The sequence below is a fragment of the Drosophila kikkawai genome, chromosome 3L, assembly GCF_030179895.1.
Source record: "Drosophila kikkawai strain 14028-0561.14 chromosome 3L, DkikHiC1v2, whole genome shotgun sequence".
Lineage (NCBI taxonomy): Eukaryota > Metazoa > Arthropoda > Insecta > Diptera > Drosophilidae > Drosophila > Drosophila kikkawai.
Genome location: NC_091730.1, coordinates 13028849 through 13301660, shown reverse-complemented (window position 1 = coordinate 13301660; position 272812 = coordinate 13028849). Strand labels below are relative to the sequence as shown.

At 40.8% G+C, this 272812-nt stretch overlaps 40 protein-coding genes and 1 long non-coding RNA gene across 57 annotated transcripts; 21 read left to right on the top strand and 20 right to left on the bottom strand.

The window, feature by feature from the left end:
• Window positions 1–21580: 21580 nt before the first annotated feature.
• Window positions 21581–24837, bottom strand: kni (knirps). 2 transcript variants are annotated; one of them, XM_017167735.3, is made up of 3 exons: window positions 24483–24837; window positions 23703–23780; window positions 21581–23342 (listed from the first exon to the last, which is right to left on the bottom strand). In XM_017167735.3, the coding sequence occupies exons 2-3, from the start codon at window positions 23778–23780 to the stop codon at window positions 22092–22094; spliced, it is 1329 nt and encodes a 442-aa protein (XP_017023224.1). In that variant the 5' UTR covers window positions 24483–24837; the 3' UTR covers window positions 21581–22091. The 2 variants fall into 2 exon arrangements, with proteins under 2 accessions (XP_017023224.1, XP_017023223.1); XM_017167734.2 differs by lacking the exon at window positions 24483–24837 and adding an exon at window positions 23885–23980.
• A 20805-nt stretch (window positions 24838–45642) lies between these two features.
• LOC108074991 (uncharacterized) lies at window positions 45643–46294 on the top strand. Its single transcript, XM_070285036.1, has 3 exons — window positions 45643–45702; window positions 45753–46073; window positions 46139–46294. The coding sequence occupies exons 1-3, from the start codon at window positions 45643–45645 to the stop codon at window positions 46292–46294; spliced, it is 537 nt and encodes a 178-aa protein (XP_070141137.1).
• A 629-nt stretch (window positions 46295–46923) lies between these two features.
• cmpy (crimpy) lies at window positions 46924–51688 on the bottom strand. The gene is made up of 5 exons (XM_017167721.3): window positions 51378–51688; window positions 50062–50192; window positions 47881–48077; window positions 47460–47587; window positions 46924–47360 (listed from the first exon to the last, which is right to left on the bottom strand). The coding sequence occupies exons 1-5, from the start codon at window positions 51671–51673 to the stop codon at window positions 47342–47344; spliced, it is 771 nt and encodes a 256-aa protein (XP_017023210.1). The 5' UTR covers window positions 51674–51688; the 3' UTR covers window positions 46924–47341.
• On the top strand, window positions 48180–49616 carry LOC108075317 (uncharacterized). 4 transcript variants are annotated; one of them, XM_070285961.1, is made up of 3 exons: window positions 48180–48342; window positions 48396–48710; window positions 49292–49616. In XM_070285961.1, exons 1-3 carry the CDS (start codon window positions 48280–48282, stop codon window positions 49403–49405), a joined length of 492 nt encoding a protein of 163 aa, XP_070142062.1. In that variant the 5' UTR covers window positions 48180–48279; the 3' UTR covers window positions 49406–49616. The 4 variants fall into 4 exon arrangements, with proteins under 4 accessions (XP_070142062.1, XP_070142063.1, XP_017023212.1 ...); XM_070285962.1 differs by having other exon boundaries at window positions 48181–48342; window positions 48943–49371; XM_017167723.3 differs by having other exon boundaries at window positions 48191–48342; window positions 49237–49616.
• A 15534-nt stretch (window positions 51689–67222) lies between the features above and the next one.
• LOC108075310 (kielin/chordin-like protein) lies at window positions 67223–82200 on the top strand. The gene is made up of 3 exons (XM_017167714.3): window positions 67223–67502; window positions 74584–74871; window positions 80148–82200. The coding sequence occupies exons 2-3, from the start codon at window positions 74787–74789 to the stop codon at window positions 81227–81229; spliced, it is 1167 nt and encodes a 388-aa protein (XP_017023203.1). The 5' UTR covers window positions 67223–67502; window positions 74584–74786; the 3' UTR covers window positions 81230–82200.
• Gr77a (Gustatory receptor 77a) lies at window positions 74973–76542 on the bottom strand. The gene is made up of 2 exons (XM_017167197.3): window positions 75485–76542; window positions 74973–75135 (listed from the first exon to the last, which is right to left on the bottom strand). Exons 1-2 carry the CDS (start codon window positions 76526–76528, stop codon window positions 74974–74976), a joined length of 1206 nt encoding a protein of 401 aa, XP_017022686.2. The 5' UTR covers window positions 76529–76542; the 3' UTR covers window position 74973.
• Window positions 82201–95576: 13376 nt separating the features above from the next.
• On the top strand, window positions 95577–96215 carry LOC108075143 (Accessory gland protein 63F). Its single transcript, XM_017167424.3, has 3 exons — window positions 95577–95650; window positions 95710–95868; window positions 95931–96215. The coding sequence occupies exons 1-3, from the start codon at window positions 95620–95622 to the stop codon at window positions 95990–95992; spliced, it is 252 nt and encodes an 83-aa protein (XP_017022913.1). The 5' UTR covers window positions 95577–95619; the 3' UTR covers window positions 95993–96215.
• A 9286-nt stretch (window positions 96216–105501) lies between these two features.
• Window positions 105502–106870, bottom strand: LOC108075207 (vacuolar protein sorting-associated protein 26C). Its single transcript, XM_017167543.3, has 3 exons — window positions 106733–106870; window positions 105910–106678; window positions 105502–105791 (listed from the first exon to the last, which is right to left on the bottom strand). The coding sequence occupies exons 1-3, from the start codon at window positions 106790–106792 to the stop codon at window positions 105670–105672; spliced, it is 951 nt and encodes a 316-aa protein (XP_017023032.1). The 5' UTR covers window positions 106793–106870; the 3' UTR covers window positions 105502–105669.
• A 6-nt stretch (window positions 106871–106876) lies between these two features.
• Window positions 106877–107433, top strand: LOC108075209 (coiled-coil-helix-coiled-coil-helix domain-containing protein 7). The gene is made up of 3 exons (XM_017167545.3): window positions 106877–107017; window positions 107071–107169; window positions 107226–107433. The coding sequence occupies exons 1-3, from the start codon at window positions 106973–106975 to the stop codon at window positions 107337–107339; spliced, it is 258 nt and encodes an 85-aa protein (XP_017023034.1). The 5' UTR covers window positions 106877–106972; the 3' UTR covers window positions 107340–107433.
• Window positions 107434–107464: 31 nt separating this feature from the next.
• LOC108075208 (distal membrane-arm assembly complex protein 2) lies at window positions 107465–108498 on the bottom strand. The gene has a single exon (XM_017167544.3). It carries the CDS (start codon window positions 108371–108373, stop codon window positions 107519–107521), a length of 855 nt encoding a protein of 284 aa, XP_017023033.1. The 5' UTR covers window positions 108374–108498; the 3' UTR covers window positions 107465–107518.
• Window positions 108499–108612: 114 nt separating this feature from the next.
• On the top strand, window positions 108613–114505 carry Pitslre (cyclin dependent kinase 11B pitslre). Of its 4 annotated transcripts, XM_041775528.2 has the most exons (4): window positions 108663–109041; window positions 109919–110331; window positions 111390–113670; window positions 113796–114505. In XM_041775528.2, the coding sequence occupies exons 2-4, from the start codon at window positions 110318–110320 to the stop codon at window positions 114330–114332; spliced, it is 2832 nt and encodes a 943-aa protein (XP_041631462.1). In that variant the 5' UTR covers window positions 108663–109041; window positions 109919–110317; the 3' UTR covers window positions 114333–114505. The 4 variants fall into 4 exon arrangements, 2 of the variants coding, with proteins under 2 accessions (XP_017023029.2, XP_041631462.1); XR_011445044.1 differs by lacking the exon at window positions 113796–114505 and having other exon boundaries at window positions 108613–109041; window positions 109919–110603; window positions 111113–111525; XR_011445045.1 differs by lacking the exon at window positions 113796–114505 and having other exon boundaries at window positions 108614–109041; window positions 109919–110603; window positions 111142–111525.
• LOC108075206 (peroxisomal membrane protein PEX16) lies at window positions 114408–115951 on the bottom strand. Its single transcript, XM_017167541.3, has 2 exons — window positions 115749–115951; window positions 114408–115687 (listed from the first exon to the last, which is right to left on the bottom strand). The coding sequence occupies exons 1-2, from the start codon at window positions 115858–115860 to the stop codon at window positions 114774–114776; spliced, it is 1026 nt and encodes a 341-aa protein (XP_017023030.1). The 5' UTR covers window positions 115861–115951; the 3' UTR covers window positions 114408–114773.
• A 137-nt stretch (window positions 115952–116088) lies between these two features.
• On the bottom strand, window positions 116089–117069 carry LOC108075231 (uncharacterized). The gene is made up of 4 exons (XM_017167579.2): window positions 116956–117069; window positions 116780–116894; window positions 116465–116719; window positions 116089–116411 (listed from the first exon to the last, which is right to left on the bottom strand). The coding sequence occupies exons 1-4, from the start codon at window positions 116956–116958 to the stop codon at window positions 116284–116286; spliced, it is 501 nt and encodes a 166-aa protein (XP_017023068.1). The 5' UTR covers window positions 116959–117069; the 3' UTR covers window positions 116089–116283.
• A 107-nt stretch (window positions 117070–117176) lies between these two features.
• Pex14 (peroxin 14) lies at window positions 117177–118773 on the top strand. The gene is made up of 3 exons (XM_017167576.3): window positions 117177–117312; window positions 117373–117675; window positions 118053–118773. Exons 1-3 carry the CDS (start codon window positions 117202–117204, stop codon window positions 118485–118487), a joined length of 849 nt encoding a protein of 282 aa, XP_017023065.1. The 5' UTR covers window positions 117177–117201; the 3' UTR covers window positions 118488–118773.
• Window positions 118758–124766, bottom strand: Pcif1 (Phosphorylated CTD-interacting factor 1). The gene is made up of 5 exons (XM_017167575.3): window positions 124610–124766; window positions 121377–123268; window positions 121199–121324; window positions 121012–121140; window positions 118758–120945 (listed from the first exon to the last, which is right to left on the bottom strand). The coding sequence occupies exons 2-5, from the start codon at window positions 123251–123253 to the stop codon at window positions 120270–120272; spliced, it is 2808 nt and encodes a 935-aa protein (XP_017023064.1). The 5' UTR covers window positions 123254–123268; window positions 124610–124766; the 3' UTR covers window positions 118758–120269.
• A 149-nt stretch (window positions 124767–124915) lies between these two features.
• On the bottom strand, window positions 124916–126822 carry LOC108075079 (trafficking protein particle complex subunit 12). Its single transcript, XM_017167361.3, has 4 exons — window positions 126472–126822; window positions 125821–126405; window positions 125583–125758; window positions 124916–125524 (listed from the first exon to the last, which is right to left on the bottom strand). Exons 1-4 carry the CDS (start codon window positions 126775–126777, stop codon window positions 125143–125145), a joined length of 1449 nt encoding a protein of 482 aa, XP_017022850.1. The 5' UTR covers window positions 126778–126822; the 3' UTR covers window positions 124916–125142.
• Window positions 126823–127139: 317 nt separating this feature from the next.
• Window positions 127140–131318, bottom strand: Six4 (homeobox protein six4). The gene is made up of 4 exons (XM_017167344.3): window positions 130578–131318; window positions 129304–129710; window positions 128690–129207; window positions 127140–127405 (listed from the first exon to the last, which is right to left on the bottom strand). The coding sequence occupies exons 1-4, from the start codon at window positions 130735–130737 to the stop codon at window positions 127300–127302; spliced, it is 1191 nt and encodes a 396-aa protein (XP_017022833.1). The 5' UTR covers window positions 130738–131318; the 3' UTR covers window positions 127140–127299.
• Window positions 131319–136878: 5560 nt separating this feature from the next.
• LOC108075128 (uncharacterized) lies at window positions 136879–138128 on the bottom strand. The gene has a single exon (XM_017167411.3). The coding sequence runs from the start codon at window positions 138113–138115 to the stop codon at window positions 137018–137020; it is 1098 nt and encodes a 365-aa protein (XP_017022900.3). The 5' UTR covers window positions 138116–138128; the 3' UTR covers window positions 136879–137017.
• Window positions 138129–138551: 423 nt separating this feature from the next.
• Window positions 138552–148185, top strand: LOC108075325 (protein argonaute-2-like). The gene is made up of 9 exons (XM_041775216.2): window positions 138552–138665; window positions 138737–138796; window positions 139152–139723; window positions 139788–139876; window positions 139936–140533; window positions 140594–140752; window position 141573; window positions 146802–148026; window positions 148080–148185. The coding sequence occupies exons 1-9, from the start codon at window positions 138650–138652 to the stop codon at window positions 148168–148170; spliced, it is 2811 nt and encodes a 936-aa protein (XP_041631150.1). The 5' UTR covers window positions 138552–138649; the 3' UTR covers window positions 148171–148185.
• A 581-nt stretch (window positions 148186–148766) lies between these two features.
• tzn (tenzing norgay) lies at window positions 148767–150246 on the top strand. Of its 3 annotated transcripts, none has more exons than XM_017172216.2 (2): window positions 148767–148852; window positions 149288–150246. In XM_017172216.2, exon 2 carries the CDS (start codon window positions 149320–149322, stop codon window positions 150136–150138), a length of 819 nt encoding a protein of 272 aa, XP_017027705.1. In that variant the 5' UTR covers window positions 148767–148852; window positions 149288–149319; the 3' UTR covers window positions 150139–150246. The 3 variants fall into 3 exon arrangements, with proteins under 3 accessions (XP_017027705.1, XP_017027697.1, XP_017027688.1); XM_017172208.2 differs by lacking the exon at window positions 148767–148852 and adding an exon at window positions 148859–149004; XM_017172199.2 differs by lacking the exon at window positions 148767–148852 and adding an exon at window positions 148862–149130.
• On the bottom strand, window positions 149882–153222 carry LOC108077934 (uro-adherence factor A-like). Its single transcript, XM_070285273.1, has 2 exons — window positions 150534–153222; window positions 149882–150436 (listed from the first exon to the last, which is right to left on the bottom strand). The coding sequence occupies exon 1, from the start codon at window positions 152804–152806 to the stop codon at window positions 150965–150967; it is 1842 nt and encodes a 613-aa protein (XP_070141374.1). The 5' UTR covers window positions 152807–153222; the 3' UTR covers window positions 149882–150436; window positions 150534–150964.
• Window positions 153223–153296: 74 nt separating this feature from the next.
• Spc105R (Spc105-related) lies at window positions 153297–159973 on the top strand. Its single transcript, XM_017172186.3, has 6 exons — window positions 153297–153420; window positions 153487–153578; window positions 153645–154396; window positions 154846–158911; window positions 159052–159519; window positions 159587–159973. Exons 1-6 carry the CDS (start codon window positions 153394–153396, stop codon window positions 159828–159830), a joined length of 5649 nt encoding a protein of 1882 aa, XP_017027675.2. The 5' UTR covers window positions 153297–153393; the 3' UTR covers window positions 159831–159973.
• Window positions 159974–160331: 358 nt separating this feature from the next.
• mib1 (mind bomb 1) lies at window positions 160332–166551 on the top strand. The gene is made up of 4 exons (XM_017172023.3): window positions 160332–160797; window positions 162907–164139; window positions 164195–166153; window positions 166213–166551. Exons 1-4 carry the CDS (start codon window positions 160453–160455, stop codon window positions 166351–166353), a joined length of 3678 nt encoding a protein of 1225 aa, XP_017027512.1. The 5' UTR covers window positions 160332–160452; the 3' UTR covers window positions 166354–166551.
• On the bottom strand, window positions 166471–167926 carry mRpS31 (mitochondrial ribosomal protein S31). The gene is made up of 3 exons (XM_017172036.3): window positions 167788–167926; window positions 167269–167721; window positions 166471–167207 (listed from the first exon to the last, which is right to left on the bottom strand). The coding sequence occupies exons 1-3, from the start codon at window positions 167823–167825 to the stop codon at window positions 166556–166558; spliced, it is 1143 nt and encodes a 380-aa protein (XP_017027525.1). The 5' UTR covers window positions 167826–167926; the 3' UTR covers window positions 166471–166555.
• Window positions 167927–168338: 412 nt separating this feature from the next.
• Window positions 168339–172458, top strand: akirin. Of its 2 annotated transcripts, none has more exons than XM_017171906.3 (4): window positions 168339–168661; window positions 170461–170831; window positions 170887–171243; window positions 171311–172458. In XM_017171906.3, the coding sequence occupies exons 2-4, from the start codon at window positions 170588–170590 to the stop codon at window positions 171319–171321; spliced, it is 612 nt and encodes a 203-aa protein (XP_017027395.1). In that variant the 5' UTR covers window positions 168339–168661; window positions 170461–170587; the 3' UTR covers window positions 171322–172458. The 2 variants fall into 2 exon arrangements, with proteins under 2 accessions (XP_017027395.1, XP_070141709.1); XM_070285608.1 differs by lacking the exon at window positions 168339–168661 and adding an exon at window positions 168824–168937.
• Window positions 172459–172908: 450 nt separating this feature from the next.
• On the bottom strand, window positions 172909–177617 carry SMSr (Sphingomyelin synthase related). The gene is made up of 4 exons (XM_017171894.3): window positions 176719–177617; window positions 174211–174714; window positions 173981–174147; window positions 172909–173913 (listed from the first exon to the last, which is right to left on the bottom strand). The coding sequence occupies exons 1-4, from the start codon at window positions 177344–177346 to the stop codon at window positions 173416–173418; spliced, it is 1797 nt and encodes a 598-aa protein (XP_017027383.1). The 5' UTR covers window positions 177347–177617; the 3' UTR covers window positions 172909–173415.
• Window positions 177618–178452: 835 nt separating this feature from the next.
• On the top strand, window positions 178453–182710 carry smid (nuclear valosin-containing protein-like smid). 4 transcript variants are annotated; one of them, XM_017172173.3, is made up of 8 exons: window positions 178453–178584; window positions 179237–179360; window positions 179427–179825; window positions 179885–180270; window positions 180344–181756; window positions 181819–182151; window positions 182217–182441; window positions 182503–182710. In XM_017172173.3, exons 2-8 carry the CDS (start codon window positions 179282–179284, stop codon window positions 182572–182574), a joined length of 2907 nt encoding a protein of 968 aa, XP_017027662.1. In that variant the 5' UTR covers window positions 178453–178584; window positions 179237–179281; the 3' UTR covers window positions 182575–182710. The 4 variants fall into 4 exon arrangements, with proteins under 4 accessions (XP_017027662.1, XP_070141708.1, XP_017027654.1 ...); XM_070285607.1 differs by lacking the exon at window positions 178453–178584 and adding an exon at window positions 178755–178871; XM_017172165.3 differs by lacking the exon at window positions 178453–178584 and adding an exon at window positions 178881–179037 and having other exon boundaries at window positions 179888–180270.
• A 218-nt stretch (window positions 182711–182928) lies between these two features.
• Window positions 182929–184684, bottom strand: LOC108078050 (carboxypeptidase B1). Of its 2 annotated transcripts, none has more exons than XM_017171616.3 (2): window positions 184023–184682; window positions 182929–183938 (listed from the first exon to the last, which is right to left on the bottom strand). In XM_017171616.3, exons 1-2 carry the CDS (start codon window positions 184572–184574, stop codon window positions 182994–182996), a joined length of 1497 nt encoding a protein of 498 aa, XP_017027105.1. In that variant the 5' UTR covers window positions 184575–184682; the 3' UTR covers window positions 182929–182993. The 2 variants fall into 2 exon arrangements, with proteins under 2 accessions (XP_017027105.1, XP_017027113.1); XM_017171624.3 differs by having other exon boundaries at window positions 183431–183970; window positions 184023–184684.
• Window positions 184685–189106: 4422 nt separating this feature from the next.
• On the bottom strand, window positions 189107–189788 carry LOC121502236 (uncharacterized). The gene is made up of 2 exons (XR_005990881.2): window positions 189355–189788; window positions 189107–189296 (listed from the first exon to the last, which is right to left on the bottom strand). It is a non-coding gene; the product is annotated as an uncharacterized lncRNA (long non-coding RNA).
• Window positions 189208–194726, top strand: LOC108078039 (carboxypeptidase B). 3 transcript variants are annotated; one of them, XM_017171604.3, is made up of 6 exons: window positions 189208–189305; window positions 192229–192703; window positions 192770–192958; window positions 193636–193746; window positions 193829–193983; window positions 194379–194726. In XM_017171604.3, the coding sequence occupies exons 1-6, from the start codon at window positions 189208–189210 to the stop codon at window positions 194668–194670; spliced, it is 1320 nt and encodes a 439-aa protein (XP_017027093.1). In that variant the 3' UTR covers window positions 194671–194726. The 3 variants fall into 3 exon arrangements, with proteins under 3 accessions (XP_017027093.1, XP_070142027.1, XP_070142026.1); XM_070285926.1 differs by lacking the exon at window positions 189208–189305 and adding an exon at window positions 191996–192119 and having other exon boundaries at window positions 194379–194725; XM_070285925.1 differs by lacking the exon at window positions 189208–189305 and adding an exon at window positions 192011–192171 and having other exon boundaries at window positions 194379–194725.
• A 25-nt stretch (window positions 194727–194751) lies between these two features.
• On the bottom strand, window positions 194752–195868 carry LOC108077945 (carboxypeptidase B1-like). The gene is made up of 2 exons (XM_017171486.3): window positions 195180–195868; window positions 194752–195127 (listed from the first exon to the last, which is right to left on the bottom strand). The coding sequence occupies exons 1-2, from the start codon at window positions 195866–195868 to the stop codon at window positions 194824–194826; spliced, it is 993 nt and encodes a 330-aa protein (XP_017026975.1). The 3' UTR covers window positions 194752–194823.
• Window positions 195869–196366: 498 nt separating this feature from the next.
• Window positions 196367–199416, top strand: LOC108078140 (carboxypeptidase B1). Its single transcript, XM_017171773.3, has 2 exons — window positions 196367–197359; window positions 199065–199416. Exons 1-2 carry the CDS (start codon window positions 196380–196382, stop codon window positions 199369–199371), a joined length of 1287 nt encoding a protein of 428 aa, XP_017027262.1. The 5' UTR covers window positions 196367–196379; the 3' UTR covers window positions 199372–199416.
• On the bottom strand, window positions 197378–198533 carry LOC138928639 (carboxypeptidase B1-like). Its single transcript, XM_070285997.1, has 2 exons — window positions 197845–198533; window positions 197378–197790 (listed from the first exon to the last, which is right to left on the bottom strand). Exons 1-2 carry the CDS (start codon window positions 198531–198533, stop codon window positions 197478–197480), a joined length of 1002 nt encoding a protein of 333 aa, XP_070142098.1. The 3' UTR covers window positions 197378–197477.
• A 129-nt stretch (window positions 199417–199545) lies between the features above and the next one.
• Window positions 199546–201238, top strand: LOC108078152 (carboxypeptidase B1). The gene is made up of 3 exons (XM_017171803.2): window positions 199546–199646; window positions 199762–200664; window positions 200728–201238. Exons 1-3 carry the CDS (start codon window positions 199573–199575, stop codon window positions 201023–201025), a joined length of 1275 nt encoding a protein of 424 aa, XP_017027292.1. The 5' UTR covers window positions 199546–199572; the 3' UTR covers window positions 201026–201238.
• On the top strand, window positions 201150–201938 carry LOC138928494 (histone-like protein 18C). Its single transcript, XM_070285618.1, has 2 exons — window positions 201150–201420; window positions 201476–201938. Exons 1-2 carry the CDS (start codon window positions 201280–201282, stop codon window positions 201716–201718), a joined length of 384 nt encoding a protein of 127 aa, XP_070141719.1. The 5' UTR covers window positions 201150–201279; the 3' UTR covers window positions 201719–201938.
• A 457-nt stretch (window positions 201939–202395) lies between these two features.
• On the top strand, window positions 202396–203914 carry LOC108078144 (carboxypeptidase B1). The gene is made up of 3 exons (XM_017171787.3): window positions 202396–202538; window positions 202597–203490; window positions 203548–203914. Exons 1-3 carry the CDS (start codon window positions 202459–202461, stop codon window positions 203849–203851), a joined length of 1278 nt encoding a protein of 425 aa, XP_017027276.1. The 5' UTR covers window positions 202396–202458; the 3' UTR covers window positions 203852–203914.
• A 700-nt stretch (window positions 203915–204614) lies between these two features.
• On the bottom strand, window positions 204615–206408 carry LOC108078161 (carboxypeptidase B1). Its single transcript, XM_017171816.3, has 3 exons — window positions 206026–206408; window positions 205070–205960; window positions 204615–204951 (listed from the first exon to the last, which is right to left on the bottom strand). Exons 1-3 carry the CDS (start codon window positions 206091–206093, stop codon window positions 204654–204656), a joined length of 1257 nt encoding a protein of 418 aa, XP_017027305.1. The 5' UTR covers window positions 206094–206408; the 3' UTR covers window positions 204615–204653.
• A 24151-nt stretch (window positions 206409–230559) lies between these two features.
• Window positions 230560–262869, top strand: LOC108078283 (probable basic-leucine zipper transcription factor Q). The gene is made up of 9 exons (XM_041775233.2): window positions 230560–230870; window positions 251096–251593; window positions 251664–251771; window positions 254031–254109; window positions 255916–256826; window positions 260375–260512; window positions 260825–261363; window positions 261424–261609; window positions 261842–262869. The coding sequence occupies exons 2-9, from the start codon at window positions 251449–251451 to the stop codon at window positions 261926–261928; spliced, it is 2193 nt and encodes a 730-aa protein (XP_041631167.1). The 5' UTR covers window positions 230560–230870; window positions 251096–251448; the 3' UTR covers window positions 261929–262869.
• On the bottom strand, window positions 240139–242823 carry Rac2. Its single transcript, XM_017172077.3, has one exon. The coding sequence runs from the start codon at window positions 242233–242235 to the stop codon at window positions 241657–241659; it is 579 nt and encodes a 192-aa protein (XP_017027566.1). The 5' UTR covers window positions 242236–242823; the 3' UTR covers window positions 240139–241656.
• On the top strand, window positions 257138–260172 carry LOC121502210 (uncharacterized). The gene has a single exon (XM_041775232.2). The coding sequence runs from the start codon at window positions 257199–257201 to the stop codon at window positions 259932–259934; it is 2736 nt and encodes a 911-aa protein (XP_041631166.1). The 5' UTR covers window positions 257138–257198; the 3' UTR covers window positions 259935–260172.
• A 1561-nt stretch (window positions 262870–264430) lies between the features above and the next one.
• On the top strand, window positions 264431–266720 carry ppk26 (pickpocket 26). Its single transcript, XM_017172064.3, has 6 exons — window positions 264431–265005; window positions 265109–265369; window positions 265428–265632; window positions 265692–265962; window positions 266030–266288; window positions 266366–266720. The coding sequence occupies exons 1-6, from the start codon at window positions 264449–264451 to the stop codon at window positions 266610–266612; spliced, it is 1800 nt and encodes a 599-aa protein (XP_017027553.1). The 5' UTR covers window positions 264431–264448; the 3' UTR covers window positions 266613–266720.
• The last annotated feature ends 6092 nt before the right edge of the window (window positions 266721–272812 follow it).

Sequence of the window (272812 nt, the reverse complement as noted above, 5' to 3'; positions counted from 1 at the left end):
GGATTATGGAACTCGAAGGTGACGTGACCGGCGGCTGCCGACGGCAAGTGCAGAATAATGCTGGCACCCCCGAAAACTGAGAACTTAATTCCGGCGGAAATACAAAAAAGGAAGCCACACACACACACAGAGTCGCATCGAGGTATTGCCAAATTTATGTGCCTTGGCCAGGGTTCGATCCCATAATTAGGGTTCGGAATTCGCACGCTCAATTTCAAATTGAAAATTGTGGCCGAGTAAGACATCAATTATGTGCGATCTTGGCAAGGTGTCTGTATCTGGCAGGTATACCAACCGGTGTGTGTGTGTGGCCCATTTTAGGTCTGTCTGTCTGCTTTACTTTTGACCTTTGACAAATGAGCCGTGATGGATGGAAGCCGCTTTTGGCAGATCAGAGCCAAGCGCCACATTGTGATTAATTGGTGAGCGAAATTTTGGGAAGCTGACCGAGTGTGTGTGGGAGAAACACAGATGGTTTTGGATGGAAAATGGCAACGCTCCTAAAAACCAGATCAAAATGTAAAAAATAAAGACGTGCGGGAAGTCTGACTATGAATAAATGAATATGACATAAGCAGAATATTACATATATTATTATATGACTTAAATCAGTCAGTTTAAAGGAAATTATATGCAAGCTAATAGCAGAAATCAATAAAATAAATATATAATTGAATATATTAAACCTTGATAAAAGGTTTTTGCAATAAAAACAGATTTTTAAAATCAAATTTAAATTTATTTAATAAATTATTCGCAAGTTCTTATTGAGTTGAAGTGAATCAGTTTCGTTTCAAGTATTAAAGTTAAATTAAATTAGAATTCCTTGCTTATAACTCTTATAAAAGCTCCCCTAAGGCGGATACTTAGCTTTCCATAGCCTCCAAATGAACTGAAAATTCCAATTTGGTTACCAATTTCATTACCATAAACGAACCGCAGCTCAAAACCCGATTCATTCGGCAAACGGTTATGTGAGCTACTTCAGTTGTCATAAGTGTCACAATGTGCTTTGATTTACAATAATAACGGCGTCTATTAAACTTCATAATTGTACCAATAACCGAAATGCCGGACGGCGACAATTCGTGGACGAAAATGTTTTGCAATCCCCCCATTCGGGCCGAGTCGCTCCTAAAGAAAATCGGGTCCCGAGGCGAGTAAAGTGCCTGGCTAATTGGTAACTCTGGCCACGTAGCGCAAATAAAACGATGGCACAAATGAGAGCCTGCTGCAGATATAGATATAGTAAGAAATCATATGTCTCATTTCGATATTTATGCGTATGCCAGACCCATTTTTGGCGACCTAAGCAAATAGTGTGGATATATAGGTATAAATGGGTACACAAAAAGAAAAACTAATTGATGGAAATAGAGAGAAAATTGTTATAAAATATTTGAATATTAACTTGTTTATTTTTTATTAATTTATCCAAGGAATTTTTGCATTGTGGTTAATTGAAACTGAACTTTCATTGAAGCAAACAAGTTATAAGCCAAAATATCCTGTACTTTTAATTTTAGTTTATTTGAAATTTTCCTAAGTGAAGCCCTAATTCTTATAATTACATACATTTCTCCAAGTGTAGTGCGTGGCTTGGCTGGAATTAAAGGCCCCAAAGCGAGTGCCTGTTGGGTCATTGGCTCTTGGCGACGCGGGCCACTTTGCTCGACCCAAATCTGGCTCTAAAGTGTTGACCATAAGTGTCTGATTGTTTGTGTATCATAATACAAATCCCCTAGCCCCCGGCTACCCCGATTTCGGTGCGTAAGTACAGTAGAACCAATTATGGATTTTATAAAACAAATGCGCCTTGCATATTGATGAGCAGCCGCCAGTAAGCGAGCCATTCAGCCAGCCAGCGAGAGCAACCAAGCCAGTGTTGCCCATTTCGATTTGGCTCGGTTTCATTCGCTCATCATGGCCCGCTGGCCCATAAATCTCCAAATGATTTACTTTAGTTTCGTGTGGAATTATTTGATGTCCAGCGGAAATGTGATTAAAAGCATATTTTATATTTAGTTGAGCTGATAAAGGCTGCGGACGCGAACCTCGTGTGCGTGCAGTGCATGCAAATGCTCATGACAAAGGAGCCAGAGCTCAGAGCCAGCCAGGAGGTGGGAGAACCTCCTCCGAGGAAACGAACGATGATCGACCCCCTGTAGCTATGAGTGTTTATGTCAACTGCAAGCCTGATGACAGCCATAATTCTGCTCACCGTGCCAGCCAGCCCAGTCCGACCGACCGGCAGACAGATTCCAATCAGAGCCCGGCCCACAGCAAAACCTCAACCGAAAGCCACACCAGATGAGCAGCCAGTGAGCCAGTGGCCTCAAGGTCCTGCCTGGAATCATATTGTCTTGACATAATGGGGATAATGAAGAATAGATACTCTCTGGATTTTGTAAAGAATTTAATAATTGGAGAATGAAAAGTTAAAAAGAAATTCTTTGAACAGTCTCACGCATTTTTCTTTAAAACGAAAACCTTCTAAAATGACTAGTAATAAGAATATATATTTCTCTGTTTGTATTTATTTGTATTAAGTCAAAAATATACTTCCTTAAACTTCATATAATCTTTATTAAAACACCAAACCGACTGACTGCATCGACATACCCTCTCTCCTCAGAAAGAGCTCACATAATAAGTGCAAAACGTCAACGCCATGGGCGCAAAATTGTTATCGCCATCATTTTCGGATATTTAGTGGCCAAGAGTGTTGTCGGCGACACTGCCGCTGTCCCCCTTCCATACCTCTCATCTCTTGCCAATCCCAATTCCCAGTTCCAGTACCATTCTCCGAAGTACCCCGAAGTCCCCGCCGCAATCCGCAATCCACAGTGTGTCTTCTGGGTTGGCTGGGATTTGTGGTCACGCTACGGAAAACCGAAACGAAATTGTAGCAACGGAAGCGGCGGCGGACGATGGAGAGAAAAAAAAAATGAAAACAAAAATTGTCTGCAAGAAAAACAGCTCAAGAGCAGCTCCCACGGTAGCGCGCGATTGGTAACTCCTTTTGGTAGAACCTTTTGCCAAAGGCCATCCAAATTACGCGGCCGGTTTCTCATGGAAATGGAAAAACAATGAGAGCTGCCCGATTTTTGTGGCCCCACTAATTTCGGGGCTCTTCCTGCTCCAGTTAGAGAGAGTTTAGAGCCACACGCAAGCCCCCGAATTAAGTCAATTAAGTCGCGGCGGAGGAGCACCCAGCAGCACCGCTGACAAGTCCCCCAGCCCACGGAGCAAAGTTAAACAAATAAAAAACAAATTGTGTGGAATAAATCAATGCGCGGGTTAGCCGAGAGTTCGCGTTCGATTTCGGAAAATATAGTTATGGAAAAGCGCTGGAGCTGCCACTGCCCAGATGCAGATAGGCGATGCAAACGAGATACAAGATACAGAATACACATGTAGCAGTCAATGACTCACTCAGCTATTGTTGCCGCGATGATTTATCTGAGCGCAAAGTAGTTGAGGCGTTGAAATTGGGCGCAAATCGAATTGTATCTGCTCGACAGAGATGATTGATATATGTATGTATATGCGGATGTGTGTGCCAGCAACTCCCCCAAGTCACAGTTACCGCTGAGAGGTGATCACAGTCACAGAAGCAGTTCTTGTGGGGCAAAAAAGGGTTATGGGATTCGATGAGGAAATAAATATTTAAAATATAAGCCAAATAAACCAAAAAATATTATATATTTTTTATAAAATATTAATATTTAAAATCATAAATGAAAACCCTGTTATAACATAATGTGCCTTCAATCATCACCTCTCCAGGTTGTCAGCACTAATCTGGCAGTTATTGGCAGTTCTGCAGCGACTGCTAAAACGAAGTCAGAGCCCCAGTTCGAGACCCCGGGGCCCATAAGTCACCATTGGCATCGAACGCAGCCAGACTGGCAGCAGGCAGCAGGCAGCGGGTCTGTGGCCCATTCCCCAACCGACTCCATCTCCGCGTCAGCTGGGTTCTGCCAGTGTATGCGCGCTCGCCCGCTTTAATTAACATATGCTAACAAGTTGGCCATGCCGCACTTTGTCACTTGCAAGAGCTCGAAACTTCAGAGCCCGGAGATTCAGATTCAGAGCCTGGGTACTGGGCTCGCACACAGTTTGAGCTTCGGCGTCAAGAGCTCGTGGGCACTTGGTGTTGGGGGTGGGCCTAAGTGGTTTTTAAATGAAATTAATTTAAATTTTTGCCTTTTGCGAAATGGAAACGTGTGTGGAGCCATTGCATTGGCAGGCAGGCAGGCAGGCAGGCATTAAATTGTAATGAGATCATTGCCATTTAATAAATTTACTCACATGTCTATTTATAAAATATTATGCCATGAACCCATAACCTTACCCAATAAATAAAGGGTGCAAGTCTTGAGGCTTTTTAGAATGCTACGTTGGCTAGAGGGAAGCGATTTCCATATTATTGTACAAATGCAATTAATCTGTCATTGTTGGGGAAGGTGATTTTAATATTACCTTTACTTTGTTCAAGGTTTGTACTTAAATTATAATTAAGTAAAATAAATGAACATAAAATAGAAGAAAAGAGTAGAATTTTATTCGGAATGTGTATTATATAATTTAAATTTGAACTATTGAACTATTTCCTCGAAACTTATGCCTCTAAATCAAAAGACTTAGGACACGAACTCAATGGGTTTACTTAGTTAAAGGAGTTTCTCCGACTTCTAAGTAGTTTTAAAATTACCGTTTGCTTACATATAATTAAATAAAGATGACTTATAAAAATAAAATTTAAAAAAATTGAAATTAAAATATATAAATTTAAATTTATCTAAATCAAAAGACTTAGGACACAAACTCAACTCTTTGGCCGGACCAATATTCGAGATTCGCTCAATTAGAGGCTAGTTACCTACCACACACCGCGTGAACTATCCATTACAGGGGCGAGATTACGTGGTCCATCTGTCCGTCTATATGTCTACAAGTCTCCAAAGATATATAAAAATATATACATGTTCCTAGGTGCTACCGGCTAGTTCCGCTTTCAGCTGCCGTGGGGGCATTAGAAGCGGCAGCTACAGCTAATGCTGGCGATAGATAATAATAGATTTTCTCACGCTTGATATTTCAGCCACTGAATGACGTTAAACAATGTGTGCTGGCTGCGATCGGGGGATGCACGGGGCCTGGAGTTTGAAGAGAGGTGCGGCCAAGAGAGGGGCCGGAAATCAGGCAACGACGACGACTACGGCGACGATGAAGCGATTGCAAGTTTAGAAATTACGTGCGGCTGCGGGAAAAATATTAATAAGTTACAAATACGGCCGGGCTAGGGCGAGAGCGCAACGCTCGGCTAATATGTTTATTGGAACTATAAAAAGTCAAATGATTTGCATGATTTGGCACAGCATTTTGCAGCCACATTTCACACCTGAACCTGCCATGCCAGGCAGCCTTCGGACGTTAGACGAATGGCGTAATTATATGGTGTGGCTGCTGCAAAACATCTTCGCTAAATTACGAATTACGATTACGATTACGACTGCGACAGCGACTTGGAGAGTGCACATATATCGGGCTGGAACTAAGGCTGGGGCTGGCCGGTGGCAGCTGGAATTTTGTATGCATTTATGGCACTTAGTCATGCCCAAGTGATTTGCTAAACTAGTTTAGCCGCGCACACAGAGCGAATTCCCATTGGGTAATTCCAAAACGTTGCATTGCACAAAAACAATGGCAGCAGCAGCAGCAGCAGCCACTCGAGTACCTAATATGATATTAAATGTGAACTTTGCCGCCGAGCTGCACTTGCCTTCGAGCCGGATCTCTTCCCTGGCAACTAATTAAATGCACTTGCAAATTGCCGGCGACGAATCACTTATTGAGTTATTCAAATGAAATGCCAGCTATGTGCGGAGAGGAACTCGATACTTTAATTGTAATCTGAATCGTGCAAAGATGAGCCCCTCAATGGGTCCGAACGGGGGGTCTCCGGTCTCCAGTCTCCGCGATCTCGATGGGAAACCATGGAATTTATCAATGAGCCTGGGGTTTACGTAGGCTGGCCTATGTTTGATTCAGTTGAGATAGGTTGAGTATATTCAATGCTATTGTAGATCACTATCTGTGGAAGGAGGTGAGACTAGAAGTTTATGAAATTTATTTAAATTTGTAAGAATATATTAAGCATTCATTTTATAAATTTGTTAAAATGTTTCTAGACATAAACGAAAGATTTTTCGATGCTTAATATAAATCATAACACAGAGAAAACTATCCCACATTCAATGCTCGCCTTCCAGCTAGAAAATCTTCTTGAAAGGACATCGACATCTGTGGGTAAATTTTCTCCCCATCTTGAACTCTGACCAGGCGCACTAAGCGTGTAAGCAAATTTGTCAAAACGGATTATCACCCATTTTCACTCGGCCAACAAGTTTGCTTGTCCAACTATTTAGGCGAACCCATTACCAGGCGATCGCGATGCCGATGCGGGGACCCAGAGGCTGGAGGCCCAGAGGGGGCGCAGACACACCTGATACCAGCCAGTGCTCATCTCATGAAAAATTGTCTTCGACACCGAGAGACCTGGGCCAGCTCCAAGGCACATAGCACTCCACACAATGGGAGACCGGATCCCGGCTCTCGCCGGCATGCTGATAATTTGAGTATGCGAATAGACGGGCCAACACATGGCTATAACTGAGGATGAGGCAGTGCCCAAGGCACTGGCTTTGGTGCACTGGGAAAAATAAGCTACAGAGTATAGAAAATAGTCTCCGTTTCTATTTCTCTATAGCTTCTTTAGATTTTCTTCCAGTGTGGGCTTAAGATGACATACAATCATATTAAAAATGGTTGCCGTTTTATTTTTGCAGCATTTTCTGGTGACCTCTCGCCGCCCCGTCCTGTGTGGGTCTACCCACCGCATTATTAATAATGCCCGAGCCTGGGCCATGTTGGGCTCGAGCGTTTTGACCACCGCCAAAGCGGCAAAGCGGTTTCAAATGCCGGCCCAATGCAATTTTATTAACGCAACGACAAATGATCGCTCCAAGTTGAAGTCGGACTGAGTTTGAGGCTGCAGACTGAGACCGGGACCCGCAGCAAAGGCTTTGTAAGGAGACCTGGGCAGAGACCCTATTAAAATTGAAAATGTCGCGAGATCACTTATCGGACGGTAATAAAAATGGTGCTTTTAAAAAACAATTTGGCTTTTGGATGAAGCTGATGCTGATGCTGAAGCCCCCGTACTATGTAGATGTAGGTTGTATTGTAATTTATATCAGCTTTGGTGCGTGGATGGATATTTGGGAGAGGAAGGAGAGATCTTTTTGTGGAAGTCTGTAATTCAAGCCAGTAAATATTTATGATCTGGCTAACGGGTTGCAGACAGTTTCGATTTACTTTCCGGGGCTGAGGGATCCGCTTAGGAGCTCTAAATGTTGCTAATTTTAGGGCAAAGTAATTAATTGTGTTTCTATTTCTAAGGTTTCCTCATAATAAATTCACCTAAATTGATTTTAAGGCCATCTTTGTTATACCTTCTTCTACCCTTTTATGATTCTCGCTCCCCTCCCAAAGAAAGGTGCTAACTTCAGGCTGCGCAGCTGACAATCGAAAAGGTAAATAGACTTGTCAAAGTTCTCTGCATTTGAATTCCCACAATGCCTGCCAAATAAAAGCTCACACAGTGCCCATAGTTCCTATAGTTGCTATCTCCATTGTTTGGAGTTTAATAAACGTCCAAATCATACTTTTGTGATGCATGTGCTAAAGACAAACGAATACGCGATGAGGGGGTGTTGGAGTTTGAAGCTTGGAATGGTGTGTGGTCTTCCTGCAATCCAACTGTGTCAATGGAAAATATAGATATTAAACACAGCTGAATTGTGGGTCTCCCGGCTGAAACTATACCTTTTATGGGTGTTTGTGGGAGATGAAATAGAACAAACTGTGGGAATCAGAAACTGGGCGATAGACAACTTAATATCTCAGACGGATTTCACAGGAAATTTCACTGGATTGCAATCTTGGAATTTCTCAAATGTTAATCTCAAACAATTGTGGCAGTGGGAGATGCAGAGTCCCCCTTGGCTGACGCCACTGACAGGGCTCGATAATTGGCATGCAACTCGAATAACTGACAGAAATCAAAGCCACACAAAACAAATCAAAATGCATGCATATAGTATGTTGCCATATGATTAATGCCCTGCACAGGGAATAAAATCAAGATATCAAAACGGAGGGCTACTGATATTCTTAATAAAGATAAAGATAAAGGCAGGGCAGGGTAGGGCAGGAAAAGGATCTGTAAGTGGCTGCTCTTCCTCGTTATGGAATCGAATGGGAACTACGACAGCCACGCAGTTGTGTGGACTCTTTCGGGTCATTCGGAATCCGATCACGTACGGAGCGTGAGCAAACTTTAAGTTAGATTAATCGAGGCATTGATTATGTGAAGGAGAAATGTCAAAACGAAAGGATATGAGCATTTCCTTTTTTGAGTTATGATCGGTTTCCGGTTGGCTAAATATGATTTGCAGCCAGCAAGGTACGAAAATGAGCGAAATGGCCAGCAAAGAAATCGCGCCCCGAGATTTATAATACTTACCTTTCCGTGGGGATCCCAGCTTATGTTTGATTTATGCCCAGGACTTCTTTCCCGGACTCCTTCTTTTTTATGTTTTTTTTTTTTTTCAGCGTCCTTGCACCACCTACTGTTTTCCAATAACAATGAGATCGATCCCTGCAGCTGCCCCTTGTCGAGTTCGCTGCTTGTCCCAACATAAAGACATAATAACCTAAATAGATCACTTGTCCGGCTCGCACCTACGAGCAAGTGTGTGGTCCTTGTCCCGGGACTGGCGCCAGTTTGTCACTCTTCTTGTGGTTTACCAATTGAGCAGGTCTAAGGTCGAGCCAGGGGTCGATTTCCAGTGAAATCATTTCGGGCAGCACCCAATACAGTTCGTTGCCTAAGTCTTTCGATTGTGCGTGCTGTGGGAAAAAAGGGAAAAAATGATAGAAGTATAGGCTAGGTATAGGCAGACATGTCTTCTAGGTTGTTTATAAATAATTGTAAATATTAAATCCATATGAAATTCCTAAAATATTACTTAAAATTCATCACTTCTCCCACACGAAAAAGACAAAGATATTCACAGTAAACCAATTCAGATCGCTGGCAGGCAGGCAGGTTGACCAGGCCCAGCCTTATTCTGTTACCAATTCCATATAGCCGTGATTCATCGCCGTGATCTCCATCATTGGCATTGTCATTGTGATTGCGGTTCATTGTCCACAAGCCCACACTCGAGGGGCACTCGAGCCCCTGTCTCCGTCTCGAGACTCTAATTGAAGCCTCTCTGGGGCAAACAAAACTGCGCAAAAATTAGCTCAGAGTTATGCAGAAGCCAGGCTATGCCAAGAAGAAAGAATAATATTATTCTTTCGGGGCCGACCGCAATATTTGGCCCAAGTGCTGGTTAAGCCTGCCCCAAAGCCACCGCGTTTACGCACAATTTTTTCTCAAAAAGAAGGCCTCCTCATTATCGAAACGCGCCAAATGCTTGGATAAAGAAATCGGTGACCGCAAAACAAAATACATAACATATACATAAACTCGGAAAAGAAAACAAACCAAATCAGAGTAGGGTCTTAGAATGAGGCGAGATGGGACAAGAGGGGACTCATGGGGATTTCGCGGATGATTAATCATGGAATTTCTTGTGGCTTAGAGTGTGCTATAAATATGTAGATGAAATAATGCGGGGCCTTTACCTTAACACAATTGCCTGGCCGATGCTATCCGATGATGATTAAAATAAAACGCTCGGCCAGTTTTCAAAAATAACTTTGACAATGCGACCAAAAAAACGATGGGGGTTAGGGGGGGAACACCGGCTTAAGGCAATTAATTTCGTTAATAATTGTTCAATGTAGAGCTTTGGCAAAAGTTACTGAAGCGTCGACAATAATAATAACTTCCCCGACTTAACCCTGAAATCTATATATACCCGAGATACGTGCACGGCTATATGGGGAGCAAGTCATTAACGAGCTCTCGAACAGCTCTCGAACAATGAACAATTTCAGTTTTCTGTGTCACTGAAAATCACACAACTCGGGCCAACTCAGCCAGCTCAGCGGACTATAGCCGGCTTGTAATTGGCGGCCCCCAGACACGGGGGAAGCTCAAGATCGGAGATATATATGTACATAGCTCTCTGTGTGCTGGCAATTGTCAAAGATTGTCAAGTTTCGGCCGCCTGGTCGTGTGCCTGAGTTTAGTGGGTGAAATTGGCTGCCTGACTTAATGTCGCTGCCAGCGGCGGCGGTGACCTTCCCTGGGCCTAATAAATGCATAGGAAAAACCTTGCAGATACAGGTTGCATCATAAATATAGCTGACCCCCCACCCCCTCCTCGCTGGCACACTTCTGGCATTGTCTTTCATTATTTCTTGCACCGTTCGAATCATTGAACTTAAGCACATGAGCATGACTGTCGCCCGGCGACGACTGTCAGAGTGACAAGCTCCGCATATCGGCGTATGAAAAACCACTGCCCAGAGAGACCCAGCGACGTATTCTTTTGTCTTATTGTTGAGCGCAGCGAAACTTTTCTGGGTTAATTTTCATGTTTTTCAATACAATTTTCAGCAGATTTGCTGTCAAGGCTGGAATAATTTTCCAAGTCTTGACGGGGCGGCAAATTAATCAAGCACACGCATAATAAAGACAAAAGAACAAATTAAGTACTCGGATGGCCTTCTAAAGAACTGAAGAACAGTCTTTGGACATAAGAATTTAAATTAAAAGATATTCTATGGTCCTTAAAGGTAACTTATTATGTTACTATATAGTTTATAAATTTTTCAAAATTTATTTTTTAGCCTTCTGGCAATCCTTCTTGTATCCAAAGAACCCATAGATATCTTGCTCTGTCACTGATCGATTTTATATTCCTTTTCGTGTTATTTCCCCAAGATTTCTGGGAAGTCCCTTGCCATTGCCCATTAGTCTTCTCCCTTGGACCAGACTGCTCTAACATGTGTGCTACGATTTGTCTCCGGAGCGGAAGCCCCAGCTCGAGACTTCCTTCCAGCACAAAAAACCCGGAGATGCATCCTCCAAAGGGTTGCTCGTTTGGTTGTCATTCAACAGCTGTAGGTAGGACCGGTGCCCCTCCCTTCGCACAATTAGAAATTATTACCCTAGATATCCGATTGTCTTAACTGATTGTCAATGGCCATAAATTTATTGAGGTACGCGTATATGAATGGCCCAAGTGCGGCCAGAAGAAATATTAATGATAAGGCACACATGCATACGAAATCAAAGCAGGGAGACGGAGACGGAGACTTGGCTATTGGCCCCGGGCAAGTGCAGCATTTGTTGGCCAACTGCTGGCACTTTTGTCCGCTTTTTTCTTCATTTTTTTAACCCATCATAGACCAGGGCGAAGACAGCAGCTACTCACCTGCTGTTGACTTAGAATACTAATTCAGTTCGCTGCCCGGGCCGGATGTGGTGACATTTGGTCGAGCGCTGGCCAGGCGACATTAGCTCCTCTAGGCACTGAGAGACGCTCTCACTCCCGCCCTTTGAGTCTCTGGGCCCTAACAAATATTGGTGGCAATAAAAAGCTAATAAAGAATATGGACAGGCAAATGTCTGGCCGGCAAGTGTGCAGATGCCAGGGCTGGCTAAGATATATATAGTTAATAAAAAAATATAATGAAATATATGAAAATATATGAGGAAAGTACTTTGGAATGTACAATATAATTTAATTATTATATTATTATTTAATAAAGATTAAACACTAAATAGAATTGTTTCACACTTGCACCTAAAATAATCCTTAAATATTTTTTAAAATTCTTTTATATATTTTTTACAATTCTAGTTCCCCTCGAGAGATTTATAACCACATCCCTGGCATTATATTGCCCCTGTCACTGACTTTCCTTGCGGGTAATGCAGCGGCGTTTAACAATTCATAAACATGGCTTGCACTGACGCCACTCGTCTCGGATTTGTCGTCGTTCCCGTCTGCTTTTTGGTTCACTTTTCAGTTGAGCTGCTCTGGAATGAGAGTCCAGTCTATGTCCACATAGAGGCTATCCCCCGCGATCCCGAAGGGAAGTAGTGCAGACAGGGCCGTGTTTATGTATGCAAAACTAGTTTTCGTTTTTAGGGCCATGTCTGGGAATCGAATCGGAATCGAAACCGAAACCAAAGTCACCACCGACACCAAAATTAAATGCAATACTATTTGGTCTACGAAGAAGACGGTGGCGGAGGAGGGCACGCATTTACAGGGCCTGGAAGACCATTTTGCGTGTTCGACAAATTTGTAGCTGCCTGTCCAGGGCCTGATCACGTTTTAATTGTACAAAAGCGACGACAACAAAATGTTTCGCTACTGTCTTCTGTAGACAGTCTTCTGTAGACTGGCGCCTACCGTGGGCTAATTAACATTGTCAAGGGGCAGCAAATGGCGGGGGACACCACAAAAAAAAAAAAAAACTAAGTTTTAAGTCCGACTGTGTTCCCATTCACACTCGCTAAACGTTTTACTTTCTTAAATCGTTTTTAATTGTGTTTGTCAAATGGCAATGTGAAACCGATAGACCGCATTTGATAAGGCTCCCAAGGCGAAGGAGTTGCAGAGGGGCAAGGAGGAGGGGATGATGATGATGGTGGCGGAAGGTGGAAGATGGAAGAGCAACTGGAGAAACTGAGCACTAGAGGTGGCCACTGGATCACGAGGGAATCGTGGATGTATTGTAGATAAAAGAGAATATATTGTCATCCAAGCTTAAAGGTCTTTGAAAGTCATCCTTCAATATTTTTATTTTCTATTTTAATATTTTATTGACTATTTGAAAAATATAGTAAAGTCAAAGCGGAACTATAAAACGTTTTTAAATATTGTCCATAATTTAATATTAATATTTTGCAAATTTCTAATAAAAACTTCTCCCCTGATATCTCAATTTAAGACGGAAATATTAAATATTCTCACTGAAATATTGTTTTTCAATAGTTCCAAAATTCCCTCTAAATCGTGAGTCACGCACCCATCGCTATACCCCCCCCGGGACCATTGGAAAGCGAGCGATTCTCAAGGGTTAGGTTACCCCAAAAGATTGTTATGCCTGGCATTTAATTGCCTTGTAAGTGAGGAGCACCGGTAGCAGCTTCTCATTGTTTCGATGTCTTCTCGATTCGCGTTGCACGCATTTCACGGGGCTAAATCGAAACAACAACAGTGGCAGTGGCAGCATCGCCACATCGCAACATCAGCAACATCAGCGACATCGGTAGCAGCAGCAGCAGCAGCAGCAGCAACAGCAGCAATATCTGTTGCAACAACGAAGCTGCAACGCTTTTGGCATCCCGAACTTCGATATAAAAGATATCGGGTATCGACGGCGGCTACTGATTTTGCACCTGTTTAAATGCTTTCGATATTTGTGATCCCATTGATAATGGCTGGACATAAAACTAGGATGCCAGTGAAGGAGCAGCGGCAGCTTGATTGCGGAAATGAGTCCCCAAAGTCCCAAGAAACGCGATTCCAGCGAAAGAGCCGCGTTTATTGGCACGTCGCCAAGGCACGAATGTAGGCACGGACCCAGCGGATCGCAGCGGATCACATCGGATCGGACCTGCAACTCTAAATTATATATAAAGCACATGTCACCGGGCACATCCCCGCATACAAATGATGGCCAAATGATGAAGTGGCCAACTTCTAGACATGCCCAGGGCACAATCGTGCAAAAAAGGAAAGAAGAGAAACGGCATGGCTAAGGGCGCGGCTCGATAGTAAGTCCGATCTGACAGTGGCTACTATAAATTTACAGTCTATACTGAGGGCTCAGACAGCTTGAGAGGATCGTAAAGCTAATACAGCTCAACTCGGTAGCCAGACTAACGTTTTTATAGACTTTCAAAGAGTACTTTGAGTTTGTTTTATTTGCTAAACGTTTCCTGAATTTATGGAATATTTTATTTATATTTTAGTTCTTATAAACAGTTTATAATATTTTCTAAGCATGTCTCCTCACGGCAGGTCTTTTGTTTGAATTATGTAAATGAATTTAAAGTTAAAGTCAATGGGAATTGCAATTGCAGAAAGCTTGCTCGTTGGCGGTACAACATCATCATCATCATCATCACTGTCTTTACAGCCATGATGATGACGGGTCCGAGGCACTTGCCCAATCTGCTCATCCCAATGTGTCTCAAGCAGCACTAACTGCGGCCACAAATGCACGGACACATCCACATTGGACGGGGCACTTGGACCACGGTCAATAAAGACCAAGACCAAAGGTCCGATCCTCCGCCAGAGACTGAGAACCAAGAATCGAGAACCAGAACAAGAGCTCTTTGATCTCCGGCCGCCGTGAGCGGGCCATTCATTGAAGTCGATTCCCTGACACCTCAGCCAGGTCCGCGAGTCCACATCCCAGACCCGGCCAGCGCTCTCAAATGGTCTAAAAGGCCGCGGCCATTAGCCAATATAACAGCCACGCAACGTTTTGTATTTTATCATGTCTACAAAAGTCAAAAAGCCATATTACATCATAACGCAGCCGAGGGAGATGTGAGCGATGAGATGCTGATGCAGATGCAGATGCAGATGCTGATGCCGATGCTGATGCAGTTGGGAAATGGAAATGGACACGGAGATGGCGATGGAGGCGAACGGGGGACGGGGACTGATTCGTTTCGTGCCTAAGTGGCCTTTTGGGAAAAGTGTTCTAATAACAAGCCAAAAAAAGGCGGGGAAAACAAAAACTGTTTTAACTGGAAAGCGGTCAGAAAGGAGTAAAGGGGGTGGAGAGAAGATTGTTTGCATTTGTCAAATAGATCGCGGCCCAAAAAGGGTTTTTCAACTGACCGCCTTTGGGGGAGAGGGTATACACAGAGGAAAAACCTTAAAATATTCCTTTAAATTTAGCAATTAAAATAAAAAAATATATAATTTTATGAGCTTGAAATTTATTTTAAATATATTTTTCTATCCCTTAGATTTCTCTTATATTTTCTCTCACTGTAGAAAAACCCCTTTGACTTGACTTTACTTAACCCTGGGCGCGAGTGGTGTGAACTCGTCACGAGCTCCTCTGTCCATCGTCGCGTCCTTTTCAAATGGTCGGCAAACAATGCAACGCCCGCCAGAGGATTCCCCGCTTCTCTCAGCTCTCCTCTCCCCCTCAGATCGGAGCCGTTCTAATAAGCCGACCCCGCGGACCGATCATGTTGGGCAAACAGACGAGGAGGACCAAAGGCTGCCCGCCTAACGAGGCCATGAAAGGAGTTCATTGTGCGTCGCCCGGCGGTCACTTTGAGTGTCATAAAAAAAACGACCGGACGGCCGGCTAAAAACTTAAAAGCCAGCAAACAAAACGCTGCTCTGCATTCTGTGCTGCCCAGCTAGAGCAGTTAATTAGAATGTGCGATGGATGCTGTGACTGCTGGGATGCTGGGCTAAGGAAGGGTTGCAAACAGGTACCTCTACCTGGCTGAGAGATACCTGCCACAATGCACACCATTCCATCTTTGGCCCACTCCAGAGAGATCGGAGAAGTGCGCTAGGCAAACAAGCTGGAACCAAAAGGCGGCTTGATTGAGTGGCCGCGGCTCTGCCCGAGCCTCCGGCAGGAGAAGGTTGCGAAAGCCACACAACAAATGGTCTTTATGAAAATCAAATCAAGTCATAGTCACCACCAGGCACAACACCAGCTGGAGATGGAGGAAGCCAGTCGGCCGCCGGTTATGGAGTCACGTCTTCAACGGCAACTGCTGCTCAATGGTGTGCAAGCCTTGGCAATATTTACCAAATGTCAATGCAAAAAGTAGAAGGTGCAATGCAGAAGAGTTGTGAAGAAGTACGATAAAATAAACCAAGGAAAAGGGCAGGCTTTAGGGATGAGACGAAGATGGAATGCTCTATGAGAAGGGGTGAAGGATGGATAATAAAATAGAAAAAACTTAAATTTAAATAGAAAGATTATATAGAATATAATAATGTATATGAAAATATCTCAGAAAATATACTACTATTCCTAGAAAATGTGAGCAGCTTTTAAACTTCCTTAATCCTTGACACTTTCCCACCATTTTACGATAACCCAGCTGCCTTATTTTTGCTAGGGTATGTAAGGCCCACCGAAAAAAATAAATAAATATCACTAAACACAGGCGCAAACGATCGCGCACGTTTGGTAATGGATCACACGATCTTTAGCTGGCGAAAGACTTGAGCTTGAGCCCGAGTCTGAGCCAAGTGCACGGCTCTCTGCTGACTGGGCCTGCCTGTGGCTCTGGGCCCCTAGATCTGGCTGGGGGACTAGCTCTAGCTCTAGGCCTGGGTATGGGTCTGGGTCTGGGTCTCGGCCCGGCTTCGGGGTAAAATGACATTGACAGTGACACTGCTCCAGCAACTGCAGAAGCACAGAGCGGAGCACCGAGTGGTTCTGGGTTAATACGTGCACTAAGCGTATCAGTTAACCACACAATAACCCGGCGACCGTTCGCATAAGTGTTGCGAGCTGCTGAAGAAGCCTTAAGTGTCAGCTCAGGTGATTGCCGGCCCGAAGTGGATGGCCCTGCTCCAACGTTTTAGGGGGGAAATATCGAAACGAAATCGAGTAGAGTCGAGTCGAGTCGCGGCGTTGAGAGACCGGGAAATGGCGAGAGGAGAAGGTCGCACACGTTGCTGGCCGCGATCGAGATCCGTCCTAATGATGTCAACCCTTTCCACCAAATCCCAGCCGGCGGACAGCTGGCTCTCTGCCCCATTAGACTAATTTAACGAGCTGTAACATAAATTCCCTGTCTCCGCTCCACGAGATGAGAGGAGCTCCTGCTGCGGTGGTCGCTCCGAGGAACGAGTGCGAGTCCAAGATCGTGGGTTTTCCCACTAAAAATTTTGACTTTTTGACTTCTTTACGAGCTATCAAAATCACTTGTGGCCCAGCCTCACGCAGACCTTAAATCTAATTTCGTTTTTTTCAAAAATAAATAAGGGTAACAAGATAAGACAAGGCACTAAAAAACCAACAACCAATAATCAGGCAGCCAGATAGGCCAATACACTCGGAGAAAAGTCGAAGGAATATGGATCTACAGCGAAGAAAGTGCTTTTTTACCAAAAATATGTTTTTAAGATTTATTTAATATAATATTAAGTTAATAAATAATAAAGATTCTGATACTCCCAACTTAGTTATAACTTTTAATTGGATTTCTTAAGAGGAGATAACCTATTTTTGTCAGTGCCGCTACCGCGATAAGGATCAGACCCCTGAGTTGATTTGAGCTCGAGTTCGTTAGGCGTTTTGTCCTCGTAAATGTTCGAGGTGCTGGCTGCACAAATTAATATTGTGGATTGTGGTGTGCGGTCCTCGGGGACGGTGTGGACATAGGACATAGGATACACTGGACTGGACCTCTGTTTGTGGAGAGGCACGCTGTCGGGGGCCAAACACACATACACACACCGTAAGCGAAGACAAAAGGACATCATCAAGCGGCCAAAGGAGAACAATGGGCAAATTTGTCGTAAAGAAGCAGGCCCCAGAGAGAAAGTCAACGGAAGGATTTATGCAGCTGTAACCGTGTCTGGGTTAGGTCAAGATGCCAATGATCCTCTTCCCCATGACGATGATGATCATGATGATCATAATGATGCTGCTGGCTCAACTTTATCGCTGGCATGCGTATGCCTGACCTGTAAGTTCACTGGACACGCATGCACCTCGAAGAGCAAAGGAATCGCTTAAGAGACCTGCAAAGAAAATGCAAAAAAATATAATTAGTGAACGCAAGAGGTACCCTGTAATGTCTAACAAATATTCCATAACTCTTTGGAGAGTAATTAAATCTACAAAAAATCAACTAAATTGTTTTTATTGTTAAATAAATAAATATTAGAGTGAGGAAACTTTGAGCACCCCTTCAACCACATATACCCCTTTCAGAGTGGTCACCAAAAATCCGAAAAAAAAAGAAACGAAACAGATACCAGAAGACCGGATCAGGTCGTACCTTAATCGCAGCACTTTAATCGACACGCAACGTTCGTTTAAGTTAAATAAACGTTTAAACGAGAACACGGCGCGCGAAGGGAATGGCAAAGGCAAAAGGCTTTGAGCCAACAGAATGAGAATGGGAATGAGGATTGAAACTGGCAATGGGAATGGGCCAGGAACAAGCCAACGGCATGCGCTACATGCAGAACTTGTCCGTGAAGCTCTGGAAGAAGGGTCCGCTGGTCGAGGTTGAAAAATAAACAACTGAAATCAGAATGCGTGCCCCGGCTGGGTGTGTACGAAATGTTTAAATTAAGGTGCATATCAAGTGCACCAGATCACTAATTACCAGCGCCAGCTATGGGCTCGAGTCCCTCGATCTCGTGTGAGCCAAGCGCCCCCAAAGATGCCTGGCGAAGACTTTCCGAGCTCGGGTTAAAGGTGGTGCCTTCGGAATCGAAATCAATAAAGATGAGCCTCCGATTGGAGGCCATGTGCCATGTGATTTGGCCAACTCGCAACTCTGCGTTCTCCCGGGCTGCCTTAAGTGGGTTAATGTCTTGCTGGCTCTGGAAGAACAATGGAACTGTCCGTCATCCGATTGGATCTTGGGATAGCAATGAAATGCAGTGGCCAAGGAGAGAGAGAGAGTTCAGAGCTGAGGTCAAGTGGGAAGTGCCATATATATCTTTTATATATTTATAAAGCAGAAGTTTTACAGAAATTAAGTAAAATGTTGTTAATTAACAGAGAGCAGATATAATAATTAATATATTAATATTATTCCTATCATAATTTCCAGCATCAAAAACCCCCTCCTCAATATAAATACTTCAGTTTTGCTTCCTCAATCCTCGGATCCTTGAGAGTTAATGATCTCTGGCTCTTCAGGCAGCTGAAGATATTAATATCGGCTGTATGTCATAGTTTGTTTTGACTACGAGTATTTGTCAGCCAAGTCTGACTGAGTCTGGGAACACGCCCCTTACCCTCTAGAGAAGCTCGACAGTAATTAAGGCCGCTACCGGACGCTGAAGCTAAAGCTAAAGCTACAGCCCAGCCGAGGCATTGACTCTGTTAAGATTGCTGTGGCTTGCCTTTAACAAAATTTTATGCAAATCTTTGCATAATTTCTCATTAGAAACATGTTTCCACTATAATGTGTCAATAATATTTGCTATTTTTTTTTATATCCATATTGTTTCTTCAATTCCATTGTCAGATTCAAATGCAAATTGGGAATTTATTTTTTTAGCGCGATGCCACTCCACTCCGGGTGCAATTATTTAATTTAATAAACATGTTCTTACGTCGCGCGTATTATATATGTGTTGCATGCATTAATTTGAAAGCTATAACCGAAGGAACATTAGCATTGCGAACGGTGATAAATAATTAAATGCGAAAAAAGTCACTTGCAGGTGCTTGTCTTGAACTATTTTTAAAGATGTGCTAAGCGCGACTCACCGAGTCTTTGTCCCGAACTCTATTAGTAATGCATCTATCATAGACTACACACACACTCTCCGTGGGGCCAATAAAGCATCTTGAAAGTCTTAAAATCTTGAGGCCCAGTCGCTGGCGCCAGGTAACCTGATCTAGCCCGCTTGTCTGCGGATGGGGGCGATAGGCGCCTGCATTTTGACAGTCAATAAAATTTTGAAATGTTATACTTTTGGTCCATTTTTATGCTGAATCGATTTTATTTCCCTCCGCCTGTCCCATTCTTCTCGTCTGCTGTTGTCTAAATGGCTTTTTGATTGGAGAGATTGGGGCGATGAGACAAATGAACCACTTTTTCAGTTTGACAGGCGGGGTGAACCCTAAGAAAAAGCAGGCAAACGAAAGACTTGAGCAACGAACTTGACGAATGATATCGATATACTTTGAAATCGGGCTAAATGTGTTTTAATTCAGCTTTTGGTGGGCTTTTCAGATTCTCGGGGGGAGTGAGTTAGACTTGGTTTATCATATGGAAAAACAAAAGACTGAGGACACGAACTTGATTAGTGTTAGGTATCTTAGTCAACAAATCGAGCTTACACATTCCTTAACTTAGTTAAGGTCACCTAATTGTGGTCATTCTTGATCAGTGATCATGATTAATGAGGGTAGTCGATGGGAGTTAAGTTTGGAGGAATTTGTTAGGTAAAAAGGTAATGAAACCAAGCTTACATTTTTAATTTTTTCGAGTTAGTTGTTAATTTAATTGCTGAATTTATTTATATTGTTATATTTAAGCATTGCTAAGTTTACTAATAAATTTCCTAATTCTACAACGTTTTATAATATATTTCTCTTTTTAATTTGAGACCCACTTAAAAGTATATTGACAGCCATCGGCCTGAATTTATTGTACTTTATTTCGTGTGGCTCTTTTTTATACTATGACTCTTTAATAAACTATAAAAATAAATTTAGAAACAATGACGACAAAACACACGTCGGAATGCGATCGTCGCTGGACAATGGCGTGCGCTGGTCACCCGCCGCCCCCGAAGACGCTCCATCATGCATATTGATGATATGATCTCCAGTCCAAACCGATTCGACGCCCCGAGACTTCTTTTGACAGGGGAGAAGTCGAGCATTACGCTATACTCCTATATATTTTGCATCCAAAACTTGGAGAGTTGGGGATCCTGCATAGTTCTCGTGCCTTTTCGAGCCATTCATCATCGGGCAGAGTGGATATATGGACACCGGGGCCGTCGTCGGGCCATAAACAAAGTTCGGCTAATTAAGTGATTAAAATTCTGTCCATCAACGGGCCGTATGACTTTTGTATGTGTTAATATAAAGTTTATTATTTGAAGCAGCACGTGGTGGTGGCATATCGGAGGAGGCGTACTCTAGCCATAGGCCTATGTGGCATATGAAGCATATAAAGCGGGTGCTCCGATCGACAAATATCTGTGCGTAACATTTGTGGCATTTTTAATTTACAACTCAACCGTATGGACGATTGCAATGGGCAGGCAGGCACACAAAAAGCACTTAACGGCAGCTATATCGGTTTTATTATCGGCCATCGGCCATCGCGATCGACTTGCAACCGAATGTTGATTGAATTTATGCCAAAGCATTTGTTAGCCGTCTCGTTTTTGGTGTTGCCATTGACAGGCCACGCCCATTTGGCCCGTGGTTAACGAAAAGTCGAGGCAAAGACACCGCCGATCAGATAGCACACTACTACTATATACCATACATATATGTCTGAACAGAACTGATTTTGAAACAAGAGTGGTAGCTTGAATAGCCAAGTAATTTATCGGCTTTGATCCTAGGAATGTGCGGTAGCTAGGGAGTTGTGTTGACAGCTAATAGATACATCTGAAAGATAGTTTTTAAATGGGGCATAAAGTACACAAGAATGTGTTTAAGATTGGAGATTGTGAGAAGAGAAACTACTTATTTTGATCATCAAAGAACATTATTAACCCAGATCTAAAAAGAAGTTCTTTTATAGATTTTAATTTCATCTAAATCCGCATTAAGTAAAATATTCAAGTTTAATTTTTCATAAATTTTATTTGTTCTTTTATAAAATTAAAAGCCAATCTAAGGAGATGCACATAGAACTAAGGACTAAAATAGAATAAAATACTTAGACACAATTAAGATCATGCTTAGACTTAACAATTTCTATGTACAATAGCGTTTCGAGGGTGGGAATGATTGCTAACTTACGTTTCTAGCTTCAAACTTTCAACTTTCAAGTACAATTGCAAACAAGCTCAAAGATATTTACAATTTTTAACGTTTCATAAAAGTAATTTTTGGATCTGAGCTCAATAGGTGTGTGTGTGTGTGTACGTGTTGGTGTGTGTGTGTGACGGTGTGTGAGGGCGATGCAACTACCTGGCCAAGGTGCCTCCATCTCTGTCCAGCCAAACCTGTCCGCCTCTCTCTCGCTCTCTCTAGGTGCGAGCGAGCGCACACGAAAAATTTACATTTTCTCCAACTAACAAAAATAAGCGAAAAAAAAAACAACAACTAGGAGGGGGAGGGTGGAACGGGGAAGGCTCCTCCCCGTGGCTTTCCTCCAGTGCAGCCTAAACGCACACAAAGATGCCCCGCATGGCGCTGGCCGCATTGTGGGCCACCGCAAAGCCTCCAAAGTGCGTTGCTTCCGATCCGCCGCCCAGTTTCTGGCGCTTCACCTCAGCGGCGGAGGAGTTGGAGTGCGAGGAGCTGCTGCTGCTGAGGCACTCGGCCTCCAGCTGATAGAACTTCCTGCGCGGCGCCGCCTCCAGCTCCTGGTCCTCGCTGCCGCTGTCGTTGAAGCTGTGCACCGAGCTGCGCGATGTCTTCATGCTCAGATCCATGGGTCCATCCTGGGCGGTGGTGGTAATGGGTGCGGTTAAAGGAGCGGCGGCGGAAGCAGGAACATGAGCGGGTGCAACTGGAGCCGGAGCACTGGTCTCTCCGCCAATGGAGCACACGGAAACCGGCGACAGGCTCTGCATCTTGGCGGCGAAACTCAGCGGACTGCTGGGCGTGGAGTGGAGGTGCTGCTGCGTGGGCGTGGCTCGGATGGCCACCGGATGCAGGAGATGGCCGGACTGCTGGCTATGCACGGACTGCACATCCTCCTCCAGGCACACATCAATGGGCGACTGGCGGGCCGAGGGCGTGGACTGAGGCATGGCAGCCGCCGGATTGCTGGCCGGGCTGAAGCGGCTCTGTGACTCCACGGAGTCAACGCTCTGGCGGTGCTTGTACATCTCCTGGCGGTAGGCTGCATCCGCTGCCGAGGCCGCTGCAGCGGCGGCACTGGCATGGTAGCCGGGGAAGAGCAGATGCGGCGGCAGTTGGAAGGGCGACGGATGCTGGCCCATCATGCTGAAGAAGGGCAGGGCGGCGTCGGGCAGGTAACTGGGATAGCCCAGCAGAGGCATGTGTGGGTGGCGCTGCTGATTCTGGAGCTGGTGCTGTTGGCTCTGAAGCTGGTGCTGCTGCTGCTGCTGCTGATGGTGATGCAGATGGGCGGCCATGTCACCGAATCCGGGTGTATGAGGTGAACCCACTGGCGAGGAGGCTGAGGGAGCTCCGCCCACGGAGGTAGGTGGTGCCTTGCCAGCCGCCGCCGCAGCCTGTTCATGCTCTTGGAGCAGGCAGTGTATCTTGAACCAGTTGGAGCGACGACCATAGCGGGATCCACCCTTGGACATGCCCACATTGTAGCACTTCCTCAAGCGGCAGGCCTTGCAGGTGGTGCGGTTCTTCTTGTCAATGATGCACTTGCCCTCGTTTTTGCACTCGCTAATGGTGCTGATATTGTTGTAGGATCTGCCGAAGAAGGACTGCAAGCAAGAAGATAAAGGATAAAGGGTTAGTTGTGTCTTGGTTGGTAGAAAAGTAGCCTTGTAACAAAAACGAAATTCATTCAAGAAGCGGACAGTAAATACTTGAGAAGAACCATTCATTAGAGGAAATATTTTAGGAACAAATTACTTAGAATGTTTAGTGGATTTTTTTAAGTTAAAAGAACAGAGTTTTCCAAGGAGAACTATGCTTGATGAATCACACTTTACTTTCTAGAACATTTCTCTAGTATTTCCCATAACCCTTTGGGCGAAGAATTTCCTCTTGTTTTTTTTTTTCTTGGGTTGGTAATTTTTCAGTAATATAAATTCTCAATGAATTTTTGGGACACAACATACCTTGCAGCCCTCACAGGTGAAGGCGCCAAAATGGAAGCCCGCCGCCGGCTCGCCGCACACTTTGCATGTCTGGTTCATCTGTAAATCGAAAGAGATAAATCCGTAGTTAGTAAGGGTTTAATCCAGTTGAGGCTTCGTTAGGCGGTAATCCATTTGAGTCTGAGGCTGAGGAGGACACTAACCAAGTTGAACACCATGTTGACTACTGAGTTCGATCGGAATAATGTCTGATTTTTCTCTCACGATTTGCTGTGATCTGTTCGTTGGGAAGGCTGCCGAGCAACTGATGCTGAGAGACGCTCGGCCCAGGATATTTATAGGAAACTGTGAAAAACTCCGCAGGATGGGCGTTTTTTACGATCCGAAAGAAAAGGAAAAAACTTAAGCTGCCGGATTATGCAACCCTATGCGTTCATTTTCATTTTTTTCGCGCTGTCCAGCCATAAAACTCAGGTAGATTTTCTTTTTTAGATGAAGTCATTACGAACGCTGCGCGGAATTTGTGTTCCCTAAAAAAATGCAAGAGGAGTCCAGACCTTGACGTATTCTTTCGGTCATAAAAACTCACGCCGATTTTTCCCGAGTCAAAAAAATGGAAATAAACCGAATTTCGTTTATGAAAATTGCAAAAAAAAAAAATGAGGCAGGGAAATGTCTGTGCGAGTTTTTCGCGCGAAACTGTAAAAAATCAAAGTAGTGCACAAGGGATCGTAAAATCGCCGACGGCCGCGACCCAAAAACAAAAACCGTGAATTGACTTCGATCGTTCAGAAAACTTACCTTCTTGAATTCTTTTTTACTTTCGGCTGCGCACTGGATTTTATGGCGACTTTTTAATTGCAGCGATGCGCGATCGTTGCTGCACGATTTTCTCACTGTTGCGAGTTGATTTTTCGCTTCTGCGTTTTTTGAGGAGTCACTGTTCGATCACTGTTCGATCTTTCGATCACTGAGTTTCTCGGTCTCTGTGGCGATATGACACTGATACTCTGGTACTGATACTACTGAGGTTCCGGCGCACTCTCGATGTGTGTAACTGACACTTCGGCTACTGGCTGACGACTGATTTCTGGCCGGGAGATTCGACTGGCAAGAAGCGTTTCTGTGTTGTCTGTTTTACTGGCCGAACTCTTTCGGCTTATGTATATGCACCCATACACTTACGTATATTACCAGTTTTCCAGCCCCAGCTCTCTGATAAATCACGGCTAAAACCACCACCTTTATAGAGATCAAGAGAGTGAGAGAGCGATCGCACTCGAACTCTGAGTTTGAGTGGAAAATTGAGCCTCTGTTAGGGCTCTGTTAGCTGAGGGAAAACACTCACTCGGCTTGAGTTCGAGTCCCGTTTTGTCTCTCTCACTCTTTCTCGCTCGATTTCCCCGTAATCCGGTGATTTGCATTGCCCTGATATTATTCGTAGTTCGATGCTATATTTATTGAAGAAACTCTCGGTTTGTAAGGGCGGCAGAGGCTGAATTTCTCACTCGAAGCACGCACACCACCGCGAGCCATTGACTTCATTTTTAACAGTTTCTCATTTTATTTGGCATTTTGGGCGGAGCCTTTTGGCCCGCTGCAAATCGAAATGGTTGGAGGCTTATTCTCTGGGGGGCTTTTGCCTCAAAGTCCGTCGGTTTTATGGGGTTTCAGCCACTGTTCAGGGGGATTTTTAGGTACTTAATCTAAGTCTTAAAATCGATTGGGGAAGATTAAGTTCCTGTTGCTCTGTGATTCATCATTTTATTGGCTTTACTTTTCTTGTAATTTACCTAATAAAATGTATAAATCTTGGGGTAAAGTACAGGCTTGAAATATGCATAAATAAATGTATAATATCTATTAATTCGGGGGGAGTTTGGAGCAGAAATCCAAAGGGTTTCCTGGCTTATGAAAAAAAGAATAACATCCTGGTTTTCCGTGCTTAAAACCTTACTTTTGCTTACTCTTTTATACATTATTTTTAAAAGTATCATAAATGTAAATTATTTATCATTTTTATTGGCTTTAAACTCACCATTTTTAAGGTACAGTACTTTAAAATTCTTTATTACATATAAAACTGTCTTGTTAGCTTACGATATTTACTAATTATATGTCTATGATTCTTAAAAATCCGTATCAGTAAGTAATAAATTGTAATCAAACCAAATAATATTTATATATTATAAAGGAAGTTCAAAGCATTATACTTTGTTATTAAACTAAACTCTTTTAAATCCCTCAAATGTTATAATTTGAAATCAAATAAACTTTAAAAACATATATATTATATAGAAAATCAATTACAAATTAACCATTAATATAAAACACTTCCCCAGCATCTTTCTTTCATCCTTAAATTGCGCAATAAACCAACTATCAATCGAATTCAATTCAAACCCTTTCAAAAGTCAGTTCCCAACATTATTTCCCCTTTGTCCAAACAAAGAGCCTTATGGTAGCACTTAACTCTTTTTATGAATATTTATTGTTGTTTGCTTCGGGGCTAAAAGGAAGTTAGGAGCTACCTGTTTAACCCCTTGTGCATTAACCCTTTTTATGGTTAGGCATTGTGCCAAAAGGGTTGTTGGTCAACTAAAACACCAGAACCTTGACTTTTTGACTAAGAAGTGTGGCCCACACGTTCAAATATCTGCTAAACTATGTTTTTGGTTCTCCTTTTTTTTTTTAGAAAACATCGTTAGGAAAATTCTGGGAAGATTCCCGAATTCACTTTCCCTTGTTGCATCAGTACAGTTCCTGGTAACAACGGGAAAAAATCAGACAAAAGGCTTGTAAAAAAGTCAAAAAGTAACTAGAACCATCTCTCACTCTCGACGACCCAACCGCCCGCCGTTTTTTCTAATCGATTCGTTTTTATTGACCCTGCCTCCTTTTTTTCTCACACGCCATAAAAAGTATACGCGTTTGCGAAAATTCTGTAAAAAATAAAAGAAAAAGGAAGGGAAACATTGCAGTTGAAGCGTTTTCGCGAATTTCCGCACAAGCAAAATGGGTAATTTTCCCGAGTAATTAGTTAGCCCGAAAGGAGAGGGAAAAAAATAAGGACAATGTGACTTTAATCCGGTTTAATCCCCGGCTTAAGTTTTTTGCCGGACGGCAGCGCGCGGGCATCTTTAAAAAAAAAAACGGCAAAGAAAGAAAAAACCGAGTGCCGAGTGTCGCGTCCGCCGTCATAATTATGATCCTAGGATAATCTGCAGCTTAGGTAAGCTGATCCCGCGATTAGGTAACGAAATCGCTGGCTTAGGTACCCACAAGAATTGGCCTAAAAAACTTGGCCCGGCGGCGGCGACGGCGGCTGCGTTTTTGGGCCGCGGCAAAGTCATAAAGTCGGCCCGACCTGGTCGTAACCATAAAAAGTCGAGCAGCCGACTGGCCGTAACCCTGCAGCCAATGCAGAGCACCCAGGACCACCACCCATCCACACTTTTTTAAGTGGAAAAGGGATAAAGCGGAGGTCTTTTCGCATATGGTCCTGCAGCAGGACCTCTCCTCCGTTGACCTCATATAAAAAAGTCAATTGCCGTCGACGGGTGAGGAGTTGCGTAAAAAACAACAGAGTTTCAGGGGAAAACGCGTCAAGGTCGCCGTTCCAGGAGGAGGAGAAGAAAAAAACGGTGTTTTGCTAAAAAACACAATAAAAAAATAAATAAAAAAGTAACGCACATATCTGAGCTGACTTTTTGACTTTTCAACTTTACTTAATTGCCCGAATGTCGTAAAAAAAAATATCGAGAAGCTGACGGAAGTGCCTAGGTAACCCCTTCCCGCGGATCCACGGATATCTCGGCCTCAAAATGTCAGGGGGAGTCAAGACTCTACGACTCTCAGATTTACATAGATTTGATTGCATCATTTTGGACAAATGACTGTATAACCAGCACATATCAATCAAATCGACCCCGGAGACCGAGTCTCCGGCTGAACTCGTTCGGACTCGTGTGTGTTCGCTCTCAAAAGTAATTTGCATATTTTTGATTTAACAGCTCGGACTTGGCCATTCTGCTTTTGGCCATCATTGTTATTGTGATTATGCGCGGGGAATTTGCATTTTCGCTACGAGTATGTATATCGATGTCCTCTACACCAGACCAGGTCCCAGCACCGTCCACACAGATAAGATTAGGCCCGTGTCTGGCTTGGATTCCGCTAAATACTTTATGGCCAACATTACAATTAGTAAATTAATGGCTAGCAGGCCACAGATTTGGGCATAATGCCGCCGATAAACCAATGAATCACATCAGGTTGGATAACAACGGAATTGAGCCGCCGATTGAGATGTATTCATTATCTCCGATGACTGTTCAGGTTTCATTATATAGTAAAAATAGCGTTGATGACCGACCGAGGCGGCAGGAGAACCGCTTCGAGCTCATCTCTCTTGGTTATATAAATAAAGAAGGCGGAAAATATTTATCGTTTACAACAGATTTTTCATCTCACTTGGGCGTAAATTAAGAATTGTTCGGCCTTAAGCACTATTATTATGTGGTCTTGTTAGGAATGTGCTCGATGTGATTTTTATCTGGGGAATTTTTGGGGTATCTTTGAGGTATGCTTCTAGATTTGTGATTTATTCTTGGTCTTGGTATTCTAATATATTTGTTTACTTTTTGCACACCCATAGAAAAGTCACTAGAACTTGTTTTGCCCAATTTCTTATGGCATCTAGAGAACAAATCTGATATGTTGTTGGTTCAGTTTCAAACTGACAAATGTCTTCTGTTTAATTGTGTTTCGGTAATGTCTTCATTACGCTTTCGTTGTTCCTTTCTCACCTAAACCAAAAAAAAAAATAATATAAAATAAAACTCGTTCCGATGGTTTAGCATTCTTCATCGCATTTGATATATGGCCAGCGTTTATTGATTCTCGCAGCGGGAATTCTGCTTGGCAGTGGCTTATCACTGGATCGGACAATTGATATTGTATTGGAATTATGAAATTATGCAAATTCCGAAATATGATTATTAGAGGCAAACAAAGGCAGGGAGGAAAAAAAGGGGTTGAAATGTCACCAAAGACATTGGGCAAATATGAGATTTATAATCGAGTGTGACAACATTAATAATAATTACGCTACAATTATGACAGCGGAAGAATATTTGTGCTAAGCCTTTGGATAAACCTTAGATTTTACCTGGGGATGTCTGAAATATATATCTCTATTCTCCCTATCAATATTTTATTATAGTTTTCAAATAATTACAAGCAAGGATTTCAGCTAAAGCATTTCTCCTCTGAATTCTTTTTAAGCCTTTGGCCAAATCTCTGAGTTTTCCATTGGAGTTTCCCTTAGGCCTCGGCTCGGTCCGTCTGGCTTGGACCAACGCCAAACTTCCCACGGATCACCAGCGAGATCGCTAACGATATGTTAATGTGACTCGGAGCCAGTTCCAGTACCAGGGCCAGTACCCACATGTTTGAGATTAAACTCTGCTCCGGGGACTGGGACTGGGCAAAACCAACTAGCGGAAGTTGTGGCTGCGGTTTGGCAATCGAATTTCCAGCCGGGCGGGAAATGCGGTGAATTTTCCAAAGCGTTTCGCGGTTTTTCACACTCGCACACACTTTCCCTTGGCTGATCTCAATTAAATCCGCCGCTGGCCGGCGACTCGGGGACTTGTTTGATCGGATCCTGGCTTTGGAATTTTTGCAAATTGCACAAGTTGCCGGGAATGCAGGATACTGGCAGGACACTGGCTGGACGCAGGAACCACCCCGAGTGACTGCCTGGCATAAACACGGAGCCGTAATCCTGGCCTAATGCTCGATAATCTATCTAAGCCGCAAGCAAGTTAAGCTAACTGGGAAAAAACGCCGTCAATGGACGGCCTGGCGGGGAATTCCCTGTCTTCACTGAGCATCCTGATCGATCCTGCCAGATCGGTGTTACTACGAACCGAGATAAGCCAACATGACTTTGGTTATACCCAAAACCAGAGTTCCTTGGCTCTATAAGATCATAATTATTGCGGAGCAAAAATAGAGCTGGAAAATAATGATCGGGGACTTCTGTGAAAATTTCGTGTTCTCTCCATAAATAATCTCCATAAATAAAACGGATAAATTAGTAGTTTATTAACTTGACTTATATATTACTGAATGGTAACAACATTATAATTATATAAATGCTATAAGATGTATATTTTTAAACCCATATATGAATTTGAATTATGAAAGGAAACCATGATTTAAGTATTCAGTTTACGTGTATTTTCTGGAAGTATTTTCTATGACCACTAATTTTCTATTTCTGGCACGATCAGTTCCATAATCAAACCTAACTTTGATTCCCAGACAATTGCAACAAGTCCAGTGCCCACACACATTAGTTTCCTGGAAACATATTTCATTGATTGTAAATATGATTTCACTTATCGTTTTTAATGATCGCCCATAAAAATTCTGACCGGATGCTCCCGGTCCCACCACCCTCCAGAGCTCTCTGCCTCTATGGGGATACACTGAAAATAAAGGTTTAAAAAAGGATAATCTATTATTTATATTAATATTCTCTTTATATAATTTCAATAAATATAATTAGTTTTAAAAATGAAGTCTGCTTTGTAAGACATTTAATTTAATATTTATATATTTAAATTCCCCTAAATATTTCATAATAACCATCAGTTTTCACATTTGTGAGCTAAAAAATATGAATTTCCCAACGATTCTAAAAACCAGTCGTGCTTTGGGTCAAAAGGGCTAATTAAAAGTATACAAAAATTTCATTTCTCGTAAGGCCCTTTAATTGTGACTTGGTGAAATTGAAATGGGTAATTTCAAGTACGTATTTTTGAACAGTGCAAGGGCCATTCTGGCCTTCTGTGGCAACAAGTGCAGCCCGCAAAACGCCCCCAAAAGCGGCAGCAGCGCCAACGTCGTCGTCAACGTCATCGTTAGCCTTAAGGTTGAGTACAAAAAGTACTCAATTATGCAAAGCGCATTTGTGCAACGATACCCAGCCCCTCTGAGGGGGGGAGTGGGGAGACGGGGAAAGGGCTGCCAACGATCGTCGACCATTGACCATCGAACGATCGTTTGGAATACGCCTTGGCATTCAGAACGCACTGCATTTCCTGCCCGTCGACGGGTCAAAAAACTCGCCCACACTTCATAGACGCGGCTAAAAACTGTTGAATGAAATTGATTAATGCACACAGAGAAAATTAGGGTTTGTTTTAAATAAAATTTATAGTTTTATTGTGTAGCAGGCCAATTGCATTAAGTGGGGTCTGGGCACACGATTCGATGAGTTACGCTCTCTGAGAGAGCAGGTTACACTCTCTCTCTCAGAGAGCGTCGCTACTGGTTTTCGGGGTTGAAGAGAGCTGCCTACGTGCAGCGAGATCACTGTCACTCGAGCGAACAAATTGTAAAGACGTGTGTGTAAAAGTACTTAAGAATAAATAAATATTTAATAAAACATCCTGTCACAATTGGACTGTAAATCAATTATAACCAAGCCTAATATCAGAAACCTCAATGGGGAATTTAAATAATTTAAATAATACTGTAGGAAATTTATTATAACACTGAAAAAGTTCTAAAATATTGTTGATCAACCCCATTTTAATGAAACTATTTTAAAATATATTCATTAAGTCAAAAAAACTCTTGATTCTCATAAGATAATCTCACAACTTTTAAAGATAAATATTCCATAAAACCTTTTGAATTTTTCTGATTTTGTAGAAAGATATATTATATACTAATATTTTTTTATTATTCAACAAATGTTTTTTGTTCTGTACACCTTTGGTTTGTGTTCTTGTCCTAACTGTTGTGCTGTTAATTAATTGAGTGCCCTTTGGCCGATTTAAAATGCACCACAACGACCCACGATAGGCCATAAAGACGTCTGGCTGGCGCCGGTGGCCAGAATTTAGGGGATTACGTCGGCCCACCGATTTCCCATGAAGGTGGTGGATCGTCAACGTCCCAGAGACCCAGGTCCCACTTCATTCATGCTGATCTGTTCCATTTCCAATTAGCTGCACGTTCGCTATGCTAATGACTGGATTTTTCCACCTTATCATGTCCTTCCGCCAGCTTTTCTGCTTTCTGGCTCTGCCTTCTGCCGTTTCGCCGTCTTGGCCAGTCTGCACCAGCGGCACTTTGAGGCTGGCTTTTTTGACAAACTCACATGTCATTTGATTTTATGTTCACACGGGACAATTTATATGCTAATTCGCAGTGCGCATCAAAGGCGGCCCGTTGACGGTTGCCTCTGATGAAGGTGTTAGAGAAGTAATTACGCTGCATTTAAATGCTCAATTAGTGCGGAGACAGTCGCTGCAGTGGAGCTGCTCCCCATCGTTGGATATGGATATGGATATGGCTTTCCTCTCCAGGTTCCCTTCTCTCAGGCTTTGTACCTTGATTGGTGGAACCGCGCACATGTCACAAACGAGCGCATCGAACTTGAAAAAGCTTTAAAATTCGTATTCTTTTGCGGCTTTGCATCGTTATACACCTGCTGTTGTGGTTCAGCATAGATCATGACTAACTAGGAAAACTATAATGACGAAAATAAAGGCAAAACCAGCATATATAAAGGAGCTGTAACCCTTTAAAGGAAGAATTAAAAAGTCAAAATCCATCTCCAAAGTACTTGAAAGTTTCCCTAGATCTGCCCATCGCCGCTTACTTTCTCCAGAGTCCACGTCCGGCCACTCGAACTCCCTTATCTAGCCGCCTCCATTTAACAATTTGGTCCATTTGGCAAACTCTTTCCTTTCCCAGTGCCTTTCCAGGTCATCTGTGAGTCGTAAAAACAAGAAAACGCATCTCGTATCTCAGAGATTCAGCACTAAGTGATCTCAGTTCGTCGCCTGGGAAGTGTCTTTGTCAGCGACTAGCGACTTTCCCAAGACCACAACTGGTGGTCTGCTGGTCGCCGGACTCGATCCGATCCCAGATCGGACTGTAAACTCCTAAATTATAATAAACGTGTAATCGTAATGTGTGCTTATGAACATAATCCTCGGGTGATTTCGCATGAATTAGCGATGCTAAATGTCAAATCGGAGCGATATCAGTGCAGTTCAAAAGCATCTTGCATCCGCCGATCCCCCAACCGGTCCACGATCGTCATAAAAAACGGCCAAGACGAAGACGAAACCAATCTGAGTCAGCGATTGATTCAAATGTGCATGCGAACGCATTTTGCAAATGCCAAACACACATAAAATCCAGAGTTGACTCTTGGTAAATGGTGCAGAATGGACACCGCAACAGGATGGGTGCAAGAGGGTATGCCTGTGGGTTTGGGAGAATCAGATGCACGGGAAAATATAGATTAATTTTTTTAAGAATATTCATTATTTCTAAAAGAAATATATTTTATATAGTAGCTCCTCCCAAAATTAAATTAATAGAAAATACAAATCAAACAATAAGATTTATTTAAATGAATAATTTCCCCTATATTCCCTCTTGAAATTTCTCTCACTGCCAGACCACCTGGGAATGGAAAAACCAAGTCAGAGGCTTTTGCACTTGTTCTGGCAGCCGCCAGTAAATAAAAACCAAATTTGCATAGCATTTTGTACAGGGAACTGGGCCTGATAAACTGGGGCTGCTGCGCCTCCAGGCAGGTGGCCCCCAGTGCCAAGATCCCCCAATCCTCCCCCCGAATGTTGTCCTTCCCCCAAAAGAGTAACATTTTGATGATCACTTTGGACGCTTTTACGACACACTTTGTGGCTATTTATGCGGTGCATCTACTATAGCCGTCTTGGGTGGTAAATCGAGCATTTCGTACCGCCACTCATTAGGTTAAAGCTGGCCATAAATATTTTGATTTGTGGCAATGGCAATATCCCCAACTGGAGTGACGTTTTAATGAGCCAAAGCGGAGCAAAAAGGAAATCGAATCGAACCCAGTTGAACTCTGACTTCTGGCCAAGTGTTTAATGGCCAAAAGAAGGGGGAGTTGCCAATGCAAAGTGGAATGCAAATCTTGTGAAAGCGATCGCGATCGCGGCAATTGAAAATCATATTTGTCTTGCCGCTCTTTTCTCCAGCAGCATTACAATCAAAATGTGGAACAAGTTCAATCGAAAGGCCCTTGGGGGACGAGACCCAGGCCCAAGACCGATCAATGGGGAAAAGGCAAATACACTGGAAAGAATTCAAAAGTTAATGGAAAGTTAAATTTAAATGATTAAGAAATCTTATTTACCAAGAAGTCCCAGAGTTTCTAAAGACATTATATTACAAGATATTAGGAAATAAAGAAGTATATATATTTTAGATGAATATTTATAATGGTTTTTAATTCGAATCATTGAAAACTCATTATTTCTTTTCCTTATTTATTTAAATATACATTTCTTGCAGTGAACAAAAATTCAAAGCCAGGCCAAGGCGAGTCATAGTCGCAGGCTATCATCAAGCAGCCGGCCAGCATCGATCTGGCCCAAAAGCAAAGTCAAACTCAAAGCCAAACACTCAGGCTCAAAGGCAAAGGCAACCGCACCCGCACCGCCGCCAAAAAATACAGTAAAAAAGGGGGGAAAAAAGATAAATAAAACAGCACCACCGAGGAGGAAGGAGGAGTGCGGAGGGCAGTACTCGTGATCATTGTTTGATGTCTGCTGGATTGTGTGCCATTTGTGCCGTGTGGGTGTGGGTGTCTGTGGGAGTTGAATGATCTTCGCCCAAGCGCGCTTTCCCATGCCCAAGACCCAATCCCCGAGACACCATCCCCAGCCGAATCCTACTGGCGGCGGGCAGTTTTTTGGAGCGAAAAGATCGGCAATTAATGATCTCGAATGTGGTTTATCTGGAGGCTGTCAAGCACTATATATACACCATATAGTATGTGCCACAAGGGAGATCATCTTCGTGTGCGAGAAGGCATTCCAAGAGAGCAGAGGTTTGTCAGCTCGTTGGCCCCGTGGTCACCTGGCTTAATTTGAACCCCGCGTCCGAATCCGAATCCGAATCCAAACCCAAAAATCCCCGAAACGATAGCCACGATTCGATAAGTTTTTCTCACACACGAACAAAAGCCGCGAACAAAGGGAAAAGTGGAAAGTCAGAGGCGATTGCAAAGATCGCAGCGATCAAATATGTTATGGAAAATTGAGCACATACCACAAGATTCAGCACAGCAACAAGGAGAAGAGGAAAGAAGGCGCACATTGGCTCACTTTGATTTGTTTATTTCGATGCCACACGAAGCACAGTGGAGCCTCCATCACTAAAGACACCTTTTAAAATTCTAGTAAATTCTATTTACTTCTAAATTCAATTTATTTCATTATTATAAGCCCAATAAATATTTAAAAATAAATATTTTAATCAGGGCTTAAGTGTTTTATAACACAGTTAAAATACTTTTATTGCTTATACATTTTTTTCAACACTTTCAGTTAAAGAAGAGACTTCACATAACGACCCTTTCCTGTATCTCTGATTCGCAATCCCATTCCAATGGCACACAGCTCCCTGGGCAGCAGTTTTCCGCTGGCTCCGGCTGCTTTTCTTGGCCACAACTTGACCTTTCACTGGCTCCGATTTGCCGGAAGCGCTCACCCAAAATATATCACCAAGCGAATATCTACGAAATGATGATTGGAGCAGCTCCAGCTCCAGCTACAGCTACAGATTCAGCATTTGCCACAGCCTTTGCTCCAACAATGAGAGGGCACAGCTCTGGGTACTGGACCTGGAAAATTGTAAACAATATCTGTAAAAATAAAAACGCCCAACGCCGCCGAAAAAAAAGGCCCATTGTTGTCTTGCCAAATGTAATGCAGTCGTAGTCAGAGTCACAGTCAGAGTCACAGTCAGAGTCGGAGTCAGAGTCAGTCAGTCAAATAGCCCGGGGGCACTACGTGGACTCCTACGATTTCGGTGGGCATTTTCCGGAGCTGCAACCTTAGGAAGCCGTGGCGGCCTTTGCTTTTTCGGGGTTGGGCCCCTGTTTTTTCTGTGAACTTGAGGAAGGGTCAAATGCGGTGAACTAGTTAAATCATTTGAATAATCACCGCAGAATCGATTTGGAATTGAATTTGGGTTGCATCTAGCCATTGTTTAAGATCTTCTTCAATGGTAGCTCCACAGAAGGTGACCCCCATAATGGTCGATATTAAGTAGGAAAATCTATATCAAAATAGAGCAATCAAGCCACCCATTTGTCACCTATACTGGCCACTCGGAACCCACTTCTCACACGTTCCGATCCAAGATCAAAGTGAAATTCCAACGGATGATAGACAAGTTATGGCCAAACCATAAAATGCCATAAATTACTCTATTCCGATACCAAGTCGGGCTATCGCCGGGAGCAATCAGAATGTACCAACGTGCACTCCTTACAAATTATGTTTAATTAAAATTTCTGTATTAAATATGACACAATGCTCCGAATTCCAATGCGAAGCGACGGCGACGGCGAATGTGAATGCGAATGCGAATGCTGACTGTAATTATTATATAGCACCCAAGATCCCAGCCGATCCGAGTGCTGCATTTATGATTTTGTTTTATTTATAAAATGCCCAGCGACCAATGATGATGATATTTACAATTTTTCCTTGGCTACCTCTTTATATCATCTTTCCATTTATTTTTTTGTCCCGCTTACATTTGTCGCATAGTTCGGAGATCTTGGCCGGGTCCAAAAGAGTCCTTTGTCTGCTGTGTTTTTTTTTTTTCTTCTCTCCCCTTAACTGGGCTCGAAGGTTTCGCGCCCGGCGCAACAGCATCGGATGTCCATATCTGGTGTTATGACAAATGCTGTATGTAATTATTGCTCCTCTTCCCAATGAGAGTGAGTCCGGCGCATTCTGCTGGGCAAAAAGATATCAAAAATGTCGCATATTAATAACGCTCTCCATTGGCGGAGGCAGGACACGAAATGCGTTTTGTGCCTTAATTAACCCTTTTTAAATTGGGCATAATTAGGGTGAATATGGGACACTGAAAGAAAATTTGTTAGAATATTTTTGTCTTGGGGATTTCTTCAGAGATGAAATGATTTTTAATAAATAAACAAATTTTTTAAAGTTTTTTATTATAACTTTAGCCAAAACAATATTTTTTATATGTTTATAGCCATTTTGTCTTAGTTTTGAAATTAAAAAAAATTACTAAAAATTACTTAAGTTTTAACTAATTACCCTTTAAGACCATAAAATATATTTCTGTATAAATAAAATCGAACTAAAATGTATTATTTTATTAAACCAATTTATAATCCTCTTCAATTAGTTATCCCTATATTTCCCGGTTTTAAACATCACCAAAAATGAATTTCTTTCAGTGCTCTTAACATCCATCATCTCATCATTATATCATTCGCATTCGTTAATATTTTTGAAATATTTTCGCGTAATTTGTTGATATCAATTTACACACAGCCGCCCTTTAGTCTTGCCCATAATTATATCATTTCGATTGATCAGAGCGCAACGATCCTCTGCACATATATATCCGGGAATCTGAAGGATAGAATGGGATGCCTGAGATGCCAGACAGAGATCTTGTTGCTCCTGCTCCCAATTTATACGTGGCTTTTCGGTTTTCCTCTATAACAGTGTAGAAATCGAGCTCATTACGGGGGCTCCAGTTAGAAGCAAAGTCTGGGACGTGGAACCCCATACTCAGGCCCAGCGGGTGTGCCTCGTATAATGTATAATTAAAGATCTCAGCTCCGAGTCTCCCCCCTTTGATATTCCACGAACAGCAGACAGGTGCAGGTGGGTTTTGTTGCTTGACGATGATAAATGTGTCGCAAGAGCCAGACATAAATGGTTTGATTTGGCCCAAGTCGTCAGCAGCATCGCCTTCGGATCGATACCGATTCTGATTCCAATTCCGATTCTGAGAGTATTTAAAGCAACTTTCACACTACACTCAATTGTCTGTTTTAGGGCCAAAGGCGCCCTAAAAGGCCAAAACACGCGCAGACTCAACAGCAGACCAGAGAAAAAACCAAGAGGAATTATAAAATCAAGTCGGTTTGTTGGTATTAAAGGGGTAAGGAATGGACCACGAGGATACCTAGGAAAATACATAAATAAATGATTATATAAACATATAAAAAGTATATTATATGCCCATAAAACCATTATAAAATATTAAAAGGATTCTTAAAGTTGCACATTTCTTGGCATATCTTTGAATTAAATTCAAATTTTAAATATATAATTTTATGATTTAAATACTCTTTTATTTCTAACACAAAATCCCTAAATTAAATTGTAAGAAATTGTAAATAAATAGATACTTTTCTATTTATAAATACTTTAAATATATATTTTCTAAAGACAAAGATTTTATTGGAAATTTACAGGGTATCATAAGCAAAACCTTTGCATTTTCCCTTGGTATTTATTTGAACGCTGCACAAATTTGGACACATGTTGCATACCAAAAAATGCACAACGTAAAAGGATACTTTTTGCCCCGATATTCCCATTCCCATTCCGATCCCATCCCGTCCGGACGGCCACGGCAAACGCCAATAATTTATAAAGCGGACAATAAAATGTTATCATACAAAAAAAGAAAATATATATATATATATACAAACAAGCTGGAGAAGGGGAGGAATCTGGCCAGAAGAACGGAGAATCGGAGAGTCGACAGGCTGAACTAAATGCTGCACGCCTGCGCATTCTGAACACACCGTTCGAGGTGGAGCAGGGGGAGTCAGAGGAGCGAGGATCCTCCGTGGCTCCGATGATATATGAAATCATATAACAGCAATCGGCAGGCTCCCAACAACACAGATCGCATAAAGTGTGTGTAGTTTATTAAGCGCGCCAAGAAAATGACACAACAACCACACGGTGCGCGCTGTGGCCGCAGTTGTTGCTGGTTTTCGCCACATAATTTATGGGACTTCAGCGAGTTGGCTTAGAGAATTTGCCACAGTTTATTTATGAGGCAAACAAACCGAGCCACAGATCATCAATGCCTCAATAGAAATGGAAATGAAGTGAACTCCATCAACATTGATGGCCAGACAATTGAATCAGATCAGAAGGAAATTAGCCAAAGAAGATTGATGCTCTTGAGGGGGCGGTAGATGGTCTAAATGAGTTGTAAAGGGGGGAAATTGCTAATGAAAAATATAATTTGTTAAGCAATTATAATATTTACTATATTTATTTAAATAAAATTAACATTTTTATAACAAACTTCATGCTCTATATATTTTTCTCTCTAGAAATAATTCTAGTTCCAGTTATAAATTAAACCCCTAAGTTTATTCCTAAATATTTATTATATACTCCATCTCCGCCCGCCGTAAATCATGGTTCTATTAAAATATCGTAAATCAAATCCATAAAATGTACAATATTTCAATCGATTGTCGATCATCAAGAGCTACTCCCTTCCCTCCATCACATTTTGGAATTCCAATAAGGCTGGCAGGCCTCGTCACATGATATCCGCAGCAAGACAAAAACAAAAGAATCGAAGAATATATAATCCAAAGTCACATTTAAATAATGCGAAAACGGCATTCAATCTATATTTAAAGCGAAAATTGATCATAAAATTTGCCAGGCACGTTTCGAAATTAAATCATTTTAGTTGAGCATGAGCGAAGGCTTCGGTCTTCGTGCGGTTAAAACAAAACGAAAAAACTCGTCAAATCTACGGCAATCTCGGCTTTTAAATGATTTTTATAACACTTCTATGCGCGGCTTTTCAATAAAACAACAACAAACGACAGCAAAGTCGATGAATTTTATGGCGTGGCAAAAATTTAATGACATCAATCGAACTCCCTCCCCATTGTTTCGCTTTTCTAATATACAAAAAAGGCTTTAATGGATTTTTTGTTCGCTTCGGTTTTGTATTTCGTTTTATTTAAACATATAAACGGGACCATAAAAACAACGACCAGCGGACCCGACTCCCTGAAAGCGTGTTAAAAGTAGACTAATGGCTTTTAATTTAAGCCAACGAACCTTGTAAAATGCCAAGCTTTTCCATTCCCCATAAAATGCGGGGGGAAAAGTCAACCAAATAATTGAATAATTGTGTGTGTGCGAGTGAGTGAGTGAGTGTGTTTGATAAACTTTCTCTGACGTCCATTCAAAATTAAATCACTTTACGCACTTTAGGCTCCGCCTATCCAGAGCCCCGAGATCGCAGCTCCAAAGATTTTTATCTCGATCCATAGCGGCGCCTTAAACAAACAACAATTTGCTATACACAGGCGCATGCATGTATCTCCAAGATACATTTGCGTGCCAATGGCGTAATTTACCACTTAACATATCAATTGTGCGGCTATTAATCAAACAAGAGACTCGGGGGACCCGGGGACTAGCCGCCGCTCGGGGCTCTGACTCTGGATTCCTGCTTTGATTTGTACGCATCGCTTGTCAAACAAGTGAGACAAAAGCTGAAAAGATATATAAAAAGATCCACGCACACATCAAAACTGGAAAAAATAATGTATCTTCTAAGTCAAATATCTGTTGGAAATAAAGAAAATACATTTGGAGTTCTATTAATGGTGTTTAAAATAAAAGTTTATTATAAATAAAATAAAATTAGTTTTAATATCTTAGTTACTTTACAAATAATAAATAAATAAAATTAAAAAAAAAAAAAAATATTTGAAACAATGTATCTTCAAAATCAAGAAATCAATAGATATAGTTTTTCCTACTTTTTTTGGTTCAAATTCAAAATAAGCTTGATTTTGTCTTAATATCTTAATTATTACTTCATAAAAGTATAATAAAAAATATTTAAAATATGTCGGCGAGTTGGTTGCTAAGTGCAAATTTGGAAAGCTTGTTGCTATGGCAACAGAGTTATTCGGCATGCTCAGGTATTGGTAGCCCTGTAGGTGTCGCTGGCGCGCAGGCGCAATGACAGTTGAGTCGGTAACAGGAGTGTTACTGAGTGAGGTCTGTTCGTCTGTCGCAACAATAGGAGAGAATGAGAGAGACAGCTTGAGATTGTCTAGGAATGACATCTGAGTGAAAAGTAAGAAAAGGTGAAAGGGCCACAGGAAAAGTGGCGTGATGACAGATTCGATTTGACTGCGCAGGCGAACAGAACTCGCTGGCTCGACTACGGTTAAATTAAATAACGGATATCTCCGACATCAGAAGTGGGATTCACCATAGCCTCGCGGGCATTCTGATAAAGTGATTTTCGGTCGATATTAAATTCAGTGGCGCATCGAAGGCTTGCGCAGCCGCGTGGTGCGAGACACCGGAGTCGTGATAGGCAGTCAAATGCACTGGTCGCGTGTTGAGCCGGACGGTTGCAAGTGTCATCAGTGTCGGCCAGAAAATTTGGGGAAGAATGGAAGACAACAACAACAGCACACTGGCGGAACTGCGGCTGAAGTGCGGAGAGCTGGAGTGACGCACTTCAGGCGTGATAACGGTGGTCACATTGCATCTGTGTGCACGAGATGGGTATCAGCGGCTGCGAGCGGCAGCATCAGCTGCATGTAGAAGCGAGTTGATTTGTGTGATTCAACAGTGACAGTATCGGGTGAGCCCTTTCCAATTATTCTTTGATTTGGGAGCTGAATTGGCTAAAAGATGGGAATAGAGATGTGTTTGATTGCAGTGTTGTTTGCACATCTGCCTTCCCATTGGCGAGCCCTGTGCTACGATAGGTTGTGCTTAGACTATCGGAAGCAATATTCGAAAATGGTTTCGGACAGTGGCCTTTGCCGCTTATGTCAGACCCTGTGAAGGAAAAATGTTTCTGTTGAAAAATAATTAATTTAAAAAAATTACGAGTTGCCGTCTGTTTGGTCTGCCGTGCCGTTTGGTTTGAAGAGTGCATCTTCTACCTTCATCATGCAATTGTTAAGGCGTTTGGAATTTATCATGATTATTTGCGATAGTTTACATAGATGCATGTTAATCATGGCAAACTCGGAAGAAAAGGCTTTCCGAAGGCTGAAGGTTGTATTAAATGTGTTGACTGTACCAGAGTTGCCATTTAACGTTACCAAATGTGGGTTTCTTGAACCTACTACGCAGTATCTGAGCTATGAGGTGTGCGGTGGAGAAATCAGACCCAATTCCTAGAAAATCCTTACGTTAAAGGTCCGTCCTTTTAATCGGTGCAATTAAGAGACCGTCGTAAGACCATTTATTGAATTGGTGCCTTATTTTCAAAAACGTGTGCCTCGATTTTCTCAGATCATGAGACAGATTCTTCGGCTTCAAGTATCTATAAGTGAAATGACGATATTCAGAAATTGGAACGAACGTTTTTAATATTATTACAAATGAGCCTGTAATCGTTATTTGTGGGTTCGAAACATCTGATCAAATTTGAAACAGATATAAGCTCTTGTGGATATGGTCCAATGCTAATACACCTAATTAATGGAGACCCTTATGTTGGTGGATATATTGGTAGAACTATGTGTCTTGTGGAGTCCAAGTAGCCTTTGTATGAATTGGAAATATTGGTTGGCGTGCAATTATTCTGACATTTTTGGCATTGTTTGCTCAGATGAGAGTTTGTAGTCTATACTTATTGCAGATGTAATCATTTCTAAACAAAAAAAAAATTAACTGAAGTGCATCATAGAGTAGAGGAAGAGAAAGCGCAAGGCAATTGTGGAATTCTTTTTGTGTCCAGAATTCACATGACTGATTTAACTCCGATAAATAAAAATAAATTGACAGAAAAACGTCTGAACTTAGAATGGAAATCTCAAATGACCGACTGATCAACTTCAGGATTCAGGATTTATTGGTATATAAACAACTAAAAATAATTGAAATTAACTTGAGTTACGAAGAGGGATTTTAAAGAATACAGAGAGGTGTGAGGCAATGTTATCTGCCAGTAGTGTCCCTTAAATTTTGTTGGATAGTTATTAATCAAGGTTATAAATCCGTTATGTGTTTGGATTGGAAAAAATAGACTCAGCAATATTTATCAGAATTGTTGGAAATGACTAAGTTTAAAGATTGTTGAAAATTGTATCATGTGTAAAGTTGTAAAGTAGTCATCTGGCTGGATACCAGGACCGCAGAGGTGATGGGAAGATGCTCTTGGCGGGGTGCAACTTGCGGCGAACTGCACAGTTAGTAGTGCAACCAATGCAAGCCCTTAAGAGATGCCAATCGGACCCACCCTTTGGGCTTGATACCACCACATGACACAGAGAAAAGTATAAAGAAAGAGAAATTTAAAGTTACGTTATGCCGGTTCGGTAAAATTATGGAAGTAAGAGCACAATTTTGTTAAGGCAAGATTAACTTAAAATGGATAAATTGGAAATTGAAATTGTTACGAATGAGAGAGAGGAGAAAGAAAGAGATAAAGAAATGAAGATGGAAATCGGTACATTTTAAAATCCTTAACAAGCAAAAGAACTTATAAGTATGCGCATGAGTTTTTGAGGGCATTGCCAAATAGACAAATAAGCAATCACGTTGATTGATAAAGATTTAGACGACTCAAGTGGAGATGCGTCTGATTCCCATGTGGGGAATGATGATATGGATGGCACGGTTGATGCCTTGGAATCCCAAGAGGGGATATAAAGACCGCACCATAACAGAAGGAATTGTTATGGCGGGGGTCAGTGGAGACCGCACCATAACAGAAGGAATTGTTATGGCGGGGGTCAGTGGAGACCGCACCATAACAGAAGGAATTGTTATGGCGGGGGTCAGTGGAGACCGCACCATAACAGAAGGAATTGTTATGGCGGGGGTCAGTGGAGACCGCACCATAACAGAAGGAATTGTTATGGCGGGGGTCAGTATGTGGGTGTAAAAGGAAATACACCAGTTGATAAAGCTATGTAATTAGAGAAGTCTGAATTGTAAATTATGATTAAAATGAAGATGTAATTTGTTATGTTATCATGAAACCAAGATGCTTATTTTGTCTAAATGCCTCAATACTTATGTTTAGAAAATTAATGAAATGTTTGTTGACAATAAAATGTAACGAGTACCGAAATTTTAGAATACTGTGATTTAAAGTTAACACACGAGGACGTGTGATTTGTCAGGAAGGCCGTGTCGGATCACATGAAACGGGGCCTACTTTATTCCTATGGTCAGAATATGTGAAGCGGAGCCTTTTGAAATACGAAAAGAGCTTGTACTCTATGGTTTCGAAAGGTTATCCTGCCAAACTAACATTTGAAGACACTAGAAGTGTAAGCGAGAGATCGCCGACTGAGGCACTCGTTGGTGGAATCATTTATAAGGCTGTGAGGGTCCAGAGAGACCGTGACGCAAGAGGTGCGTGTGAGCGTTGCAAAGTGTGCAGCAAGAGCCTGTATAAATTGATGAAGAGATGTTGAGTAAGAGTTGTGGTACGAGCAGAGAAAGAAGATACAGATTTGGTACGAGAAGAGAATGAAGTGGCGAGAAGAAATAAAAGTAAAGCTTATTTGACATGAATAAAACAGATAAAATGAAATGTTAAGTTGAGACCAAAGAGAGAAAAAAGAGAGAATGATAAATGACAGTTATGTTTAGAGCTATTAGAAGACACGTCACGCGAGGACGCGTGAATTGTCAGGATGGCCGTGTCGGCGAGTTGGTTGCTAAGTGCAAATTTGGAAAGCTTGTTGCTATGGCAACAGAGTTATTCGGCATGCTCAGGTATTGGTAGCCCTGTAGGTGTCGCTGGCGCGCAGGCGCAATGACAGTTGAGTCGGTAACAGGAGTGTTACTGAGTGAGGTCTGTTCGTCTGTCGCAACAATAGGAGAGAATGAGAGAGACAGCTTGAGATTGTCTAGGAATGACATCTGAGTGAAAAGTAAGAAAAGGTGAAAGGGCCACAGGAAAAGTGGCGTGATGACAGATTCGATTTGACTGCGCAGGCGAACAGAACTCGCTGGCTCGACTACGGTTAAATTAAATAACGGATATCTCCGACAAATATATAAAATATTAAATATAATTTTATAAAAATACTTGTAGTAAAAAAAGCCCCAAAAATGTATTTAAAAATAAAATAAAAATATTTCTTGTAACGATTTCAACTTGAATAAACTAAAATATAAACTTTTACACCCATTATTTATATTTACAACTAATTTTTCCCGGTGCACAATGAGAGAGAGAGGTTTTTCATATCGTAAATGTCCATCAAAAGTACGCAAGCAGCGAGTCAAATCATAATAAGAGCATAAAGGGTAGAATTTTTAACACCTCACTCCTCCGCACTCAAGCTCTTTTGTTCTGCCCCTCCCCCCTGGACACGGTGGCCCCCCCTCTATAGTCTAGAGATTTCTTATTTTTATTATATAGTTTTTTTTTTTTTTGTACTTTTTATTCATCGCAGCCTCATTGGCAGTTGAACATCCCATCAGGGGCGATCGATAAACGCTACAGCAGGCATTCCTCCGCCGGCCAAAACTATTCCATTGAGGCTGTCAGATGACGCCGTCTAATTGCTTTTGTTTGCTCCACTAAGGTGCCTAACGAACTCGAGTGCCGCGGAGAGGAGCCACGGAAAAATGTATAACAACTCAATTCGAAAAGCGAAACAAATATCTCAAACTCCTTCAGCTGATGGCTGGCGATGGAGTCGCCGAGTGGCGGGAAAACACTTAAGCGCCAAAGTGTATCTTTGATCTTTTGAAGAACTGACCCCACTCGACTGCTGCCATCAATGGTCGATTTTTGGGGGCAAAAGAGGGTTTTCAACTCGCTTGCCTTTTGTGTTATTATTCAGATGGTAGTTCTGAAGGTTCTCAAGGGGAGACAGATGTGAGTCAGGGGTTTATATAATCTCTATATCGCATATTTGCGTACTTTGAAGTAAGTTATTAGCAACGAAATCGATTTAAAATATATATAAAAACGTATTGCGTATTAACCGTCATATTAAGTGCAGATTAATCACCTTTTAATGTTTAGTAATTAGTAAATAAATTACTCGCGGTCTATATAAACCGCACTCATCACAATTTGTTCCATTTAGTTCAACAGAATGTTTATCCGCGCTGTCATCTTCGTTCTAGTTTTTCCGCTGCTACTTGGTTTGGCCAAGGTCTGGTGTTAAGGCCTCATAAAACCCTTTTAACTAATTTCTTTCGTTAGAATAACTATGACATTATCATACACAACGTCGAATGCATTCTGCCGGCTAAAAAATACGTCAGCTTCTTGGAGTGCAAACTTTTGCGACAACGAAGTCCCGTAGTAGCGGCCCAATTTATGTTGAACGAAACCATTAACCACTTCGACATGCACTGTACCTTTGATCTGTTCAAAAAGGATAAAACCCGCATGAATATCGCCGATATCAAGATGGATGGCTGCAAGTATTTGGGATCCATGTATCAAAACAATATCATTGGCAAATTGTTCAAGAGACTGAAAACTGTCAGCAATATTCCAAACAATTGTCCCGTTGAGAAGGTGAGTTCTTTGTGGAAAAAATCGATTTAAAAATTTGTAAAAATTTAATTTTTTTAATTCTGCAGGGAAAAATGTTCGAGATCCGCAACTATACTTTCATTGCGGATGAGTTTCCACCTGGAGCTCCGCAGGCTAAGTGGCAAATGCGTTTAAAACTGCTGAGGCGATCTGACCTAATTATAACTATAATATTCGACGGCAGTGTGGTCTATAAAACCTAATACTTAAGGGTTATGGAACGTCTAAATAATAACAATAAATTAATTAAATATCTTTGTATATAGAGTTGAGCATAAATTGTAAAATGACTTTCTAAGGATACACAAATCATGAAATAGATAATGTACAAGCATATTTAAACAATTTTAAAGGCTTTATATACATTTCTAGGGAAAATAAAAACATGGAAATTATATTTTAAGAAAGTAAATTTTTTAAAATAATTTTTAAACTTAAAAACAAAGAGATAAAACACTGATAGACCCTGTCACCGCAGTCACCAACCTTTACTATACATTTCACAGAGCGACATCTGCTGCTAGTTTACATCATTTGATAATTCTACACTGTTTTTACATTTCGTTTTTTACAGATACTTTATCTGTAAAATATTGAAGCATACTTTACTCTGATTTACAAAATAATTTCAACTGTTATACACATCCCAGAAGTTTGCTACAAAAACATATAATTTTAAAAATTTAATTAAATTTACAGATTCAAAATTCCCTAAAATTAAAATAAAACAACTCTCATTTTTTTCTAGCCACTTATATATTTTCGATGCTTTTTTCACTATAGCAAAAATTTGTCTTTCGGCATTATTGTTTATTGAATGGCTTGGCTTACGCTTAAATACCAACATTTTGCACACATTTTGTATTAGTTCTGTTTTTGTTTCTCTTTTGGTTTTTTTTTTTTGTAAAGCAACAACATTCTTAAAATGTTTTCATTTATTTATTGTATTTGTATTTTATTCTTTTGTGGGGTCTTTAGGAATAGAAACTGCAAATGTATACATACGTTTGCGCACTTTTTAAAAACCATAAAGTAACAAATGTCTTGGGATACATACAATTTGGTTTATTTCTCATATGTATTCGTCCTCTTGTATATATGTATATGTTCTTTTTTATATATATATATGTTATTTATAATAGCCATATTATTAGTTAGAAGTAAGCATACTATTCTGTACAAGATTTTCCTTTTGGTTTTATTGAGTTGAGAGCTGAGAAAGAGGATAATTCCAATGGCACATTGATTCCTCAATCGTTCAAGATTATGCTGTGAAAGATATGATTTTTATTAGAAATAAATTTAATTATTTTTTAATTAAGATTTTTTCATTTAAGATTTAATGACCTTTAATTATTTAATACTTACATTCGCTTTCTTAACGATTTCCGCTTTCTGCGCAGCTTTTTGTATGTGAATTTGCTCGGTGAGATTTTGTAGTCTTCATCGAATTCTAGTTCAAGCTTAATGAGATTTTGCAAATTTAACTGGCAGTCCTGCAAAATTATAATCACATTTTTAGCATTAAGAGAGATATTAAAAGTTATTTAAAATTGACTTAAAAAGTGATTAAATGTGGGCAATGTTTTTAAGATTATTATCAGGCGTGCCAAGAGTTGTTGCTCTCATTCATTAAATAAATCATTGTATATTTAATATAAACATTTATAAGTAAAATGTTTAAAAATAATTGAGCATACTTTAAGCCTTCAAATTACATTAAAATGAAGTATTAAATTGACACAGCTCTTCAAAGTAATTAAAATTTCTTTCAAGTTTTCACACCCACCTCTAGGTTCTTGAAATGCCAGCTAGAGTCGCTGACTGATCCTCCATCGCTGGTCAGTTCACTGAGACAGGTCCTCATGGTGGGCCAGCACTGGCATCGCTTGTTGGTGATCTCGCAGCCCGGCTGCAGGACAATCGACTCGCTGTCGGTGCAATTATCCTGCTGACTGTAGGTCAGGGCGGTCAGGTGCTGCAAATCTGCGTAACAAAAATAATGTTATTAACACCACACAGGACTCACTGTTGCGTAATAATCTCCCATATTAAATGTTCATTAAACCCCAAAAAATAACCTTTGATTCCGGAACGCATTAACAGCGATTATGGAGGCGTTTATTTTAAATTAGTGGCAGCTTATTTAAGCCCAACCCATTTACATTTTTCCGTTTAGTTTGACACAATGTTTATTCGCGTTGCAATTCTCATTTTAGTTTTTCCGCAGCTGCAACTGGGACTGGCCAAGGTCTGTTGTTTTTCGACTCTTCAACGATTATTTTAACCCCATTGCAACCATAGAATAATTATGACATTATTCTACAAAATCTGGTCTGCCGACCGGTGAGCAAACTAAACTTTTTGAATTGCCAACTTCATCGACAACGGAATCCCGTGGCATCAGCCCAATTTAGTTTAAATGAAACTATCCACCAGTTTGAAATGCGCACTACTTTTGACTTGCTGAAAAAGGATAAGAGCCGCATGAATGTGGCCGATCTAAAGATGGATGGTTGCAAGTATTTGGAGGCCAAGCACTATAACAATTTCCTTGACCGATTGCTCAAGAGGTTTAGGTCTGTGAGTAATATACCCAAGCATTGTCCTGTGCTGCAGGTGAGTGTGGAAATATATAAAAACTATTGTTTTATATTTGTAAATACCAGCACTTTCCTTTCAAAAATGTTTAAAAAATATTCTTTCAATTATATTGGCTAAATTCCCTTTACAAAACGCAGTTTAACTTGAAATCAAAGACAAAATTGAACCTAAACTTGAGGGGAAAATCAAATATGTTTCGATGACAACAAGTCTATTTAACGAAATACAACTTCCGTTTGTTTTGTAGAAACTTGTTCCCCGTCCAGAATATGAGAAAGTCAAATATTTTCCTTGGGGAAACAGCTTTCAATAACTAAAAGCAAATATTTGTCAACATTTTGTGTTGTGCGAGGAAAACTACATAGTTAAATTTGAACAGCATTCGGCTGTTGCTATTTCATTTAGCATTTACCATTTACCATTTTCCATTTCTCATTTTCAATTTTCAACACAAATTGCCGCACGGCCGCTTTGGGCCGCATTAATTCCCTCAAAACCCGATTACACACAAAAACCAAATTGATGGCAACAAATTATGCAGGGAAAACTGTACGAGATCCGCAACTATACATTTAATTTGGACGAATTCCCGCCAGGAGTTCCGCAATCGAAATGGCAAATCCGCCTCAAACTCCTCACGCGATCCCAACTGGCTGCGGACATACTGTTCGAGGGCACTGTGGTCTATAATACGTGATGTTAATGCATAATGGATGCGACTAAATACGAATTCTCTCCATAACCATAACCCGCTCGCCGTTCATCTCTTTTTGTATATAATCATAATAATACACGGAAAAAGCCGGTTGGGGGTCTCTTTTAATTTATATGAATTGTATTTTATATATATATTTATATTTTTATATGTTATATTATCAAATGGAACTGCTAAAATATTTATAGACAGAATATTTACTCTTCTCTAAGCTTTTTATATTGTAAATATTTAATTATACTTATTAAAATATTTAAGTCAAATGCAACCAAGATTTAAACATGACTGGTTTTATTTTTCTTTTATTGTAAATATTTTTAATTACTTTTCAAGGTTTCTTTAGACTCTCTAAAATTCTCTAAGAAGGTAAGAAACCTTCGTCTAGAAGAGACCAACAAGTAAGATCGTTCCCCCCAAAAAATATTTAAATTATATCCTAAATAAAAACATACTCCCGTGTTATAAGTATGTGCCTTTTACTTAACATTCTGCTTATTAAATATTAAAGCAATATTCCGTAAAAGAGCAACCAGAGAGCAAGGATTTTACACCCGCCCAGCGACTTTTGTACATTTAAGTTCATGTGTCTTATATTTGTGAATGTTAAATATTTTTCAACGTGTGGCATATAGTGTATATGTATCGACTTACCCATGCACACGCCCAATCCGCTGCTAATGGGCAGCTTGGTCACACACTGCAGGGGCGGCTCACATTGACCGGAAAATCCGCCCGGGCCGCCGCAGGATTCGCCCAGAGTTTTGGCGCATATGCGACAACATCTGTGAATAGTTTGAACGTAGGACAGAGATATATATATAAGCCATAAGCATAAGCCTTGGAATAGTAATGGCAACGGAATCGGAATGAATCCCAGTAGTAATTGATTCGATTCGATGCCGTCTCGGCTCCGATAAGCGTAAACAATTAGTTAACACTCTAGTCGGTATTGTGATGTGGGGTGTCCGGGGGCGCCTGATGTGAATGCCTAAGCAGTACGTGACTCACGATTGGCATAAGACTGGAACCGAAATGAGACTTTGGCATTCTTAATTATATCATTGCCAATTATTTAGATAATATTATAAGTCTTATTTATAAATAATTCAATAATTAAACGGTCCGTGAAACGCTTGAAAAATCAAAGTGCTGAGACTGCTTATAGCACTCACAGAAATTGAGGATTAACTATATAGATTTTAAAGGAAATTATAAAAGAAATTGTAATATTTATTCACCACGAACAATATGTAATTATGGTTACTATTCGATGCAATTAACGTTTGCATTTTATTTAATTGTTTGCTAATTAGTTTCTGGAAGCCTTGTTTAATGTTAAAATAAATTAAATTATGAATAATAAATTCCTTGCCAAACGTGCTTTTAATAATTGGATAATTCGAACTAAGCCACAGGAATATAAATTGCTTTTTGGTAAGAAACAATTTTTTGGCTGTAATTAAATAGTAAAACGATATCGATACAAATATAATTTATGATTAATAATCTAAAACAAATATGTGGTAATTGCCGCAATAACCAAAACAAGAGTTATGTATAATTTTGTTTAAAATAACCTATATAATATGAATTCTTTATTTATTAATTGTATTTTTTATTTCTTTTGAGATTAATATGCTGAAATTAAAAGCTGCATCTATTATAATTTATTTAATAACAAACACATCACTAATTCCTATAAAAAACTCAACTAACCAAAATCCTAACAAAAATATCAATAAAAAAACAACACAAAGATAATTCACGCAATAAAAATATTCAAATAAAAAGAACGAAATTACAGCTAATATCCGTTTATTCTTTTTATTTCGGCAATAAAAATAACGTGGTATTTATGAGAGGGCAGAGCAAGGCTGGAGGGCGCCTCCCCGCCCATTAAGCATACCGGAAAATATCAATTTAATTGACGAAGGAGGGACCTCCTCTAAAGCTGAGCTGCTACTTACTTGCAAGGATCCCAGAGCATGAGTCCTTTGCCAGGGCAGTCGGGCGAGCGGATTACGTCGCACTCCTTCGGATTGCAATAGCATTTGAGGCCGTTCACCACATGGTTGCTGCCGCCAGATGCTGCCATTATCAGGAGCAGATAGCACCACAAGTAGATGAGCAGCAGGCTCACGTTCAGGCGGCCGAAATAGCTTCCGTTCTGGCGCATCCTGAGCGGAAGTTTGGCTTTGTTGTGCTTCTGCTTCTGCTCTCCTCGTCCCGGCCAAGTCTTTGTCCTTGTGTCCTGTCCTTCCATGGCAGCCCCCTCAGAGTTCTGCCAGTTTATAGGCAATTTTTATTGCGCCCCAGTCGTTCCGACTATGCGTTCCACTGCCTTCAATGGCGCTGAAGATGATGATGATGATGATGAAGACGATGTCGAGGACGAGTCCTGCTGTCCCTGGTCAGGATACTGGGTGCGGGTTCGAGTGCGGGTCCGGTGTCCGGGGCCAGCGCAGGCAATTTGCATGGTGACTGCAAAAATACAACAACAACAAAAATAAACAGAGCCAGAGCATTCTTAAATGATTAAAATGCCATTAACTACGCTCCGGAATATTCCCTGAATTGGCGGGCATTTTACAATTGAAAAGTTTTTGTGCGGAAATCGGTGGGCCGCCTTCTAATTTCATTAAAATTTCATTCGCGTTGCCTACTTTTAGGCGTCGCAGCAAATTGCTCTACGCATTTGGGCCATAAATTAGTAAATTGGGCACTACCCGGGTTCAGGTTCGGCAAATTGAAATGTCCCCGAAACGGTGGAATCATTAATTCAGTTGTACGATATTGGAGTTTTATTAACCCAACAAAATGGTGCAATACATTTTCAGCCTACTTTTGAATTTATTTATTATTTTCTGCTTCAGATGGAGATTCTTTTGGATTGAGATTTCCTTTCGCTTTACGCTTTTCCTCCGATTTTTTCCGTTCTGTCTCATTTCATTTTAAATTCATTTCTGTTGCCTACTTTCCAGTGGCAAAAAAAATTGGTTATAAAATCAAAAATTCCTGTGGGAAAATTGAAATGACCCACAAAACGGTGACATTTTCTCGTTTAATCCAACTGGGAATGCATTCCAAAAATAAAATACCAAGCGAATATGCAAAATAAATAAATCAGATTTACATAAAACTCAAAAAAATTATACGTACTCTGACAGTATTTTCAACAATCGCGTCGACTTTTGTGTTATTTTTGGAATCAATGGTTTATTTATGGAATTTACAAAGTTGTGGAAATTGATATAATTATATATATATAAACAATTGAAAACCAATTTCAATATGTCGTTCAATAATTTAGGTCATAAACTTGTTAAATCCTTTGCACAAGGGTCAGAAAAAGAAAGAAAGAAAACATTTTATGACTCATAAAATGCCACATTTATTATTCCCTTTTATATTCCCTGGATAAATGTTTTTTAATGACTTTAGGAAATCTTGTAAGTATGGTAACTTGAGCTGATTTAAATTAAAAAGCAATTTTTGGAGACAAACTTTACTGGCCGCAAAACTTTTCTGGCCAATTTAAGTTTTCCCATTCAACTTTCCCCGCCGACGACCTTGCTCTTAATCATCATCTTGCATTTGGCTTTAATCAGCATCAACCTGATCGGCTACAAATCTCAAACCCCTCGAACTTCGACGGCTTAATTAACCAAACGTGCGGTCAGGGCCAAAAACCAGAGACTGGAAAATGAACTCGCGGCCAAACACACCACAAATCAGAAAAGGAGAGTGAAAAAAAAGAAGAATACCCACAAAAAAACCGAACCAAAGGCAAAAACTTCAGAAATTAATTTGAACGAATCTCCAAAAGTGTGCCACATGCCGTAAAAGTTGGTGAAAATCCAACACTGTTGTTGAACGACGAGGGGCTCGGATGTGAAATCAAATTGCGCTGGCACACATGCCCAACTAATTTGTATTTAAACGTTTGATGTCGTCCTGTGGCACCCACTCCACTTTAATTTACTTGACGCCCAAACAGAAAACCCACCCATAACCTAGTCCAATATATTTTCGAAATTGTTGCGCAGTTTATTCGCCTCGAAATCAATGGAAAAATAATAAACTTTTGGCAATGCCGTATTGCGAATTTTTTTTGTATATATTTCTCTATTTGTTTTTTTCTTCTTCGAACGAGTATTGCTTTCACTTTGCCTTGGCCAAAAGGACACTCGACATTATTGCTATTGCCATTGTTGTTGTTTTTGTTGTTGTTGTTGGTTTTTTCAGTTGCCTGTCAACCACTTTCAATTTGGCATTCAATTTTTGTTGTGTTTTTATAACAACGGCACTAACACAAACAGAAAGCCATGGCTTTCCCGCACAGGACACACACAAAACATATACACTGGGACACACACCTCGTTACACCTAACGATAGACGTTTAAGACTAGCTATATATGCTGTAGTGCCTCGGTTACTTGTTGTTGTCACTGTCACAGTCACAGTCGAGAAGTCCTTTTCCGCTAAACTTTCGGTTCCGCCGAATTCCTATGAATTTTTCATGCGCTTTTGTCTGCCGCACGCGGCCATTTAAGGCAAGAGACTGAACTAACCTGCTGCCGCTGTCGTTGCATAGACCTTTTGCCAGTTAGAGGAACCGACACATATCGCTCCGATGTGGGGATATATTCGGCTAGCACCTCTTCTCTCCTTCCGTTCCGAAGGATATCCCAGTATTTTCTCTCACCGAGCATGCGTCGAGGCTGCTGAGCCTGGAAGGCAGAGTTATCAGACACAACAGGCGAAGGACTCACGTACTACGCTCGAATTTTTGGGTTTATGCAGGCGGAGAATTCGAAATAAAATAAGTGGGGTTTTTTGGCGAAAATTTCCCTATTTTTTTGGGGGGTTTTTTTGTTTGATTAAATAAATCTGTTATTAAATAAGACTGAGACATGGAAGACTGCCACTTATTGTAGTGCCTTAGAAAGCAAAAAAAAGGGACGAAATATTTAACCTAAAATATTTAGTTGCTTACAGTGGGATATTTTATTAATTTAACATATTCTTTTGGTTTTTTCGAGTAGAAAAATTAAGTTATTATTATTTATTTACCTTCTTATTGTTTTATAAAAGTCCTTGTTGAAGATTTTGTAAGGATCTTTGGCCTTGTTATTGAATTTTGTCCCACCTTCTTAAAAGTGGAGCCTGAAAAGAGACCGAAAACAGTGGAAATTCTGAATATGCTGGCGAAATATAACAGACAATTTTAAAACAAAACAATTTATAAATTAAAATACATAACAAACCAATAAGATACCTAATTTGTATAAGTCAGATAAGTGCCACAAAGGTTGGGAAATAAAAAAACATTGTTTCTCAAAGTTTGTTATAAAAAGTTGGAGGTAATTTCAATTTAAATTTGATAATGCTTTAATTGATCTCAATTTTATTATAATAGTTTTCAGCCTTATTTCATTAAATTTAAGAACCCTTAAGATTATTTTAATACAACCTAAAAATATTGAATGAGAAAAAAGGCCGACTTTCTATATTATATATTAACAGTTTAATTGATTTAAATGTTATGAAATGTATTATAAATTTTTAAAATTAATTTTAAATACATTTTTGTTTTTTAAAATGTTTTCTTGTTATTTTATTTTTACAGCAATCTTATTTGAATGAATTCTGTAACTTTTAAAATCACAATCTTAGAGCGCATAAACGTGGCAATGTCAAACAAATCTTGATGATAATGGAGCGCGCGAGGAGAGCAAACAGCGGATGCAGAAACATCCTTCAAAATATAAAGTTATTTTTGTTTATTATAATTACAAATAAAGAGCAGGATGCAGGGGCTCAGGCTTAAGCTGATCCTGTTGGGGGCGTAGCCGAGATTTCCTTTAGAGCGCCTATCGGGGCTAATGGCCAATTTAAAAGTATGAAATTCCCGTCGTTTGTCTTGCGATTATTTTATATATACATATACATATATAAATACACTTTTAGCTTTTGCTGGCAGTTTAGGCCGCAACTTTGATGATGAGGCGGCGCCCGTGTCAGCTGCTAATAAGCATCGCTCTAAGCAATTTGCCTCCAATAAAAGCCACACACCGCACCACGGTTCTTTAAAGCGCCCCATTCCTTGGGGCAGCCGCCCTCTAAAAAAAGAGGGCAAAAAACTTGCAACTTTTCCAATTAGCGTAAAACAGACGTTCGAGTCCAAAAGTACACGAGAGAGTTCAAGTCCGAGCCTCGGAAGAGTGGGTGCACACGTTGTCGCGGCCCACCCCCCGCATCATCATCAGCATCCCGAGGATGAGTCCAATGCCACAGTAAATGTTGCGTAAAACAACTGCGGACTCGGACTGCTGGCTACCCCCCTCAGTGCCCCTGATCTGAGCACCATGTCCCGCAGATTTACAATTGAACAAAAGAGCAATCGGGAATTATGAGAGGGGCAAAACTTTTTTAACAACAATAATGGAACGTAAAGAAAACGCTCAAACCGCCAAACGAAAAATCGACCAGAAAAATACTAACCAAACCAAGAATATGGAAATATGTCTGCACGGTGAGAAATAAGATTTAGGTATAGTATATATATCTTTATAGATATTCATATATTCAAAGCTCACAAGCTCAGTTTCTCCAAATTTAACAAAATTAATGAGCCAGAAATGTTGAAATATTACTGTTCCAGGAATATTTGAAGGGTGGTTTCTTAAGGCAACTTTTTATAATATATAATAATATATATATATTCATAAGTATTTTGTATTTGTATTTATATTTATATTTACAAGGTTCTTTAATCATTAATCAAACTTATATCTTAACTCATAATTCAAAGTAAAACGAAAACGCAAAAGAGAAAGAAAGTAAATTATAACTGCAGAGAAAGGAAAAGGTTTAAAGAAATAGTAAATTGTTTAAGGAACTATACTGGGTCATATCAGCCATAAATTTTTATAATTTGTATAATTTTATGAAATTTAAAAATACTTAAATGAATTGAATTTTAATTAAAATGTTAATGGTTTAAGTGGAATATAATTTTTGGGCTCAAAAGTCACTGCCTTATGACTGTCTTTTTAATTATAAACTGCTGTTAATTAAATATTTTAACTATGAAAATTGTTAAATTAATTTATAGTAAAGGTTAATTGTTTTTTGTGAACATTTCCTAATAGTATTCCGTCAAATTTCCTTACTTTTTAATTAAAATTTTTGTCTTAATTTCTTGCCTACAAATATCAGAGCACATTCATGTCACTATATTTTTTTGCGGTGCCCTTGTGGCCAGAGAAAAATATTGAAAACTTGTGCTACCAACTTGATATGCTGCAAAAAGTAAATGTGCAACAATGTGGCGTGCGGTGCCGGGCGGGTGGATGGATGGCAAGCAGCTTAAATTGTAAGTGCCCCACCCTGCGGAATGCTGCACTTCGGCTATTAATTCTTGAACAATTGCCAGAGAGGCAAAAGTTTGTCCCGAAAAAGAAAAGAAAAAATGGAAAGCAAGCCCCATGAGAAAAAGCCCAGTGCCGAGCAGAGAGACTTCCCACAGTTGGCGGTGCACACATTTATTTTCAATGTTTCATTACTTAACAACTTTTTGATGACAGTTTTATTGGCATTTAAACAAAAATTGAAGTGTTCTGCTTCAGCCTTACATATTTTTTTACATTTTTTGTTCGCTCTTTTGTGATTTTTTTTTTCTGGTTTGTGTTTGGAGTACGTCATAAAACATTAAACACGAGAAAAGCGCACACAAAAAGTTTGCTATGATTGGAGAGGCTGCGGCTGCGGAAAATGAGACCATCAAAGCCGGAAAATGGGAAATGGAAATGGGTGAGTGGGAGGGCACAAAGGATTGCCAGGCTACAGAGGTTGCCATCGAAACGTAGGAAAACGGAGGCTGGGCTTGTAATCTACAATTATTACAACCAGATTTGGGCAACACTTTCAGTCAAAAGTTGGCAAAGTTTGCCCGGTGATTGCTGCACAAATACAGAAAATAGAAAATGCGTTTCCAATGGAGACACTAGACTTTTGAGAGCCGAGTGCGCTTCAGAAATAAATAAATGTTAATTTCAAGTGAAAAATCTAAGAGCGAGCCAGAATGGAAATGGAATAGCAAAATATTCTAGGGAAAAGTCTCATTCAACAAAGTTTTAGTTTTTAATGCCATTTCTCTATTGATTTAATGAAGCCATGAAGAAATACATATACTTGAAAGACCATCAAAAATCTCTCAAGTTCTTCTGTAATTTATGTATTTATTTGTTTGCTGGCCAACCAGAGTCACTTGAAGAAGCCGAGAAGTTTTATAAGTGGAAGCAAGTAATAGTTTCTGAGTTTTAAATATTTTTTAGATTTAATTAAAGCACATTTTCTTAATTTTAAAAGAGTATGTACCTAAGAAACTTTCAACTAACAAAATATAAATAAAGTGGGCTTAAAGCAAGATGCAATTTCTCATTTAATTCTTATTTAAATTGATTTATTTTTTATATATAATTTCTTATTAACCCTTATCTCCCTTATCTCCCAATTTTGTATATTTCTTCCAATTAGAATTCCCTTAAATATTTTTTTACTTTATCTTTACAGCCTTTACAACTAATCAAGCCCTCCCAATTAACCATTTTTCCGAAATAAATTTGAATTACAAATTAATCCAAGCCAATCCTAGTCGGTGAAAAAATAAAAACGAATTTACGCAACGCCCACACAATTTATTTTGAACAATTTTTTTCTCGCTTCCCTTTTTTTACGCGTGGCGTCTTTATTTTTTTAGGGGATTTACTTTGGGGTAATTTGTGTGTGTTTTTTTTTTTTTTGCGCCACGGCTTTGGTGTCGTTAGATCTGGAGGGTCTTTGAGGAGGGGCTAGGGGAATGTCCGAGTAATTTGCCACTCGTCCATTTTAAATTACATTAGTTGAGTCGCGCGCCAAAGGAAGTTTGGAGCTGGGGCGTATGCTATATAGTATATAGTACTATATAGTACATATAGAAGGGGAGTTCTCGCTGGTCAAATGCATATTTCTTGTTTCAATTACTTTCGCGGGGACTTGGCTCGCGGCGAAGGCTATGGGATATATACAAATATATATGTATATATGTATATATATATTCGAACAGCACCCGCAACCCGCATTTTGCCTTAATGAAATTTGCATATAAATTGCAGGACCCAAAGTTGGAAGTTGAAAGTTGATTTCGATTATTTGATGGTCGGCGGCGGCGACTTTCATGGAGTCCTCGGTGTGGCATCATCATCCATTGTCTGCTGGTGGTTTCCATCTTGTCGCCTGTTGTCTTCTTTCATTTTGCTCGGGTTTTATTTTTTGTTGTGGTTGCTGCTGCTGCTTCTACGTCTTTCTTTTTTTTAGGTTGTCAAAATGTCGACTTGTTTATCTTTTACATGACGCAACACTGTGGCATTGTCATCATCATGACGATGGTCGTCGCTCCGTTGCATCGCCATCCGGATGCAGCGCGCTGTGGCATGCCGCACGCCAAGTGGAGCGTACTGCTGGAAAAGTATGCAGCTGCCCCCGCTTTTCCATTTTCCCTGTGTGTCGCATAACCGTGCCCTGGAAAATGAGTGAAACTAAAGCCGGCTGGTCTGAGTGGCATTTAATGCACAGCTAGGACATGGAGGTGGGACTTTCAGGGGGGATAGGATCCTATATAACCGCAGAGATAGCAACACACACACATACACACTCTTGCAGTACTTGGCTTATGCAGGTGGGATCGGATTTTGGCTTTCGACTTTCACATATCCTGGCAGCTAATTGGCATCCCCAAGCTGGAATAAAGTACGGGGATATAGGAACTAATGGGACCTTGGAGGAATTTGAGGTACAAAGTGACTCTGGTTAATTATAAGTGGCCTTAATATGGAGCTTAAAATATAGTTTATACTTAAATTTATAGGTTTAATATAAAACTTCTTTAAAATATTTTAAATAATATTTATTTTCTTTATTTATAATCACTAGCTTGCGTTTTCAAAGCTATAAAACCTTCGTTTAGATAAAATCCCCTCAAAATTCATTGATTACACATAATTAAAGTAATCCCTATGGGTTTAATATCAATAGTGGAATATATATAACTAAACAAAAATAAATATTTTGTTCAAAAATCCCTAGAGACTTAACAACCAGTTTTTTTTTCTAATCAATCCCCAAGGGAATGCGGTTTCTCTGCATATTTTTTGACCCACTTTTCGGCAGCCAAGCTATCGATTTAGATTATTAAGTTCTTTTTATTTACTAAGCTCTGATATTCCTTAAATTTATATCAAAATAAAACTAATTCACTTGACTGCACACTTGGGAACCTCACAAAAAACAATAGAAAACTTGAACAAAACTCTGAGTTACTGCAACAATTAAGCCTCAAAGCCGCTTATGTTTTGGGTAAGGAATACGGTTTGCACACAATCCGGAGAGTGTAATTTTCAGTCAAACTATTCAGGGGATTTTAAAATTCCAATTTTATGCTGCTTTAAGGCTAAATAACACGCTCGCTCTTCCATCAAATACAGGTAACTTGCCCCGAAGAAAACTGATCCACCCCAGCAGAAGCTGGAGCACTCCTCATGCCCAGGTGGCATCAATATTTGCCAAAGGGTTTGGCTCCTGATTCTCCCCGGGTGTGTGTGCCTGCGGCAGGCTTCGTAATATGTAATGTGTAATATAGATGCCATCTCCCATCCGCTCCTTTGTCAACTATGTCATATTTCATTTCGCACAAGTCTTAATACCTTCTATGTGCAAACACACATGGACATGGAGACGGAGACGTAGCCGGAGACCGACCAGGCCGGAGCGAGCACTTAATGTCGAGGCCCGTTCCGTTCATTTCGCTAGCACATGCAGGCCCCGGGACCCTTTGCCACCACGGAAGCCAAGCCAGGCCAAGACTCGTGCCCGTGCCCGGATCCGTCCGCATACATACGTCTCCGGCATTTGTACTCTTGCTCCAGTTTCGAGCATGCAAATTCCGGGGCCAGCTCCTTCATGCCTGGCCACACATGTCGGCCAGACTCCGCCCACTCCGCGTTGCTAGCCGCCATGGCCACCCATTGCAGTGAGAGAAACAGGTAGGTAGCTATGAAAAATGTGACTATCAAATCCCTTAAGTGATTGAAAAGGTTACATTTTAAAATTAATTGAGAAATTTGTGTTTAATTTTGATTTAGAATTTCTTGTATGAAATATGTATACTTTTCTTATAGTTTTGTCTTTGCTTTTTATTTTTTTAATCAATTGGTTACTTGAAAATATTTGTTATATTCTTTACTATTTATTTAATAGCTCAATTTCCAAATTTAAGACGAATTTCCCGCAGTGTTTTCGCTCATTCTTGTTGGATCCTTCTGGTTTGTCGACATCGTCATCGAGTCAATGAGCAAATGAAATTTATTTCATTATAAAAGAGGCCACTCTCCCAGGAGCCATAGACCGAAGACCGTAGACCGTAGACCAAGCCAGACCGCACAAACATTTGTTTTAGCCTAAATGCCTCACCCCAACCCAGCTGCCCCTCCCCTCCCCACCTCTTTTCCCCCCCACATAGCAGCCAGCCGCAAGAAAATTTCATTTTGAAATATGCTTTCTGAAATTATTTCGCTCTTATATGACAGGCGGGTTGAAAGCAAAAATTGTAATATTAATTTTGTGTACAACGTAACAAGAAGTAAAAGGCCACAGCGGAAGAGGACCTATTCCCCCACTTCTCAACCTTTTTTCCCCACCAGGACCTTCGGTCGGCGAGACTGAGACTGAGAAAACAATGAGCCAGGATTCCCATAATGGAATTTGGTGGTAACGGGCCTTCGGGGTCGGTCGGCTCCTCCGTCCGGAATCTCAGTTGTCGTCAAAAAACGGAAGCAGGTTCCGGAAACAGTTAGACAAGAGTCGGAAAGATGGCTCCTCCTGGAGCAGGAGCCTGAGCTGAACGGGGAATCCTTCTGCCAACTTTATTATTGCATCTCAGAGAGACCGACTGTGTGTGTGTGTGTGCGTGCTGAATTTGCCACACTAAATTTGCTCGGACAAAAGTGTCGCCTGGGAATTAAGCTCATCAACGCTTGATGCGCTAACCATGATTCAAAGTCCGGAGCTAAAATTCAACCAATTGCGAAGAAGACGGCGATAAGGTTACAGTGGTAGAAAAGGAAATGGAATAATTTATATATTTGTTAATAAATTTGTAGCAATTTTGTAGGGTGTTGGATTTAGGAATAAAAGGTTGATCCTGTAAATACAAGTAAAAGAATGTAATTGAAAAAGCTCTTAAATAAGTAAAATGTGTCTAACATTTATATAAATGTGTCTAAAATGTATATAACTAAATATTTTAATCTTTAATTTATATTAAATTTCGTTTAATTATTTAGAAAACTTTAATTATACTATTTTTAAATCTGACAAAAAATTATTAAAGTTTTTAAAACACTTAAAAATGTGTCTAAAAGTATGCAACATAATTTTGAAGGCATCCATACTCCATGTAAATTTGGTCTTTTACTAGTAATATTTTTTAATATAGTTTTAGAAGTCTTTTAGTAATATTATAATCATTTCTAGAGCCCGCTAGTATATTTCTTAACAAATAAAATAAGGTTCCAGTTTAATACTTACTCAATTTTAAAATACCTCTAGAGTATATTCCAAAGAACCTTGCCCAACCACTGTAAAATCCAGAATTGCTCTATTCCCACTGCCGTAGTTTTCCAGTTTCCCCGACCCCCTTACTCGCCATAATGTCCTTAGATAAGAAGGGATAAAGATATTTTGAAAGATGGCCCCAGTGCAAAGCGTAGAGCTGAAAAGTGATGAAAAAAAGGCAGCAAATATAACGAAAACAGCTCCGCCGACAAGGAAGTGGATGTGGAAAATGAGGGAAAATCTGCTGTTGGCATTGGTTTGGCTTTCTGCGAAAAGGTAATCAAAATAAATGAGCGACGTTTTTCGCAGCGCTGATGAAGAGATGGCACAATCCGTGCTGAACCGCAGAATAACTCGTTAGCCCTAAATGATGACCAAGAAAAAAAAAGGGGGGTAAAACGTATAGAAAGAAAACAAAATGAAATAAAATAAAAGGGGCGAGTAATGGCCAGAAAGGGACTGCCTTGATGAAGACGGGTTCACTTGAAATTATGAATTGTTTGTCTAGTAGGTGTCAGGTGCTTGCGTTGTGCATTTGGCCGTAATCACTTGGGTAATCGCTCAAATGCACACACAAAATGATGTTGATGCTGAACATTTCCCCAGCGGTTTTTCCGCACTTCTTCACCGTTGTCTTCATCTTTATCGTTCTCTTGTCCACGTCCTCGTCCTCGTCCTCGACATCGTCATCGTCCTGCTAGGCTGTCACTGTCAAGTGTCTCCATCATCCGCCGAGACTTTCCTCGACTTTCTCGTCCCAACCATCCTGGGTGGGAAAACTCAGGGGGAGCAGCGACCTTGGTGTCAGCTCGCATGGGAAACGAGTGTGCCACCAAATAATTGATAATAATGGATTTCTTAATAATTCACAGCATTCACAGAGAGCTCAACGAATTTGATGAGCGTTTATTTAATTAATAAGAAATGACTTACAGTATTAATAATGCAGCCTTTTTTCTAATGACACATAAAGGTTTGACCTTTAAGAGACATTTGCTAATAAAATATAACAAAATTAAGTGCAAAAATATTTATTATATATTTTTAACTTTCTTATTGAGATAGGTATTTTGCAAAAATTCGTATAACATTTTAAAAAATTGTTTAGTTAGGTTATAAGTAATTTATAAAATGTATAGGGTAGTATATTTATTTTTTAACATAACAAAACTATTTTCTGTCATTTCCATAACTTTCTAGGGGAATATTTTTATATGACTCAAAAAGCTTAACCTTCAACACCCTTCCCTTTAAGATTTAAACCACATAAATAAACTTTACGTATTTTTTATGGCCTTTCCTATAATAATTTATGGCTCTTTCCCCTTGTATTCTTACAAACTATCTGAATATAAATATAAATCCCTGAAAACTGCAAAAGGGCCGTCCCCGTTTTTGGTCTCTGTTGAATTATTTTATTTTCCATGTACCAATTTCACACATTACAAATTCCTTGGCTTTCTCTCAATTTCTTTTGTGTTTTTTTGTATGTTTTTTTTTCTTTCAACCTTTTTATTTGGTTCACCTCACAAAGCATTTCGTTCAACTTTCCCCTTTTTGGCTTTATAACTCACTCAACTTCGGTTCCTTTCCCCCAACCGCTGCCGCTTTTCCGTCCCGCCGCACATCTCCTTCCCTCTTTATTTTTCCCTCTCCTGTTTTTCTTGTCTTACAGCCGAGTTTCCTCACTTTCACTTGGCCCAGTTAAGTAGAACATGTTGATTTGCTGCTTTTAATTTGTGCCCACCTTAACGTACTCAAATTCATCTTGGCCAAGTTAAGGCCATGACGGGAGCATTTATACCCCGCATCGTGTCAGCAGGATCCCTAAGCCATATCGAACTTTTTGTGTGGCTGAGAAAACGGGGGACTTTTCCTAACAGATTCCTTGACGCCTCGAAGTTTCATGGAGTTCCGCCCATAAATTATCATTTGGCAGCTACACCCAGCTCCTGGCATCAACAAGCAGCACCACGCCCCCCACTTAAACACCCTCGGGACCGAAAAGTCTTCCCGCCAGGATAATTTCCCATGAGGAAAAGGGAAAAAGCCAGGCCCCTGTTGGGATTGTAGGGGATGCATCGCATTATACTATGCCGCAAGTCGTTGGTCCTTATCGGCGCTTCCTGCGGGCCGATTTAGCAAAGACAGCCGGGTCTAAAATGGATTCCAGTTAACTTGGACCCGACACTATGAGAAAATAAGGGTTTGTGATGTCAGAAAATAAATATAAATTATATAAACTTGACTTATAAAACTCCTTTCTTAAAATAAATTATCAAGGTATATTTTTAAATAAATTTCTTCGTTAATAAAAGCTAGTTTAACATAAATTTTGTGTCTAACCAATTTTATTGCATACTTTTAGACACCTTTGGAAGGGATTCAAAACACCCAGTAATTCCTAAAGTTCCCTGTATGTGATTAAATCTACAAATAAGTCTTATCTTGTTTCTATATAATAATTATATAATTATAAAAAAAAAAAGAATGAACTCTTATTTTATGATTTCCTTTTCTCAGTGCAATGTTGAGCCAAATATCCCGGAGCCTGAGCCTAGCCCATAACCCCAGTTCAAGTTCTAACTGCGGCTGAAGACGGCGAATGAATATGGGACTAAAACTGAGACTACGACTAAAACTGAGTTTGAGTTTAAGGCAATGGCAACAGAAGCCGACACGTTCCTTGGCCCCTTATCATCGTTTATTGTTGTTACATATTTTATTTTTTCTTCGCCAGTTTCGGCTGCAAGGCGCAACAACTTTCGCTCAGCCTTGGCTCGTTATTATCCTATTAGGATGTGACAGCACCCGGCAAACTTTTCATCCACTAGGAGGACGCACAGTGGCAGTCACAGCACAGCACAGCACAGCACATCGCAGCATGGCAACTGCGTGGCCCACATGTCGTATACATAACGCTCTTTATATACTTTCGCCTTTGAGCCGGCTCAAAGACATTACAAGCTCGTTAAAGTGAAATCAATGTTGTTGTCTCCATGCTTTTTGTTGCCTTGGCTGTTCATTTTGATTCCGTCCGTCCATTCGTCCGTTCGTCCATTTTATTTAGCTATGTATTTTTATTTCATTATACGGATTTTCTCTGCCTTTCTGCTGTTATCTGCTGCCAGCTTATGGGGCAAACTGACCATGAAAACTGTCACAAGAAGCGGAAAGCAGCAGGGAAGCGGGCAAAACTTAAGTAAAATATACCCGCTTTCGCCATGCACTGTCGGTGGCGAAGGAAAGCTAATGGCGTCGAGATAAAGGAAAAGTATCCGATTTCTTCTGTGGCTTGGTTAATGTCCTTTGAGTGGCAGAAAACAAGCAAAAAGTGTATCGCTCAAGTGAGTTAACACCTTAATGGGCAACACCATGGCAACCAATTCACAAAAGTATCTTTTATTTGGAATTACCAAAAGAAATACACTTGATGCTGAAGCTTTTAGCTGATTTACATAATTTATGGAGGACTTTGTGACTATTTTTTATGAGTATATATGAGTATATTTGTTTGTGAATATCAAAAAATGGCTTAAAGTTGAAAGTATACTAAAATAATTTTCTATTAAACCATTTAAAATTTCACAAAATAAATGCTTTTCATTCAATATAAAACCCACCTTAAATTGAAACCAGTGTTCAATTTAAGGTGGGTTTTATATTGAATGAAAAGCATTAATTTTGTGAAATTTTAATGTAATTTTAATGTAATTAAGATTGGTTTTATGAGGTGCAATTCTGAAAACAAATAGCAAACAAATATAATTACAGACGTCAACAGACGTATGAATAAAGAAGACACTGCAAGGCACCTCAGATTTCCGCATTCGATTCAAGATTCTCCACAATATCAATAACGTCTGGCTGGGGGAGAAAAAGATTGTATCAATATTTATGCCCGATCTGTTAATATGTAAATCCAATAATTCCGCCAGCAGAATATTCCCTTGACACTGTTTCGGATTCATTCCCGACGACACTTGCTGCCGAAACCAACCTACGAATGCGAATCGAAAATATTACTCATTCGCCAACGCGCCGCGCCGCTCACTTAGCAATTAGTCACCTTAACAATCTGCAAGTACAAGCGGATTATATCGGCTGCCGAATAAATGCATGCAGAGATCTCTCGTATGTCATGCACTCAGAGAAAAAAGTTACACTTTTGGTAATTAAATTCGGAGTAAAATAGGTGTTTAATTTGAGAATTTTGGGAAATTTTTAGAAAATGTTTTAAGGGAATTTAAAATATCAAATTAACTACCTGTTATTAAATAGGGAAAATACATTTTGGAACTTGGTAAAATCAGCTTGAAAAACTTAATAACTTTTATTTTAATGGGACTAAAAATATGTTTTATAAGTATTCTATTTTTCCAGAATTTGTATATCAATATTTCGTATTATTGCATTTATTTATCAAATATTTCTCTCAGTACACCCAGCATGTGAATAAATTTTTTGCATATTTCGCATTTTACATTAATCCGCACCGCTGCTGAGCGATGATGCGATGGGCGTGAGGCGGGTGTTGTCGTGATATTCCTTTTCCATTTTCTCATTTAACATTTTGCATTTCGCATTTCGCACTTTGCATTTGCATGGCGCACACGCCTTGGCCTGGAAATGCGGAATGGAGGCAACGATCTTTACTGTTTTTTCCAGAGATTCCTCCTCCGGTTGCCCCCGGTGCGATCCGATCCACACCCTCGATTAATATGCGTGTGATCGATCGATCGCTGTTGCAGTTTTTTCGCGAACGCTCGCACGTGATGCACTCACCGAAAATTCCATCTTCTCCACTTGCTCTTAGGAAATTTACGACCTGTTGTTTCTGACGTTGATCTATGCTTTTCTCCAAACGATCCCCAGAGAGCTTTCGGTGGAGAGATCGAGAGTGGGAGAGTGGGAGAGCAGCTGAAGAAGCCGGCTAGCCGGTAAGAGAGCAATAAGACTGAATGCATGGTAGCTGCAAGGAATGCGGGCCAGCAGAGAGCGAGCTTTGGTGCAGATATTTCCGACTCTCCCGATCGCGTCATCGCTCTCTCCATATCTCTCCCCCAAAACCCATTCTCGCGGCGCCACCAGAGAGCCCCAACGAGCTTTAAATTTGTGCGGATCAAGCTTGAAAATTCAGTTAATATTCAGCACTGAACGCGTGAGCTTTGTCAGCTACAAGGCATAAAAACAACAACAGAAAAACTAGATTTATGCACAGCAATCATTAATTTTCGTTCAGTGAAGTGAGAACATATCTTGAACAAAACAAACACCAAATACAAAATTAAACAAGCCGTGTGTGAGTGTTGTTAACTAAAATAAAATGTGAACTACAGCAAACTTAGAAGCGAGTGACTAGGAAAACAGCAACAATAAAAACAACATCAGTACGCAGCAAGCAGCGGCAGCAGACAGCACAATTTACGTGGCACAGGTGTGTAGAGAAGAGAATTCCATTAATTCTACATAATCTATATATTATGTGTGGACCCGCGACTAAATCATTTTTCAAACCTTTATTTTTTTGTGATTTTTTTTTTTTTTTTTTTTTTGTGCTGGGCGATTATATAAGACAGCAGGCGGCAGCATAAAAAAATAATAGTGGAAGGGTAATGACGGTAGCGTACAAACACCCAATATGGCTATACAAACAAACACCGACGACGACGACACACTCGCCGACAAAAAACTATACACACACACACACACCATAAACCCTACTATACTCTCGGCGACGACACGTTGAGTCCGCCGTACATAGATAAGATAGCATAGCTAATAATATAACAAGAGGAAAAACTGTACAATAACGTCATTTATAAAATATTTATGGTTTTCGTGTGTTCCGCCGCTCGCGCTGGCTTATTTTCCAAGCGATTTTCATTCAGCAAGGTTTCCCTTCCAGATGCTGCACACACACACGTACACATATTCAAACATTATTCGCAGGCATTTGCTAAGTAATAAACAAATTATAAATAGGTAACTTAATAAAAAGCCAACAAGCCGAATAGTAGAAAAAAAAAAAACAACAAAACTGAAAACAGAAAACAGATGAGGAACGGGCAGCGAAAATACAGAGACAAATAGTCGGCGCGACTGACAGATCGTCAAAATGCTGAAAGCTTTTCGTACTACTCTATGCCGCGATGTATCTTTGTATCTCGGTATCTTGTATCTGGCGTCCCACTCCCACTCGAGCACTGTGTCGCGCTTTTTTTTTTCTTTTCAGTTTCGGCCTTTTCTTTTTTTTCATTATTTTTTCTCCCCCTTTTTTTAGTTAATTTTTTATTTGTATTTGTATTTTTTGTTTACACTAAGAAATCAAGGTTAAAAAGCGCAAACGCAAAGCGACGGCATGCGTAAATGGACAGAAATTAGGCAGAGGTGGAAGTGAATTTATCGCAATGATCGAACAATTTGATTTCATTAGCCGCGCCACGCACTACGCACTCGTATCGCGTATCGCGTATCTCGTATCTGTATCTGGTATCTGGTATCTCGTAATGCCCCCAACCCTTACCCCACGCGGCACGCACGCCCCATTAAAGGCTTACTTAAGCTCGCCACTACACTATACTACACACTACACTCTACTATGGCTATACTATGCCAGCCAACTCGCAATAACTGGAGAGACGAAGAGGGGGGGGGCAAGCTTTAAAGAGGCAAAAGGCGAACGAGCAATGCCGAAAATAAGAAACCAGAGCAAATAAATAAAAGCCAGAAGAAGGGGGAAAAGCTGACGTGACAGAGTCGAAACTTAAATGCTCTGGGGAACATTTGGTGGCTGAGACAAGTTCGAATTCAATTTTTCTAGAATTATTAAGGCGAGCTTAAGTAGTCGGGGTGATTTTAACATCCTTGGGTTACAAAGGAGTGCAAAAATACTTCAAATAAAGCCTGAAAGATACTTGAGTATCTTAAGCTCAAATTTATGCTTATGAATCGTCAATATCTTATTCATTTCCCTGTGTAATCAATTGTTTCTGCAAACAAATTAATTTCCAATGAAAGAAGAGCGACATAAGGAGGCAAACATTGAAAAGCAACGCAGGAAAAAATAAACCAGAGCAAATAAATAAAAATCAAAAGAAGGGACAACAACTGAAGTGTCAGAGTCGAAGTTTAAATGCTCTTGAAAATTAGAGATATTAAATATCTTCGGAAAGAGTGATTTACGATTTTTCACAAATTTCTAAGTTGAATTTAAGAGCTCTTGAGTTTCAAGAAAAAGCCAAGCTTTTGATTCAGTAAATTGCCTTTATAAATGTTTTAAATTCTGAAATTCAAAAATAAATCAATAAATTGTGATAGGTTAGTTACAATAATAAAACATTTTCATAAAATATTTATAATAAATGCTTCAATTTATATAAAGTTAAACTTTTAAACCCCCCTAAACATAATAGCAAAATAGTATAATTTGTTTTTCAAAACAAACTTATGAATACAGCCATTCCTCTACTAGCTTACGGCTTTCAAAAGAGTTTGCTGCTTCATGTATGCTTACCTCAAGATAGTTTCCAACTAAAAAACCACTCGAAAAAAACACACCCCCTCATAAAAACTCGCTGGCAAACCATTTAGAGTCCAAAGCGATTCCCATCAACAGCTCAGCGAAATGCAAATGAAAGTTCAGCAATTGATTGGCCCCCGCTAAAAAACTTTACAGACTCCACCTTGAAAGGGTATTCTGGGCAAAAAGCGAGCGGCATAGAGGCAAATTCAGTAAACTCAGTAAATTCAGAGGTCAGAGCGAGGCAAAAGCGACCGACCAAAAGCATAACAAAACCGTCATGAAACGAGACGAGACGACAACGACTTCGACCAGGCCCGGCCCGGCTGGCTACACTGAAATGAAATCTGACACCTGGTGGTGGCATCAATAAGAAGCTCATTCAATACATCAAAAGAAAAACAAGCTACTCCCTTGCAAAAATTTGAATACAAAATTTGTACCATGTTTTTTCTTCGCATACAATTTGTATGAAAACGGTCTTGAACTTCCGAAAAACATAACATAGCATATGACGCTTCTGTCATTTGTTATGCATAAACCACAGAAAATTTGACATCAAATAATATAAATGTGTTAACATTATAATTTTTCACAACACACAAGGTGATGTGATATACACATATATATTCTTGGTCGTCATTTCGCCAGACTTTCATATAAATAATCCAGCAACGAGAGCGAAAAAATAAGCAAACAAGCAACGGATCACGCATTAAATACAAATTAAAATAATAATCTCATAATATTTCATTTTCAACTTTATGACAACGCGTTAAAATGAAACAAACAAATCCAAATTATATGATTCCCCCAAAAAAAAAAATTCCAACATGTAATTAAAATCATTTAATATTTCTCATATGGTCTATAACGGCGGCGGGCATACAACAAAAAATTCATTCGACTCAAGATGAAATTGTGACGTACAAACTATAAATTGTTCACTAAATTCCAACACCCCAGCCCAGATTTATTTAGCATTTCCCATAATAATTTGACGTCATCGCCCATTAAACGAAATATTTGAAGATTGAAAATATACCTACGATTTACAATCTCATAAGCTTATAATAACAGAATTCTCCAAAGACGACACAGGCTATTTGAAATTTTGGTAAATGGTGTAAATATGTGGGTCTATTGAGAAGGTCGATCAAGAAGGTAAATTTTGAATTGTTGCTTTAGATTTTCGTATTCATAATGTATAGGAGATCTTAGAGGAAATTGTAATATAAATACAGGGGTATTTAATAATAATATCTTATGAATAATCTTAATTTAATTTTAATTTAAATTCGATAACTTCTTTGGGTTCAGTGTACTTTTCGCCTGAAGTTCCGCGGGCCAACTCCAAATTGCAGTGCGCTGAAAAGAGATGACGAGCTGAAACGGCAGTAGCGGTGGCTATGGCAACAGAAAGAGCCCGCCTTGCCCCACACGAGGTTCGCTCTTGGCCCCCCCAAAAGCCCCTTGCAAAACCCCCTTTCGAGACCCCTTGCAAGGCCCCCTCTTAACCCCCCACCAGACCCTTTGTAATCGACTTCGCGCCATACCTTTCAAGCGAGGGCTGCCGATGTTGCTGCTGTGGCTGCTGATGTTGCTGCTGCTGCTGTTGGCTGCTGCTGTTGCTGTTGCTGCTGCTACTGCTGGCTCATCAAAAAAGCCAAAAGTTGTTGAACGTGAAATTATTGTACGCGAACACGAGCAAATAGCGGGCATGTGTGCATGTGTTGGAAGTATTTATGCACACAGACTGAAGGGGATTTTGCATGTGTTGCCATTGCCGTTGCCGTTGCCGCTCCAAGATAAACAGCAACAAAAAGAAAAGGCTAAAAAGCCAACGTTGGAGCTACAGCCAAAGCTAAAGCTAAAGCATAGATGCATCAGATTTCGCATTCAAGTGAAAATTTATGGCAATAATAAAGCTTAACTTTGCGTTCGAGGTAAAAAGATGATGAACTCGAGGAAATCGCTGGCATTCGTCAGCGTTTCATAGTTCACTGCAAAGAGCCACCCAGCCCCTTGACTTGTTTTCTTTTTTTTTTTTTTTTTGCTGGAAAAGTTACTTAGCTGCGCGCTATCACAGTTTAGTCATCTACACAAATATGCGATTACCGCACACACAGTCAGAGTTGCAGATACAGATACAGGCCCCGGCGACAGATACAAAGATACTAAGCTAGCGATACAAGCTCCAGAGAATGCCCCCAAGGTAACCGTTAAGTTAAACGAGTACATATGCACCGCTCTCCGCGACCAATAGAAACTCTTAATGGGAAAGTAAGCTAAGCGATCAAATGTGCACTTAAAGATAAAGATACAAAGGTGAATCTCAGGTAAAAGCTCAAGATAAAAAGTAGTTTTCTGACCCTTAGTGATGGCTTTAGTTATTTTATACAATTCAAGATTAGAACACCTCTAAGATAGTGTTTAAAGTTTAAAATAAATTTTAATTAGCAATTTTTTATCCCAAGAAAGCCAGTCATTAACAGAAATGACTTTACCACTTCATACAAAATTTCTTGGTGATACCTGACTCTCGATGCAGGGAAAGTTCTACTCGGGTAAATGAAAGTCCAACGATGAGTGGGTAAAATCAAGTGACAACAGGAAGCCAAGATTAAAAGATCCGACAAAATCCGACCCAAATAAGATAAGATCTGTGCGGTGAAGCCAAACAGACGATAATTAAAATTCCTCTAGATACAAACAATATGAGCGCTGATTGTTGTCAGGAGAACTTCTCGGAATATGTATGTTTCGCTCCTTATATTCCATTCAATTTTTGCTGGCATTTATATCCAATTTTCGGACTACTTATTCACCCGTTTTTCCTTTTATAAACGATATATATATTTTTTTTTGTGGGTTCATTAATCTTGAATTGTTTATTGTGGCTCCGCTTAGCCAAATAGACGATATTTATGGGCAACTCTCCGCGAAGCGTCAGCACACTCTCAATAGGTTACTGAACCTGCATGTACGTATGTATGTACTGCCAAAGCAAACAAATTCCCAGAAATTTCTATTCACACACATATACTCGCTTTTCACATACCCTCATATTTGTACTCGGTTCAGAGCTGGACGTACTCCACCCGAGAGTTGTTTCGTGCAACAGGAATCGCAGCAGCTCGGGTTTATCGGCTAAGTGAAAAACAACACCCCGCAATTAAAGACCTTTCCCCCGAATTTGGCTCTGATTTTCCCCCCCGCCGCTGCTGTCACTCTGTCCTGGTAATGCAAATTGTGCAGTAGATAAGATAAGGTGCAGGGGCAGGGAACAGAAGAAGGAAGCTCTCTCTCATTTGCAGGGACCATCCGACATTTGATGAAAGGAAATTCAGTTTCATCGACAGAGTTTAAGCCAAGCTGAGCTCGTATCTCAATCTCATAAATCTCCGGCCCATAGACTCGTTTAAATGGGAGTGGATGGATACGTTTAGGAATTGATTGAATGCATATGAAAGGCAAATCATCGTCCGGCATTCAATGCCAATAAAACACTGGCAAAAAAAAGAATAACAGTTAGTAAGAACATTTAGTAATCAAGTACTTACCCTGAATAAAGCATTTAATTCATTCATCTGTAATCTCTTACCATTAATCAAACTCAATTAGGTTAAAACTTTTGCATTTTTGTTTATAATTAATGAACCGAGAAGCAAAACACCTAAAACTCGAATTAGTAGTCTCAATTGTTGATTGCATGGTTAAGATAAAACGAGATTTAAATCAGATGACTTCATCTCATGGCTAGACTCCCTCTTTATTTTCTTCTCCATTTCATGAGTGTCTTAATGAAGACTAAATATTAAGGAATACTAATGTACGATATATTCAAATAAGATCTCAGTTGGAGAGATAATAAATGATAACTGTAGCTGAAATATATTTGTAAATAAATTAGCTTGGCAAGTAAAATGTTTATGGTAATAAAAGATATGATTGCTTAGGATCATTGAATTATTTTTATATAATTTCACACATGATATTAATTTAAAATATTTTTAAAATGATTTGAATATCTCAGTGCACACAAGTCAAATTTGTTCGATTTGGACATGGACAGGTTCTTTATGGATGCTGAAACAAGGAAACAGCAGGTCCGCCACCCAATTTCCAACCCTATATACCCCGATTTTTGTATGGGAGGGGAGGCCTTGGGCTGTCCTACCTTTATCAGTGCCTTTCAGGGGGTTTCAGTTTCAGTTCCCATTCAGCAAAGCCAGAAAACATGGACAAACATTTCTCGGTTGCCGGGGAAAATGGCTGACCCCGACCCTCGTTGCCTAATGCTGATACCCGGCGTGCTGCTGCTGCTGGTGCTGCTCCTCCTCTTTCTCCTCCTCCACCTCCTTCACCTCGGGGTGATGGGAGACTGGCACTTGGTCATTAAAACTAACATACTCGCAGAGCCGAAAAAAGGTTGCTATTTTTAGCAGTGACGAAACTGGCGAGCAAACCAAAGCAAACCAAAACCGATCCGATCCGCGAACCCGAATAAAAGAGCCCACAAAAAAAAAAAAATTTCGCTGTGAAGGCAGAGAGGTGCCTGTTCTTATTAACGCGTCGAGTGTTTACTGCCTTTTGGCTCTGGCTGCTCTGCTCTGCTTTTTTATTTGGCGAATGCAATCAAATTAGAATTCGCATTTCATCTGATGAGCGGAATAACAAATAAACTCTTTCGTTCACTGAAAAAGAAAATATACAAGACTTATGAAAGAAAAATTTAGAATTCTAGGGAAAATAAATACAAGTTAAATAGTAAATCATAAGCAGTTGATGGATATTTGTAGTTATTTATTAATTTTTGCCTTCATTTTATTTATAAAAGAAATTTTAAAAATTATTTAAAGCTTAACATTACTCTTATTAAAGCAAACTTAAATGAAAACAAATTGACAAATATTTATTTTAATATTATTTTTAGATTTTTTATCTCTTTCAAATACCTCCTTTTGATTTCTTTCCGTGTTCTCCTTTTTTGCAGTTGATTTTCGCCGAGAAGATGCCAATTGATTTTGATTTTTGCAAATTATAACGAGACATTTATATGATTTGATAGCGGGCAGGAATTTGCAACACACGAGTCTTTGGCAAGGTCATATCGATTGTCATCAGCTGCTGTCCGCCATCTCTCCCCACCACCCCCTCGAAGCAGAAAAAAGCACCCACCCTTTCACAAAAGGCAACATGCCGAGCTTGCACAAGCCAAGGAGGTGCTTGCACCAGATGCTAATAATATATGGACTAATATTTGTTTCCAGTGCAACGACACGTAAGTTAAGCCACCCCTTTCCCGGGATTCTGCTTACACATATTTACCCTAGACAGCTTAATTTATTGGCCACATATATTTATGGCCATTGTCTGGGCCGAGTTACTGGTTCAAGACCTTATCAAATTGTATCAGTATCATGAGGTAGTCGAGCATCGCCTGTACTATGCAGAACAGCAAGACATTGTTCAGTTTAAACAGTCCGCAGGCGTTGACAGTGAATATATACTCCACATTCTTCAGATACAGGCCATAGTAGTTAAGCTGCAGGAACGATAAGTTAATTAAATATTGAGGTGTGATTGGTAAAGATATATGGAAATATTATTCTAGAAAGGTCTTCAAGAAGTGCATTTATGATTGCAATAAAGAATTCAGGAAGTCAGTTCTGATTCAATTGAAATCGTTTTACAATCTTTATTGATTCTTTTTCTATAGCTTTAAATGCTTTTCCTTATATAGTGGGCTTTTATTATTCATAACTATTTTATGATGTGTCATTTACGAGAAGGCTTCACTGCATACAAATGGCATTTAATTAGTTTTTAGAACAGTATATTTTGTAAACTAAACAAGTGCATATAATGGTTTTATATAGAATTGATTAACTTACCGTGTTCTTGAGCTCCTTGGCAATGATTCGTGATGGAAAGGTTAGACTTCCACACCTTAGCCTCTCCCTGGTCCATCTAAATCTCCGCTCCGAGTAGTAGGTGGGCAGAATCACCAGCAGAAGATTCGTAAAGAGACCCGACATGAAGGCAATGGCATAGTAGTTTAATGGGAAGCCATGGCCGTACTTGCGAATTATAAACTTGCTGTACTTCATGAAGTAGGTGAAGAACAGGTGAATCATGCACTCCATGGGCACATAGGCCACGAAGCAGACCGCCTGGACGCCGTACAGTGAGCTTATAGACCTGTGCAACTTCAGCAGCTGCTGATGCACTCGTACCAGGCGCCACAGCTCCAGGGCCAGCCACTGCTGCTGGCTCCGGTACAGCTGCTGGCGATTCGCACCATAACCAGCCTGCAAGTTGCTACCCTCCAAGATGCGCTCTGCGTCCGCAAGAATCCTCTCCAGCAGCAGATTCGAGTGCCTTACCAGATGACCCAGAAAGAGCAGGGCCAACGTGTACATGCCCAGAGAAAGCTGCAGGGTCAGCTGGCAGGTGATGATGAAGACCAAACAGCAGGCATAGATCAGATTACGCCTGACCTCCGGATCATCCTTAAGCACCTGCAGGGGCTGAAACGTTGAGAAGATGAAGGCAAACAGCAGCAGGCCCAATTGCATCAGATGCCCCCTGGTGGCCAGACAGTCCAGTGAATCCCTTAGCTCCCGCGTATGCATCAGCCTCCTTAGTTGCCGGCGGCATCTCAGCAATCGATTCAGACACCCAATGATCTCCTTCTGCTTCGAACAGTGTATCCACTGGGTAACGAAGGCACAGGCCAGCAGCAGGACATATCGATTGAAGCCAATCAGGAGCAGCAATCGGTTCTGGCGCAGGAAGGCCATCCGTTGGAAAATGCAAAAGAAGGCGTAGGGCGAAAAAACGCCCACAAAGATCAGCATCACCCAGCCGTGGAGGCGCCAATACAAGCTCCTTTTCACCCTCTCGATGCCCCGAGGACACGAATGGCCGGTGGCCATCAGGCCAAACACCCTGGTCAGACCGTACAGTAAGGCCAAAACCGACTGGCCCAGACGTACCGGCCAGCTTGGCATCATCGCTGCGATACGAGCGAAGCAGAGCTGGGAATGTGACTGCCAAAGGCAGTTGCATAATCAAATCACAACCAGAGGCAGCACTTAGGGCAAGGGCACTTGGAGAAAATATGTGTATAAAGTAGTTGGGATCTTTGTAGGAAAGAAAATTACATAGAAAAGGATATGAGATTTCCTTAAAATTTAGTTTGAAAATTACTTTTATTCAGCACAAAATAATACTATTTTTCTGGAGATTTTTTTTTTAATAATTTGAGAGCTAGCTTGCTAAATATTTCCTTTAATAAATCCCCAATTTTCTGAGTGTGGTTATGCCAGCTATTAGCCTGATTGAATTTCGTTTAGCCGAGGCGTTCACTCAGCCAGATAATCTGGCCAGATAACACACTCAGTGAGCAGCCCCAAAAGTGGCACAACAAAAGGGTTCGTCATCGATGGATGGTTGGATATATATAGATGGATGGAGGACTGGCTGATTGGCCAGACCAGGCAGACAAGACAAAAGAAAATCACATACTCCGGAATCTCTCGGATGAAAATTAGGTAACATCGGCAGGCTTATGGTCTGTGGCTTGCCAGCCGCACACAGATGTATCTCTCGGATGTCTGCCACCGGGAAATCACTCAATTTGCAAGTGGCTTCAGGTGTCCATATATATCCAATGGTGCTGCCGGGGGTTAAACTGGATTTCCAATCACAGCTGCCGCAGGAGATAAACTAACAATTTAAATTCCTGACACAGTTCGAAGTGAAGATATTTTGTATTTGTATCTGCATCTGCAGGTCACAGCCAGTGTTGTTTCTCGTTGTCGCTGGATTATTAAAAAAGTTTTTGCTTTTTAAAGAGCTCTACTCCCCCTCTCTTCTGGCTTTTCTCCATTCAAGCTACATAAAATGCAAAACACTCGAGAGTGTCTATAGATGGGTATGTTTGGGTGTGTGTGTGCAAGTTCTCGTACTTTCATCCTTTATGAAAACTTTCCACGGCTGTTTATAAGTTTCTCACCGAAGACCCCAAAGTAGCAGCCAAAGTGGGGGAAAAATATCTACAAAAAAAAGGGTAAGAGTATAAAAAAAGAGTACAAAAAAAAAGGGTAATATAAAAAGCCAACCATGTATCTACAAGTTTCTGTGCGCTTTTGTCCTCTTCCCCGGAGTCTTCGGGGGGATCTGGTTCTAGGCCCCGGTTCTCCATAGCTTCTGGTTCTGTCGCCGGCACCGACTTTATCTGAATAGGCAGCCAAGTGTGCGGTTTGGTTTTTATCTAGGTTAGGTGGCCGGCTACTCTGACAGTTGCTCCGCCAGTGTGAGCTCCAGCTCCAGCTCTCTGAGCTTTGCGAAATGCGAAATGCAATGCCATGTCCTCGTCTGACGGCTAATTCATTCACATTTTTCTTGTTTTTTCGGTTACTCTACAGCGACAGAAAGGGTATTTTAGGTAATTGTATATAATTATAATATTTATAAATAATATTCAACTAAGCTAATCACAAACTCTTCGCTGAAAGACAAAAATTTTAGGTATAAAATCATACTAAAATGGTTTTTTGTTTCGTTAAAAACCCTTCATCATAAGAAAATGTCTGATAAATCATAGAAAAACTATGTAAATAAATAGAATATTGTTGATGATTTATTTTTTCAAGATTATTTAAAAAATTAATAGACTCTATCCTTACAACAGCATACAAACTTCTTGAATAGAAAATAAAGTAGAGATTTTTCTTAGGTAACAAGTTGGTCAGGATTTAAGTTGTGGGTAATTTTTTGTACCAACATACGATAAGATTTTACCTTCTTGGAAACTTTGAAAAGAAAAATTGAAACTTACAACCAAAACTTTTTGTGAAAAGATAGATAACACCACTAAAAGCCTAAGGAAAAACACAATTTAACTGTAGTTGCTCATTTAAGTAGCCTTATAAATAAATTAAAGTTAGTTATAAGCATTAGCAAGGTTTCTCTATACCTATTAAATATTATTTATTAAAATCATGTATATTTCTTAACTAGAAACCTACAACATAATCACCCAAAAAAAAGAGCATTTAATCTCCGACTAATCCCCAAGTATTTTGATTGCTTTTTGTCCGATTTTTGTCGAATCAAGTTGAACAACATTTAAATTGTTTTTATTTTTTGGACATGCCTCGTTTAAATCTAACCTCCCGCCGCCAAACTTCAAAGTCGAACTGCGGATACGAGGGCGGCTGACAACTGTCCCAGCTGTCCCGCTGATAACACGACAGCGTCAGCGAATAAATGCGAAAAACAGCGAACAAGTAAAACTTTAATTAAATAAAGTGTAAGAAGTTTGTTGAGCTCCTTCAAAGCAGCCGCCGTTCGGGTCTGTTCCCGGACCAAAAAACCCCACAAACATTCTGCCCTCCGACATCAAAGTGCAGGCCCAAAGGAACAAACCAAAAACAAAAAAAAAAAAAAGGAGAAGAAGAAAAAAAACAAATCCGAACCCAAAAAGTTTAGTTTTTAATATTCGACAGACTGCGGAGATTCTTATGCTTAAATCAAGTAGATTTTCCCAGCCAGATATTTACTTTTGTCCTCGGCCAGAACTTGATTGTTTACCCGGAAAAAGGAAAACCGAGGGGCTCCCACTCAAAGGTTAAGGAAACGTAAGGGAACAAGAGGAAAATTTCCCATTATATGGGCGAGTGAAAATGACAAATTAACTTGAACAATGAACGTGCACGTGCACCGAAGAAAGGAGAAAACTCCGTAAAACGAAACCCGCGGAAAACCCAAAAGGAAAGCGACTAAAGAAAAGCCCAAAAATTTAGTGGGTTGTTGGGGGTGGAGTTTCAGGTATAGAATATAAAATTAATGGAAGGCAAACAGAGTCAACAATCAATAGCAGTCGTAATAGCATTTCCCGAAAGTGGAGAAAAACTTTAATTGGTTTAACTTTTTCTCCCTTCGCCATCATTCCATGCAGGTGGTGACTCCCTCCCGTTCCGTTCTCGGTTAATGAATCACTTACTTAGATAAGGGGCCGGACATGCCATCCGATAAGCCTGACCTTAATGCATTCAGCTGACCCTATGACTCAAAAGGTGTATAATTAAGACTAAGATATGGGAAAACTTGTGAAAAATATATTGGAAAAGTGTGAGCAGTCTAAGCAAACATATATTTTCAGTTTTCAACAAAAAGATAGAAGTTTCAGTTGTTAGGCAATTTTTAATCAGATAAATAATAACTAAAGATTTTATTTACTACTTATCTTACCTTTCCTCTTTCAACCTTAAGTAAAAAACACTTAAAGATCCTCTTAATAGAAATAGTATATTTGCACTAGGTTCTTATGTCCTTTTAAGAAGCTTACCCTATTACTATTTTTGCTGTAGTTAAGAGGTCTTAAACTCCGCTCAGTGCCATACTCTGTCTGACCTTCCATTAAAGCCTGCCACCTACGAAACAACACCCCACGCCCATGCCCAACCCCACTTAAGTACACCTAAGCTGCAACTGAGACCTTCATATTTTATTGACCACCATTTTCGCCTTCCGATTATATCGTTACAGTTGACCAGCTGCCGCCGCTGCTGCCTCTATGTGACTCGGTCAAGTGTCCGCCGGACGCGGAGATGCACTGCCCGGCGGATAGTGTGGTGCGCGAGAACCTGATTGCGGTGGAACTGATTAAGTCAAATGCGGTGGAGCTGCCTACAGATTCGGGTATTACAGACAAGGACAATGAGACAACGGTGTCGGTGTCCTACCACAATAGCTCGATCTCCGAGAGCGACTACCAAAAGTGCTGCCTGCCCCGGAAGTGTGTGTGCAAGACCTGCTACATTCCCGACTGCAACGGGGACGAGGTGGTGGCAGAGCTGGTGCCGGAGAACATGCAGCAACCGGGCCAGTGCTGTGGCACCTACGAGTGTCGCGCCGAGCCCAATTGCACAAAGGTCCTGGACACGGAATTCATGTGGCTGAAGGACTGCCAGCGGTGCAAGTGCAACTCCGGCTTTCTGTTTTGCCACCAGAGTTGCGACGAGCAGGCGGGTGGCGGCGTGTGCGAGTCCAAGATACCGGGCATATTCTACAAGGACGGTGACACCTGGACCGATGGCTGCCAGCAGTGCGAGTGCGTCAAGGGTGAGTCCAAGTGTGCCATGTCCTTTTGCGGCAACCTCAACTGCCCCAGCGAGCGGCAGGTCATGCTTAAGGACACCTGCTGTCCGGTGTGCTGGCCCAAGTGTGCCCCCATGCCGCACGACGATGGCTACAGGGATTACTCGGACGAAGAGTCCCAGGAATTGGATACGGAGCAGGAGCAGGAGCAAGATTCCCTGCCGCCACTGCTGGGCGAGCCACAGACCACCACCACCACCACCACCACAACTAGCACCAGCACCACCCAGGCTCCTGTCCAGCAAAAGTCGCAGTTGATAGCCATTAGTAGCTCCACAACCACTGCCCCTCCTGCACCCATCACCATTTGCCAGAGTGCCTTCGACCAGACCTACTACTACTTCAACTGGCTGCTGGGCTACGCGGTGTTGGCCACCATTACCGTCTTCGTGCTGTCCGGCTTTATCTGCCAGCAGCGCGCCAAGAAACGTTCCTACGATCCGGTCTCCATTCTGGACCACAGCATCTGAGCAAGAAGAGATCTTTCGAAATACTACTAACTGCAACTACTAATGTAATCAAGCGTTAATTAGACCCTAAGTATTCCCGCTTTTTTTTATTCAAACTTTATGTTTTCGCTTTTTGAGTGTGGCCGGGCGTGCAATTGATGCATTCAGGCCACTGGCCTGGTCACACTAAATGAATCGGCTTAGAATCGCTTAGATAGGAATACCAAATGCCCAACCAAGTCTTTCTAATGCCTTTGCCTTTGTTTGTTTGGTATTGATCTCATTTTAACTTTTCACTTTTTCACTTTTTTCAAAAGAGAGAACACGACAAAACAAAGGAAAATGGAAAAACAGAAAAGAAACGAAACGAAAAAGATAAGCAACGAACTTCCGCAGCAACAAAATCAAAGTATTCTTATGAAATTACGCAAACAACAAAATATTTAATAAAAAAAAAACGAAACAAGAGTTACTATTACTAAACACACACACACACAACAAAACGCAAATCGATGTATGTAGTATATGTATATACTTAATGCTTTCCCCTGCCTTCCATGGGAAGTCCATTAATTTTTTTGTAAACTTAAACCTCGTTTGTAAGAGAACTATAATACCAAATCAAAATACTTAAAAGCGAGAGGAATACCCAATCGCTGCAGACACACAGGCGCACACGTTCGTCGTTTTAGTTTTTAGTTGTAGCTCTTAATTTAGGAAGTATGTGATATATATGCTAATTAGCCTATGTAATTTGTCGACACCAAGGCACGCTGCTGCTGTTCCGTAGGAGGACAAACAGTATTTGCAACACAAGACCCCAATCCCGTAACGAAGTGGATCGAATCGTAATCGAAAGAAGGAGGTTCTATATTTTAGCTAATGTCATAACGTTGCCACATAAATGTATACTATAAAGAACTTTATTTAAATTTATGTTTAAAAATAAACCAAAATTGGTATGCAAAGCGAGGAAACCAATTAAATCTTGATTGTTGTTCATTATGAGTGTTGGGTGAAAATTAATGTTGCTACAAAGATGGTGATCTAGTGAAGGGAGTATTTATAACAATGTTTTTGAAGGAAACTTAAGTAACAAAATAATATTATTATAAACTTGGAACTCTTAAAAAGAGGTAAGTTAATTATTAGGAGTTTAAAATGTATTAAAAAGTCTTTAGAACCTGAAATATTGATACCTTCTCACGACCTTTTCGTTGCTAAAATATTTATTAACTGTTTTAAAAATCTTGATAAATTACCAACACTTGAATTAATACCTTACTTAACAAAAATCAAAACTTGCCAAATAAATAAAAAGTTTCTTGGGCTCACAAATTTAAAATTCGACCTTCATCTTCGAACGAAGACCGAGTGAGAAAAGGTCGCTCTCCCTGGCAAATTGTATGCTAAGCATAATGTCATGCCATGATATGATTTATAATATGTAATAAGTTCCAGCACAACTTGAAGTGGGTAACATAAAATATATAAAGGTACGGATGATGGGGGAGGTCCTGGGCTGAACAGTTCTGGTCCCCTTGGAGACCCTGGGAAAAATCTGGGGGAATATGCATGGGAATTGGGTATTTGGCGGCGCCTTTTGTTGAGTGGGCGACCCACATCGGGAAAAATGGGGAGCCGGAGCCCCAACAATGTCATACATTTTGTTTAGATTGTTATCAGACGCCAAAATACCATGAATAAGGCATATAAGTAAGTAAGTATACACTCGAAAACACTAAAAATCGAACGAAATATTTTTGGCCTCGAAATGGATAAACACACGTTGCAGGGGAAATTGTTAATGGAAATATTTTGGAATTTTTCTTAAATCAATCAATCAATGTTGAGATCAATAGGAAAATTACAAGGTATTTCTATACATTAAACTTGGAAGGTATTTCGATATATAAAATTAAAAAAGGAAATATTTAAGTAAAGGAATTGATCACTGTTGGTAAATAGCCGGCTAAACATTATTTCCCCAGTGTAGATATATATTTGTTCAGCATTCTATACGAGCCTGTAGTTGAGTGGGTGGCATAGTGATTTACAGAGCCATACACCTAATAAAAATGCCACTCGAGGCGGAGGGGAATAGTGGATATTGGGGCATTGGGTATTGCATATTGCCCCAGTGCCCAGGCAGATCCAAATAATCACAGCGCCGGTGTCTTCCCCCACTTAAACACCGCCCCTGGAAACACGTGTAGACCTCGCCGATTGCAACCGTCAAACGCTTTGTAAGGATAAGCAGCCATCCAGCAAAGCAAAAGATGGAAGGTGAAGCGGGAAGGAAGGGACGGGACGGGATGCTGTATAACAAAGGCACCACACAATAGACTTCAAGAGTTTGGATGACACTTTGAGTTATTTTGTTGTTGATGCTGTAAAAACACGAAAGCGAGCCCCAAAGATATGCGATGGTAGATTTATTGAGGCTCGGCAGGAGCAAACCGCACAGCAAAAAGCATCTGGAGATCTGAGAGGAGAGGCTGCGCTCCCTGCTCCTGCTCCGGCTCCGGCTCCTTCGATAAGCGGAAGGACAAGCGCCCACTACACAGATTTGCTTTTCAGCCACACACAACAGCAACAACCAAGTCAAAAAAAAAATGCGAAGAAATATAGGAAGTACGAGCATAAAGTGGATGAAAAAAGTATACTGTTGAAATTTATATCTCGGGCGTTCGTTCGCCATTCAACACTGCTATCATCATCATCATCATCGTCATCATCCTCATCGAGGAGCAGAGCAGGGCAGCGCTGAGTTAACCCTCTAGATGCGGCCTAAATCACTGGAACTTTGCCGAGTTCCTGGTTACTTCAAAAATCTTATTTCCTTAAAAACATTCCACAAAAGTTTCAAGCTAAGCCAAGTAATCCCGAAATAATAAGCGAGAGTTCTATGTTAATTTCTAGAAGATTGAGGGAACTTAGGGTCTAAAATTTCCATTTGATAAATAATATTTTTATTTTCGAAAATTGTAAAAATTCAGAAAATGTATTTATTAAAAAATTGATAGATGTTCAATGTATATTTTAATATATTTTACACAATATTCTTTTCTATAATATATTTTAAATATTATGAAAACGGGTTAAAGCCCAGAAAATGGACATTGAAAGGCATCCAAGCAATCAAATCCATGTCTCGAGAAGTGAATAGCCATTGCAAACATTGCACACAAAAAATACACAAAACCCGGGCAGCGGAACAGAGTGAGGAAAACCGAAAGGAGATTGAAAAGTGCAGACAACAAAGCCCAGGCAACAGGAGGAAAAGTTGAAAGGAAATGGGAAAATATTCTCTACGGTCAAAGAGCAATGGCAACAACAAAAAAAAAAACACAAAAAAAGAAATACTATCAACAGGAACAAGCGATATCGGACAAACAATAAAGTACAATTGTTTATTCGAGCGTTTTAATTGATCTTTAACAAACTGAAAATAATAGAGGAGTGTCCATAGACTGCCGAACAGGAAAGGTAAATAAAAAACTGAAAACATTTATAGAGGAAATTTAGTTTTTATATGAAGTGGGTTGACTTTTAAAGAGAAGCTGGAATATCCTTTTTAGATTTTAATGTCAACCTTTAAACCCCGCTTTAAATTTCTAACATAAATTAAATTTTAGATTACCACAAATAAACATAAACCGCAAAAACCCCGACGAGATTAAAGCGAAACCTTCTGCATTCGAAACAGGAAGCGGAAAGCACTTGATTTGAAACCATGTTTAATGGAAATGCCATCAATTCAGATCAGAACTGGCCATCATTAGAAAGAGACATACGCTGGCAATGGGAAAGAGACAGAGGACCATAGATTGAGCAAGAGAAATGGCAGCACTTGTCACATGCCATAAATGCAAATGATTTATCGAAAAAGGCAACCGAAGCCAATAAAATCATCAAAGACGCCTGCTCCATTGATGGCCGCAAATGAGAGTCTTAGCCCGGAATCTATATCAATATATGCACATTATATATACATATATACATATGTACATATATTTACAGAGGTAACACAGACCTCAATCCATATATCAAAGGCACATTAGCCCAAATTTGAATTGCCAATTGCTATTTACAAGTTGGTGCGTTGTACATACAGATGACAAAACCCCAAGCACATGTCAAAATTAAATAATGTACCGCACGATTGCTGACTCGTCCTGCATTTTCCATGGCCTCCTCCCCCCCTCTGCTTTCTCCCACACGAATTTCCACCTTCGCACTTGTAGACACGCCGGCATTGGCATTGGCTTTTATTTGAATTCGGTGCGTGCGGCTGTCACTTGTCTGTTGTCTGTTACATTCGCCATGTAAACACAACCGCAGGCAATTTTGGCAATTTGCGTCAACAGGCGAAACACGGAACCAAAACCTCACACTCACACAACAACAACAATAATAATAATAAAAAAAAAAGAGCTCAACCTATGTACAGGGAGAGAAATAAATAGAAAAGAACAATGCCAATTCCATATTGTAATTGTAATTCTTGGATTAATACGTAACGTAAAGAGAGAGGTTTGGCTTTGCAGAGAAAGAAATATGTACTCGGAGAAATGTTTATGAATGCACCAAGTTATAAAGTTACATCTAGAGCACCAGGAAATATTATGAGAAATAAATAAATAAATCTAAAAAAAATAACAAATAATTAAATATACTAATGAGTAAACAGACAGACAGATAAATAAATATAGAAATAAATATAGAAAATACATAAATAAATAAAAATGTATTAAGTTTATTAAATAAATTAAAATAATGACTAATCAAATATAAAAAATTCACAATAACTAAAGAGTCCCAGAAAAATATAAATTATACTTATTTATTCACAAATTTAAAGACATTTTATGATTAACTTGGCTTAATAAATAGGTATTCAAGTGTAAAATTATATATAGAAAATGTACTTTCAAAATAATTAAAATTACTGTTATAATTATAAAATTCATTACATGGCATCTACAATTTTTTTTATATTTTTCCCCGTGCACTGGCAAACCCCAAAACCCCCGAAAACCGAAACAGAATCCAAGCGGGCGGCCAAGAGACAAACGTCTCGCCTTGGCTTAAGCCGAGAGGTAAATATAAGCCATGGGGGCCTTTGCCTTTGCCATTGCCGTCGCCGTTGCCGTTGCCTAGACGGGCAAGAGTTGGGGCTAAAGCCAGGGGGAAAAGCGGGCTATGTAAAGTCGCCTGCACCCAAGAAAAGTGTTTGCTTTTGTACCGAACAGCCAACACACGGCGGCCAACGAAGGCAAAAAAAAAATAAAACCAGAGAAGAACAAAAGCGAGACAAAAATTACAAAATACTCAAACAAACACAGGAAGGGAAGGAGGCCACAATAACAGGTGAGTGGCATGAATACCCTATAGGATTTTCTAAGTGAGAGTATTAACTGCTCGGGATAATAGGTAAAAATAAGAATCAAAAGCCATTTGAATAGTAAGAAGTCATCAAGAAAAATTCAATCAGTTTATCAATGGAACTTAAATTTATAGAAATATTAATTTATTTATTCAAATTTCTAAATTATAAGAATAAATAAATAAATATTTAACTGTATTTAACAAAATCAACCTTGAAAAACTCCTTCAAATTCGCGTAACTAAACTTTCATTTAAAGAAATTCCGCTATAAAAACTTAGGAATTTTATGTGTAACATTATTTATGGCTGTATAAAAATGGATAAAACCGGGTTGCATTTCCACTATTTTCACAGCCAATTACACTTTAGTGCCCATCAACCCGTGGCCCTAATTTACAGGGTGCATAAACGAAAAAAACACAATAAATGGCACAGATACGACGAAACAAAACAACAATTTTGCCAGGCCTCGATGCCGACAATGCCAACTCAAACATAAATACACAAACACACACTGTAGCCAGGCGGCTAACCAACACACTGACAGACACATGGGCAAATATATATAAACATATATATATATATAGAGACATGCAGTAATTTTATATTATGTACCAAGCCATATATAAATATTTGTGCAAGGTAAGCGGAATATTTTATATTTGTCGACGCTCCGTGTTGTGCCAAACCAAACCAAGCCAAAGAAGAAACGAAAATCCGCCACACGGCGTATACGTAACGTAACATATCGAGGATGCTTCAGTGGATAGGAAACGGAAGGGGAATCGGATATGGCAGGTTGGAGGGTTGGGGGTTGGGGGGACCAGTGGGAGTGGGAGACCTTAAAATCGGTTGGCGTAAGCATCTGCATGCACCGCGGAAATAAATCAAGAAATAACATTTACACGTTCGCTTTATGTTGTATTTGCCACGTAACAATAAAAGACTCAAACCCCCAATCTCCACTAGACCAATTTTCACCCACAGCCTCAGCCACAGCCTCAGCCTCAGCCTGAGCCCCTACTCAAAGCACGTAAACACCCTCTAGACCGCGATGGAATGGCAGTCCGGGGAGTTCTGGGATTTCTGTGAGAGATTTCAAGGGGGACGACAAAAAGGACGAGAGCCGAAAGCTGCAAAGCCAACCAAGACAATGCCACAAAGGAATTATTTACTACGTGATACAACACTGAAGTCATTCCCGTATAAATGTGCTCTGGTGCTCAGTTGCCTGCCGCTGCTTTTTCGGCGATGGCTCGTTTCATATCCAAAGATGAGAGCGTGATGATCGGATATGATGGTTGTGTGGAGGATTCAGGGGGTTTTTCATAATTTATTCATGCATTTTATTCCCCAACAATCAGGTGTAAGTCTCTCAGCAGCAACATCGGCAGTTGCTTGTAAAATTCACTTGCATTTTAATAAAGCCAACAAACATTTAATATGGGTTCAGTACTTTATCTTTTGAGACTTTGCTAACAGATTTTCAAGTTCTTATAGTTAAGATTGTATGAAATATTTTTTAAATATAAGAACTTGCTTTCTAAAATGGAAATTCTTCAAGCTTATATCCCTTTCCAATTTATCTATTATTTTTTCCCTTAATTATGGCTAGCGATAATTTTAAATCGACGACCAAAATAAGTGCAAATGACTCTCCTCGCAATTCTTATATTTCTTTTTCTCTTAATTATGCAAATACCTTTAACGACATTTTGATTAGTTGACTCATCCAAATTTTATTATAATTTCTTCTAGCACCGAGTGAAATTTATTCAAAGCACATTTTAATCGTATTTCTCGTTTTTATTGCTTCTCTAAAACCCCACCGAAAATCGATTCTTAATTGAGTGTCAACTACATAAAAAGCTTCTCGGCTTTTTGTCTTTTAACTAAAACAAGCTTATTTTTCTTACGACATTCAATATGTCAATATTTTTACTGAACGTTTGTATGTAAATTTGTTGGGGATTTGATTGACTTTTGCTTTTTGATTGAAAGTTTATTCTTGTATGTTTTGTTAACTTTTAAACCTACATTTCCAGCACAACTCTTTTAATTTTCAAGTAAATATTTACTTTACGCATGGTGTTTGTTATTTATAGTTGTCTCTTTATTGAATTTATCAATTTAAAATATATTTTATTTAATAACGAAAGTAAATATAAACGTTCCTCTTTGTTTTTTCAATTTTATAAAAGCTTAACTCACAGAGTACATAATAATTCCGGGAAAATTCTGATTAAATTTTCATCAAATGGTAATTTCAATGTACAAAATGAAGTCATTACTTTCAGGTTATATTAAATGAAATACTTTCTCAAGTTCCTGCCATCGGTCATTAGCTCCAACCTTGTCGGGCATAAGGCATTAAAGCTCCAATCACGCTGCCATCCTTAGCTCGGCCCTCGAGTGCTGAAGGGAGTGAAAGTGCTATTAATACATAAAGAAAGCATTTCTCACCCATAAGCACAGAAAGGCCATCGCCATCGCCATCGCCATCCTCATACTCATTGCCATGACTATAGCTGTAGCTGGTGCTGTTTGCTGGAGAGGTAAAGCTATAGCCACAGCTATCTGGCGGATCGGATGGCGACGGGGCAAACTGCGAACGGAGCATTAAGCAAACGACCGCGGCGAACGTTTTTGTAGCCGTCCAGCTGCAGAAGCGCAATAATAAAATTTTCCCGCAGCGAAGCCATGGAACTGGGGGGTGGGGAATTGGCTTTAAGATGAGCTGTGCAAAACGGACGCCAGTGGAAAAATCGTGGCAGTAGTAACAGTAACAGAGAAGATCCAGAGAGTGGAAAGCCGGGACGCCTAATCAGCTGTGCGCACGCTAAGTAAGTTTATTAGACTATTATTTTGAATTGGTTTTCCTCTGCTGGCTCTCTGCTGTTTTTTGGGGCCATTGTCTGTTGGCCGGTTCACTGCATCTGGCCTTAAGCTGAGAGATCTAGAGCGCTTCAGCATCCAGCAAAAGAAATCCATTGTTTGTCTGCTGCATTCAGGGCGAAAATTGCACTCGGGGAAAAATAATAATAAAACCATTATAAAATAAATTAAGCCACAATTAAAAAGCAATCGATTCTTTGAAAAATTAATTTATATATTTATATAAAAAATTCTTCTTTATTTAACTCAACATTTATTTTAAATTTTTCTTAGTGTACCGTTTTGGGCCAAAGGAAGTTCAGCTTAAAATGCACGCTCATCTTCTTTATTGTGAACTCTGCCAGTGTTGAATAACAAAGCGCAAGAAATTCTGCAAGAATTTTTCAACCATAAAATATCCGCGCATATGGCGGAACTGGCCAAGAGCAGTGAAAAATTTATCACATTTGTGACCTCTTTGTGGGACACAATCCCAAAAGAATTGCCGGAAAAACGCACATTTCCCTCGTGGTGGCGCCAACAATTTCCCCAAGAAGACCATTGAACCCGAAGCAATAAAAAAATTCACCAAAATATTTCAACGATCACGCAAAAAGTGATATATGTATATGAACATATATGTTATACATATGTGCGGACTTTGGGAAGTGATGTAAATGGTTGGAAATTGGATTGGAAATTTGTTTCAATTTTTTTGTGACAGCTCTTCAACTAACGAATCCTGCATGAGAGCAGAAACTTGTGAATTGATACCCGTTTTTGGGCCAATAAACATCAAGAGGTTCTTTCAGTAGAGATTGGAATATATTTTATTTTCTGTTAACAGAAGGGAGATGAAAAATAAGAACAAACACAGAAGAGAAATATATATTTTATTAATATTTACTAAGATTTAGGAAGGCAAATAAAAATGTAAGTTATTTAAAACCAATATAATGTTTGTAATTAAAATACTTCATCACATAACTTTTCCAATCATTTTCATTGACCCACCCTAACTTTATTTTCCAACGCAGCTGTACCTGGTTACTGGCACCTCACATTCTAGGCCAACGCCAAAAGGATGCTGGGATCCAGTTAACCCATCGAACGCGTTTGTCAACCAAGGCCGTTAAAGGAAATAAACACGAACACTTTCGCCCATATAGACGGCCACTTGTCAGTTCTAATTGACAATAGAAACCGAAACTGGCAGAAGGGGGAAAATAAGATGAAGGAAAATTGGAAGTGGGTGAAATGGGCAAAAGCTGGATGGGCGGAAGGGGCTCTCTTTTATCAAATCTCCGCCCGAGGGCACCAGGACAAGACGACCCTTGTTGAAACTCAATCAAACGCCCACGTATTCGGTGAAAAGTTCAAACAATGAAGTTGCTGCCACTTTCGAGCACCGAAAGTGCTGCTGCTGATTCCGATACTAAAGGCCGAATGGTGATGACGATGCGAATGCTAAGGCTGCCAAGCTACTGCCTGGCCTCAGTTAAATAGACAATTTTGCACACAAATCCATTTAATCTAGAGATAAATAACATTTAGGGCTGGGCTCAACAGCCCGCCCAGCTTTCAAGTTCGAGACCAATAAGGACACTATGGAAAAATGAGGTATTGAATATATTACAAACATTATTATTAATTTAATTTTAAAAATATATACATTTTATATTGCCAGATCTTACTGCTCTTAAGATTTAGATTTTTAATTTAACATCTATTACTTTCCCTAATAAACTATTTTTCTTCAAGTGTCCACCCAAAAAACCCCAAAAAAGAGGTTCCTGCTTTGTGGGGGGCACTTAACGCACCCGGAAAATTCTTACGCAGCAACCTAATGATTCCCCTGCAGATCCTGTGGTCCGCCCACAAAATGGTTGGCAAGGACCTTCGGCTCCATTGCGTTTCCGCTTCCTGTTCCTACCGCATCCGCACTCACATCCGCTCGCATCGATTTGTGTGAGGCGGCAATAAAATCCACTGTGATTAGGTTAAAACTGTTGACTTTCGAGCAAGGCTCTCTCTTTCGGTCTGCTGATGTTTTGCCTTTCCAACGAGAGGACGAATCAAAGTGGTTAACCCCTCGACACACACACAAGCACACCCGATACACCCCCTTCGAATGACTGTTGGTAAATCGAAAGAGATAAAAATACCCAAATAGCATTCGACTGAAATGTGATTGTGTCGCCGCTCTACCTCCTCCGCTGGCTTTCGGCTCCCGCAGTGTGACACTCATTTATTTAATGGTTTTAACTTCCAATTTTCCAATTGTCAGACGTGCAGCCAGATGGCCATTAACCAGAGCTGAAAGCCAGAAAAAAAAAACAAAAACTACGGAAAGTGCTTTCGAATAGAAAGTCGATAGATAGTTTGAACTAAGCCCAGAGAGAAGTTGCTAATACCCTGTTAAATAAAAATATGTATATTTTTAGTTGAATATCACCTTTATTAAAATATATATGTATATAAGCTCTCAGGGAAAGCTAACTTGAAGTATTTGTGGAAATTGTTGAAGAAAAGTTGCATAAAAAGTTACAAAACGTCTAAATCCATGTATTGTTTTGTGCTTTTAACGAGCTTCTTCCTGTACTTCCAACCAATTATAAAGTTTGCATTTAGTTTGTCTTGCTAAGAAAAAGTGGGATAATTGGACAAAGATTGCAAAGTTCAGGTAGATATGGTTGAGTGTTTTATGTTATGAAAACATGAATTTTAATTGGTAAAAAAGTTCTTAATACAAGTTTTTTTAATAAGACTAAATTAGTTTTTCAAAGAATTTATAAAAGTAAGATAAAGAACACAGCACCTACCGTCCGATTTAAACTATAATTCCCAATGGGTTTTAGCAGGCTGAATGCTTAAGTTGATTAGTAAGAGATACTAATGAGAAATGTTTCCATTTTAAAGTAGTTTAAAAATACATTGCTGCTAAAATAAACATTGTTTTGTAATTAGAAACTTCAAACTAAACCCCTTAAGCCTTAACTATTGCTTAAAAATAATGATTGCAAATAATTCAAGAGAATTTCCAATTAATTTCACACATTCGACGTGGCATCACATTGTGAATTCTGAATTCATTAAGAAACCAATCAACCGAAACAGCTCCAATTTCCATTCAAACTTAACTTAATTAAAGCCCAAATATATATGCAGAACAGAATATTCGCCTCACCTTTTGTGCATGACTCAACTATGCAAACACCATTTAAGCGCTGACAACGTTCATCACTTTAATTATCCATAAATTAAACTGTCGAATTTTGCTTTCAATTCGGAATGTCAATCAGTGTGGAGGAGAATCCCTTCAGCAGCAATTCCCAAAATGTAAATTTCATATGATTCGAGCAAGGAAGAGGATCTAGAAGCAAGTGTTGAGCTTTGAAAAATTAACAAACCCCAATGAATGTTCGTTATACCTAACATGCCAGGGCACAATTCGCTGATGCTGCATGTGATTTGTGCCACTGAACGTGGAGGCAAAATCCGGAAATGGAAAAATCCCCTCAAGAGCTAATGAGTTTCAAATAAATATAAAATATGTGTGTATGTTCAGAATATTTGCACGTGTGCGTCGAGGATATAAAATGCAAAATCAGTGGAGGGAAAAAGGAGAAAAAAAAAACAACAAATGAACAAAATGGCACACTAAAGTTTACAAATGCAAATAAGATACTAAGCAAAGTCAGCAGCAACAAATATGTCATATCGGCCCAGGGAACGGGAAAGAGACAGGCGTCAGGCAGCAGACGACAGACTGAGATGGCCATGGTAGCGGATAGACAGATGCAAATGGGGAAAAGAGATGGCCAGGCAGCCAGTCAACCAGTCAGAGAGAGATAGAATTGGAGAGGGAGAGAGATGGGACGAGGCTGACAAGCGAAAACATTTATGAGCGCTTGGTTCGTCTGTTGTGGACTTTTACAAAAGAATTGTAGAATATTTTTTAGCTATATGAGAGTATGCAAAATATTCCAATGGCGGCTATATCTCTGCACAGGGAATATTTTGAGAAAAACTTAAAAAATAATAATATTTTTACTAAAGAGAAAATGTTCAATATGATATCTATGAAAAATATCGCCCTCACTATCATAGCGAAAAGTTATCTGAATATATCGAAATATGTGTATCGTAATATATCGCATTTTTAACATTATCGAAAAATGCATGATCCAAAATATGTTATTTAATTAATATCTCTCACAGATAACATTTAAAATATTCGAAAAAACAAAATTATCGAGAGATTTTTTATTATAATTTCTTAAAATTATATTTGGAACTAATCTTAAGCTTTTGTTGACACAATTCGATATATCAAAAATAAAAGCAATAGATAAAACATATATGGGAAAATTAGAATATTGATACAGTATCCATATATCTATAGTTAATACAATCCCTAATTTATACCAACTTTTTTAATCTTACTACTGAAATATAAGGCTAAAGAAATCCTCACGATTATGCTAAAAAGTAGACAATGTTTTTTACCCACTAAGTGCTAGCAGCTAACAATTTGATTTCTGGTAAATTTAAGCTACTTTCCATATTTTTTATTTAAAAATAAACTTTAAAATTGTATAAAAAAGCACAGAATATATTTTTATAAGCTCTTAAAATATTGCAACAACATTACAACCCAAAATCCCTTCCTAAACCCCTTCAATAAGTCAAAACTCCACATCCAAGCATCTCAAAATCACATACCGCATTAACCAAGATTTCAAGCACACATTTTCTCTCTCTGTACGTGTATGGCGCACCCATACACATGTAGCTACAAGCTGTAGCTCAAACACAGGAAATGTAATTTGCATAAGAATAACACACAGACACGCCAAAAGGATGGGAAAGTGGGGGAAAAACAGGAGCAGGAGCAGAAGCGGGGAAGGGGGTGGACAAAACCATGTGGATGTGGCTGCCAAGATATAGAGGGGCATATGGCACACATATTGAAGTGTAGTCTATATGGGCGAAATGGCTAAAGGGGACGGAACGGGGACCGAAGTGTCCTTTAACGAGATTTGCATCTCATCATAATAATGTAAATGACGGACCGGGGCCAAAACCGAGGGAAAATGCAGAAAGGGTAAGAGGCAACATTTTCGGGCGGCTGCCTGGCTTTAGCACAAGTTGGCCCAAAAGGGTATTCTATTAAAGGCGGGATTACATCGCAATGAGGGCCCATTCACTTTGGCTCAGCAGCATTCCGAAGCGATTCAATTAGCCTAACCGCTTTGGACTTAAATATGGAATTGGATTTGGATTTGCATGTGTGGCCAGCAGCAACAGTTGAAGTTGCCTCATTTTGAGTTAAATTCTGAAATTCCTTGTCTGCCGATGACAGGAGTTAAATGGAATTTTTGGCCTTAGACCAGTCTGAAGTGCACTTGCTGGTAGGAAATATCAAGTAGATTGCCCAGAAATGCACAGGTTTTATGAAAGTAATTTAAATACCATCTTTACAAGCCTTAAATGTTACTATTCCTCTATTTATCTGAGGATTTACAACCTTAATCTGACTAAAGGATATGTAAACGGCTGCCCATTTTATATTCTTATAAATATATCGGGGATTTTTCGTTTCTTTTTGTGTGCCACAATCAAGATTTCACCAACAGACGTCGTGGTTATTGAATGAATTGTCAAAAAGAATTCGTATGCTGCATTTGAAGTTCAAGTTGAATATTCGTATAAGCGGTTTAAAAATGCCTGCTATTGATGGGCAGTACATGTATTCAAGGGTTCATGTATAATATAATTCAAGAACCAATGAAAAAAATGTTACAAAAACCAATAAAGTGTGGAAAATATTGAAGGAGAGATTAAAAATTTAAAATTGGATTGCAAAGAAAACAACAATAAATTTTAATAAAATATTGTATATGAAATTTTTATGGGTTATTAAAAACTAGAAAAATTAGTAGAGAACTTAAACCAAAATTTTAAGCACCAATATGACAAGGGTAATAAAAGTGATTCAAAAAATAAACAAATTACCTTCATTTGCATTTTAATGAGAAATGTATATATATATATATATATATTTTTTTGTATATTGTATTAAAGACTTGCTCTACTCGAGCAAAGCCTTAGTTTACTTACAAATTTCCAAAAGTGACATCAACATGAAGGCGTTTCTTATTCTTTACATTATCGGTGAGAAATGTGGGATTATATTATGATATTTTACTAATTCCTTTACCATACCATACCAGTAATTCTTCTGGTTTTTGGTAAGGCTCAGCTATGCAATCCCACGTGCACCAGGGAAATGAATCCACACTGCGGAGTAACCGCCGAGTGCCACGTACCTGCAGCCAACCTCTGCCTTTTGAGGTACAAAGCTTGCATACTTGACCAACATCACATGTCACGTAAGTTGAATTCAATTTTATAGATATAATGGGCAACTCATAGACTCATTTCTCTTCCACAGCAATTATCAATGTTTTGCCTGGGCATTGTCCTAATAACTGGCCAATATGCCCAGAAATTTAAAACTTTCTTTAACATGAAGGCTTATACTCTATTCTTTCTATTTACTATAAGTAAATCCTTTTTCTACCAAATGTAACACATTTTAAAATGTTTTGATTAAAGTAATGCCCTTTGGGTTAATTTAAATAGAAAGAAAGTTATTTGGAGTATTTTATAAATAGGTGTAATCCTTTTGATTTCCTTATATTACAAACTTATATAAAATATTATTATTTGTAAATTACTTTAGAGCTTTAAATATAAACTCTCCGAAATACACACTCCCTTTCTTGAATTTAAACTCTGCTATTCCCCAATTTAAAAGTATTTTCCCCGTTTTGTTCAAGTTCCACTCCAAATAATCCTCAATTCTAATGATAAATGCCTTTTAAAGTAACACCTTATTGATGACTATCTGTCAAAGACGAGCTTTCGATTTTCGGGGAAAGGATAGAAAAATTCCAGTCTGGTTTTCGCATAAAATGATTTTACTTTCAATGGATGCCAAGTTTAAGGTTAATCCCGCATTTGTTGCCATCACTTCCGTTTAAAGTATCACCTTATTGATGGTTTCCGTTGCGATGGGGAAAATAGTTTTCAGCTAAGGAACGGTGCATGGAAAACCCTTTTTGCTTTGGCCCGTCACCTTCGGCATGGCAATTTATTTCGCAACACTCGCCGGACAAAGTTTTGTTTCGAGGTTTATGGGCGATGGCTTCTCCTACGAGTATAACCACTCCGGGGCCACGTCCAATATCCAACCATGCACGCAAAAGTTTGCCAAAAACTTCTCCCGAGTCTAACAAATTCAATTTGTCAGGCTTGGCGCGCCTCGGAGTGCGGCTAATCCATTTACAATTTCAAAGTAAACAAACAAAATGTATCCTCAGCTCGACGAGACATTTAGCCCCGGTTTTTCGGGACCAGAGTTTTTGGGGCCAGGGCATGAGTTTGAATTTGAGTCTAAGTTGGATTTCTCGTTTGGATTTCCAATGAAAATGCAGCGAAAACTTTGCTGCCAACAGCTTTAGGCGAGAGTTTATGCAGTTTTGACAGCCTACTTTTCACACTCAAGGGAAATTCTGAAAGGTTTTTAGAAATACCTATGACTTGAGAAGACAGAAAAAATTTATAAATAATACTTGAGCTGAAAATATAAATTTCTTATTATTATTTCCAGGAATTCTTTTATAATAATAAATATAATTTAAGAAAATAATAAAATAAATCTACTAAAAGATGTATAATTTTTCCCAAGTGCAGGCTTAAACAGACGACACGGCACTTGAATAAAATAAAAAGTCCCATTCTTCTTTCACTTTTCGCCTTTTTGCCGAAATAGACAGCTGTTTCTGGTGGGCGGCTGCTCTCTCAAGAAGTTTACGCGACTGTAAAGTTGCACTTTGTGTTCTTTTATAGTTTTTATTATATATCTACGTTTTATTTTTTGTATTTGCCCCTGAAACGGCCCAAACAAAAGCGAAAGCTGTGTGGCATAAACTAAACCTAAAGCTTTGGCGTTTCCAGTGGAAAATTACTTATTCAGTGGGCGTGGCCCCCGGAGCCAGCCCGCATTTTAGTTGGAATTGGTTTTTAAGGCTTAAGTCCTTAAGTCTTCAAAATCAGATTTAAGCCTCTGATTTATGAGTTGTGAAATGGGAATTTATGAAAACTAAAAGTTAAACTACGGATGCTGCATTCGGCTAATAGTTGAGTTGATTAAATTGTTTTCTGTTGGGCATTTCAATTAACAATTTAAATTGTTCAAAGTTTAAGTGCTACCAGTTGGTCATTCAAATAATGCGCATACGCCCTGGGGACACGTTTCCTTTTGATTGCCGGAATTATGCGACTTTAATAAACTGTTGCCAATTTAATTGTTTCCTTCGGGGTTTTGAGTGGAGTGAAAGTTGCCTAAGATTGGGTGGGGATTTTGTCACCTCAATAAGAAGGCTAATGGTATTTCTGTGAAGTTAATTAAATTAAATGTAAGGTGCTTACTTGGGGTAAATAGCTTTAATTAAAATGAATCTGACATGTGAGGATAATGGAATAAAGACCGGTTCTATATCAAACCAAAATAATGTCAAACAAGCAGAGAGATTTTTTTCGGAAGGTAGCACACCTACTTCATCCGTATTTAATGCTTTTTAAAATACAATGTTTATTAAAAAACGTATGTATTTAGAACATAATAAGTACCTTACCACATAAACCTTACTCAAAAATAAGGAAGTACACGCCTAACGAAGGGTTCGCCGCTACAAAGTGGTCAATTAAATATCGCGCATACGCCCCGTAAGCAGGAGGATTTCCTCTTAACCTGAATTTAATTAAATATAACCTTATACTCTCTCGCCGCCAGCTACTTTAAGTGTGTATTTAAATAAGAGCCTTCAATCGCTTATAGTTTAAGTGGCGAAAAGGCCTCCTCTCAACTGAAGCAAATTGGTCAACTATATAACGCGCATACGCCCCATGGACACGTTTCCGTTTGATTGCCGCGGAGTTTACCTGAAAATTAAATTCGAGGATTTTGCATCCAGGCAAGGAATCTATATATAGCTATATATACCAGAGGTTATATACGTGTACTTCGGCCTTCTCTGTTTGTGTGTGCGTGTACCTTCGTGTAATGCCAACGGCGGCAATTTCTTGTACAACAATTTGTGAGTCTGCTGCGCTCAGCACTCACGTAATGAGCATAAACTACAGGCACAAAAAGTCCAGCACCCACACATACACAGCGCATACCCCCATATACACAGGCTGGCAAAGATGGCTAAGAGAATATCGCGCTGCCGTGCACATAATTGGTGCAAAAAGTTTGAAAATTATCACGGAAGCAAAGCCGAAACACGTACATACATCACCGTCAGCGGACGCGAGATGGCATAATGTTGGAAGGCACTTCCCCAGGTCTCTTGCACTTACAAAAAATAAGCCAGGGATTTAGCCAGTTAAGAACTTAACAATATTTAATATTTAATTTGAAAACTTTAAGATTCCTGAAATGGGTAAAACAATAATAAATAATTTATAATATATGATGGTTAAACCCTTGTGTAATTTTGTATTTAATTCCATTTAATAAAATTATTCAGTTGTTTTTGGTGTATCCCTACTCTGTACTCCCACTTTTTTAGGCCCTTTTATGGCGGAACACCTTGTGACCCGGGCTGAGCCTTAAATAAGCGCCGCCCGGAGCTGGGTTCGGTTCGCCTTTGGCCGGCCAGCGGCCAAAATTTATTGAAGCGAAGGCGACTGTCCTAATCCTCGACCCTAATTACTCATAGAGCCCGTAGGTTACAGACCTCGTCCAACAATTACATCCGTGGCTCGTGTTTAGTCTTATCCCCTGAATAAAAAGCACACCCAGGCGGAAAGGCGGAAAATGTTTCACTTTGTGTTAAACTGAAGAGTTTCCGCTCTTAGCTTTTTTTTTGGGGTAAGCAATTAGCCGGGGCATAGTGATTAAAAAGTGGAAATGCTAGAAGTCGAGTTGATTACACGCCGATTATCATCAGCCGAAAATGGACAGCATTAACAGGAAATTGTAAGCACTGGAGATTGTCAAGATAGTTCCTTATAGTCCTTATTTCTTTAGTAAATTTAGGTTAATTTTTAAAGTAAGCATTTACTGGTTTCAATGATTTGTAAAATATAAATAAACATTATCATAAACTTAAAACCTTAGTATAATAAATAATAAGCTTTTATTTTCAATTAATTCTGATTCTCCAAATGCCTGCTAATGCAGAGTCAGCCACAGGCAAAAACAAAAAAAAACAATGGAAATTACATTTAAATGAAACATCATGAGGGATCAAATTCCATTATGATATCTGGTTTCAATCGCTGACCCAGAATTCCACCAGAAATGTGGAAAAATTAATTAATTTGTAACCTTTTCCCCAAGCTCATACACTCACACGGCACACAAAAGTTTATTTTTGTTGGTTGTTGCTTTTGGCCCCAAAGATATGTTGATTCACATTTAATTTAGTGTAAAAAGCAAGTTCTTTTTCATTATATTTTATGTTTACCAACTAATAAAAAGCAAAACGTTTCACTTTACACCGAAACTGCGAAAGACTTTGAGCCCCATGGGCCACTCGGAATTACACTGGACTGCAAGAGTCCCATTAAGTGTGTGTGGGGTGTGGGTGTGTGCCGGCCATTAAAAAGTTTTTCCCCCTTTTCCCAAGAAGGAGTTGGTTACTGGTCCTGGGTGCTGCTGGTGCTGCTGCTGCTCTTGGACCCGGTATGGATTCAGATACAGGTTCCAGTTCTAGTGGCGCTGCCATTGGCACCTGTGTGTTGCCAGTTGCCAGTTGCCGGTGCCGGGTGCAGCTGAAAATACGTTTGCATATGAATTTTTCAAAATGTTTTTTGCACTGACCTCGTTTACGGGTCAGAGCGGCTATGAAAAGTTTGCCCTGCAAACTAAATTGCCGTTTGCAACTGGAGGAGGAAGGAAGACACGGTCTCCGGCTTTGAGTTTTTTACTTTTCCTCTATTTTTTTGTACATTCCTTGGTTTTTTTTTGCTATTTTTTTCCTGAGAGTAGTACTCCGCTCAACCCACTTCTCTTTTTTTTTTTTAGTTTAGTTTACACCGGCGGTGCAGCATATTGAAATGCGATTACAGGGCTCTGGCCTGGTGCCTGGTGGATTCATGTTCATTAAACATGCATAAACACACACACACACACACACACACACACACACACACATACACATAGAGGGGCAAACACCCACTTATACAGGCGCCAAAGAGAGCCAGCCTGGAGGAGAGGCTGAAGGACAGAGATAGCGGGTTTTGGCACACACAAAACATTTTGGGGTTCTTTCAAAGGTTGGCAGTATATAACGATATATCTATAATACATATATCGATTTTTGACGATAAGGCCGATACATAAATCGATATTTTAACGTTGCGATAAACTGGTTTTCTGTTTTATATAAAAATTATCCTTGAATATTTATAAATTTATTCGATATTTATAGATATTTTTACGGTAAACTATATATTCTTTGTCTTGATAGAGAAAAAACATATATACACCTACATTTTTTCGAGTGTAGCGGATTGCAGAGCTCGCAAAAGCTGTAAAATTTCGGAAGCAGCTGTCCCCAGGCACATGTAAACAGTTTCAATTTTCAAAGCGATGTGCTAATTTTAAATCAATTACATGACGTGACGACGACACTTTCCACCCCAACCCCTCCACAAAAATTACCAACAAAAAAAAAGCAAGCCCCAAAATAAAACCCCATCTCTATACCATCTTTAAATTCCAGATGCTGGCATTGAAATTTCGCCTGGCATCGGGACAATAGACGGGTGTAATCGCAATCGAAAATGCGTACACAAGTCAGAAATGTTTTTCTGGCAACAGTTGGCGTTAAAAGTTTGCGCCTGTCGTCGACAGTGGATTTACTTATGGCAGAAAGTTGTAGCCAATGCCAATACCAATGCGAATACGAAAATACCAAGGCCCCCAAGGCGACGCCCTCAATTCATTTTACACTCATTTTTGGCACACAGGAAAAACACAATGGATATTCAGTCATCAATTTAATTATTTATTAACAGAATTTTATTTTAAAGTCTACGCTAAAGTTAAATTCTCTTCATGCATTTAAATGTAAGCTGAGTAAGGCCAGCAAGAGACATTGATAGAAAAAGGCTGTAAATCTTCCTTTAAATTGTAATTCTAAATATATCCTTCAAGTTTTATTTATATATTACAGATAAATATTTTGATCATTAAATATGTATGACCTTATTTTCCCTGTAAATGTTTAATTATCCCTGTAATCCTATTCCCTAAACATTAGTTAGCAATTATCATAAGAATTACTATAGCAACTGCCATGACTTTTCCTCTGTGCATCAAGTGTAAAATGTCTTTTGGGGGAAAGAAGAGACAAAAAAAATATATAGGCTGGGGGGAAAAGTTTCCTTAGTGCTACATTTGGCGACACAGCAAACTGCCAAATTGAAGGCATCTGCCTTGTGGTTCGGTGGGTTGGTGGTTTCAGTTGGTTTCAGTTGCTTTCGTACGGTTTCGGATGCTTTTCCCCCACCAAAATGAGGTGGACTTAGCTCTGCCGCATGTCCTCATGGCCCCATTCCCTGGTTTCTCGGTGCTTTGATGCCTCCTCCACACATAAGTTTCAAAAGATGGCAAAGGAAATGGAAAATGTGGTGTGAAGAAGAGAAAGCAACAGTTTTTCGTGCACTGTAAAAATTCCAGGAATTGTGAGGGAGGGCCTAAAATCGAAAGCTGTTTAGCAAGAACAAGCACTATTTGTTAGAAAAAGTTTCACAAGAATTCGGAAAAACCCAACCAAAGAGGGCGAGAATTTGCTTTCAGGCAATTCTAAGAAACTTTATTGAAAATGTAAATTAAACTGAAGCAACTAGAGCTTAAAATTCAAAATGAAGGGAACACAATAGGTAACCTACTTGAATAAATCAATGTATTTAAAAGTAATTTACAATATTTAATATTTAATAAATATTTGAAATATCTTAATTTACTTAACAAAACAATAAAAACAAGTTACAGTATAGTTTTATACACTCCAACTGCATTCAATTGAAATAAAAGCTTCCTAAGGGAATAAGCCGCCTGAGAAAATTGGCTATGAAAACATACAATGGACATTTTCTTAGGCTCCAAAAGAAACCAAATCGATTGGAAGAATATTATTGTAATGCCAAGCATTATATTATACCCACATTCATAAACTATTTTTGCTTCATTGATTTTCCCTGCCGCCGCTTAAAAAGAATCCTCTCAAAGTGTAGGATATGTTTTTATGCCTGGCAACATACATTTGTATATATACATATATATAGTATAAGATTCAACAGGCCCACATTTTCCCATTTTCCCCGGCACTTTTCTTTCCTCTTTCCCCTGTGCCTTCTCGCTTTTTATTTGACTTAAATAAATACATTCAAGTGAATATGGCGGTGGGTGTCTGTGCGACGTTCTTTATGGTAAAAAGTTCGGGACGTCAAGTCGAGTCGAGTAAATATATGTGTTTGTTCAGACACACAAGTACGTATATGTACATAATTTAGTGAACTTGAAACTTGCCTCCTGGTCGTCGTCGAGTGGGATATATATATTTGTATATCGAATGTAAAGGAGCTGGCCGACTTGTCGCCCCAAACCCCCGTCACCAATAAATACGGCCCCAAAACGTAGGGGAAGCAAGGGAATTTTATGCTAAGTAATTTATATAAGCCTGTACAGTGGTAATCACGTATTTGCAAAGTTAAAACAATACCCTAATGAACTCTGATTTAAACAAAAATTAATAGCTTCTTTTCTGCTTCAAGCGATATTAAATCCAACCAATTAAGCCAGCAACTATTATTCATGAATTAAACAAAAAGTGAAAACACAACAAAAGGTATTGTATACGCCCCGTTGGACTTGTGTACTCGATAAAATTTTAATTAAAATATGCCGACAGGTAAGGATTAAAAAATTAAAGCTAATTTAATGAGAGGAATGAGAAAACATTTAAAGTCTTTAAAGGTTTAAAAGGACAGCCCTTGTTTGCTAATTAATAATAAATTATTCGAGCTCATTAAAATTATAGCTAAATTATATTAAATGATCAAAATTAAAAGAAAAAATTTGTATTTTTTAGCTCAACTTAAAACTGAATTTAAAATTAACGACAAATATGAAAATTTCAGTAAAATTGGTAACAAAAATATTAAAAACGTCTTTTAATGAGCAAAACAATTTCTTTTTTTTTCATATATTTTAATTATTATTATTATAATTTTATTTGTACTCCCAAATGCATTACTGAGTGACCACTGTACTCTTCTGTATATATTTGTATGCGAACAAACACATAAAAAGCAATGCAATATATGCGTGTACATGTGCACGACAGCACGGCATCACCAAGAAAAGCAGTATCAGCTTATTAAAGATTTAAAAAATATGTCCATGCAATGCAAGGGAGGGGGAGCAGGAAATTGATATGCACTTACCGGTCACACGGATTCCAGGACAAAAAGAAAAACAGGAAAATAATAATAAGAAGGGGAAAGACGGAGAACACGCGAAGAAGGAAGGAGCGCAACAGTAGCGCGCGGCAGCTGAAAAGTATGCTAAGAATAACACAGTAAATTCCGCTGGCTAAAGGTAAACGCTAAATAGCATTGTGTGTGTGCATACACCAAAGAAATCTGTCTAAAGATTTTACAAAAAATATATAAAATCAGAAATAACATAAGAAAAACCTTTCAAATCATATCTTATAATAGATTTAAAGTAATTTTCAGAGCAAAGTAAAAAAAAAACTAAAATAAAATGGAATAAGGAATACAATGCCCTATAATTTTCTTCAAGTGTACTATAGAAGATGAAGATCGAATTAAAAAGAGAGCAAAGAGAAGGAAAAAAGATAGTGGAAAGGAAAGTTTTCCATTTTTTATTCCATTTTTGTTTAGCCAGCTGTGTGGCAAATTGAAAGATAATAACGGACAAGGAACAGGACACGGGGAAAACAGGTGCATGGAGTGGCCAAAATGAAGCGCACAAATACCAAGTTAGCAAAGGAAATCAATTTTCTTCACTCTCCCTCTCATTTTTTATCGCATCAATCACACACACGGGACTCTGATTGAAAGCAAATCACAGGTAAACAAAGGAAATAATGACGCGGGAGAAATGTAATCGATACTACTGTCTCGTAAGCAATTTCTCCTTCAAGCAATTAATTAAAAACTGGCAAGTAATTCAATTCCAAATCAATCAATTTCTTATCTGACAACAAAATGCATGTTTGATATGTATTTAATTTCATCAAAACAATTTTAATTACAGCATTTGCTGGGGGGAACATTATAATGTAATCAAATTAATAATTTGCTTTTGGCAAAAAAAAAAAAAATTACAATTAAAGGGAAAAAACCCTGATCACACTTAAAAAAAAAAATAAATACTAGAATTTGTTCTTTTATTTACAGTTTTAAAACAAAATAAAAATTAATGGATTTACAGGTTTTAAATAAGAACTTGACTTTATTTTAAAAATATTTAAACACTTTTAAAATCCCTCTCTTTCGCTCTTAAATCATAACGGTTTTTGTAACATTTTAGCCACACACTTGTGTGGTATCCATATCTGTGTCTGTGTGTGCCGGTTTCGCACTTACCCAAAAATGTAGCGTTGTCCACTTACAGTCCACAACCGCAGAACCACAGAAATTTCGAACAACTTTTACTTCGAACGCATTAAATTACAAGGGCAATTTCATTTTACGACACTTATCAAACGCTTCACGCAACATAAAGCTGCAGGACCCTAAATATTACACGATTAGAATTAAACAAAACTAGTGAGTATCGGAATAAGAACGAAAATGATGGAACGAGCGGAGTTTTAAATTGGAAAACCTGAAAGATAGAATTTTAATCAAGGAAATGCTTACCCAAATATTTTGTTATCAATTTAACAACAAACTTTTTTAATTTTTTTATATTTTATTGTGGTGTTTTACAAACTTTAGTTAGGTTTAATATTTCAGCTTTTTATTCGGAATCAAAATAGTTGCCTATTTTCGAGGATTTTGAGATTTGTCCTTATTAATATTATGATATACAAATATTAAAAAAAACGTATAGCTGCCAATTTTCATTGGAATATACTTTAACGGCCTGCAGTATTAATTTTATTCGAAAACGGACCCACTGAACGTTTCAAGACTATTTTGAAGTTCTCACTCACTGTATAGTCCTCCTTGAAGACAACCACTAGATTAAGTTCAAACTCTGAAAGTAAATAATAAATGTAATCAAATTAGTGAAGAATAATTTTTGTTAATAATATCCTAAAAATATTTTACAATATTATGTATTCTTTTTAAGAAATAAGTCTTATTTGTCTTACCAATCTTAAAGTTCTTGGTGAGCAGCGTGGGACAGGTAAACAATCTGGGCAGAACCATATAGATGGGCAGCTCCAGTTTGGGCAGTACATTGCCATCGGCTATTTGTATTGTCTGGATTTCGGTGGCATCCTTGGAGTAGCCCTCATCGCAGCCGCACGTCTCCACGCGAACCAATTGCATTTCTATGGATTTAATTGCCGCCTCTGTATGCTGGACCGTAATGCTGCCGGTAATTGGGGTTGTCACACAGAATTCACTACGATCTAGACGGCCTGTGATGAGAAATCGCGGCATTGAAAGTCTCTCCTTGGCGGTGGCATTCTTTTGTAACGAATCCGGACTCAGACTGAAGGGCACCGCCTTCAAAGAATCCTCGCTGAGGGCCACTGGCTTGTACTGTACGCAAAACTGTTGGATTCTGGTCATGGACTTGCCAAGGAAATTCCGCTTCACCGTGCAGTTCAGCTGGTAGTTAACGTTAATGAAGACGCCGTGATAGGTTTCGTACAGCATCCTTGGTTCCTTTTTGCAAACCAAAGGAAGCTCGAAGTGGAATTCCGAGCGGCCGGCGCTCAGCTTTCCGGGAGCAGATAGCTCCAAGCTGTTCTGCAGGAGATTAATAGGCTTCACAGAGTTATAGAAGGCATCGAACAGTCCCACAGTTTTGCTGCTCAGCTGCAAATTAACGATTCCCTCCAGATATAGCATAATTCCTTCGTGTTTCGTCTCCTGCGAGCACTGAAACTGCACGCAGCCCAACAGCATGTCCTGCGAAAGACAAATACATTAAAAATTGATGTCTGTATTAGTTGTATTAATTACATTTTCGTAGTACACTTTATTTTCGCGTTTTAATTTTATGTCAAAGAGAAAAGAACTCATTTTGTTATTTGTTATTTTTCCTCAGCTGCCATAAACAGCTGATTTGGGCCATGAAAAATCAGCTGTATGATTTGGCAGCCCTGGCAAAAGCTGTTTAACGAGTTGACAGTCCCACAACACAAAAAACGAAAACAAACCAATTTTTACATAAGTTTTATTTGAATTATTTTTTAAACACAAATGCCTCGCAATCAGAATGCCGAACGGGATAATCCCTGCCTTAAGGTTTGCTTAATAAACCCAAAATTAATAAATTGCTAATAATTTGTTAATAACAGGAACAGGAGCTTTCATTCAAATGCCTCAACAAAAACAACTTCGATCACGAAAAGTGCGAGGTTTATTTTGCCAATTACAACAACTGCAAGGAGTTTTGGGTGAGTCCTTCAATGAAAGTCTATGTATTGTTAACCAATCTCTTCTTTTTCAATAGAATAAAGTGAGAAGCGAACGTAGAGCTAAAGGAATAGCTCCCTACTTGCCGCCGGTCGAGGAGCGCGATGCCATCAAAGCCAATTATATGAAGGGAAAACCTACGCAGAGCTGATATTCTTCCTCCAATGGTAATTTTTTGCTTAAAGTTTCAGTAACAATTGTGGATATTAACATATAATTTAAATAAATACGTTTTCATAAAGTTACTTCTTGGCAAATCTCTCAGAGAAACCAAAATTTTAAAATTATAATAAAACCATTTTTATATTAAACAATTGCACGTAATAAATTTTAACTTTGGCTATGTATAACATCAGCTCCCACAACTTTCAGGGCCGGCATGGCCTCCTCCAACATGGCCGTGGCCAATTCCAGTTCCAAAGTTGCCTTGGGATCATCTAGAATTAACAATTTCAAGCTGGGCAGACGGTACAGGCAGGCCAGTCCATTTGTGGTGATGTCAGTGCCCGAGAGGTCCAGCACTTCCAGATGCGAAAAGCCGCCGCCGGAGATCCTGTCCAGACACCAGTCGTCAATGGTTTTCACGTTGTGCAGGGAGAGGAACTTTAAAGAATCGAGACACCGCAGGTTCTCCAATCCCTCGTAATACAGGACCATGTTGTCACACCGCAAGGCCTCTACTTTATAGCCGGGATCAAACTTGTTGGGCAGGTTGAATTCACCGTCCTCGGTGGCCCGGTGCCAGCGGGGATCGTTGAGAAACTTGGCGGCACCGCCGCGATACAGGATGAAATGTGCAGCTGCCAACTCGGCGCCCAGAATCTTGTGTCTCTCCGGGATGAACTGCTGCATGTGCCGCTCGATCCGCTCCTGCCGGTTGTCCCACCATTGACGCATGCTCCTGGGACTCAGGTCGATGGGCCGCTGCATCATCACTATGAAATCGGAGGTCTGCTCGGAGTTGGAGAACAGTTTCAGCTTGCTGTTCCAGTCCTCAGGCCGGTCACCGATCGGAGTCCTCCACTTTAGTTTCTGCTTGTCAGCGGCCAGTTCCGCGCGAATCCTCTGCACTGTGGTACTGACCTCCTCCTCGCCGAGCTGAGCCTGGTTTGTGGGTACCGTGGAAGCCAGTCGGCGGCCACATCGGCCCCAAAAGGGCAATCCCACGGACAGGCGCTGCAACATGATTGAAATTGATATTCGTAAATAAATTTCGACTGGCCTAGAGATGTGCACGTTACGTGACCGCTGTTTGGTCTCACGATAGTTATATCGGTTACATTATTACAAAATTAAATATATAAGCATTTATACAAAGGGGGTGCTGACTTGATCAAACTGAAAATAATCTTTAAATTGGCGTTTAAAGATTTATCTGTCTTTTGTTTACGCAAAAAAAAATTTAAATTGATTAATTTTCGTGCGTGAGGCATTAGCAGTGCGGCATCGCAGCAGCTGATGGATCAGCTGTTGAACGTTTCCGGACGAGTTGGCATCCCCAAGCCAATGCGACGCCATTTTCCTTTTGCGTGCGCTGTCAAACGCAGAGTTTTTTTTCTCACATTTTCACCACAAATCGCAGACAAGAGGACTTTTCCCGAAGCAGAGATACGTGATACCACCGAACAACCAAGCAAAATCAAAATAGATGCGGATTGACCACCTGCCAAACGATTGAACCCAACGGCAGCGAGGCGAGCGCCGCTAATCTACGCTGAAAATTACGTGAATCAGCGCAAGGGGCACCCGTGAAATTGGCACTTTAATTGGCATTCTATTCGCTCCATGATGGTCAATTCGTCTGGCAGCGAGGACGGCCAGCTCCGGAGCCCCAACGACGGGCATTATCACAGGTGTGTATTGGTCGGGGGGTCTTGGGGAAAACTCGAGATTCGATTCTCAATATGCGATTCATGGAAAATTGTTGCTGCATACACACAAAGAGGCGTACATATACAGACGAGAGCTGGCAACGCGGCGGATTCCCGCCAAAAATATAGCTAGAATGTTTGGCTATTTCGTTTGTTGGCATCTCTCGTCAAAATAATAGTCGCAGGAAGGATTAAAAAGGACTTTTCAATATTAACTTTACTCTCGGATATCGACTAAAAATAATTGCATGCAAGATTTCAGATTCTCTGTTTTAATTACCAGTAATAACTACATGTTGCTCAAGGTGCTATTGAAGGTTTTTTGGAAAAGCGAAAGTTAAAATAATGAACACTCGAAAACAGCAAGTAGTTTTATACTTAAATTCTTAGGCTTAATTCAAGGAAACAACAACTTTTTACATTGTCCGGTTAACGATAACTATTACTTTAAATTAAATAAAATCTTTCTGTCAGTTTGTCGATTCGACAAGAAAATATTCTTAACCTTTACTGTCACATTATATTCAAGATATTTTGTAAAAAAAAGTCTAGGTTATACCTTTATTTTAAACGTACAAAATATGTGTGTATGCAGGAGTTGGACAATGTTTTTCCCCACCATTTTTATCTGTTAACGAATTGTACATGCTAATTCTTATAATATCGATACGATACGATCCCATTCCACCCGAAAAACCAAATATCTCCCCAAAACATACCTTTCGCGCTTGCCAATAATAACAAAAAATATATATGTATATTGAAACCAAAAATACAAAATATAAAAATTTTTGACGATTTAAAAACTATTGAATTTCTTGTACCATTTAATTGACTTGAATTTTTTCGTTGCAAATAGGCCAAAAAGTGTGTACTTGTCCCATGACCGAGGCGCGCGATGGCCAACAACAATACCTAATAATAATCATAATAAAAATATAAAAAAAAAACCAACAAAGCTATTATAAAAACAAAAACAAAAAAAAAAGAGAAATCAAAAACATAAAAGTGAAATCGAAATCGAAAGAATATAAAAAGTGCAAGCAAAATATGCAATATTCGAGTTTTATATCTGCGCGCACCAAACAGTGTCCACACACGGCGGCAGATGGGAGCGAATCTTCTCAAGAGTCAACCCACGCACGCAAATCCCGCCTCTGACCCGCTGGCTAATTAAGTGTGTTCCGAGAACCGAACACATCCGAGATATAATCGAGAGTCGAGAGAATTGAGATCCGAGATCGATCTCCTCACACTCATGTGCTGCTGGCGGTAAATTGTAAATCTGTAATTCAATTGATTCAAACCACACACAATACTATCTATGCTAATGCCTCTTTCCAAGTCCTGTCTCAATGTCTTTCGTGTCTCTCTCTGTCTCTCAAAAAAGAAAAGATAACTCCCATTCCCAGCAGGTTGCGCAGTCAGTCAGTCGAGTCGTGTAAGTCTTTGCATTTTACAGTCCTTGGGTGTCTCACAGAGAGCTCCAAGCTAAGCTCCACGGAATAGTTTCGCAATTAGCAGCAGGATCGACCCATAATCAGGTAAGTACACACCATTTGATTGCACTCAACAAGGTGGGTCGATTTTTTTTTTTATTGTATATACGAAACATGGCCATTCTAAGATGTTTTCCCTTAGGAACTATAGATCTTTTATGCAAAATAATCATACCTTTTCAAAGTGAAATGGAAGTAATAGCGTCTCTTCATTCTTTGGGTAAGTAATCAGACGGAAAGCAGCAGCAATAGAGCTCTACCTTCAATGTTATCACTTTAATTATTTACCAAAATGGAAGATAGTATTTTGCAAATTAAAATGCAGCTGTCTGTTTTCAACTCATATATATCGTACAACTCTAGTTAACCTTCTTAGAATGGCCATGATTTTAATTAAATTTAAATTAAATTAGTTAATAATCGACCCAACTAACCGCAATCGTTGCTGCTCCGAGCTCCATATAAAACCTCCACGAAACCCAGAGCAGCTTCGATCTCCGATTGCTTCAATTGAACTGAACTTAACCATACTCCGCTTATGTACTGCACCATAGATTCTGTCTCTAATCTCGAAGAATTCCAGAGCTAGCGCACACGGGGACTCGAGTCTTTGAGGCGCCCAAGGGCAAGTGTAAAATGTAATCCGCAACAGCACCGACGACTGCAGCAACAAACAAGCTTCAAGCAACTGGTCTGAGCAGCGCCTGGGTCAACTGGGTCGAGGGTCACGGGTCACTAACGTCAGGCATCGGTCCAGAATCATCAGCAGATGGGACTTGACTCCTCTTCAAGCATGACACCATAATTTTGTACCTTCTCTCTTACTTTTAGCGCTGGCGAAGATGAGGAGCACGAGGCGGATGCCGACGCGCTCTATATACAGCCACCACAGGCGAGCCGGGACTCAGGATCCGGATCCAGGCGTGAGAAAAAAAAACATTCCCGCGAACGGCGCCGTCACAAGGAGCGCGACGACGTGGTAGGAGCTGGCGGCGGTCCAGGTGACCATCGCTATGATTATCGGAGCCGGGAGGATCACTACCATCAGCACCATCATCGCGAAAGGACCGCCGCCTATGCCAAACACCACTTGGGCCATAGCTTTCACTATCAGCAGGCACCGCCACAGCAGCAGCAACCGCTGCCGCCGGCTCCCACCGGTCACTACGCAGTCCATCACCATCAGCATCATCACCAGCATTTAAGCGGAGGAGCCAGAGGGGCTGCCCGTGGAGGAAGCGACTACCATTCCTATCCGTCTGGCTATCACTCGAGCAGTCGGCACAACGACTATCCCATGGAGGAGCCACCGCCGCCGCGACGAGGCGGTAAGTACGCTGAGAGCAAGGATGCGGAGAGCTTGGAGCAAGACCTGCGCTCCAGGCTTCTGAAGAAGCGACATAACTTCGTTAAGGATTACGAAACCGAAGAGAACTACGAGCATCGTAGCGAGAGAGGTGAACGCAGGGCGGAAAGTAGTCGGAAGGAGCAGCGGGAACGGAGCGAACGGAGTAGGCACAAGCAGAGCCGACGCGAACCCGTCATCGAGCTGCTGGACAGTCCCGAACAGGAGCAGCAACAGCAACATCAGCACCAGCACAAATCGCATCGCAGCAAGTGGCGCGAGGATGTGGAGACGAACCGAAGAAAGGCGCCCGAAGATCCGGAGCTATTGGCCCGCAGGGAAAAGCTTCTGGCAGCCGAGCGCGAAAGCCGACAGCGAAAACAGATCGCCCGTGAGGAGTTGGAGGCGCGCCGGGAACTGCTACGCGAGAGAAACGACCACAGTGATGCACTTAGTCCGACGACAGTGGCGGCCAGCGTAACAGCTGGCTTGAACATTGTCAAACGCAAGTCCAAGACGGACGAAAGCTATGAGCTCGAACTGAAACACAAGAAGCGGCGGGAGGAGGCGGAGGTTGAAGTTATACCAGACGAGGATGACGATGAGGAGGATGATAGTGAGGAAAGCGACACAAACGGGGAGGATGAGAGTGCAGAGAGCGCCAGTGAATCGGGCAGTGATGAAAGCTATGCCAGCAAGAAGAAGAGCAAGCGAAAAGCCAACGACGACGACGATGACCTGCCTTTGCCCGACAGCCCACTCAGCGTTGGAGAGCTGTACAAGTCACCCAAACTGCGCCAGCGTTCGAGATCCGCCAGCTCCAAACGAAGCAGCTCTCAGTCTAGTCATAGCAGTCGCTCCAGATCTCGTTCCCGAAGTCGTAGCAGCCTTGAGGACGAAGAGGAACGACGAGGCGACGATGCTTCACCCAGCAGTAGCACACGCAGCGAGGAACGCGGAATGGCTCAACAGCCGTTGGAGGAGAAACCGGAGGATAAAGTCAAGGAAAAACCGCAGAAGGCGCTTCTGGAGGATCAGCCGCCCTGCGATGACAAGGGTGTGCCGCTGCCCAACTATTATCCCGGTGTGCAGGGCTGCCGTTCTGTGGAGGAATTCCAGTGCCTAAATCGCATTGAGGAGGGCACATACGGCGTTGTCTATCGCGCCAAGGACAAGCGAACCAACGAGATTGTGGCTCTTAAGCGCCTGAAGATGGAGAAGGAGAAGGAGGGTTTTCCCATCACGTCGCTCAGGGAGATCAACACCCTGCTCAAGGGTCAGCATCAGAATATTGTTACCGTGCGCGAGATCGTGGTTGGCTCCAACATGGACAAGATCTTCATTGTGATGGACTATGTGGAGCATGATCTCAAGTCGCTAATGGAGACCATGAAGAACCGCAAGCAGAGCTTCTTTCCAGGCGAGGTGAAGTGCCTGACCCAGCAGCTTCTGCTGGCGGTGGCCCATCTCCACGATAACTGGATATTGCATCGGGACCTGAAGACCTCCAATCTCCTGCTCTCCCACAAGGGCATCCTCAAGGTGGGCGACTTTGGTCTGGCACGCGAATACGGCTCGCCAATCAAGAAGTACACCTCGCTGGTGGTCACACTGTGGTATCGAGCTCCCGAACTGCTCCTTTGCTCGCCGGTCTACTCCACGCCCATTGATGTCTGGTCCGTGGGCTGCATTTTCGCCGAATTCCTGCAGATGTTGCCGCTGTTTCCGGGAAAATCGGAGATTGATGAACTGAACAGGATCTTCAAGGTGAGAATTTTAATATAAAGAATGTATTTGCATTTGGCAATAAGAAACACACCTTCTTTTAAGCTCTGCCTTTTCTATTTCTTGGAAAAACTATATTAATTCGATTTTTCCTTATCCATTTCCAGGAGCTGGGCACACCCAATGAGAAAATCTGGCCCGGATATACTGAGCTGCCCGCCGTTAAGAATATGCTGTCACAGAACTCACAGTTCACCGAATATCCCGTATCGCAGCTGCGCAAGCACTTTCAGGAGAAGACCTCCGAGCTGGGACTGTCTCTGCTGCAGGGCCTGCTGACCTATGACCCGAAACAAAGACTGACGGCCGATGCGGCCCATAAGCACGAGTACTTCCAGGAGTTGCCTCTGCCCATCCATCCCTCCATGTTCCCCACCTGGCCGGCCAAAAGTGAGTTGGGTGCACGCAAGGCGCAAGCATCGTCGCCCAAACCGCCGTCCGGTGGTTCGCAATTCAAGCAATTGGGCAGAGACGAACCCATCGCCGTGGGTACGGGTAACAAGCTCACATCCGGCATTATTACCGGTAACAAAAAGAGCCATGGAGCCGGCGGTGGATCGTCGGCCAGCACTGGATTCGTACTAAATGCTGGCCTAACGCAACGCCAACTGGCCATGGGACCGGGCTTCAGTCTAAAGTTCTGATTCGGCGGATCAAGATCAAGAGCATGTGTTTTTAGCCAATTAAGTTTACGATTACGATTAATTGTTATGTATAGATTAGCGATGTAAGTGGAATATTTCGTTTTATTGTATGTGTAAAAATATTGTTCCAAATATCATTTAAAAAGCCATACAACAAAACCATTCAAACCTAACAGTGTGTTTTTCTTTGTCTTTGACTTCAAGAAATTGTATTTATACAACTGTGGGGAGTGGAGTGTAGTCTGTGTGTGTTTCCCCCAAATAATTTGAAGATGTTTTCATAATCTATTTCATAAAAAATGTATATTCATTAATAATTAATCGTCCAGGGATTACTTCAACGCCTTCCTTGTGTGCCAAAGGCCCACCCCATCACTATACACCCGTAACTTTAAAACTTAAGACTAAGGGAAATACTCTCGCTCTATCCATGGGCAGTCCCTAGGTGGACCACAGGTAGAAGTAAGTGTTTTGCCACGTCGGAATGTAGTCCTTAATGGGTCCGGCCACCATTTTCGTAATGGGCACTGTTTGTGCCACAAAGTCCAGGATCCGTTCCAACCTCGATTTGGTGAAGCTATCGTAGAACGGCGACCGGACCAGGAAGTACAGAATATTTATGCAGCGCCGGCTCAGCTCCAGTTTCTGTTGCTTGGACATTAGGTGACGGTGCTGGCGGTACAGATGGATACTGTATAGGTCCACGGACAATGCCACCACATACTGCTTCCAGCTACGCTGGCCGAACAGGCCCATGGCGGCCAGGTGGATAAGGGGCTTCGATATATACAGGTACTCGGCGCGCAGCAGTTCCCGTGGTATTTGTGTCTTCACAGCCTCATTGTTGTCTACATGGAGCTTAAAATCTCGATACTGCAGCGGCGGAGCGCCTTCCACTTTGCGAATGACACGGCCGGAACGCTTCAATTGGAAAGTGATCGAGTGCTGCGACTGCAAGACGGGATCGCTGGCAGGGGCCTCATTTGCCGCCTTGCCCTGCTTGGACAAAGCCCGGCGATTCAGCGAGGCGATGGGTGGCGAGGTGATAATATCCGAGGTGGAGTGCTTCAAGATAAACCAACGTCCGGCCGCTTTGAAGGCCTGTATTAGTGCTATCACCAGCCACTTCCCAGTCTGGCCGAAAAGCCGGCGTGCCGATATCTCGATGAAGACCTCGCTGTACTCGAGCGTCGTCAGCGTGACCTTTAGACGGTAGCAAAGTTTCGATTGCAGTCGCACCACCGAATTCTCGCCGGCATTGCGTGCCCTTTGGATGATCCGATCGTTGTAGAACACCAGCATGTTGGACAGCGTATAGACCAGCTCGCTCACCACATTCGAGGAGGATATGCGTCCTGGAAACAGAGGACACTTGCTCAGGCAAACACAGAAACAGATTTTTGGGCGAAAGCCTACCTGCTATAAAGTAGGACACCCATTTGGCCGTCGTTTCAAAGTCGCCCACCACGTCCGGGTTCTTGGCCACCCACGCCTCGTATGCCTTCAGCATTCCCTTAAGTGTATCCATTTTAATATCGGAAGAGGTCCGTTTATCCCCCGGAAAAGCCAACTAAAAGTGAGGAAAAGCAGCTGCAGGTGGGCGGCTGTGGCGTTGTGGATATTCAGAACGCGTTAGTTCATTTTTTATTATCATTAAATGATGAGAAGGTGACTCAAGGCACGAAGTAGTGAGGTGCAGTACTAATCATTAAAAGTTTTTTTTTATATTTTAATGATGATAAAATACAAATCAGGATTTTTTTTTAATTTTTCAAGATTTTATTTTTATTTAATATTAAAACATTCTTATTCTTGGGATATTAAATCGATATTTTTCTTCTTTGAAATCATCAATACTAATATATTATGATACCCTGCAAAGTTAAAAGGATTGCAAGCAAAATAATTTTTAAAAAATATTTATAAATCGAATAATTAGTAATTTTCGAATTTAAAGCTTCGACTGTTGGGAATCTGAGCTTTTCTTGGCATCACGCGCTCGCGTAATGACCCGCTTGTTGTAATCAAGCATAAGCTGATAGATAAGCTGGGAGAGCACAACCTTGCTCAATGCTGCACCTGGAAAAGCACAAACATTACACATGTCTAATACAAAAAACCTTTAACTTTACCTGCCAACGGCAAACCTATAATTATTATTTTCTTTAAAGAGTCTATTGCTTTTGGGTGCTCCACTATAAAAGCGTCGCAGGCCTTCTTGATATACTTCAAAGTATATTTGTCCCCTTTGTCTAAATCAGATAAAGATTTAGAAGGTGATTTCTCAAGCTCTTGGGAGTCATCCGGTGTTCCGGATGCCTGATTATAATCATCCTTTATAAGGTGATCAATAATCTTGAACAGCTTACGAGTAGTTGAAACACGTCCTGAATCGGCCAAATTTGATTAATAATGATTTAAATTAAGATACTTATTTAAAACGTTACCAGATAAAAAGAAAGCCAACACTTTGGCTGTTTCTTGTAAATCTCCAATCGCTTCAGGGTGCTCGACTATCCATGCATCATAGACATTCTGGATATCCTTTAAGGTATGCATTTCCTGAAATTTATAAATTCTGTAATATTAGCCACGTGTACTCTGGAAATGACAAATTATATACCATAATGTGTAAAGTGAATGAGACCAGGAAACGTTTCTATTTGCGGGAGTCCCCATTCTATTTGCAATTTGTGACGTCACCAATGGCCTCAACGACTTTGGTATTTTGGTAGCCACTCTGCGAACGGTCATACTTTTGTTTGTGCTCAACTCTACGACGACGATTGAATTGCGACTGAAATCGGGGGTCGTTCCGTTTTCGTGGGTGGGATAGCTTGACAAGATTGAATTAAGAGTTGATATACGGATGTCCAGTAACAATACGGACACAGGGGACACCACCATAATGGCCAGTGCGACCTCGCTGCAGCAGGATTTCGAGGCCGGAGCCGCCGAACAGCTACCCCGCGAATCACTGGTAATGCCGTAACCCCTCGTTTTTTTCTGTCTAATCTCTAATCCGACTTTACACCCGCAGATAACGACTGCAGTCAGCTTTCTACAGAACACTAAGGTACGCCACACGACGCTTATCCAGAAGCAGCAGTTCCTCCGGTCCAAAGGTCTCACGGCCAACGAAATCCAGCTGGCCTGTGAGCGTGCCGGCGTTTTCACCCAAGATCCGAATAACCCCAATGCTAGTCCCAGCACAGTCATTAGCATTGGGTCACAGTTGCAGGCACTGCAGCCGCAGCCGACAGTCTTGGGCCGGATCCGGGAGATAATCCATTCGGCGGCTCTGTTCAGTGGAGTGGTGTATGCGGTCTACCTGTTCTGGAAGGTGAGTGGGTATTTTAAACAGTTGCTTAGGATAGCATCCATTTATTTAATAAATCTTAGGAGGGTAAAAATAAAGAGTAAGAAAGTTAAAGAGTAAGAGTGTGAAAAGCAGCTATTTAACTATAATGTTTCTAGATTTTTAGAGCTATCCATGATCGTTTAATGTTATATGTTAATTCTTTTTTTAGTTGATCAATAAACCAAAGTCCAAAGATCATTTACTCTTCTCAAACTTTATTTAGCATATTAAATAAAACCACAGATGAAAAAACTTTTAAAGAGAGTATAAAGATGCTGTAAAGCATGTTTAATTAAATATAAAAAATTAATTTATTTCTCCAAATTAATAATTAAACTTTACCGTTTATTCAAATTTAGAAATACATTGCTCCCTACCTTTTTGGCAAGCCCAAAAAGAAGCCCGTCGACGAGGTCCTGGAAGACATTGACAAGAAGGTGGAGACGCGTACCAATGACCTCAATAGGGAGATCTCGGCGGTAAAGGAATTGATCACTAGCCAGCAACGGGATCATGCCCAGCAGCTAAACCGCGAATTTAGCAATTTCCGAAGTGATTTGGATGCCATCAAGGGACTACTGTTGAATCGAAAACAGTTTGCCGGCCCGGTGGCTCCGATCACAGTGCCATCCATTCCCGCCTGGCAATTGGCAGGTTCTCCTCGTCATCACCACCATCGACACAGCCAGTCGGACGACAACGAGAAGGGCGAGGAAGATGCTGGCTCCGGATCGGGATCCTCGGAGACCGAGGTGGTCACCAAGAACAGTGACTCCAGCCTGGAGATTATGTGAATGCTATCCAAAGGACGAAGACGATGCTGGCTATATAGTATAGTAAAGTTGTAAATTGAGTTTTTCCCTTAAATGCCTTCGAGACTTTTTGTATTTTTTGCTTTGCGTTTATAGCATTTAAGTTTTCTTTATAGTCAACAGCTGCTAATTCATATCCAAAAGTACATACACACACTCACATATACACACACTTATGCGATACGATGTCTATATATATATATATATATATATAGAATATAATGTAATAAAAATGTTTACATAATAACAGGGTTTGAATTGAAAGAAACTGTTTAATTAAGCGCAAAAATGCTTATTTTTTGTGTGTTTAGTTCTTGTATCGATACATACATACGGGGTTGGTGGTGTGGATAGCATATCGTTTTTAGTTAATAAATTTTGACTTAGACGTTTAATTGGTTTCTAAAAATTTTGTTTTTTGCCGAGTGCTACTTTCTATAAATTGGCTAAATTCCCTTTAGTTTTAGTTTAAGAACTTCTCCTCAGAGCGGAGTTCTCAAAAGAGTTTATAAGTTGGAAAATATTATTATAAACTTTATTGAGAACTTTAAACACACACTGAGGCTACCGTTCCTGAATGATTTTTAATTTATATATATTTATAATTTTTGTTTATTGTGCGGTGCGTAGTTATGATTTTTTCTTGGTTTGTTATTTGTTTTTAAATACAAATTTGGTTCTCTGCGCTTTCCGTATTTAAATCGTTTTTATTTTTGAATTTGCTTCTCTACTTACGTTAGTTGTTTATCGATTTTGTACATACGATAATTTACGATAGTATTCAAATAATTGCCGTAATTTGTTTAAAGTAAATATTATATATATCCTAGCAAGTTAATAGTCTCACAAAAGATTGTTAAGGGCTTCATCATTCAGAGTTCGTTTAAAAAATGTGTGGTTTTTATTTTAGATTTGCTTGTTCTTAATTATTTTCTGTTTAGCAAGTGGAAAACAAGGATAGAGAACATAGGGGAACCTTACCCAGGACCCATGCCAAAGACCTTATAATAACCAGATGAATAGCGACATAAATTGCTTTGCTATGCATCTTATTATTATAAGATATTTGCCCATACTAAGTATGTATCATATTTGTGAGTCTTTTTTTGGGTTTTTAATTGGCCCATCTTGTTTTCTTTGTGGGATATACACGTCGTTACAGCGGCCTGGCCGGGATTTATCATCTATTTCAACTTAAATATAACATATTTACAATTACTTTTAACATTGCGATTGGGGGCAATACAAATACGTACCAGCAGCAAATGTTTAGGCTTGAAAACAATATCTTTTAGTGAAAAAAAGTAATTAACAAGACATTTTAAGACTTTGGAATGAATGTAATTGCACTATTTTACTTTCAATTATTTTAAAAAAATTATTCAGTTTCCGAGAGAGTACATTTGAAAATTAAAATTAAAGTCTAACAATGTGTAAATGTGCAAAAACTGCAAGAATTAAAAAAAAAAAGTATTTAAATAATAGAACCAATTTAAAAAAAGATATTGCATTGTCTTTGTTTCATATATCTCATTTCTTCTTTACTCTAAAATATATAGAAACACTCATTTGCCGCTGTGTTTAGACATTAACCCCCATATCGGCTGGCTTCATCCTCGTATATATCTCTAGTTTAGGCTAACAGAAGGTAACACAATGTATGGTAGTGGTGCTTGGACCAAAGTGCACAGATTGCGTTCGAAAAAAATAGAACCACGTTGAATGGATTGCAGAAGGATCCCTACGGTAACGAAATCCCCCCCTCTAGACGGCTGAATTGATGACCGCCTGCGTTGAGGCGGAACTACTGATGCTATTGGCCTGGCCAAAAGCTGATCCGGCTGAACCGGCAGCCGATGATGTGCTCGCCGTGGCCGTAATGCTCACCGCCGCCGATGTGGCCGATGTCCCTCCATCCGGATAACCGCCCGAAGCTGGAGCCGGCGATAGGGACATGGTCGAGGACGAAGGCGAGGAACAGTCGCTTTGCACACTCATGGTGGGCGAGGCGGCCACCAAATTGCTGCTGCTGCTCGTATTGCTAATGGTCAACGGGAACTGGGGCGGCGGATTACTGGTGGGCGTGTGAGGAGACAGAGGCGACAGCGTGGATGAAGTGGAGCCCGGTATGGGACTACTCGTTGTAATAGCTGCGGTAGAGCTGTTGCTGTTCGTACTCGAGGTGGTTGTTGTCGGGGCCAACGAGGATGCAGCGGTTGGCGGCGTGGTAGCCGTTGGCTGCGATTGCTGCTGGCTGGGATTTACGCCAGCGGCAGCGGCTGCAACGGCGGCACGTTCACGTTCTCTATCGCGCTGCGGCCGGAACGCCTCGCGCAGAGCCTCCACACGAATTTCGTTGGGACCCCAGCGCGCATAACCGGCGCTGTTTTGCAGCCACACAACCTGGGTGCCCTGCATGCACTTGATCAGCACTTCGGATCTACAAAAAGATGAAAAGATTCGGTGATAAAGTACCCAGGGTGTGGCTATAAATTCAGGGACTTACTTTTGCATCATGTGCTGGTAGCCATGCCTGTATTCGTGAGCCATGCCGAGGACCACCATGGAACGACGCTTGTACATGCTCTCGTCCAGCTTGGATATGCTCTTCCACTCCGGTAGAAATACAATAAAGCTGAGAAGGATTCCACACACATTAAAAACTGCATTTTATACAGAATAATCTCTTTTACCTTAAGGGCTCCATGGTATCGGTGAGCAATTTGTCGATGTGCAGCAAGGAGGCCTCGATCAACTCCTCGCAATGCGGCGGATTAACTTGGAAGGACCCGGAAACGGGCTTAAAGTCAAGGAAGGGCCTGAAATTATTCAAAAGTCAGCAAGGCTCTATTTAATAGAGCTCGTACTTACCCCCTGGAACCGAAGTAGGCATCCGTATCGGCAAACGCCGAACAGTATTGGCGGAAATAGGAATTAAATGGCGAAGCAAAACACTCGAAGCTGACGCCAAAGTGCCGATGCAGGCACTCAAAAACGGGAACTGGCAGGGCCGCCTGTGTGAGCTCCGCCTCCTGGGAGGAGTTCAGGGCATTGCCCAGGAAGGTCTGATACCGCTTGAGCAGGCACCACACCCGACCGATGAACAAATCGAACTTCTTGTCATCGAAACAGTTGTGCCGGTAGAGTTGCTCCAGCTTCTGCAGATAGGTCAGGTTGATGTACTGCGCATCCGGCTGGTTAATCGTGGCGGGCGTATACTTGATGATCATGTGGTCGCGATCCTGCAGATACTCGATCGCCGGCATGCGTGGCGATGGGACGGCAAACTGTATGGGATAGCACCACACCTTCTTCAAGTGCGGCGGTGGCGGCGGAGGCGTTGGTTCCGGTATTCCGTGCTCCTTGAGCAATTGCAGATGCCTCTCCCTGATCTTTCTAGCGTGATCCGCCGATAGATGATAGATCTTGACGCACAGTGTCTCCACGGAACTCTTCACCGTTTCCACCAAATGTGGCTCACATTGGCGCTTTAAATGAGCCAGTCGATCTTGGAAATCCTCGTAGCTGGCTCCCACGGTACGTCTTAGCCACTGGAACGTATCCTCCACATTCCATTTGACCACCTTTTTTGATTCTGCCGGCGCCGAACGGGATTCGATAATCTGCTTAGCTGCCTCGGCGTAACGAGAGAGCTGCTTTCTTGCATCCCCCGTAAACTTGGGCTTCACAATCTTGATGGGTATATCGGACATGATCTCACGGTACATGGAGCTGGAGATCTCGGGCAGACAGCTGCTGGGCAGTAGAGGATCGCAGCCGGTATCTATAACCTTGCGTTCCATCAGCCAGCGGTTGAATGAGTCACGCGGCGCCTTTATATTCTCTCGCCGCATGCACAGATCCTCGTAGGTCTTTAGTAACTTCATGCTAAAAGCCGCCCTAAGAGCCTCCACCTCCGGGTGTGGCTGCGGCAGCAGGGTGGGCGGACGTTCTACGATCACGGCGTTGGTACACACTTCCAGATCCCAGGGTCCGGCCAGTACGAATTTCTTCATCGGCGGCCCACCGCCCACATGGTGCTGCTGATTGGGATGGATGTGCATATCGTCTGAGGGCCGGCGCTTCAGGTGATGGTGGTGATGATGATGATGCTGCTGTTGCTGCTGCTGGTGTTGCTGATGCATGTTTGGGGTCATGGGCGTGGCCCCGCCGGCATGACAGATGCCCAGCGGATCGGTGAGCGGATCGAACGGCCGGTTGCCGGGCATCTCCCACAGCGACTCGCCGGTCACCTTGTTCCAGTAGTACGGCCTGTTCTCCCGTTTCGACCAAAACTTACGCCAGCCCTGGTTTACCAGCTCGGCGGTAAGCTCTTCGCCGTAGCCGCCGGGTCCCAGTGTTGGGGGCCCTTGGGGCGTGTGTGCCATACTCTCCAACGGCGAGGGAGCATGTGTTTTCGTCGGCGTCGATGGAGACGAGCAACTGGGCACCGGCGAGCTGCCCGCTCCGCTGCCCTGCAACGAATCTCCGATTATCGGTCCGGTGACCGTAGGCGCTCCGGCTGTTGGCGAGGGGGCTATGTTATTGGAGGCACTCGCTGTCAGCTGATCCCAGGCACTCTGCGCAGCGGCGCTGGCGGATGAGGAAGAGGCGGATGTGGTGGCCAAGGGCAACGGCGAGGAGCCCATGCCGGGCGTTCCCGTCGACGCAATCACCGAAGACGGCATGGCCCCCGCTCCCGTTCCCGCGACCAGGTTGTGCATATTGCTATTGTTGTTGGCTGCCATGCTGGACTAATCTATCTGCAAAAGAGAGAGGTAAACAAAACAAATGTTTACAATCAGAGAGCAGAGAAGCTGAGCGCTGAGAGAGAGGCAAGGCGAGAAGAGTGCGAAACAGAGAGAACAGAGGAGCGAATAATCAATCAGTGCTGACGAAGAGCTCAGCGGGAAATACCTTATGAAGAGAATCTGAGTCCTAAGCCTAGGATGGAAAAAAATGGTTTCCTATTTGTCGGGTCTTCAAATTTCAAGGGCATAAGTTTTTACTTTGTGTTTGTTTTAAACAAAATCATGCAATAAAAGAATTTTATAACTATAATTAATTGTAGTGTAAAAAAAAGTGTGAACATTTAAAACAAATACATCTTAAACAATATAAGAGGTAAAATTAAATAAAAGCTAATTCTAGCCGAAAAACGGCTAGCTCTGCATGTCCAGCACAGCAGATAATGAAGTGAGCGAAGAAAGAAAAGGAAACAACCACCCACCGGAGAGCTATAACTGCCGTTAGTCGACAACAGACACTCAGCGGAGCGAGATCGGGGGCGCGCTCAGTGCGGACGGAATTATGCGTGGGGATCTTGGGGGCCCACGGATTTTTACTGTAAAACAATTTGAAATATACCCGAAAATTACGGAAAAACATACTGTCACCAGCAAACTGAAAAGTTGCGGCCCCCGCCTTTATAAGCAGCCAGAGAGAGGCGGCGGCGCGAAAGAGAGAGAGAGCCGTCGAGAGAGCATGACAACAAAGTTCGCTCTCGCTCGCTCCGTCGCACGAATGAGAAATCAAAACAAATTGCAAAAGAATAGAGATTTTCTGCCGTCGCCTTCGCCTCGCCTGGGTTATGTGTATATGTTTTGACGAGCGTGTACCTAAGCGTATGCGCACACCGCCACAAGCGGGAATAAAAAATATACAAAATTATTTGCTGCACTCGCACACACACACACGAACGCTGCACTCACGGCGGAGCCAGGCATTATGCACGCCATATAAACAATTGCGAAAAAAAATTACACTTGGGATTCGTGGCCCCCGATGGCTACGTCATAGCACTAAAATAATGGCGCGCTTTTTTGTTAATGCACACACAGTTCGCAATGGGAAATTCGCTAAAATTAAAGAAAAGAGCATAATCAATGGGCTTCACAACGGGAGGGTCCTTTAATTTAAACAATTTGCATGGAAGATCGGGAGCGGGGAGATAAATAAACAACATTCTGAGTGCAACGAAAATTTCTCTACACTTTCTTTTTTGCACCCACCAGGCACATCAATATTTTCCATTTTATATACGCCTGCTGCCTGGCATCGTGTGGCCGTGTTTTTGAAACGCCATTTAACGCCACAAAACTCACCCAGTTTCAACTATCCTATTCAGATAAACACTCGCTACGTGTTTTCAAACATTTAGGCGATATCTGGACGTAAATATTCCCGCGATTTTCTATGGAAATTTACAAATAATTCTTCTGAAATTCTTTTTCAGCGACGACAATAGGCTGTCAAAAAGTCGATGACGCTATCGATAGTAGCGATGTTTTTGCTCTGGCCCGTACTATCGATTGCGGTAATTAGCATAAACAAGGTGAAAGAATTGGCTAAAGTGAAAAAGTGAGATTAATTAAATCATGAAAATAATTAATTAATTAAAACAAATAATTAAAAAAAAAGTAATGTTAAAAACAATTTTTATTTGTGGCGACAATAAATCGAAACCAATTTTTGGCAACGTAGGGAAATTCAAAATGAAATATGATAAAACATCGATGACACTATCGCTTGTGAATGGGTGGAAAACATTGATGTTTTCCAAAATACACTGTGAGAAAAGTTTGTTAAAAAACAAAATTCTGACATCAGTGCATTGGAATGTTGTAACATTTATTCTTTAATTTATTGTCTGAAGCTTTAGACAGATTTCTATGCTAATGTTGAGATCGGGCTTGTATCGGTTTATCAGGCGTAGCAGGTTGAACTTTTTCGCTTTGGAGTTGTTCGATTCCAATTCGTACAAGGTCGAAAGGTTGACCAGCAAGCTCTCGTTCAAAGACTTTTGGGGATTAAGGTTAATGGCGCGCTCGTACAGGTTTATAGCATCCTTCAGCTTGCCGGCATACAGAAGGCACACTCCCATATTGTTCAGAATCATCGTATTGCCGGAATCCAAATGCAAAGCCTTTTGGAATATCACATAGGCCTCGGGAAAATCGTTCTTAGCCACGGCTATAAGGCCCTTGTCCACCAAATCTCGCAGATCTGGAGAGGTATTGCTGGAAATGAAGGAAAATATATAAGAACGTTTCTCGACTGGTTTATGGAATAGCTCACATTTCCCTGAGCCTTCTTGAGACGGCAAACTTCTGTTCAGCTCCAAAAATATCACCAATTTGCAGGTATATGCGTCCCCACGCAGAGTACAAGGTCCGCTGCTCCTCCTTGCTCAGATTGGACCGCTTTAAAAGGGTTCCCTCCATGATGTCGTCTATCATACTGAATTTCTTCATCTGCAAATATGATGTTGTATTATTATATACCAAAATTATGTATGTCCAAGCTTGATTCACACCATTAATCCACAGTTGATGATCGAATGCAACACCCTTTCGCATCGCCTCTGCCAAAACTCCTCAGCCGGTTTGTTGCGCAGGTTTATGTAGTGTTCCATGATCTCACGGCTGGTAACATGGAGTTGCGACAGTCTGTCCAGGGCTATGTGCGGCTTACCCAGATATATCGGCAGCTCTGCCAGAAGAAGGCGGAATGAAAAGCAGGCAATGGAGCCGCTCTTGCCATTGTACATCTCCGGATAAAAGTCGTAGAAGACATCCGGACTGGTTAGCTGTCCAAATGGTTCCGCTTCGGCATTCAGTAGCTCGAACTCGCCCAGTTTGGCCAAGAGGGCCAGGCGGGAGAACCACAGTTGTAGCGAGTGTGGCGAGTGCTTGGCCGGTTGCCCAGATCTTCCATATCCCTGGCCATAGATGGTTAGCAGGCGCCCAGTTAGATTTACAGCTGTGCGATAGCAACCAGCATGGATGAGGGTCCTCAAGCCGCGCTCATCCTGAGTGACATCGTCAACGCGAAGGATCTTTCGGTGGGCTAGCTCCGCTTCTCCGAGGTGCTGGGTTACTGCAATGGAAATGGGATCCGGCTGGAACAGATGGAATGTTTTCAAATGTCCTTACGGGGCATCTTTTGTCCTTCTACGTGGGCTTACCAGATCATTCTGCAGATGAATTCCGGGCATTATAAGCTTGCCTGGTTCGCCCTCCCGCGGCAACTCCCACAGACTTCGCACATCTTCGCCCACTTTTAGAGAATCCTCTGCCTCGGGTGTCTCCACATATTCAGGTGCCTGGAAAAATCCGGTGAAGGTGTTGGACATCATGTTACCACCGGAGCTGGTGCTGCCGGCAGCGGGACTACCTTCTGCTGGCATCTCTTTGGACTTGGGTTTGTTTGTCAGCTCATCGAAAAAGCTGGGCGGATCGTTAGCAAAATATTCGCTTATTTTATTAGACATTTTTCCAGAGCAGTGTGCCCGCCGGCTTCTACGCGAGTAACCCCTAAAAGTCAGTTAAAGTGGACTTGTCATTTCCCGTATCTTGTATAACTGGTCACACCCGTTCCCCTAGAACGATAGGGTTTGAGATACAGATACATCCATAGATGCGTCGATGTTTGAAACGATATCGATGTCTTTATCGATTTCTCAGTACGAAATTATCTATTTTGAATTTTGAATATTTATATGCAGATATTTAAATATGCAGATTTTAAGCAGTCAGATAAATTTAAAAATAAAACTAATTAGAAATAAACCCTCAAAATTCCTTAAATAAAACCAGATACTATATAGTAATTCGAATTTATTCATCTACAGCCATTACATTATTGTACATATAAAGCAAAAATTAGTTTATTATAAAGCTAACGAATTCATGCCATTTGATGACTAATTTTCCATTTGCTTTTTTTCCTAACATTAAAACGCATTACGCCTTATTTACACACACAAAAAAACAGCCTCGCTTCGAACCGAAGTTTATTGACCATTGAAAATGGTTTCGGGATAATAGCTGGGGGCATTGAACATGCGCGGGAAGCCATTTCCATCCAATTGGCCCACAGGCAGGACCGACATTATATCACTGCAAAGAAACAAAACAAATATATAGTAAGGGTATACAAATATAAAGTCAATATTAATTTCAAAAAAATTTCTAAAATAATACTAAAAATGGGTTGAAAATTTACAAAATCATACGTATAATTGATATGTATTTTTAGGAATTTTTTAATTTCTTTAAAGTCATGTCTCATGTAAAAATTTTCATAAAAACTACTTTAAAGTTACAATAAGTAATAGATATTAAAATAAACAAAACTGAACCTTCTTATTTTTTAAATATTCCAATTTAAGACCCCCGACATTAAATTTAAATTTCCATTCAAGGCTTCCTAGCTATGGATATGCGACTGTATAATTTTTAACATAAAATAAAACACATTTACTCCACTTGTGAGTTCCAGTGCGGTATGTGGTTCATGGTGTATGGTGTATAGTGTGTGTGCTGCAATTTGACGCTTCTCCTGGGCAGGCGAAGCGATCAAACAGCGGGAGGGAGTGAGTGGTGTATGGTATGGCGATTAGGGGACAGGCGGCGGCACATGCTACACGCATGCGCTGCGTTAGGAGGAGCCGGGGCACGTCCCGGGTCCCTTGGCTCTATAAATATGCAAAGGACCGTGCAAAGGAGCCGGCGAAATTGGACATAAAACACGCTCAAGTGGGCGGGACTGGACGCACAAGTGCTTTACGGTCACTAACAAACGATCTTTAATGCCAATTCCAAAACAATTGATTATATTCGTTCGGATTTCGAGGAGTTCTCTGTGCTCTAGGGTGTACAACACGCTCGCCCTCAAGTGTTGAATGAATTGTTTTACGAGTTATGAGGAAATGGAAATGGGCAAAGACCGGCTACAGTTCGTCTTTTACCAAAACGTTTGAGTTTTGAGTGTTGGAGTTAAGGGGAAAATAAATGTACATACAAAAATCTGACTACAGTCAAAACGATAAAAATGGATACTAAAACGGAACAAGAAATTGGTAAAATATAATAATTATTGTATTCTGTGAGTCCTAGAATTAGTTTTAGAAAACTATACAAATTAATATTTAAAGACTAGCTAGGGAAAGGATCAAATCTAGATGTAGATTGTCCTGGGCGTTTTTGTAAACTAATTCTAAGGTTTATTAAGCAAAAAGCTGGTATCTTGGACAATAAAATTGTAAATATTACTTTCTAAAATTTCAATCAATCAATCAAATTTTAAAAAAATACAAGAGGATGGGACTGAATTATAATCAGTTTAAACTTGATCTTAAACTAAAAATTCTCTTATGTAAGTCAAAGTTCAAATCAACTTACGGTCTTTGCTGTGGCGTTCGATCCCTTTGACGGCGGTTCTTAAACCAATTGGACACCTGGGTGAGCGTGAGGCCCGTCTTCTTGGCCAGGGTCTTCTTTTCGTCGGGCGTGGGATAGCGATTGGTCAGGTAGCAGTCCTTGAGGGCATTCCGCGACTTCTCCTTGAAGCAATACACCGTCTCCTCGCCGTCCCAAATAGTCTTGGGTAGTGGATACTTTTTTCGCAGTCTATACTTGTCCACGGCTCCTAGAGGTCGACCGCGTACCTTTTCGGCCTCCTTGTAGTGGGCTTTAAACCAGAGATTCTGTAGATCAACATGGTACTTCATTGAGAAGCAATGCGTCTCCAGCAAGTTGTATAATTCATGGAATTGCCCCAGATTGTAGGCAACCATGGCCCGTGCCCGCAGCACACTCTCGTTGGTCTTGAAGAATTCGGAGGGAGGCAGGCTGCACAGGAACGTGGTGAGCTTCTCAATGTCGCCCTTTTGCTGCAGGGCCTCACACATGCACTGGATCTGGAAGGAAAGAAGCATATTTAGAAGGGGTTGTCGTAGAGTAAATTAATTTTGTAAAATTTATAAAACACCTCTTAATGGATGTCATTATCTCACCTGATCCGTAGAGAACTGCAGCATTTTGGCATCGATGGGAAAGCTGCCAACGGCGGACATGTTGTGGGCAGCCGTGAGATTCGATATGAGATGACCACCGCCTCCTGGATTGCCGCCTAAACCACTTCCTCCCCTTGACAAGCCACCGCCTCCGCCGCACAGGGAATCCGTCTTTGTGTTCCCATTGAGATCCCCCAGATTGCCGGCGCAACCGTTCTCAAAGATAATGCTATTCAGGCTGGGATAGTGAGTGGGCGTGGTCGAGGCTGTGGGCGGCGGTGACTTGTCGTAGTCATTGGTTATGTCCTGGAATCTTCGCTCCAGCAAGTGATCCTTTTCCGCCGTCTCATAGGGTGCAAATTTATCCAATTGCAAAACTGTTTTGCATGATAGATTGCCACGATAGCCTGAGGATGGGAGGGAAATCATCACCATGTGGACAACTAAGGGTAAACCCCAGACTACATATAACCACTGCAAGAAGTTCTTTCTCACGTGCCATTTCGGTGGTCAATGGAAATACCCCGAACCCCCTTCAGCCTTCTTCCCCCGAATCAGAAATGTGACTAATCGAATGCCCGACATGACCGAAGCAGTTGCTGTCTTTCGACACCTCAGACGGGCAGGGAAACGGGGGAACGGGGACTGTGGATCATATTGAGGCCCGAAAGAGACATCGAGCAAATAAATAAATGCGATATGCTCACACACAAATACAAGGGGAAGTCAGTATGCAAGTATAAATATGTAAATATTATAAAACATAATGCATTTGATGGTGTATTTTTAGAGTTAATCGAATTTCGAGTGCCCTGTATTAAAATGGGTTTTTTATTATTGAAAAATTATACATCAAATAACTTAATCATTTAAAATTTAGTTTCAAACAACGTTTTCTCCTGATATACTATAATATAATTACAGAATTGGTTTATGTACTCCCGAAATTTAATACTTAATCAAGCAATTGGTATTTGTGAATTATATTTTTATATATCCTCTAATTTTTTTGGCCAAACAAATAAGAAACTGGACAACCCAACCCTACACCCTGCACACATGCAATCCTCAAAAATGTGTAATTCTCAGCAGAATTGTAGTCCCAGGCTTTAATTGTTTATGCAGCGCCGCACTGACGCCTCTGTCCATCCAGTAACCCGATATCGATCAGGTCTTGGCTCTAGAGCTCCAACGATAAGACTAGACCTAGTTGGCTCCGATCCCTGGATGTGGCCATAGATATGTCTAGGGATCAGGTGGCCCTTTCCACTTACCAGCATTGGGCAGGAAGAGTGAGCCGTAGGCCATGGGCGAGCTGAGATTGTCCTGCTGCACGGCGGAGTGGTCCGAGGATGTGCCGCCGGAGCTGGTCGAGTCCAAGTCACCGCTGATCGAAGCCGACAGATTGTTGGTATCCATATTCTTCTCGAACATTATCCAGCGGTAACTGAACACAGTTCAGCGGTTTATCAAATTTATTTTTTTGCTCACTTTTCACTTTGGTTTTTTTGGGATATTTATTGGGATTTTAGGACTGCATTGTAATTAATTAATTTTAATTATGTTTGTTTTTCACTTATGGATTTATTTGATTAATTATTTTTTAATTAATATTTTTTTATTATTTATTATTATTAAAAAATGACTGGCTTAAGTTGTAAGTTTTTATTAACAAAATTTGATTTTAATTAATTTGGTTTTGTAGCTTTCAGATATTTTTAATGTTTATTTTAAGTTATTCATTTATATTAATTATATTTATACTCATTTATTTTTAGTTTTCCTATTGTTAAATTTTGTTTTGAAGTTTTTTGAAATTTGGTTTTTATTTTGATAAACTCACAAGTTTAACGATTCTATTTCCAATTTCAGCTTTTTAATTTTCCATTGATATTCAGCTTATAGATTATTTGTAGATTTCAGTCATTATATTTTTTATATATTTGGTAACTGAGGAACTTAATTTTTTAATATATTTTTAGACACCGATTCCTCTCCTTGCGACTTGACGCGTCCGCTCTTCAAACTCAACTGCAAGCGACCAAAAATTGCATTCCAAGGCTGTGTGTTCCGTTCCATTCCATTCCCGTTGCCTGTGGAACGTGGTTCTGAGATAGAACGGCCACCGTTAACTGGCTACAATCTGGCCAATTTTTCGGGGGTGGTTCCGCTTCCGTTTTGTCCTTTGGGCGATGGGCGTGTCCGGTGTCGGCCATTTTGTTCCATTATCTACGAATTGTGCAAACTTCTTCGCATTGTTCTTGTTGTCTTCAATAGGGGCAGAAGCGGAGGGTCTTGGATTTGGAAACATCATGACCTCATTAGCGCCCCGAGGGTGTCTAATGAATGCCCCCGGTGTATGTTTTTTTTTTTTTACTTCTCGGAATTTACATCGAATTTCTGTGACATTGCTTCAGCGAAGAGTTTTCTTCAACTAGAGACCTTAAATAATAGTTACAGCAGCAAATTCAATTTCTTTCTTTATTTCTTTACATTTCTTTCAGTGTTTCTAAAGGGCTTAAGGCGAATTTATTTATTGGATATTTATATTTTATATTTAAAACTCTATAAAATGTATTTGTTAATTATTTATTTTACATTTTAGTTTGAATTTAATTTATTTTTTTATAAAAAATTAAAGCTTTCTCAAAAATAGAAAAAATATATTATTTAAATCAAATAAGATTACTTTACAAAATCAGAAAAAATCACCGTTTCTTTCCCCAAAAATTGATGCATTAATAAAACAAAATTAATAAAGAACTTTTACTCTGGGTTGCATTGGGTATTTAAAGTCAGACTCGTTGCAATTTGATGCTCGACTGAGGCTGGGATCTGAGAAATTCCTCCTTTGCTGGGATGCTGCTGCTGCTGCTCATCTAATGGGATCAAATTTCAATTACAAAACGCTCCTCGACTGCATTCAGCGCGGAATGGATTGAGGGAATATAAAAGTGAAATAAAAGTGACATGACAAAGGTGACAATCCACAAAAAGGCCAAACAATTGCGTTGCCCCAGGAACAGGAACCAGGACAGAAACAGGAGCACTCGCACTCGCATTCTGTTTGTTGTCGCTGGGAATTCATTAAGCATCAAATTGGGAGGGTTGACGATTTCGTCACACTCGCAAATCCCCTCGACGCAGTCCCAAAAACCCAGATTTGTCACAGCCAACATCAACGCCGTCACCCCGAGCATTATCACTATGCTATATCCCCTCAATTCACATGCCCTCTTCCCGGTGCTTGTCCTGAGACACAGGTGTTGAAGGTTATTACAGATTAGGACCATTTATCGGGGGGTTTATCAACAATATTATTTTGGAGGTCTACAAAAATTAATGTATTTCTTGGTTAAAATTAGGAGTTACTTATTGGAGGATTACCTTATCGTGAGGTAAGCGTCTTGTGTACTCTATCCTTTGTTACCATTTAAAGTTATTTTCTTATTTATATATATTTATACAGAGGTTATTAATTTTTGTTAAATAAAATAATTAAAAGTATAATTAGTTCCTTGAACTTTTTTGGACACCAACTAATTCCCAACTTCCCTTTCCATCCTCGCTCTCTGTAGCCTGGCAACACCCTCGGGTTGCTGGAGGTGTGCCCTCTAATTGACCGCAGTGAAAGGATTGTAATCTCAGCCGAACTAATTCCATTATTAAAATCACGTGGCAGGACTTAACGAATGCTTCCGAGCTGTCAAAACAAAGCTTTTTTATATTATTTTTTTAGAGCTTGTTGGCAAACGCGTCTTTTGGTTCCCACACTATCGTGTTTGGCTGATCAAGCAGATTTTTTCTTTCGGTCGTCTGGTGTCTGTTTCCTAAATAATGCAAGCGCATGAATGCAACTCAGAGTTGGAGCTGCACGCTTTAAAAGTTAGAAAAAAACACATAAAAATATAAGAAACTGAGATAAGGATTAAGAAGATAAAGTTGTAGAAATTTGTTGGTTTTTATGTGATTTTTAAAGAAAGATTTAAGGCTGTACACTCAACAAATCAGGAATAAGGATATTACGTTGAAATATAGTTATAAATTGTAAATCAGGGATTGTATTACTTATGTGGAGTTTGGTAATCAGTTTTTAAATTCTTACTTCTTAGTTAAATATTTGTTAAATACACATTTTTTAATTAATATTCCGTATAAATATTTTAAAAACTCAAAATTCGTTAAAGTGAGGACTAAATTTTACTGATCAATAAATATAAAACTAGAAAAATGATGTCCTATAAAATATTTTTCAAAATAAAAAATATAAAATATTTTTCAAAATTAAAAATATAAAATATTTTTCAAAATAAAAAATATAAAATATTTTTCAAAATAAAAATATTTTAAACATGTATTACCTTTGGAGATAATTTACCTAATTTGTACAACATTTTCCAAAAGTTATAAAATACTATTTATATTATTTATTAATATTCATAATTATATTTTAATCATTTCAGTCCAAGTTAATGGTCAATAATTTGTCAATCATTTTCTCTTTATTATTTCATGTTTCAATAATATTACATTAATATTCTTCTTGTGTTATTTTCTAGTTTCCTTCTCTTATATAAATTTACATCTCTTCTTCCTCAACTTGTCGTAATCCGCTTATTGTATGATCACTTCCTGCCAACTAAGTAGCTCCTCTCACATTTCAGGCTCGGTTCCAACCAACATTTTTGCATCATCCAGCATTATAATTCTTTTTGCTCAAATATACTCGGAATTTTCAGGTCACTTTGCGATAATCTCTGGCTATTACTCAATTTTCCATATGAAAACTCCGTCAAGTTCTTCTCAAATTGTACATTTTACTTGTAACTTCTTGCATAACAATTTGTGGCTGGCCAGCCCCGAGATTTTGAATTGCTTTTCAATGGTTTTCCATTGTACTAGGGCATTGTTTCATTGTCGACGTTCGACAAATTGCTTAACTTCTCGCAAAAAGAGACAGGACACTCGAGAGGATATTTAGCAAACGTCATCATTCCAGAGGAGTAAGAGCCCCGGTTAATCCCCCAAATACCAGCGAGAATAGAAAATAGAGCAGCCTAGAAAACAGCTTACCATCTGTAATCCCAAAATTCCCAACAAAATCGCTTTGTATGGTAAGGTGTCACCTTGTCCCGATGCTGTTGCTCCCATTCATGCGTAGGATTCCCTTATCCGCCTGTCGATCACACAATAATGGGCCAACCGACGGGATTAAGTGTGGGAGAGTCTTTGTCTGGCGAGGCCAAATGATTTTCGCACCTTTTCGATGAAAAATCGAGTGGTGTTTTGGGTGTTACGCGTAGCCAGCAAATGGATATTTATGGGGAAATCTCAGGACAATCCAATTAATAGTAGTTTGTAGACACTTTAAATATTAAAATAATAAAAAAGCAGAGCTAGAAATAGTTAAATTATAAAGGATTTAAGCATAGTTTAAGGTTTTGTGAGGCAACTAAGAATAACTAAAGTTTTCTTTGATTAATCTAAGTTTTTATATGTAATCTTCACTCTATTTATCTTAAATTATGGTAATATAACCCTTTTATTTTTGTATTTCTTGTTAAAAAAACTTTAACTAATAAGCAAAGCTAACAAAAATATTTCAAGATACATCCAGATGACAATCCAATTAATAATCTTTTGTTGCCGCCAAATCAATCAATGCCTCGTGAGTTTCCTTCATTAATTTTAAACATATGCCCAGATACTTGGGGAAAACAATTTCCACAGATAATTGGGCGGGCAGGCAGGCTGAGTGACTATGAGTAGTCCAATTTCCTCCACCGGTTCCATTGCCGTGTAAGACGATCCTTCGTTGGCAACAACTAGCTCATTATTCTCATTAATGAAAGCTTCGCTGATGCTTCCCTCTCCAAGCAGCCAATAAATAACACAAATACAACTATTTTTTCCACTCCAACTATTTGTGTATTTACAAGGTGACTGCATGAATATGTACATAGGGTAATTAATGGTAGTGTTTACCTTTTGAATGGGACACTTCCATTGAAAATGAAAACTTAACTGGAATTGCAAACTGAAGCCCCTTGATGGCAATCATTCTTGTAGATCAGTTTTACATATTTTTTTTTCTTGTAAATATAATGCCCTGAGTTCTTGGAAAATCTGACTATTTTGGAATTGATAGAAGGTGAAAGGATGTTGATAAGATAAAATCAAGAAGAGACCATTCATAAGTTGGTTTTACTGATGGAACCTGAAATGGAAGGGTGTCCTGATGTTTAAGTCCTTAAAATGATTTTGGCTAAAAGGAAAATTACATTATTCTTTCAGATTTATATTTTTTTAAGGGTTAAATATCAATATTAAGTTATTTAAAATATCCTTTTCTCATCCATCTCAACTTTAAACCTAAACAAATGGGTGTGCTAAAAAAATCGGTTTTTCTAGCGCCTTCATTAACCTAAAATTGTACAAATTAAATGCTCTGGGGACACAATTAGTATACTTTTTTTTTGTATTTTTTATTTTGAACATATGCTTTTCCCCTGGCCGCAAAATGAGCAAATAAATCATAAATGTTGCATTCAACGTAATTGAGCGCCGCACCAACCCTTAAGTTGAAGGTGTGTGTGTGTGTGTTTGTCACCATGACTACAAATTCTGTGAAACAAGAAAAACAATGTAATCCGATCTGGATTTTGGAATGTGCGTAATATTGTGTGCGTTGATTGTCGTAGCTGAGAGAACTTGTTGAAATTTTAGGGGTTGTAATGGCTCCGCCCCTGTAGGAATAGTTGGAATCGAAACACCAGGGATGGTGGATTATGAAAGTGGAACGGATTTCAAATGGAAACGGGGTTTTTACTGCCATAGTTGAAGTAAATAAGCTAAGTTTAAACTTTTCATTTTGGAAGCGATTAAAATGCCTTAAAGTTTCGAATTATATTTCTTATTTCTATATTTATTTATAATTATATTATATTTTATTGTTATATCTTGTGGATCTATATATTTAAAATAAACATACCTCCCTGTCTCTCTCTCTCTCTCCCTGTCTGTCTCTCTCTTACTCTCTCTCTCTCCCTGTCTGTCTCTCTCTTACTCTCTCTCTCTCTCTATCTATCTCTCTTTCTCCATCTCTCTCCCTGTCTGTCTGTCTCTCTCTCTCTCTCTCTCTCTCTCTCTCTCTTACTCTCTCTCTCTCTCTCTCTATCTATTTAGCTCTCTCTATCTATCTCTCTCCATCTATCTCTCTCTATCTATCTCTCCCTTTCTCTCTCTCTCTCTCTCTCTCTCTCTCTCCATCTCTCTCCCTCTCTGTCTCTCTCTTCTCTCTCTCTCTCTCTCTCTCTCTCTCTCTCTCTCCATCTCTCTCCCTCTCTGTCTCTCTCTTCTCTCTCTCTCTCTCTCTCGCACCTCCTTCAGTCGGTCGGCAGCTTTCGTCTCGTTCTGACCTATAGTGACAGTGGCTAAAAAACTATTAAAACATTATTTGACCATCTCAAACATCTGGATAAGCCGTAGGACTCCCTACTCTCAAAGGAATTAGCCAACGATGAGTCATAGTCATACTGTTTTTTCTTTTACTGGGGTAAGTCTCAGCCTCCATTTGATATTAACATTAGTATTATACAGGATTTCATATTTTTAATAACAACAGACATGAAACAACATTAATGAACTATAAAGAAACAATATAACTAATTAACAAACTAACAAAATTAACAATTTAAGCACGGTAAAATCAAACTCAAACATCCTTAGCAATTCGCCGTATCTGGCGATAGTTAACGTCCGCCAATCGCACACTACCCCCCACTGTGGCCAAGGGTTTCATAAAGTTATTGATAGTCTCAGCCACCGGCTCCAGGATATCCCGCACCGAGCACAGAATATTGTAGAGAAAAATCAAGGGGGGCTGGAGGTAACCATTAAACATCATGGTTAACAATGGTTTCACCAGGTAATCCGAGGTCATGTGTAGGAGTCCCACAATCAAAGTGTTCACCAGGGAGTAGAGCACAAAACGGTAGCTCTGGAGGATGAAGGCCACCACAAAGGCCACGGCTATGTGGAGCAGACCAAACAGCTCCGCCCAGAAGTGGGTGGCATAGGTGGTGGCCCGATCCGCCAGGACAATGGAATTGATCTTGGGATGTGTGTCCGTTGTGCTCAGATATTCGGCGCAGCCATGCTCGAAGGGATAGATGCCGATGCATGTATGCCGGGTTTCCTCTTTGCGATTCCACAGCGGCTCCGGCAAGTCATCGATAAGGGCCTTCTGTTGATTTTGGCACTTGCACATTTTGTCCAGCGACTGCAACAGACGGCCCAGCAGTCCCACTTTGGGCATCTGCGAGGCTTTGTGAGACTTGGAGCGCTCCTTCAAGTGTGGAGCCGAACGCTTTGGCACAACCACGTGGGGACGCTTTTTGTTGTAGCGCTGGAACTCGATCCGTTGGGGCTTACCCTTTGACTGCTGGAGCAGACTCTTTTCCGGCTCCGCGTGCATCTCGTACAGCGTTTGTGGGGAACTGGAGCTTCGGGCCACCGTAGTTTCGGACATGTCTTCGCCTCGATCGGTCTTGAAAATGCTATATTGTGTGGCCGCATGTTGATATGCATCCGAGTCGCTGGATGAGTTCATCCGAGGCAGTATCTTCAGCGGGGACTGCATCTTCGCCGTCACGCCCACATGGTGCATTTTAATCAGATTCGACTTGGAGGTGGAGTTATTGGGATCTGTTGTCTCGGACATTGGATTTTTGGGTTCGTTTCGGGATTGTTTTAAGTTTTCTTTCAAATCTAACTGACAACTAGGGGGGATATGGAATGGCCTTAAATACATTTTAAAGCTTACCATTTGAGTTCGAAACGAATATCTCAATGCTAGTGCTATGAGTGTTAATTGCACAGGTATACTAAAGTCGGGTTTTTGTGATTTGTTGGAATTGGAAGGTTAATTTTTAATGTGAATCCGGTGTCGAGTGTTTCTAGACCATGTTAATCTGTGCTATATTTCTTTTATAATATAAACGCCTGTATGATTATAATGATTCTTAAAATGTTTTATCTTGAATTAATGAATAGTTTCGCATAAGTTTTTCTTATTAAATGCAAGCGATTGCTTCAACCTATAATCTTAGCTTGTTTTCTTTGACTTCACCTGGCCAAGGTGGTAACTTTCATCTTTGACCAAAAAGCTTTTAAAATGCAACCAAAGAGTTAACCAACAAAAGCTTTGGTTCCGATGGACTCTACATCAGAATGTCAATATCATTCCAGTTCGAACCTTTGCAAGTGTTGCATGTACATACCGCAATTATTTTACAAATTTCAGTAAAATTTAAAACAAAACAAAATAAAATAGAAAATCTATGAGATGGGAAAGATAAATAGTGAGTTGACTTGTGGTGATATAAATGAATAATATGCATTTTTTTTTTTTTTAATTATTAAACTCTTTCAGAATATAAGCCACGGGAAGAGAAAAAGAAGGTTCCCGAACCCAACCCTCCACTACCACAAGGTCAGTATTATTGATAACAAAAAAAGTAGATAACACTATTCCGGGGAGTCACCACATTTTTTTTTTCGAACTGTGATGCAATTCTGTGGGTGGCTTCTAGAAGCTTTTTGTTTAATGGTGATTCACCAGTATCCTTTAGTTATAGATGAAAAAAGGAAGGCCCTTGAATTTGTATCCATCGGATTCAGAGATTTCTATAATAATTTCTTTGATTTATAATTAACATAATTAAATATAAGTACTGATCGAAATCTTTAAAAATAAATATTTAAAAGGCTTAGGATTTTCTCTTTTGAACAAATCCACTTTCAACTCCATTTACTTTATGTACTTCATTTTTGATCTACAACTGTAGCGAGCGCACAGTTGGGACAAGGCCCATCCATAAACTCTGGGGATGTTGGACCTTCAAGCAGCCAGCAGCAGCAGCATAGATCTCAGGAAGATCAAAGATGGGGCGATCAGCAGGGGGGTGGCCAGCAGCCACGTGGACAGGTCCAGGAAAAGAGGAGAGCACCTCAGCAGCAAAAGCAAAGTCCAAAAGGACAACATGGCAGTTTCTACCAAGATGCCCCAAAAAGCGGGGGCGAACAGCACGGAGGACAAAAAGGATGTCACCAACAACGTCCACAGGGCCTGCAAGGACAAGGTAAGGGTTTACCAGCTGACAGCATCAAACGTGGAACAATAGGCAAACCCGGCAAGGTGGCCGTTAACTATCTGGAGATCGACATGAAGGAAATGCCGGAAAAGGCCTTTCACTACGACGTGAAGATTCAACCGGAGCGGCCCAAAAAGTTCTACAGACAGGCGTTTGAGCAGTTCCGCCTCAATCAATTGGGCGGAAAAAATGTCTCCTTTGATGGCAAAGCCTCCTGCTATTCGGCGGATAAGTTGCCAACTAATTCCCAGAATCCGGAAGTAACTGTGAGTAAAGATAAGAAGGGTTCGTGGAACTGGTATTTAAACCCTTTGGTCAAAAACTTTTAAGGTGACAGATAACCATGGCCGCTGCCTGCGCTATACTGTGGAGATCATGGAGACAGCTGATCCGGTTATCAACTTAAGTTCCCTAAACAGGTAAGAGGGATTCTCGAGTAAGGTGATCTGACATGTATTTTAAGTTAAATTATTCGCAGCTATATGTCAAAGAGCATCTCGGACAAGCCCATGCGGGAAATGCAATGCCTGGAGGTTGTGCTGGCGTCTCCGTGTCACAGCAAGGCCATACGGGCTGGTCGCTCCTTCTACCCAAACTCTCGAGTGGAGGATCGCATGGAGCTGGGTGGTGGATACGAAGCCTTGGTGGGCCACTTTCAGGCCATTGTACTGGGTGATCGACCATACCTAAATGTCGACATATCACACAAATCCTTCCCTATGGCCACGTCGGTGCTAAAGTGGTTTCAAAACAATGTCCTGAAAGAGGGAATCATCGAGCAGAAGTCGCGCCCCTTCATCGAGTCGTTTCTAAAGGGCCTCAATGTGGTGTATAATCCTCCAAAATCTTTTGCAACCTCGTCGCGTTGCTACAAAGTAAATGGACTTTCGAAATTTCCGGCCAACAGTGAGAAATTCCTGCTGGATGACAGGGAGATCACCGTGGCAGACTATTTCAAGGATCGCAACTATAAGCTGAAGTTTCCGCAGCTTCATTGCCTGCACGTTGGCCCTCCCGCCAAGAATATCATGCTGCCCATCGAGCTCTGTGACATCGAGGGAGGTCAGGTATTGAAGGTGAGTTGTTTGTGAGTTTTTCAAGCGCTTCCTTCCCACTTACACTTATCTGTGTCGCAGCGCAAGGATGGAGCCGCTCAGGTGGCCAAGATGATTCGATTTGCCGCCACACCTACCGAGGAGCGAAAGGCAAAGATTATGAAACTGCTAGAGTTCTTCCAGCACAACCTGGACCCGACCATCAGCCGTTTTGGCATCCGCATCGCCAACGATTTTATTGTTGTTGTTGAAAATACCAAAAGTCACAGTGATTAAAATCCCAAAAAGAAGGTCACACTTATCTAATTCCTTTTTGGCTTCCTTTCGTATGCTCATGCGTACCCGAATTTAATTGCTTAAAGATAACGAGAGCGTGCGGTTGTGAAAAATAAAGAAGTTTAATTAACTAAATTTATAATTAAAGTGTTTTTACTATTTGGCAAATCTGGCTGGCGGCTTCTTGGAGTTTGTATAAACTCTGTTTATATAAATCTCATAGGTTATGGGCCCAGTCACAATTTGCAGCTAAGTGCTATAGTGAAATGCTTTAATTGTTAAAGAATAATTTTTAATAAATAATAAAAGTGAAATAAAAAAAAAGTGAACAACGTACATATAAATATAACATATAAATATAACGGCGCACCAAATTGGCGTACATTTTTCATTTTCAGTGCGAGTGTTAGAGCAGGATAGCAACACAAATTCTAAGAAGCGCAATTTTTCTCGGAAGATGGAAAAAGGAAAGAGAAACATAATACCTTTTAACGGGGAAAAGTATTCTATATGGAAGTTTAGAGTTAGGGCTTTATTAGAGGAAAACGAGTTGCTGAAAGTAATTGACGAGAAACCAAGTGATGAAGAAAGTGAGGAAGTGAAGCGAGCAGAGAGAAATGCAAAGAGTCTTATAATAGAATATTTGAGTGACTCTTTTTTAGTGTTTGCCAATAATGGGAACTCGGCTAAGGAGATTTTCGAGAATTTGGATAATATTTACGAGCGTAAAAGCCTGGCATCTCAACTTTCATTACGCAAACAATTACTGGCTTTAAAATTGAAGGGTGACTCTCCGCTAGTCAACCATTTTCGTTTATTTGATGATTTGGTTACTGAGTTAGTTGCAGCGGGAGCGAAAATAGATGAAATGGACAAAGTGTCTCATTTGCTGCTAACACTTCCAACTAACTATGATGGAGTAATAACAGCGATAGAAACTCTCTCTGAGCACAGTTTAACATTAGCATTCGTAAAGACTCGGCTTCTTGATCATGAAATTAAACTAAAAGGAGTTGGCAAGGACACAAGTGCAAAAGTGTTGCAGGCTATAGGCAATCGAGAGCCTAGGGATAGCACAAACAAAAACAAAAAATTAAAATTTGTGAAGAAACAATTTCCGAATAAGATAAAGCCTAAGCTGAAGTGTTTTCATTGTGGCAAATTAGGCCACATGAAGAAAGACTGTTTCTTCTTAAAAAGGCAGGCAGGAGGCAACCAGAATATTCATGCTCAGAGTAATGTTAGAGAGAGACAGGCCCAGATGGCAACAGCAACGCAGCCAGAACGCTCGTTTGCATTCATGACGAACCTAGCTGTTAGAGAGAGACAGACTCAGATGGCAGCAGCGCAGCCGGACTGTGCTTTTGCTTTTATGATGAAATTAGCTAATTCCAGTGAACAGACAGACGGCGTAGATTTTATATTAGATTCAGGGGCGTCAGATCACATAGTAAACGACATAACTTTATTTTCTGAGTATGAGAATATAAATCCGAGTGTAGCGATTGAGATTGCAAAGCGTGGAGAATTTGTGTATGCTACTGCGAAAGGACTAGTTAGTCTTAACAGTTCCGGGAAAAACATTACATTACAAAATGTGCTGTATTGCAAGGAAATCCCGCACAATTTACTATCCGTGAAAAAGATGCTAGATGCTGGAATGTCCGTCGAGTTTAATCCGGATGGTATAAAAGTAATCAAAGACGGTAACTTGGCATTTGAAGGGTATTGTAAGTATAATATACCGATTGTGAAATTTTATTTAAGTAGAAAAGTATATACATCCAAAAGTTTAAATGATGCAGAATATCGCTTGTGGCATGAAAGGTTAGGTCATATTAGTGTAGGAAAATTCTTAGAAATTAAACGAAATAGCTTGTTTGAAGATGTTGAACTTATTAAAAACGTACAGCTAAATAAAAATGAAATATGTGAGGCGTGTATTAACGGAAAGCAATCTAGGCTAAAATTTGAGAAATTTAAAAACAAAGAAAATATTGATCGCCCATTGTTCGTAGTTCATTCTGACGTTTGTGGTCCGATTACGCCCTCAACTATTGATAATAAAAACTACTATGTAGTATTTATTGATCAGTTCACACATTACTGCGTGACGTATTTAATAACTTATAAATCAGATGTGTTTTTTGTATTCAAAGACTTTGTGGCAAAAAGTGAGGCTCATTTCAACTTAAAAATGGTAAACCTATATATTGATAATGGCAGGGAATACCTCTCTAATGAAATGCGTGAGTTTTGTGTAGAAAAAGGTATCAGCTATCATTTAACGGTTCCTCATACCCCACAATTAAATGGTGTGGCAGAGCGGATGATTAGAACAATCACCGAAAAAGCTCGCTCTATGATTAACTGTACTAAACTTAATAAAAGTTTTTGGGGTGAAGCTGTTTTAACAGCAACTTATTTAGTTAATAGGTCCCCAAGTAGAGCGTTGGAAAATATAAGAAAAACACCATATGAGATGTGGCATAAAAAGAAGCCAATATTAAAGTATTTGAAAGTATTTGGATCGACTGTATACGCACTAAATAAAGTGCGTAAGCGAAAATTTGATGAGAAATCTATTAAGACTATACTTGTCGGGTATGAGCCAAATGGCTATAAATTGTGGAATGAGGAATCGAGGAAATTTATGATAGTTAGAGATGTAGTGGTGGACGAAAAAGGACAAAACTCTATGACTTTAAATGAAAATGACTCTGTGGTAAAACATAATGAAGTTAGCAGAAGTCATGATTCTCCAATTGAAGAGAATGAAGAGTTAGATTTTCCATCACAGGAAATGAATGAATCAATAGATTCTAAGTCTGGTGAAAACTTAAATGAAAATTCCACTTGTCTCGAGAATACCGATCCAGTAGTTGAAGCTGGTGATAATATACAAGAAAATGAAAATCAACAAGTCAGACGCAGTGAGAGAAATAAAGATAAACCAAAATTATCATATAGATTTTTAGAAAAATGTCTTATGAATACCCAAATATGTTTAAGTGAAATTCCCAATACTTATGAGGAAATTAAATTTCGAGATGACAAAGCCTTGTGGGTGGAAGCTATTCAAGATGAACTAAATTCGCATTTTGTAAATAAAACATGGTGCTTAGTGCAAAGGCCTATGGATAAAAACATAGTAGATTGCAAGTGGGTTTTTAGTTTAAAGCAAGACGAAAATGGTAACTTACTAAAACATAAGGCAAGACTGGTAGCGAGGGGCTTCACCCAAGAATATATGATGGATTATGATGAGACCTTTGCACCTGTTGCACGAATTTCTAGTTTCAGATTTCTTTTAGCATTTTCTAATCAATATAATATGCTGATCCATCATATGGATGTGAAAACAGCATTTTTAAACGGAACTTTAAAGGATGAAATTTATATGAAGGTTCCAAAAGGTTTAAACCAGTATGATGGAAATAAAGTATGCAAACTAAATAAAGCTATTTATGGCCTTAAGCAAGCTGCAAGATGCTGGTTTGAGGTTTTTGAAAATGCACTTAAAAATTTTGGATTTCAGAATCTAGAAGTAGACCGATGTATATATATTTTAGATAAGGGAGATATAAGTAAAAATATATATTTACTATTATATGTTGACGATGTGGTAATTGCCACCAGTAATTCCGAAAGTATGTCTAAATTTAAAACTTATCTTTCAAGTACATTTCAAATGACTGACTTATGTGAAATACGACATTTCCTGGGTATAAAAATTGATCGAAAAGATAATCAAATTTGTCTCAGTCAATCTGCATATATTAAAAACGTTTTAAGGAAATTCAATATGCAAGATTGTAATCCAGTTAGTACCCCTCTTCCAAGCAAACTAAATTATGAGGATTTGCAAGCTGAAGAATCATGTGAAGCACCATGTAGGAATTTAATTGGCTGTTTAATGTACATAATGTTGTGTACACGGCCGGACTTGAGTACATCGATAAGTATCTTAAGTCGGTATACTAATAATAATAACAAAGAATTATGGCAATGTCTTAAACGAGTTCTAAGATATTTGAAAGGAACTGTTGACTTAAAGTTATCGTTTAAAAGGAATCCTAAAGTGGATAATATTCTTATAGGATATGTCGATTCTGATTGGGCGGGAAATGAGACTGATAGGAGAAGTACTACAGGATATATATTTAAAATGTTTGGAGATTGTTCAATTTCCTGGAATACTATGAAACAAAAATCAGTTGCTGCTTCATCTACTGAAGCCGAATATATGGCCTTATTTGAGGGTGTTAGAGAAGCATTATGGCTAAAGTCATTAATAAGTGAAATTAAATTAAAACAAGAAAGGAAGCTAACTTCGGCACGCCGAAGTTTGTATACCCTTGCAGATTGGTTTTGATGTTTATTTTATAGATTTAAATGCTGAAAACACTCACAAAACAGAGTTTCATTACATTTTACCTATACTTATTATGTTTACAGTTTGACAGTTACAGTTTTACATTCTCAGCTTTATATATTTTATACATTTACCGATCGCTTCTATGGCAGCTATAAGATATAGTTGTCCGATTTTTATGAAATTTATACCAAAATTCTAGAATAATAAAAAAAACGTATATCTCAGAGTAAATAAAAATGCGTTGAAAAACAACGAAGCTATAATTTTATTTCTATTAATTTCTCGATCGTTCCTATGGCAGCTATATCATATAGTCGTCCGATTTTCATAAAATTTTTACCAAAATTCTGGAATAATATAAAATGGCTATATCTCAAAAATGATGCAAAAATATTGAAAAACAGCCAAGTTATACTTTTTTTTCTAAAAATTTATCAAACATTTGTATGGCAGCTATATGATATAGTCGTCCGATCCGGCCCGTTCCGACATATATAGCAGTGAGAGCATATAGAAGACTATATGCAAAGTTTCATTCAGATAGCTTTAAAACTGAGGGACTAGTTTGCGTAGAAACAGACAGACAGACAGACGGACAGACGGACAGACAGACAGACGGACAGACGGACAGACAGACAGACGGACAGACGGACATGGCTAGATCGACTCGGCTGTTGATGCTGATCAAGAATATATATACTTTATAGGGTCGGAAACGTCTCCTTCACTGCGTTGCAAACTTCTGACTGAAATTATAATACCCTGCAAGGGTATAATTAAATGGCCCAATAGATATTTTTGAAGACAACCAAGGTTGTATTAGTATAGCCAACAACCCTACTTGCCACAAGAGAACTAAGCACATAGATATTAAATATCATTTTACCAGGGAACAAATTGAAAACAAACTAATCTGCGTCAAGTATATTTCCACAGATTTCCAATTGGCTGATATTTTAACGAAGCCACTACCAACAGCTAGATTCACTGCACTGCGAGACCAACTGGGGCTAATTGGACCTTTAGCCTGAACCTTTATATGGAGTTTCTTTTTAAACCAAGACAAACTGGATCTCTTGGCATATATATATATATAATTAACCATAATCAAACCAAAATAATTCCTAGTCTAACCACTGCTGTTTATATATATAAGTGAATCATGTTAATTTATGTTTTTTGATTGATCTGATTGGGTTTTACTGGGTTTCCCCAATTCTTTGCAGCAAATGCTGGATCAGAAAAGAAAGAGACCCCAGAGAAAGAGAGAAAGAGAAAAAGAAAAGAAAAGAAACTACAACCATTTGAATATGCACTCACTCGTATAAAATTATGTTTTTGTTAATCCGTAATTTGTATCAGTGTAACTTTTGAGGTGGCGTGTTGAAAATACCAAAAGTCACAGTGATTAAAATCCCAAAAAGAAGGTCACACTTATCTAATTCCTTTTTGGCTTCCTTTCGTATGCTCATGCGTACCCGAATTTAATTGCTTAAAGATAACGAGAGCGTGCGGTTGTGAAAAATAAAGAAGTTTAATTAACTAAATTTATAATTAAAGTGTTTTTACTATTTGGCAAATCTGGCTGGCGGCTTCTTGGAGTTTGTATAAACTCTGTTTATATAAATCTCATAGTTGTAAACACCCGAACCCTCACACCGCCCCAGGTGGAGTACCATAACAGCATGTATTGCCTGGTTAAAAACGGATCGTGGCGCATGGACAATAAGCAGTTTCTTGAGACCCAGCCAAAGGCGCACAAGTGGGCGATTGTGTACTTTCAAGGTCCCAAGATGACATACCATCAGGTGGCCGACTTTGAACAGAAAGTGCTTGTCCAAAGCCAGAATGTGAACGTGAACTTGGATAAAAAGGCTGAGATACGCCCCTTTAAGGATGAAACGAGTCTAGACAAGTGCTTCGTAAATCTTCAAAACCATTGCGATCTGGCCTTTGTGATCATGCCGCCGTTTGGAGTTACTTACGGTGCGATTAAGCAAAAAGCCGAACTGCAGCACGGCATTTTGACGCAGTGCATCAAACAGGATACTGTGATTTGCAAACTTAACAATAGCCAAACAATATCCAACATCCTGCTAAAGGTGAACTTTAAGCTAAACGGCATTAATCACAAGCTTAAAGACGTTTCTGGCGTGCCAATGCTCGATAATGTTATGTTCCTGGGCGCTGATGTTACTCACCCGTCTCCAGATCAACGTAATATACCCAGTATAGTGGGCGTGGTTGCCTCTCATGATCCCTATGGTATTTCCTATAATAGCAGTCATCGAATGCAGCGCTCCACTTTGGAGGTAATCGAGGATATGGAGTCAATAACGGTGGAACATTTGCGTGTATACCGGGAGTATCGCAACTCATATCCCGATCACATTATCTACTATAGGGATGGAGTGGACGATGGCCAGTTGGAGAAAATCAAATGCGAAGAGCTCGGAGGAATAAATAAGGCATGTCAAAAGATCGGCATTGAACCGAAGATTTGCTGCATAATAGTGGTGAAGCGTCACCATACTCGCTTCTTTCCGAAGCCGAAGCCGACGCAGTCCAATAATTCCAGAAAAGACTATAACAACGTGGAGCCCGGAACAGTGGTCGATAGCTCCATCGTCCATCCGAAAGAAGTGCAGTTCTTTATGGTGAGCCACCAGTCCACGAGCACGGCTAGGCCGACGCGTTACACCGTAATTGAGAATACCGGCAAACTGGATATTAATTTGATCCAGCAGTTGACCTACAACCTCTGCCATATGTTTCCACGCTGCAATCGCTCGGTTTCGTATCCGACCCCGGCTTATTTGGCTCATCATGCGGCGAAACGGGCTCGTGCTTATCTCCCTAGGTAAGTCAAGGCCATTGTTCTGTGATGTTTACTAAGTTTTCCCTATTTAACAGCACTCATTCGTCCCGGGACCCAAAGGAGGTGTATAACAAGTGGCAGACTGTTCCAAAATTTAAGAAAATATACCCAATGCACTTTATTTAACTCATTTTTGTAATGTAAACTCAACTCAACTCATAAAAAAATAAATAATAAACAAATAAGGCGATCGAAACGCCCTAGACAAAAATTGTGTGGTTAAGTTATTAATTCGTTAAGCCGCTAAACATGTATATTAATAATTAGTTATAAAAAAATAAGACCAAATAAATGTTTAAAACATTTAATGAAAATTAATGCATTGATTTAAACATTGCATTAAAAATTGCTTTAATAGTTCTGTCATTCATAAAAAAAAAAAATATTAAAAATAATAAATATAATAAAATAATAAAAATGTATAAAAAAAAATTAAAGACAAACGGAGAGTTGATTGATTCTTAAGTTAAATGCTATTTAAACCATTTAAAGTCCTTAAATAATGATTGTATTTTTATGTTAAATATTTTTAATAAAAAAAAGCACACGTAAAATAAAAAATATATTTATTTCTCTTAAAAAATAAATCGTTAATGTAACGAATGCAGTTAGTTTATTAGTTTATTATTAAGATTATTAAAATTAAGCTATTTTCAAAGCTAAAAGATACAATTTATAAAGCTTAAAAAAGCTTTTCCATTTTCAGATCGGGTAAGATATAGCCAGAACTGGCAACTGGTCACATCCATAGTAGAATTATAATTCTACTATGGTCACATCCACTAACACCGGATAATAAAAAACAACTGTAATTACTTTTTGGAGACTATTATTTCATCTCGCACAGCTCCCCCCGCTTTAGCCAATCCGTAGAATCCACCATTGCCGCAATGCTATCCTCCGCGTGGCGCAGCGTGTCCAACTCCGTGGAGAACCAGTTGACGGCCGCTTACTTCCGAGGTTCGTCCAGCAGTCTGCGATTGGGCCTGCGGCCGGCGGCTCCTCCTCCGACGCCGTCTCTCTCTGGTGCCGGGTCCACGCAAAGGCGATTTCTGGCTGTGCCCGTCTGTCCAAGTCTCGTCATGCGTAATCTATCCAAGCATATGTGTATAATCTAATCTCCTCCTGCTGGCGGCTCGCCATTTGTGTTCTTTTATCGTAGCTTGTTGTCTTGTTTGCCCGTTCCAGTGTTCCAGTGACCTTTCCGTATGTCAATCTCACCTGTAAATCGTTCTCTTTTTAGTTCAAAAACTCCGAAAAGTCGGCTTGAGAGGCATGCACAGCACTTTAGAAGACGTAAAGCTGGCGGGCATGGACATCAAGATCCTGCCTGCCCTGCAGGACAACTACATGTATCTGATCGTGGACCAAAAGACACGTGAGGCTGCCGTGGTGGATCCCGTGGACCCGGAACTGGTGATCAAGACGGTGCAGGAGGAGCAGGTCACCCTGAACAAGGTGCTGACCACCCACCACCATTGGGACCATGCCGGCGGCAACGAGAAGCTGGTGAAGCTGTGGGCCCAAGCGCTGGATGTGTACGGCGGCGATGACCGCATCGGCGCCTTGAACCACAAGGTGAAGCAGGACGACACCTTCTCCATTGGCAGCTTGAATGTAAAGTGCCTATCAACGCCATGTCACACCACCGGACACATTTGCTACCATGTCACGACTGCCGATGGCAGCGGCGGCGAGGGAGCCGTTTTCACCGGCGATACCCTGTTCCAGGGCGGCTGCGGACGCTTCTTTGAGGGCACGCCCGAGGAGATGTACGAGGCGCTGTGCACCAAGCTCTCGGCTCTGCCGGACAGCACAAAGGTCTTTTGCGGGCACGAGTATACGCTGCAGAACATGAGCTTTGCCCGGCACGTGGAGCCGGACAACGCGGTGATCCAGGAGCGAATTGAGTGGGCCAAACATCGTCGTGCCTCGCAGGATCCCACTGTTCCCTCGACCATCGGCGAGGAGAAGTCCTGGAATCCGTTTATGCGCGTCCACGAGACCACAGTGCAGAAGCATGCTGGCGGCGCCGACGATCCCATTCTGACCATGTTCAAGCTGCGCAAGGAGAAGGATACATTCAGGGCCTGAGCATTTTCCCCTCTTTTATTTTTTGTTCTTTAAGAACTTTTGAAGCATGTGATTTAATAATGGATTTAACGGTAAATAAAATTGAGCGTATATGAAGTTAAAACTAAATCCCTGTTCCAGTGGTGGTTGCACTTAAATTTGGATTTAAGGGGGGGGTAAGGTATTTAATTTTTTTTTTCGTAAATGCATGAGAATCACAATGTTTAAAGCGCTCTCCTGAAAAATGGCATTTTGAAAATCGGTGTACACGATAACTCAAAATCTATTTATTAATTATTATTATTAATATATTTTTGACCTGGAAAAGAAATCAATTCTTAATCGATTTTTTTTCGATATCTTAGAAAATAACATCGATTAAACGAAAACACAATTTCTAAACTATTAGCAATTACCTTGAGCTCTTGATATTTTGCATTAGCTTTACTTTGTCCCAATGGAAAAGCCTCTCCTCCACTTTCGTCTCGTCCAAGGACTCGTTCATTTCCGTTTCCTGACTCTTGATCTGCCAGTGCATCTGCATTTCATCAAAAGTTGGCTTCAGCCGCTGCCGGCGCAGTCGTTCACGTTCTTTGGTGAAGTTGAAGAGACTCAGTTGAGGCAGCACAAAGGAATCGCTGCTTCGCCTAGTCTCGCTCAAGGAACGATTGCAGTTCCTGCACTTTCTGCAGGAGGCACTGCTTCCGGCAATAACAAGTGGAGTTTTTTGGTCCTGGCAGAGGTCGGGGGGCTGGTGCTCTGGCTCCTCGAACTGTTCGTTTTCGGCGGTTTCCTCGGCCAGCGTGGAAACCAGGCTTATCTGCTCGTTGTCTATCTGGTTTTGTGGTTACATCTCGTCGCCCTCCTCCTCCTCCTCCTTATCCACATCTATGGCACCGGCAAAAATGGTGGTGTCGCCGGAGAGATTCATAAACTTGGTAGTGGCAACGGCATAGCTTTTGAAGGTTCGATCATTGGAGGAGCCACTTTCTCGGACACTGGGAGTGATTACCTGGGGATTTGGCTTCAACATGGCCTCCTGAGGGCTTTGGTAGTCCAAGGATTCAGGCTTATTTATTGATTTGATACTCAAATCCTCAATAATTTCCTCCGACACTAGAATAGTATTTCTGGACTTTAAACGTGGTGGCTTATCTGGAGGGGGGAGTTGGTAGGTGGATGGTGGATCTTCCTCGATTGGCTCAGCCTTGACAAGAGTTTGTCTCGATTTTTTCTGTCGATATGGCCACGAGGAGGTCTCATTAAGCTCTTGAAGTGTTTGGGTTTCTTCAATGGGTTCTGAATTTGCGATGGTTTTGCTAGGCTTTAAGGACTGGTACATATTAGTTGGCTCTCTTTCATGCGAGCGCAGATCCTCTTCAATGGGTTCTCCTAAATAGGATGGAAGCTTATGTGAAACAATCTCATCCTCCTCTATGTGTTCGGATTTTATGATTGTTTTTCTAGGCTTAAAGGACTGGTACACAGTTTTTGGCTCTTCATGCGAGCGCAGCTGCTCTTTAATGGGTTCCTTTGGCCTCGATTGCTGCCTTGAATGTGGAACAATCTCATCCTCCTCGATGGGTTCTGGTTGTAAAATAGTTTTTCTAGGTTTTGAGGGCTCTGGATGCTGCTCTAGAAACCTGCTGCTGGTTGGACTTTCCAAGTCCATGTCCTGCTCTATTTCTTCAGGCTTTTCAATTTTCTTAACCATATGCTGCCCGGATATCTGGCTCTCCATTGATTCAGGCTTTCTTTCTGTTGAATTGCAACCCAAATCCTCCAGGATCGGCTCTGCCATTAGAATAGTATTTCTATTTTTAGCCTTTGAACGTGATGACTCTCGTATGGGAGGCTGTCTTTCTGTTGAATTGCAACCCAAATCCTCCAGGATCGGCTCTGCCATTAGAATAGTATTTCTAGCCTTTGAACGTGATGACTCTCGTATGGGAATATTTGATTTAAACGAAGCTATATGATCTTTCTCTAAAGGCTCAGCCATTGAAAGAGTTTGATCTTCCCCCAAGGGCTCAGCCATTAGGAGAGTGTGCCTAGTGTTTGGCCGACGAGGTGCCGCTAAAGTTTTGTACTTTTGAAGTGATGGTTCCCTTGGCTGCAGAATGCTCTCATCCTCTTCTATGGCTTCCGACCTGGTTATATTTCTGGATTTATGCAAGGGATATATAGTTGATTCCTCCTTGGAATAAGGTTGCATTTGCTCTTGTTCCATTATAGGTGTTTGCCTTGACTTGGTAGCCATCTGGAGGTCATCTGGTGGATCTTTCAGGCTAAAGACAATCTCCTCCTCCATAGGTTCGTCTAACAAAACATTTTTCCTTGCTTTTGATGGTAGTTCCTGGCCTGGGTTTACTATAATTTCATTTTTCAGTTCCTCTGCCACATGAAGTGTGTTCCTCGGTTGGGCATTTATCTTTTCCACAGAAACAGAGTGTAGTTCCGTGGCGGGATAGATGATCTCCTCTTCCATGCTCACCTGCATTAAGAGAGTTTCCCGGCGTTTAGTTTTTATGGTTGCATAAGCTGGAGCTGTGGCCTTTTCCCTGGCATCTTTCGCTCTATCTGTGACCTCCTGATCCAGGGATTCATTTAGATACAAAGTCCGTCGAAGCGGAGGGGGAGCTGTGGCTTTCACGGCAGTCATTGCAGGGAATGATAGTGACTCTTCCATTTCTTCAGGCTGATGAATAGTCGAGGTGGAGGATGAGTTGTAGCTTTCACTGCAGGAATCGCAGGGAATGCTATTGACAAATCCTCCTCCATTTCTTCATGCTGATGAATAGTGCGTCGAGGTGGAGGATGAGTTGTAGCTTTCACTGCAGGAATCGCAGGGAATGCTATTGACTGATCCTCGTCCATTTCTGCAGGCTGATGAATAGTGCGTCGAGGTGGAGGATGAGTTGTAGCTTTCACTGCAGGAATCGCAGGGAATGCTATTGACAAATCCTCCTCCATTTCCTCATGCTGATGAATAGTGCGTCGAGGTGGAGGATGAGTTGTAGTTTTCCCGGCAGGAATCGCAGGGAATGCTATTCACTGATCTTCGTCCATTATTTCCATTTCCATAAAACCCCGAAAAAGGCTCGATTCGGGCTCACGAACTATCAAAAACGCATGGTGCTGCCAGATTTTGCAAAACATTCACAAAAACTATCGATTGGCACTCACAAGGCAACGCCGACACGACGCTCACAGGCATTCACACAAAGGTGGCGGCGTCGTTTTTTAAACGAAAACAACATTTAACAGCATAAAAACATGTATAAAACCAATCGCAGGAGTTCCGTAAGTGCTTTTAACAATTAATACCAACAATCTTTGTTGCTTACTTTCAAAGTTTTGCAATTGCAGCTGCGGAAGGCGCCAAGCAATGAGGAGGAAACAAACACGACGGCGATGCGGATCAAGCGCCGCATCAGCTTCAGTGGAAAGAAGTCCGTGAGGTGAGTGTACCGCCCATAGGAATCTCTATATCCCATATATGTATGATGCTCACTCATTGCCTTTAGGGAATTCGTGAACACGGAGGAGCCCAAGAACTGGAACCACTCGTACGAGGTGTCCGATCACCTCGGTGCTGAGGACAGCTCGGGATCGAAATCGAAATCGAGCACACAAGCGGCAAGGGGTGAGGAAAAGGAGAATATCCCGTTACCGGCAACCAGCGTCTGCGAACGCAGCCACATCGATAGCACGCTGAATCTACAGACCAGCGTGGATGTGACTCTTTTGCCCTGCGAAATGTCAAGGAAAAACCACATGACACTGGACGCGGACCGGGATTCGCCGGCCCTTACGCAGGAGGAACGGCAGGGGCTTCAGGACACTCTCTACGGCCGTCGGATTATGGACAAGACCCTTGATCTAATGTCAGGCTCTTTGGTAGCCAGATTTCAAAAGTCCGTTCTCCACAATGCAAGTGTCGGGGAGCTGGCACCCATCAGCGAAACGGAGAGAAGCATACATACCACACCTAATTGTATGAGTGACTCCTTTATGGACATCACGCCACTTGGTCCTACTCTCGCCGTGCCTGCGCCTCAGCATCCCGTACAACAGAGTAAGAGGCAACTGGAACCCGAGGACATTGAGCTAGAAATGTTTGATGCTCAGCAGAATTTGATGGCCAACGATAAGGAGAACATCTGTCCGGCACAGAAGTCACATTTCATGGAGCTGGAGGCGGGGGAAACCGAAAAGCCCGTCAAGAACAAGACCCAACATGAAGTCGTGGATATATCCTTTTCTTGTTCATTGAATGGTGTGTTTTGTTAATTTTCTTTATATTTAACTTTGAAGCTTTAAATGATAGGTGGAATAGTACATAAACAGTATAAATATCAATCGGAAAGTAAAGTAAAGTATGTACAGTAGGTACATACGCAACTCTAGAGTCTAGACGATTTAATCCAGCCTTGTTTTTTTTTTCAATCTGAAATTTCAAAGTAAAACCTATTTTTTGTTAATTTCTTTTATAGTTATTTATTTTTTTTTAAATATTTTTTATTTTTATTATTTAATATAATTAAGCTTTCACCCATCTATGTTGCTTTGCCTTTTGCATTATTTGCTACAATTCATAATTTTTAAGGATCTTACTTTCATGTTTGTAAATTATGTATATTCCTCTAAAAGCTAAAACTTTAAATTAAAGCTATTTAATATTTTAATATTCATGAAAATTAATACATAATCCTCCTTAATTTACAGTTTCCTCGGACAGGAACCTCAAACCACAAGCCAATATATCCTTCGAGAGCGCCAGCAGCGCCAATAGCACCATCAACTATACGGACGATTCCCCGCTAATACCCCTCGACATGATATCGGGTAAGCGTATCAGCAAGAAAATCAACTTGCGTCAACTAAACGACGGGTTGGAAGCGGGCCAGATTCAGGTCTTTCCAAATGGTCCCAAGACACCCACAACGGATCGCAAGGCCCAGAAGAAACGTTACTATCAAGGCCTGTGCCTGGAGGAAATGGAAACGGATGAGGGGTGTCCCACGCGGGACATAAAGAGCAGCATCAAGCCACGGGGAATGCTGAATTTTAGCGAATGCATGGCTATATCCCCGCCACCTGTAGCTCCCGTTCAAAAGGAGTTTAAGGATAAACCAAATGATAAAGAGAAGGATAAGGATAACAAGCGTAAATATAGATTCTCCCAGGCGGATGAGATGATGCTGGATAACACAAACTTCTTGGCTCACGCCCGACTTGGGGATGAAACGCAGTCCAGAAATACTTCCAAAAACTCGACGCGAAGGGAGACCACCTACGACTATTCTGAATTGGATATAGAACGACCAGTAAGCAGGCAGGCAGACCTTCATCATCCCATGCCCAGCTTTAAGCCTCGGCAAACTATTCATCAGACTGAAGAAATAGAGGCGGGTCAATCAGCAATTCCTGCCGTGAAAACCACAGCTCCTCCACCTCGACGCACTATTCATCAGACAGAAGAAATGGAGGAGGATACATCAATATCATTCTCCACGATTCCTGCCATGAAAACTACAGCTCATCCTCCACCTCGACGCACTATTCATCAGCCTGAAGAAATGGAGGAGGATCTGTCAATGGCATTCTCTGCCAATTCTGTCGTAAAAACCACAACTCCTCCTCCGTCTCGACTCACCAGTCATCAGCCTAAAAAAATGGACGAAGATCAGTCAATAGCATTCCCTGCGATTCCTGCTGGGAAAACTACAACTGATCCTCCACCTCGACGCACTATTCATCAGCCTGAAGAAATGGAGGAGGATTTGTCAATAGCATTCCCTGAGATTCCTGCAGTGAAAGCTACAACTCATCCTCCACCTCGACGCACTATTCGTCAGCATGAAGAAATGGAGGAGGATCTGTCAATAGCATTCTCTGCGAATTCTGTCGTAAAAACCACAGCTCCCCCGTCTCGACTCACCAGTCATCAGCCTAAAAAAATGGACGAGGATCAGTCAATAGCATTCCCTGCGATTCCTGCTGGGAAAACTACAACTCATCCTCCACCTCGACGCACTATTCATCAGCATGAGGAAATGGAGGAGGATTTGTCAATAGCATTCCCTGCGATTCCTGCAGTGAAAGCTACAACTCATCCTCCACCTCGACGCACTATTCATCAGCCTGAAGAAATGGAAGAGTCACTATCATTCCCTGCAATGACTGCCGTGAAAGCCACAGCTCCCCCTCCGCTTCGACGGACTTTGTATCTAAATGAATCCCTGGATCAGGAGGTCACAGATAGAGCGAAAGATGCCAGGGAAAAGGCCACAGCTCCAGCTTATGCAACCATAAAAACTAAACGCCGGGAAACTCTCTTAATGCAGGTGAGCATGGAAGAGGAGATCATCTATCCCGCCACGGAACTACACTCTGTTTCTGTGGAAAAGATAAATGCCCAACCGAGGAACACACTTCATGTGGCAGAGGAACTGAAAAATGAAATTATAGTAAACCCAGGCCAGGAACTACCATCAAAAGCAAGGAAAAATGTTTTGTTAGACGAACCTATGGAGGAGGAGATTGTCTTTAGCCTGAAAGATCCACCAGATGACCTCCAGATGGCTACCAAGTCAAGGCAAACACCTACAATGGAACAAGAGCAAATGCAACCTTATTCCAAGGAGGAATCAACTATATATCCCTTGCATAAATCCAGAACTATAACCAGGTCGGAAGCCATAGAAGAGGATGAGAGCATTCTGCAGCCAAGGGAACCATCACTTCAAAAGTACAAAACTTTAGCGGCACCTCGTCGGCCAAACACTAGGCACACTCTCCTAATGGCTGAGCCCTTGGGGGAAGATCAAACTCTTTCAATGGCTGAGCCTTTGGAGAAAGATCATATAGCTTCGTTTAATTCAAATATTCCCATACGAGAGTCGTCACGTTCAAAGGCTAGAAATACTATTCTAATGGCAGAGCCGATCCTGGAGGATTTGGGTTGCAATTCAACAGAAAGAAAGCCTGAATCAATGGAGAGCCAGATATCTGGGCAGGATATGGTTAAGGAAATTGAAAAACCTGAAGAAATAGAGCAGGACATGGACTTGGAAAGTCCAACCAGCAGCAGGTTTCTAGAGCAGCATCCAGAGCCCTCAAAACCTAGAAAAACTATTTTACAACCAGAACCCATCGAGGAGGATGAGATTGTTCCACATTTAAGGCAGCAATCGCGGCCAAAGGAACCCATTAAAGAGCAGCTGCGCTCGCATGAAGAGCCAAAAACTGTGTACCAGTCCTTTAAGCCTAGAAAAACAATCATAAAATCGGAACCCATAGAGGAGGATGAGATTGTTTCACATAAGCTTCCATCCTACTTAGGGGAACCCATTGAAGGGGATCTGCGCTCGCATGAAAGAGAGCCAACTAATATGTACCAGTCCTTAAAGCCTAGAAAAACCATCGCAAATTCAGAACCCATTGAAGAAACCCAAACCCTACAAGAGCATAATGAGACCTCCTCGTTGCAATATCGAGTGCAAAAATTGAGACAAACTCTTGTCAAGGCTGAGCCAATCGAGGAAGATCCACCATCCACCTACCAACTCCCCCCTCCACGTTTAAAGTCCAGAAATACTATTCTAGTGTCAGAGGAAATTATTGAGGATTTGAGTTTCAAATCAATAAATAAGCCTGAATCCTTGGACTACCAAAGCCCTCAGGAGGCCATGTTGAAGCCAAATCCCCAGGTAATCACTCCCAAGCCCAATTCCAGGCTGACATCGATATACAAAATGATGGCTACCATTACGCCTGGCATGTCGCTATGCGAATTCGAGGATGAGGAGAAGATGAGCGGGATACCACAGGGTTTGGGGACACCGGTAAGCCAGGTAAATCAAAAGCGACTGCCAAAACATCTTACACCCAATCTGCCAAAGTCGAAGAAGCGACACACCCAGCTCTTTGCCGATAGTCAAATGGAAATGGAGATTGACATGGAGGATGGTACGCTGGAGGGGGAGGCGCATAAGTTCCTTCCGAGCTTCAGGATCGATAAGTTCGATGAGACGGTGCAGCCGGTGAGGGATTATCACGCTAGACCGACTCAGTTGGGTCAAGTGAGCTCCCTAGATGATGTCCTGCAGTTTCCGCAGCCATCGGAGCTGGAGGAAAAGCCAATCACCATCTCGGATGTGACCAACTACTTTCTGAAGGAGAAGCAGGAGGAGCAGCGCAAGTCCAGTGACAGAGAAAGTGGCTCCTCCAATGATCGAACCTTCAAAAGCTATGCCGTTGCCACTACCAAGTTTATGAATCTCTCCGGCGACACCACCATTTTTGCCGGTGCCATAGATGTGGATAAGGAGGAGGAGGAGGAGGGCGACGAGATGGAACCACAAAACCAGATAGACAACGAGCAGATAAGTCTGGTTTCCACGCTGGCCGAGGAAACCGCCGAAAACGAACAGTTCGAGGAGCCAGAGCACCAGCCCCCCGACCTCTGCCAGGACCAAAAAACTCCACTTGTTATTGCCGGAAGCAGTGCCTCGTGCAGAAAGTGCAGGAACTGCAATCTTTCCTTGAGCGAGACTAGGCGAAGCAGCGATTCCTTTGTGCTGCCTCAACTGAGTCTCTTCAACTTCACCAAAGACCGTGAACGACTGCGCCGGCAGCGGCTGAAGCCAACTTTTGATGAAATGCAAATGCACTGGCAGATCAAGAGTCAGGAAACGGAAATGAACGAGTCCTTGGACGAGACGAAAGCGGAGGAGAGGCTTTTCCATTGGGACAAAGTAAAGCTAATGCAAAAGATCAAGAGCTCAAGGTAATTGCTAATAGTTTAGAAATTGTGTTTTCGTTTAATCGATGTTATTTTCTAAAATCGATTAAGAATTGATTTTTTTTTCCAGCTCAAAAATATATTAATATGTATTAAAAAAATATAACATTATATTATCCCAATAGATCAAAATTGCAAAGAAATCGAGACAAAGCTCCTGCCAAGTCGAGAGAGTCCTTCTTCGATCGCCTGGATCGCTTGCTTGCCGACCAGCAGCCCAACTGGATCTTCGACTTCCAGCTAAAGGTATCCCGGCAATTGATATTCTACCACCGCCTGCTGACGACATTTCGCATTGTGGTCAAATACAACGTGCTGGACGAGCAGGACGAGTCGACCATACGCGTGTGCTCCGTTGCGGAGGACAAGGCGGCGGCTGGCGTTCCTCTCGAGCGATGGACATCATTCGAGCACTACCTACACTTTCAGCTCAGTCTCAAGATGCCGTCGAATCTCGCCGATGCACTTGGGGGTAGTAGCGAGGAGTGTTTCCTAAAGTTTCTCCAACGCATCGATCAGATTGTTGTGGGGATCAAGCGAACGTTTCACAAACTGATGACAGTACTCACGGCGACGAACTCCAGGCTTTTGAGGTGAGTTCATATTTATTTATAGATCTGAGAAAGGTTTGTAGTACGATTGATCTTTATTTTTTTGCAGGCAATCAAATCGCATCTTTGTAAGAAAGACCGTGCGTAAATGTATCGAGGACGAACCTCTTGTTCGCTTTGAACGGACCAATTTCGACGTCCAAATAGCCAATGTCGAGGAGATTTGCTTTAGTGACGTCCTGCAGCCGGAACTGTATCTGTTCAATGAAAACCTTCAGTTTTTGCCAAAAGGAATTGCTTTTCTTGAAGCTTTTCTGCCCAATCCAGAGCAATATCTTAACACTTCGACTTAGGCGTTTGGGTTGTTTGTTGTTTTTAATTTCATGTTTTAATTTTAATTTATTTAATCTATAAATGGTCTATAAAATATAAATGAAAACCATTAGTATTAAAAAAAACAAAGCTTGTTTATATGATCATTTCTTCGTAAACTGCGTATTTACGTTTTTTGTAAATTTTGGACTTGTAAACATAAAATAAAAGACTTAACAAATAAAAAACATGTAATATGTGTATGGAACTACTATTTTTTATATATTAAAATTAGATTTACAAAATATTTCAGGACTTCGTTAAAATATGAACAAATTAACAAAAATTTAGATTTAACATTATTTTTAATGTTTTTTGAAACTTATGGTGTTTTTAGCTCTGATTTGTAATCATATAAAAATATTATTAAATATCGATGTTTTGCAAATATCGAAAAACATCGATGTCTCTCAACCTGTGAGTTTTACGGTATTTTCCTCATTTAGCTTGGCAGCTTATTTTGTGGTATTTTCGATCGATCAGCGACGGTCACACTGGTCGGCTCGCTAGCAAAAAAAATTCCTTGACTTCCGATTTTCAACGCGATAAAACCCGAGAAATTGTCTGTTGCCATCATTTTAAAGCCGTGCCGGAGTGGGGAAAATGTCTTGTGCGGCCACTCTCACGTCGGGCAAGGACTCTACGAACGCGGCGGCGGCCAACGGAGCACCTACAAACACAAACACCAACACGGGCACCCAGCAATCGACGGCTGTGGGTGTGGTAGTGAGCAGTGCAACGGGGGGCGGGGGCGGCAGCAGCAGCGGTGGCGTTGCGGCAGGAGGAGGAGGAGTTGCAAGTGGGAACACCACCTCCTCCACGACAGCAGCAACGACAGGCGGCGGAGCTGGAGCAGCTAACTCGGCGGCAGCAGTCGCCAGGCGCTTCTCCATGGAGGGAGTGGGGGCGCGGGTGATCCGCGGACCGGACTGGAAGTGGAACAAACAGGTGAGGGTCAAGTTTTGTGCTTTGGTTTTTCGGCGACGCAGCGCGGCGGCAGCTCGTCAGCTTGTCGCAGCACTCGCCCCTGGGCAATTGACCGGATCAATTGCCTTAATTGCAAGAGCGCGCGTCCGAATCGATGACTAGGCTTCTGTCCAGCTTTTTGGCTCGAAACTGTCGCGGACTACTCCTGCACCACCTAAGGATCGCTGTATGTCTTAGTAAAAGTCGCTGAGTGAAATGTAGTATATCCCGGTGAAAGTGTACACCAATATATAGGCCATGGTTATTAAGTGAATCGATAAAAGTCTCAAAATGATCAGATTTGCATATTTTTTAATATATGTAATTAAGTGTAACTTACGGAAAAGGAAATTAAAGTGCAATTAATGTAGTATTATTATGTCGCCGAGTGATTGATTTTACAACCCTTTATTATAATAATATTAATTTAAGAACTAAAAATAATAATAAAAAAAAATTAAAAATAATAATTTCAAAGAACCAAAGGGAACGGAAAATAAAGTATAAATATATATAATATAAAAAAAAAAAAAACATAATATTTAAAAATTATTTTTAAACTGTGATTAAGTTAAACATTAACCTAAGCCCTAGAAAATTCAAAATTGTCTCTTTCAAAACATACAAGAAAAGTTACCAAATTTTTATTAAAGTGTTTTTCCAAAACTTTACTCATCAAATTAGTCATGTCTATCGTGAATGTTGGTTTTTGTTTTTGCTTGATTTAGCTCTCATATATTAAACCTTCGTTTTTTAAATACAAATTAATTAAATTAACTATTTAGAATCTTCACTGTAGCCTTATTGCTATCGAGTTCAGGGAAACGCTGTTGGGGCTAAGCAATTTCTAAACGTTCCTTTCCTAACCAGTTTTCCCACTTATCCGACTAGGATGCAACCCATTTTCTATAGAAAGGAAAACGCTTTTGGTTTTAATTTTTTATGGAAAGAAATTTGTGATAAATTATATAAAGTATAAATTATTTATTATTTTTTTAACATCACATTCTCTAAACAAACTAACTATCTGAAACTGTCTAGCTATATAAACAGTTTTAAACAACTTTTCTTAAAATTAAATCAAATTACTTATAATTTAACGTCTATATTTAATATAATAGAATTATTTCACTATATTATAGTGACACAATTTAGAGCATCCACTGTGTTCTCCTTAGAGTTAAGCTCTAGAAATTGCGACCAGGCTGACCTCTTTCTTATCATACCTGTTTAAACCAGTTTTCAGAAGATCTTGCAAGGATGACACCGATTTCTATAGAAAGGAAAACGATCCCAGACTCTTGAGCTAAATCAGTCAATGAATTAACATAGTTAATAAATAGTTTGATATAAAATGATTGCATTATCTTAACTTAACTGTTTTAATCAACGATGAGTCTTAAAAAGATAAGCTTTGTTTTCGAAATTCATAAAGTCACACATTGCTTTTTATTATGACTAATTTAGATTGCATAAAAAGCTACCATTGGATTTGCTTTAATAAAGAATAGAATATCAAGAGTTTTGCTGCAAGATGATTAACATTTTATTTATTTTATGGTAATTTGCGTTTTTTTATATTTAAAATGCAAATAACTAACGTAAAATTCTGGCTAAAAAGTTTCTGGAAATATTAAAGATTTAAGTAGAACTTAATATATTAAAGATTTAAGTAGAACTTAACAGGACATTAGGACATTTTTTCTTTCATGAATAATTAAGTGATAATGAACAGAAAATTGTGATATTATCAAAAATTAAATTAAATATTCCACATTTTATAGCCGGACTCCGGCCTTTTTATTCAGTTTTCAACCATATTTTATACATTTCTTGAGGTATTCAAATATTCGCTACATTTTTAGCTATTCCCTCGACTTTTTTCTGACTCTTTGATCCCTTTGGGGAGATAACCACAGGCGATCACTAGCGATTGCCTTGCCTACCTTAACACTTGGTTATTTAGTTGCTATTGTGATGCACTTCAGCTACAATTTTCGCATCCTAATCAGCGTGGGTCTCGGGCTTATGCAATTGCAAAAAATCGAAAGATTGAGTGACTCTCTAATTCCTTTTCGTTCTCCTTTGCAGGATGGCGGCGAAGGACACGTCGGCACCGTACGCAATTTCGAGTCTGCTGAGGAAGTGGTTGTGGTGTGGGACAACGGCACCGCGGCCAACTATAGATGTGCCGGCGCCTACGATCTGCGGATTCTGGATAGCGCCCCCACGGGCGTCAAGCATGAGGGCACTATGTGTGACACCTGCCGTCAGCAGCCCATCTTTGGCATCCGCTGGAAGTGTGCCGAGTGCATCAACTACGATCTGTGCTCCATCTGCTACCATGGAGATAAGCATCATCTGAGACATCGATTCTATAGAATCACCACACCCGGAGGCGAGCGAACAATGCTGGAGCCGCGTCGCAAGTCCAAGAAAGTCCTGGCCAGAGGCATCTTTCCAGGAGCCCGTGTTGTCCGCGGCGTGGACTGGCAGTGGGAGGACCAAGACGGCGGCGTGGGGCGACGCGGTAAGGTGAATGAAATCCAAGATTGGTCATCGGCATCGCCAAGATCGGCTGCTTATGTCATCTGGGACAATGGCTCCAAGAATCTGTATCGCGTGGGCTTCGAGGGAATGGCCGATCTGAAGGTGGTCAACGATGCCAAGGGCAGCAATGTGTACCGGGATCACCTGCCGCTCCTGGGCGAGAACGGACCAGGGAAGGGGCCACATGGCTTTCAGATTGGCGACAAGGTCACAGTGGATCTGGATTTGGAAATTGTGCAATCTCTGCAGCACGGACATGGCGGCTGGACCGATGGCATGTTCGAGTGTCTAAGCAATGCGGGAATGGTGGTGGGCATCGACGAGGATCACGACATTGTGGTAGCCTATAATTCCGGTAACCGTTGGACCTTCAATCCAGCCGTCTTAACCAAGGTATCCTCGCCTACGACAGCTCCGCCTGAATTTCAGGTGGGCGACATTGTCAAGATCTGTTCGGACGTCGAGAGCATCAAGATATTGCAGCGCGGACACGGCGAATGGGCGGATGCCATGCAGTTGACGCTGGGCAAGATCGGAAGAGTGCAGCAGGTGTATCATGACAACGACCTCAAGGTCGAAGTGGGCAACACATCGTGGACTTACAATCCACTGGCCGTTTGCAAGGTGGCCTCCTCTACGGCCGCCGATGGTAGCTGTGCTCCAGTCATCCCCAGTGGCGAGCGACTCTCAGCCATACTCAAGAAACTGTTCGAGCCGAATGTCTCTGGGGATGCCACCGAGGAGTTTGTCAAGGCCGCAGCCAATGGATTTGCGGTGAGTAAGGATTAGGATTATATAATAAACACATTTAACTCCTCTGCTTTTACAGGCCCGTTGCGAGGAGTATCTGGCTGGCGCCGGACAACCCTCCACATCTAGTGCCTCGCCCAATTCCGGTCCGGATGTCAATGTAAATGGCGTGTTTGCCGGTCACACGGCCCTGCAGGCGGCCAGCCAGAATGGACACATTGAGGTAATACAAGTCTTACTGCGCCACGCCGTTGACGTGGAGATCGAGGACAAGGATGGCGACCGGGCTGTGCACCATGCTGCCTTTGGCGATGAGGCGGCTGTTATAGAGATTCTGGCCAAGGCTGGAGCTGATTTAAATGCGCGAAATAAGCGGAGACAAACCTCGCTGCACATTGCCGTGAATAAGGGCCATTTGAATGTGGTGAAGACCCTACTCACCCTGGGCTGCCATCCCAGTTTGCAGGACTCCGAGGGCGATACACCGCTGCACGATGCCATTTCAAAGGAGCACGACGAGATGCTCTCCCTGCTGCTGGACTTTGGGGCAGACATAACGCTGAACAATAACAATGGTTTTAATGCTTTGCATCATGCTGCCCTCAAGGGTAATCCCAGCGCCATGAAGATTCTGCTGACCAAGACGAATCGTCCCTGGATTGTGGAGGAGAAGAAGGACGATGGCTACACGGCTCTTCATCTGGCAGCGCTGAACAATCACGTGGAGATCGCCGAGCTGCTGGTGCACATGGGCAAGGCCAATATGGACAGGCAGAATGTGAATCTGCAGACGGCTCTGCACCTGGCGGTGGAGCGTCAGCATGTTCAGATTGTCAAGCTGCTGGTACAGGATGGCGCCGATCTGAATATACCCGACAAGGATGGGGATACGCCGCTGCATGAAGCCCTGCGGCATCACACTCTCTCGCAGCTAAAACAGCTCCAGGACGTGGAGGGATTTGGTAAACTTTTAATGGGTCTAAGGAATGCCAACAACAAGAAGGCATCCGCATCGATTGCCTGCTTTTTGGCTGCCAACGGGGCTGACTTAACCCTCAAGAATCGCAAACAGCAGACACCGTTGGATCTCTGTCCGGATCCCAATCTCTGCAAGACCTTGGTCAAGTGCTATAATGAGCGGAAAACCGATGACTCCGAGCTGCCCGGCAATGTAGCTGGCACCAGTTCGAATGCCAGGGCAAGAGCCGCCAGTGGCGGCAGCCTGAATCAATCTTCGTCAGCCAACATACCCTTGAACAGTGTGTCGGCTTCCTCTACTTTTGCTGCTGCCGGCGGCTCCTCCTCCACCTCCTCCGCCTTTGGGCTTAATGGAATCACCAATGAAATGAGCCAATCCCTGCATGTGGATCCCCCGAAATCATCGGCCAGCCTGGATGAGTGTCTGGTCTGCTCGGACGCTAAGAGGGATACGGTTTTCAAGCCATGCGGCCATGTCAGCTGCTGTGAGACCTGCGCTCCCAGGGTGAAGAAGTGCCTTATTTGTCGCGAGACAGTCTCCTCCCGCGAGAAGATCGACGAGTGTTTGGTCTGCTCGGATCGCCGGGCAGCGGTCTTCTTCCGGCCCTGTGGCCACATGGTGGCCTGCGAGCACTGCAGTGCCCTAATGAAGAAATGCGTCCTCTGTCGCACCCAGATCGATGAGATGCTGTCGTTCAGTCTCTGCTGCGGGGGAATCGGAAGGCCGGAGAAGGTTACAGCGGCGGCGGCGGCTGCTGGAGGTGGTGTGGGCTTGCCGCTGCCCGACGAGAGATTTATGGAAGCTGCGGCGGCGGCAGCAGCAGCAGCAGCCTGCAGCCATAGCATGCCCATGAACAACACGGTAGTCACGCCGGTTGCCGGCAGCGGTAATCAGTTAAACAGTCAAAACAATCTACTGGCAGCCGCCTCCTCGAATATGTCGAATCTCGCCGCAGCAGCAGCTGCTGGAAGCGTGATGGTGGCCCCATCCAATGTCAACAACTTCCAAATGGACGATGTGCAGAAGCTGAAGCAGCAGCTGCAGGACATCAAGGAGCAGGTGAGTGGCTGGATTGACGATTTCTGTGATGCAAAATTAATGATTTCCTTGTTTGGCAGACCATGTGCCCCGTCTGCTTCGATCGCATCAAGAATATGGTCTTCCTGTGCGGCCATGGCACATGCCAGATGTGCGGCGACCAGATCGAGGGCTGTCCCATCTGCCGCAAGACGGTGGAGAAGCGTATCCTGTTGTTCTGAAGCCCCCGATTGCCGCCGGCTGCCCACACATTCCGCGCACAGTCCTCTGCACAGCCTTCGAAGTATTAGGTTTATACACTTTACACACACATATTTCTACACAATATCAAATATATATATATATGTATATATATATACTCTATATATCGTCGGTCTTATAAAGCAAAAATATATTTTTAACAAATATTCAAAAACATAGACTTTAAGCGGAAATACTTTTGCTCTTCGGCTCCTTGGCTATCAGATCCTTGAGTATGTCCTTCTTGGCCTCGAAGTAATCGCGGAACCACAGAATATGATCCTTTTTCTCCTGCGCCGTCACATAGGGATTCTTGGACAGACCCACACAAACCAGTTCCATGAAGTGGCGAATGGGTCCCTGGTTGGGACACCACCCCTCGAGGTGCTGTTCGAGGAAAATGTGCTCCGAGAAGTCGACGTTCACGTCCTCGTCCGACCAGTCCTGCTCATTGTCGATGGGAAAGCGCCAGACCTTGCCTTGGTCCGTCCACAGAACCATCTGCTCGAAGTAGTTGGCCGGCGGATGGGCAGCTTGCAGGCTTAGTTCCCGCTGATTTAGGTGCGACCAGGTGGTCAGAATGTCGTTGGAGATGGGTAGCTGTTGGGCGTCCTCCTTGAAGATTCCGAGCGGCTCGCCGCCATACAAATTGACGCTGCCCGTAAAGGATTCAGCCTCGCGCTTAATGTGCCTCTGCGGGCGCTGCTGTTGGTGGCGATCCCGCGACTGCGACGTTGCTCGGGAGGCCAACGAACGGCGAACGTACTCGCCGCGAGTCTGCTCCAGCTGCTGCGGCTGCTGGCGACGATCGATCTTCATGCCTACAATCAGCTCGCTGCCAGGCGAAAGTCAGAAAATATAATTTGTATATTTTGTTGCTTTAAAATAATCTTCACCTGAGGTTGAGATCCTTTTCGACAGCTGGAACTGCTGTAGCATTTGCCGCCTGATCCTCCCCCGACGTTGCTGGGGCAGATTCGCTGCCGTGTCCCAGGAGCTTAGCCAGCAGCTCCGACTCGGTCTGCTTCTTGTCGCTCTCACTGGTGCCCAGCATGCTGGCAATGTTCTTTGCTGCAGTGAGGACATTCTTGGACGCTGCCTCCTGTTTCTGGGCCTCCCTGCGCCGACGAGTGGCATCGCCAGGACGTGGAAAGTCCGCTGGAGAAAGCTGATCTGTGGCCTGCATGGTGCCCAGCAGACGGTTCAAACGCTGAGCCGCCGTCTCCGCAGGCTTATCCTTCTTCTTTGTGGGCTTCTCGTCATCCGAGGAGGAGTAGCCATCGTCGTTTTTGGACTGTGAGGAGTAGCTGGCCAATCCCACGTTTTTGTAGGCAGCCGGCAGCAGGGAACTGGCAGTGAAAACGGATATTGTGAATTATTTTCTTGAGATTTTATTGTGCAAAGTTATAGCCCACCGAAAGCTCAACCTCGGGGCGCTGCGTAGAGCCAACATTCTAGACAATTTCTTTGATAAATTTAACTAGAAATAAAAACTAAAAAATCGCTCGCGTAACAACAATCCGGCAGAGGTGCCAAACTGGCTAGTTTCAAGCTAAAACTGCAAAATTAACCCTGGCAATTTTTTAAAAGTTTATTAAAATATATATAAATTTTTATTTAATAAAGATAGTTAAACATATACATTTAAAATCAATTATTTTATAAATTGTATTATTTAATAAGCCAACTCTAGCCGTTTCACAGCAACAAAATGTAAAAAAGTGCCACATTTGGCACTGCAATAATTTAGCTGTTATCAGGACTTGTCTTTTTAATAGAACTAAATGTTAAATATCCCTAAACCTGTATTAAACAAAATTTTAATTAATTTTAACGGTTCATTATTTAGTGTTGTAAATTTAGAAATAAAAAATAATCTCATCCGTGTTATTTCAATGTTGGAAAATAATATCGATGTATCGCCAAAAACACTGAAAATACCGATAGTGACATCTCTTTATAGCTCCATCACGCACGCATCGTCGTCCATTTTTCCCAAGAATCCCAAAGCGAGACAAAAATTTGTAAAATAACAGCAGAACCTACAGACAGTGCATTTCAGTGGCCTTTGAAATACTGCTCAAAACAACTAGCAAGCAATACTACTACTTAATAATATAAGACTAAACTTTAAAGAGTCCATTAAAGTTGCGACCCTAATGTGCGTGCGTATGTGCCAGCGGAGTAGTGGCACAATAAAAAAGTAAATAAAGCGCGTGTGAAGTGGTGCAGAAAGCGAACGCAAGATATAACGGAAATAGTCATCGCAGCGCCCAAAAGCCAATTAACGTAAGTGCAATGGTGTGAAAAGTGCCCAGCTTTCCAGGGAGCTGTGCTGATAATGATATGCGTTTCGACCATTTTTAAAATTTCACGAAATCAACATTCCAACTCACAACTGTGTGCGTGTGTGTGTGTGCGAGAGCGAGACGACCATTGTGATCGCATTAGCTTGCTGCTGCTGCTGCTACTGTCATTTCGGTTTCTATAAACTAATCTCTGGCGTGGTATTTGTCACGTAAAAACCCCATAACGTATTAAATATTGTTAAACCTACAAAATAAGGTGAAAATTGCTTCGAAAGAGCGAACATGCATTTAAACACACACACGTGTTGCGGACGATTTCGGTCAATCGAACTCTCGGGTGTGCTCTCATATAAGTGTGATTGTGTGTGTGTGTGTGTGTGTGAAAAACAGCTGGTACAGCTGCCGCTGCAACGAAGAAGCAACGGAAAGGAGAGTGGGGCAAGAGAATGGGAAACGAAGAACACGCACATTATCCTGCGTAGTTTCCACGGTGGTTGTTCGTGTTCTGGCATTGGATTACAGTTTACACTCCTCATTCTTTGCTGCCACACCGCTGCGCCCTTGTCTGCATTGCTATGCATTTGCCTTTGTCGTGGTGGTTTTTATGGTCCGCCGTCCTTTAATTGCGCTGCGCCACATACATCGTTTCTTCGGTTCTTCGTTTTCTTCTCCTCCTTTAGGGACTCTGAATCGGAATCGCCCTTTTCCTGCGGCGACAGCAGCCCAGCTGCTTGCAGGACAGCGGTGCAGGTCGGTTTCTGGCCGGAAAAAAGCTGGCAGTGAAAAAGTTAGGGTCAGAAAGAGTAGCTAAATCCATTAGCATGATTTATGACCGCTGAGCCAAGTACAGTAGGGCTTTCAGTTGATGGAAAACTCGAAATAATTATGGAGAATTGGAAGCTTGCAGGAAAAATAACCTAAATTAAAAACCTTTTGTAATTAAAAACTCTTATAAAAGAATAGTTTTCCCATTACAAATTACTATGATTAGTTTTATTTTGTTGTAAATTCTAGGCGAATGTGAAAATCGATAGACACCTGTTAATTTTGTTTGCTTCTTTTTTGCCACTTCTCTTTTGCTGTGAATATCTCGGTTGTCAGCGTCATTACTGGCATCTTAAAGCAAACATTTTATTGGGGTTTTAGTTATTTTTTTTTTTAAATTGTTTTCTTAGAAAAGCTATCGCTGGGCAATATTAATCTCCTCTTAATAGCTTTTTTTTTTCTTGTTTAGCGTTGATTTATTCTGTTATTTATAAAAAAAATTTGAATATCTTATAAGAGATATTAAGAGATATTTCCACTTTCCAATATTTTTTATCTCTAAAAATAGTTTGTGATGTTTTTGATCTCTTATAATATTTCGATATGGGACTAGTTCCTATTATTATAATCTTTATAAATGACTTATAATTTACTTGTACAGCACGATATATTCTTTGATTTATTCACTTTATTTTTAGCATTGAAGCATCTACTTAGTTATCTTTCACTCACTTGGGTTTATTTCTTCAAAAACCATGGCCCAGAAGTGATAAGATAAAGAAACGTTTAATTTGACATCTAAATATAGCTGGAAATGGTTAAAGGGCCAACACTGCCAGCAGGCCATAAATCGCTGCACCATTTTCTTTTATTGTATTTTCTTTTGCCTGCCTGTGCGTGCGTGTGTATGTGTGCGGCAAGTGAATCCTGTTTTTCCTTGAAACCAGTTTCAGGCATTTCATCTCCCAGCAAGGTGTTCACTTCACTCATTCATTGTTTGCTTCCCCGTTACAGACAACGTCTCAGCTTCCAGTGCATCCCGAGTCCGACATAGAATTCGAGGCAACAATCAGCAACTGACCACTATCGATCTAGCTATAATTCCACAAGGACCGCTTCGCGGAGAACCACAATCATAGCGATGGCCTGTGCAACTTTGAAACGCGCCCTCGACTGGGAGTCGATGAACCAGCGCCCACCGAAGCGCCGTCGCTGCAATCCGTTCGGCCAGGCCGGGAACAGCGCCAGTCCCGCATCGCCGTCCCGCGACCGCGATGGTCCCAGCACCTCAGCCGGGCTGCCGCACACGCCGAGCAACAGATTCGCCAAGGACACCACCGAGCCGAGTCCATTCAGCGAGGCATCGCTGGCCAAGATGTCGCCAGGTAAGCTATAACATAGTAAGATAATGCAGCTACTTAAATTTTTCATTTTTTGCAGACAAAATGGCCGAGAACTTGTGCAACGAGATCAAGAGACTGCACAAGCGCAAACAGCTGCCGATCACTGCAGCCGCCTTGGAGCGCATGCAGGATTCGGAGTCGAGCGGATCCGAGATGGGACCGGAGAGCCCGCGCCGCCCGGACAGCCCACCGAACCTGATGCGTCACGGTGAAAAGGCACTGTTTACGTTCAAACAGGTGCAGCTCATCTGCGAGAGCATGATCAAGGAGCGCGAGAATCAGCTGCGCGAGCGCTACGAGTCCGTGCTGACTGCCAAGCTGGCCGAGCAGTACGATGCCTTCGTCAAGTTCACATACGATCAGATACAGCGCCGCTACGAGGCAGCGCCTAGCTGTGAGTTTCCCTTTCCCACATCTCCTTGCCAAAATCTTTACTAAATTTTCACTATTCTATTTTTCAGATCTGTCGTAAGGCTGTGTGAGGAGCTCTCGAGCCTCACTAAACAGAAATTAATAATTGCACTACGATCTTATGTGACGGTAGATCTACCGCAACAGCAACAACAGCCCTCATTTAAACTAAAAAGAAAAGAAACAAAAACAAATAAGGAAACTAAAAACAAACAAAAACTACAAAAAAAGAAAAAAAACTACAGCATACGACATTGTGTTTAATATATATTTTGAAATACATGCAAAGGAAGCAGTTATAGTTTACGCCTAGAATTACATACATTATATATTGTATCGGTTAGCAGCAGCGAAAAAGATGAATAATTAAACCGCAAGCAGCGTCAAAAGAGAACAGAAGAAGAAAAAAACCAACCAATAATCTTGTTAAATTTATGTTTTTCACATAACGAAAATTCTAAATAAAAATGACAAATATCTTAAATGAAAGAACTACATATATGCACACACAGATACATATAATAATAATGCGATGAAGGTGCATCCGTAGCGAGAACGATTCAATGAAACCTCAAACGTTAGCTTCGTACATAACACAAAAGCCGAATCGGTAACAATATGTTAGGTACATGTAGCAAATAAGGCATCAAACTACATATAAAAAAAATATTGTTTTTTGAAATAGTATAGCCTGCGAGAGGAATATACACAAAGAGAACAACTCACTACTCATGAAGTACACACTTTTCATAGTTTATTTTTGCATCGTATATTAGTTGTACTTGTCTCTTCTCTCGATTATATCGTTTGTTAATTGTTTCTTCCTTTGATGTGAATTATCGCAAAGTAATGTAAACACAAAAAAAAAAAACAAAAAAAAAAATTGCTTTACGAAATACGGGAAAAAATGCGTTATTCTTTAAGTCAAATTAAACGCTTTCATAAATACATATTATATACGCTTGATACAGAAGAGACGGTTCATGTTCATTAAATATTTTTTTCACACCTTGAAGAATATATACAAGTATATGAGGATGACATATAAATGATATATATATATATATTTTTCAAATTACCGCAATCATACATACTTTACATTAGTAATTTAAACTTAAAATTAGTAAAGAAATGCCATTTTTATATTAAAAAAGAGAAGAAAAACCAACAAAATAAAATGATGAATTGTAGAAGCCGCCGCCCGCTGGTCTTTTCATTTTTAAAGCTATTAAACCGTCCTTCATACTCCACACACAAACTTGCAGCTTTATGCATTCTATTTACAGATTTGTGCGAGCAAATTACTTGCATATGGCCCGTTACCCATCTTATTCATTACAAGATCTATTTTAGCCGTAGGATATGCCTTTGTTTTATGAAATTAGAACAACAAACTAGTTTACTTTTATACCAAACTTAGTTTATATTGAAGACTACTCCTTGGAAGACCTTAAACTAGAAGCCTCAATAAAATTCTTTTTTTAGTTAGCAGCAAATTATTTTTTAAAAATTTATACCAGAGGCACAAACTGATATTACAGAAAAATTGCTTGGTTATGACAACTCAAAAGTACGAGCGTTATGCATCTTGTTAATATAAGATCTTTGTTGATCCTCTGTAGCCTCTCCCACACATACAGGCGTTGGAAATATTCATTTTCATTTATTGATTCTTGTGCGTTCAACAAAACTTTCCAAACTTATCACTAATTAACTAAAAATACAGTTGTTTCACATGCTTACAATTACATAATAATAATGCATTAGAAGTCTTCTTCAATTAATAAATACATTTAGTTCAAAGCCGAATTGAACGGAATGAGGAGGGTTTCAAAAACATCTTCTTCATCGTTTACCAGCCGATATGGAGAGTCTCCCGCAAAGAGAAGCAAGGGAAAGGCTCTGGCGACGTTCTAGAAGTGGGGGAATGACCCGGAAGGCACTACGAATGGTAGAATGCATACAGTAATACAATGGAGGAGCAGGATTAGGATTAGGAGGACGTGCTGTAACAGTTGGGAGGGGAGTAGGGGAAGGCGGAAATAGGGGAAATTTCGAAATAAAAATATCAGTCGGTGTTGTGGTTGATTTCAGCATATTGTTGCTTTTCGAAGAACGGAGTAAGCGGGTTTGGAAGAGCCAACGGCTGGGGAAATCAGAGCACCTTCTTCTGCTTTAGCGGCGTATCCTTGGCGACCGACTGCGAGTTAGCGTCGGAAGGGGAAGGGGCGGCGAATGTCGTCCTGGATAATGGATCCACGCTGATGTCCCTGAAGGCCTTCCCTTGCGCCTGACTCTTTGGCGACACCGGCGCTGTTGTGGCCGTGCCAGTAGCTGCCGCATTGTTGAGGCCACCAGATGCCGAAGGTACTGGACTAAAGAAGGTGGTTGTGTTGTGCACACATTCATTAGAATCCGAGCCAAAGATCTGAATCGATGACTTGGAGGACAGGGGAGAATGAGCATCTACCCAGATGCGTTTTATGGTTATGATAACTTGATCCTTGATCCAGAATATCTGATCTATGATGCCATCGATAAGTGAGCCGGGCGTATCATATTCGTTGGGCACCATCCCATCGACGCTGCTCTCAAAGTAGCTGAACATGGGAAACCAAATTCGCGTCCGCTTTGAGTCGCTTTGCATGAGAGCCTAAGGAGGTGGAAGAGAACTTGGTTAGTTGGCATCTTAGCAAATCCAGAAGCCCTACAGTACTCACCCGATTGTTGGCCAAAGTATGGTAATAAAGAAACAGCCTCGATGTGATGTAAAAGGCCACAAACACATCGATGGAGTAGTGCTCGTGGGCGGCCAGGATGAAAAAGATGCCAAACATGTTGAGCAGCCAGGTGAGCGTGTGCAGAAAGTACAAATTCCGCGGGGTATCTGCAGGGACCAACAGAGATGTTATTAAATCTAAAACATAAGATATCTCATTGATGTACTCACACTCTGTGATAAAAAAGTTGAGCAGGGTGAGTGCCACCGTGTGACCGCTGAACATGTAATCGCCACAGGTGCGCACTCCCTGTATGGACATGCCCAGGCCGCTCCAGATGCGATAGGCGCGCGTCATCCGAATGATCAATGCGCCCACCATGTCCACATTGGGATCATCGACGGCAAAGTCTTTCTGGCTGCACTGCAGATGCGTTCCCGGCACACTTAGCGAGGTGATCAGCATGGTGACGCAGCGCAGCAGGAAAACCGTGCCCGCCAGGGCGAAGAAGCGTCTCAAAAGCACCATGCGGTACTTGTGGAAGATCAGAACTACAACCCATACGGTAAATAGCAGAGTTCCGGTGATTTCGCACATGTTGAACGCCCACGGGATGTGGGGTACATTATCCAGGAAGATATCGGGTAGCGGGGGATAACGCTTCATGTCCGGCACTCGCTCGTGCACGATCACCATGACGAATGACGTTATCCAGGTAACCACGAACGAATAGGCTGCAATAAGGCCAAAATATCAGTTACTAAGTGGATCAAGAAACTGTGACTAACTCTATTAATGGGAAAATGGAAAAATTAGCTCTAAACTGTTGTATTTTAAAATAATTTTTTATTAATAATTTAAGGATTATAAGAAATTTCGAACAATCAATTTTAATTTGAAATTCAAAACGCAATAGAAATAACATTTTGACTGCCTAAGAAAGGAATTATCTCTTCGCGGGTTCCTTTATCTGTCCAAATTTTGACTTATCTATTGAAATGGCCATGAAAAGAGAAACCAAAACAAACACAGCCTGTAATGATAATGGCATTATCTCAAAAATAATGGCCTGATAGGGAATTATCCTAGATAACATGGTAAGTGCCAACTTATGTTAATTTGAGTATTCGAAATGCTCTTTTTGAAGGAAAAATGGGGTTACTAGGTTGGGAAATAAGGTTACTGGGAGTCTATGTAGCAAATGTTTTAATGTTTATTTATTCAAGAACTAAACTTTAGGCCAGCGTCAAAACACTCTATGAAATTATATGAATTGATACTTGATAACTAAAAGCTTTAACAAGGCAATTGATTGTCAACTGTGTTTATGTTTTCGTTGTCGCTAAACTGTTGCGGACTTTTCCCCGTAAAGTAAGTCAGCCGATTGAAGGGTAGCCTATAAACAAATCGGAATTTGAAATTTAATGCACGCAAAGTTACACAAACGCCGTGCACATGGCTAAAAACAATATAAGCCAGAACGAGAGGTGAGATTACCAAGTGAGTACATAAATAAATGCGAGCGGTGTCTCCACTTATAGCCTCCAAAATGCTCAAAATAAATAACAGTAACGCGTCACAAGAGCCTAGAAACTATAATTATAATTAGAGTGACGTATTAGGATGTACAATGTATAATGTCATTAGATTGTTTTTGCTGGTTCCCGAAGGGAAGCCCTTTATTTCTGGGTAAGTAAGGAACTGGGTGCCCAATTACGATTTCGTGGAAAGTTTAGCAACTAATTTTATAACTAAAGTGACGCATTTAGTTAGCCATTTATAATGAGTCTGACATTGAACTCTGACAGAAGCCTATTCCTATGAGATTACCGTATCGAAAGAGTATGGGTGGGGAGAAAGATTATATTATTATTTTTAGAACTTAAATATTTTTACTGGAAATTTTACAAAAATATGGAAAAGGCGTATCTGCTTTGCCACATATTTTAGTTAAAATCTTAGAGTTTCTCAATATATTTTGCGTTTTACTAAACTCTAACAAATAACATGTTTCTTAAAGCCATAATTAAGTAATTTTTAAACAGAAATTAGCTTATTTCGACAGCTATTTGCAGTGCCAAACTATTTCTCTTATGGGAAATGCTTATTCTGAATTGCTATATATAACGCCAAGTGACGTAGGCAATCATAAATAGTTCAAGTACTTTATGCGACAATGAACTACGAGGGGATAGCCTCTTATCAACTGGGAAGTGTTTTGTTAAAAGGGATCAGTGCCTAGTGTTTCGAAAACCCTTTATTTTTTAGTAAACCCATTAAAAGTGCTTTGAATACTTGCTAGAAGTGCGCGAACTACTAATACTACTACTATACATTGTCGTGTAATAAAAAATATGAATTTAATTAGCCACGTTTGGCAAGCATGACATTTAAATGCACGGGCAAAACCAATAATTTCACGGTTATGATGACGTAAAATGGGTTTATAATTAAAATTATTAAAAGTCTCCGCAGTAAAGCACATTATTACAATTAAGATTTGCTTTAAAGAAGACAAATAACTGAGAAACTTGAGCATTTATGACACAAAACTGCATGGGGAAAACTCTCATTTCTCAGAGTTATCAGAAGGGAAGTGGTGTGCTAGGCAGACTTTGGCAACCAACTGCGTTATAGCAAACGCTCCAATTGGCACACGACCGATAAGCCCAGAGAAACAATCAATGAACAATTGACCTTCATAATTGAAAGGGGGCGGCCGTGGAAGGCGGACTCACCTAAGCTCATGGCGGTCTTGAAGTACTCGGGCGTCACATAGCGTCCGCCCATGCGCATGTAAGTATCGCAGTCGGACACTGTGCTGGGGCACTCGGGCTGCGGGCAGGGACACGTTGAGGAGGAAGGCGGTCCAGCGGATGTGGCCAGCGGCAGGTAAACGGAATGGCCGCCGTGGCTCTCGATGCCCAGCAACACGGAATCCGCAGAGCTGTTCTTCACCAGCAGCTGGAGTCGCAGCACCGCAATCCAGAACTTTTTCAGTTCGCCAAAGGTGAGCTTGTATCCCAGGCGGTAGCGCATGTCCCGGACGTCGTCCTCGGTGAGGGAGAGCAGGACCTCACCGTCGACGGCCTCCAGGCGCAGGCAATCAAGTAAGATTTTCGAGAAGTGATCGGTTTGAATGGCCCAGCTGGTCACGTCCTCCACGGCCCAGTGGGCTACCTGGAGGGGATCCACCTGCACTGGGGTCGGCGTTGCAGGTGTTCCACCGTTGGTCAGGTGGATCTCGCCGGGCTGTTTATCGATGTAGGGCACCCGCAGTTCCTGCTCCGACGCTCCGGACGATCCACCGCCGCCGCCCTCGGAACGTGGCTGAGTCACTGGCTCGCAAATTTCACCGTCGCACATCGCGCTTTCTTTTTTGTTCAGTTCAGTTCTTTATTCGCTCAGATTTGTGGGGATTGTGATTTAATTAAACAACAACTAGATCAGTGCTCAGTTCGGGGTGCTGGCGGAGTGCATCATTTCAGGCTGCTGCTGCGCCGCATAATTCACACACCTCACTTATTGCGCGGACCAGCGTTTGTTGATGTAAAAGCACATTGAATTTGGGTACTTTGTAAAAAAAAACCCAGCGACTACTCAGTTGTGCGCGAGCGAGCGAGAGAGCGAGAGGCGGGGAGAGCGCGACGGAGCGAGATGAAACTGCGACCAGCTGATTGGGGATGGTACGGTTGCCGCGATGATATCGATAGCTTGGGGACTATCGATACAGAAATGCGGAAAGGATAATTACATTAAATTAAAGATTCTTCTTTTAAGGTTATGCTAGACATTGGTTTTTAAGAGTTCTTTTTAAATTGAGATCAATTTCGCCAGTCAATAAATCGAATTCGAAATTTGCCTATCGCATTTGTTTTTAATCAAAGAAGCCATGACAATGAGTTCATGTTAAGTGCACCGAGTTGGCAGGCAAAGTAAGAACTGCTAGCCGTAATAATTTTCACTTGAGTTTCGTGGAGAGTAGAGCTGGGAAACTATCGATAGTGACACCATTCGATATTTTCGATGTTTTGAAAACGAAAATTCGATACTATCGATAGTATCGTTTTTTTACGATTCTTTTTGCAAATTAAAGTTATAGCAATTTCAAATAGAATTATAATACTATTCAATATGTTTTGACTAAGTAATTAACATAAATATTCTATCCAAGCAACTTTGCACAAATAAAATTGTATTACCATTGCTAAACATACGCTTAGACTCTGAAGACGTGGCGTAGACGCACCCTTTCTTTTGAGATTCAGTTAATATTTTTCACCACCAACTCCAATTTAAGTTAATTTAGAATACATTTTTATTATAAAAAAAAAAATATATATATACATATATATATATATTTGTTTGCATTTTTCTTACTAAATTTCAGCAACAAAGCAGAGATATAAAAATAGTCCCGTACTATCGATAGTGATAAAAAACTATCGATGGTGGCTCAAAAAAAGGAAAAAGTCGATACCTCGATAGTACCATCGATAGTTTCCCAGCTCCACTGGAGAGCACAACGTTTTTATCCGACTTAAACAAAACAAAACATAAAATTGTGCTTTTAAAAAAACCCCAGTGGAGTGAAAACTGTATCTGTAAGTACTAATTCTTGTTTAATTTTCTAAAGTAAGCGTTCATTAAGTGTTAAGTGTTTTTATAAGTACAACGCAATTTAATTTTGACAGCACAAGGCCTTTTCTTTAATGTCATTGTGTAAATTGCACTAAGTTGGCAAGCCAAAACGAACTGCTACCCATAGTCATTTGTTTTTGATTTTCGTGAAGAGTTCAACGAGTTCTCCTAAATTTAAAAATAAAATTATTTTTATTTTTAAAATTTGTTTCTAAAACTATCGATAGCTGCGGCCTAACCAGAAACGCAGGTGAGTGGAAACGTTCCAAAAGAAGTTATCGAGGTGTAGGCGTCGTTTGCATTTCGCGAGCGGCAAATTGTATTTCTTTTCGTGTTGTTTTCTTTAATCCTCGCATAATATGGAGAAGACCAAGCCATTGCTGCATGACACTTTGATATCGAACCGCGTCAAGAAGGTGGGTTAGCTTCATCCGTGAGTAGTTTTTTCCCTTTCCCATCGCCACGCCGCGCCGCAGGCCAGTGCCGATAGCCGGCAAATCGCGAGGAAAAGTGAAAAAAAACCCTTTTGCAAGGGCGCCGAATATGGGCACCACAAAAACAAGGTTAGGTCGCAGGCTGTTCTAATTTCTCTTACCCTCCGATTCGCAACGGCAGTACCTCGAGGAGCACGTCGGCGAGACCTACCTGGATATAAAGCAGATGACCAAGGAGTTGATGAACACATATCCGGACTATAGGCGTCGCAAATTTGGTCCCTTCAAGCAATTGGTGCATCAGGGTAAGCCATGGAGGAGGCGTGGCCTGTGCCTGAGAGATTTTTTTTCTATTACATTTATTTTCTCAGCTTTCTCCATCATCTCGGAAAGCTATTGCTTGGACAAGGTGGAAAGCTCTGACGAAGGCACTTCCAGCCAGGACTCCGAGGTCCAACCCACCACAAACAACAGTGTCATGAGCAATATGATGAATAGTTTGTATTCACAAGACCGGAAGCCGGCATTTAAAACATTCAGTGAACCCATTGATATATCTAGTGGAGATGAAGACCTCCGTAACATCGAATCAAAGAACTTAAATGGCGACAGTTTCGCTAAGACTGTGGATGAAGTTACGGGTCCAAATGTGCCTCCTGTTTTGACTGCGTCTGCATCGGGAGCAGCAGCAGTAGCAGCACCTACGCAGGGCAACGCGTTGAAGCGCTTAATGAGCGATCAGCCAGAGATGCCGGTGGTTGCCAAGAAAGGTATGACTTATAACTTTACTATTCATCAAATATTTCTATAATATTCTATATTTCCTTAGCAGCCAAGCCGAATGTCATTCAGGGCAGTGTTGGTAACGATGCCACAGTCCCAAAGCCTGTGAATAAGGCACTCAAGTCTGTCTATAGCGATTCTGCTGTTAATTCGGGCAAGTCCAATTACCAGCAGCAGAATAATCATCAATCGAATCGAGGCTCCTCCAACCGACACCGTAAGTACAAAAAAGAGATAGATGTGCAGCACATCACGGAGTGTTTCCGCGAAATTGGCGGCATGGAGGATACGCTTAAGGAGCTTTGCGAGATGTTCATACACATTAAGTCGCCGGATTTCTATTTTCAATTGGGACTGATGCCCTCGAGGGGTATCCTGCTGCACGGACCACCCGGCTGCGGCAAGACCTTTCTGGCCCGTGCCATAAGTGGAGTGAGTTTTGTAGATACTAAGCCTTATCCTGACTGGTCATAGCTAATGTCTCTCTGTTTACCGTCTCCTGTAGCAACTGAAGATGCCGCTGCTTGAAGTGCCGGCCACTGAGCTAGTTGGTGGCATATCCGGTGAGTCCGAGGAGCGCATACGCGAGGTCTTTGAACAGGCCGTGTCCTTTTCGCCTTGTGTTTTGTTTATTGATGAGATCGATGCCATTGCCGGTGACCGCCAACACGCTGCCAAGGACATGAATCGCCGCATTGTATCGCAGCTGATAAGCAGCTTGGATAACATGAGGATGAACGAGCTTGGCCATTCAGTGATAGTGATTGCTGCCACCACGCGTCCTGATGTCCTAGATCCCGGCCTGCGTCGTATCGGTCGCTTCGATCACGAATTTGCTTTACGCATACCGACGCGCAAGGAGCGGCGCGAGATCCTCCGTCTTCAGTGCGAAACCTTGACCGTTGATCCCAAACTGAACTATGACAAGATAGCTGAGCTAACACCAGGTTATGTGGGCGCCGATCTAATGGCCCTCGTTTGCCGTGCCGCCCACGTGGCCGTGAAGAATAGGTCCCTGAAGAAGTTCCGGGAACTGCACAAGGCCAATGAGCTGAATATGACCACTGTCACGCTGGATGACGATGAGGAGGCAGCGGACAGAGTTTCCGAAAAGGAAGTGGATGTAAAGCCAAAGGGTGACGCGGATAAGGAGGAAGACGTCGAAATGAAAATCAAAGCTGATGGCGAGAAGGAGGAAAAGGAAAAAGAGAAGGTCGAAAAGGAAGCCGGAGCTGAGGGCGATAAGGAGGAAAATAAGGAAGAGGAGAAGGAGGAGGTCGAAATAGTAGTCGCAGCTGAAACCAAGAGTCCCCAAAAGGCAGCGCCAAAGAATGACAATGAAAAAGATAAATCTAATGATAAGGAGGAGGAGATGGCAGCTAAAACCGAAACTGAAGCTTCCAAGGAGGCCGCGCCGACTAATGGCAAAATAAAGAAATCAACGGACTCTAAAATGGAGGTGGATGAGAAGGAGGACGAAGATGAGAAGGAGAACGATCCTTCCAAGGAGAGCTCCTCCGAAAACGAATATTACGAGCCTACACTGGCTGAGCTAACCAACTTTCTAGACAATCCCCCCGACGACTTCTCCGATCCAAACTTCTGCCTCACCCTGGCCGACTTCCTGGAAGCCATCAAGGGAATGCAGCCATCCGCCAAGCGTGAGGGCTTCGTTACAGTGCCGGACACTACTTGGGAGGATATTGGAGCCTTGCACGATATTCGCGAAGAGCTGAAGCTAGCTGTGCTGGCGCCGGTCAAATATCCGGACATGCTGGAACGCCTCGGACTGACCGCTCCTTCTGGAGTCTTGCTCTGCGGTCCGCCGGGATGCGGCAAAACTCTCTTGGCCAAGGCCATTGCCAATGAGGCTGGCATTAACTTTATATCGGTGAAGGGTCCAGAGCTGATGAATATGGTGAGTTACTGGAAATCGGAATACTCTTCAGGTCAAAGCTAATCTATCCTGGAATTTTGCAGTATGTGGGTGAGAGCGAGCGTGCTGTGCGCGCCTGCTTCCAACGTGCCAGGAACTCGGCCCCCTGCGTCATCTTCTTCGACGAGTTCGACTCGCTCTGTCCCAAGCGTTCCGAAGGCGGCGATGGCAACAACTCAGGGACACGCATTGTCAACCAACTGCTGACGGAAATGGATGGCGTGGAGGAGCGCAAGGGTGTTTACATTTTGGCGGCCACCAATAGACCCGATATAATCGATCCAGCCATTCTGCGTCCAGGTCGTTTGGACACAATTCTCTATGTGGGCCTACCAGAGGAAAGCGAGCGTGCCGATATTCTAAAAGCCACCACAAAGGTGAGTTGATCGGAATCTCTGTCGTGATTCAAATATCTAATAAACTTTAATCTTTTTTTTTTCAGAACGGAAAGCGTCCTTTGCTGGCTGATGATGTGAATCTCGACAAGATTGCTGCACAAACTGAAGGCTACACTGGTGCCGACTTGGCGGGATTGGTTAAGCAGGCTTCCATGTTCGCCCTGCGTCAATCTCTGAACGATGGCAACACAAACCTTGACGATTTGTGTGTGCGAAACAAGCATTTCAAAGAGGCTCTACTTCAGCTTCGCCCCTCAGTTAATGAACAGGTACAAAACCATTGAAAACTACTTGAAACTACTTTCTAACTTTTGTTGTTTTTCTCGACAGGATCGCAAGATCTACAACAAACTGCGCGAGAAATACGCTGCACCCAGGGTGCCAATCTTCAATAATAAGTAACTCTCTCAACAATAATGGATTTGTTGTATTAGTCTTTAAGTACTCCCCTCTATGAAGCATATACATTGTGAATTTGAGCGACTTAACATATGATTTTCAATATAAAACACTATATCGTTACAAAGAAAACAAATCTGAGTTAATTTTATGGACATTACGCGCGCTTAAGGCCAAGTGCGAACTTGTACAATTATATTCAAAATAAAAACTATCGTAAAGAAGACACTATTAACAAAATGTGTAAGTTTTTTAGACATTTCGGCTAAGGTTATTGGCCGCGGTTGACATTTCTGCAGAAATGTCCCTGTACTCGTTTTTAAAAAAGAAACCGCTCTATTATTCAAAACAAATATCTACTTCAAAATCTTTACTTTAATTTAAAACAAACATTTAGGCACTAATCACGAACAGGCTCCCGTTTAGAGAAACACACCCAACGGCATTGTCGAGGAAATGGGCGGCTTGCCATTTGTAGTTAGGAGCAAGCCATCGCCACCGCCGCCACGCCCGAGTCTGCTTGGTGGTGCCGAGTTTGGTATCTGGCGTGGAAAGAGTCCCGCTGGCAGGGATTTGGGCTTGGTGGCTGGTTTGGAACTCTGCAAACGGAGAATGGTCTCATGTTGCGCCCGCATTGTGCGCTTTACTCGCTTCTTTTTCTTGGGCGTCGATTTGGCTCCAGTGGCATCGCCACCACCATCCGGCGCCGGTGGCTTCTCGTTGGTCGTGGTCATCGAGCCCTCATTACTCACCTCCAAGACGTAATGTGCTCCTTGCAGTGGCGGCTCGTTGTCGCGATTGATCTGGGTACGCAGGTCGTAGGAACGCTTGCACATCTCACGGATGCCGTACCAACTTTCGTGGCCAATCTGGCTGATCATTTCGACCGGTGGCTGAAAGCCAAGCTCCCGCGACGGCAGCTCCATTACCAGGGCCATTGGCACCCGAAGCACGCCGTAAACATAGTCCACCACCGACCCTGCAATAGTGCGCTTGGTCAGGCAACTGATGCTACCTGTCCGGTACTCCCTGCCGTTGTAAGACTTGATGGCACTCCGTCCGGAGTTGGCCAGTGAGCTAAGCTCGCGCCAATATTGCGGAGCGTCACGGCAATAACCCCAGGGATACATGATGCTCTGGCCATACGAGTGCAGCGAGAGGAAGAACAGCAGGTTGGGGCTGAGCCGGTCCAGTATGTTGCGCATAGCCCGAGTCTCCAGTTCAGAGAAGGGACGATCGCCCTTGTAGGTGTTCCTGTTGATCTTGCCAGCACCGCTGGCCCAGAATATATCGTAGTTACGGTTACAGTCGGTGCCCACGAACTTGGTGGACTTGTGGGTTCGTCGGTTCTTGCGCCAGTTGGGATTCTAAGAGAGGAGGGGTATTCATAATGCATGTTCTACATATATTTTTACATTTTAAATTAACAAATATTTTTTGCAGAAAATTACCTTGGTCCGGGAGTACTCATAACCATCGGGATTCACCAACGGAACAATAATGAAGCGCAACTTCCGCAGCACATCTATGTTGCGGGTGTAGCGCTCCGTTAGCTGGTAGATGCAGTTAAGGGCCGTACTTATGCTGATCCACTCGCGGGCATGGGTTCCAGCCTCAATGAATACCGTATTCCGGCTATGGCTGGCATTATGCACCACCGGTAAAGCGTCATGTCCAGCGTTGCCGGCCACAAATGGCGGTGGCGATTGCTCGCGCATTTGCGTCGACAACTCCACATTTTGGGAGTTCATCCAGTTGATCTCAAGTGCTCGTATCTCTCGTTTCTCATGGGTGTGACCCAAAGTGTACATGTGCACAAAGTGCGGATACCGATTCGATAGATACTCCATATACTGATTGATATGCTTGTACTCCAGGTAGGTGTGCAGGATGTCCGGTCGCGGGATGATCACCCGACGGAGTGGCGTGATCGGTGTATCCCGGCTCTGGCTCTTCGTCGTCGTCTGTTTCGTGATGGTGCGTACGGATTTTGTACCCAACATGGTGGAGAGCAAACGAAATTTGCATAAAAAATAAGCACAAAATTTATCAAAAACAATTGATCACTGGAAAATTTACGGGTTGTTGCTATATAGAGACTCAAATAGAAACTGGCAGATTGAATCGGTTTGACAGTAGAAGCGGAAGTGGCCTGGCCTGCTGGGAATCTCACCTGGCACTTGATGTTCAGGTGCAGTCGCTCCACGACGAGCAGAGCGAGCCGTGTGCGCTGCTTGGGATTGTCTTCCATTGTGCGGGCCTTAACCATTGGCAGCCAGGGTTTTGTGCCCATAAATGACACAACTTGGGTTCCCACTAAAACTCCAACTTCCCTTCCTTCCTCCTGTCTATGCACTGTAAGAAAATTCAATATATTATAAATATAAGAATTGGTAAGATGGTTAAGATATGATTTACGAAGAATTGTATTTATAATTCCCAAAAAGTTATTTTAAAAATAGAAATGTTGTGGTTTTAATAATGAAGTTTATTGAAAATTAATTGTAACAATTTATTTAATAGACATACATAACTCATAATTAGACTTTCTGCCAGATCACTTGAATATTTTTTACTTTACACAATTTTCATTATTTTTAAGAAGCTTTTCTGTAAACTTTGCTATTCTTTTTTATTAAAATAGACTTTTTAATTTATGACAAATTTTTCTTTGTTTCGGTGTAACGTTCGCAGTGGGTAAATGGGACAGCGACAACGTTTAATAAGTTGGGCCCCGGTAGCATGTAATGCGGAATTGGATTTGGATTCGGGTTCGGAATCCCCCAGCCGGGGCTGCAGCTGCCACAAAACGCAAATATGCTAAATGTCAGTCCAGGGGCTGGGTAACTTGACTGGTGGGCGTCGTGGAGAGCAAAACCAGGAACAGGAGCAGTAAAAAGGAGCAAGAGCAGGAGCAGGAGCAGCAGCGTCGTGGGCGTCCAAAAGCGCAGGCACCTTCAAATGCAAATAAACAAGGACTCCTGACTCCTGGAGCTGGCGTGCAGCCCGTAGCTGGGCTGGAGTAGGAGCAGTCCTGTTTCTACTCCGGTTAAGCGTTTTACAGCGAAGTTCATTTGGGGATCTGTCCTGTGATTACACTCGGCTACATGATGTTTACTAGGGCTAAGATTATTTTCTAAATAAATTAAATTATAATTTTAAGTACCTTCTAAATTTTTATATATTTAATATATGTATATTTATTTTTTTTTCAATATTATCCAAAAAGGAAACAAAGGATCATTAATTGGTTTTTAAACAAAATCATAGTCAAGATGAACCGTAATACTTTTATAACTAAACACAATTATTTACATATTTATATACATTCCTGTATATTTTATTACTTTAATGATCATCACCATTATCGATGTTTTATGATCCTAATGACTGATCAAACAACTATGCCGATTTATAATGCCTATAAAAAAATAACCATTGATACTTGCGACAACTTGTTGCCGAGTGTAATATATCTTTTTATTGCTCGGCAAATGTCATGTCAACGCAAAAGTCAAAAGTGCGCGGCACACAAAAATTCATCCAACTGTACGGAATCCTTAACCGAATCCATATAAATTGGCATAAATATGTATGGCATAGAGCGGGAGCAACGCAACCAGTTGATTTATACGGGAACCATGTTCGTGTTGATTTTCATTTAACGGTCTTTTAGTCAACTTCCTGACACAGTGACTGCCATATATTTACGTCTAGCTATGTCTACATAATGCAATGTTACTCCTTTTCCAGTTATATATATATATATACCCCTTCACTGTGAAACTATAAAATGGGCTGTCTAGTGCGGTAAATTAGTTTTGGGAAAAGGTTGTCCCTTATTTGGAAACATTACGAATAAACATTCTTTAAATTTAATTTTTATATTAAACAAACTTTAATATTTTTTAAATAAATACAATTTTTGTAAAGATTTATTTATTATTTTTTAAATTATATAACGTTTGCCTATAAATTGAAATTTTAATATAATTTAAACATACAATTTAATAGTATTTAATTCAAATTTTGTTATAAATTCTTGATTAAAATATTTTGTTTTAATTTTTACACAATATTTTTTATTCGTTTCTTTTCTTATATTATTCAGAAACATTTTCCTTTATTTTTTTTTAGTGTTACACGGCTTAAACACGCAAAGTCCCTTGGCAAGTGAAGCCTTTCCCAGTCAGTAAGTCAGTCGGTTGGCCGTATTTTTTTTTTCTTGGGGAGAAGAGTGAGGTTTTTGGGGAACCCTTTTGAAGTATGCACATTATGTCATTAGCATGTTGGCGAATATACTAAAGGGCCAAAACTTTGTTGAATTCAGGGGAGCTTTATTTTTCTGTTGTTTTTCCTGGAGTTGCCGCCTGACGGCTGTCTCCTGCCTTTCGTTCGAGTTGCGATGACGAAATGTAATGTAGCATAAAACTGTTTACGAATTAACGAAATTCCGAACAATTATGCCCAAACAAATTCGTATGGCTGGGAAAGTTGGCCTGGACCTGCCCCAACTGGCTCTATATTTTGTCATGTGGCAGGGCAATTTAACTTTGTTCAATTTGGCATAGTTTGTGAGGCAATATTCTGATTACTTTGATTACTGTGCGAGCGCAACAAGATCCCACACTCCTTGGGCCAATAAACAGTCTATTAAGATATCATATGCACTTGAAGAAAAAATACTACGATTTATATATAAATTAGGATATAAACTTAAAACAAATTTTAATTTATTGCCTGAAAACATTAGACATAACAGTTGATGCCTTTTGAAGATACCACTTGTTCATGAATTTATAAATATTTTTATTTATTTATATCTCTGTGTATTCCGCAGTTCCGTTCCCATACAAGAGATACAAGATTTCATGTTCATGGTTAAGGCCAAGACGCATCTATTGTCACCAATGGGGGTTTTCAGATGCAAATCGTCCCGCAGAAGTCGAGACAATAACCATATACACCATGCCTTGAGCTTGGTCCACTGAACAATACCAACACGAAATAGATCTTTCCTTATGCGACTGTATATAAGCCTTTAAGCTAATGCGATCGCAGAGCTCAGATAGCGAATAAATTTGATTTGCGACTGTGGCCGCGTGCGGGAAAAGTTGAATGCCCTTTGGGCTAGATGATGGTGTCTGGACCTGGCTAATAAATAAACTAAAATGATTTAGAACTTGGCCATTGAGCTAGGCATTAAGCCCAGACAAAGTCATTAAGTGGCATGAATTTTAAATGTAAATTATTTCACACAAACTAGTTCTGCCGGAAATATGCTAGTGACAGCGGCGGCGGCGTCTTATTTGTTCATCTGCTCCAACTTTTTACCAAGTCTCTTTGGTAAACTGCAGCTCCAATCGATCCGATGCGATCCGGAAGTGCCCAAAGCTATAGCCAAGTGTCATAATTACACACAAAAGCGAGCCGAAACGAAGCGAACCGAAAGCAAAGTCAAGCGATCGAATATAAATATCAGCGGCGATCTTAAGGGGCTCGATGATGATGATGATGATGATGATGATGCTGGGATGATGGTTTGATGATTTCTTTTTGACGTTGAGTGACCTGGCTTCTGTTGATGATCTCTTGACGAATTAATGAACTCAATAAATGCGTATTTAGATGATGTTAACTGTAATGAAGAGCTCCCGACTTCCGGCTATTGCTTGACCTTGTCCATTTTTGGCCAAAAAATCGAAAGTTCAGTGCTCCAAAGGAACGATACATCTTGAACTTTCAAATCGAACCTCAACACGGCACACAGAACACTCATCATCATGACATTAGGAAGCCGAAAGCATAAAAACCTTAGCAATAATACGAGTTCCTCTATAAAAACCAGAAAATAAACAAGCAACGGCTTCAGAATCGATTCACGAACCGCGACATGCGGATGCAGAATCCACAAATAAGCCAGAGAACAAATTGTTTCGGCCAAAAAGTGATCAAATTATAGAAAACTAGTTTTCAATTTTCGAAAAAAAAAAACCAATCAAGACTTATTAGAAACAGTGAAAAAAAGAAAAAGTCAACATTAAAGGGCATTAAGCCGGTGAATAAATTATGCAAAGATAATCAAAAAGTTCTGAGCCGTAAAAATCGAGTTAATAAATATAGACAAGACGCGTGCCGCGATCAATTGGCTAAAAGGCTTCCCGCAACTCGTCTCGTGACGCGCTCGCATATATATCTTCGGAACCCAGGTCCGAAAAAAAAAACTGGTCGCAGAGCCAGACCTTGACACTCACTTTTCTAAACAATCAACTCCGCGAGATCCGAGACCATTTTTTTTTTTGGTCTGTGTGCTTTTTGGCCAGCCTCTCGTCTTCTTTCTTGGCCGCTTTTCGAACCGCCCGTCAGTCTTCCGCCGGACCGGAGATGGAACGCACGAATCGCGTCCGCTGAGCGTCTACTGTTTGCCATTAACAAACTAACTATTTAATCAAAGCCACTTGCATAATCAGGTGGCTCAAGTGCAGCGCGCAAACAATAAGACGAAAAAAGTGCAATAGAGAGATATATACAAAAATCGTGTGCTTGTCCATGCAACTGCAAGTGCATATATTAATACATAATTGGGCAGATCGTGGAAGTGAATAAAGTGTACACAGCATTGCGAATATATAGTACATGTTGAAAATGTGGCAGGGAATCGTGTGCAGCTTGGCGCTCTGCCTCCTCGGACTGGCGGGCTCTGGCCTCGGTAACAACCTGGCCGGCTACGAAGGGTAATCATCATCAGCGGCTACTCGCATTAATTATAATTTACAACGTTACCGAAAAACCTCTAGTAGCAGCAGCAGCAGCAAAAAAAAATAATGTTTGTGTCGTACACATCAATCAGGCGTATCGCATTAATTGAATTTTTGTTTTTGGAAAGAGTGTGTCTCTAGTTATAAAACAGGTTTCACAATGATCAGGGCCACGAAGTCAGTTTAAGTTAACTATTCAACTCGTCCTCTTGGTGGATCTCGTCCTTGCTGGGCCTGTCCAAAGGCTCCAAAAAATATGACTATATACATTATGGTAGTATCCACCAAGTTAAAGTCATCCAGCTTGGATCGATGGCTCAAATAGGGGATTGCCACTATGGAGGCCACCCAAAAGAAGCCAAAGACATCGTAAAACCAATCGTAAAATTTTCGAAGCAATGGTAGCATTATTTGTAGTGTTTTTTTTTTGGTTTATTAAAATAAGGAAACTTTGAATTATGGTACACGGATTACTAGAGAAGGAAATGAAATAAAATATAATATATATATTTTTTTTTTATTATTATTTATTAGTACTTTATTATATAGTTAAAGCCAGCTTTAACCTGTTTTTGGAATTTATTAAATTTTCCTTAATGATTCAAACATAAGAGCTCATTAACAATCCTCCACGTAATGGTTTCCTATACTTAAAAAAACTGCTGTCTAGATCCGCAGAACATTTTTCTTTTTAATATATTTCCACAAATAATAATTAACCTAATTAAAATGCGTTAGTTTACTGAAAAGCACTAGTGGTTAAAAGCGTAACTGACTCTATAAATAATAAGCTGCGCAATTATATAACAAAATAAAGGTCGCAAAAATTACACAATGAATACAAATTAAAAAAAATGTTCTTGGTATAACATTTATAATTTTAATTTCCAAAGAAAAATTGTTAAATTTAATTGATTTTATACTCGAATGCAATTATTTTTACAATTTTATCTCATAGCGTTTTATGTTAATTAATTTTAAATATGTGATGACATTTTAATGATCATTAATATGACATTTTAAAGTTAACAATGCTACAATATTTCCATTTAAAACTTAACTAAGAAGTTTATTCACATTTTAAAACCACAAACATTGCCCTTAACCGTGCTCATGGCCATTGGCCGTGATTAGAAAACATCATAATACATAATAAGCGGTGCTAAATGTTTTGAACGCCACAAAATACAACAAAACACTAAACAACTCAACAGTTCCGTTGATAATTTTCGCAATTTGTGATTACCCAGCAATCCGCAGTGCGAAATGTTTGCCAAACAAGCCGCTGCCCTCGAGCAACAACATCTCCCCTCTTGTCTGTCACGGTGGCCCATGTGGCGTATGAGTGATGAATGAGGGCTTTGCGGTGGCAGAGGGCAGAATTTCAGAGCCAAAGGCTGGAATTCCGTCTGTCTGTCTGTCAATTGCCAGCTTCCTTCCGATCATTGCTGCTACTCCAAGCGGCTATGGTGGTTTCATCATCACCCAAGCTTTTCAAGTTCGAAAAAATACAAAAATATATAATTTTAAGCATGCAAAGAGCCCAGAAAGAGATATGCATTTCCACAAGGCCGGTGGCATTTGATGGACAATGGCCCCTGATTTGCCTAAAAATGTGTTGGGAAAATTATAAACCATAACTTTATGTAAAGATGAAAAATGTGCCCTGCCGCGCCGGTTATTCCAATTCGACGGACGGCGCGGGGGGCGCCTAATTAAATTATCATTGGATGCCGTTGGCTGCCACACGTGATTAGCTTTTAGCTGGCGCCTTTATCTTCAGATACAAAAGCGACTGCACTGGGGGAAAATATTTGGAATTTAGTTTTTAATTAAAAAGAGAATATGAATGTAAATAAATTTAGGAGGAGAGGTTATCAAAAGAGTAGTTCTCAGGATTATAACTTCAGTTTAAAATAATTTTATGTCTTGTTGGATATTTCAAATTTGTATCAATTAATTCAAGGAAACACATTTTTGTCTTACACTATTTATTAGCTTATTAGGTAATAATTATAACCCTTTTTAGAATGTTCAATTTTCTTTCTGTGTACCCCCTCCACACCACCCACAAACCTCAGACAAATGCATGGACTTAAGGCAGATACTAGCTGGCATCGCTTGTTGCTTCATTATTTCTTGTATTTCGTGTGTGCTTGCCGTTGTGGAATTTAACGAGATGATAAATTGGCCACCGATCCGAGCGAGGTGGCAAAGAGCCAACAAACGGCAAAGAGCCAGCCAGCCAGCGCTTTGCATAAATTTATGAATCAACAACTCATTTTGACGCCGGGCGAGGGCGAGCCATAAATTAATTTGTTGTCCAATTAGTTTGAGACATGTGGAGCAATCATCGGGATTTCCCGGCTCTATATAGACTAAATTATAATTATCAGGCAAGCTAATTGCGAACGGCTAATAAGCATATCACACACTCGGTTCCACCGATTAAAATTAACTTGTTAGAAGGACCAGCAAAAAGTGTCAAAATGTTGGTGGTGTTATTAAATTAATAAAATGCTTGTCAAATGGACGCTAATATATATTTAGTTGGAGCACAATGTATTATCTCTACAATGAATTAATTAACACATATCTTCAAAAAACAATAGATAGCCCAACCTTGACATACTCACTAAAAAATATGGCTCATAGCTTGTTTGTTTTTTTAATCAGTTTTTACACATTTTGATCCGGACCTCCATTAATATTGATTCTCCAGATTAACGATTTAAGATTAAATATACCATGAACTGAAAATATATTTTAAATTAGATAAATATTTAAAATGTTAAGTTTAATATTATTCAAGAGTCAGATACCAGATACTTCTTTATTTGGTGTATTTATTTTTATAGTTATTTCTTTAATTTAAATAAAATAAATGTATATATTGCAGCTATACAAAATACACGGTGCAGCATGGCGATGAGAATGCCTTCCGCTACATGGTGGATCTGCAGACCAATGACGCCGAGTTGGATTTCTGGCTTCTGACTCGCAACTCCTCCGTGCTGACTGTGAGCCCACGACGGAAGGCCCAGTTTGAGACCCGTCTCTCCAACCTAGGCGTCAGCTATCAGATGCAACCGCTCATGGAACTGATGGCTGCCCTGCAGGCGAACAGCTCTTTCGCCGAAGAGGAGTACGAGGAGTGCCAGCAGGAGGATTGCGTTGAGGCGGAGCAGCCACGTCGCCGGTCGCGTCGCCAGGCCCGCGGCTTTTTCTCCCACTATCCGCGCTACCATGAGGTGCTCAGCTTCATGAGCGGACTGGCGGCCAGGTATCCTCAGTACTGTCGCTACGAGTCCCTGGGCCGCTCCAACGAGGGTCGCCATATAGCCGCGCTCTCTATTTCGCTGAACAGCCGGGTGGTAAGAGATTTTATTAATATATATTACGGCTGATCACTTAACTTTATAATTTCTATATATTCTTAGCGCCATCGACGGGTGGCCTACATCCAGGCAGCTGCCCATGGAAGGGAGTGGATTACCACCCAGACGGTCCTGTATTTGGCCTACGAGCTTCTGAGTAACCTTCGTGCCTTCCAGCGGGTTTTGCAGGACGTGGAGGTATTCCTGGTGCCGCTAGTCAATCCTGATGGCTATGAATACACTCACACGTCGGTAAGTCTGGGGAAAATATCGAATCAAATTTATTTATTTATTTAATATTATTACAAGAAACGTATTACAAAAAAACGTAAAGAGCGCCTTTTATTTGTATTTGACATAAGTTAACCTTTTAATTATTTTCTTAAATATTCTTAAACTAAGCTTCCTGATTTATATAATCCAGAAATAGAGAAAAAGTTGACAGCAATTTAGCTTTTTCCCTTTTTTTCATCTCTGTAATGAATATATGTACATAGGTTTAAGCATCTATACATCAAAGAATCTCTTAAAAACACTTAATGGAAGTCATTTATTTTAGTCAATATATATTTTAGTACAGGGAACCCTAAATAAAATGACATATTAAATGCTAAAATGGTTCCTTATTTAATAGTTTATATATATAAGATATATATATATATATTTCAATAATAATTACCTTAGGACAATGGCTTTTATTTGAGTTTTGAAAATAAAAGTACTCACCTTTTAGATGGTAGACTGTAAAAAAATGTATATATTGTACATTTGAATATTTATATCACTTGTTATAGTACATTTAAGTGACAGAAAACATTCTAATAGCATAGAAAATAGTTATAAGCGAGTATTATAAATAGTATAGGTATATTTATATATTTTCTTCTTTATTTTCTTATATTTTCTTCTCAATTTTGATATACTTTTAGGATCGTTTCTGGCGCAAGAACCGTCATCGTTACGCCGGCCATGCCTGCTCCGGCGTGGACATCAACCGGAACTTTGGCAACCATTGGAACTACCAGGGTGCCAGTCAGAACGTAAGCCCGTAACATTGACCTTCGCCATGGAGTCGCGTTGTAATCCTGGCTTTCTTTTTTCCATTAAAACAAAAATCGACAGCTCTGCTCGGAGGTTTACTCGGGAACGGCGCCGAACTCGGAGCCGGAAACCTCCGCCGTGGTGCGGTATCTGGAATTCAATCGGCATCGTGTGAAACTCAGCCTGGATGTTCATTCATTTGGCAAATTCATTTTTTATCCCTACGGCTATGCGAAGTGAGTATGGGATGGGTAGTGGGGAGTGTGGGCGTGTGGGACTTTCCTCCTCCCAGATTTCCATGTTCCATGTCCGAAAACCCCAGCCAGCGGGGGATGCCCGGAAAGAAATTCAATTTACTTTTCAATTATTTGCTAAAAGCAATTAAACCCGAATATTTCTGCCACTGCATCCATTTAATTCGCTGCTCACTCTCGTTTTTATACTGTGAGAAAAAAGAGTTTATTAATAATTTAAATTATTAAAAATTGTCTTTATTTAATGTTTTAAAAACACAACAAATGCTGTATTGTTTATATACTATAATCTTATAAACTATATTAGAATACTACAATGAAGAAATTAATATTAAGCAAATTTTTAAATTTGTCGACTTACTTTAATCTCTCTGCAGAAACACCGTACCCCCAACAGTGGGAACTCTACGCTCGGTGGCTCTGAGGGCCGCCAACCAGATCGGCAAATACCGCGGCACCCGCTATACCACCGGCACCTCCGCCTCAATCCTGTACGAGGCCTCCGGAAGCTTGGATGACTACGCCTACGGCAACCTGGGGATTCCCCTGTCCTACACTCTTGAGCTGCCCGGCGACGAGTTCCACGTGCCCGCCCACGACATCATCCACGTCTGCAAGGAGACTTTCGCCGGCTTCATCGAGTTCATCCGGCACGTTAGCCTCTATTAAGCTATTTAAACGATTGAATTTATTGTTTGTTAACCTTAAACTAATTAGTGACCTCGTTGTTAAGCATAAAACAGATGAATATTGAAGAGTTTTTGAGATTTATTAATTGAATTTTATTATTTTGCTGAATTTTAAGTTTAATGAACATTTGTTTTACAACAATTGTGCGACTTTTGCTCCCATAGCGCGAACACCAATCCAAGTTTCATTAACGAGTTCTTTAATCAGTTCCTTGGGTGGATGGAAGTTGAATTTGGAACCATTTCTTTCGCCTGGAAGTTCCCAAGTGTAGGATAAGCGAAAACCTATGCTGTAGGCATAGTCACTTGAAGCGCCACCTATGACAGACATGTCAAATGATGGTTTCACCTTATATTCTGATGAAAACTTTTTCTTTATGGCTCTTTGACCAGCAGTGGCCACTGCTTCATGCTCCTTGTAGTTCGTGGCGTTAACCCTTAAATTATAACATTGTAAAAATCGATACAAAACTATGTCTATGAACTTACTCCTTATACCCCCATGGGTAGAGAATTTCGTAAGCGTATGAATGAAACGATATATACATAATACCTCGACCAGAATCGGCAATTTCGTGGAGTACTCGCTGCACTGCCCTAGATTCAGGCTCTGTGAAAGACCCAGGACCCATATATGTAATCCCACACGGGTCCGAATCAGCATATCCTAGACTCCAACCACTTCCAAAATTCCGATTAAGGTCAATGCCTACACAATTTTCGCTGCTGGGTCTGCGATTCTTGCGCCAAGATTTGTCTATAGATCGGGAATAATGGTATCCATCTGGATTAACCAGGGGAAGAATGATCCAGTCGTGGTCCTGCAGGAGTTTCTTATTCTCCTCGAAGTTCACCACCAGCTGATTGATAATGTTCAAGGCCGTGGTGTGAGCTAGCCACTCCCTGGCATGGATTCCTGCATCGATGAAGATAGCTTTCTTTCCCGAACGCCCGTCGCCATTGGTTATGGTGATGGTGTTCAGGCTTCGGTTTTCGTAGGACCTTCCGATTTCCTTCACTGAAACTCGGTGACTATAGCTCTTGGCTAGACCTTTGAGATACTGCTCGATTCCTTCTAGGGTGTAATAGTCATCCGTCTGATAAGCAGGTCCCGATTTCAATGGGACAGCCAAGGATACAATGAGAACGGAGGAGACTAAGAATAAGATTGAATACATTTTGTTAGCATTACTAGAAGGGACAGGGTTTATAAAGGGTTTCAGCTTTATATTTTCAAGATATTTTTTTAATTAAAAAATGCCTTTTTTAATTTGTTTAGTCTGATTAAGATACAATTTGAAGATAATTTAAATACGTTTTTGTACTTCAAAGCTTGAAGGAATGTTAATAATATGTATCTCTGGAAACGGCTGTGGCAATGAGTACCTGTAGTGTGCCTAAGGCTTTAGTTTTATTTATTATTTTTCATATTATTATTATTTTGTATTCTCAGCTTGTTTAGATATTTCTTAAGCTGAAACTAGTTCATTTGGAAGGCGTTACTTCAACCCTAGCAAACAGAAGGGGGAACTACTCAGTTTGACTGTGCCATAAACGGAAGCATATAAATAAAGTCGCTTTTGGTATCATAAGCAGGCGGCAGCGTCTCCAATAAAGTGATAAAAATGGCTAATGATATTAGATCGAGCAGCTGCTCTAGCCCAGTCCATATCGAACATTCGGGGAAATATGACTTCATTAGTGGCGCGTTGCCTAATTCTTCTGCTGGTGCAGCCAATGCTCATTTTCGCTTGGCAGGACTACAAGGACTTCAAGGTGTTTGAGCTGCATACCCCTCAAGCTGAACAGGAGAGTCTTGTAAGGAAGTTGTCGCAGGAAAAACCTCTTTTGGATTTTATGCGTTCAAGTGGAAACGGAACTGAAACTTCCTACCTGAAGGTAATAGTTCCTCCCGAAGAAGCTAAAGATTTGGTTAGTATCCTCGAAGGCTACCACGTGAAACATCGCGTGGTGATCGAGGACTTAGCACCCTTAGTGCAGGCCCAGAGGGCGGACAATCTGAAGAGAAAGCAGAGGATTCAGCTGCCTCATCTTGAAGTCCTGGAAGCCTTTTACACTCACTCGGAAATCAATGATTACCTGGACACACTGCCCGACCGGTTTCCGAAGAGAGCTCAGGTGAAGCAGTTTGGCTGGAGTTACGAGAGGCGACCCCTGAAGGTGCTGACCATCACCAACGGCGATGGAAGACGGAACAAGCCTGTGATCCTGGTCGATGGCACTGTTCATGCCCGGGAGTGGATCTCGCCCTCGATGGCACTCTACATTATCCAGCAGCTGTTGGACAACTACGTGGAAAACCAGGAGCTCTTGGCGGACTTTGACTGGGTCATCGTGCCGGTGGTCAATGCGGATGGTTATGAGTACACGCATACGGACTCCCGATACTGGCGGAAGACCCGTCGTCCCACCAGCAATCCGGAGTGCGTGGGGACGGATTTGAACAGGAACTTTGGCTACGAGTGGGGTCACGACGAGGGATCCTCGGCGGACCCTTGCGAGGATATTTACCGAGGTGAACAGCCCTTCGATCAGCCAGAGTCGCAGGTCCTGCGAGATGTCCTGCTTCATTATAGCGACAGGCTTACCTGGTACCTGTCACTTCACTCCTACGGAAACTACTTCCTACTGCCTTGGGGATATACCAAGTAAGTTTATAGTTTTTGTTTACATGACTTTATTTTATTTTTTTTATATTGTTGCAAAGAAAACTATTTGAGATACAATTTAAGAGATAGTATTGCGAAGAACTTTTAAGTTTGAATTTTAGTTGTCTCGAAATATTTCTGCAACTTTTACTCCCATAGCGCGAACACCAATCCAAGTTTCATTGACGAGTTCTTTAATAAGCTCCTTGGGTGGATGGAATTCGAATTCGGAACCATTTCTTTCGCCTGGAAGTTCCCAAGTGTAGGATAAGCGAAATCCTAAGCTGTAGGCGTAGTCACTTGAAGCGCCACCTGCGACATACATGCCATAGATTGGTTTTACAATATATTCTGATGAAAACGTTTTCTTTATAGCTCTTTGACCAGCAGTGGCCACTGCTTCATGCTCCTTGTAGTTCGTGGCTTTAACCCTTAAATTATAACATTATCAAAATCGATACAAAACTAAATTTCTATGAACTTACTTCTTATATCCCCATGGGAGGAGAATTTCGTAAGCGGATGAATGAAACGATATATACATAATACCGCGGCCAGCATCAGCAATTTCGTGAAGCACTCCTTGAACTGCCCTGGATTCAGGCTCTGTGAAAGACCCAGGACCCATATATGTAATCCCACACGGGTCCGAATCAGCATCTCCTAGACTCCAACCACTTCCAAAATTCCGATTAAGGTCAATGCCGACACAATTCTCGCTGCTGGGTCTGCGATTCTTGCGCCAGCATTTGTCTATAGATCGCGAATAATGGTATCCATCTGGATTAACCAGGGGAAGAACGATCCAGTCATGGTCCTGCAGGAGTTCCTTATTTTCCTTGAAGTTCACCACCAGCTGATTGATAATGTTCAAGGCCGTGGTGTGAGCTAGCCACTCCCTGGCATGGATTCCTGCATCGATGAAGATAGCTTTCTTTCCCGAACGCCCGTCGCCATTGGTTATGGTGATGGTGTTCAGGCTTCGGTTTTCGTAGGACCTTCCGATTTCCTTCACTGAAACTCGGTGACTATAGCTCTTGGCTAGACCTTTGAGATACTGCTCGATTCCTTCTAGGGTGTAATAGTCATCCGTCTGATAAGCAGGTCCCGATTTCAATGGGACAGCCAAGGATACAATGAGAACGGAGGAGACTAAGAATAAGATTGAATACATTTTGTTAGCATTACTAGAAGGGACAGGGTTTATAAAGGGTTTCAGCACTTACATGGTTATGGAAAATATCTACCTTTATATTTCGAAGATATTTTTTAATTGAAAAATACCTTTTTCAACTTTTTGCTGTTTAAAAAAATTACAATTGCAAGATAATTTAAATAAGTCTTTAGCTTAAAGCTTTCAAGAATGTTAGCTATTATAAGATCAAAGAAACAGTTTTTTTTTCTTATATAAAAATGATTTATTGTATAAATTGATTCTGGGAAATGTTTCTTATAAAATTACAAAGAAAAATTCTCAATTTACTGCGTTAAGATAAAGTCTAGACAGTTATGTTTAATAAATAAAGTAGTTATCAATTATAGAGAATTAACTTTATATATGGTCTAGGAATTCTAAGAAATCGCCTTGCAATTAAGCTTATCTACCTGCACTAAAATTATCTTGTAAAGCTTACAAGTAATTAATTATTTATAAAAATGTACTTTTTATATACTTAAAAATTAACAACCCTCTTGTATGTTCCAGGGACTTTCCGGATCACTACCAGGACATGATGTCAGTGGCAGAGGCTGGCGCCATGGCCATAATTCACTCCACCAACGGGATATACACCTGGGGCAGCACCTACTACGTCCTGTATCCGACATCGGGCGACACGGCGGACTTTGCTCTCGGAGTGGCCAATGCCACGGTGGCTATGACTATGGAGCTGCCTGCTGCGGGATTCCTGGGCTTCGATCCCTGGGTCTCGCACATCGACGGCCTGGTCACGGAGAGCTGGGTGGGCGTGCGGGCCATGGCCGCGGAGGTGATAAGACGGTACCCGGCGTAATCTCCCCATAATCGGGCTGTAAATAAAGAGACATTAACTGGGAAATTGCGCCAGCTTTGATTTGGCGGGTCACCGGTGCGGGAGTTTTTGGAGTGCTTTATTATTTATTGATCTATTTGGTGATTAGATACGCCAACAGGTGACTTTGGCGGCTATTTAAGAGGCACGCCCAAGCCACGCGGTTGCTTAGTCTGACCGAAGATGAAGTTTTCCCTGGGCTTGCTAGTGCTCCTTTTAGGCGCCGCCTTGGTGGCCGCCGATCGTGACTATGAAGGGTAAGTTTTTGGCAAGGAAAGCGTATACAGTTCACAGGAAAAATTAAAGGAATATTTCCTAGCTGGAAATATATAACGAAAATCTTATGAATAAAGTTAAATATGTCTATTTTAGCTATCGCATTTATGAGGTTATTCCCTCAACCATCGACCAGGCCAAGTTGCTGCATCAGCTCAGCTTTGAAGGATTTGATTTCCTCAGCGAGAGTCGCCTCTTGGGACATCCTTCTCAAGTGATTGTTAGCCCCGAACAGCTGGAGCAGTTTCAGCAGCTCCTTGAGGCCCATCAGATTGACAGTAGTGTTGTCAACTCCAACCTGGGTGCTTCCATTGCCGAGGAGTTTGCCCAGAGGCAGATGCAGCGGCTCCTGAGTCCCATCACGGGCAAGGGTCGCCTGAGCAACGAGCGCTATTACAACCACGAGGAGATTATTAACTACATCGATGACCTGGCCAAGCGGTATCCCCATCGTGTATATGTGAAAACCGTGGGCTGGTCCTACGAGAAGCGAGTCCTGAAGACCATCACCATCACGAATGGCGACGGTAAGGCCGGCAAGAAGGTGATTTTCTTGGATGGCGGCTTCCATGCCAGAGAATGGATCTCCCCGGCGGCGGTTCTGTATGTCATTGATCAGCTGGTGGAGCAGTTCGAGCAGAATGCCCATCTGCTGCAGGACTACGACTGGGTCATTCTGCCCCTGGTCAATGCCGATGGCTATGAGCACTCACAGACCGGAACCCTTGCCCGCATGTGGCGTAAAACCCGTCAGCCATACAACTACGCCGGACAGACCTGCTACGGAGCGGATCCCAACCGTAACTTTGCGTTCCACTGGAACGAGGAGGGCGCCTCATCGAATCCCTGCTCGGATACCTATGCTGGTCCCACTGCCTTCTCCGAGCCGGAGACGATTGTGGTGCGGGATCTGATGCATTCGCTGGCTGATCGGGGCATTATGTACCTCACCATCCACTCGTACGGCAACTATCTGCTGTATCCTTGGGGCTGGACTTCGTAAGTAATTTTAAATAATTTATATAAATTTTATATAATATATTTATTTTTCTATTATCTTAGCGATCTTCCCGATAACTGGGAAGATCTGGATGCTGTTGCCCGTACTGGAGCCGAGGCCATTGAGAACGCCACCGGCACCGTCTACACGTACGGATCCTCCACAAATGTCCTCTACATCGCTGCTGGTGCTAGTGATGACTATGGCTACTATGCTGGGTTCAATGTGTCCATCACCATGGAGCTGACTGGAGCTGGCAGCATTGGATTCAATCCGCCAGTAACCCGCATCGATGAGTTCGTCACAGAGACCTGGATCGGTATCCGTGCCATGGCTGAAAAACTTCTAGAGATGTACTAGAAAATTATTTTATATTGTTTTAATAAATTAACACATTTTTTGAAATGAAAAATCTAGCGAATCAAGCAACCTGTGACCCTCCATTCAAACCGAAATTCCCCTATGTACTGGAGCTCAGCTCTACCTACATTCAGTCTAAATCGTAAACCCGATCAGAACACAACAATTTCTAGAAAAAAACACATTTTTTAAATAAAATTCGAGTTGATTGTATTTTTCGGTAAATTTGTACGCTTATAAGCAAGATTGAAATTATGAATACCATGAATTCATTTGGTCGCGACAAAAACGATGGCTTCAACAACTTTCTCGAGAATTACACATTGCGAGTGACTGAAGCAGCCGCGCGTTACTGGGACAATATGCCCGAGGAAGAGCAAGATATGTTCCTTCCTGTAAGTTGATTTCACTTGCTTAAAGGCTGTAATTAATTAAATTATTCGCTGAAAGGAAAAAAAGGAAGACGAGAAGGGCAGCGCCAGTGAACGAATGTGCGCTAAACCGAAGAGGGCTTGTGCCAAGCCTAAAAAGAAGTCTTGCCGAAAGCCTATGAAGAAGGCATGCCCAATGAAGTGCAAACGTCCGAAGCCAAGGTGCGCCAAGCCAAAGCGCCGTTGCGCAAAACCAAAGCCAGCTTGCCCCAGACGGAAGATGTCGCCGATGTGCCCCAAACCAAAACCAACTTGTCCTTAGAGCATGTCAACGCTATACGAGGTCGACGCATATATGCAGCCCTCCGCTTAAACGGAGAGAATCCCTAAAGGAAACGTAAAATTTAGTCTTGTCCAAAACACTTTTCTAAAAATACGATATTCGGCAATTCGAGGTCAAGGCAAGCTCTCAGCTTAAGCAAAGCCTCCTTAAAATAATTTTGAAAATATAAAGTCTTGTCAGAAATAGTTCTAAAAATGTATTTACAGTGATCTGATCTGTGGTGGGGTTTAACTATACTAATAAAAATTTTGTGGTGAAATTTAAGCCTTTGCTGTACTTGTCATCAGTCAAGTGATCTGATATGTGGTCCCATAGTAGGAGAATATCTAAACTACAATTTGGACTGGGTTTTATATACCTTTATCAGAGATAGATACCTATCACAATTGGTACTTTACCCTTCCTTAGCTCTACGATTAATAAATTTTCTTTACCCCTGCGTTCCTTAATTGTGTTTATTAAAAATTCGATTTTATAATTGAAACGGAATTGAATTCACTTAACATTGATTCCCCATTTTTCGAATAAAATTTGAGAGCGCGTAATTGAGAACGTGGCTGATAATGGTTCGTCATTTTGATTGTCGGCAATCATAGCCTGTGATCGATTTCTCTTGATTTTACAACCATCCGCGTAGTTCGATTTGTTGATAACGAATCAGTAAAGTTGGTTCGCTGGAGAGGAATTTTTATTTTCCAGAGAGCTGGCAACGTGGAAAGATGCAGGTTTGGTGGCTTTTGCTGCCTTTAAGTTGCCTGAGCCTGTCCACAGGACTTCAGAAGGCCAATAAATATGAGGGGTAAGATATATCATTGATATATATTTTTCATATATTTTAAATAGATTTTGTAATCCAGTTATAAGATCTACGAAGTGACCTTGAAAGCTCGGTCGTCGCCTCTGCAGTTTGCCTTTTCCGAGTTGTCTAAAAATGACTCTTATTACGAGGTGTTTTCCGCATCTGGTGGCCAACCGGCCAGGGTGATGGTTCATCCCCAGGAGCAGGTGAATTTCGTAAAGCTAATGGATGAGCACAATGCAAACTACGAGATTGTGAACAGAAATGTTGGACTGACTCTGAGTCGGCAGTTCGATACGGATCGCATGTTGCGAAATTGGTTTCCCTATAATGGCAGACTGGGCACAGAGCGTTACTACTCCCACGGCGAGATCAATCAGTTCATCGAGGATCTGGCCAAGGAGTATCCGCGTCGTGTCTTTGTGAAAACGGTGGGCAAGAGCTACGAGAAACGCCTGATGAAGACCGTCACCATAACCAATGGCGATGGCAGGCGGAACAAGAATGTGATTCTCGTGGATGGCGGCTTCCATGCTCGCGAATGGATCTCTCCGGCAGCTGTGGTGTACTTGATCAGCCAACTAGTGGATAATCTCGAGGAGAATGCCGATCTGCTGAAGGACTACGATTGGGTTATTCTGCCCGTGGTGAATCCGGATGGCTATGAGTACACCCAGCTGTCGGCGGACACTCGCATGTGGCGAAAGACCCGAAAACCCAGCAGCGACAGTTGCATTGGCACTGATCCCAATAGGAACTTTGATTTCCACTGGAACGAGGAGGGTGCCTCCGAGAATCCCTGCGATAATACCTATGCTGGATCGAAGGCCTTTTCGGAGCCAGAAGCTCTCGTGGTGGGGGATCTCATTCATAGCTATGCGGACCGCGGAAAGATGTATCTGACCCTTCACTCCTATGGACCGTACATTCTATATCCTTGGGGATGGAGCGAGTCAGTGCTTTTAAATTCTATAACAAAGTATAAACTTTAATGGTTCCTCCATTTCAGAGACCTGCCAGAGACCGTTGACGACTTGCATGAGGTGGCCAAGGCTGGCTATGATGCCATACTCGAGGCCACTGGCACTGAGTATGTTATAGGATCCTCCACCCTTGTCCTCTATGTGGCGGCCGGAGCCAGTGATGATTATGCTTTTAATGCGGGTTTCTCCATTTCCTTCACCATGGAATTGCCACCTGGCGGCACTGGCTTCGATCCACCAGCCTCGGACATTGATCACATGGTCAAGGAGACCTGGGTGGGCATTGCTGCCATGGCCAGGAAAGTGGTGACCAAGTATCCACTCTCCTGAGTGGCTATTCTGATTCTAGCAATAAACCGTAATTTGTGAACTATCTTGCCGCTATAAAGACAATCTCTTTTTTGGTTTGTCCAGTTTGATAAAAGTTAATTGTGCTTATCGCTTGCCTTATCTTTCAGATTAAATTTCCGTTAACTATCGTCATTATAGATAACAAAGTTTATGGGATAGTTAGCCGTAACTAAGGTAAAATCAATATCATAGGGATAATTATTTCTTGTTTTCTTATCTGGCAAAGGTTTCGTATTTATATGGGCTAATTTTGGAGTATAATTATATATTAAGAAAGGAATTATTTTTCTTAACAATAATTTTTAATATTCCCTAATACAACCTTGATTGAATTCACATAAATTGAGATTTGATATAAGCCATACATCAGTATATAATTATTTATTTACTATGGTATTTAAAAAGTCAAAGTTGTTAATTTCTAACCATAATATAACCCGAAAATAGGTTAAAAATTCCCCAGTCTTAGGCCACCTACAAAGACAGTTCTCTTGAAACGCGATAATCTAAACCGCCACTCGAATTCTCCTACACTCGATGAACCCAATTAACAAACCGCGATAAGTCCGAAGAGTCCAAAGTGAAGTAAAGTGGAGGAGTTCCGAGAGCCCCACCCAATTAGTCCAGTGTGTCAATGCCACAGCTCGAGTGATACGGCCCCCCACCCCAAAGAGAGGGCTTCTATCTTTCCCTTCCCGCGCGTGCCTAGAATTCCCAATTAGCAAAAGAAGAGACCCAAAGATTACAAAATATCATCAACGCTGGCGTTTATTGCACTCGCCTAGTACTTCTGGACGACCAACTTGGCCATGGCCTGGATGCCCAGCCAGGTCTCCGACACGAAACCCTGGATCTGGCTGGCGCTGGGGTTGAAACCGGTGCCACCAGCCGGCAGTTCCATGGTGATGGACACGGGGAAGTTGGCCACACCGAAGGCATAGTCATCGCTGCCGCCGGCAGCCGCGTACAGGACGTTGGTGGAGCTGCCCACGGTGTACTTGGTTCCGGTGGCGCTCTTGATGGCAGCAGCACCAGCCTGGGCTACCTCATCGATATCGCGCCAGGTGCTGGGCAGGGCACTGTGGAAAGATATGGGTTAATTATGATTATATCGTAATACAGTATTGGATAATATATATATTCCCTCAGAAACCAGGTGATTTACTCAATAAATTAAATAATCAAAAAACTACTCACGAAGTGTATCCCCAGGGGTACAACAGGTAGTTGCCGTACGAGTGCAGCGTCAGGTAGAACTTGCCGCGTCCTGTCAGGTCCAAGAGGAGATCGCGGAGTATCTGGGTCTCCGGCTCGGAGAAGGCAGTCTCACCCTTGAAGGTATCAGAGCAGGAGTAGCTGGAGGCGCCCACCTCACCCCAGTGGAAGTCAAAGTTGCGGTTGGCATCAGTGCCGTAGCAGGAGGAGCTGATCGGCTTGCGGGTCTTGCGCCACAGGCGAGTTGTCGTGTGGGTGTACTCATAGCCATCGGGATTAACCACGGGCAGGATGACCCAGTCAAAGTCCTTCAGCAGATCCGAGTTGGCGGCAAAGTTCTCAACCAGCTGATGGATGACATACAGAGCACCGGCATGGGCAATCCACTCGCGGGCATGGATGCCAGCATCCAGGAAGATCACCTTCTTTCCGGTCTTGCCATCTCCATTGCTGATCGTGATGGTCTTGATGTCTCGTTTCTCGTACGACTTGCCAGCAACCTCGACCTTAACACGGCTGGGATAGGCAGCGGCCAGTTCATCCAAATAGGCATTGATCTCGGCATGGCGATGGAAGGCAGTGAAGCTGATGCTCCGTCCGGTGGAGCGCAGGTTCATCAGGCGCTGCTTCTGGTTATCCTCATGGGTCAGCCGCAGAGACTCTCCCAGATTCTCATCAGTCACCACAAAGTCTACGTTGTGTTTTTGCAAAAGAATCTCAAAACCCTCCTGATCCTCCGGCTTGACCATCACGCGGCTAGAGGCGTCCAGAGAGCGGGGCAGATCAAAAAAGTCGTAGGCATCATTCTGGGACAAACGCAACAGCAGCTGCTTCTCAAAGGAATTGCGGGCCTGCACATCGTAGATCTTGTAGCTGTAGGAAAGAATTTACAAATCATTTAGGATGCCTGATCATTCTACTCCTTTCGAAAAACTCACCCATCGTAGCTCTGGCCCGCCAGGGCCACGCCGCAGAGGAGCAGCACCAATGCAAGTTGCTTCAGCATTTTTGAGGTTTTCCCAATTCTAGTTAACTCCAAACCGATCCGCAGTGTTCCGGCTCAGGGCTTCTATTGCAGCCCACAGCCAACGGTTGCCAGTTTTTATAGCCAAACGGTCTCGGCCACTTATCGCCGTTCCTCACAGAAGTCGATCGTCGCGTAATGGTTATCTTTTATCAGTGCTAGATGGGCGATGTTCGGTAGGTAGGTATTCTGTGATTTTCCTTGATTTGATTTGATGTTGTGTCTGCAGCGGGCGATGGGGCAATTCTGGGGGAAATCTCACAAAATTTACAATCTGTGACAAAGAAGGGGTGACAGCCAAGTTTTTATACTACAGTAAAAGTGTTTAGACTTGTTATACTTGTTGACGTTGTGACGTTAATGGTTAGTGGAAGAATTTAATCAATGACTAGGATTTCAACAAAGAAGTTTGGTACTTGGATTGTAAGCAACTTTGAAATGAATTAACATAATTATCTTCTAATAAATGAATAAAGTAACTTTAATAGATTAAGCATTTACCTGCATATTTACCTGTATTTCTAGGGTGGAAGGAGATAATCCTTACACAATTTTTGGAATAGTAAAGTAAATACAAAGAAAACTATATTTATTTTGAATACGGAATGAGAAGTTTTATTATTATTATGTACATCTTAGTTTGATCCTTGATTAGATTTCTTATTAATCAAAATTATTTTAAGCTAAAGAAATATATAGAAACCCTCTATTATTCCCTATTTGAAAATACGCAATTGCACTCAGTTCTAAATCAAATTTATACATTTTTTCATTGCTCCTTAGATATCTGCTATTTTTGGCTTTGCCTTTCGAAGCTACTCGTAAATTCGGTCTTCTGACTTTACGAAATAGACATTTGATTTATATGGCACTCTCGGCCTTAGACTTTGTCAATTTCTGGAGCGCACGCCAGTAGCTGTTCCTATCTTTTTTTATTTCCCTTTTTTTCTGATTTCTGCCTCGGTTTCGGCGTTTGGATTGTTTGCAAAACGTGGCTTTATCAGTTGTGTTCTGTGCACTGCACCAAGAAAAAGTTACCAGTTTAAAACAATGAAAATCTATATGCGGCGCACAGAAGCCAACAATCAAACTAACAAAAAATTGCTTGAAAATAAGAAATAAAAAAAAATTAAAATCAAAAACAAAAACAGATGAAAAACTCGGCTGCCGCGCGCACACAAAATATATTTGAAAATTTATTGCATTTCATGAGTTTTTCCATATTTGTCTGCATTTGTAGGCAGACTTTTGGTCACAAAACTTTTGGCTGCTGCCACAACAACAACAACAACAACAACAACAGCCGGCACTGTGAAGCTACAACAACGCGGAAGTTGCTTACTTAAAACTGACAATGAGCGCATGGAAATGACAAAAAACACTGCGGAAACTGTTGGCTCGTAATTTTGAATGGGCCATTGGAAGCGACAGCCAGTCCAGGCCCCTTCTCTAAGCCAAATTTGTGGAAAAGTTGGTGGCACATTCCCTAGGGCTGAGAGGGTATATTTAATGGATACCAGAAATTTAATTTAAAAATATAAATATCAAAAAATTAAAATGGTATTTCAAAGAATTTAATATAATTTACTTTTTCGAAATTATAATAATAAATACATACAATTAAATTAGAGTTCTCGTTAGCTTTACGATAAAAAAATTGATGTCATTTATATTTTTATTTACATTTCTGTATCTATAATTATAATTATAATTTAATTTATACAGAAGCTATAATATTTATTTATAAATTCATAATTACAGGACTAATATATAAGACTAATTGTTATATTTTACTTCAAGATCAATATGCATAAACATTAATTTCCAAAATGAACTGACAAAGTGCATCAAGTATTCGACCTGTTGCCTTCAATTTACTTGCCGTACTTGTTTTTTTTTTTGTTTTTTGTGGACTGCATGTGACTGCCAAAAACAAAAACAATTCTCTGTATGAGTGTATATGCGTTAGCTGGCTTGTATTTGTTTTCCTTTGTATTTACTTTTTCGGTTTTCAAAATAACTTTAGCTGAAGTCTTCCAGCTGGCTTTTATTTTTGCCTGGACAAAGCGTCATTGTTTGTCACGCCAACAATTTTTAAGGGAGAATTATGCCAAATTATTTGCCATTCGCAAGAGGATTGATCACAGTCAGAGCTTTTAAAAAGCATTAATCGAAATTGATGGACAAAACAGCCGCATTTTTAGCCAAATTGCTTGTAAGTAGTTCTTGGGAATTCATTAGTCTGTCATTTGCATTTAAAACTTTTGCGCTGTGGATCTTTAATTTTCATTTTGCATAAATTACGATGACTAAGCCCGGCATGAACTTGCGGCTTTTATTGCTCTATTAGATCAAGAAGGGGTTGATGGTGTGCCCGGGGAAAAGTGTTGAGTGTCAAAAACTTGGCCGCAAAATCCAAAAAGGGTTGGAGGAGAGCAGGGAAATGAAAGGAAGCCAATGGCTTGGGGAGGATTTTAATTAAAATTCATCTTCACATTTAATCAAATCATGGCAACCCCTGGCTGCCTTCCTGCCTTCCTGCCTTCCTGCCTGCGACTGACATCGACACTGGCTTCTAATTAAGTGCGAAAAATCGTTAAATGTAAAATCAAATCGTGCAAAAAGTAATTGGACGAACTTGGAGGGTAGAAGTTGAAGCGGAGTTAATGGTTGGCATTGTTTTGCGTTTGGATTAAGGCCACAGCTCGACGGGGTTGGGGTTAAGTGGGTGGCGGCAGGTGTCAAATATTTACAATCTATTATGTAGTCGTTGCTGGCTATTACACTTTGTTGTCTTGGCCAATTTTCTTAATTGCCCGCCGGAAATCCACTCCGCAATATATAGTGTCTCTCCGCCTTTTGAATTTCCACTTAAATTCAAAAGTTAAGCTGGCCAGGCAGCTGTGCTTTGTCCGTGAGTACACCCGGGGTGTATATAAGGCCGATTCGCAGTTCGATTTTCAGTTAGTTAAGTCTCTTGACCGCTTTAAGATGAAACGCCTTTTTACTGCACTCTGTTTGATCCTGATCCTGCCGCTTTTGCTAGCCCAATTTACCGCCTATGATTATCCTGATTTGGATCTGCGGAAAGAAACTCGCCTGAAGACTAGAGAAGTCAAGCCAACTTTAGGGGCGAAAGTTGGCTCCCGCACCCTGGACAGTTTAAGGGGATTGGGATAGGAAATTCTAAAAGAAAAGAAAAAGAAATCTAAGAGAATTTGTAATTAAGAAATTCTTAAAATAAAGTAAAGATTAAATTTATATGGGAATGACATTAGTATATTTTTGATCTCCCCAAACACACAATCAAAACATGATTAAAAAATAATTATATACGGAAACATAAAGCTTTTTCTTTTGATATTTTTAGTCATTTTTCTTTTAAAGTTTTTTCACTCCAAATAAATCTTTTTAGCTGTAAAGAAACCTGGTTCTAACCAGTAGATTTTGTGCAAAAAAATACTCGACTGACAACACCTCGAATGAATCGGATTTCGAGGACTTTGTTTTGCATTTGACATAGATTGCGGCACACACTTGCTCAGCTCATGCATATTTATAAATGCCAGCTGCACCCTGTCCTACGACAACCGGAAAGAATTCCCAGTTCGGATAACCCCTTTCAAACTGAACAAATCGGACCGGAGACCGGATTGCAGTGCATCGTTCATTGACAGTGGCAAGCGATTTTAATTGATTTTTTTTTTGTAGCCTCTTCTCTTAGCCTGTTTACGGTGAGTTCAGTTTATCGAGATCTCCAATCTGCCGGAGAGGAACCGCAGATTCTCCCCGTCTCGTTGACAAAACTCAATTAGCTCTCTTAAGCTCATTTGCTTGGGTATATATTTTATTTGGCAAATGTGGCTTTAATTAAGCCAAAGCCTAAGCGTTTCAGGTAAACCGAGCAAAAGCACACTCTGTAAAAATCATTACAAAGCAAATGGGAAAGTGTGTCGACTACAAAGATACCTGTTAAATTATTTATAAATTCACTACAACTAAATTTAAAAATTTCATTTTTTCTTTAAAATTTTTGTTATGTTATTTTAGTTTTTATTTTGTTTTTAAGATTTTTAAATAATTAAACTCAAGAGTACTAAATACTCTACAGCTACCGGTTAAAATCGGAGAAAAAGAGCAAAGAAAATGGATAAAAAGGGTATAAAAAGGGAAAACACAAAAGAGGCTAAAACGAAAACAACCTGTGAATGAAAAAAGTGAAAAAAGGCGACAAAAAAACCCAGAACGAGAGCAACCAAATGCCAAACAAACGGCACACGTTCTTCTGTCTTTTCCCCTTCTCTTTAGGTTTATGTATATCTGTCTCCCTTGTTCGCTGGTCCCGTCTCTGTCACACATGCACCTGCAACAAAGCCAAGTAAGTCGTATTAAATTTAATTGGATTTGAGTGTTTACCAGCGTCCCAAGCCGCCGGCAAAGCCACAGGCAGCAGCAACAGCAGTCAAAGCTGCTGGCAAAAATGCGTTCCCCTTTCTGTTTTTTTGCTGAATTTACACAGAAAAAAAATACAAATTTGAAAAATATATTAAAAATATATTAAATATATTTATTGTACGTATATACGTTGACTAAATTTTTCTATTAACTGTTAAAGTTTACAAATTAAACTTGTCTAGTTTATATTTCTAAAATCTTAAGTATATGTAGATTAATTTAAAAATATCTAAAGGCTTTCATATATTTTTAATGAATTGATCGTTTTATAATCTTTATATTTTAATCATTTTTTGAAACCTTTGAATATTTAACACTAAATAAATAAATTTTAAATATCACAATTTTTTTTATATAATTCCCAGTGTGTTACCTCCCGAGTGTGTGTTTATTCTGCATTGTCGTTTGCTGTGCGTGAGTGTGTGTGTGAGTGTTGAGTGGCAGCAAAAATTTCATACATTTCGCAGGTAGCATGCGGCTTAAGCCGGATTTTATAGACATACAGCGGCAGTGGAACACACAACCAAGCCCAGAGAAGGTGCAATAAAAAACTACAAATATTGCGTATACGCCCGGGGGCCCACAGCTGCACGTGGCTGTTGTCAGCGCAACGCTTTCATTTGCAGAGCAAAGGACCAATTAGCGGAATACATATAGCTACGTACATATCCGTATATATATATATATATATATATATATGTATATCTGAAGAACATCTGTATTTATATTGGTTTCATCTGTTTTGTAGCATACTTTCCGGTGGCCATTGTTAGCGGTAAAGTTTTAGTAAGGATTTTTATAAAGTCAAGAATATAATATAATAATAATAATAAGTTTAATAAAAAAAATTAATTAATATATTTTCTAAATATTACTACTTTGACTGCTTTAAATTAAGAAACCTTCTTATTTTAGCGTGGAATTTGATTACAAATTTTACTAGAAAATTCAAAAATAATCTTAAATTCAAATCAATGAGTGCAAATTCACATTGAAGGGTTTAAATTTAATTATACTGGACAGCTAATTTAGCAACATATTCGCTGTCTGGCCTCAAGAGCAGACTCGCCGCCGCTGGCTGGCTTAAATGTTAGCATGCAAATATGATAAATCACCGCCATTATTGGGCCATCAATCAAAATTATGCGTCCCGTGATGTCAGAGCTCCGCCCGTCTGCTCGTCTCACACTCAAAACCCCAACTCTTCTTGCTGGTTGTGTGCCAAGTGTCTAATTGAATAACGAAGCGTGCAAATTGAGGCGCCTCCCCTACAGGATAACCCAACGGAGGACCCCAGGAAAAAAGAGGGGTGGGAGGTTTGAAAATGTGAAAGGCCCGACGGCAGTTAACAACACATCCGTAGAGATTTATGGAGACAGACGGGGGAAAGAGAGTGCGACACTTTCAATGTCTGCGGTTTGTCCCGCCGGCGGAATAGCACAGCATGTTATCCTGCGGGCCACCAGGACTTGCTTTCCAACTCGCCTCAATCTCAATCTCAACTCCAATCCTCCATCTCTGGGGCTGGCTCCACACATTAACATAGTTTTTTAGCATCAGGTATGCAAATGCCGCCGGAGGTTTACCAGGTTGCACCCAGTCCAGTTCACTCGGAGGAGGTCTCCAGTCCTTTTTCCTTCATGCAGACTGACAAGCCACAGGAACTGAGACGTTCTTGGTGCACTGGCAATACAAGTTTTGGATAGATTTGGGAGTATTTATGTTAGCATAAAGCATTTGGTAATTCTTTAAAAATGTTTGTTCCAAAAGAGCTTTAATTTTGTTCAGAAAATTCCAGAAAATTAACATTTTTTATTGAGAATTTAATTAAATTATATTTAGTTTATTGATTTTTTGGTATAGAAATTTAATATTTATATAAATTTAGATCTTTGTTCATACAGCCTGTTTTGCTTCTCCCATGAAAGGACAACATGTGCAAGGCTTTATTACAAAATTTAAAATTCAAATAAAATGAATAAATTAATACATTTGTGGGCAGTGTAAAATTTAGATGTGATATCGGTGTTACCGTTACGGTTACATTTACGGTTACACGTTGGTTTTTAATCCCGTTGCATTTGATTGTATGTAGTTGGTGCAAAAAGTAATTTAGTCCTTCGCCCTCTTTCTGCCGCTGTCCTTCTTCCTTCCTTTCTTCCTGACGTCCTGGCGCTCCTTTAGGTCCTTTCTTTGTGCTCCTGTTTAATTTGCAGCATGTCAAAAAAAACAGTAACTATACCAACAACTCGGTGTTTGTGCCTTTGTGTGCATATAATTATTGCATTTCTCGCACGTTCCGGGAAAGTACGAAACTACATAGGGATATATGTAAGAATGTATGTATATATGCCTTGGGACAGGACCTCCAGTCTGTTTGCTTTGCAGTTGGCAAATGGCACATTTTCCGCTTTTCCAACCCTCCTCCTTCTCCCCCTTTGTTTCGCTGTAAGTATTTTTTAATGATACATAAACTAAAAAGATACACACACTCCCCGGTTCTGCCGGCAACTCGTCTAAATTATTTACACATCCGTTTTGCATTTTCCGAGTTTGTTTGCGCCACGCATGGCCTGCACTCGAAGCATTTCCACTTTGCATTTTCTTTTTATACCCTGTATTTGAGGGTTCAGGGGTATATGTTTTTCATTTTGTGGTATAAATTTGTTTGGTAACAGAAATAACATACCTATTAAATTTGTATATTGTTTTTAATTGTACAAATTTGGATATTGACTCGATTTGTATCGTACGACTTAAGATACATTACAGTTCCTTCTATAATTTAAGACAAATTATTTTCTGCTTACCAATTTTAGGATCTTTTTTAGTCGAGACATTGGTTTTGCATTTTTTATTTCTTGGTTACGCCCCGCTTTTGGCCACATTGTTCCCTCATTTGCAGCTCAACACTTTCTGTGTCATTGTGGTGTCTGCCTGTGGTGGGTGGTTCAGAAGGTGGTTCAATGGGTGTTGGTTAAGGGGTGTTGTTGCCCCAAGCACTAGCCTCCTTTTCCGCTGACGCTTTGTGCCACTGCCATATAATTAACGCGTTCTTTCACAGTTTTTTTGTACATTGAGTGGGTCTTCAGATGAGTTACAGATACGGCCCAGATTCAATCATTAAAAGTCAGAACCTTTACAGATATTTTAAATGTAACAAGGTTTTAGGTAAATAATTATTTTGCAAAGTCAAAGGGGCTTACTCTTTTATTTTATAACAAATTATTTAACTTTAAGGAATTCTAAAACCTTACTGACAAAATTCCCTTAATTTTCCTATCCATTTCCTCCTTTAAAAAGTATAATTTCCGCCAAATACAAGACCGTAAGAATACGATTTCCGGTGCTCGATTAGAATTCTTTCTTTCGACGCGTTCTGAACTAATTAAAACCGCAACCAGGAGGCCGCCTTCTATGGCTAAAACCAAAAATCCAGACCAAAAAACTCCAGCCAAGTGTTGTTTATGCAATTAAAGGATAGAATTCTTCCTTGGGAAAAGGGGCGAGCAATTTTGGTCAAGAAGATTTCCAGAGCACTTCTGGCCTAACAAATTGTTTTCGCTGTCGTATTTCAACTGTTTTTGGGGTCTGAACTTGTTCCGGTTTTTGTTGTTTCTACTTCCGCATGTTGTTGTTGTTGTTTAGCGGTTTGTTGCAGATAAAAATGCCTGGCAATTGTTACGTTAGGCGCACAAAACTAACTAACGGCCACAAAGCAACAACTCAGACAATGGCTTTAATTTAACTGTCGGAAGTGAGGCACAATGCAAAATACGAGTTGAACTTACAAGCAATTTGCCTTATGCACGGGGGCACCCAGGAAAACCTGGGGAAAACTGGGGAAAACTAGAGAGTTTGAGGCGTTTGCGTTACGCCCATTTCTCACTCAAACTAAAGGGTGACGCTTACGTATGGAAATACAGTGTAGAAGGGGTATATGTTTTTTAGTTATTTAGGGGAGGAGAAATGCAATAAAAGAAATCTAAATTGTTAGAAAATAAATATTAATTAATACAAATTTATTTAATATTTATTAGAGTTAACAATTAGGAGATTTAAAATATTTTACAAATGAAGAAAGCTGTATGCTAAATCTTATCCTAAAAACCATTTCTTTTCCTTAGTTTAAGTTTATAAAAGTAACTCTACATTTTTAAATATTTAATCCCACTTTAATTTATTATTTAACATTTCAATTTCCAACTAAATTTGTTTCTTTAAAGCAGTTTTCACTGTACCTGCTTGCATTTTGTTCACATAAATCTAAGCCAACAAAAACTTGGCGGAATCGCAGCTCCGTTGCACGCACATAGTGAAAAACTGGACGGAAAGGGGTAAGAAGTTAGCGTGGAAAGGATCAAGGATACCAGCTGGAGTTGTGTTGAGTTGCTCGTTGGTGTTTGGTTTGTTTTTTTTTCGCTTTTCGACTTTGCCTTTGGTATGTTCATTATTTTTATCTCTCTCGCAATGAATGCAAAACTACCAAACGAAACAAAAACAGCAGCAAAACGACAGCAGAAAACAAGACCATGGACGACGAGAATACTGCGGAATACGGACCAAGGATCAGACACACAAATATGCAAAACAGTTGGAGGATTCATGGCGCTCAAAATCTAGGCGTAAAGTGTGAATAACGCGTGGAAAATGTGAATGAGCCGAAGGCGCTTTTCAGCTAGAGCCCAAAGAAAATCCTGGTCAGAGCGGGGAATGCAATCAGCGGAATTGTAATTTGGCCCAGCACAATTTGTGTGTGAGGTTTTCGCCGAGCCTTGAGCAATGGAGAAGTGAAGCCATACAAAAAAAATAAAGAGAATCCTGCGAGCAAACAACTTCCGTTGGATAATGGCAAGAGCCAAGCGGATCGGTTCTAGCAAATTCTTACACAGAAAAGCATTGTTTATTATTTAAATTGTATTTTAGAATATTGTTTTGGTGAGGGAATTGAATATAAATGAAATTTCAAATGTATAATATTTATTTATGTTATTTTAGGGAAATTTAGTAATCCCTAGGGTCTTAAAAATATTTTGAAAAGGTGTCTAAAAGTATTAAATTGAATTTTTGAGGTACCAATTTCATTATATATTTTGTAAAATTTGTTTATCTTAGTTTGTGACACTTTTCTAGGGTTTTAAAAAATTATTTGTAACTATAATAATAACTAATATGACAGCACCAAGGATATCTTTCATGAACTCAGTGCAAAATTGTTTACTTTTTCATAGATTCTTCTTATTAAGTCTTTATTTTCAACACTTTTTTTGTTTACAAAATAATTAGAGAATTTGATAAATGATATACGATTTTAATATTTTTTTCTTTCTCTGTTACTCCCTTTTTACCGCCTCCTCTGAGCGTCATAATAATATCCTTCATTCTCGAAGGCAACACCCGTCATGTTAAATGCGCTGCAAAATTGCATTAACTACGCACGCTTGTCACTTTCTGATAAGGGAATTAAATTTTGCGGTTTTATGCTGGCGGCGACACACAATCCCAGACCAAGAACCCTTCGTTGCCCCGAGTTTCCCGGCCAATCCTCTGGATTTCCCTTTTGGCATTGGCCGTGTTTATGGCCAGCATGTCAGCGAAGCTGTCAACACTGAAGGCGAGACACGGCCATAACCGAAGCAGCCATCATCATCATCATCTCAATCTCATCGCCGTGGCCTCAATTCAATTTACTCGGCAGAAACAAAAAGATTTTGTGGTCGAGGATCTTAAAGAATAAGGAATCAGGAGTTTGTAATAGCAATTGCTTTGTCTTGGATTTTATAGAAATTAAAAGAAGCACCTTCAAATGTTTTATTTAAATTATAAAACCTAAAAATAGTTTGTTTTAAATTATAAAATTTCCCCAAAGGACAAAAAGTGACAAATTACAATTTCCACTACCTTAAACCGTAGAAAACCTTTTAGAGTTGCTCTGTTCCAGTTTAAAACTCTGATTTCCCGGCCGTGTTAATTTACATAGAAACGCAATTGCACAAGTTGGTCGATGATGGTGAGTGGATAATTACCGCAGAACAGGCGCTATTGACTAGGAAAACCGCATCGTTCCGGCATCGTTCCTTATAAGTGGGCCATAAAGTAAAGTTTTTTCCACACGCTGCCGGAAAAAGTTTTCCCTTTGCGGAATTAATGTGCATATGGCACGCACAAATGTCACAGGAAGGGTGAGCAGATAAAAAATGATATATACATATAGTAGGGAAGGGTATATAGGATATACGGAAAGAAATCTATTCCAGAAGGCAGTTAAAAAGGCGTTGCTGCACTGCGTCAAAGTTTAATGCGATTTTGATTAATTTGATTAATTGTTGAGGCTCATAAATCATCAAATTCCGTATGCGGTACATTATTGGATAGGGTACACATTGGGGATAGGGATATATGAGAGGGATATCCCCACGAGCCTGACCCGAAGAAATCTGCTCGGCGGGACAGCGCTTGACAAATGGCATTTTGTTGCCTTGGCATGCCGCTGAGCTTCAGCTAAATATTTTCGTAATTACATTTCCACGTCGAGTAATTAATTTTGTCTCGCCTTGGCGGGCTTCGCCTGCTTTCCCCCTCCTTTCCCACATTTTCCAAGGATTTTCCCCGCTCTCCTTCGCTGTTGACATTTGCCATTGTGGGTTGCATACTTTTGGGGGTTCTTGCTTTCCTCAAGTGTCACCCAGCGTTTCCTATGGATTAGTTGCAGCCTTCGCCTTAATATTATTATTATTATTATGTTTTATTATTTTATGGGGCATCTTGGCACACTTTTCATGTAATTTTCCCGACTTAAATCTGTTTTATTGCCACCATCTGGTCGAGGTTGAGGTTGGGGTTGGGGTTGAGGTTGAGGTTGAAATCCCTGGGGACCGCACACGTAGACCCGGTCGCATAAAAACTTTTCGGGCTACTTAAGCCGTTGGCAAGCCGAAATTGTGGCCTAAATTATGCAACAAGGTGGCCATAAAAACGGACAACCGTTCGGGGCATGTCAAACGGGGCGTATGTGTAATTTAGCATGAAACAGTGGATCAGCATTAGGAGGAAACGAAAGCTTGAGAATTTAAGGATTAAGTTATAGTGCAGGGAATTTAAAAGGATTTTAACAAAATAAATGTTTTTTTTAGTAAATATTTTAAGATATTTGCCCACTTAGAAACGGTTTCATATTTGTAAATGATAGCTAAAACCCCACTTTAAATTTATGTAAATTTAAAGAATTTCCAAGTCTACAAATTAACGTAACAATCGGGTCAGCTGCGAATTAATTTAGAATAATTGTCTTACCATTAAAGTGCTGCAGGACATGTGAACATTTCCTCCATTTTCCTTGTGCCACATATCCTGTTTGCCGTGAGTCTCTCCACATCTTTTGAATCCACTTTGTACCCTCTCAACCCCCCCACATGTTGCGACGACATAATTTGCTGTTAATGTACTTGGAACCGGGCTCTTGTCCAGCTTTTGTCCAGGTGAAGCTGACAACTCTCCCGTAAAACACACACACACACACTGGATACACTGGATCCACCGACTGGATGACATTTTTAAGGTCCTGGCGACACATAATTAACCCAATTAGAATGTGTGTGTCAGCGCTAAGCTAAATTTATGTGAATTTTTAATTATGCTCGGACAGGAGCAGCAGCAGCAGGAACAACAATCACGGCCACTAGAGGTGTCGTTTGTTGTCCGCTGGCAACCGCAAACCAAACACCAAACAACCAGCAACGAATGGTGAGGAGTCAGAGGTCCAGGAGTCGGGAGCCAGGAGCAGCAGCCAGGAAAAAGCAGGACAAACGACCTGAACCCAACGTTGGTTAAATGAAAAACGTAGTAAACTGTGCGCAAAACACCTGAGGATTCACCATGGCGACCGACAATGAGTGGCCAACTGGCGTCTGCTGTCCCAGCTCCTGTTCCCGCTCCTGCTTCTGTTTCAGTTACGGCTCCTGCTCCTGCTTTTGCTCCTGCTTTTGCTCCTGCTCCCGTTGCTGTTGTTTTTGTAGTCAAGCAGCTTTGCCATTTCCGGGCGTGCCTTTTGTTTGCCACGTTTACCTTTTGGCCATTGTTGGTGATGCACTTAGAATAAAAAGAAAACAAAAAATAAAATGTAATCCTAATTTTCATAATAATTTGTTGTGTTCTCTGTTAAATTAATATTATCTATATTTTATTATATTTGTTTTATTAAAAAAAGGTTTCTCAATTTTAAATAGTATTTTTTGCCAGTGCCTTTCAACTGCTGCCACTGCTGTTGTTGGTTTAACTGCATAGTGCCTTGTGACTTTTTGTGTGCAGCAACCGCAACTAGAAAGGACTCGACTCTCCTTCCTTTCCCCTTCAAAAAAGGGGAAACCCCCTTCCCGGAGTCAGAGAGACTGGCAAAAGTTTTAAGCAAATGTTGCCAAAGTGTTTAACATTTTGTACGGTGTCAGTCGCTTCCTGTTTGTGCCAGAGAAAGGGGGAAAGTGTATGCCTGCGTGCCAAGGCGCCACAGGGACCTGGACCCGGAGCAGGACCAAAAGGAGCGGGAACTGGCCCAGACACCGACTGGGCAAATGAACTCCACCTGGAGTCGGAACAGCCGACTGGTTAAACGTGTGGATAAATGTAAATTAAACTGAGCCTAAAGCGGGGGAAGAGAGAAGATCCGGCAGGACATGGAGTCGTTGGAGACTAGGACAGATTCCGGATTGACAGAGTTTCGAATAGAACGGGGAACAGTTTAATTTGAACTCTGATTTTCTGCAAATTGGACGCATGCTCTACGAATAATAAAAAAGGTATTAAAGTTTTGTCATTTAAGCAAATTTTCTAAATAATATTTATTGAGATCCTATTTTTTTATATTTTTAACTTTACTATTCAAACAGTTTTTATGTTTATACATTTATTAAAAAGGCTTTAATTTCTACTCAATCTAAACTTCCCAGGCTGCCCTCGGGGGTCAGTTAATATGGCAGTGTGAGGAGCCTGAATAATTTACAACTTCCGGGCAATCTTGTCGCCGCTCCGGCGACAAGTGCTGGGCATATTTTTGGTCATCCGGGTGCTGGATTTTGATTACCGGGTTATGGAATTTCATTAAAAAGTTGCAGGACTCCGAAAAAGGGGCGCCAAATCTCGCTTAAAGCTGGATTCCTTTGGCTTGCGTGTCCTGAGCAAATGAAAAGCAGACTATTTCATATAAAATTTTATGAGGACGAAAGCCAGAGCATTAATTTCTATCAGGAAAGTCAGAAAGGTTGAGTGTGTCTGTGCTCGCCGGTAAAAAGGAGACAAAGGCCACGCCAAAAAGGACGAGGGGGAGTGGGTTGCCCATTGCTCTGGTTCCTCTCTTAGAGCAGTTTTCTGCTTTTTTTTTTTTTGGTTCAAGGATAATCATCCGGCATCGCGTGCTGTTGAAATTTAAGGAGTGTATGTGATTTTTATCATGCAAACAACCGGAAAGTGACCCCTGCCCCTTGTCGCGACCCTCAATCAAAGGAACGTGCTAAATGAGTAAGGTAAATGAAATTACCTGACCGAACACACCTCAAAAACAGCAGCAGCGATGGTGGCGGCAGGGGGGTGGCGAGCTGTGTCCAGCTGTGTCCTTTATATCCTCGATGTCCGGCGTGCGTGTGTCCAGCAGCGGAAATTACAAATTTGTTCGCCGCTAATGGATTTCCATTCGGATTGCTTTTCCCCTCTCCCCCCTCTACTATTCCACTTTAAAGCTTAACGTTAAATTTTTTCGTTTATTTGCTGGTTGCAACTGCATCCCTGAAATTAGCTTAAAAATTTATGCGAACTAAGGCGAAAATTTTTGGGAAAATTAAATTTTCGCCTGCTGTTGTCAACGCGGCGCGGCGTCATCGTCCTTGCCACAAAACGCTAACGACTACAAAATTGCAAGAAAATTACCCGTTAATGTCCAACATTTATGTCTGCCTCCCAAGACGCTCAACGAGGCAGAGGCGGCAGCGGCGGAGGCGTCTGTACTGTTTTGGCCAAGTCTGGCCTGGTCCCGGCCTGGTCGATGCGGTCTACACAGAGAAAACATTAAGTCCACTGAAAAAGAAATATTTTAAAATAAAGAAAACTTTGAAGAGGCAGGGAATCTGATGTATTCTGTATATTCATTAAAATTAAGACAGTTTTCTTGAATAATTAATTATTAATAATTATAATTAAATAATAATAATAATAATAATAATTATAATTAATATCCTGGAAAAAATATATTGAATAATAATTAATTTTGAATAAGTTTACCTGAGATATTTATAATATTTTTTTACCAACAGATTCCATTATTTTCCCTATGAAAATGTAAAAAATTGGTCTCTCAAGACGTTTTTTATGGATCTTAAATTTATTTTAAACTAATTTTCTTTTCCGTGCACTCGGAGCACTTGGCTCTTGTCGGCACCCAAGTCAGGGCCAAGTAATCGTGGCGGAATGTTAGGCCAAGCAAATGGGGAGCGGGAGTTGGAGCCTCCTACAGCCAGTTGGGAGAGAAAAATAAAATAACTGGCAAAACTATTATGGCCCTTGTGCTTATTACTCGCTGACATGCAAACACTAGCGTTCTCTTTCGCTCGCTTTTTTTCTCGTAGTTAGAGTGCTATCATGTCCTGTTGGGGTCGTCCTATGGACTGTCGTGGGCGGCAGGGCTTGCCAAGGACAAGGACAATGTAGGAAATGTAACAAACTTCAACGCCAAACTTCACGTGTGTGCCGTGGGGCGGCAAACTTTAAGCGGACCTGCATTAAATATTCAACGTATTTTGGCATTTAATTTGCAGCACACAATAAATAATAACATGACACATAGCAGCCCCAATCGAAAAAGTCAACGGTAACAACAGTTGCTACTTGCTGCTGGCGGGAATAAAAGTAAATAAAATTGCTTTTCAACGAAACTTGGCGAACCTGACACACATGTCGAAGCGTCATTAATAATGGAGGTGGAAGACGTTGCTACTTTGGGGGCTGAGAGCTATGGCTGAATCAAGTGGAAAGTAACACAATAGAGGGCGACGGACGGGTCCAGAAGTCAACCCCGGGATGTCAAACTAAATTTATGCACCCACACACGCCACCAAGGAATGCGGACAGCCAGGACAGCTAGGACAGCCAGGAGTGTTTTGTAGTTCGAGTCCCGAATATAATTCAGCAACCCCTGCGGAGAAGCCGCCACCCCAAAAACCTGCGGTGCCTGCAACTAATTTCAATATCATCAAAAATTAATTCCACTAATTCGATTAGAGGCATTTCCCACTCAAGGCCCCGAAATGTTGTATATGGGAATTCATTAATTCCTGACGCATTTTTCCTTGGCCTCCGCCAGAAATTAAGTACAAAGTTTGTACGATGTGGCAATGGCGTGTGTTGGCCCAGTGAATCCACAGAGTTGGGATAGTCCGGAATCGGGTAATGTAATGTATGCGGCTTGAAAAATTGTAATTGGCAAGCTTATTTCAGGCTGACTTAGTGCAGACATAACTCAAGATTGTATAGCGTGAAAAATACGTGATAAAAAACAGGTGAGGGGGAAGTAAAGAGAATACTTTTAAGTGTAACGTAAATAACTTTAAATGTAACTTCAAATGTAAGTTAGTTAGTTACGATTGTTTATATAGATAGATTCAGGAAACTCTTTTTTTAATATTTTAAAATTATATAAAACTTTAAATCATTCTTATATATAAACACAAATTCGGTAGCAAAAATATCTCTTACTTTCTTACAAGTACTAAAACTTAATTTAATATTCACACATCCAACAGTGTTCGTATGTGTCAATATAGTATTCTCAAGCCATTACCTTTTATTTCGGATATGTAAACTGTTTAATTGAGTTTTCTATTTGAGTTAAATTCTCTCTGTTTGTGCAATCTGCATATGTACACATTCGTGTCGATGGAAAATTCAATTGTTCTGCATATTTGTAGCCGAAGCCAAGCCACAATCCCTTAATCGCATTTTTGAAGCTCCGCATTTAATTAGGTCTCAGAATAAACTTGATTCGAGAATGGCAAATTACGCACCACATTTGGAAAACCTTTTATTTTTTTCAGCGCTCTTCAACAAACACACATCAGGAAAATTAAATCTCAAGTCAAAGACTCGGTTATCCTTGGGGGTTTCCCCCCATCTCCTTGTGACTTTGAATTGTTCTTACCGGGTTTTTATGCTGGCATGAGTGTTTTTTATTTAATTTGGCTTTATGGCCTCAGCCGCACCTTATTTCACTCGCTCAGCTCGCATTGTGCAAATAAAAAAAATGCTCATGTGCCAAAAAGGCAGGGAAATTAGGAATGCGAAGGCAAAGTAGTGTATATTTTATAAAAGACGAATTTGTAATATTCTTTAAGGATTAAATAAGAATTATTGTACTTACCATAGTGCATAGGGATGATAGATTTTTTATTTTAAAAATATCTAAACGTGTCGTTAAAGTTTTAAATATTTATATGAGCACAAAGTATGCTGTATAGATATTTATTAATTTTAAAATTATATATACACAAATTTCTGCATTTCAAAACCTCTCAAAAAATAACCATATCCTTGGTAAGGGTGCTAGGACGTAGGTGGAGAAAGGTTATTCGCGGCGGAAGCCAAACATATCCAGGATGAAGCGCCAAAAGTCACGAAGTGGGCCAGAAGGGGGCGTGGTCTGTTGGCAAGGCAAAAGCGCGCGTTCGCCTTACACTAATTGTCTTTACTGTGCGTGCGTGCGTCTGCCGCAAGGGTGTGAGTTTTTTTTTTTTCCTTTCTTTTCTAAGGCGGAGGTGGGGTTGCAGAGCGTTTAGGGGATGCATATATTTTACGGTTGTTTAGCTACACGTATCCGGCATGCGGCGGTGGCAGTTGCCTTTTATAGCCGTCATTTCCGCTGAACAATCCACAAAAATCCCCTCTCAGCCGCAGAATTTACTTCAGAAAAACTGTGTGTCGGCTAAATGAAATGCAAATTATTTTTTGTTTCCCCTTCCCAGCCACCTCTCTTGTCTCAATGTTGGTGTCTGAGCACCTGACCAAATATATTCTCTGCATTATGCTATTTGCATTATTCACTTAATGATCAAAAATAAACTTTTAATAAGACTCGTGATTTGCACTTCCGTTTGCGTTGACTCAACAAAAAGTTTTCACTAATACTTTGGGACGATTTTGAGTAGATATGTCATGACAAAATCCATATAGTATTATTCATTCCTTTTTATACCCTTGCAGGGTATTATAATTTCAGTCAGAAGTTTGCAACGCAGTGAAGGAGACGTTTCCGACCCTATAAAGTATATATATTCTTGATCAGCATCAACAGCCGAGTTGATCTAGCCATGTCCGTCTGTCCGTCTGTCCGTCTGTCCGTCTGTCCGTCCGTCTGTCCGTCTGTCCGTCTGTCCGTTTCTACGCAAACTAGTCCCTCAGTTTTAAAGCTATCTGAATGAAACTTTGCATATAGTCTTCTATATACTCTCACTGCTATATATGTCGGAACGGGCCGGATCGGACGACTATATCATATAGCTGCCATACAAATGTTCGAAAAATTTTTAGAAAAAAAATTATAACTTGGCCGTTTTTCAATATTATTGCATCATTTTTGGGATATAGCCTTTTTTTATTATTCCAGAATTTTGGTAAAAATTTTATGAAAATCGGACCACTATATCTTATAGCTGCCATAGGAACGATCGGGAAATTAATCGAAAAATATTATAACTTCGTTGTTTTTCAACGTATTTTAATCTACTTTGGTACATAAGCTTCTGGTATTATTTCAGAATTTTGGTATAAATTTCATGAAAGTCGGATGACTATATCTTATAGCTGCCATAGGAAAGATAGGGAAAGTAATAGAAAAAATTATAACTTCGTTGTTTTCAACGTATTTTCATCTACTCTGAGATATGAGCTTCACTTATTATTATAGAATTTTGGTATAAATTTCATAAAAATCGGACAACTATATCTTATAGCTGCCATAGAAGCGATCGGTAAATGTATAAAATATATAAAGCTGGGAATGTAAAACTGTAACTGTCAAACTGTAAACATAATAGGTATAGGTAAAATGTTATCAAACTCTGTTTAGTGTCTGTTTTCGGCATTATAATTTATGATATAAATATGAAAACCAATCTGCAAGGGTATACAAACTTCGGCGTGCCGAAGTTAGCTTCCTTTCTTGTTGTAATATATGAAATATAAATAAAAACTATAAAAAATCAAAATTGTATAAAATAAATTTTTATAAGCATCCAAAACATGAATATAATGATTTTCTTTGTAATTATATATATTTTAACACATTAAATACACTTAAAATATTATCAAAAATCAAAGAAATATAATTTTGAAACATAAAAGAATTTTTTATTTTATTTATTTATTCCGCAAACTTTTTTAAAAATCCTTTTTTCTTCTCCGTGCACACTATGATAATGATGACTATTTCCCGGTGCATTAAGGCTATGACACGCACTGTACTGTATTTAGGACATGCCAATCAAAAGTCTCCAACTGTGACTGGCACTGCAGGAAGACCCGTATAAGTGCAGGAGCCGGTGCCTCCTACTCCTCCTAACAGAGACAGAGTCAAAGCCGGAGTCAAAACCGGAGTCATTGTCATTTCTCCGTTTTTGTTGACTCGTCACTCTCTTCCCCCTCCATGTCATTCTTTTGCCGACTCTGGACTCCGAATTCCCAATGCCAATTAAATGCGGCTTTGCCCATTGTCATCCGACCAAGACTTTCCATATGACAATGCCCTGTAACTGTAATGAGCAGGAGGGCAGGCGGCGGCAAGGACACCCCCCGGAGCATTGCCCAGCAGGAGCTCGCATGTCCTGCCAAAGTAAATTAATTGCAGGAGCACCGCAGGCCCTTGCTCCCGTTTCGCTACACGTGTGCAAACTTGTGCGCAAATTAACATTATCATCGTTAGGCCCGAACAGGACTCCGCCCTCACAAAACACTTGCACTCGTCCTGCGTAGATTAATCGGACTGATTAACCACACGCAGGTCGCCAGGGTGAATGGCAGGGAGCAGGAACAATTCGGATCTGGAGCAGGAATAGAACCCGCTGACCGGAACCCTCTGGTCGTCGTGCCCATTCATTATGCAATTATTTCGAATGACTTTCGTAAGTGATATTTCCTTGGCCTTCGTGCCTACGTCTGAGCCAGGGAAATGCATTCATCAAGCAAGCCAAACGGGAATCTATTTAGGACGAAATTGGGGCTAGGGCAAGGGTAAAGAGATTAATAAATTAGAAAAGCAGGATATTATTCTTATTTTATTGGAGAGGAAAATTAAGTTCTCATGTTTTGAAATGTATCTCAAATATTTATCGTCAAATTGGCAACTTTGGATAAATTATTTATAATAGTTTTAGTTATTTTCTATGAAAAGTTTTTACTTTAAATAAAACCTAGTTATAATCTAATTTATTTTCTACAATTTTTTACCCAACTTTCCACCTTGTCGTGTACCCAAAAATACCCCTCGCAATTAGAAACCAATAAAAAAACAGTGCTGAAACAGTGCCAACAAAGATCTCAAATGATTTAATAACTTCGAAAAATACGTTTATAGTGCCTGCTACATCGCCTGTATATATCATTGCCCAGTATAATTTACAATCATAACAATTAAGTCTTAAAAATGTTTCGCATATTTCAGCGCGCGACATGAATTACAGCCGAATTCTCTAGGCGCCATCAAGCCACAAGGGGCCGGCACGGCAAGCAACACGGCACAAAGGCAAACCACTGGGAAATCCCAGAGAGAGGCACTGCCACTGCCCCACAGTTCTGGCCAAGAAGTCACGGCCCACGAAATCCCTTTGGGCCACAGCACGCCGAGTCGGCCGAGGCTTTTGTTTCGAACGCATTAATTGATGCAAATAAAAGACAGATTTATCGTACGTGCCCGAATGTATGGCATTGGGGAAGGCCCAGAGGTTTTTCTGGGGAAGTCCATTACCCACTACAGTTTAATTGGTCTGATCTAAGGGCTGGTAAGTGGACTCAGTTGGGGAGTACTTTGATTTGGTATTTTTTTTTTTAAGGTAAATTGAAATAATGATATTCTTGGCAAAATTGCAGTCGTTTTTCTGATGTTGTCGATATTTAGGATGTTATGTATTTAATATATCATTTTATATAAACAAATACAATAAAAAAAGAATAAATAAAAATACAATACAAACAGTTTCTTTAAAAAATACAAAGAAAACACACACAAAAAACTTTATAATAATTTTGTTGATTGGTTTTTTAATCTATAAAATATGTAATATATGATTTATTTATTATTATTATTTTTGTTTTAATTTTTCTTCTAAAATAACAATAAACCGTTTTGCTATCGTTTAATTTCTATTGGTCCTTGGCATATGCTTTCATTATTTGAGGATGTTTAATGTAATTAAAGCCAGCGGCCCAAAGCAACAATAAACAATAACAACTGGGTCAAATATAGACAAAACTAGAAAAAAATACAAAATCTAATTAAAATCAAGATAACTAAATAAATTCTTGTGAATATACATTAAAATTATTGGCTCACACGCATCGACGCAATAAAGACTCCAATGGGCATACATACAGTGCTTTTCAAAATCAAAATTATGGAAAATAAAAAAAATTTAAGACAAAATTAAATATTTCGAAATGAAAGGAAACTAATTATAAACTATTTAAAACTATTAAATTTTAAAACAATGTACAACTAAAATAAGGGTAAAAAAAAGTAAACACATACTTCTAAAATTTGTATAAACATCTCAAATAATCGAGTATGTTTAATTTAAATATTTAAAAATTAATAAAAAATGTTATAAGTATTCTAAATAAATATAGAATACTAATAAACTAATTTAGACAATGACTATATTACATCTGATTACTTTTACCCAATTTAATAACGGAAACTTCCCTATTAACCCATCGCTTATACGCACTGTTTGCCTCTATTTTCGCTTAGCCAGCCGCTGCTCTTGCTGTTCGCCTGTTTGGCAATGAACCAAAAATACGTTTTTGGCCAGAAGCAACAACAACTGATTTGTACAGGTGCGAAAAGTCTGTGATCACCGGTCAGTTGGAGGTGAGGCGAACTCTGCCCGGCGATCGCGTCATCGTCATCTCGTCGATGGCCCTTTTGGTGGCGCCTGTCGACGACTCCCAAGAAGATTTCCCCCTCCAAAAAGAAGGAGGAACATTCACTTATTTACGCCTTGGCCCATTCGCCTTTCTACGAAATGAGTATAATTGGAAGATTGGTAGTAGTCGAAATTGTGTTTTCTATATTTCACCCCCTGATGCTTTGGTTCCTCCTCGACTTCCTATTATTGTTCTAGTGCTCACCATTCGCTTTGTCCGCTTGTTTATTTGCTTAGTGTGTTCTTTTTTTCTTGATTTTCGAGACTATGGGATTTTATTTATGTCTACAGTAGTTTTGGGTATACTCAGAAATTGTTTGGGATTATTGGATGGATTATTAATCCAAGAAAAGTAAATAAATATTAATATAAAAAAAAGTGTGAATTGAAAGAAATAATTGTTCATAACTGTTTCAAGAAATACAAATAATATATATAAGTATTTTATTGATATAAGACTATCTTAAGGACTTATAAATCCCAACAGAATAGGTACATTATTGTCGAATCGATTTTAGTTTCCATCTTAACTTGATTATTTTCTCAATTATTTTTTCTGATTTTATTTTTCTGCCCAATTCTCAATTCTTGTTTTTTGGTTGAGTATATTTTTAGTGAAAAACAGCGGCGGATGCTCATTGTTGTTGTAACTTGTAATTAGTCAGGGACGTAAATATAAAAATAATTTCCTCTCGATTTGATGAGCAAAAGAAAAATGCATAAATAATTTGATTCAATCAAATGAATGAGTATATAATCACTCTTAATTGAGTCACATAATTTGGTTTACAATTTAATGAGCCGAATAATTTTTTATTCTATTTATTAATGCCGCTGAGTTGTGCCAAAAAAAATATAATAATATTAAGCATAATTAAATATTGTTGCTTGAATACAGTTTTCTATTTAATTTAATTGGGAAATATGTATATAACCATATATTTATAACAGAAGAATATATTTCAATGAATTAATTTAATGATGTATTTGTGTGTAAAAATCGCAGAATTGATTTTGTTAGGTGTTATATTTCCCAATTTATTTTTGATAATATAAAAATTGTTTAATCAATAATAATTCATTTATGCATTTAAGCATTAGTTCCTTAAAATTGTGCTAATTTTTCGAGCTTTTCTGACTACTGTTCCATTAAAAATGCACCTTTCTTTTGGGGTCTTGAAGTCACTAGAGTCTTCTTTTACCTCCCACTTATCTGCAAATTACAAATATTAACTTGATTGAGTTTGTTCAACGCACGCACCGTTGGCCACGCCCACATTGTGTCAAACACGCTAATTTACTGTTACATTATTTAAACACATACACACACACACACAGATAGACAGCCATCGCAACGCTATATAGAAGCGATAAAACTGAAAGGTTGTCACTTTGGCAGCGTTACTCGGTCGCTCGTGTTGGTTGGGATATTGGGATAGGCAATGGTGTTTGTCATGGTTTTAAAGGGGGGCGGTGGTGGTGCAGGGGGAAATCGGAGAGGCTAAAGAAAAACAACAAAGAACTCGGCGAATGGGACAACAGGGCGCATGAGCAATTTATGCTGGCAACATTTGTGGCGCCAGCAACATGTTGACAAGGTGGAATGTAAGCGAAGTTTGAAGTGATTTATTAGTTCATTTATTTTAATTATAATTTAAAAATTTGAATAATTTAATAAAATATAATAATAATACAAGTATTAAATATAATTATTAACAAAAATATATATTATTAAAAAACTACTGAAAATGGTTATATTTTATGGAGATATTTGTATCTGTATTACTTTACTATAATTACTATTTAAAAAAAAGGGGTTTTCTTATTAATTTGGTTCACATTATGTATTTAGTTCAAACTTAAAAAGGATTTCTTTCTAATTATAACATTTAAGTATTAGTAATTCTATCATTAATTGTTCAATAGATTTGGATTGAAACCAAAAAATTTGGTAACTAAAAACTAAAGATCTACTTCATTAAACATTAATTTTAATTGGAAATTTAATTTAAAATCTATGAAAATATATTTTTCAAAAATAAACTACCGCTTTAAATTGTTGTTTTAATTTCTTATGTGTATAAACTATTTTAGACAGTTTTAATAAAAAATTCAGCTTCTCTATTATATAAAAATTATTTATCTTATAATTTCACTATTATTTTATTGAAACTTTTGTGGTAAATTATGTCTGGCATTTAAAAATATAAAATGTATTCACCATAACTTGTACCACTGGTAATTAACTCCTCTTAAAACATCCGATATTGTTCACCATTTATTAAATTAACATTTATAACAAATAAATAAATAATCCTAAAATTAATTCCCCATAAAAATTCGCAAAATGTTGCCAACTTCTAAGGCTCAATCGAAATGGCATCCACAGGGTTTCCCGCCAATTGCAGGCCAAGCCGAAGTGTCTACAAACAAACGCTCACACACACATTTACGCGCTCTAACAACCCCGAAAAGCCGCAGAGCAAACAGCGGCGATGGGGATGGGGGTTGGAATTTTTGTGGCAGGGGGCAAAAACGAAGCCCCCATTCGTAAGGCGTAAAATCTGCAAAGCTCGACACTGAGACCAAAAGCCGGCTGCCTCGACTGCCGGAAAATTCCCCCAGCTACCCCCTAGAGAACCCCCATCTACATCTACTATTTACATTTTGTTTTGCCGGCTTTTCCGCACGAAGCCAGCCGAAGGCAAACCGAGTGGAAACGAGCGGAAGCACACGAACAAGACACGAGCCTGCGACCGGCACTCGGACTGGCTTTATACGTCCGACTCGCATCCGACGATTCAGTTGGCAACGCGCCGCACGCTGACACGGTCACATGCTCTCTCCGTAGCTCGTCAGGGAAAATAAATAATTCTAAAATTCTGAAATACTTTGTGCTGAAATATTGTAGCGGGGACTTTCAGAATCTCGAGTGCCGCGCGTGTGTTATTTTGAGTTATCGCGATCGCGGCTAAGTGCAATTAGTGCCACACAAATTTAGTGCTATGAATTGGGCAATTTCGTTCTCTGGCTAAGATAAATAAATATATACAAAACTAGCAGAAGTGCTTTTGTGAGTGAGAGTTCCTTCAGTTCCTTCACTTCCAGTCGTCGTTGTTGTCGTGGCTTCAAGGTAATTTCCTTCACTATATAGTACTCTAACGTCAGACCCTAAAAATATGTCACAAAAAAACCGGGAAAGCAACAAAATATAAAGCAGAAAATGTCGCGCATGTTAATTAAGATGAGGCATAAAAAAATATAAAGAAAAAATGCCGAAAGGGGCGAGGGGCCAATGCCAATCCATCCATCACTCAATTGCCTGTTTGGCTACAGATTTCTGGTCCTCCCCCCCTTGAAACAACTCTGGTTTTCTATTATGTTATGTTTTGTGGAGCACAGAAAACAAATGTGTGCATTAATTTCAATTGGAAAAGCGGTATACGAGTGCACATGTGTTTCATTATTTTTTAATCTCTCTCACTTCTGCCGGGCAATTGCGTCAGGCGATAAATAATCAGCTGGCCGCGATTGCCATAAATATTTATGCAAGTGGACTCGCCTGTCTAAACAGATGCCCAGGCTGGGAGCACTCCATAAAATTGGACGACTTCCTTCTGTCTTGGTTTCTGTTGCCAACTCCGCGATTCGTCCGATTTCCGGATCTGTTTGTTTACCCCCATATCTTGATGCAATTTGCGCGGCCACGCCTCTCAATTAATTCCGTAAAAGTTATTCCTTTGGGGCTCCCTCCTTTGTTTTGATGTTATCAGCTGAGAGACTCCGCGGTTGTTGCATGTTGGCTAACAAAATAATTGACAAAACAAATCATTTACGTGGCAAAAAGTTTCGCAGCAACCCCTTGCACCCCGTCATCGGTTAAATTGCACACGGCGGCCAGACACGCAACATGTTTGATGACACAAAAGCAAACAAAAAAGTCCACGAATTGTGCAACATTCGGGGGCAAGGCGAATATTTCGCGCTGAAATATAAATAACAGCATAATAACCAGGCAGGGGCTAAGAGAGATAAATGTGTGTGGAAGTGTGGCCAATAAAACAGGGGATGGAGAATTTTCAGTGAGAACAATGCATATTTCAAGAGATTGCCGCGGCATTATATTATTGGATTTCCTTTGGGTTTTGAATAGGAAGCAAACGAGCAACAAAAATATGCTAAGAAAATTTGGAATAATATTTGTGAGATATCAGGAAGATAAATAACATAAAATCTGGGGAAACACAAACAAAAAAAAGTTGTAAAGTTTATATATTTAACAAAATATTCAGAGTTAAGCCTAGATACCTACGACATTTATAAAACAAAGTTGCAATAAAATAATAATGACTTTTTCTTGTATCAAATCATTCTTTAAAATTAAATAAATTTCAAAATAGAAAAGTATATAAAACCCTAAAAGATAAATCCTCTTCTTTCATACAAAGTGAATAAATCTAGGACCTACAACAAATCCTCAAAAGTAACAAAATCTATTCAATCCACCTCTCTGGTTTTGGGTAAACCAAACATTTTAATGACCCAAAAGAAGGGTAAACTAAACCCAATCCAAAATCGGATTCGGTAATCAAAACAAATACAAAATGCGCGTTTAACCGCAAGTTAAATCACATTATGGGGCCGACAAACCGCAAAAGGGAAACGCAAACGTATCCTGCGGGATGTGGGGTGTCCTGGGGGTTAATGTAATGTTTGGCCTGCGGCTCACAGTCGATTGTCTGATTTACGATCGGGGCCCGCATACAAAAGGCTCATTGCAGCAGTCGTCGACATGTTAACATGTTGTTAAACACACGGCGATAGAGGGGCAATTTTTACGGCTTTGGAAATCCCAACATTTATGGCTATTAGATTTTCGGTTATTGCGGCGTTGCGTTGTTAGTGGCGATAATATGGGGAGAATAGGGGGTTCCCCTAGTTAACCTCCTGCTGCTGCCGGCTGCCAAAATTGCCACAAAATTTGTAAGTGGCGCCTGCTGCGGTTTGGTTTATTAAAAACGTATTACTCCCCCATTGAACGCCTCGCAATAGGCAATGGTTTTATGGCAACACTACGCACCCTGAATGATAAATAGTAGCTACTGGAAATATATACTATTTCGAGACTGTATCTGTATCCTTGGCGTTTCGCAGGTGACGATTGCCTAAGCAAATAGTCGAGCATATAGTTTATAGCTGAGATGAATATCTATTCACTAAAATACACTCAGTTTATGTTTCGGCGATTGGCGTGTGAAAAACTTTATAGCATTTTAATTGCTTCAACTTTCGATTGCCTCACAAGTCACATGGTTCCTGAAACTGATGCATCTGGATCGTGTTTATTTATGCGCGTCTAATTTATGCGAGTAGTTCTACTTGGATTCCATTTCATCGACCTTGCCTGCGTTGCGTTCTTTGGCTTTGTAAAAATATTATAAAAATTTCAACAGCAATGTCGTCGTCACCTGTGAAAAATGCGGCGTAGAAGATCAACTAAACAAACTGTAAAAAGCATAAACTACTACCCCTAACTATTTAGGGGTAATATTTTAGTAAAATAATATTAATGTTATATTTAATATAGTTAAATATGAATTTATTTTAAATACATTTTTCTTTTATTGCACAAAATTCGCAACAAGTTCCAGTGCCTTTTGGCAGATGACGCATCAAAGGCCGCAGCTGTCGCGTATTAACTTTTCATCTAAATAGCCTCAAAGCCACGAAACTATTTAAACGCCATCTGATTTTTGACTGTAAAATCAAATTCTGTCTTTATTGGGGGTCGAAATTCCGGGCATTTTGAAGCCAACTGCCAGAGGAGCTGGTGCATCTGCATCTTAAATTTGCAGGTGCTGAGATGCCTCCTAATTTATGAGCTGTGTATTGTGGGTTAATGTAACAGCAAATTGCCAATTGCGGTTTGAGCTAAACAAGATGGCCCCACCCATAGTACACTCACCCACCACCACACCCGCAGCAAGGTCGCTATGTAATCGCCGGGATCCGGATTCCAGAGTGGGTGGCATCCAGGTGCATTTACATGCTCCATTTGCTGGCAACGAGGAAATGCTGAAAGTAAAAGAGTTCAATTAGAGCTTAGGGAGCACGAACACGAAAATCGAGAAACCAAACCGAAATCGGTCGATAATTTCATTGCTCCGGCTTCCCACTTGATTAGCATTCCTTTGTGGGACAACGACAGCTGTCAGGGGTTATTTATCTTAAACTGTAGAATGTAAATTCAAAGTATATAGAGTTTGCAAATTCTTTCAAATAATTTAAATGAAGGAAGAAACTTTTCTTAAATATTGAACAAAAAACGTCCACATTAAAGGTTCTCAAAGACATATAGCTCTTAATTGTTTAACTATCTTTTGCTCTAACTGCTTCTGTTAATAAATATTTTAAAATTAAGTTTAGCTTAAATTTTAGGGTTCATTTGTTAAGAGTTTTTGCCTTTACCTGAGAAAAAACAAGGTAATTTGTTATAGAAATATATTGTCACTTTAAAAAGTATTTTATTATTATTTGTAGGTCATAAATATCAGTCTGAATATCTTTAGAAACTACATTTCAGCCAAACTTCTCAAATACCCTACAAAGCAGACAAAATAAATGTTAATATAGAACACCGACCACATTGAGCTCAGCGAGTTCACTGCGCTTGTAATAAAACGCTGAAATATTACGCATACGCCAGGGACGCATAAATAAGTGAGCAGAACGAAGTATTTTCCGTTCTGATTGATGCCTTCCTGCCGGAAAATCGTTTTAGCCAATGGCGTGAAATTCACTTTCATTCGCTATTGGCCTTTGCTTATTCATTCTGCCGCTTTTGGATGCCATGCACATTTGCAGGGCTTTGTTTTCGGGTTTACGTGTCTGGATTCATGTGCCACGGGATTTTATTGATTCAAGCTTGAGTCACTGCCAAGACAAAAAGGAAAAATATACTAATAAAATGAAAATAAAATCAAGGGAGAAAGGCGCTTGTCGAGTGGATAAAAGCCAAGGCGAAACACAGCGAAATAATTAGCAAGGCAGCTCGTAATGTTGGGCCATAAATCCAGAGTCTGACATTTCGTGTCAAGGCTCGTCGGCGAATCGATTGATAAATTAATCAGAATTAGGCCTTGAAAAGGCATAATAAATATTTATAGGATCTGCTATTGAACAGCCAGGACTGGCGTGCACCGTTGCCAGCTTTTCAATTTCAATTGTAATTTCAAATGTCCATCAAAGCTGGCAATTTGTTCTTATCCGGAAAGATGTGTCCGGGAAGTAAAGTCAATCAATGTTTTATATATGGTTTGATTTGGTCTCTTAATTTGTCGGGTATTATAGTCTGGTATGGAGATCCTTTTTTTGTGGTTACATCTAATATTTCCAACTCAAATCCCCAAGTATTGTTCAGATTTATAAAGACTCAACTTAGCTATATCTGTTGCTGAAGCAATAAACTCCTCCTCTGGCTGACAACGAAGCCACTTAAGCCAACTTGGAATGTTGCTGACAAATGAAGACTGACATTTACCAAACAATTGAGTTCCACGGAAAGAATAAAAAAGCGAAATGAAGAGCAGTGAAAAACAGAAAAACCAAATTATTCCGCTTACAACTTGTCGCGACTGTTGAGTTTTTGAAAGCAACTTGTTGTCAGAAGGCTGCAGATTCCCTGTTCTGAACGTGAAAGATTTAAAATAAAACCACTTAGCCGCTGAGCTCCATTTGCAACAATTGTTTGAGCCTCGCGAGCCATGATAAAGTGTCCTCAGAGACACATCCGTTACGGCAGGAGGAGCGGGGAATCCCCAAAATTTACGTCAAAATCATGAGCTTAAGCGTGGAGAACCTTTTTGAATAATTTAAACACTTGGCGGTTTTTGGGGTGACAAATAAAGCACTAGGAATTGGAAATGTTGAAATTTAAAAGTGTCTGAAAATAAATTTAATAAAAAAATGGTCTGGATATTTCTACCATTTTAAAGTTAATTAGTTATTTCCTTGATAAATGTACCTAAAACTAAATCCTAGCCTTTCCTTCTGTTCTCAATTTCCCCATCAACGAATTCCCGCAATTTCCGTAATTATTTCAACTCTTCAAGTAAATTTCCGTACTCACAACTTATCGATCCCAACGATTGGATACGTAAATCCTTCGATGGAATTTACCCGTGGCAGAATGAAATTTATAAGAATTCCACTGACTGGCCGGGGCGTATCCGCTTCAATTTAAACAATTAATGTCAATCTGCGCCGAGGGTGAATAAGTTTTGCCTGCTCCGGATATATTTATAGTGAGGAAATTATATTAAAAAGTAAATTCATTTGATTGGATTTCGCTGCAGAGCACCCTGAGAATTATATCTTTGAGTATATTTACCCAACATTTATTTTATGCAAATGTAAATACGAGCCAACCCATGACGCTCTGTGTTTTGTTTATATATTTTTAAATAGTCTTTCGAATGGGTAAAAATCTTTGAACTGTGTTACAGGCCGAACATTGAGGGAGGTGGTCAAAAATAGAGCAAAGCCGCCGCCGCAGGGAAAACTGTGAAAAGCGCTGGGGCTTTTCTTCGTTCGTTTTAGACTTCTACCTGGGGCGCTCTTCTAAGTGGCCCCGTATTTTTGGCCCGTACACTCTTCATTATTAACTGAAAGCTGACAGTTGGACGTGTAATTGTATTTAATTGAAAATGAAAAGTCTCACACACAATCACACTCGCATGCTGAATGCACACCTGCAGAAACCGATTTGAATGTCAGACTGGCGAGTTTTGCAGCATCTCGTTGTCGTCTGGCGGAAATTTCAGCATGTTCGGGATGTCAACATTTCACCGCCCCACCTCCGCCCAGTTTGCCAGCATTCAAATGCGGAAAATGCAACAAGTTGCCAGCCAGCCAGCCAGCCAACAAAATGGCGGAAACGTGTTGCTGTCGGCGTTGACTGGAAAATCAAAGCTCCTCTCGTTGGCTTCCTCCGGAGGGGCCCAGGCAAGTCCTGGCATCATGAATTATGGAATGCATATTTAAACGCAACTTTAAACTTTTTTATTGCCATTGGGAAGGGGGACTTGGGCTGCTGCTGCTGCATCCTAATTGTGGAAAACTTTCGCACACGCTTCATATCCTGGCAGCCGGTACACGTCCCCTGTTCATTGACTTTGGCAGCGCACAAGGATGCAGGACACACACAGTGTGACTTTGTTTTTAATACACTCGACTCGGCTCGCCACGACTCCAGCAGCATCGATCGGCGGGACAAACAAGGCTCGTGGCCTGTCTGGTCCTGCCGCAGTTCATTACTCCGCCGGCTGGGTCCTGTGGCCAGCTATTGAGGAGTGCACGGTGCACAGGGAAAAATATGTTAACAAAATTTAAATTATACAAAATTATATAATTTACAAAAATATTTTAGGAATTACTAACGATTTTAATTACCATTTTGGAGATGATGGTGCTAATTAAATTCTTGTAAATCAAAATAAGCTATAGATATTTAAGATTTATTTTAAATCATATTTAAAATACGGCTTATATCACTTAACATTTTAGAAGACTCTTTTAAATATGGTATTTAAAACTTAAACCTATTTTTTCCTGTATATCCTGTGCTGTCCTGGCAGTGACTGTTCCTGCCACGCCGTTATCCGCCGTTGACTCCTTGCTTTTTTGTTAGCCGCTGTCGAAGCTCACGTCGAGCCATGACAAAGATTATCAATAACAGGACCAAGGAAGATACACACATCAGAGCGTGTATATGTGCGTTATCCTTGCAACGGATATTGGCTACGCCACAAGCTGGCCAAGCTCCTTCTTATGCTGTCCCATCGGCTGTCCTGGCTGCCTGTTGGCCATCCGTACCAATTGTGTCCTTTGTTTGTTTTGTTGCAAGTGCTGCCATCTGTTTTGTTTAAATGTACCAACGGCTTAATGCAAAATGATCATTATTAACTTAAAAAGTTGTTAAATTAGAATTATGTAGAGCTTATTTCGAGCTTTTTGAAATTTCCTGATAATATTGTAGAAGACAATAGAAAATAAAATACTATTTCTTAGTGACTGATTACCCAAGAAGTGTCTCCTATAAAAGTGTCTCATTTACTTCTCCTAAAAATATATATATTTTTCTCTCCATTATCCAATTGAGTGACAGCAGTTTCGCCTCATTTATTTTTTCCCTGAGACCTGTTCTCTGTTTTTCAAGCGAAAGCCAAAACCAATATAAACATCAGCGCACACATGAAATTCTCTCGAGTTGGCAGTTTTGGGGAAACTCAACATTTCGCGCCACTCGTACTCGCATCATAATTTGCAATGTGTTTTCTGGCAGGAAGCGGCCACCGCCGAAAACATTCTAGGCAACATTCAAGGGGGCCAAGAAGGTGGGTCTAAAAGGTGGCCGGCCATGGCCAAGCTTGTCATATCCTGTTGGCATCGCTGCGAAAGGTTCAGGTGGAGCATCCTCCTCTACCGCCTGGCGGAAGTGTGAAATATTTTTAGCCAGCCATCCCAGCTGCGAGCTCACCTGAATTTACCTTCGCCTTATGCGGCATGGAATTTTTGCGCCAGAGCGTATTTTATTGGCATTTTCTATGAAATTTGTGGCCATCTAGGAATTTTTTCGGTGGATTCGCTCCAGCAATTTTCATATTAAATTTTTTGGCTTTCCCCACCACGTTGGCCACGATTTCCCTGGAAATCTCTCAATTAAGCTGAAAATCCGAGAGAGAGAGAAAAAAGACTCGAATATGCGTGGTGGGCGCACAGGGCGTATAATTGATTTAGCCAAATTGTTAACCGCATGAAAGTTGGCAAATTGCGTGTTCCTCTAAATTGTTGGGCCAAACCAAACGGACCTGGTCCAAAATCCGCACCAAAGCGAGGTCCAAGCCGGCCGGGGAACCTTTTAATTTCACGCATGCAGTGCATAAATTTAGCATTTGGCCATTTGCATTTACATTTGACATGGGGCATGATTATGCGACACTTGTCAATGGATTTGCATCGCACAGCAGTCGTCCCTTTTTTGGTATTTGGTGTTTTGGCCATTCTGCAGTTTTCCACTTGGATTCGATGGTGGGATAATCAGGGATTATCGGTTCCCCTGTTCATCCCAATATTTTCACATGCGGCTGGGGAGTTGAAATTAAAGGCAATTCAAGGATGTTTTGAGGATGTCGGTTTTAATTTACAATGCACTGCATACAAATGTTTCTTTACATCTCGAACAGCTCTTGTTTATTGATGTATAATTGTTCAGCATTTTTCAAAAGTTCTGAAATTTTCTGAAATATTCCTTTAAAGTTTAGTTATTCCATGGAAAATTAATTCAATTCATTTTATCAACAAAACAAAATTTTTGAGGTTGCTTAAAAGAAACATTTTTACAGACGCAATTCAAAGAGAAATAAAATGAATACAATTTTATTTTGTATTTTAAACTATACGTAAGGAATATTTTGATACACTGATTAATTTAGTTAAAAAATTTATATTAAAATAAAAATAATGGGATTTGATCTTAATTATTTCAGCATTTTATTATTTCGAATCAAAGTTCTTCCCTTTTCTCCCCAACATTGTATCCGCACAATTGAAACGGAAAATGCAACAAGGTATTTGCGGCAAATTCCACGACTGTCAACGCGTCTTCACTCAGCGGATGCTGGGCTCTTCTTCTTGGGTGCATTCTAGTGCCAAAGGTGCATGTTCTAGAGGCGTAGTTGTAGATGCTAGCCAAATGTTTATGCTAATTAAATTGACTTTACAGCCCCCACTTAGGCCCCTCTTGTCGTGGCGAGACGTTTGTTCAAAATGTGGGTCAATTATGCGATTTGTCGCGTCACAGACAAAAACACAGCTGGGGGGTTGGTCTTTCGCTCAGGGTGAGGTGGTGTCCCATCCATCAGCGGCCATTGAAATGTGCGTGGGGGGTTGGTGGGTGGCACAGCAGGTTGTCTTATGTAATTATTTGTCAAATTCACACTGGGCACGGTGGAGGGCACACTACTCAACGCAGAAACCGCAACAAAGTCGGCCACAATCCATCATCAGTTGGCTCATTACGACAATCGAAGTATAGATTGGCAGCGTAAAGAATTACCACAAAAATATAGATATGATGGAGCCCCCCTTGTGCCTACGTATGTATGATTGGACCTGGCAAATTGCTTAGTCAACGACGGGGGATCAGAGCTTCCGGTCCGGGTCCGGCAATCGGAAATAATTATCGTAAATTTTGTGACAAATGCCGGTGGTGGTGACGGCCGATAAGATTAAAGTTGTGATGCGTATTGAATTTGCGAAGCTCTCCAAAAAGTATGCTATGCCGGGGGGGCTTGTAAACCCCATCCCAACTCCCAGCTCCCACATTAACCCATCCATTCCTATAAATCTCCATAATTACAAACATTTATTTGTTGTTGTTGTTGATTAATATTACAATCTTTATTGGTAAATTATGTGTTAATATAAATAAAATGTTTTTTCCTATTTTTCGGCTGTGTAAAAACAATTTGGCAAAGTGTATGCATTTATTAAACATAAATATCAGTATATAAATTAACATCAATGTAAAGGCTAATTGTGCATTTAGTATACATTAAATAAAGTCCAGGCAAAAATGCATTGAATGGGAAGACCATTGATCAGACACACACACACACACACACACCTCATCCATAAATGAAAACTATTTCGGGCTTGCCGATTTCCCCGAATCCCAGTTCCCGTATATAATTTTTGCTCAGTCCAAATTGTTCAGATATTGGCCATAGGCGGGGCCTTTTACTTATACTACCCCGTCCAGATAAGAGCTATCTAGTAATGGTTCTGGTTCGTGGTCTGTGACTGTGTTAGGGGGCGCCGAAGGCTCTAAATCGTCTAGATTTATTTACAATTAATTTTATTTGATTTGTCATACATTTTCCCTGGCTGAGTTCCTTCTGCATGAGGCCAGCGCACAGCAGCATGTGTGCAAACACGGGCAGAAAAAATCTAAAGTGTGCTGCTTATCTTCAAAGGTATTAAAATTATGTATTTAAAGCATTTGTTTTGGGGTAGCACATATTATGATCTTAAGTTATGGTTTTGCTCTAAAGTAAAAATTGTTTACAATAATTATTCTTCTCTAATTCGAACTTGGAAAAACAGTTTACAGTGCCAAAAGCCAAAAGAAAGATACTTTAAATGCAATTTTAATATTTGTAAATATTTTCTTTTTATTGAAAAATAAAATTTAAAACTATTTAAAAAATATGTAAAGATTAATTCATATATATATTATTTAAATATATGAAAATATTAAAATAAAAAATATTTTTGCATATAAAAATGATTCTATTTTATTTTAACCATTTCTTTTTCAGTAAAAAAAATAAATTTAAGTTGAACAAAAATGATCATTTCATCTCTGGCATTTCCTTTCAAATTAAAGAAGTTTAACATTATAAATATATTGCCGTGTATGCACACATCATCTTATATATAGATAAAAATGTTTGCTTATGCGTGTTCTGACCCCCCCGGAGACCCCCTTGCGAACCCCCCTCTTGCTCCACCCTTGGATGCACTCGCTGATTGCCGTTGATGATGTTCTTGCTTTTGTTTTTTTTTTGTGGCTGCTGAGCTGCTCCCCCGCATAAAGCTGACAATAAAAACAAAAATACGCTCGCTCATTCACACACTCATTCCATCACTCACACACACTACTCATTTGGCTCTCGCACACACTTGCAATCACACTCACACTCACACTCACACTGTAACTGTAAGCCCAACACAAAGCGAATGAATATGAAAATTTTGCACAGAATTTTTGCGCTTTGTTCTCCAGCGTGTTAGTTCTCTTCTTAATTTTTGTTTTTGTATACTTTTTTGTGTCAATTATTTTTTGTTGGGGTCGAATCTTAGAGCAGCTCACACTTGTGGCGGGGACGGGTGCGGATCACCGGACACAGCACCGACCGGATGGCCTCATCGAAGACCGTCTTCAGGCCCTTTTGCGTTAGGGCCGAGCACTCCAGATATTTGACTGCTGCTATTTCCTTGGCCATTGCAAGTCCTTGCGGATACGTGATCGGTGTGAGCTTCTTTTCCTTCAGTTTTTCGATTGTCTGCTTGTCATCGCGCAGATCCAGCTTGGTGCCGACGAGGATGATCGGGACACTGGGACAGTGGTGACGCACCTCGGGAAACCATTTGGCCCGCACGTTCTCAAAGGAGGCGGGATTCACTAGGGAGAAGCAGATGAGGAAGACATCCGTTTGGGGATACGACAGCGGCCTCAGGCGATCGTAGTCCTCCTGTCCAGCCGTATCCCAAAGTCCCAGATTGATGGGCTTGGCGTCCACCATCACGTTGGCGGAGTAGTTATCGAATACAGTGGGGATATATTCCCCCGGAAAGGCGTTGGTCGTATAGCTGATCAGCAGGCAGGTCTTACCCACCGCTCCGTCGCCCACAACCACGCACTTGATGGCCTGCATGACGAAGTAGGTAGTTCTCTGGTAGTCAGGGAATTCAGCGGTGACGAGAGATACGCTTTTTGGAGGGGTTTTATAATTTTATAGTTCACTTGACAGTAATCTATCAGTTTGGTATTCCAGTAATCGCTGAATACAGTGTTTCCGTAATTTACAGACAACTCAACAAGTTTTCCAGCAGTCCGCACTAGTTTCCCTTGTTGTCGATATTTTCAGTGGCGTTTTTCAACTAAATTCACTAGCTCAACAAGTTTTTCGGATTTTGTTGCTTTTTATTCTCGCGTTGGCGTTTTTGCTTTTATTATTTCTGTTTCTTTTTTCTTTTTCTTTTTGGCGATTATACAATAATTTTGCTCACGCACTAATACAAATGCTGCCCACACAAACAGACACACGGTTGGAGCGATGCGAATATTGCAATTGGAGTTTAGTTTATCGCGATAATTTTTTGGTTCAATTAATAAACTTAATTAAAGGCAGAACTGTTACGGCTTCGGTTTGCTGTTGAGTTATTATTATTATTATTTATGAATTGATTGAAGCCCGCATATATTCAGATACAACAGAGAAACACGCCCAAACGCTGTGAAATCTTAGCGGCGATTGAAGAAAATTTCTGATATTGCTGGGCTGTCCAACGGGTTGCTGTTGTTGTAGTTCGGTTGCACTATGGGATGAAAACGATAAAAATGCGACTTAATTTAGGAGAGCACTGTGTCAAAGATACAGTAAAATTATTGGGTCTATTTTAAATGGGTATTTTTTGACATAAGAACATATTTTTCAAATTTAATTAAATTTTTATTTTTATTTTAATATTAATTTAAATGTTGGAATATATTTTTGCTTAAATATATAGAGAATAAAAAACAGTAAATTTAAATCCCTTCAAATTAATGTTTAAGTTGTAATATTGTTTATAGTTTTGTTTAAAAAAATTCAAATATATATGAAAATAAATTTTGTTGTGATATTTCTTCTAATTGATCCACAGTAGATCGATGTAGTTTTCTCCCAACTTGTTTGGGGGCCACTCCACAGTACGCCTGTCTCGCTCGCTCGCTTGTGTTAGCCCCCCCAATCTACTGGCTCTCCCACATAAATGAGCGTGGCGAGAGAGAGATCAGGCACAGTGGTCTCTTGGAAAATTAGTCACACTGTGCCAAGTAATGACTCATTCGCAGCTGGTGACGTTAATGGTGGTTGGGGAAAGAGAGCCATGATTGCAGAGAGAGAGGATGGGAGAGATACCAAATGAAAACTCTCTTCACTTGACCTTGCTTTGGTCTTTTTCAAATAGTTTTTCTATATTTGTGCGGCGCCGCTTTTCCATGAATTTCCCCACCGTCGCTTGTTGTTATTGCTCGAGCCCATTTCCACGACATTAGCGATATCAGTGATGGTTCAGTAGCTAGATTTATCATTCGGATCAATTTTTTTTATTTTACTTTGGAAACTGTCAACAAAATTGATAAGCAATATATTTTCAAGTGATTTATGGCATTAAAATAGCTTATACATAATAAGTTTCTTACCTTAATTTTAATCTATTAATATTTGTACATAACCCTTAAAATATTATTTTAATTTATTATAATTTATATTTTGAATAATATTATTATATTAAAATAAAATTATAATAAAATAATAAATATTTATTTAAAAGCTGTTTTCCTAATAACCTTAATTTTGGGGTTTTTACTAAAATGAAATAAATAAAAAGAACATTTCTTATTATAATTTATTTTATTAAAAACACTTGCATTTTTCTTATACGGTATTTTGCTGTATGGTAAAAGTCGTTGCATATTCCTATCACTAATCATAAATTCAGTTAACGGTATTTGCTGCCGTTGACTGTTTTAATGGACCACAAAAACGCATGTGTTGGCAAAAACCAAAACCGAAGGAATAACAAACAAATAACAACGGCAAGCAGGGCAAAATATCGACAGTAAAAACCGAAAACCCAAAACAGAACCGTAACCAAATCCGCCGCATCCGCATTCAGCCAAAAGCGATAGCCGAAAAATTTCGAATTTGTGTTTGTGTTTTTGGGTTTTTGGCTTCCGCCTCTACGTCTACACCCGCGCTTTTCCGAGCATTTTTCCCGATGAAATGAATTTAAAGCGCCGCCAGCGAACATTTTCGCATTTAAGTAAATTTCTCGCACTGCCGCTGCTCTGGCGTTGTAATTGGATAATTAAATAGGCGCCACAAATTTGGCTCTTCAGCAATCTGAATAACACAGCATGAATATGAATTTCATTAATAAACATTAAAAAAAAAAAATGTTTCCCATGGCATTTATTAAACAAAAAATTCGCAACAATTAAATCGCCAATGAAGTTCATTCGAGTGGAATATATGTTTCTGTTTCTGTTGTTTGTGCGTGAATCATTCGATTTCGTATTCGATGTCAAGTGGTGGGAAGCGCAAGGTTATCTCTGGATCGGGGGTAAAAACTATAAAGGGGCATAATCAAAGGGTAACCAATACAAAATAAGGGGGATTTTCATATTATTTTCCACATTAAAATGCTATTTTAAGTGATTAGCATTCAGCTAAATCAATCGAGTTTAATTGAGCTGAAATGCGATAAGTTAAATATTTATTTAGGTGGTACTTATACAACAGATAAAGGTATTGCTTGCCGGATTACTCAGTCCGTGAAGAAAACGAAGAAATTGTAAATAAGCCACAAAACCTATATTTTATCCTCTTTATTATTACTTACGAAAGTAAGAGTTAAAATCAAGCGTGCATAAATTGAAAATCAACATTAATATGAAATGATATAACAAGGATAATCGTTGGCATATTCAGGCCTTTATCCGCATATCCTTATTACGACGTGTCCATTACAGGAATGGAAAACTGGGCAAATAATTAAAGCCAAAGAGAGATACGTATGACAGCGAGTGCAACAATTATTTGATTACTGTCGCCGTTCCTGCCACGTAATTGGCGAAGTGATATATGTGTATATGTAGACCCTACCATGCATATATCCATTTCCCTATCCGTATACCCATATCCTCCTCCTAGTAATCGATCCCACATACAGGGAAATTCCATATGAACAGCTTGCCGGCCATTATGCAGCGAGTTATTCATAATTGTTGTTGCGGCCCAAGTGGCAGAGGAGAATGCATAACAAACTGAAAAATATTCAAGCAATTTTTATTGCCACACCAGACACACCATGCACACAAATACCAATATACCTACATATTTAAATACACTGAAAAGAAAAGAATACATTTTAAGATTAATATTTTTCTGTTTAAAGCAACTAAAGTTCTTTCAAAGGAAAGAAAATCAAGAACTATTATATCTTTTATTTTTATTTTTTTTTTATATTTTGTTTGGCTATATTTTTCTCCAAGTGCACACTCCTATGTATGTATACAGTGACTGGGGATAATGAATGAATGCGCGCTAAAGAACCGCAGCCTGAACCGAAAAGAGCGAAATAAAACAAATACTGCAACTGAAACTGCGAGCAGGGGGCTACAATAACAATAAATTTAACACTTTAACGGCTGTGTGAAGAGCGGCAACATATAATATCCCCAAATCGCATTAAATTATTACAAAACGAAACAAATTATCAAATTATGTTAGGAGTGGTGCAGTTTTAACAAGGGATTTTCACGATACCTCTGGAAATTTGCAGCCGACTTTTAGGCTAGTTTAAAGTGGGGAAAGCATTTTGTACCTTATTTAAGCGTTTGATAATTTCTTAAAATTATTTAATTATTAAATAATTAATATTAGATGTATCTTCCATATTTATAAATATTTTTATCCTGATGATAAACATGATTTTCTTTTGATCATGATCATTATTTATATCTTTGGTTTATTTATTTTCTTTTTAACGCTCTTTAATTATTTTTAGAATATTTTTTAATATCTTTATTTTTTAAAATCGATAATCTACCATTGTTTTAATTAAAATTTTATTTTCTGCCCGCAATTAAAAGCTGGATGATCAACATGTGAATGCCCGCTGTGTTCGATTCTCGAAAATTTAAAGTACAAATTTCTTGGCCATTTAATTGTTTAAATACTTTTCGGATTTATCCGTTTTCCCTGTGTCCGTTTGCAAATTTAATTTATTTAATGAGCAACGTAATAAAACGCATTTACTGTCAAGTGATAAAATGGTATTCCAGCTTCGGCTTTCCATGTTTTTTCTACCCCTTCCTGGCTCTTGCTCCTTTTTGCATATTTTTCATTTATATGTGGTCCACATGTCAAGCGCATTTTCCGCCCAATTTTCATTTTCCACCCACTCTGCACAGCCTGTTGACATGCAGCAATTATTAACTTTTGCGCGACTGCTGCCATGGCGCCGCGTGTTTGTTATTAATTTCTTGTTATTTATGCAAATAGTTGGCACTTAATACGCTTGTAAATATATTTAAATGCGAGTATCCATAACTGACTTTCTCACTCCTTTGTCAATTGCTTTGCGCATTACAATAAATTAACAGTAAACAAAAAAAATATATTTTATATATATTGTGATGCGGCTGTGACACGTACCCCGCTTATCGACAATGTTGAGCTCTCCCTTGGAATTTTAAACTTTATTCAAAGTATGAATTTCATAGCATGAAAGTCCTGAAAGTCCTGGAGTCTGCATGGGTCCGAGTTCTATAAACTCCACTGAGTTATCGCCAGCAGACGTGAAGTCATCTCTGGGCACATGCTCTGGCACTGGTGAAAATGTACACCAAGATGTTGAGGTTTAATAGCTTCTGAAATGTAGCAGAAAATATACAAATAAAAATTCTAGAATATTAATCTCTAGCTTAAATATTAAGTATGTAATTAATATATTTTAATATTTATTTTAATGCGTTTTAAATCCCAAAAATCAAGTTAGAGCCTTAATAATGCTCCCAAAGTCACACCAAATGCTTATAAAATTGCATATCATTCTTTCAAAATTTTTGTATAATATAAGAATACATTTTTCCCAGTGCATGCATATGCATTCCATTCGAGTTGGATGGGATTCTGTTTGGCTTGGCCATGGGGTCACGTCTGCGGGTCTGGTTGGTCTCGGTCTGCCTCCGCCATCGTCCTGTTTGACTGCTTATGAATAAAGTTGTTTGCTGGCTTGTCAATACACACATGGCATCATCATCATCATCATCGCTCCTCCCCTCGCTTTTTTTGGCCAAGCTCAAAACCCCCTTTCAATTGGGGTTATTTGTCGCCCTATCTGGCACGAATCGCCGCCTTCTCCTCCTCCTGTTTGTTGACTTTTCGGCTTTCAATGGGCCACAACGTCTATTCATTTTTTGTGCTGCGCTATTAGGGTTGCCATTTCCCAGGATCCAGTCTCTTTCCCATCACCTCATCATCAGCTCCGCCGCCGCCGCCGCTGGCAATTTGAAATGAAAAGTTGTCTGCCATATAAACATATGTATAGATGGGAAAAAGAAAACACACGGGGCGTTCATAGTAGGCAGTAAATAGCAACAGGCATGGTGACGAAATGTGTCCTTTGACATTTGATCGCTCGCCTCCGATAATCCTGGCCAGCATCGGCTCGTTGGCTCTTCAGCAGCTCCGCTTAATGGCTTGCTGCATTATTTATAGCACGTCGAGGTCCCATCAAAACGCTTTAACACCGGCTAGGAAAAATAGGAGAAAATGAAAATAAGAAATATATATGTGGAAAAGCAGCTGCCGCTGAATGTAGTCCACAGAGTCGTTGACTTTAAGCCGTAGACAATGCGGGGCATTAGGCGTTTGGATCCAGAGCCAAAGTAATTAAAGGCTTGACGGGGAGAGTCCTTTAAATTGGTCAAGAAGGTTGTCAACTTTAGTTACTAAATAGTTTTATTTTTGAATTAAGTGTAGTAATAAACATATTCTTGAAATATCTTAATAACATTTTATTTTCATATATTTCTCTGGGCTCTAAATCTTTTTTCAGAGCATTTTATGTTCGTTTTATTCTCCACACTTTAAGCCCTGTTTGTGTATATTTTCCACACTCAATTACAAAGTTCAGCTCACATGTGGCCAAAGGGGTGCAAGATGCAGGAGGTGAGATCCCCTCCTGGATTCCTAAAGTTTAGCCGGCGACGACTTTTACTTGCTTGCTCCTTGCCACGAAAGGCGTCTTAATTTACTTTTGCGCTCAGGCGTCTGGAAAATAAAAGTGCAGTCGCTGGCAGTCTTTGTTCTGGGCCTAAAAAAAAGAAAACAACTCCCCACAGGACTTCCAGCAAGGAAGAAAAGAGAAAGGCGGCAATTTCCTGCACATTTTCTAGCGGTTGAACTTGGGTAGTGCAGTTAATTATAATTAAGCCGAGTTAACTAACCATTTGCCGACACTTGAGGAAGCTCATCCACCCACACACACATACACAGCAAGAGCGGAAGGACTACCCTTAGTCACCTGCTGCTTAAACTTGTCAGCTTCTACCCTTCTCTCCTTATTGCTGCTTTAATTAAAGCTGCGTTCATTAAAATGCCAACAGCCCCGAAATATAGGCCACGAAAACTGTTGCATATTCAATACGATTTTACTGACTGTAACTTCTGGATGATGTGGTTGCTATTGTTGTCGGATTTTCACAATAGCGAACGCAAGTCACCAAGGAAGCTGTTATATGGAAAGCACTGAGAAAAATATTAGTGTTATTGACTCTGGAGTATTTTTTTACTTTTAAGATTGCTTCAACATGTTTATTAACGTATTCAAATCCTTGACAGACTTTGACGTCTGGCTGATAAGATAGTGACTTCTCATTTCCCTTTTAAAAGATATCTTTGCAATACATCTAACCGTTTTTTATTCACTGTGCATTTTGCCAACGGCGTTGTTCCTTCATTTGCAAGGACAATGCGACACAAAAATAGAAAAACCGTTGAATGAGTGAGTGAATGCCTGAATGGGCGTATGAATGGATGAAGCCCAGACGACAGGAGAGACCGGCGAGAATGGCTGGCAGGAATGCCATTATAATAAATAAAGAGCCTTTCACTCATAACTGGCGCACAATGCAGCCAAAGCCATGAATATCCAACTCCTTCGGACTCCTTTCCCGATTCTCTCTGTTTGATTTATGCCAAACAATGCGAAAACGCTTTTAATAAAACTGATGGGAAAAGCTGCAGATAAGGATCAATGCATATTTACTAGGGTTTTACAGCTGCTATTAAGATAGAGGGAGTTTTGAGTCTAATTAAATATATTATTAATTCTTTAGAATCCTTAGAAAACCCTTTAACCCTTGGTAAAGATTTATATTTGAAGTCACAACCCAAAATATTAAAGACAAATACAATTCCAAACAAGAACAAATATCATTTGCTTAGCAAGTGTGTTTTATCTGAGCTCTTTTCCCTCCCCCCAATCAGCTGATTTTCTAGCCCATATTAGAGCCTGGCTGAAACGCCAAAAGCTTTCACAATTAACACCAACTGGCGCGGCCATAAATCCGCAATAAATTCCTTTGGGGTGTGGATTGCATAAAAATCACATTAACAATTTGCTAGTACACGAGTATTTTATTTTTATGGCTGCATGTTTTATTTTCATTTCATGCACGTCTTTTGTACATTTTAATGCCCCTGCCACACACACACACGCACACAACACACACGTTGTGCTATGCAAAAGAGCACACACATGTTGCCATTGTGTACGAGGAAGCGAGAGGGTGAGTGTGTGAGACAAGGAGGCACTGCACTGTTGCCATCGAAAGCGCAATAAAAACGCTTAATTTTTCACTTTTACACGAGCGAGAGCAAAGTTTCCTTGTTGTTGCTGTCTCGCCACTTCATGTCCTTTTTTCCTTCAGTTTTTCCTGCCTTTTCCCTACATTTTCCAGTGAGAATAATGGGTGCCCAACTGGGCTTGTTGCTGTATGTGTAAGCAATTCGAAAGTAATTCAATTTAATAACAAACTCAAAACATGTCCCCAGTAAAAGCCAAAAGACATAAATATGAAGAGGAATACATGGGACAAATTATATAAAATAAAAGGAAATGTACTTGGTTGTCCAAGAAATAGTAAGAGCTATACAAAATAATAGTTTTATTAAATTTCCACACAAAATTTGCATTAAGCTTAGTGAAGAAAATTTAATCAGACCTTCGTAAAAATGAACTACTTGAAGGACAAAGAACTAAAGGAATTTTAAAAGAATTCTATGTATAAGTAGTCCAACAAATATCACTTAAAAACCTTGAAAAGGTGTCAAAAATGATGCTAAATAATTTTACAATAATAAAAAACAAATTTAAGGTGCTCCCTAAAAACCGTAGTGTTTTAAAGCCCCTTAAGAGGCAGTCTAAAATATTCAAGAAAAATTTTAAGACAACGACTTTTGATATTTGACTTCTTGTTAAGGGTTTTTAATACTCTGTGATTTCTGAAGCATCCTTTAAATCCTTTACACCATTTCTTACAGCCCTTGAAATATTAAAATATTCATTTTTAAAACTAATATATCATATCTTAATAATCATATATATCCAAATAATAATCATAGAAGCCCAATCTTTGATCGCTTACTGTCCAAACCTTGGACCTTATCTGGAATTCTTAAAGCTGCTTAAAGTATTAACGACTGAAAAAGTTGATTTCAATTAAAAAGGCATTTTTGCATTTTAATTGCCTGGCGATAAGATAAAAATCCCCAAAAACAACGTGAAAATGCGAAACCCAATCCCGTACACATATATATATTCAATGCAAATACACGATACGCCAGTTGATATCCATTTGATATTTAAGCCCCGACGACAAACAACCAAAGGAAACAAAAGCGAATGTGATTTTTATTTATTGTGCAATGCGTTCTTCCTTTTTTTTTCATTCCGCAGATTTTACTGCGAAAAACGGACAATCTGCGGCCGCTCACAGATTTGGATTCGTTAAAAAACTGGAAAAATCAGCGGTGAGGGGAGAAAACAATCCTGCAATCCAGCTGCAAATGCAATAAGCCGTCGACGTTGACAAAAGGCCCCGTCGTCGTCGTCGTCGTTGTCTAAGCCACAACAAACGCACAGGGAAATCGGCGGGAAAAAGGACAAAGACAGTAGGAGACGGCAGGATTGCGTTCCTGTACTTTGGACCCACGTGCGCCGCGGCTGCGCCGGTGCCGCTGTCACTGTCACTGCCTCTGGCTCATCCAGTGCCCCGGCCCGTGTCCTTGGCAGGTCCTGAAGCGGCCACCATGAAGCTGTCCAAGCTGTCCAACCAGACCAACTCGCAGGATCCGCAGGCGGTCAACTCGCGCATCTTTGTGGGCAATCTGAATACCTTCCAATGCTCCAAAACGGATGTGGAGCGCATGTTTCAGATCTATGGACGCCTCGCAGGTAAGTCCTACAACTACATAGTGGTAGTGGTGTTCCTTCAATAAATCCCTTGTGTTTTGTGTCCCTACAGGCATATCCATGCACAAAGGCTATGCCTTTGTGCAGTTCACCAACCCGTTCGATGCCCGCAATGCCTGCCACGGCGAGGACAGCAAAACGGTGCTTAGCCAGACATTAGGTGAGTCCTTGTGCCAATTTTGGGTCCTGGGAATCATAAAAACTTGAGCTGTGAAGAGGGAGATATAGCTTACTTTAGTTTATAATTATATTTTTTAGGGTTGCTAGTAATCTTTCTTTAAATACTTACACTATGACTTTAAAGTATAATTATTCCAAAAATTATACTTCATACTCATTTTTATATTGAAATGTAGGTAAAATATTCGCAGCTGTTTAAAATTCTTACTTTAAATTTCGCCACTAACGAAGGCTGCTGCTGCTTTGCATAGACATTCCAGACCTTAACCCTCACTTCAGCGTCCTTCTCCTGGGCCAAAGTTGCATGTCCGCAGGATACGTGGGGTTTTTGTTCAGCTGAAGCTATACCTAAAAGTGGGGCTGGAGCACAGAAACAGAGTGAAGCCGTCAGGTTAATGGCCGACGGCAGCGGAAGCGTTGCACTAAAATCGAACAAACGCGCGAAAAAAGCCACAAGAAAGGCGGAGGTCCTGGCAATCGTAATGAAGGAGCAGCACCCTCTGCATGTGTAGTGGCCATATCTTAGGCGCTCTACACCACCGACTAATGTCTGAGTATTTTCCAAAGTCCGGAAGTCAGTGCCGGCCCGCAAAAACTTAAAGTGCGGCGGACATAAATCTTGGCACGATACTTTTAATGAAATTTCAATGTTGCGCCAGACAGCCCGACTGTCTTGGTATGTATCTGTTTTTTCCCCCCGACTCTCTGACTCTGACTATCACTGACAGTCGTCTAGTCAGTTCAGCGTTTAATGAAATAATTCAACGCCAGTTGCAGCTGCCATGCGAATACCCTGGCTCGTGTGAAGAACAACTTAATGCACTTAGTGCGCAATGTCAGCTGATGAGCGGCATCCTTTCTGCTGCCGGCAACGCGGCGGATGCTTGATGTTCTCACGCGCACTCATAAAAAGAAAAATAACAAAAAACAAGACAACAAAATAAAATGAAAAGAAAAAATAAAAAAAATACTACCGCTTATGCAAATGTAAAATGCTAAATGTGGAATGCTAATTCCACTGATTAGGAATGAGAAGCAGCGTAATATTTCATTGCTACGCGCCATTGACTTTGAAGCGCTGCAAAAATGGAAAATGGAAAATGCGGCCAGGCCAGCTAAACCGATTTACATTGGGTGGGGGAGGAGGAGTTGGCTCTGCAAATCCTTCTTACGCTTTTATCCTTAATCTTAATTATAGCCTGCCAGCCGAGCAGTCGGACAGTAAGGCAGGAAAAGGGAGTCTAAAAAAAGGAAAGAAAAACATCTCAGAGTAAAATAAAGCAGCTGCAAAAGAGAATAAGAAAAGTGGAAATGCCATCACGCCCGCCTTGCTTCTAGTATTTTTCCAGCCAACTTCTTTGGTTTTTTGCCCCACCAATTTGTAGATATAGCCGGTTTTAGCTCCCCTTCTCCTCTTGCGTATTTTCCAAGGACCCATTTCCTTCGGCCAAATGCCGAGGCGCAGCCGTCGCACTTCAAACTTTGTCATGAATTATGATGAACGAGCGCGGGTCCCTTCCTCCTACAGATAGCTATGTACAGCTATGTACATAAAAAAATCAGGCTCTGTCGCACCCTTTTCATTGAAAAATGAAATGTGGTTTGCCACTTTACAAGGTGATATCTTTATACACTTACTCGGGGGGAAAAAAATATATAAAATATATTTTTCTGCTCATAAATATATTTTATTTTTTATTTAAATATATTTCTTTACACATATCCTACTAAAATTTCTCATTAAAATTATAGTTTTATCCCATTTTTATTCATATTTAATATAGAATGCTATAAGAACTCAAAACTCATATCCCTGCCAAAGGGCATTGTTCCCACTACACCCTTATATTCCATTTTAAGCATCATTGTTTTTTATGCATAAACAAGAACTGACAATGTATAGTCTGGCTGTGGCGCACTTTTATTAAGATTAATGATTTGGGGGCCAGCCAGATTGAATTATCTGTGGAATGCATTTGGCCAATGGACATGCAGGCTGATAGAAAGCATTTTTTAATCACTCACAGCTCCTGTCCATTCATTTGCATAATGAAAGGAGAGCGCTGATAAGGATGCCAAATGCAAAAGGGCTGCTTTGGCTATTGTCCTTTGTGTGACTGCTTAGACAATGACTTCAAAGGGCACCGAAATTTGTGTGTATTTTTTTTATACAAATTTGGGATACAAAGGAAATTGTTTGGTTTTCTGTTATTAAGAATTTCCCATTCTCTCCTTGCAGATGTCAACATGGTGGCGGAACCGAAGGCGCATCAGATCGGAAGGAAACGCCAGAATGTGAGCAAGACCGGAAATGATTGGTAAGTTTGGGTGGGAGAACTCCTTCCGGAATCCAGCTCAATTTTTGACTCTCATTTCAATTTAATCTAAAAGTTAACTTTGGTCAATTTAACGCCGCCATGTGGCATTCACTTAGGCTTTATTTACATATCATTTAACGGCTTTCCTTGGGTCCGCAAATAAATAAATAAATAAGGAACCATTCATCAGTCGATGGGGGCGTCGGCGCCCTTTTGTTTCAGCCATCGTCCGGCATAAAATATTTGGCTGTCAAGTGCTTTTTTTGGTACGAGCCCAAGTTTTCGTCTCCTGGCTTTCCCGCATTTTCCCACTTTTCCACTTTCCTCGTCGTGGGTCAGTGTTCGAGCTTCGAGGGCTGCGTCAACACACTCGTATTTCGCATTTCGGCTGCCGTATTCCGTATCCAGGCGTATCCTGTGAGTGACAGTTGCAATGTATGCCATAATGTCCTGCCGCTGACATGTGCACTTGTTTGTCTTTGTCGTGGCGCGGCCTTAATGATGACTGAGCGACATCCACAATTTATTTGGGCCTTGAGCTGGAGACCTGACGACCTGCAGACCTCCAGACCAGCCAGACTACCCTCTCTTTTGGCAGTCGTGTGGAAATATTTAATTTAAGCTTAATGATGCCGAAGCGGAATGCGTTGGGCCTTTAAAAAGAACATCGCCGAGAAGTTGGTTAAACAGAAAAAAAAAATGATATAAAGATATTTACTTCGATATTCAGCAGTTCAGATTTTAGTATTAAATTTCTTCTACTTTTTAAATTTGTAATTCTATTACCAAATCAATTGAATTTCGATTGAATTTCTTTAAATCAAAAATCAAACTTTATGGCTATGAAAAACATTTCTTTCCATGTAGAGCTCCCAACTGACATCGACTTGATTGTAATTAAAACGCAAACATGTTGGCCCGACAGCACCCACTGCCCATATCCCTGTCCAGGTGCTCTCGTGTTTGTCATTAAACGGTCGCTTTTCCCTTCTCCTCTCACCTTTTGTCCAAAACCCACACACAAACTGACCGAAAAAGCCACAATTGTTGCGCCACGCCCTCTTTGTCAGGACCTTTTTCCCCCGCCTTCTATTTACCCAATTTTGACCACAATTGCTTGGGAAGAGGGGAATGTCTGCTTTTGGCCTGTTTCGCCATTTGTATCAATCACTGGCAACAAAACCCAATGGGCGGCCCAAACACAATTGCCAAATGACAATTCAAACGGCAGAAATGGCAGCCTAAACAAATATTGACGGACTGATGGGTTGACCTAGGGAGTGACTGACTGGCTGGCTGAATGACGGACACTTCAAACAGGCAACAGTTGGCAGGCTGTTCATTGGCAGTTAATGAGGAGGTGTGATGTCGGTCATGTTGGGGAATGAACTTAATAGCTTTAATAGGATTTTTGCTTATAATATTTATGTATATTTTTGTGAGAAAATAAAGTCTTAGGAAAGGAAATGAACAAATATATCTAGGAAAATTTATAAGTCTTTTATATGTGTTTTCCCAGAATTTCTTTACTTTTTGAAGAACACTTTGTTGCTGACACTTCAATTAGCAAGTAAATGTTTGTCTTGTTCAGGAGATTATCAGCTAAATGGGACTATTAATATTTTGTACACAGAGAAAAACCTTTCTTGAATCCAGATTTTAATAAATATTATTTATATTATACAAATTAAATTAAAAACAGATAGTTCCAATTTATTAAAACAAAACTCGCACAAAATGTAGTTATCCACAAACTAATATTTGTCGTTAAATAATACTAAGACGTACAAATTTCTCTTGGTGCAGGGACTACTTCTACGACAGCTACTGCTCCTCGGCCCTGCTCCGTGGCGGCGGAGGTGGAGGTGGCGGCGGCGGAGTTAATGGTGTGCGGGCCAAGAAACGTAAGCGCCTAATGACCAATGGCGGCGGAATGGCGGCTGCAGTGCAGCAGCAGCAGCAGCTACCTGGACACGGACACCACAGTGCGGCGGCAGTGGCGGCTGCAGTGCACCAGCAGCAGCAGCAGGCGGCGCAACAGCAGCAGCAGCAGGCCCAGCAGCAACAGGCGGCAGCGGCGCAACAGCAACATCAGCAGCAGGTGGCAGCCGTTGCCATGGCGGCGATGGCCAATTTGCTGCCCCAGCAGCAGCTGCTGCTGCATCAGCAGAATCTGCTCACCAATGTGGCAACCACGGCGTCCGCGGCCCCGGGCTCCCTCCACTGGTCGCAATACAAACAGGAGCAGCAAATGCCCCTGGCCCACCATCCGCATCCGCATCCCCATCCACACCAGCATCCGCAGCAGTTCGGATTCCAGCTGAAGAGCAGCGTGGCGGTCCAGTCAACGACATTGCCGCAGAATGCAAAGTCAGCAATAATTGCTAATCAAACGGCGCTCGGTGAGCCATATCCTGTGGGAGGGTCCTTCCATCAGCAGCAGCAGCAGCAGCAGCAACAGCAGCAGCAGCAGCAACATCAGCAACCGTTGCTGCAACCGTTGACTCTGGCGTTGTCCCCACAGCAACCGCAGCCTCATCAGGCGGCGACGCCACTACAATTGCACAGCCAATTGATGCAGCAACATCAACAACAACAACAGCAGCAGCAGCAACAGCAACATCAACAGCAGCAACATCAGCAGCAGCAGCAACAGCAACATCAGGCACAGGAGCAATTAGGTTTGCATCAGCAGTGGGGACCCTTCAAAGTCTACAGTGAGTATTGGTCTCAGTTTGGTCACTTGGAAAATAGCAAAAATTAAGGAGATTAAGTTGGGGTTTATTTTAAGAATTTATTTCAAAGGAGCTCTTGGGGATCTCTTAAAAAAATATATACAAATTAGCAAGAGGTTAATGGTCTCAGGAAGGAGGAGTTAGAAGGACAATTCAGCTTTATTTGTAATTCTTTTCACCAAGAAGAAACTCCTATATTTCGTTTGAAATTATCTGCTAAATATTTATCTTAAATGTTTATTTATTTATAAACAAATTTACCCTTGAGAATTCAATCAACTTTCATCCAGCTGTTTCAAGTTTAGTTTGTCAAATCAGCTGCCGGCTAACAACGTCGTCCCCGAAAAAGTGAAAATGTATCAACCTGGGTCACCTGGCGCACCAGCGCTTTTCGTCATCGTCGTTCTGTCAACAGCCATTGCAACCATATCGAATGTCGTTCCCATTCAGGGCAAGGAGGTAAAGTCAATGTCGCAGGACTATGTGAACGGATTGCTCAGCCTAAAGAGCAGCCTGCAGACCAAGCGGCCATCCGCCGGTTACAGTTGCGGCCAGCAAGAAGAGCCCAGAAAGTATCCTAATCAGCAGGAGGCTGCTTGGGACAAAATCGGATCCCATATCGAGTATATGCCCCAGTTGCAGGACCAAAATTTCGAGCAGAAGCAGCCGAAGATTCAGGCTGAGAACAACGCCAATCTAGAACAATCTTGGCTAACTGACAGGTCTCTTGCTCAATCCCAGATGCTTTCGTTGCCTTCCTCGGCCAAGTTTATAAGCATTAAGGATCCACATGTTGGCCAGTCTTCCTTGGTTCAGTCCCCGGTGTCCAAACAAAGCAAGTTGTTGCCCCAGCAGCCAACAACCGAGCAATTGCAGTTGCTACAACAGATGTCCGAGTTTTTTAAGCAACGGCAGCAGATGCAACGACCTGGAATCAAAGCAGAACAAACGGGTAAGAACGAAGGCCAGGATGATTGCGATTCGGAGTCACCAGACGAGTGTGATTCTAAGACCACAAAGAAACCGGAAAATTGCGACAACGAGGAATCGGTAACGGTTATTGTAAAACCTCAAACGACCACCAAGCCCACATCAGCTCCCGAGACAAGTACAGTAAAACCCCCAAGGCCCACGAAAGGGCCCACCAAGTCAACCAAACATAAATCCACTACCAAGAAACTGCCATGCTGCACTAAGGCTCCACGTGTGCAAGTCGTCGAGGCTCCTAGTATCGTTAACATTGCCCCAAATCTCCAGAACGATCTAGAGGCAGAGTCCCAGTCTCTGGTGCAGCTGCCTCGGATCCACCGAAATATGATCCATCCCGAACTGATGATGAAAGCCTATGAGGACTTGGTGAAATACAACGAGTTTTTAGCCAATAAAGAACTTGAGGATCCAGGACTACAGCACAGCAGTCGTGTGGAACCTGGCAGTGCTAAAACCGAGGATAAGAAGCTCAGACCATCTCGAATGCTGGACAATAACAAGGGGCCCGAAATCAAGGCTAAGCTCTGGAGCGACATAATTAAATCACGCCAAAAAGGGAATCATAGTAATGCCATTATCACACCCATTTCCCAAATTAAGGATAAAGGACAGCAAGAACGTGTGATAAGGGACTCAAATATGGCCGCAGATGAACCTCTTCGACCCAGTCGGACTCTAACCAAGGAGGAGGTACTCCAAGCAAAGGTCAAGGTCTGGGCTGATATGGCAAGGCAACGTAAAAAGATTAAAGACGCTACTAATCCAAGTCTCATTCCTGTTATAAAAGTCCAAGAACAGCTCCAAACCGCAGCTCCTAAATCCGAAATACAGGATACGAAATTAGATGTCCGTATCAAGAGGAACTCTAGTAACGAGTTACTCCAAGCAGTGGACAGGAACAAGGTGCTCCTAGCCGAGGCAGATCTCTATGCCGAAGTAAGAAGAGCTCAGAGAAGGGCTCAAAAAGTAGCCTCCATTCCAATTCCCCATTCCGATCACAAGGAACAAGAACCCCAGCCTGAGAGCCGTGTGAAAAGGAACACCAATAATGCCACGTATGAGTATCTCAAAACACGTCCAGTCTTAAGCAAGGAGGAGGCACTCGACGCAAAACTCAAGGTCTGGACTGATCTAGCGAAATATCGCAAACAGATTCAAGCAGCTCCTAATCCTAGTCCCATTACCAACATAAAATATGAACCACAACTTGACGCAGCTTCTAAATCCGACTTAAAGGATCAAAAACAACTGCCAATTGCAGCTCCTAATTCAGACCTGAAGAATAAAGATATGAAGTTAGATGGCCGTGCAAGAAGAAACTCTTATAAGGATATACTCGATGGAGTGGACAGGAACAAAGTGCTCTTAGCAGAGGCTGATCTCTATGCCGAAGTAAGAAGAGCTCAGAGAAGGGCTCAAAATGCAGCTGCCATTCCAAGTCCCACTTCCCACTCAAAGACTAAAGAACTCCAGCTTGAAAGCCGTGTGAAAAGGAACACCAACAAGGCTGCGGATGAATATTTTAAAACACATCCAGTTTTAAGCAGGGAGCAATTGCTAGAAGCAGAGCTCAAGGTCTGGACTGATCTAGCAAAATATCGCGAACAGATGAAAGCTACTCCTAGTGCTAATTCCATTTCCGACATAAAAGATCAAATCGCAAATTCTAAAGCCGGCATAAAGAAACCAGAACAGACACCAATCGCAGCTCCAAATTTAGAAGTAAAGAATAAAGATATGAAGCTGGATAGTCGTGCAAGGAGGAACACTAACAAGGAGATACTCGATGTAGTGGACAGGAACAAGGTACTCCTAGCAGAAGCAGATCTCTATGCCGAAGTAAGAAGAGCTCAGAGAAGGGTTCAAAAAGCAGCTCACACTCCAAGACCTGTTGCCGAGGTAAAGCATCCCCTTCCCCAGTTAAAGAATCAAGGTCTTCAGCTGGGTGGCCGTAAGAAAAGGGACTTGGATATAGCTGCGAATGAACATCTCAAAATAAATCAGCTTTTAAGCGAAGTGGAGAAAGGCAAAGCGGAGCTGAATGTCTGTTCTGGATGTTGCAAAATATCTCGAAGAAATTTAGGCAGCTCCTTATTCTAGTCTCATTTCTGTCATAGACGATCAATAATAACTAACTCAAAACACGTTAAATTCTAAGCAGGGGGAAGCTCAAAGACAAAGAAATACTTTACACCTGGAACTGAAGCAAGAATCAATATTGATCAACATATATATTTTTCAAATTTCAATATATTTCTTAACTTAATTATAACACAAGACCTTACGTTAATGAAATTCGTAAATGAAAGCAATAAAGCAGCAGAGCGAATTTAAAATATTTGATAAAATTTTTTATAAATGTGACATCATTTGAAAAGGTTTTTGAAGTGTGAAAGAAAATATGAATTTGGGAACTTAAAAGTTCTATATAGATTCCGTTTAATTAATTTAAACAATAATGTATTTTAATTCTTGCTCCTTCATTTTTTTTTTAACTTCAAACTCCTTTTCAAAAAGCCATTCCCTTTGCATATTTACAGGCAATCCGGACACATTAATCTGCGGCAACTGCCGGGAAAGCTTTGGCGAGCTGTCTGAGTTATTGGACCACAAGAAAAGTTATTGCAAGCTGAGGTTCACATGCAAGTGCCAGGATGTTGCCTTTGCGGCGAGTGCGAGTAAGTGGCGAGGCCAAGTCCTTCGAGGAGGAGTGGGCGTGGGCGTGGCAGCTTGTCTGTTGGCAATTAATTTATGATTGTTAAACACTTTTTGTCCTAGGGGTCGAAAGGGAGCCCCCAAAGTGTTTGTCTTAGACAGGCCTGTTTGCCAGTCAGCAACATCTGGCCCGAGAAGGATATGTATGAGTCCGTGTCCTGTGGCTGCTTGCAAATGCATTTAAAATTGAGTTATTTATGCCTGCCCATTCCCTCTATGCCTCTCTCTGTACGTCTTGGCAAATTCCAACTTAAATAACTAATTAATTCTTGCAGAGACGACGCCACCGACGAGCGCCAAATTGCTATGCGCCGTTTGCAAGGATGCGTTCGCCAATCCCTGGGATTTGATGGTCCACGCCCAGGCCGCGCACATGGTTAACATTTACGAGCTGGGCGATGAGGCCAACAACAATGGCAACAACAATTGCATCAGCAACTCCACCAGCAACATGGCCATTGCATCTGCAGTTGCCGCCGTGGAGAATGGACATGCAACCATAGCCGCTGATGAGGTGGCAGCTGCCACAAAGCAGACGCCCCCACAGATGCCAGTGACGCCGACGCTCAAGAATGAGCCCAATAACAATAACAAAATTAGCAACAATAACAGCATCCTGGATAACAGCAGCAGCAGCATTGTCACCAACAACAACAACAACAACAACAACGACAACAATGGCCATTTGTCGCCCTCGGCGGCTGGTAATTTAATGGCCACCGGATCGGGTGAAAATGGCAATGCCAGCGACATGGACACCAACTGCCAGCTGGACATCAAGTTCAGTCCCAGCGCCAGTGCCAGTCCCAAGGAGGTGGGTTGTCTTGTGGAAGGTATTTACTTAGGCTGAGTTAATGTATCGATTCCCTTGCAGGATCAGCACCGCGACGATCTCTCGCTGGACGGACGCCTGTCCAGCAGCTCTCAGCAGACGCATCACTCCGACGAGCTGAATGTCAAGTTGCTCAATGGATCCGTCTCCTCGAGGGGCAGTTCACCCGGCCTGGAAGCGGATGAGCCGCCGGCCACCAGGGCCTGTATTGTTCGCACTCTGAGCATTGTGAGTATGGCTGATCCTTGAAATTTTTGCTAGGATAGTTTAAGTAACTTTTAAAAAAGAAGGAGATAATATCACAGTTTGCTATATCGAAATTGTTTATATCAAAAAATACTGCATTTAATATTAAAATATAGCCAAACAAAAGCTAAATTTATTTTTTAGATGAATTAAAATAACTTTCAAATGGCAACTAATTTACTTTATTTAAAATTTATCTTCTCTTTACTTTCAGGAAACTTCTGGACCGACTGCATCTACCACAGCCAACGCTTTGAGCCTGATCTCGAATGGCTTGGGCCTGGCCCTGGCACCCCAATAGGTCAGAAGTCTAAGGTCAAGCGGATAGTCTCCTGGTCCTCTCGAAGGAGCGTTTTGTGTGCGATCGTAACCCGATACAAGTGCAATTTCTTCAGTATTTTTGTAACAGACTAACTAAAGGGCGGGCCGTGGCCAAGGGGTCGGGTAAAGGTGTTAAGCTGAAAACGAATAACGTAAATTACGTAAAACATATCATTTTAAATTAGCCATAGATATGACATACGAGCAGCTACTATATCCTGCGGTTAGCTATAACAATTACAGCCATTTATTGTGCGTATTGTATTTGTATTTCTCGTTTTGTCCACTCGTAACTGCCTTTGTTTGTTGGTGTGTTGTTCGCATGTCCTTTGGGTTTAGCGTTTCAAGCGGGCGTAGTATTTATTTGGGTTTCAAAACGGCAAAACTGCATAAGTGAACGTATAGGTAAAATTATGGAAAGCTTAAGCTGTCACCGCCTGTCGGTGGTGCGAATTAAACGGTAATCGAGCTTTGTATATAGTTAATACCCATATTATACAAGGATACAAATTACAGAATTATAAGATCATTGTTGATGATGCCCGGTCGGTCACCTGGCTTTAACCGGAGTTTATATTTTGGATATTTAATTTACGGATTCAACTAATCGTAGAGAGAACCAAATATTAACCCACGCAGATTGTATATCAAAAGTAGCATAGTGACAACAGGTGTTTCAAAAACAAATTCGGAGAAACTTGCTATATATATAATATTATTATCTAGTAACATAATCAAATATGCGTAATATTATGTAATACCTAATATCAAAAGTAGCGGCTATGTAAATAGGTTAATCAACGTATTATGTACTTACCAAGCAAACAATTTGTAAACAGTAACAACATTCAATTCAATGTCCTCCAGCTAAAGCATATAAACCAACCAAATGAAATGTATTATGCGAATGAGAATACCAAATATATATTATACAGATATATATATATATATTCAATCGAGTCTTTTAATGGGAGTTCGCCAGGGAGAGGGTTGTTTACCTGGTTCCTGTCTCGCAGGCATCAGAAATTCTATTTCGCAGCTCATTAAAATAAATGAAGATCGCCAGACGACGGCGAAGAAGTGTGCAAATGTTTACGGCTGCCAAAAAGAGCACAGGTAAAAAGGAGTGCAAGGACAATGCCAGCATTGTTGGCAGCTTGGCGACGCAGTAATGAAAAGTCACAACAAAGGGGTGGGTGAGAGTTGGGAGTTGTTCTGGCATCGTGCACCTCCAGGACCTCCAAAAAATTTAGACACAATGCCCCCCGCCGGCTGCAGTTAACTTTATTAAAATGCGCCACCAAAATAGTCGCAGCGCCTTTTTGTTGTGTCCTTGCCGCTGGTCATTGGGCTCTTGGCAGGACCTTTTTCGGAGGGTATGTTGGTTTGGTGGTCCTATTTGGCAAATGGTTATTAACGACTCTATTTCTATTACTGAAAAATCAAATAAAATTTTAACAACAGCCTTAAATATAGATCTTATTATTTAACAAAATAACTGACGACCTTTTTAAGGCCTTAATATAATTCTTAGTCTCATATATAACCGAACTAGTATTTAGAGCCATAGAACATATATAAAATTTAAAAATAAAAACTCTTTATATAATAGAATTTTCAGATTTAGACTAGGACTGATAATGTGGCCGCACTTTAGATTTGTTTACAGTGTCTGAAACCCTGTGTTTTTAATGAATAAATAAATGAATAAACTATTCACACTCTTTAAGAGTTAAAGATTGTCTATATCTGTAATAATTATTTGCCATATTTAGTTCGTTGGTAAGTGTATTCCCAATTCGCCTAGAAGAACACTAAAGCTTAGCCACTGTTGTGCCTCGTTTAACCTGAGGATTTGACTAGACATTGTTTGTGTCTACAGCCGCTTGGCATTTTGTTTCGAGGTCGAGCTAAGCGCCTGCAGTCAAGTGGCGTCCGGGATTTAAAATGCATAAGCCCCGGCGCAGAGTTACCTTTTCAATTTGGGGTTTTCGTGCCGTGGTTTGGCTGCAGATGGAGGACTGGTGCGGAGATGGGGCTCGGACAAGGCCCAGAGGATGTGGCAGTGTGACGCTGCGACCTGGGGCTTGGCTGGAGTGGCTTAAAGTGCGCCGGCTAATTAGAATGCCTCGCCTAGTGCAGGCTCAAAGGTAACATTTAGTCGGGGCAATGGGTCAGCAGCAGCTGACTGGCAATTATGGGGGTCTGGTCAGCAGGTTCGGGGTACTGGGAGCCCTCCGGGGACAGAGCTCTGGTCCGGTGCGCGCTTGCGAATTACGCCAGCTTAGCAAAATGAAGTAATTGAAACAATACAGCGAAATGCCACCGAAAACGCAACTGTCCCTCTCCGAGTCGACGCCCGGAGTGCGTGCCGGAGTCCTTGGAATCCTTGGGGGCAGCCGCACCCCTCGGTTCTTCGCAGGACGAAGGACTATAAAAGCCGGAGTCGTCGCGTGCGCACCGCTGACTTAGTCAACGCATCTCCTGCACGCCGGACCGGATGTCGACCGATAGCACACAGCCGCACACGCCCAGCCACGATGTGGTGGACGCAGTGCGTCCCCAGCCATGTGCCGCCAACCAGTGGAAAAGGGCCGCCCTAATGGCACGGATGGCGCCCGCGTTTCGTGAAACGGTCTCCGACGACAGCGAGGACGAGGTGGACACCAAAAAGCAGATCAAGTACGGCAGCGGCTTCCAGGCGGCGAAGGCCATCATCCATGAGTACTGCGACTACACGACCATCCACGGCATTCGGTATTTGGGAGAGAAGAAGCGACCCTTTCTCGAGCGCCTCTTCTGGATCTGTGTCCTGCTCCTGTCCGTGTTCACCTGCGTCAAGCTAACCCTTAATATTTGGGACAAGTGGAATAACAATCCGGTGATTGTCAGCTTTGCCGAGAAGTCCACTCCCGTGTGGGAGATACCCTTTCCCGCGGTCACCGTTTGTCCGGAGACCAAGACGCGTCGCTCCATCTTCAACTTTACGGACTCGTACCATCAGGTTCGCGACTTTCGGAATAATGTTTCGGGAATATTGGATCTTACAGATAATCAGTGAGTATTGTTCCTGATCTCGAGTAGGATTTTGTATTTCAGAAGGGATAAAATTTATTTTAAGTTAATATTTATTCAATATTATCTCAAAATTTTCCTTTAGAAAAGGCATCTATGGAGCAGTGGCACAGGTCTGCGAACCACATTTACATGACGTTGCTTTGGGTGAGAAGATTAGAAAGGGCATGGAGATTATTGATGGCCTGACCTCTGTATCGCCCACCTTCGATGACACCTATCTGAACTGCAAGTGGCGAAATACCGGAGTCAAGTGCAATGAGATCTTCCACAAGTTTGTGACTGAAGACGGAGTTTGCTACAGCTTCAACTCTCTGAGTCCGGCGGAGATCTTCAAACCGGAAGGGTAAGTAGAGACTCCTGATACCAGGATTCAATAATCTCATTTGGCCATCCCTTGCCAGCATTATTCCCGACTTTATATTCCGCGAGGAAAATCGCCTGTCGATGGACTGGAATGTGGAGGATGGTTATAGCGCCAGTGCGGATACTTCGCCATATCCCAACAGGGTTTTGGGTCCTGGAGCCCGAGCTGGTCTCTATCTATTTATGGGCGGAATGGAGATAGATTTCGATGACATGTGCCGAGGTCCTGTTCAGGGTTTCAAGGTGGGTTAAAGGAGATTATTCAGATTTTGCCAGAGCTTAATGTAGGCAAAGTCCAATAGATCCTTTTGCACACACCCGGAGACGTGGCCCAGGTGTCGAAGCAGTACTTCCGCATACCCTTCGACCAGGAGGTGCTCATCTCCATTCGGCCCAAGATCATCACCACCTCGGATGGCTTGAAGCACTACGAGCCCAATCGGCGTCAGTGCTACTTCCAAAAGGAGCGGGACCTGCGCTACTTTAACATCTATTCCCAGAGCAACTGCGAGCTGGAGTGCCTGGCCAACTTCACCCTATCCAAGTGCGGTTGCGTCAAGTTCAACATGCCACGTAAGCACCATTTTTTCCGGGACATTATTCCTCGGGGATGTACCAAATTACTTTCGGCTTACGTCAGGTAATGTCAATATGCCCGTTTGCGGAGCTGCCAGCCTGAAGTGCTACAACGAGGCGGAGGATGAGCTGCTGCTCAGGGAGTTTAACCAGGGACTGGTCAACTCCGGCGAGAATGCCCGTGGCGAAACCGAGTGTAACTGCCTGCCGTCCTGCACTTCGATTGCCTACGAGGCAGAGATCTCCCAGGCGGACTTTGACTACAAGACGGTGATCAATACGGATACGCCGGAGGGCAAGGCGGAGCAGGCCAAGCATGAGGGGTAAGGATTCTATGATTCTACGATTTGTATTGCTAAAAAATTAATACTATAATATGATTTAAATTATTTTTTTGTAGAATGAAAATGTCCCGGGTGTCGATCTTCTTTAAGGAGGCACAGTTCCTCACCTCGCGCCGCTCTGAGCTCTATGGTACCACCGATTTCCTTGCCAACTGTGGTGGTCTCCTGGGTCTCTTTATGGGCGTGTCCATGCTCTCAATTGTGGAGCTGATCTACTTCTGCACGGTGCGCCTCATCTCGAATTTAAGGATGCGCCGCAAGACCCGCAAGGAGCTGCTGCAGGCGGTCAACAAGGATGCCTAATTGGGGTAACCTCCATGACCAAGTTGAGCTGACTCGGCTCCTCTGCTCTGTGTTTGTGTTGCGTTAAATGTTAAATCTGCAAACAATGAAAATAAAGTTGTACTCAGCACCAGACTGCAAAAGGGAGTCCTCTGCCCCTGTCCTTCGTCCTATTCTGATACGACCCGCATACTGCCAGGCTCCAACTCCACTCTGTGTGTGTGCATTTCAAATGGAATCAATTATTTTATTTTGTGATTTGCTGCTCTGCCTTCGACTCGGATTCGATTCGATTTCGAAAGTCAATAGACAACGACGTCAGGAAAGTCGCAGACAAAGTCAAAGCGTAGCTACGCATCTCATCTTCCCGCTCATATGTTATGCAGGGCCAATCCTTTGAATCCTGCATCCGATATCCTCCGGATTCTCGACTACCTTAGCTGGGCAAACAGTGCGGTGGAGGCTGCCTTCGTTCGACGTTGTGCGTGCGGCTCTAATGGAAATCCAATTGAATTAAGTTAATTATGTTGGCAAATATTTAAACAATAGCAGCAATTTATGCGCACCCATTCCCACACATGGTGCAAATATATATGTATAGTCGAGGACTCTTACTCTTGCCACTGCAAAATAGGCTTTAATTTGTAATGTTCATGATGGGGACTAGTGATGTTACTATCTATTTTTCGGCTATAATTAATGGGAAAGGTAAATTTTATTTATTATTATTTTATTTTATTTGGAAGGGGTTCTTTCAGGTGAAATATTTATATAAATACTAAGGAAATCTCTGGAGATTTAAAATGGAAGTTATTTAAACTAACTAGTAATAAGTTTACCTAATGAACATTTACAAACCTCAAAATATCTGAAAAACCTATAAAGGTATATGTTTTTACATCCACTGAGCTATATCCCATCTCTACACTACTCTTGTTTATATTTCAATGGCCAGCGTAAATTATAAAATCGTGCAATTTCCACACAAACAGTTGTGCAACAGTTGCGCTGCTGGCGGCGACGAAAACTGCTGAAATATGCATCGGGTTTCATTATGGCAACAAGTGTCGGCGAAATGTCGAAACGTGTCGAAATATTGCAAATAAAGTTGACACATTTGCATATGCCTAATAAAACTTTCATGACCCCAGGCCGGAGTTACACAATGTGGCGAGTGCAGCTGATCCGGAATCAGAAATCCGGAATCCGCGTCCGCACTTTGGCACTTTCCATCTCCACCGGCTGGCATTTTGTGGGCCACTTTTTACTTTCCTCGGTGCCCCGGCATTCGTGCCTGCCAATTTGATTCACATATAAAAATGAATTTATGACAATTTCTGGCTGATGGCTGCCAAGGCTGCCTCGAGGGCTTTATTGATTGCACACCGAAGAGAGAGAGAGAGAGGGCGGGTTTTAAAATAGCTCTGCCAGAGTTCTTATATATAATAACATGCATTATCTTTTCCATCAACTCTCTCTCTCTGTGAATGACATTGTCCATTTATATGATTATGTCCGTTTGTGTATTATCATTATCCTTCGGTCCCAGACATCGGCTATTAAGCAGTAAAAGCAAACTCACAGTCTGTACAGGCAATGTCCGTAATCAATTTGCAAGTAATTTCTTCGCTTTTCCGCCAGAGTTTTCCACCCTTTGTGATGGCAGACATGAATAAGTCCAGGATAACATGACACTTGACATTGAGCCGGAGGTCGTGGGAAATCCGGAGAGCGGCGTTGCTGCACTCTGCTGCTTTGCAATATCAATAAAAAAGTTTGTTTCGCTTTTAGCAGAAATTTCACCGGCAAAAAAGTACAAATTGTAATTAAACTTTTGCACAATGCAACTCGAACTGTCCGCAGTGTCTGGCAGCAGTCAGCGGGAATCGGCTGCGTGGCAACAACAAATAACAAGGCAAAGTGCAGGCCAATTCGCTTGATTTGCTTGGCAGAGCTTTAAATTTCCGGTTTCCTGTTTCCGGTCTAGAAGCCGAAACGTACTTGAGGGGTGCACAATGGGTTATATATCTACTTTTTAAGGTGTTTAGAATTTTTTTATTAAACCTTTAAAAATAAAAATGCAAAAATTAGAAGAATATCTTATAATATTCTTATCATTTATCCTTATCAAAACTTTAGTTTTCTTCATTTTTGAGCACACTGTAAGATCCTTTGCAGGAAGCAGTCAGCCGGCAGCCATGTTTGTTTGTATTTATGTCGGTTTGCCGAGCAGCATTTTGCGGCATTCAAATGCGGAGCGGCTGCAGCACGCGGCGGCTGTCATGTCAAGCGGTTCCCACCTGACGGGGATCGGAGTATCCCGTGGAGTGCCTCCGATGACGACTGACTCGCTGCTGCCTCAAACTGATTGCTTAAGCGGAAATGACTTGAATGCCTTCGCCATCGCCACGTCACACGGGGCGTATGTGGAATTTCGCACTCGATTGCCTTCGCCGCCCGGAGGCAAAGTTTTGTGTAACGCGATTAGTGGTTTGCGCTTGTTTCGTTGCCTGCTGTGTTTTGTGCTGTGTTGTGTCTAAACCGTGGCAGGTCCTAGATCCTTGGGAACTACACCTGGAGTCGAGCATCGATTGCAGTAATTGCAGTTCCAACGCAACTCCGGAACTTTTGGCTCGAGTTGGAAAAGTCATTAAAAACTTGTGCTCAACTTTCTCGGATTGGAATTAGAATTTTTGATTAAATTGCTCGCAAATTTACTGCGACAAGACACAAGGCAAGACAATTAATGAAAAATGCATAAGCCAAATGGCAAATCAATGTATATCGTGACACCAATTGCGAATTAACACCCTCGTTCAGTCACACACACAGAGCCATATATAGCCTCATTGTCACGCAGGATTCGCGCGAGTCCTGTGATAGGAATTTGTATGCAAACCGCGCACTAAATTAGATTCTTTTTTACTGCAGTCACATCGTCCGCTTGATGATGAGGCGATGACAGCATCTCCTCCGGAGTAAGGAGTCCGGATCCGGCGATAAAATGCGTAAGCTCGTTAAAATTGCAAGCGACGCGCCTCTTATAATAATGGTGCCTCAGTCGATGGCTGATTCCGGATGGCTGAGGGATATTGATGGATATTGGTGCGTCGTATTGATTTGACGCTGCAGGATTCTCCCTGTGGTTGATGGCGGAGGTTAATCCGATGCTGGAGTGCCAAGCAGTAAACATAAAAGCGGTGATGGTAAGTGTTGGTTGGTTGGTGGGTTGAAATAGTAATCACGGCATATGTGCTGGCAACCTGTTGTAGTTTACTTTTTGCTTTAGGGAAATATAGATCCTTAAAGCTAAGGATACTGTTAATATAATCAAAATAAAAAGAAAAGGGAATATTTACAGAAGATGGACTTATTTGAACTAAAAACATGGTGTCTTAATATTTATTGATTAAAAATTTATAGTTTTTTACCTAAAATATATTATACTAAAACTATTGAACCCTATATATATTATTTATAAATTTTTCATAGATATTACATAGGTATTTTTTCATTTTAAAATTCAAATGAATATTTGCAGATGATCAAAATTTATTTTTAAAATATTTTATTAGATATTAAACCAATAATATTTATTTTAAAATATTCCTTGCATAAATATGCACACACAATATCTACATAATCCAACTATTGTCAGTCGTAAACTATAATTTCCCCCTTTCTCTGTAGCCCCAAAACAATAAAAACCGAATCTCTCACTCTTCATATTCCATACCCAGTTTTATAATTGCTTTTTCCAGGGACCAGAGCCCCGAAATTGCAGCACCCAACTGGCGGCATACAGACAAAGAAAATAATATAAATTAAATTCACTCGCACAAGTTCTCGAGCTTATTATGCATTACCTAATGAAAACTGGGCCAGGACACACACAGTCAGGACCGGGAAAGCAGACTACTACTGCTGCCAGGACTTGGCAGCCGCGTAAGCAAATAATAAATAAATAAATAAACGAAAAGCGCAAATAACATTTGAGAGCCAGATTTAATTTCTAACGTTGAGTGCGCATATTAAAACAGCCGGGATTGTGGCAAGGGATTTTCCGGGCGGAAAATTCGGGGAGAAAGAGCAAGCAGACAAAAGGCGGCGGAGGAAAACCTTGCTGGGAGCGACAAACAAAGATGATGCGGATATCGCTGAGCCCGGTCTGGGTTGGTCTGTCCTGGTGTCGGTGTCGGTATCTGTGGGCATGTGGAAGTGCAGCGGAAATGCGGGATTCCGGAACTCCAGGACTCCCTCTCTTCGAGGGGGATATAAAAATAAACAATCAAAGCGGGCGGCAGAAGGCGTAATAGAAGTTGGCGTGAGTAAACAATGAATTACGGAATCATGAAAGCAAATTGACTTTAATGCAAAAATCAAATATTTACACAGCGTGGATGCGGGACAGGGAGGGCATGAGGGCTGGCGGGGGTGGGAAAAGGGCGGCAATGCAATTGCAATTCCCAGACGAAAGAGATAGAGAGACAAAAGGCAAACAAATAGACAAACAAAGGAAGAGAAAGGAAAGAAAGAACGCATACAAATTGAGGTTATGTCAGACGTCCTGGCCCCAGACTCTTTTCCATTTTCCGAAAAACTTGTTTCGGCACTTAAATGCCAATGCCAACACAGCCCCAGCAGCACACACACTCACACTTATTAATATTTGGATAGTCCTGCACAGGAGGAAAAAATATCTGTAAAATGGTATATACTTTGAAATATTTTTGTATAATATATAAAGATTAAAGAAATTATATTTTTATAAGCTAATAAATATAATCTGTTAAAAGAATTTAAGAATTTTATCAAGAAAAATAGTTTAAAACTTATTTTAAAATTTAAGTCATAGTTCCAAGTTTTTCTCAGTTTATAAAATCATGAAATAAACGGTTGGGAAGGTCCGGAGCAGGTCATCCTGTGGGTTAAGGGACGCAGATCAGCTTTTGTGCGGCCCTGGTCTGCGGGGCATCCGGTTTTCGAGTGCACGTTATTAGCTCACTGGGCGTGGATGCGGCGGTCCGGCATGGTCCGGCAGAATTTTACGATTTCATTCATTTTTGTGGCTGCCATTTGACGCCGCAAAATATGCAACAAAATTTTATTTGCCAGAAATAAGAACCCCTCTCGAGCATAGATCCAAATAAAATTATAGAAACTATTGTGCAATGCTGTGGAATTAAGAGTTTAGCTCTAGCACTTAAAGGCGTAAAAGCCTCTTAGGGCAAATTCCCTTGGAATTTCTCAATTAGAATACACACAAAGCTGGAAAGTAATAAAGCACGATACAAAAGCCAGAGGAAAAAAGTGTTAACATGGAATCAAAAATGAGACAAAAAAAGTGGAACACACTGCGGTAGCAAAGAGGAAGTATCACACAAATCTGAAAACCATAAAAGTGTCGCTTTCAATTGTTCCCCCAACTCCGCACTTCAGGCGACAATCGAAGCCAACAAGTGAAATTGAAACGTTCAATGGAATAGTGTGGAGTGCCGGTGGAGAAGGGATATGGGACAGGATGGATGGGCTCTCAAGAGAGGGAATGGGGGTCAGAGGGTGCTCCAGAAACTCACAAGCACAAATTGATGATGATGTAGTGTGTGTGCCTGCAACTGTGCGACAGGATACTGGGCGGGATTTTTTTTATTTGGATATAAGGAGTTTAGAAGGATTCTTAGGATATAATTATTAAATATTCTAAATATCTAAGAAAATAATTATTTAGATTTCAGAAATGATATTAATTAATTTCAGTAATAATTTTTATTCAGCATATTTTGATTAAAAAAGCCTGGGAAATATTTTTAATATATTTAAATTTATACAATACGCTTTCAATATCTAAACATTATATTTTAAATTTTTTATAGAGCATTTCATAAATCTTTAACATCACTAAGATTTATTTACAACCCCTCTTCTATAGCTGTTACTTTATTACTTTCTGAACAAAGAATCATGATGGCGATGATTGACACCACGCCGGCAATAAATTTTTAATTTTCAATGCTTGCCAATAGACTATGATGGTCTGATGGACCACCTCCCAGCATCCTTGCTTGTTAAATTCAAATTAGAACGATGCCAGGACAGGCTTCCTGTGCGAAGGACTTGCCGCTGACAGCGAAGATAAATGACAGAGAACTGCGATCGCTACAAATTAACCTTGTTAGAGAGGCAAAGTGGAAGACCCAGACATAACTCCGCTCCAGAATCAG

Coding starts and splice junctions, on each gene's coding strand:
- LOC108075325 (XM_041775216.2), top strand. Junction 138,797..139,151: donor CAACCCTCCACTACCACAAG/GTCAGTATTATT, acceptor CTACAACTGTAG/CGAGCGCACAGTTGGGACAA. Junction 139,877..139,935: donor AACTTAAGTTCCCTAAACAG/GTAAGAGGGATT, acceptor AATTATTCGCAG/CTATATGTCAAAGAGCATCT.
- LOC108075310 (XM_017167714.3), top strand. CDS start 74,787: ATGCCGAGCTTGCACAAGCCAAGGAGGTGCTTGCACCAGATGCTAATA. Junction 74,872..80,147: donor TGTTTCCAGTGCAACGACAC/GTAAGTTAAGCC, acceptor ATATCGTTACAG/TTGACCAGCTGCCGCCGCTG.
- Gr77a (XM_017167197.3), bottom strand. CDS start 76,528: ATGGCCACCGGCCATTCGTGTCCTCGGGGCATCGAGAGGGTGAAAAGG. Junction 75,136..75,484: donor CCAAGGAGCTCAAGAACACG/GTAAGTTAATCA, acceptor TCGTTCCTGCAG/CTTAACTACTATGGCCTGTA.
- SMSr (XM_017171894.3), bottom strand. CDS start 177,346: ATGTGCGACGGTGAAATTTGCGAGCCAGTGACTCAGCCACGTTCCGAG. Junction 174,148..174,210: donor CAACTTTTTTATCACAGAGT/GTGAGTACATCA, acceptor TGGTCCCTGCAG/ATACCCCGCGGAATTTGTAC. Junction 173,914..173,980: donor ATACTTTGGCCAACAATCGG/GTGAGTACTGTA, acceptor CCACCTCCTTAG/GCTCTCATGCAAAGCGACTC.
- akirin (XM_017171906.3), top strand. CDS start 170,588: ATGGCCTGTGCAACTTTGAAACGCGCCCTCGACTGGGAGTCGATGAAC. Junction 170,832..170,886: donor GCTGGCCAAGATGTCGCCAG/GTAAGCTATAAC, acceptor CATTTTTTGCAG/ACAAAATGGCCGAGAACTTG.
- ppk26 (XM_017172064.3), top strand. CDS start 264,449: ATGTCGACCGATAGCACACAGCCGCACACGCCCAGCCACGATGTGGTG. Junction 265,006..265,108: donor TTGGATCTTACAGATAATCA/GTGAGTATTGTT, acceptor ATTTTCCTTTAG/AAAAGGCATCTATGGAGCAG. Junction 265,370..265,427: donor GAGATCTTCAAACCGGAAGG/GTAAGTAGAGAC, acceptor ATCCCTTGCCAG/CATTATTCCCGACTTTATAT.
- LOC108075079 (XM_017167361.3), bottom strand. CDS start 126,777: ATGTCTAATAAAATAAGCGAATATTTTGCTAACGATCCGCCCAGCTTT. Junction 126,406..126,471: donor TTCATCTGCAGAATGATCTG/GTAAGCCCACGT, acceptor CATCTGTTCCAG/CCGGATCCCATTTCCATTGC. Junction 125,759..125,820: donor TCATCAACTGTGGATTAATG/GTGTGAATCAAG, acceptor TCATATTTGCAG/ATGAAGAAATTCAGTATGAT.
- LOC108078152 (XM_017171803.2), top strand. CDS start 199,573: ATGAAGTTTTCCCTGGGCTTGCTAGTGCTCCTTTTAGGCGCCGCCTTG. Junction 199,647..199,761: donor GCCGATCGTGACTATGAAGG/GTAAGTTTTTGG, acceptor TGTCTATTTTAG/CTATCGCATTTATGAGGTTA. Junction 200,665..200,727: donor TATCCTTGGGGCTGGACTTC/GTAAGTAATTTT, acceptor CTATTATCTTAG/CGATCTTCCCGATAACTGGG.
- LOC121502210 (XM_041775232.2), top strand. CDS start 257,199: ATGTATCAACCTGGGTCACCTGGCGCACCAGCGCTTTTCGTCATCGTC.
- LOC108078161 (XM_017171816.3), bottom strand. CDS start 206,093: ATGCTGAAGCAACTTGCATTGGTGCTGCTCCTCTGCGGCGTGGCCCTG. Junction 205,961..206,025: donor GCGGGCCAGAGCTACGATGG/GTGAGTTTTTCG, acceptor TCTTTCCTACAG/CTACAAGATCTACGATGTGC. Junction 204,952..205,069: donor TACCCCTGGGGATACACTTC/GTGAGTAGTTTT, acceptor ATCTTTCCACAG/TGCCCTGCCCAGCACCTGGC.
- LOC108075209 (XM_017167545.3), top strand. CDS start 106,973: ATGCCTCGCAATCAGAATGCCGAACGGGATAATCCCTGCCTTAAG. Junction 107,018..107,070: donor GGGATAATCCCTGCCTTAAG/GTTTGCTTAATA, acceptor TGTTAATAACAG/GAACAGGAGCTTTCATTCAA. Junction 107,170..107,225: donor ACAACTGCAAGGAGTTTTGG/GTGAGTCCTTCA, acceptor CTTTTTCAATAG/AATAAAGTGAGAAGCGAACG.
- LOC108075231 (XM_017167579.2), bottom strand. Junction 116,720..116,779: donor GTTGGCTTTCTTTTTATCTG/GTAACGTTTTAA, acceptor TGGCCGATTCAG/GACGTGTTTCAACTACTCGT. Junction 116,412..116,464: donor TATAGGTTTGCCGTTGGCAG/GTAAAGTTAAAG, acceptor GTGCTTTTCCAG/GTGCAGCATTGAGCAAGGTT.
- LOC108075143 (XM_017167424.3), top strand. CDS start 95,620: ATGAAGGCGTTTCTTATTCTTTACATTATCG. Junction 95,651..95,709: donor TCTTATTCTTTACATTATCG/GTGAGAAATGTG, acceptor ATACCATACCAG/TAATTCTTCTGGTTTTTGGT. Junction 95,869..95,930: donor TGACCAACATCACATGTCAC/GTAAGTTGAATT, acceptor TCTCTTCCACAG/CAATTATCAATGTTTTGCCT.
- LOC108075128 (XM_017167411.3), bottom strand. CDS start 138,115: ATGTATTTAAGGCCATTCCATATCCCCCCTAGTTGTCAGTTAGATTTG.
- LOC108075208 (XM_017167544.3), bottom strand. CDS start 108,373: ATGTTGCAGCGCCTGTCCGTGGGATTGCCCTTTTGGGGCCGATGTGGC.
- LOC138928639 (XM_070285997.1), bottom strand. CDS start 198,533: ATGTATTCAATCTTATTCTTAGTCTCCTCCGTTCTCATTGTATCCTTG. Junction 197,791..197,844: donor CTCCCATGGGGATATAAGAA/GTAAGTTCATAG, acceptor TTATAATTTAAG/GGTTAAAGCCACGAACTACA.
- kni (XM_017167734.2), bottom strand. Junction 23,343..23,702: donor TCACCTGTGAGGGCTGCAAG/GTATGTTGTGTC, acceptor TCTTGCTTGCAG/TCCTTCTTCGGCAGATCCTA.
- LOC108078140 (XM_017171773.3), top strand. CDS start 196,380: ATGACTTCATTAGTGGCGCGTTGCCTAATTCTTCTGCTGGTGCAGCCA. Junction 197,360..199,064: donor CTGCCTTGGGGATATACCAA/GTAAGTTTATAG, acceptor TGTATGTTCCAG/GGACTTTCCGGATCACTACC.
- LOC138928494 (XM_070285618.1), top strand. CDS start 201,280: ATGAATACCATGAATTCATTTGGTCGCGACAAAAACGATGGCTTCAAC. Junction 201,421..201,475: donor AGCAAGATATGTTCCTTCCT/GTAAGTTGATTT, acceptor ATTCGCTGAAAG/GAAAAAAAGGAAGACGAGAA.
- Pex14 (XM_017167576.3), top strand. CDS start 117,202: ATGTCCAGTAACAATACGGACACAGGGGACACCACCATAATGGCCAGT. Junction 117,313..117,372: donor AGCTACCCCGCGAATCACTG/GTAATGCCGTAA, acceptor TTACACCCGCAG/ATAACGACTGCAGTCAGCTT. Junction 117,676..118,052: donor CGGTCTACCTGTTCTGGAAG/GTGAGTGGGTAT, acceptor ATTCAAATTTAG/AAATACATTGCTCCCTACCT.
- LOC108078039 (XM_017171604.3), top strand. CDS start 189,208: ATGTTGAAAATGTGGCAGGGAATCGTGTGCAGCTTGGCGCTCTGCCTC. Junction 192,959..193,635: donor ATGAATACACTCACACGTCG/GTAAGTCTGGGG, acceptor ATATACTTTTAG/GATCGTTTCTGGCGCAAGAA. Junction 193,747..193,828: donor ACCAGGGTGCCAGTCAGAAC/GTAAGCCCGTAA, acceptor AAAAATCGACAG/CTCTGCTCGGAGGTTTACTC.
- LOC108075206 (XM_017167541.3), bottom strand. CDS start 115,860: ATGGATACACTTAAGGGAATGCTGAAGGCATACGAGGCGTGGGTGGCC. Junction 115,688..115,748: donor GGTGTCCTACTTTATAGCAG/GTAGGCTTTCGC, acceptor CTCTGTTTCCAG/GACGCATATCCTCCTCGAAT.
- Rac2 (XM_017172077.3), bottom strand. CDS start 242,235: ATGCAGGCCATCAAGTGCGTGGTTGTGGGCGACGGAGCGGTGGGTAAG.
- Six4 (XM_017167344.3), bottom strand. CDS start 130,737: ATGTTCGAGAAGAATATGGATACCAACAATCTGTCGGCTTCGATCAGC. Junction 129,711..130,577: donor ACTCTTCCTGCCCAATGCTG/GTAAGTGGAAAG, acceptor TCCCATCCTCAG/GCTATCGTGGCAATCTATCA. Junction 129,208..129,303: donor TGCAGTTCTCTACGGATCAG/GTGAGATAATGA, acceptor CTTTCCTTCCAG/ATCCAGTGCATGTGTGAGGC.
- Pcif1 (XM_017167575.3), bottom strand. CDS start 123,253: ATGGCAGCCAACAACAATAGCAATATGCACAACCTGGTCGCGGGAACG. Junction 121,325..121,376: donor GCCTACTTCGGTTCCAGGGG/GTAAGTACGAGC, acceptor GAATAATTTCAG/GCCCTTCCTTGACTTTAAGC. Junction 121,141..121,198: donor GATACCATGGAGCCCTTAAG/GTAAAAGAGATT, acceptor AATCCTTCTCAG/CTTTATTGTATTTCTACCGG.
- Pitslre (XM_017167540.3), top strand. CDS start 108,974: ATGATGGTCAATTCGTCTGGCAGCGAGGACGGCCAGCTCCGGAGCCCC. Junction 109,042..111,389: donor AACGACGGGCATTATCACAG/GTGTGTATTGGT, acceptor TCTTACTTTTAG/CGCTGGCGAAGATGAGGAGC. Junction 113,671..113,795: donor AACTGAACAGGATCTTCAAG/GTGAGAATTTTA, acceptor ATCCATTTCCAG/GAGCTGGGCACACCCAATGA.
- LOC108075207 (XM_017167543.3), bottom strand. CDS start 106,792: ATGAGTTCTTTTCTCTTTGACATAAAATTAAAACGCGAAAATAAAGTG. Junction 106,679..106,732: donor ATAAAGTGTACTACGAAAAT/GTAATTAATACA, acceptor TGTCTTTCGCAG/GACATGCTGTTGGGCTGCGT. Junction 105,792..105,909: donor CACCAAGAACTTTAAGATTG/GTAAGACAAATA, acceptor ATTTACTTTCAG/AGTTTGAACTTAATCTAGTG.
- LOC108074991 (XM_070285036.1), top strand. CDS start 45,643: ATGTTTATCCGCGCTGTCATCTTCGTTCTAGTTTTTCCGCTGCTACTT. Junction 45,703..45,752: donor TGCTACTTGGTTTGGCCAAG/GTCTGGTGTTAA, acceptor TTCTTTCGTTAG/AATAACTATGACATTATCAT. Junction 46,074..46,138: donor ACAATTGTCCCGTTGAGAAG/GTGAGTTCTTTG, acceptor TTAATTCTGCAG/GGAAAAATGTTCGAGATCCG.
- LOC108075317 (XM_017167723.3), top strand. CDS start 48,280: ATGTTTATTCGCGTTGCAATTCTCATTTTAGTTTTTCCGCAGCTGCAA. Junction 48,343..48,395: donor TGCAACTGGGACTGGCCAAG/GTCTGTTGTTTT, acceptor TTGCAACCATAG/AATAATTATGACATTATTCT. Junction 48,711..49,236: donor AGCATTGTCCTGTGCTGCAG/GTGAGTGTGGAA, acceptor CAAATTATGCAG/GGAAAACTGTACGAGATCCG.
- mRpS31 (XM_017172036.3), bottom strand. CDS start 167,825: ATGTTGGCTCTACGCAGCGCCCCGAGGTTGAGCTTTCG. Junction 167,722..167,787: donor GCCCCGAGGTTGAGCTTTCG/GTGGGCTATAAC, acceptor TTTCACTGCCAG/TTCCCTGCTGCCGGCTGCCT. Junction 167,208..167,268: donor GAAAAGGATCTCAACCTCAG/GTGAAGATTATT, acceptor TTCGCCTGGCAG/CGAGCTGATTGTAGGCATGA.
- LOC108078050 (XM_017171616.3), bottom strand. CDS start 184,574: ATGTTGGGTACAAAATCCGTACGCACCATCACGAAACAGACGACGACG. Junction 183,939..184,022: donor ATGAGTACTCCCGGACCAAG/GTAATTTTCTGC, acceptor CTCCTCTCTTAG/AATCCCAACTGGCGCAAGAA.
- LOC108078283 (XM_041775233.2), top strand. CDS start 251,449: ATGAAGCTGTCCAAGCTGTCCAACCAGACCAACTCGCAGGATCCGCAG. Junction 260,513..260,824: donor TGCCTTTGCGGCGAGTGCGA/GTAAGTGGCGAG, acceptor TAATTCTTGCAG/AGACGACGCCACCGACGAGC. Junction 261,610..261,841: donor TTGTTCGCACTCTGAGCATT/GTGAGTATGGCT, acceptor CTTTACTTTCAG/GAAACTTCTGGACCGACTGC.
- tzn (XM_017172199.2), top strand. CDS start 148,935: ATGCTATCCTCCGCGTGGCGCAGCGTGTCCAACTCCGTGGAGAACCAG. Junction 149,131..149,287: donor CTGTCCAAGTCTCGTCATGC/GTAATCTATCCA, acceptor TTCTCTTTTTAG/TTCAAAAACTCCGAAAAGTC.
- cmpy (XM_017167721.3), bottom strand. CDS start 51,673: ATGGAAGGACAGGACACAAGGACAAAGACTTGGCCGGGACGAGGAGAG. Junction 50,193..51,377: donor ATGCTCTGGGATCCTTGCAA/GTAAGTAGCAGC, acceptor AACTATTCACAG/ATGTTGTCGCATATGCGCCA. Junction 47,588..47,880: donor GGCATTTCAAGAACCTAGAG/GTGGGTGTGAAA, acceptor ATAATTTTGCAG/GACTGCCAGTTAAATTTGCA.
- mib1 (XM_017172023.3), top strand. CDS start 160,453: ATGTCTTGTGCGGCCACTCTCACGTCGGGCAAGGACTCTACGAACGCG. Junction 160,798..162,906: donor ACTGGAAGTGGAACAAACAG/GTGAGGGTCAAG, acceptor TCTCCTTTGCAG/GATGGCGGCGAAGGACACGT. Junction 164,140..164,194: donor CCGCAGCCAATGGATTTGCG/GTGAGTAAGGAT, acceptor CTGCTTTTACAG/GCCCGTTGCGAGGAGTATCT.
- LOC108077945 (XM_017171486.3), bottom strand. CDS start 195,868: ATGTATTCAATCTTATTCTTAGTCTCCTCCGTTCTCATTGTATCCTTG. Junction 195,128..195,179: donor TACCCATGGGGGTATAAGGA/GTAAGTTCATAG, acceptor TTATAATTTAAG/GGTTAACGCCACGAACTACA.
- LOC108078144 (XM_017171787.3), top strand. CDS start 202,459: ATGCAGGTTTGGTGGCTTTTGCTGCCTTTAAGTTGCCTGAGCCTGTCC. Junction 202,539..202,596: donor AAGGCCAATAAATATGAGGG/GTAAGATATATC, acceptor TTTGTAATCCAG/TTATAAGATCTACGAAGTGA. Junction 203,491..203,547: donor TATCCTTGGGGATGGAGCGA/GTCAGTGCTTTT, acceptor CCTCCATTTCAG/AGACCTGCCAGAGACCGTTG.
- LOC108077934 (XM_070285273.1), bottom strand. CDS start 152,806: ATGGAAGAGTCACTATCATTCCCTGCAATGACTGCCGTGAAAGCCACA.
- Spc105R (XM_017172186.3), top strand. CDS start 153,394: ATGTATAAAACCAATCGCAGGAGTTCC. Junction 153,421..153,486: donor AAACCAATCGCAGGAGTTCC/GTAAGTGCTTTT, acceptor TTGCAATTGCAG/CTGCGGAAGGCGCCAAGCAA. Junction 153,579..153,644: donor AGTGGAAAGAAGTCCGTGAG/GTGAGTGTACCG, acceptor CATTGCCTTTAG/GGAATTCGTGAACACGGAGG.
- smid (XM_017172156.3), top strand. CDS start 178,981: ATGGAGAAGACCAAGCCATTGCTGCATGACACTTTGATATCGAACCGC. Junction 180,271..180,343: donor TGGCCCGTGCCATAAGTGGA/GTGAGTTTTGTA, acceptor CGTCTCCTGTAG/CAACTGAAGATGCCGCTGCT. Junction 182,442..182,502: donor GCCCCTCAGTTAATGAACAG/GTACAAAACCAT, acceptor TTTTCTCGACAG/GATCGCAAGATCTACAACAA.